Source organism: Mangifera indica, chromosome 3 (genome assembly GCF_011075055.1).
Source record: "Mangifera indica cultivar Alphonso chromosome 3, CATAS_Mindica_2.1, whole genome shotgun sequence".
NCBI lineage: Eukaryota > Viridiplantae > Streptophyta > Magnoliopsida > Sapindales > Anacardiaceae > Mangifera > Mangifera indica.
Genome location: NC_058139.1, coordinates 10,607,360 through 10,895,717, shown reverse-complemented (window position 1 = coordinate 10,895,717; position 288,358 = coordinate 10,607,360). Strand labels below are relative to the sequence as shown.

The 288,358-nt window shown below is 32.1% G+C and overlaps 28 protein-coding genes, 1 long non-coding RNA gene, 1 other non-coding gene and 1 pseudogene across 51 annotated transcripts; 18 read left to right on the top strand and 13 right to left on the bottom strand.

The window, feature by feature from the left end:
* Positions 1-10,872: 10,872 nt before the first annotated feature.
* On the bottom strand, positions 10,873-11,707 carry LOC123210531 (ethylene-responsive transcription factor ERF026-like). Its single transcript, XM_044628938.1, has one exon. The coding sequence runs from the start codon at positions 11,577-11,579 to the stop codon at positions 11,055-11,057; it is 525 nt and encodes a 174-aa protein (XP_044484873.1). The 5' UTR covers positions 11,580-11,707; the 3' UTR covers positions 10,873-11,054.
* A 4,111-nt stretch (positions 11,708-15,818) lies between these two features.
* On the top strand, positions 15,819-16,780 carry LOC123210530 (dehydration-responsive element-binding protein 1E-like). The gene has a single exon (XM_044628937.1). The coding sequence runs from the start codon at positions 15,924-15,926 to the stop codon at positions 16,629-16,631; it is 708 nt and encodes a 235-aa protein (XP_044484872.1). The 5' UTR covers positions 15,819-15,923; the 3' UTR covers positions 16,632-16,780.
* Positions 16,781-24,755: 7,975 nt separating this feature from the next.
* Positions 24,756-27,902, top strand: LOC123210839. Its single transcript, XM_044629329.1, has 3 exons — positions 24,756-25,866; positions 26,989-27,115; positions 27,204-27,902. The coding sequence occupies exons 1-3, from the start codon at positions 25,111-25,113 to the stop codon at positions 27,716-27,718; spliced, it is 1,398 nt and encodes a 465-aa protein (XP_044485264.1). The 5' UTR covers positions 24,756-25,110; the 3' UTR covers positions 27,719-27,902.
* A 3,974-nt stretch (positions 27,903-31,876) lies between these two features.
* LOC123210128 lies at positions 31,877-34,534 on the top strand (annotated as a pseudogene).
* Positions 34,535-35,430: 896 nt separating this feature from the next.
* LOC123209986 lies at positions 35,431-42,826 on the top strand. Of its 2 annotated transcripts, none has more exons than XM_044628112.1 (10): positions 35,431-35,645; positions 35,994-36,145; positions 36,470-36,557; positions 37,459-37,678; positions 38,123-38,176; positions 38,376-38,429; positions 38,907-39,001; positions 40,669-40,794; positions 41,857-41,946; positions 42,325-42,826. In XM_044628112.1, exons 1-10 carry the CDS (start codon positions 35,586-35,588, stop codon positions 42,448-42,450), a joined length of 1,065 nt encoding a protein of 354 aa, XP_044484047.1. In that variant the 5' UTR covers positions 35,431-35,585; the 3' UTR covers positions 42,451-42,826. The 2 variants fall into 2 exon arrangements, with proteins under 2 accessions (XP_044484047.1, XP_044484045.1); XM_044628110.1 differs by having other exon boundaries at positions 35,433-35,645; positions 38,904-39,001.
* A 7,577-nt stretch (positions 42,827-50,403) lies between these two features.
* On the top strand, positions 50,404-52,059 carry LOC123212276 (cytochrome P450 71D10-like). The gene is made up of 2 exons (XM_044631369.1): positions 50,404-51,326; positions 51,412-52,059. Exons 1-2 carry the CDS (start codon positions 50,442-50,444, stop codon positions 52,033-52,035), a joined length of 1,509 nt encoding a protein of 502 aa, XP_044487304.1. The 5' UTR covers positions 50,404-50,441; the 3' UTR covers positions 52,036-52,059.
* Positions 52,060-55,026: 2,967 nt separating this feature from the next.
* LOC123211106 (premnaspirodiene oxygenase-like) lies at positions 55,027-56,625 on the top strand. Its single transcript, XM_044629646.1, has 3 exons — positions 55,027-55,442; positions 55,538-55,868; positions 56,524-56,625. The coding sequence occupies exons 1-3, from the start codon at positions 55,027-55,029 to the stop codon at positions 56,623-56,625; spliced, it is 849 nt and encodes a 282-aa protein (XP_044485581.1).
* A 4,104-nt stretch (positions 56,626-60,729) lies between these two features.
* On the bottom strand, positions 60,730-65,295 carry LOC123212130 (calcium-dependent protein kinase 17-like). Of its 2 annotated transcripts, XM_044631188.1 has the most exons (5): positions 65,141-65,295; positions 63,844-64,667; positions 63,461-63,757; positions 61,592-61,981; positions 60,730-61,297 (listed from the first exon to the last, which is right to left on the bottom strand). In XM_044631188.1, the coding sequence occupies exons 2-5, from the start codon at positions 64,430-64,432 to the stop codon at positions 61,038-61,040; spliced, it is 1,536 nt and encodes a 511-aa protein (XP_044487123.1). In that variant the 5' UTR covers positions 64,433-64,667; positions 65,141-65,295; the 3' UTR covers positions 60,730-61,037. The 2 variants fall into 2 exon arrangements, with proteins under 2 accessions (XP_044487123.1, XP_044487124.1); XM_044631189.1 differs by lacking the exon at positions 63,461-63,757.
* An 11,136-nt stretch (positions 65,296-76,431) lies between these two features.
* LOC123211451 (DNA-directed RNA polymerase IV subunit 1) lies at positions 76,432-93,072 on the top strand. 5 transcript variants are annotated; one of them, XM_044630194.1, is made up of 21 exons: positions 76,432-76,509; positions 78,506-78,617; positions 79,474-79,592; positions 80,031-80,151; positions 80,251-80,375; positions 81,306-81,383; positions 81,461-81,676; positions 82,339-82,494; positions 82,622-82,717; positions 82,815-84,692; positions 85,233-85,402; positions 85,549-85,615; positions 85,707-85,822; positions 87,190-87,335; positions 88,574-88,833; positions 88,934-89,107; positions 89,219-89,356; positions 89,588-89,835; positions 91,235-91,346; positions 92,307-92,494; positions 92,676-93,072. In XM_044630194.1, the coding sequence occupies exons 3-21, from the start codon at positions 79,509-79,511 to the stop codon at positions 92,770-92,772; spliced, it is 4,470 nt and encodes a 1,489-aa protein (XP_044486129.1). In that variant the 5' UTR covers positions 76,432-76,509; positions 78,506-78,617; positions 79,474-79,508; the 3' UTR covers positions 92,773-93,072. The 5 variants fall into 5 exon arrangements, with proteins under 5 accessions (XP_044486129.1, XP_044486130.1, XP_044486128.1 ...); XM_044630195.1 differs by lacking the exon at positions 76,432-76,509 and adding an exon at positions 76,606-76,720 and having other exon boundaries at positions 78,506-78,566; XM_044630193.1 differs by lacking the exon at positions 76,432-76,509 and adding an exon at positions 76,606-76,720.
* Positions 93,073-96,988: 3,916 nt separating this feature from the next.
* Positions 96,989-104,486, top strand: LOC123211866 (SPX domain-containing membrane protein At4g22990-like). 2 transcript variants are annotated; one of them, XM_044630806.1, is made up of 12 exons: positions 96,989-97,200; positions 97,326-97,391; positions 98,624-98,682; positions 99,192-99,312; positions 99,906-100,217; positions 100,586-100,690; positions 100,788-101,242; positions 101,567-101,868; positions 102,977-103,161; positions 103,562-103,752; positions 103,853-103,986; positions 104,083-104,486. In XM_044630806.1, exons 3-12 carry the CDS (start codon positions 98,630-98,632, stop codon positions 104,319-104,321), a joined length of 2,097 nt encoding a protein of 698 aa, XP_044486741.1. In that variant the 5' UTR covers positions 96,989-97,200; positions 97,326-97,391; positions 98,624-98,629; the 3' UTR covers positions 104,322-104,486. The 2 variants fall into 2 exon arrangements, with proteins under 2 accessions (XP_044486741.1, XP_044486742.1); XM_044630807.1 differs by lacking the exons at positions 96,989-97,200; positions 97,326-97,391 and adding an exon at positions 97,446-98,496.
* Positions 104,487-109,211: 4,725 nt separating this feature from the next.
* On the top strand, positions 109,212-113,116 carry LOC123212303 (protein HOTHEAD). The gene is made up of 6 exons (XM_044631392.1): positions 109,212-109,580; positions 111,012-111,351; positions 111,434-111,735; positions 111,820-112,211; positions 112,291-112,856; positions 112,971-113,116. Exons 1-6 carry the CDS (start codon positions 109,508-109,510, stop codon positions 113,011-113,013), a joined length of 1,716 nt encoding a protein of 571 aa, XP_044487327.1. The 5' UTR covers positions 109,212-109,507; the 3' UTR covers positions 113,014-113,116.
* A 4,140-nt stretch (positions 113,117-117,256) lies between these two features.
* On the top strand, positions 117,257-119,540 carry LOC123212302 (molybdenum cofactor sulfurase-like). Its single transcript, XM_044631391.1, has one exon. The coding sequence runs from the start codon at positions 117,570-117,572 to the stop codon at positions 119,361-119,363; it is 1,794 nt and encodes a 597-aa protein (XP_044487326.1). The 5' UTR covers positions 117,257-117,569; the 3' UTR covers positions 119,364-119,540.
* Positions 119,541-128,246: 8,706 nt separating this feature from the next.
* LOC123209966 (hydroxymethylglutaryl-CoA synthase) lies at positions 128,247-133,296 on the top strand. The gene is made up of 12 exons (XM_044628078.1): positions 128,247-128,572; positions 129,134-129,240; positions 129,393-129,525; positions 130,094-130,237; positions 130,439-130,597; positions 131,351-131,424; positions 131,531-131,606; positions 131,734-131,789; positions 131,908-131,995; positions 132,330-132,470; positions 132,551-132,700; positions 132,909-133,296. The coding sequence occupies exons 1-12, from the start codon at positions 128,510-128,512 to the stop codon at positions 133,113-133,115; spliced, it is 1,398 nt and encodes a 465-aa protein (XP_044484013.1). The 5' UTR covers positions 128,247-128,509; the 3' UTR covers positions 133,116-133,296.
* A 2,715-nt stretch (positions 133,297-136,011) lies between these two features.
* LOC123211031 (cucumisin-like) lies at positions 136,012-137,351 on the top strand. Of its 3 annotated transcripts, none has more exons than XM_044629539.1 (4): positions 136,012-136,181; positions 136,273-136,370; positions 136,467-136,633; positions 136,797-137,351. In XM_044629539.1, the coding sequence occupies exons 1-4, from the start codon at positions 136,038-136,040 to the stop codon at positions 136,832-136,834; spliced, it is 447 nt and encodes a 148-aa protein (XP_044485474.1). In that variant the 5' UTR covers positions 136,012-136,037; the 3' UTR covers positions 136,835-137,351. The 3 variants fall into 3 exon arrangements, with proteins under 3 accessions (XP_044485474.1, XP_044485473.1, XP_044485471.1); XM_044629538.1 differs by having other exon boundaries at positions 136,467-136,668; XM_044629536.1 differs by having other exon boundaries at positions 136,467-137,351.
* Positions 137,352-139,019: 1,668 nt separating this feature from the next.
* On the bottom strand, positions 139,020-140,942 carry LOC123211219 (bifunctional dTDP-4-dehydrorhamnose 3,5-epimerase/dTDP-4-dehydrorhamnose reductase-like). Its single transcript, XM_044629807.1, has 2 exons — positions 140,429-140,942; positions 139,020-139,845 (listed from the first exon to the last, which is right to left on the bottom strand). Exons 1-2 carry the CDS (start codon positions 140,879-140,881, stop codon positions 139,393-139,395), a joined length of 906 nt encoding a protein of 301 aa, XP_044485742.1. The 5' UTR covers positions 140,882-140,942; the 3' UTR covers positions 139,020-139,392.
* A 2,928-nt stretch (positions 140,943-143,870) lies between these two features.
* Positions 143,871-149,690, bottom strand: LOC123211218 (phospholipase D gamma 1-like). Of its 2 annotated transcripts, none has more exons than XM_044629805.1 (11): positions 149,466-149,690; positions 147,883-148,885; positions 146,916-147,032; positions 146,367-146,561; positions 146,006-146,254; positions 145,827-145,895; positions 145,574-145,721; positions 145,212-145,360; positions 144,905-145,081; positions 144,583-144,780; positions 143,871-144,458 (listed from the first exon to the last, which is right to left on the bottom strand). In XM_044629805.1, the coding sequence occupies exons 2-11, from the start codon at positions 148,843-148,845 to the stop codon at positions 144,165-144,167; spliced, it is 2,559 nt and encodes an 852-aa protein (XP_044485740.1). In that variant the 5' UTR covers positions 148,846-148,885; positions 149,466-149,690; the 3' UTR covers positions 143,871-144,164. The 2 variants fall into 2 exon arrangements, with proteins under 2 accessions (XP_044485740.1, XP_044485741.1); XM_044629806.1 differs by lacking the exon at positions 149,466-149,690 and adding an exon at positions 149,160-149,454.
* A 15,013-nt stretch (positions 149,691-164,703) lies between these two features.
* Positions 164,704-170,039, bottom strand: LOC123209953 (homeobox protein knotted-1-like 7). The gene is made up of 5 exons (XM_044628064.1): positions 169,337-170,039; positions 169,109-169,229; positions 165,516-165,706; positions 165,226-165,357; positions 164,704-165,138 (listed from the first exon to the last, which is right to left on the bottom strand). Exons 1-5 carry the CDS (start codon positions 169,625-169,627, stop codon positions 164,998-165,000), a joined length of 876 nt encoding a protein of 291 aa, XP_044483999.1. The 5' UTR covers positions 169,628-170,039; the 3' UTR covers positions 164,704-164,997.
* A 9,545-nt stretch (positions 170,040-179,584) lies between these two features.
* On the top strand, positions 179,585-184,108 carry LOC123211315 (protein FIZZY-RELATED 2-like). Of its 2 annotated transcripts, XM_044629953.1 has the most exons (11): positions 179,585-180,147; positions 180,253-180,375; positions 180,458-180,562; positions 181,034-181,213; positions 181,451-181,513; positions 181,626-181,820; positions 182,491-182,592; positions 182,677-182,739; positions 183,108-183,176; positions 183,576-183,651; positions 183,713-184,108. In XM_044629953.1, the coding sequence occupies exons 1-10, from the start codon at positions 179,662-179,664 to the stop codon at positions 183,627-183,629; spliced, it is 1,440 nt and encodes a 479-aa protein (XP_044485888.1). In that variant the 5' UTR covers positions 179,585-179,661; the 3' UTR covers positions 183,630-183,651; positions 183,713-184,108. The 2 variants fall into 2 exon arrangements, with proteins under 2 accessions (XP_044485888.1, XP_044485887.1); XM_044629952.1 differs by having other exon boundaries at positions 179,586-180,147; positions 183,576-184,108.
* Positions 184,109-184,309: 201 nt separating this feature from the next.
* On the bottom strand, positions 184,310-185,963 carry LOC123211317 (protein STAY-GREEN homolog, chloroplastic-like). The gene is made up of 4 exons (XM_044629954.1): positions 185,723-185,963; positions 185,444-185,617; positions 184,935-185,102; positions 184,310-184,855 (listed from the first exon to the last, which is right to left on the bottom strand). Exons 1-4 carry the CDS (start codon positions 185,822-185,824, stop codon positions 184,526-184,528), a joined length of 774 nt encoding a protein of 257 aa, XP_044485889.1. The 5' UTR covers positions 185,825-185,963; the 3' UTR covers positions 184,310-184,525.
* A 10,213-nt stretch (positions 185,964-196,176) lies between these two features.
* Positions 196,177-197,361, bottom strand: LOC123212488. The gene has a single exon (XM_044631650.1). It carries the CDS (start codon positions 197,295-197,297, stop codon positions 196,356-196,358), a length of 942 nt encoding a protein of 313 aa, XP_044487585.1. The 5' UTR covers positions 197,298-197,361; the 3' UTR covers positions 196,177-196,355.
* A 6,601-nt stretch (positions 197,362-203,962) lies between these two features.
* LOC123210261 (PGR5-like protein 1A, chloroplastic) lies at positions 203,963-207,925 on the bottom strand. The gene is made up of 11 exons (XM_044628515.1): positions 207,557-207,925; positions 206,773-206,891; positions 206,469-206,565; positions 206,262-206,362; positions 206,027-206,083; positions 205,444-205,520; positions 205,023-205,074; positions 204,648-204,758; positions 204,473-204,570; positions 204,325-204,400; positions 203,963-204,186 (listed from the first exon to the last, which is right to left on the bottom strand). Exons 1-10 carry the CDS (start codon positions 207,738-207,740, stop codon positions 204,331-204,333), a joined length of 966 nt encoding a protein of 321 aa, XP_044484450.1. The 5' UTR covers positions 207,741-207,925; the 3' UTR covers positions 203,963-204,186; positions 204,325-204,330.
* Positions 207,926-222,133: 14,208 nt separating this feature from the next.
* On the top strand, positions 222,134-224,547 carry LOC123211400 (leucoanthocyanidin dioxygenase-like). The gene is made up of 2 exons (XM_044630098.1): positions 222,134-222,698; positions 223,841-224,547. Exons 1-2 carry the CDS (start codon positions 222,196-222,198, stop codon positions 224,391-224,393), a joined length of 1,056 nt encoding a protein of 351 aa, XP_044486033.1. The 5' UTR covers positions 222,134-222,195; the 3' UTR covers positions 224,394-224,547.
* Positions 224,548-226,479: 1,932 nt separating this feature from the next.
* Positions 226,480-228,874, bottom strand: LOC123211401 (glyoxylate/hydroxypyruvate reductase HPR3). 2 transcript variants are annotated; one of them, XM_044630101.1, is made up of 3 exons: positions 228,319-228,874; positions 226,992-227,328; positions 226,480-226,875 (listed from the first exon to the last, which is right to left on the bottom strand). In XM_044630101.1, the coding sequence occupies exons 1-3, from the start codon at positions 228,784-228,786 to the stop codon at positions 226,835-226,837; spliced, it is 846 nt and encodes a 281-aa protein (XP_044486036.1). In that variant the 5' UTR covers positions 228,787-228,874; the 3' UTR covers positions 226,480-226,834. The 2 variants fall into 2 exon arrangements, with proteins under 2 accessions (XP_044486036.1, XP_044486034.1); XM_044630099.1 differs by having other exon boundaries at positions 226,480-227,328.
* A 6,096-nt stretch (positions 228,875-234,970) lies between these two features.
* Positions 234,971-236,066, bottom strand: LOC123210033 (transcription factor bHLH118-like). The gene is made up of 3 exons (XM_044628190.1): positions 235,728-236,066; positions 235,275-235,619; positions 234,971-235,178 (listed from the first exon to the last, which is right to left on the bottom strand). Exons 1-3 carry the CDS (start codon positions 236,034-236,036, stop codon positions 235,110-235,112), a joined length of 723 nt encoding a protein of 240 aa, XP_044484125.1. The 5' UTR covers positions 236,037-236,066; the 3' UTR covers positions 234,971-235,109.
* A 3,408-nt stretch (positions 236,067-239,474) lies between these two features.
* Positions 239,475-241,748, top strand: LOC123211091 (subtilisin-like protease). The gene has a single exon (XM_044629625.1). It carries the CDS (start codon positions 239,475-239,477, stop codon positions 241,746-241,748), a length of 2,274 nt encoding a protein of 757 aa, XP_044485560.1.
* Positions 241,749-244,529: 2,781 nt separating this feature from the next.
* Positions 244,530-246,772, top strand: LOC123211090 (subtilisin-like protease 4). The gene has a single exon (XM_044629623.1). The coding sequence runs from the start codon at positions 244,530-244,532 to the stop codon at positions 246,726-246,728; it is 2,199 nt and encodes a 732-aa protein (XP_044485558.1). The 3' UTR covers positions 246,729-246,772.
* An 8,817-nt stretch (positions 246,773-255,589) lies between these two features.
* Positions 255,590-261,648, bottom strand: LOC123211997 (YTH domain-containing protein 1). Of its 7 annotated transcripts, none has more exons than XM_044631002.1 (9): positions 261,496-261,648; positions 260,717-260,821; positions 258,332-258,567; positions 258,000-258,251; positions 257,831-257,907; positions 257,371-257,743; positions 256,921-256,989; positions 256,136-256,194; positions 255,590-256,058 (listed from the first exon to the last, which is right to left on the bottom strand). In XM_044631002.1, the coding sequence occupies exons 2-9, from the start codon at positions 260,802-260,804 to the stop codon at positions 255,992-255,994; spliced, it is 1,221 nt and encodes a 406-aa protein (XP_044486937.1). In that variant the 5' UTR covers positions 260,805-260,821; positions 261,496-261,648; the 3' UTR covers positions 255,590-255,991. The 7 variants fall into 7 exon arrangements, with proteins under 7 accessions (XP_044486937.1, XP_044486941.1, XP_044486936.1 ...); XM_044631006.1 differs by having other exon boundaries at positions 256,136-256,237; positions 260,717-260,871; positions 261,496-261,647; XM_044631001.1 differs by having other exon boundaries at positions 260,717-260,871; positions 261,496-261,647.
* A 1,970-nt stretch (positions 261,649-263,618) lies between these two features.
* Positions 263,619-269,481, bottom strand: LOC123210116 (ubiquinone biosynthesis O-methyltransferase, mitochondrial). 3 transcript variants are annotated; one of them, XM_044628326.1, is made up of 10 exons: positions 269,394-269,481; positions 268,973-269,296; positions 268,799-268,888; positions 268,498-268,576; positions 267,782-267,859; positions 267,434-267,482; positions 266,783-266,832; positions 264,254-264,403; positions 263,976-264,056; positions 263,619-263,891 (listed from the first exon to the last, which is right to left on the bottom strand). In XM_044628326.1, exons 2-10 carry the CDS (start codon positions 269,176-269,178, stop codon positions 263,784-263,786), a joined length of 891 nt encoding a protein of 296 aa, XP_044484261.1. In that variant the 5' UTR covers positions 269,179-269,296; positions 269,394-269,481; the 3' UTR covers positions 263,619-263,783. The 3 variants fall into 3 exon arrangements, with proteins under 3 accessions (XP_044484261.1, XP_044484262.1, XP_044484260.1); XM_044628327.1 differs by having other exon boundaries at positions 269,398-269,458; XM_044628325.1 differs by lacking the exon at positions 269,394-269,481 and having other exon boundaries at positions 268,973-269,363.
* Positions 269,482-271,237: 1,756 nt separating this feature from the next.
* On the top strand, positions 271,238-272,533 carry LOC123212546. Its single transcript, XR_006501560.1, has 2 exons — positions 271,238-271,345; positions 271,996-272,533. It is a non-coding gene; the product is annotated as an uncharacterized LOC123212546 (long non-coding RNA).
* A 598-nt stretch (positions 272,534-273,131) lies between these two features.
* LOC123212545 (nudix hydrolase 14, chloroplastic) lies at positions 273,132-277,010 on the bottom strand. 2 transcript variants are annotated; one of them, XM_044631724.1, is made up of 7 exons: positions 276,694-277,010; positions 276,517-276,622; positions 275,950-276,026; positions 275,631-275,696; positions 275,346-275,433; positions 274,805-274,903; positions 273,132-273,770 (listed from the first exon to the last, which is right to left on the bottom strand). In XM_044631724.1, the coding sequence occupies exons 1-7, from the start codon at positions 276,927-276,929 to the stop codon at positions 273,513-273,515; spliced, it is 930 nt and encodes a 309-aa protein (XP_044487659.1). In that variant the 5' UTR covers positions 276,930-277,010; the 3' UTR covers positions 273,132-273,512. The 2 variants fall into 2 exon arrangements, with proteins under 2 accessions (XP_044487659.1, XP_044487657.1); XM_044631722.1 differs by having other exon boundaries at positions 275,346-275,438; positions 275,602-275,694; positions 275,949-276,026; positions 276,694-277,009.
* Positions 277,011-286,927: 9,917 nt separating this feature from the next.
* Positions 286,928-287,034, top strand: LOC123212616. The gene has a single exon (XR_006501576.1). It is a non-coding gene; the product is annotated as a small nucleolar RNA R71 (small nucleolar RNA).
* The last annotated feature ends 1,324 nt before the right edge of the window (positions 287,035-288,358 follow it).

Here is a 288,358-nt window from a genome sequence, read left to right as displayed (position 1 = left end):
TACTTTTACATAAGCATTAGAAAGATCTAGACGTACCCAACAAAGACTTGCCACATTTAAATAGAGTGAATTACATTTTCCCACTCTAGGCTTCAGTAAAGGACAATTTCTCACCACAAGAATGGTTAAATTGCAAACTCACTGAATCCATTACTTCTTTAATGTAAAATAGGCTATGACTAGGGTTAAGTTTATTGAATCAGGTCTGGTTTGTTCAAACTTAGACATACAAAAGAATTTAGGCTTTGGCTTGAGATTTTTTTTGTCTATATGGCCTTATATTTTTTGTTTTAGATGTTTTTTGAACTTCAAATTTATTTTGAATCTATTTTAGTTTATCTTTATAGTTTTAAAAACCCGTAAAATGTCTATACAATCTTTTACAAGTTTGAGAACCTAATAAATACACTCTATCCACAATAAATTTGTAAGAGTGTCACACTTGAACAACATCTGATCAAGTCCTAACCTGATAACTTATTAAACATTTTCTTTTTGTCTAAACTTGTCCGAGACTCAAATTCTATTTTACTCAAAATTGAAATTTTCTAGCCAAACAATCAAGTTGCGAACTTGATTGAGTTGCTGACCCAATTTGACAAGCCTAACTTTGACAAAGCAATAAACGTTGCAATTATTAAAGCAATAATACTATGTATATAATTTTTATGTACAAATAATTACGTGTCATTGTACGACTGAATAATTGAAAATTAAAGATAAAATAACATTAAATCATATGATAACATATTATTATTTGTGTACATAACATTACTCTTATTGGAATATCCCTTATTATTCGACTATTTTTAATTAATTATTTTAAAAATATGTTAAATGACGTTTTACCCTAATAATTTGTTTATTTTCTGATTTTGTCATTGGAACTGATATGTAATTGAAACGTGTAACATGTGTAAAATACCCTTAGACACATTTAAAATGTAATATATGACCATTAAAAACAAGAAACTCAAAAAATAACATTATAAAGACTAACTTAATGCCACAATAACATAACCGTGTGAACACCAACACAAGTGATCTATACATTAAAATATTAATAAAATTACATATATTTATTTTTTATATATATAATTCATATATTTAATTAATATATTATCATATGATTAAATAATTTTAAATTAAAAATAAAATAATGTTCAATCATATAATGATATATCATCTGTATACGTGAATTGTATACTAAAAATATATACATATAATATTACTTTCCAAATATAAAGCTTCTTACAAATATTCAAACATGGAAAAAATGAGTTAACATTCTACCAAAAGCTTTTGCTTTGAAACAACTAACAACATTTATAGACCTAATCCGTTTTCATCTTGCCAAACTTGAAAAAAACATAGACAACATGTGGTGTTTCTCTCTCCAAGTGACACGAAACAAGACTTTTGGCCTCTCTCTCTCTCTCTCTCTTTTTTTTTTTTTAACAAGTGGTGAATGTAGAAAAAATCTTCTTGAATGATACTTTTGCTCTTTTGCCATCAAACTTTAGTCATATGAATTAGGTGTAAGTTTGTAATTGAACCATTCAAGCGTGGAAAATTGTGGTATCCTCAAACCAAGGGTGAGAAAATGTGATTCACTCTTAATTATAAAATTATATTTATATTTTGGAATTGAGTAGTGCCGTAACTATAAATAAATAAGATATATTATTATATAATTAAATATTATTTTATTTTTAATTTAAAATTATATAATTATACAATAATATATCATTATATGTATATAAATTTATGACTTCACATATAATAAACATTTCATATAATGTTTGTTTGAAAATAATCAGCTCTGAAAATAGTAGAATATACCTAGTAAAACATAAAATTTGAAATAGCTTTTAAAACTGTTGTGCATGTTTGGTGACCAGAAAAGACATTTCATAATTCCATTTTTATTTTTAGGCCAAAAGACTTATTCTCATATAAGGTATAGTGAAATCTCAAAATTTCACTATTTAATTTTCACAAACCTAAATACTCATTCATGAGATAATTTTTGTTAAAAATCTCAGTTAGGGTTAAAGATAAAATTGTTGTTTACTAAAAAAATTTAAAAACTAAAAATTTTATCATATTTTCCTCAAATATAAAAATCTTATAATTTTTCCTAATCAAAAGTTTGAAAAGTGACAATTTCCCCCTTAGAGTTTTTTCCTCCTTTTTTTGATGACAGTCCGCTGTTAGCCGTCCTCCCTCTCACCTTTTCTCTCCATAGGTTTTTAAATTTGAGAGGAAATTGTAATAAAACTTTAATTTTTAAATTTTTTTAATAAATAACAGTTTTATCTTTTATTCTAACTGAAATTTTTAACAAAAATTGACTCATGGGTAGGGCTAGATTCATACCAGGCTCATTTGAGCTCGATTCAAACGGGCCCAAAATAAGCCACCCCTAAATGAGTTTGAGCTTGAGTTGTTCATCAAATTGACAAATTAAAAATTAAAAATTTTGATATAAAACGACGTCATTTTAATCAATATATATTAAAACGACATTGTTTTAATAACGAGTTAGTTAAAACTTAAGCTTAAATCAAGCTAGAGCATGAAACGAGTCGAGCTTCAAGCTCGAGCTCCATTTCTGTGAATCAAACCGAGCTCAAATTCTACTCAGTTCGAATTCAACCTTACTCATAGGTAGAAATTTGAATTTTTAAAAGTTGGATTGTCAGATTTCGAGATTTTACTATACCTTGGGTATGAACAAGTCTTTCGGCCTTATTTTTAATAAATACCTAGTAAATATGTAACATTTGTATCGCTATAATATAACTTGATAATTAATTAATAACTAAAATAAATCAAAACAATTGACTTGTCAATGCCGGTCAAAAAAAGTCAACCATCGTTGACTTACGGTCCACGCTGGTAAAACTTTTAATGAATAGTTTAATTGTCATTTGTTTCCCATTGTATGTAGTCAGAAAGTATTGGCTGATTTTTTCATTAAAAAAATAAAAAACAAAACGATCAAGTATATTTTTCTTAAATGAATTCAAAAGACGTGTTTGAATATTCGTATAAAATTTGTCTAATTATCTAAACATTCATGAAATTAATTTTTGTTTAAGAATTATTCCTAGTCAAATTTATGCTTTATTACCTAATCAAAGACAATGAACATGGAAAGTCGAAACAATTTAACTCTATTCAAATTCAATATAATTTGAATAAAAAAAGAAATTTTTTTTTATATAAAAATATAGGTTTAAAATATTTTTAACAAAATACTTAATTTATCTTATTCAAGTTTAGTGTTTTTGGGATTGACCCAAATTAGTTTAATCCCAAAAAAAAAGAACACTATTCATTTTGAATATCTTTGATATCTAGAAACAGAAAAATTCCAACTTTATTCCAAGATAAACAGAAACACACCAGCAGTCATACAAACGGCCAAAGAAAATTCCTTCACAAAGAATAACAGTAATCATAATTCCCCGCATTACATTCTAATGTTTATTTCAACCCATGTCACATCATCAATACCAAGAATATTACATGAATCGCCTCATACATTCATGGTCAATTAAATTTTATAATTTTAAATTCACAGAACTCAAATTGATTATTAAGTACTGGTTATTTATTTTATATTAATAGAATGCTTGTTGCTCCATTGGATTGAAGATAATTATTTTAAAATAAAATTATGCATATATATTAATGTATTATTTTTTAATTAGATAATTTTGAATTAAAAATAAAATAATATTTATAATAATATATTATCTATATACATAAATCATATATTAAAAATATATGCACGAAATATTACCTATTATTTTGAAAATGGTGTTCCGAGATTAGGGTTTAGGACTTTTTTCCTTGTCAATGCTCATCGTCATTAATGGAGGAAGTCGTCTTAACGTAAAAAGGGGGCAGCGTTTAATGGTAGGTAGCAGCTTATTGCTGATGAGGTGGAAAGTTCAAGGGCTGATTTCAATCTGTAGAAAGAAGAAGAAACTTTTTTCTAAAAGTTCTATTATGATTTGTAGGCCTACTTAGATTTTTAGTACATTCACAATTTCTTTGTTCTAATTAAATTATAAAATATACTTTAAAGGATGATAAAATTGCAAGGACATTGTTATTTACCTGCTTGTTTTGGCCGAATATTAAAAAAGTTATTTATTTCAAATTTATACAATTAAATTCATGTTCAAAACTATGAAAGTTGTAATAACTACCGTATACCTAGTTTAAATGTTTACAAAATTATTAAATGTGGTTGTGATACGGTAAAATTGATCTTTAATTAAACTTATAAAATGATATCTAGAGAAACAATTAATAATAGAAATAATGACTAATAACTAGACTGGAGAATAAACATCTCTCACCCAAATAAAGTGTAACACCCTAAGTATGTCTAAGAGACATTTTGATACTTTCAATATATTTATATTTGGTTTTAATATTTAAAATTTTGGATAAGTGTTAATAACAATTGGGAAAGACATATTTGGAGTGAGTAATAGATGTTTAAGTGGTTGTAATGTAATATTTTTCTTATTTAACTGTGAGCAAACTTTGAGAATATGATTTTTATTGTGATACTTATCTCTTATTTGAGCACAAAGAAGTGGGGAGAGAGAAAAAAAATTAAAAATAAAAGTACAACCAAGTTTTGAGACTTCCAATGCCTATATGGAGAAGATTTTGGAGACTCCAATATAGTTTTGGTGGTAGATTATCAACTCGACAATGAAACTTCATGCTAGAAAGGAAGGTAAGAAGAATATTATCCTTCTTTGTTTGATTTTAGATATGCGATGTTGGAAAAGCAGAGTTTTCATATGGTATTAGACGGGTATTTTGTGTTTTTAATTTTATGAGAGTATGATGATGAATAGAATAAGAATAGGTGATATATTTTGTGTTTTAAATACTTAGAAATTGGTGATTTAACCAACAAGTTTTTCTTACGATTTGAATTAAATTCGAGAAATGAGATAGAATAATTATATGACATCAAATAAGGTGAAGAGATGTAAAGATCTCAAGAACGAGATAAATATTAATCAGTCATGCCACATTATTACTTGAGATTGAGAGTTGCAACGAAGGGGCAGCCATGACATAGGCTATGTACCTATAGAGAGGTGTTGACCTATAGAGAGGACACTTAGTCTATAGTATGCACTTATAAAGAAGGGGCACTTGTAGAGAGGTGTTATAAGAAGATAGGCTTTGGATTGTGATAGTTAAGAGATTAGTCACATGGCCAAGGTACTGAATCCTTAATTCAGTATAGATCGATCGACATAGATGAAATAAATAATTTGAATAAATAAGCTTTTTTGAAGAATACGAAATTTGAGTAAGAGAATATTTGAATAGGATAGTAATTTTTACATACTGAGTGATTTGTCATTCATTCTTTTTATGTCTATTTTTGCAGGTCAGAAATGAATTGGTGGAAGATGATGAGATAGTTGATCAGTGTTGAAGGCACTAGAAGATGGGATTTCGTTATGAGATTTCAATAAATTATTTTAATAGTTGATTTATGTTATTTGAGGACACACTTTTAATGTAATGTTTTATGATCATGCATTGATATATATATGTGGGACATTTAGTTTTATTTTGTTTTCTGCATAAATTATTTATGAAGTTGATTTTTATGTTTTTTTAAAATTATATTGTTACTTTCTTTTGATTATTAGCAACATTTCTATCGAAGGGCATGACCTTTGATGTAAGGTGTTATATTAAGCAACTTGATAACTTTCATTTTATCTTTATCTTATGTCAAAGTGGAAAATCAATTACTTCTAATCAAATTGAGATAAGACTGTTACGATATCTCCAATATATAAAATTACTTAAATGATGGGATAAGATTTGGCTTAGAGAATTATATAAGAATTACTTGAAGATAAGTAGAAAGACTCTAAAAAAGGTACAACTATCCCCCTTAAAGATTTCTTTAACAACGAGTCTTTCTTTAGACATCTCTCGCATAAACATTGTCCACGATCTTATGAAACATTTTCTTTGAGTCAATAATAATATAATCATAGATATAGGATCCTGAGTAACAGGTCGAACTACTTTAAAACTTCCTTATTTACAATTTACTCACACTTACATTTATTATCATATAATAGATACAAAATTTCTTAGCCGATTATAATCATCATTATCATAACCTATTTTGTACAAGACTCAAAATTGCATACTTTCAACTAGTGGTGAAAACTTGCATCAACAATGTGGCACTATAAGAAGAGCCCCCATAAAAATGCTAGTTTATCATCAATCTTTGACATATACCATTCTTCTAATGTCTCACAAAAGACAAGCATAATCTAAAATCTATTAATCTTAGGAAAAACATCCTTTCTAGGACTCTTCACAAAAATATGACAAGGAAGACCTCAAATGGTCATATCCCTAAAACGCATGTTGAAATAACAGACAATGATTTGTGTTGAAAAGGTGCCAAAACTCAACATATAGATAACTCTCAAGGCATAGATTTTTACTCACCAAGGGTTTACGGTGCACATCTTATTCATGGAGTGAATAGGTTTATCAACCTTGACCAATGTAACACTACCCTTGGGAAGAATTGCCTTCTGAAGGGGAGTATTACTATACTTGAACTATTAAGCATGCTAATACATAGACTTCATTCATACAACATAATGTAAAAATACCAAAGGTATCCTACATTATGAAAAAAATGTGAAAGAGTCAAAGAACATCATGAAAACATAAGCACAAACTACTAATGAAATATATGTGTAACAATATAAATAACTCATTTGTAGTCCCAATATAAATGTAAACTAGTAATAATGACTATTATGCCCCCATAACCCACTTTATGTTTACCTTCTCACATTATAACCACATGATCACTTGTTACCTAAATGTAATTATTAAAAGAAGGATTGGGGTTTAAATGCATATAGAATGAATTGTCTAAGGGGTATCCCAAAAAATGTGTCTAAAAGCTTATCAACACTAATAAACATCTAGCAATGAGTTATAGTCCTTAAACCATAATGAGGACGAACTTCGTAGAACCAGTTTCTTGATCATATATGTCATGTAGTAACATTATTTCATTGTTTGGTCTCTAATATATAATCTTATACATTTAGGTCTGATAATGAATAAGACATCTATCATGATATGATTGGATCAATATTTACTCATTAATAGAGCTTTACATCATAGTATTTAGGTGTGATTTACTCTATATGTAATTAACCTATAACATTTTATGACACTCAACCCTTTATTGTAAATGACTCATAGGTTTCCTATCGTGTTAATAGTAAATAAATTTGTGTTTAATTTATAGTTAGTCAACCATTTATTCATAAACCATAAATGTCCTTTGGCAAGACATCATGGCTAGCCAATTGATATAAAATCAACAGAAGACTGATGTTAACCTTTTAATAGTATGATTATCATGCATTTATATCCTTTCATCAACAATAAATATCTTGCCAAGGCTGAAGCACAAAAATAGTGTCTACCTCTAATTATCCTTGATATAAATGTTTGGTTAGCCTAGCAACAACTATGTTAACATTGGATTAGATTTTATTGTGTTGCCATAACAAAACAGTGCATTGCGATATATGTCCTCATGTAAAGAGTGAATAATTCTTTATTGATCCACCAAAGCCTCGCTAAACTTCTTGACAGAGCCAATTATTGTTATTTTGATAACCTTCTAAAAAAGCCTATATTAGGCTAGTATCAAACTAGGTCTATTAGTGTATGAAATATTTCAATGATCTCAAGTCTAAGGATCATATACACTATCGTTTATTAGATGATATATTCCACATGTATTAGAGTTATCATCTATATGAATCTTCTTGATGAGTTAGTATAATGGGCATGTAGTCAACATGCACCCATGTGTTGAACCAAATCGACACCAGCACATCATATCTATCGTTGCTTGTAGTAGGGTCATTCTCCACAATGATAGTCTTATTGTATTATATATGCCTTTGGTCAGAATAATATTTATAGACATATCAAGATTTGCCACCATACGTACTCATAAGGTTCTTATACTCATTGATTTGCTCATCACATATCTGCTAATCTAAGGACATTATCTAGACATATATATTTATAGATAAAAAAAATATCACTTAAATGTTTAAACATAACTTCTCATAGATTTATATTGTTATGAAGATTGGCAGTAGAAATGCCACTTCCAACAAACCCATACAAGTTAACAAGTAAATTAAAACAAGAGATTAAGAATTATCATGATGAACAAATCCCCATAAACAAAAGGAATGCTATCATTAAAGAGATATCTCGTGGCTGGACCTTCAATAGTATTTTTGAAATTAGCTAAGATGGGAAATAAAAGTTATGAGCAATGTTATATGCACACATTTTTTATACATAATTTAGGTATATGAATTATGTATCATCATATAATTAGGTGTTCTTTTATTTTTTACTTTAAAATCATTCAATCACAAAATGATATATTATTTATATACTAAAATTATATACAAAAAATATGTACACATAGTTTTATTGAAAAGTTATATGCAACAATATTGTGTGATTCACATAGGATACTTGTTCTTCAAAGATGTATCAACAAAAGGAGTGGTATCATTAAAGAGATATATCACGGGTGGACTTTTTAACAGTATTTTTGAAAGGAGCTAAGATGATAAATAAAAGTTATCAGTAATGTTATGTATACGTATTTTTTATACATAATTTATGTACATAAATTATATATTATCATATGATTGAATATTACTTTATCTTGAATTTAAAATCTTTAATCACATAGTGATATATTATTTATATACCAAAAACATATACACATAATTTTATGGGAAAGTTATATTCAATAATGTTGTGTTAACCACATAGGATGCTTGTTTCCTCTTCAAAGATGTTTCAAGGGCCATAAACCATAATATATTTTAAGTTCACTGAACCTTGCAGAGTGCCCACCCCTTTTTCAAGTTTTTTAATTAACAGTGTTGATATCTTTAAAAAAGAAATAATTTTGTAGCTGGTAGTTAGCTTGCCCAAGCAGGAAAGGTCTTAGGCACAAATTCTATAATTTCCTTGTTAAACTCTTACAACTTTCCTAAAACAGCATACACAAAAAGAGAAGTTTAGTTTCTTGAAAATTAAGCACAAAAATATTTCAAATAAATACAGCTTCTCAACAATCTATATAACCAATTTAAAATAAAATCTCTGAACAAAAGCCAAATAAATTATTCACTTGCATGCTCCGAAGGGAAAAACCATTAATTTGTGAACTTGAATTCTTGATCTTTTGTTTATTTCTTTGGTAGGTTTGATATTTGAACAACTATGTGCAGTAGAAAAAAGGAAAGCGAAGTAGGGCATGTCGGCCATGCATATCTCTATAAATTTTCTAATCAAATTACGGCTTCCAATATCTTTTTCCAGGGGGCAAACCCCACAAGCTTAACTTTTATCTTTAATTCCATGAATAGAATTTTACCACTCAATTACGAAAAACTAAAAACGCCACCTTTTCAACAACAGAAGGCAAACCCCTTTTGGATTTCATGGCCGACTTGCAACCACGTTTCCACTTCATCTTTCATAACATTTCTCAAATTAAATATACGCACATGCCCATATGCCTAGATTGTGAAAAGATTGAGTTTTCTTTTTCTTTTTTTCCTTTTTTTTTTTTCATCATTGGTAGAGTTTCCATCATGTGTCCCCGTAGAATTATATAATTTATTTAAAATTCATCAGGAAACTAAACACTGTCTTTTTTATAACTACAGGAAAGTTTCTAATTAATTTTAAAATTACAAGGATTTTGGTCCTTGAAACTTTTTTAACAAAAATACAGAGGCAAAAATCCTGGTGTTTTTTTTTTTTTCTTTCTGATTTTGTATATAAGGATGAGAAGTGAAGTGATTATTATATTCTCGAATATAATTCACAAAAGTAAACTTCAAAATTGCTACAAATTACACAGAGACTTTCTTGGTAGTGCTTTGCACATAGCAAAAATGCCCCATTAGATATCACAAACGATGCTTGTCTCCTTAAAGTGAATGAAATGTGTGTAGGCCCTCAAAGCTTTGATTAGAGCACTCAAATTCAAATTAATCTTTTGCTTGAAGTGAAGACAGGTAGAAAACAGGATGGTTTAAAACCATGACTTTAAAATCTTTTTTAATGTAAATTTACCATTGCTATGCACTTAAGACCATTATATATATATATATATTGTGTGCATCTCATAGTCAAGCTTTGAGTTATAAGGAAACAATTAATTGTAAGCTTATGAGGCTTTTTATATGTATTCATAATCCTAAAATTGTTTGTCCAAACACCATTCCATTAAGCGCGGTGCATATAGATGAAGATTATTATAAAAATAGTGTTTGAAAATTGAGTTAGGAAAAGGAAAAGAGATGCCTCACATGATTGCACATAAGACTATAGACACAGTGCAAGCGGTTAATCAAAGAGGCAAATCTATTGAATATCATTGCTCAAATCTGATTCTTCGCTTTCAGTCTTTCATAAAAAAGATACTGACATTTTAGTGGGCCAACGGAGAAGCCTAATGTTCTGACTGATAACCTCAAATTCCAAGAACACACAAAATGCCATATTTGACAGAAATGATGAAAGAACCAATATCTCCCTTGCAATGCATCTTTACTTCAAATGAGAGGGAGATTTTTTAAACTTGCTGCTCAATTTTTATTCTTCGTTTTCTTCGAACATTTGTGCTTTTGGGTCGATTAAAATCTATGCGTTTCTCTAATTTTGTTTAAAAGCAAACAAAAGAGCACATAGAATGAGAAAGAAAGAGGAAACAAGAAATTCGTCAAACTTACGGAAATGACAACACCTGGAAGATAATCAGTGCTACATTCAGTTTATTTTTATTTTATGTAATAGCCAATATTCTCTTTTTTATTTTATGTTTCGATGTTGATTGGACAATGAAACAGGATCACTCAATACTTAGGAGGAAGCTGGCTATGGCATGATCAATAATAGCTCCATAGACTTTCTCCGTCTGAATTCACCGGTGAGTTGTCTGACGATGGAGAGTTCATTCTCGGAGGTGAAACCATCATCCCCTCCGCCATGTTCACCAATAAATTAGGCATGTTCAAAAGAGCCTCCTCGTCAATAAACTCTACGTAATCATTCAAACGTGATTGGTGATCATTATTTCTTGCATTTTCTTCAATACTTGCACTCCTTTGATGATCAGACTTTCTCAGCGAAGCCGCAGCCGCTGCAGCCGCATTACGTATATCAACAGCAGATGAAGAAGCGGGTACAGGGTAGCTTGCAACAAAGTTAGGGAAGTTGAGATCGGCGTCACCCCCTTTTAGGGCAAGGGCCGCCACGTCATAAGCAGCAGCCGCCATTTCAGGAGTTGGATAAGTGCCAAGCCATATACGTGTGCTCTTGCGAGGCTCCCTTATCTCCGATACCCATTTGTTGCTCCGGCATCGGATTCCACGATACATTGTGTGTTTCTTGGTGGAGCTTGTTGAGGTCATCAGAGGCTGAGTTTTTTGCACGTGGAAGACACGTGGGAGTTGGGACGGAATGAGGCTGAAAATTAAGCTGGTTGGTCTAACTGGGGATCTTTGGTAGGATCATCGTCCATATATAATGTGAAGATATATTGTAGTAGAAAATAGATTGGGAGATTGTGTTGGGTATTTATTTTTTTATTTTTTCATTATTTTTTTCAAGGTCAAAGCGGGCAATAGCTCTTGAAGGGTGACTTTAGTAGAAAGTTTAAGATTCCAAGTGTAGAGGAAAGGTTCAGATTACCTCTGACGATCGCTGTTAAGATTTCAAGATTTCAATAGTAATCGGTACTAGGGATTTAATATAAAACAAGTACTGCAAAATGATAGTGAGTGTGGCATTATTATTAGCTAGTGTTTATCTGGCCATGCATCGTTCACCCTTCTTGATCTATCGCTCTTAATTCTAAAATTTTATCCTTGATGGGGAGTCATCACATCAGCATCAAGAATGGTTTTCGGTTTAGTGCCAACCAATTAGTTAGTTAACCTCCTGCATCCAATTAGCAATTGTTGGGCAGTCATTTTCTAGACAATGTTGCAGTACAACACTAAGGTTAGGCCAAGAAATTCAGTATCCATGTGCAAATCGTGATGAGAGCTGAAAACGAGGAAAGAGGCTCAGGTTAGAAAATTGACTGAATTTTATTAAATTATTATGGGTTAAGAAATTGAAAGGCAAAAAGACTTAGATTTATAATGAAATTCAATTTGATATTCTGTATATTGCCCATTTGAGTAGAATAAGAAATGGGTCCTTTGGAGTAGACTTAAGTTTGATTAAATTTATTAAAATTAAAGAATGCTGTCTCTCTAATTATTCTTTTATCGTTGTAATTTTGAAAATAGATGCGGTTTAAATTCTTATACATCCAAACAAAAGAGATAAATATGTTTTTAAGGAAACTATGTATTATACAAGAATTCACATTCAACCTAAGTTTTTATAAATTTTCATCAATCATTTTCTACCCATCGTATAAAAGATTTTTGTGCTGTCAATTATGAAGTTGGTACATTTATATTTTAATTATATTGTTTCTTATGCTCACAGTTCAGCTGATACAGGAAATTAAGTTTGAGGTAATTCAATATATTTTATATCCTGTTGGTTTTACAAATTAGAAGATCCATCCAAGGCCATTCCTATGTGAAAGGTCATGCTCCAATAATTCTTAATGGTGCCTAATTAGTTTGTTTGACATGGAAAATCTGGGGAAACCCAGAAAAGGCTACTTAATGGTAGACCGTAGACCCGATTAGATTTCAGATTATGGAGAATTAGGTTCTGGTTCAGTCAAGTCCACTATTAATATCAAGTACAAGGAAATATGTAATTATTAAGATACAATGCTACAAATCAATTTTCTACTTCAAATATGGCTGTTACAATTCAACGCTTGTCCGGATTGGTGGGTAGATTATATAATACAGCCATGGACAAATTTTGGCCACCAAAGATCCCTGTTCCAAGCATGGCTCATAAAATCCTTATTTGCCTCTTACTTGATTATAAATTGAGGTTTCGCTATACAATTCAATGCATGACCTTAGGGTTCAATAAAACTAGTAGAACATTAAAAATTTTAGAAAAAAACTCTGTGTTTTGTTATAATTGTAAAATTTTGATTTACTCGATACAATAATTATGAATATGATAACTGAATCTTAAGTTTACCCATACAACTAATATAGATAAATCCCTGATTTTTAAAAAAAAAATCACTGTGCATAATTATAACATTGAAATGACTTCCTATTAATATTGTTGATATATCTAATAATTAAATCACGAAAGAATTTATTAAATTTCGATTCAATGGTGCCTTGTATTTAAATTTATCTATAAAATATTGCAATTATTGTTAGTAAAACTTAGTGGCCGAGTTAGAAATGTGGGAGCAAAATTCAGAAAGTAATAAAGTTTCAATAGTTAATTTAAATACAATTACAATTGTTCTCAATGCATTTGTCTGTTTTTGAGGGCAATGTATTATTGTAAATACAAATAAATACTTATCTTTCTATACGTACCATGACACTATCCATCTAATCGATCTCATTCAATTCTAGAGGCCGGCTGGATTTGTCCAGTTTAGGTAGTCGAAAAGGGCTAGCTTGGTTTGGAAAATAGTGAAGCTTTCTTCAATACCCGGGATGGGCACAGCCCGGCTTACGAGGCCCAGACCTAAAAAGCTCTTCAACAAGCTTTCTATTTTGGTTGTTGTGTCCTGTTTACATATTATTTCGACTGGATAGACCAAAAATTATGTTGAAGCCCAAAAAAATTGAAATGTAGGCAGATTAACATAAGCAAGAACGTCTTATCCAATTCAACAACTTACACAATTGAGTAATTGACAACATCTTTCATACAATCAAATACCAAAAGACAGGAATTACTCTAAGAAACATGAATGGTAAAACTGTACCCACAAATAAGCTTCGTATTAACTTAAATTTCTGTGCTTTTGTGAAGTTACCCAGATCTGAAACCTCCATCTTCTCCAACTCCATCAAACCCATGAAGTCTATTAAAAAAGCCCTGAGCAAGAATGGGATTTAATAGGAATATCAATATTATAAATAATGAGTTATTACTCAAAATTTTCAATCATATATTTTCAGTTTATGAAATTTATTTATTCACCACAAACCCTTTCTTCGAAACGAAAAGGAAAGTTAACTGGAATAGAGTAAGGGTTAATTAGGATTGGCCAACTCACACACTTTGGCTAATGAATCATCGACCAACCTTCGATTCGTCTTCTTTTATTAGACTAGAGGGCATACCGGTATGGGATGTTGGCCGAAAAGTGGTCACCAAAAAAGCAAAGAAAAAGATGAAACTCCTAAAAAAAATTGTCATTTTTTAAACTTTAAATAAAGAAAAATTATTAATTTTTAAATATATGAGAAAATGTTATAAGTTTTAAGTTTTTTTAATAATTTTAGCTAAATAATATTTTTATCTATAAAATCTAATAATAAATTTTAATATAATAATAAATATTTAAAATTTCAAAAATTAACAAATATGAATTTGAATTTTCACCGGACCTTGATTGGGAATAAGTCTTTGGGCCAACATATGGAAAGCGGGCGCAACGTTCAAGTGGCCCCTTGGATCACATGATCCTAATGGCTTATCTGATACAATAACTTAATGGCCAAATAACTTATTCCCTCCCAAAGTATAGTATAATTTTTATACATACTAATTTTAAAAAACTTAAAATCTAATTTATAAACTAATTTTTATTAAAAATTTTAATTAAAATTAGAGTTAAAATTGTTATTATGACAATAATATTAAAAAATATATAATTAATTAATTTTAATTCTTAAATTTTAAAAACTAACAATTTTATCCCTGATTAAAGTTTTCTAATTTTGAAAAGCTATAGTTTTCTCTTAAAACCTTTCCTCTTCTCTCGGGAAACATCTTCAACCACCAATGAGTCTAGAAACTCCCTAACCCATCTCCGACTATCACCTTAGTCTAGATTCATCTAATCCAGACGAATCTAGATTAAGGTGGTGGTTGGAGATGGGTTAGAAAGTTTTATGGAGATCACTGATAGTTGGAGATATCGTCGGAGAGAAGTGAAAAGAAAATCCTAAGTTTGAAGAGGGAAAATATGATTTTTTTAAAACTAAAAAAATTTAATTAGAATAAAATTATTAATTTTTTAAATTTAGGAATGAAAAAATAAATTATATTTTTAATATTATTATTAAAATAATAATTTTATCTCTAATTCTAATTAAAGATTATAGGTAAGATTTTAAGTTTTTAAAAATTAATGGTTACCTATTTGATTACATAATACTTGCGTGGGAGATTTGGTCTAACTTAACCATGACATTCATCCAGATGCAACCACAGAAACAGTCAACAAATCAGTTTCTGTGTTTTGACACCTGGCCGACAAATCACTGTTACTGACATTTTCACGTTTCATTAAATGACACGTAATACATTGCGCATTCTAAGCTATGTAGCGGATAAGCGCAAGAAAACTTAATAAGAAAAGTCAAACCTAAGTTTTCAGTATTCATTCCCTGTAGGAACCGTGGCTGGGAGCAGCCCATCCTTCCACCTGTCTGCTGACATCAGACTCCGCGTCCGTGTGCGATTCCCACCCACGTGTCCTTTGTCAAAATCTATATATATTCAACACTCTTGCTCACTTTACTTCTAAACAATTCCACTGAACTTCAAATTTCCAACCGACAAATCATACTTCAGTGGAAATATTTGATCAATTATCCGATCCTAATCCATTTCTTTCAGTCTCTGGTTCCATGGAAAAGCAAGAGTCCTCGTCGTCGTCAACGTTATCCGACGCCAGCTCAGCCAGGCGAGTTTCAGACTTCGACGTGGATGGGCATTTACTAGCAACAAGCCGGCCGAAGAAGCGAGCGGGACGCAGAGTGTTCAAGGAGACTCGACATCCGGTTTATAGAGGCGTGAGGCAGAGGAACAAAAACAAATGGGTTTGTGAATTACGCGAGCCCAACAAGAAAACACGTATATGGCTAGGAACGTATCCAACCCCAGAAATGGCCGCGCGGGCTCATGATGTTGCTGCACTGGCGCTTAGGGGAAAATCAGCCTGCCTAAATTTTGCAGACTCGGCGTGGAGATTGCCGGTTCCAGCATCAAACGACCCGATTGATATAAGAAAGACTGCAGCTGAGGCAGCGGAAGCTCATAGGCCGCATGAGTTTGATGAAATTTCTGACGGCGAAACTACTCTAAAAGCTTCAACAGAAGTTTCGTGTGACTTCAATAACAAGGAGGAAGAAGTAGAAAGGTTTCATGTAGACACTTGTTTGCCGGAGAGTGTTTACTTCATGGATCAAGAAGCGTTATTTGATCTGCCAGGATTGCTTACGGAATTGGCAGCTGGTCTTCTACTTTCCCCACCACCTCTTCCTACTGGAAGCAATATAAACTGGGAGGATGGGGAAGATGATGGGTGTGTATCACTGTGGAGTCATTCCATTTGAGATTTTTCATGGCATGTAGGTCAGTATGTTCCATTCTTTTTAGCACACCTGAATTAATTTGTAATTAGATAGCTAGGTATTACGTTTGTGTATAAGTTGTTAACTGCAGGTTTCTGCAATTCATGTATCAAAATATTTTGTCCCTGTTATGGGCAATGTTCTTTTTTCTGCAATTCATGTATACAAAAGAAAATTGCAGACATTGGCAAATATAAAGCCGTAATCAATTAAATTATGGGCAATGTTCTTTTTTCTTTTTCAAGTATAAAATTAAATACACATGTGACATATTATTATATGATTAAGTAATACATTATTTATAATTCAAAATCAACTAATTATATAATAATATATTATCTATATACCAATTACGTAATTTGTATGTAAATATAGTTGTTGTAATATTTAATTTACATAGAGTAAACAAAATCGATCAATGCATCAATTCTAATTTACAAGAATAGTGAATTGAAACTTTTTACGGCTATAGCATACTTTCTAACTTCGTAAAACTAGAGATGAGCGGGTATAAATATCCTATTGAAATAAAATAAACTGGAACTAGAATTAAAACTAAAATTAGAACTAGAATCATAATCGAAACCTAAACCTGTACAAACAACTTTCTACCCAAAACTTGATGGTTTGATTTGGGGTATCCAAACTGTTCACATTATTTTGTAGAGTTTATCCCAATGGTTTTAAAATTGGATTGGTAATCAAATTAATTGTCTCACTAATTCATAATTTGATCGAGAATGGATCAGTTCAATTTATTATCAAATTATAATAAATAAATTTTACCTAAAAACTTATAAAAAAATAAAATTAGTTAGGATACTCACACTTATCGAGATTAGAACATATCATTTTTAAGGAGTAATAATTAAAATAAAAAAAGTCTCAATCTCATCATATAGAAAAAAACAAAATTTTGCAAGTTATTATCCATAGAAAATATTTCAATGGATATGTGTTATTTTTTTCTTCTTTTTTATTTTATTTTTGAACTTATTTTTCCTTATAAATCTTTAAAAATTTATTTAATCTCATCTAAAATAATCAAATTATTGAAAAATAATTAAAATTTTCAAAATTATTCTAAATTTTGATTAAACTTGATTTTATCAATTTTAATCGATTCATCTAATTCATTGATTTTGATTAAGTTTAATTAAATAAATAAACAAATTATTTTTTAATATTAATTAGATTAAATTTAGAGTTAATTCTTGATTTAATCAATTAAATCGATCAGTCTAATCAGGTTTATCCGGTGATAAGACTAAGTCTTGTCTGGTTTCCTTTGTTGTACTGGTTATCTAGCTTCATGAATTAGTTGAAGCTATGATACACCCGAGCGACCTTGTAGCACAAAATGTGGACGACACAGACAGGCCAGATCAGTTTGATTTCAGTCTCGGAAATTATAGTACAAAACATAGGCAGATTAGATTCATGATCCTGGGAAATTGAACAAAAAATTTAAACATTTTTACACTCTTGTCCTTGGTTTGATAATTACAGAAAAGATCCGATTCAACATCCAGGATCATTTAAAAGTATTCATGGTTGTTAATATTTCTCCCCAAAAAAAAAAAAAAAACTGTTGTGTGGGTCAAGTGGTCAAAATTCAAATTTCTTCAATAATTAATTTAATATATATATATATATATATATATATATATATATATATATATATATATATATATATAGAGATGAGTGAGTGTGGGAAATGGATTCACATGAAATTTGGAATCGATCGTAATTTGTCCCTAGAAGCGATCTTTCTGCATTTGAAGAATCAATGGCGGGTCTCGTATGGCAATATAATAAAATCCGACCAATTTTAACGTAGTCCGTACTATGATGGTATTATTGCTGTCAGAGTTGCAGTGGAAAAGGCTGTGATGTGCATTACTGGGCAGTCAGTTACAACTACTTTTAGAAGTTTGTGAACTCTACTTAGGGAGGCTCCACCTTGTCTGCATTTTCTCGTAATTGAAGTGACTTACACATTTTCATCCAGAGTAAATAAATAAATAAATACATATATATATATATATATATATATATATATATATATATATATATATATACATAAAATAATTTTCCACCCAAGATATATTGAAACTCTGTTATCTTTTTCATTTTTTTAAAATTTAAATACTTATTAATAAATAAAATTTAATTAAAAATTTTAGTTAAAATTAAGAGTAAAATTATTATTTAACAAAAAATTTTAAAAAATAAAATTTATTAATTTTCACACCTAAGTTTTAAAAATTAATAAATTTACTCTTGCTAAAAGTTTTCAAACTTTAAAACTACATTCCCCCTCCCCCTGAACTTTGGGTTTTCTTTCTTTCAACTCCAACCAAAATCTCCTGCGAACAACGACTTGTCTTTCTTCCTCCCGATGAAGCCTCTTCCTCTGACGATCTTAGACGACATCTAGATCAAAAATTCCAAACGCCCTTCATTTGGATTTTTTGATCAAGACAAAGGCGTTATCTAGATGAGTCATCATCCCAGACGATGATGATGCCTTGGTCTCGTCGTCATAGTTTGGACAACGCCTTCATCATCCAGACGAAGGACGTTTGGATTTTTCAATTCAGACGAAGAACGTCTTGATTTTTTGACTCAAACGTAGTCCAAGGTCACCAGAAGAAAAGACTTCACTAGGAGGGAAAAAGACAAATCATTGTTCATCGAAGATGATGGTCGGATTTGGAAGGAAGAAAACCCTAAGTTTTGGGGAGAAGGAGAAATGCTAGTTTTTAAAATTTAAAAACTTTTGGCAAGGGTGAAATTATTAGTTTTTAAAACTTATGAGGAAAATATAATTAATTTTATATTTTTAATTTTTTTGTTAAATGATGATTTTACTTTTAATTTTAATTGAAATTTTTAACGGAATTTTACTCATGAGTGGGTATTTAGATTTTAAAAAATTGAAGGAGGTCACTTTGAGGTTTCGCTATATCTTGGATATAAACAAGTCTTTTGGCCTCTCTCTCTCTATATATATATATATAATAAAATACCCATAATGTAGGGATTCAAACAAAATTATCTATTTTTCGGTATTAAACCGATATGATCAAATCTCCTAATTTAGTATCAAAATTATCTTTTATCTCTTCTATATAAACTCCGACCTAATATCAACAAAAGAGTATCACAATCATACTATATAAGGTTTGAAATTTTATATTTTTACCCTCTTACTTAAATTCCAACATCTTGATTTCAATTTTAAAGAAGGATGTTCATTATATCGAGATATTTATATAAACATTAACTTGAAATTATTGATTATATTATATTTTTTGGTGTCTTAAATATTAGTTTAAAATTGTGCTTATAAAATTAAGAATAATAGAAAATTGTGTGTAACATCCCTCCCTAAAAGTACTACCCACCGAAGGAGAAATGTTACGAATTAATATTTGGAGCGTCTATTTTTTTCTTTTTAAAAATACTTTAAAATAAACGCATCATTAAAAGTGTTTAGAAAGTATTTCAAGAAAACTAAAAATCTGAAAGCGAACAAAAGATGTATATACTCATATGAAGACTCATCTGAAAGTATCTGAAAACAGGGAGTAATCATATATAACTGTACCATAATCTCAAAAAGTCAAAAGTCGATAAGAACATGCCACTATATGCATGTAATATAAACCAGAGATAACCTGCTCCAACCAGATCTACCTACGCTGACCTGACCCTGCCTCACAGCTACCTCGATCACCTGTACCTGCAATCAGGAAAGAAAAAGGAATGAGTGATAAGAACACTCAGTAAGGGGAAAGAATCAAATAAACTATATTTTTTCCTGTTCTAACTCACTTTTGGGACTCAACCTCACATCCTAACCTCTATAAGAGATTGAAGGGGTAATTTAGTTCACTCTTTACTATTTGGGTCATACTTTGTCTCATCTGGTGTCTGTTTAATACTTTCTGGAAGCTAACTATAGGGATTTGACACTTTTCTAAGCTCAAGCTCTTTTTCTTTCACTACACAATTTCTGAATTTGAATTGAGCTCTACTGCGAGCATGCTCTACTACGAGCGGACCCTACTGAGGGTCTATGTCCTACTACGGACGTGTCCTACTGCGGACGTGCCCTACTGTGGCGGTGTAGTGTAAAGTGTCCCCTCATAGTTTATAGCATGCATGCGAGTCTTATATCTTACTAATTTTGCTTCCATATAAATTTATTCATAATTCACCAGACATTACTCTTGGGACGACCCTTGAATCTTGAGTCCCAACCTTTTCTTACTTTTCTTTCTTTTCTTTTTCCTTTTTTTTTTTTCCTTTCCTTTCCTTTCCTTTCTTTTCTTTTCCTTTCCTTTCTTTTCTTTCTTTTTCCTTTCCAAACTGTGAAATACTGTTCACAACCCTGTTCATTTGACAGGGCAGCCTTCTTTTTCATACAATTTCACAGTCCAAACGGTTCCTAATTCATACAAGCTATATATCGTTGAAAAGAGGATTCAAATAGCTTTGTAAAAAGCTATAATAGCACTCATAATTCTTTCAATCAGGTAGTCAAAACAGTAGATAAAGTCAGTGGCAAAAACTGCCTCCTCTGTTTATTTGATAAAGCAGTCCTTGTGGTTCATGCAATATTTAACAATCCAAATGATCCCCAATTCATACAAGTTATATATCACTGAAAATATAATTCAAAGAGATTTCCAACGATATATAATAGCACTCATTATTCCATAGATAAGACAATCAAAACGTGAGATAAACTCAGTGACAAAACTGCCTCCTCTGTTTATTTAGTAAACCAGTCCTTTCGGTTCATACAAATCTTTAACAGTCCAAATTATCTCTAATTCATACAAGCTATATATCATTGGAAAGAGGATTCAAAGAGCTTTTCAACAAGATATAATAGCACTCATAATGCATCAAATAAGGCAGCCAAAACATGGGACGAACTTAGTGGCAAAAACTGTAAATATTATGCAACTTTCTGCCATGAACAAAATCACATACATAGACATCCCAAATGGCAAAACAATATTCCTCAACATCAAAATCAACATTTATAACATAGATCTAAGGAACCAAAAGCCTAAAACATGTCACATAACATGGATGATATCCCTTACCTTGTTTCAAGCCAAATCTTTGTAAGTTGGCTTCCTTCTCTTGGTTTTGCTTCCTTTATCACCAAGACCACTTTAAATCAATACCAAAACACACTAACATATTCACATAACATGCATATAAACATAGATAAAAGGGAAAAGAAGGAGATATTTGGTTACCAAAGCTTCCAAGTGCTTCATTTTCTTTTTCTTTCCTTATTTATCTTCCAAAATCCCCTCAAAATCACTCACTGTTCTTAAAATACAGCAAAGAAATGAAGAACACTGCGTTCTTCTGGAAGAGATGAGAGAAGGATGGAAAAAGCTGGAAGAGACGGAAGACTTCTGGAAAATAAAAGGAAAGCAAAATCTTTTTCCTTTATTGACTTTTCTCCTCCATGCTTTTCAATATATTATTATTATATTTGTTTTTTTTCTTATATATATATCTAAAAACACACACATACAATTGAAAATATCTCCAAACAGGGTCAAAAGACATAATTATCCCTGAAACATACATGAGGGTATTACATTGTGGGGGGTATAATGATAATTTAAAAGCAAGATAAATTGGTATTTTACCATATGAGGGTTATTTTATATGTTATCATGTAGGGTAAAATAATATTTTACTATGCAATAGGTTATTTGATATTTTAATATACAGTAAACTGATATTTTATCATACAGAGTATTTGACAATTAGAATTATAAAGGTTAGTTAATATTTATAATATAAAAATTAATTGATATTTTAACGTATAAGTGTAAATTAATATATGTCAAATTTAGCATCAAATTTTTGGAGAGTATATTATGTAATTTTTTTTTCTTTTAGTTACGTTGCCTAGGAGAATTGCATAATAGGTGTAACTGATATTTATACCATGTGTGAGGAAATTGATATTTTACCATTCACAGGTTAAAAAAATTAGCCAAATTTTATATCGAATTTTTTAAGTGTATATTCCGTGTTATTAGTTATGATCTGTAGGAGAACTTCAAAATGGGTATAAGGGACATTTACCATGCGGGAATAAATGAATAATTTACTATTAGGGGTTAAATGATAATTTTTCAAATTTCATGGCTCTTTTTAAACATTTATTTGGTACTGTTAGATATGATACTTTACAAATTTCAAAATTGGCGTATGGATATTTATCATGCAAGTGGTAAATGGATATTTACAATATGAAGGATAAATTAATATTTGACCATGTGAAGGTAAATTGATATTTTACCTTATGAGATGTGAATTGATATTTTATTGTACAAAGAATGTTTTGAAATTTTCTTATAAGTTTAGTTTTGAATATTTTCATTGTAGGATTTATCAAAATTGCGAGTTATGCATTGGTTCGTTATAGAGGGTAATAGATAGAAAGTGATAAAAGCAAATGAAATATGTTGGAAGGCAACAAAAAGTGGTTAAAATTCTTGTAAATATGACATTTGAGAGATTAATCCAATTATTGAGTAATCTTCTCCATGGTAATTCACAGCAAAACAACATTTTATTAAACATGAAAGCAAGAAGTCTCAATAGTTACATATTAATCAATATCGTGAATGATCAAAATGTTGATTATCTTAGTGGACTTTCTCTCTACTTGAGAGAATGCATTCCTATTTTAATGAAAACCATCCATAAACTCATAAACACATATATGGAAACCACTAACTTTGATGTTCACTAGCCACATCATGATGTACAACAAGATGATGGTTTACAAAGGGTGGAATCGTCTAATTATGTAGAAGAAGAAGATGATGGTTTAGTTGGGATTCAAAATATCAACTTCTATCCCAAACAAGAATTTGATGATGATGATGATTGGGTATATATGCATGATGTTGATGTTTTGGAAACTGTGGAGGAATGGGTACATGGAAATAAAAAAAAGGTTATAAATTTGGGTCATTTTAATCATGTGGATGAAATGGATAAATTTATATCGAGAAACTGAATTTTGAGAAGAAAATATATGTTAATTATGTTACAATGAGTATGAGTAGTTTCCAGCGTTCAAATTTGATGCATGATAATACACAATTTGATGTCAAGAATATTTCTCGTAATGCATTTCATTGGTTACCTTATTCCCCCAACCACTTACCCACCTAATGCCTGAGGAATGCAGAGAGATGGACAATATCTTAAAGCTAATGACATTTTGTCGGATAAAGACTGTTTACAAGATGCATTTAGATGACATGTCATATAGAGAATTGATACTAAGACAAAGTTTATAAGTGAACAAAATCTAGACAGGAAGTGAAATGTCTCCATGAGTAATACGAATGATATACACGAGCAATAAGATTGAAAATTTGTAACCACTTGTAATTGTATTGCATAGATACCTAGGATATATATCCAAAAGATCAAATAATATTACATCATAGACAAGTTAGGATATCGGTTTTAGGCCAAATATTGTAGTTTTTACTAATAGAATTAGATGATGGATGAGTAAATATGTTTTTCAAACTTAAAGATAAGAAATGGTAATTTCATCAAAGTTTGGGCGGGAAAGAGTATCAAGCAAAATTTGATTGGCAGGCAGCTTGAAGCTGTCATGTTGGGGCACGTAGCACAATCAAGTAATCATTTTGTTCAGCCAGGTAGCATGGCCATGTTGTTTTCTCTTTACGTTACAAAATCACTCCTCCCTGACCACGCGTGCATTCAAATCACACTTTATTATTTTTAGCATTATTAATCAATAATCAAGTCTTTACCCTTTAATATTATTTAATTATCGCTATTAGTTATTTAATTACATCTATGATTCATCACATCTGTAAATCTTTTCAATTTAAAGTCTAACCAAAATCTTTCTGGTAAATCAGGAAGTTGACGACATGCACACGTGCTTAGCGCGTGAAGGATGGACTATCTCAGTTATTAAGTAAAAGACAAAAGGTCAACTACTGGTCTCATCGGTCATACCCTTCCGAATCTTAAATTTATATTTGAAATAAAACATTAAAATAACCAAACTTGAGATTCAAAAACTGAAAGACCTCCAGGGGAAGAAGCATCAAAGCTTCCACCCCCTTGATATCTTCGCCTTAATTGCAATCTACCTCTCACTTTCTTTCTTCTCCCATATAAAACCCTGCTCTCTTCTCTTAATTTCTATTGCTTGCTGTTTTGCAATGAAAAGCTGCTACCTTTCTGTTACATATTAATTCATTTTCACCTTAAATGCTCTTCTTATCTTTCTATATTTCGTTTCATGATACATATTTTCAAACAGATACTCAGAATCTCACTCTGAGCTTTTTCTTTATTACTTCAAACCATCAACTTCTTTCGAATTCTTCTCCTTCTCTGATCTTTCAAGATAATGGCTATCGTTTCCGATCAAAAGCTGAGGAAGAGTTTTTCCGAAGAAAGAAGGCTTTTGATGCTTAAAGATTATCTTCTAGATGATCTGAGTTCTTGTTCATCCAACGGCTTCAAATCATTTCCACGTCGACAATGCTGCACGACCGTCAGATTTCTCCTCGAGGTCGATCTTAACACCAAACATTCACATTCACAGAAATACAACGCTAAGCCGTCGTTTCTTCGAAGAAGTCGTTCAAAGGCTACTTCCACAACCATCTCTGCTCTTCACAGAGCTTCAGAGGTTCTGCGTAACGCCGTTAAGCAAATTCCGTTTCCTACCGTTAAGTCTCCTTCACAGTCGTCCACACAACAAAAACGCAAAAAAGGACTTCTCCCCAGAAGTTTTTCACGTAAGCTGTTGAAAAGAAGCTTTTGGAGAAAAGCAGCTGATAAAGAAGAACATACAATCAAACGGTGGAAAGTGTTCCAAGAGTTCCTAGAAGAAAAACACCAACCGTCCAATGAAAACTCCCATCAACCCTCCACAACAACTTTAACTTCCCACAGGGTTTCAACAAGTACCAGCAGTAAGAGTAATAGTGCCAGCTGGACAGAGAGTGATTTCGCAATTTTACGGTCAACAAGCGGTAATTCTGAGATATCAACTTTAAACGACGTCGAAGACAGTAAAGTAAAGAGAGTGATCAGCAGCAGAGTTGGCGTAATCGTCGGAGGGGATTCCATCACCAACTGTGATGAAGATAACACAAAGGTGAGTTAAAAGCTTTTATTCAATGCATCGCGTGTGTAGTTTAACTTCAGCTTTGTCAGTTGGTGTCCACCAATAATTCTTACGTAAATTTAGCTATCGGGGTATTTGAAAAAAGCATAGGGGCAATTAGGGGATTGAAGGAGTTTCACGTGTGAGGTATATTTTGGGAGACAGATCAAATAAATCTTGAGTAATAAGTTCGAGTATTCAAAGACCTCCGCTCTCGCTTGATGGTGTCTGTATGAGTGATCCACGGCGATGAAACTTCCACGACCAGTGACTTTCATGGAACACTTGACGTGATAATAAATGACCAGTATTTCCTTCAAAGTTTAGTAATTTACTATAATGCCCCTGGTTTTGGATTTAGTGGGATTTGGTTGTTGTCGGTGACCAAATTAATTTGGGGTAGCTTAATATTAAAAAATAGTAGCTCTTTCATTATTGTTGGACTGTTAATATTTATATTTTTTACCACCAAATATATTCAATTGGAAATTAATTAAAATTTAAGATGAAATGTCCTTGTCAGATAGCGAGTTGACTTTGCCAACTCATTTGTTCTTTAGATTTACTTCTCATGAGCTGTCTTGATATTTGTCCTTGGCTGCTTCGGTCCTTGCAGTGACTTAAGTAAAGGTTGACTGGTCAACTTTTCTTACACACAAATTGGACTTTTCCGCGCCAATGAAACTATGAAAGCCAACTTCAATTGGAAAGTTTGAGTGACGAAAAAACACGCTTCATATACGAAGGAATATTAGTTGAAATCTTTTTTTTTTTTTTTTGGTGATTTTTGATTTATTTAGTTTAGTAATGATTAGGTTAATTATTAAATATGAGATTTGTTCCCCTCATATAATTAGTTCGATGTTAAAAATAGTGATCCGACTCAAAAGTAAAAATTTTTATTATAAAAAAAAATTATAAAAACCATTTTATGTATATGAATATATACATATTGGATATATATAATAAAATAATTAAAATAATTTTGAATTAAAAATAAAGTAATATTTAATTATATAATAATAAATTATATGATGTGTACTTAAAGCATTGCACTTCTTGTAAATGTGGAATGGAAACTTCTGATTATTCTAATTATGTTTCTTGTAACAGGAATGGCCAATTGAGGAAGAGAAGGAACAATTCAGTCCAGTGTCTGTGCTTGATTGTCCATTTGAAGATGATAAAGATAGTAGCTCTCCTTCTTCTCCTTTCCAAAATAGACTTGCCCGCATGGAAGGTCTAATATTTCTCACACATGCCCATTTATATAATTTGGTACATGTCGATCTCTTTTGCTAAAGAAAGTTGAGTTTTCTCATCAACAGGAACTAAACAAAAGCTTATGCAAAAGATCAGATGCTTTGAAACTCTGGCTCATTTGGAACCGCTGGACTTAGAGAAGAGAATCGCTTTCTCAGAACTCGAGGATGAAACTGGTGAATCTCCGTTTCAATCTTGCTCGTTGTTTGATGATGAAACGGAGAAGAAAGTGAGCAAACTACTTAAGGAGGTAAGATCATCGACTCAGTCAGATAGTTTAATGTGCAAGGCAGAGAATCTACTTTCACACTTTTTCAGAGAAAAGATTGAAGAAGAAAATGCAAGAGTGGATTGGAAAGAGTTGTTGAAGGTGGCACAAAATTGGATTAATGGAGAATCCCAAGAATTGTTGATGGGGTGGGAGGTTGAAAGTGGAAGAAAAGTTTATGTTAAAGAAATGGAGAAAAATGGGAGGTTTAGGAATGCTGAGGAGGAAAAAGAAGAGGTGGGTCTGGATTTGGAGGTTCAGATTTTCACTACTTTAGTGAATGAGTTAGTTCTTGATATCTTCATGCAGTGATCATGTCAACTTTGTTGACCGATTGTGGATTATTATTTTTGTTTTCTTTTATTTTAATTATTCTCTCAGGTTAGAAGTTGTCACCAAGCTTATCTTTAGTTATGAGAGCAAGAAATCTTTCGAAGTTGGTAATATATTCTCTTGAATAACCAAAAAGGAATAACATCCTCTGCTTCTGATCTCATTTTTTCTGGCAATTTTTCTTCTTGAAGAGCTCTTTCATTCAGCATGGTCTCTTCATGAGCTGCATCACTTCTTATTTTCCTTTCTTCAGTTTGTGATTTCAGTTCATGATCTTGCAGGATAGCAATACAATGTATCGTTGGATATTAATATTACAACACATTATACGGCAACAATTCCCATAACCAATTCTGGAAGTGAAAGCATGGATGCATGTGCTTCAAACAAAAACCTTAAGTTAACATGCATTTAAACCTAAAACATATATGGGTGCAAGAAGTGAAATTAATAGACTGTTATATACACCTTAATAAATACCACAAGTAGCAGTCACTTTTATATATCAGTGGTGATGGTGGAAGAGGAGCTGTGAATATCAGTGGTGGTGGTGGTGGTTAAAGCCTGAATCGTGCTGGGTTTTCCAGCTTTTCTTACGTGAAGAAATCTAAATTTATTTAATAGAATCATTATATTTGTAAATTAGGAGAAAATAAAAGTCATTATATACATATAAATAACACACAAAAGTCTAAAAAAAAAGAACAAAAGTGGCAAAAATGTTGTCTTTGTTTTTCAATGCGCGTCTATAAGAAATTTTCGTTTTCTCTCAATTTTACTGTTGAATCGCTTTAATTTTTTCAAATTTCCAATGACCTTCTAAAATTTTTCATAGAGGCCTCTATTATTTTAAAAAATTACATTATAATCCCTAATATATGATTATACGATAATGACATTCTAATCTATAAGAAGAGTGGAATAAGACATAAAATAAAAATGAAATAAGAGACTTCTTATATAATATGAAAATTTAAAGATTATTTTTAATTTTGTTAATTTATGGTTATATAATAATTATGAAAAATTTAATAATAAGGATAATATAGTAATTTTATTTCTTAATACTAATGAAGTTAAAATTTGTGTGAAATAGTGTTATTTATGTTTGATTTAGAGTAGAAAAGTATTATTTATCCCAACTAAGGGTAAAAAAGTGCTTTAAGATTAAACCTTGGGTGTAGGGGTGGATTCGAACCGAATCGAGCTCAAACTCAGATGAGTTCGATCTCAGCTCGGTACTGCTCATGCAAACTCGAGCCACGGCTCGAGCTCGACGAGCCAAGAGAAAGGGCAGCTCGTACTCAAGCTCGTCAGCTCGCGAGCTCATAACGAGCTTTCACGAGCTTTAGCTTGAAAAATCTCAATGAGCCTATACTCTCAGGAGCTGTTAACGAGCTGCGAAGGCTCTGTTGCGACTTCCTCCACAGATTCTTTTCACTTTTCTTAACAAACAGACAAACCTTCCGGGGTCAAATTCTTTTCACTTTTCTTTGTATCTGAACTTGAATTCGAAGGCTCTGTTGCGACTTCCTCCACAGATTTAAACCCAGCCAATTTCATACAACAAAAACAACAAATATAAGCAATAAATATTCGGTTCTTCTCAAAAATAAGCAAACCAACAACAATAAATATTCAATAGATAATCTTCTGGAAATTGGTTCTACACTAAAACAACAAAAACAAATTACGGTTCTTCTCCAAAATAAGCAAACCAATTTCAAAATAGAGTTCAATGTTTAATTAGAATAATTGAAACAAACCAACTTCAAAATCATCACAAGCCATAAAACGAAATGCACAATAGCAAGCCTACAACACAAATAAGCAAGTATAATAAAACCCCCAATTCAGAAACCCTAATTTCAAAGTTAGGGCTCAACAAATTTAAGCTAAAAATTAACAAAATCAAAGTTCAAAAATGGAAAACACGAAGCGTTCCACTGAGAAATCCTTGTCGACGGAGAACTGAAGCTAGAACATAAGATTCAAGGCTGTAGTCTGGAGCTTTTTTTAAGTTGTAATGAAGGACTGGGAGACAGACGCGAATGAAAGTGAAGAAAGCCACCAATTTTCATTTCTTTTAATCCAACCAAAATCGATGCGGTTTGCGTGAAGAATACATGGCTCGCGAGCCAAGTCGAGCTGCTCGGCTTAAAGCTCGGGCTCGGGCTCGAATTTGCTGTCATATGGAGCTTGGGCTCGGGCTCGGCTCGTGAATCCTTAGCTCGATTCGGGCTCGAACGAGCCGAGCTCGATATCGAGCTTGAACAAGTTCGGCTCGAATCCACCCTTACTTGGGTGGAACAATGTAATTCACTTTAAATCATAATTTGAAAGAGAAGTATTATGTGTAGTCATTATATAATTAAATAATTAAAATTTAAAAATAAAATAATAAATAATTATATTATATTATATCATTATTTATACACAAAAATTATGTACATACTTTTATTAAATTTAAAAATGTTTATTCCTATCACACGGGGTGAGCCTACATAATTATGCTGCATTTGGTATAGGAATTATATTGGGTAATATTATTTTAATTTTATAACAAAATTCAATTATTATTGAACTAATAAATAAATAAATCAAAAGTTGAACGAGTTATTGATCAATGATGACAACGGAAATCAAAACACCGGTCAACGTGGATCAAACATTGCAAATGGTGGTCAATAACAATCAATTAGTGTGGATTAGGGTGGTATATGAATCAAACCAAGTTTAATAACAACCAATTAGTGTGGATTAGGGTTAGATTTCAGTCACATCAAATTAAATTTGATTCAATTTACACATAACTGAACTCGAGTTTGAATTTGAGCTGGTAAAAACTAAGTTTAAACTCTATTCGAATTCGATTCAATTCGTTTTTAGTTATTAAAACAACGTTGTTTAAATACATATTAGTCAAAACGATGTTATTTTGTATCAAAATTTTTAATTAAAAAATTTGACAGATAACTCGAGCTCGCCTAAGCTCACATTGGACTAGCGTATTTCAGACTCGTTTGAGTCAAACTCAAACTCAAATAGATTCGATTCGAGTTTGACCCTAGTGTGGATCATAGTTTGAGTTTGACTCAACTGCACATGTTTAAATTTATATATGGATTAATTGCATATTCCACCCAATGTTTGGTCCCATAAATTTTCACCTCTAGTTAGTGTAATTAATACCTGATGACCCAAAATCAAATTCTGTTTTAAAAAAAAAAAGATCATTAGGAAATGAAATAAGAATTTTACCTTACCTTTTTATTTATTAAATCATATATATCAAAATTAACCAAAAAAAAAAGTTAAACCAATTTACCTTACTTTTTATTTATTATATAAGAATCTATATATTTTCTTTTTCTTTTGCTCTCACACCCCTTTTTTTTTTCTTTCCAATTTTAGATCAAGAATAATGACACAAGTTATAGTAATAATTGTATTAGTATGTAATTTTTAGACCATTTATAAATAAGGTAAAATATTATATTATATATTTTATTAATAATAGATTGATGTAATTTGGTGAAAAAATTAAAATAATGAAAATATTTTGAAAAGTGAAAATAATACAGAATTTCGATTTAATTTGGGTTAGGTCTGATCAATTCAAATATTTAAGGGTTAAATTAGAGTTGAAAAATTTCAACATGAAAAATTAATTAATTAATTAAACTTATATAATTTTAATCCACATTTTATCATCTTTTTATCCACTTTCAAACTTATTTTTATCTGTATCCTCGTATAAATTCTATATCAAATTATCTTAATTCAAATATGTATTATTTTATTTTATTGTTTATCATTTTGATTAAAGATTTGAGATTTCTTCGTATAGTAATAAATCTTATTTAATAATTGTTTTTGTTGTTTTGTGAATAATTTTTTCATAAAAATGATTTATTTACCTTATATTTATATTAGAATTTAAAAATGTCTAGATTGTTAGATGGAATTGTTAGAAAAAACAAAGTACTTTGATTTTTTTTGGAAATAATAAACAAGTAATGAAAATAACATGCGAACGAAGTTGAAATCTTGGCTATATCATTAATATAGTAGAAGTGAAATAAAATTATACAATATCTTTAAATACAATTTAAATTGATTAAATTCTCGAAATTGATGATTAAAAAAAAAAAAGAAATGAACAAACTAGTACGAGGATTTGCACATGGCAACTTGGCAGGGAAGGTCCTTACCCCAAAAAAAAAAGAAGAAAAAACCCTTGGCAGGGAAGGTGATGATGAAGACACTGATGAGCGTGAGAAGGACATAGAGAGATGAATCTGGTTTTCTTTCAATTGAAAAATCATCACGACAAATCCAAGCATTGCTAAATGCCAACTTCTTGACGCCCAAACTCCTCTTCAATCTTCATCCGATTCCCTAGCTCTCCTAACCAAAATGAAACGCCTTACCGCAGGCACTTCCATATTGTTTAATGTTTTACCTAGTTGTACAACTCAATTCTTTAATTTACAGATCTCTCTTACTCCATATTTTTCTTCTTCATGTCATAAATCAACCCTCTCTTTTCTTAAACCAGATAATTCTCCGCTCTTGTAATGGTCAATAACCCATATGCCCCACCGCTTGTGCCATTAAGACATTGTTTTTTACATTAAGGGTTATCGGACATGAAGAACGAAGACCAAGCAAGGTCCCTGTTCGGTATATCCCTCTCTGATCGACCCAAGTGGCAACAGTTCCTCATGTGTTCTTCTGGCTTTTTCTTTGGTTATCTCATTAATGGGGTTTGTGAGGTTTGTTTTGTTTATGTTTTTACAGTTTTTGATGCGTTATTTTTGGGCCTGCGTTGCGCATTTAACTCTGTTTTGTTGATTTCAGGAATATGTGTATAATCGGCTTCAATTCAGGTATATAATTCACCCTAAAGCTGCAAAGTTTGCACCTTTATGTTATAAATCGTTCATACGCGATATTTGTTTGGTAATTTACTTATACAATCTTAGAATTTTGCAGCTATGGTTGGTATTTCACTTTTGTACAAGGATTTGTATATTTGATACTCATATACTTGCAAGGTTTCTCCACCAAGCAAATGGTGAATCCGTGGAAAACATATGTAAAACTCTCTACGGTGTTAATGGGTTCTCATGGATTAACGAAGGTCTCCTTGGCCTTCCTCAACTATCCTGCTCAAATCATGTTCAAATCCACAAAGGTGAACATGCATATGAGTTCTTAATTTTCTAATTAAAAAAATGTCTAATACATGCTTGTTAAAATGATTTCCTTGATTGATTCTTATGTGATGTAATTTTGATAGCTTTTGCTATTTGGGAAATTAGGTGCTCCCAGTAATGATAATGGGTGCCTTTATTCCTGGATTAAGAAGAAAATACCCAGTTCATGAATACATCTCTGCTCTATTTCTAGTTGTTGGTTTGATCCTTTTCACCTTGGCTGATGCCCAAAATTCTCCAAATTTTAGCATGGTTGGTATCATAATGATTTCAGGTGCCTTAGTTATGGATTCTTTTCTGGATTCTTTACCATGAATCCTGACACAACACAGGTGATCATCAACCTGAAATTTTATATGTATAAATTCAAGATGTTTTATGAAGAATAAACTCTCTGCTTTTCTTGTCATTGATTTTTTTAATTATATTTGTTATGATAGATGGAGATGCTGTTCTGTTCAACAATAGTTGGGTTGCCTTTCTTACTTGCATCTATGATTCTAAGTGGAGAGCTCTCTAGGGCCTGGAAGTCATATTCACAGGTAAAGAATTATATGCCTTTTTCAACTTTTCCTTTCACATTTTCTTGAAAAGTTATCTCTGTATGAATTTAACTATAAAGGTATGGGAATGAGCTCACAGACAAAGTGCCTCAATGCTGACCTAAACACTTTTTCTACAAAAAGTCAATAATCTGTTTGACTGTCCCCTTCATTAGTTTTGCAATTTCTGAATACCACCGCAAAACTCATTCAAGAATGAAAATTTTCTACCTTAAGTCCTTCGTTTGGGAATAGACCGACCAGTTCATGATGGCCATGTGAAGCATTTTTTATACCAGAAGATACGTGAATTCTCAAGTAAAACTACAGGTTCCAGTGCAAGATGTGTGAAGATGATTCATGAGGTTTATAGCAATGTCTTTGTTAATAACTCTATTCTTGTTTTCAAATGAATTGCAGCATCCTTATGTACATGGTGTGTTAGTGTTCGAAGCAACGGCCACATTTGTGGGGCAAGTGCCTGTTTTATCTGTGATTGCCATTTTTGGAGCTGCTACCACTGCCATGGTAACAGAAATATCCCTGCTCCATTTGCAGATTTCACCTACGATTGCATTCTTGAATTTGACCCTCATCTCTTAAGTTCACTTTTTGATGGATATTTGAAGTTGGTGGATAAAGTTTATATCATTTATGTAATGTGTTGCAGATAACAACGGCTAGAAAGGCAGTGACTCTGTTGCTCTCATACTTGATATTTACAAAGCCTTTAACCGAACAACATGGGACTGGGCTGCTGCTCATTGCTGTGGGAATCATATTGAAGCTGTTGCCAGAAAATAAAGCCCCTTCGAGGCCTTCAAATTCATATGCCACGAAATCCCCATTTCAAGAAGAGAAAATCTCAGCAGAAAATGAACAAGATGAGGAGAAAAGACCCTTTGTGGCAAATTTACCTTTTTGTTCTTTTGGTATAATATCTTGCTTTTCCAATCATAGAGAAGAAGGCAGAAAATAATATCTCAATTTGATGTAAAGTTGTCCATTGAAAAAGATAAAGCATTTTTTTATTTCGATTGAATTTAATCAGACATTATCACTCGACTCATTAAATAATTTTAAAAGTCCAAAAGATTTTTGTTATTTCTTAATCATAACCAAATAAAAAAGAAGTCATAAAAGTTATTAGTAATTTTAGGATTTTTATTTTGAAATATAAAATTAATTTTGGGGGTAAGTATATACATAATTTTGGGGGCCTAGTTCCATATGGATATTTGGATGATGATGAAGACCTCATCTTCGTCTTTGTCAAAGCGAATTGGACAATTTATCTTTTAGACGATAAGAGATTAATCATTCAAACGAAGTCTTTGTATTCTCAATTGTCTTCATCACTAGCGAATTGCGTTGATAAAATGTTATCATCCATTGTCAACGATAAAGAAAGAAAATGGCTGAATTGGAGTCGGTCACCAAAAAATAAAAGAAACATTTTGAAACCTTAATAGGAAAAAATAATTTTTTTAAAACTTAATATAAAGAAAATATATAAGAAAAAAATAATATAAATTTTTACAATTTTAAGATTTAATAATAAAATTATAATTTTATTTTACCTTTAATAAAATTTTTTAATAATAATTAATTTATAAATAAATTTTTTATTTTTTAAAATTTCATAAATTTATATTTATTTTATATTAAAGCTTGAATAAAAAATGGCCCATTCATTAGAAAATAAATCCAATTATTGAAAATGATGGGTCCAATAAAAAGTGGGCCCTTGAGAATGGGCATTACCGGTAAACAATCAAATAGCACGTGGCCCATGTGGAGCTGAAGTTGCTGAACAATAGATGATGGCAGGCTCTTTCATCCAACGGTCTCAATTGAAAGTTTATTCCCCACCTGATCCAACGACTAATAGCTTTCTGAATTTTAATCCATTTGTTCGCTTCATTAAAATGCCCTCTCTTACCCCGTTATCAGTAGCCTGAAACAAAAGCAAAACCAAACTTTGAACCAAAACCCTAATTCTACCCGTTGCTGCCTTTTTTTGTTTGTTTCATTTTGTAAACCATTCTCTTCCAATCAATTAAATAAAATTAAAAAGAAATCATGAAAGGAACGAAGCGTTTCGCCCCGTCGGAGTCGGCATCGGAACCGAACGACACTGCCGTAAGTTTGTACATGTTTTTTTGCTCTTTTTAGGATGAACTATTGGGTGGTTTACACTCAGCTGAACTTAATTTCTTTACCATGTGGCTCTAGTGATACTGGTTTAAACAATGTTCAACTTGCATTGGTTAGCTTATTTGCGTTAATATGCGTTTTAGTTAAGGTGGATTTCAGTTTATTCGAGAATTCATGTAATATAGATTCAAAAAGTTTTAATTTTAAACATATTTTGTGTTGATAAAAAACTCTACTTGGAAAAGATAATTTTTTGATTAATAGTTTATACATTGAAATTTTTAAGTGGCTCTGATATGAAGTCTTATTTTAAAATTTTCTTTGACGACCCAGTTTCGGAATAAAAGAATACTGGCGGGATCCCCATTTGATTTATATAGGACTGAGCCATCCCAACAGCAGTCAACAGCAACACCACCATTGGATATGCAAAGGGCAGAGTCATCCCATCAGCACGTGCGTGCACTTAATACACAATTTGCAAGGTCCATTTACAATATTTCAATAACTGCAATTTCGTTATGAAGTATATGGTCCTCTTTCCTTCTCTGTGTATGTTCATATTGCTGAAGTTGGCCTAATAATGTGATGAATTTCGTTGTGTATGTTGTCATATATTGCCATCATTGAACCACCTTATATCTTATCTTAGGTAAAATGTTTTTGGTTTTTTGAAATTTTAGGTTTGCTTATCTTGTTTGTTGGCATAGAATTTTATGGAATTTGTTCAACTGTCCCTTTTTTCCACTAAAATTGTATTTTGTTGAAGTTTGTTTAATATCTTATGTGTCTGTACTTGGTGTAAACAGTTGGGTGCAATCTCAATTAAAGAATCACCCTGATGAACTTTGGGAAGATGGTGTTCGAGACTACTTGACTCATGCATCAAACATTATGGTAATTTCCAGCAACTGTTAATGGACGTGGAGTGTTGTTGGGTCAAGTTTATATACCATTACTCTCTTTTCTCTTTCTTTGTCTTTGACCAAAACCCATGGTTTACAGATTGGATTGGCTTGATTTTATGTTTGGCTTATGTGTGAGGTATCTACTCTATAAATGAACCAAACAAACCATTAGTATGGTAGTCAAGTGTACTTGTTTAGGATTTGTGTCTTGCTTCAATGATAAGAATTAGATTATAATAAAACTATGTGTACTCACTTTGAGTAAACAAATAGATACACATTTAATATGCATTATTATATGATTGGATAATTTTGAACTAAGGGTAAAGTAATACCCAATCTACACTATAAATGAACCAAACAAACTATTAGTATGGTAGTCAAGTGTACTTGTTTAGGATTTGTGTCTTGCTACAATGATAAGAATTAGATTACAATAAAACTATGCGTACTTATTTTGAGTAAACAAATAGATACACATTTAATATGTGTTATTATGTGATTGAATAATTTTGAATTAAGGGTAAAGTGACACCTAATTACATAATAACACATATAAGTGTGTACCTATTTATGTACTCAAAGTGGGTATGCATAATATTGCTCATTAGATTATTAATCTATACAATATACACTATGCTTTAAATATTTTTTCTAAGGCAATTTCCTAAGTAATTTAAGTTTAGTCCACCTTGTTTAGGGAAATGTTCCTATCACTGTGTTCTACTTGCTGAATTCTAAAATTCTTGCACATTCTAAAATGTCATGTAAACCTTTACTCAATACCTTATCAGTACTTAAATAACATAAATGTATGGAAGTTGTGACTACTTTGTTAGCCCCATAATTTTCTTTTTATTATTATTCTTTAAATTTTCCATTTGTTGCAGGAGAAATTCAGTGATGTTGTCAACTGGCTCAAAGCAAATGCTTCGAAAGGAGGAAATTTCTCTTCTGCTGATAGTCATACTTCTGAAAAAAAATTAGCTCCTGAAATCAAGAATAATGAGTTAAAACCATCTCAGGAGAAAACATTTGCTCCAGCAACAACTACAAGCTTTGGAATATTCTCGAGCAGTCAACCCAGTGTACAACCCAGTCTTTTCTTTGGTGGGTGTTCTATTGTGTAATCTTGATTATCTGTCTTATTTAATTTTTCAAAACTTTAAGATGTTATTGAAACATGTCTATAGACTATGATTAAATTTAAGTTTTAATTCTAAAAATGTTATGGCCAAAGATTTAACTTTTAATTGAATAACAAGAATGAAACATTTTATAATCAATTATAGGAGAACCACTTGTAAAATTTGGTTGACCAATGGTTGTGGCCTGAAAATCTGCTATACCCACACTATATACATATTTCCTCCCCTATGTCTTAGAAATGGTCTCTGCATAATTTATTTGTCTGTCTGTCTCTAGTGCCTGATAAATGATAAATTTTTAGTAAGAACTGATATTGATATTCTGGTTTTTGAGTGTTAAATTTACATGCTACTTTTTGGAGATTGATGTGATTTCCATTATGTTCTTTCCATGTTTCTGTTTCAGGAAATCAAAGCTCAGTTTTCATGAACCATAATGTTTCAAATAAAGTTGACGGCGGTGAGACAATGGACTTTTATTTTTCATTCTTTGTTATTGCACTCTGTTTAAGCCATTATTTCTATACCTTTCATGCTTTTCCATGCTCACTTCACTTGCATGCAATATGTTTGATTCATCTTGTTCTGTTCATAAATTCCCAAATTCACCTGGAGATTGATGTGTTTTCTAATATGTTATTTCCATGTTTCTGTTTCAGGAAATCAAAGCTCAGTTTCCATGAACCATAATGTTTCATATAATGTCGATGATGGTGAGACAACGGACTTTTTTTCTAATCTTTGTTATTGCACTTTATTGAAGCCATTATTTCTAAACCTTTCATGCATTTCCATGCTCACTTCACTTGCATGCAATTTATTTGATTTATCTTGTTCTGTTCATAAATTCGCAAACTCACTTAGTAAGTGGGCTATTTGAATTGTTTGTATCAACATGGTGTAAGCTTGTTGATCAAAGTGGGCAGGTTGGTAATAGAGATCTGTCATCTGTTTCCTTTTAATTGTTTAGTCACAGTGCCTTTGGCATATAGATTAGTTTCTGAATTTCATAGAGGTCACTTTGCTGCATATTAGAAGAATGTGAGGATTTGTCTAAATTTTTTTGTGATTGGGGAGCAGGGGTTGAAGTTTGACGAAGGAAAAATTATATATTTTTTGTTTCTTTATGACATGAAATCACTTGTCTCTTTTCACAGTAGTATTAATTCCTCTTTATGTTTCACCAGAAGATGAATTACCCCAGCCTAGCAGTCCATCACTAAAAAAGTCTGAAGAGAAGGGCATTGTTGTAGTCCATGAAGTCAAGTGCAAACTCTATGTAAAGGTATATGCTAATGAAAATTTATACAAGGTTATACATGTTGGAACAGCATTTTAATGAAACTTCTTTTTTTTCCCCCCTTATTCTGCTTTGGCATATATGCTTTACAAGCATTCTAATAGAAGGAAAACTAATTTTACTGCTACTTCTGCATGGTTAGAGATTTCCCTCTACAAATGATGCGTATGTTTTTACAGGCAGTATTTGGTGTGTGATTTTATTATGTGTCTGATTGCTACAATTTTAACTGGCATTTAACAATGAAGATTGTCTTTTTCATATCTGAATCAAATTTTCATTTTCTAGTTTAAGGAGATTTTTTTTAATGGTGGTATATATTTAAGAAACTGTTTTAAATAATAGCATGGCAATGCTTTAATGTGTGTCAGAGGGACATTTAATGCATTTGCTCAAGAAATTAGGAATTTGGCTACAGATTAGTTGATGCCCCAACAGTTGGGAATCTTTACTATTTAAGTTTTGCATTTATTAAAATAGCTGCTTCTATCCTCAGATTTTTTTTTCCTGATCAACTGTCAGTGGTTTTTTTTTTTTTCACAGTAATGAATGCTTTTTATTTTTCCTATCAACAAAATCATTGGATTCTGTTTTCATAGTTTCTATTTCTGAAGTATCTGCTGTGTTGTTGTTGGCCAAAGAGAACATATTTATAGCATCGTTGTCAAAGGCGAAAAGTGCCAAAAGGCAATGAGAGATCCTATCGCCTAAGTAAAAAAGGCAAAGTGAATGCGTCGCTTTTTAACCAAAGGCGATTAAAAAGTTCCATTAATTTTTATTTTATTTCTATTAAATTTAAATTATTCGTTACTACATCAACAATAAAAAATTGACCAACAACTACATTAGCAGTCTCAAAGCTGATAACAATTAATTATTATGCCTAGATTTTTCTGACAACCATTTATAAGAGATCAGTGAATTTATCCGACGATTTTAAATCTCTCAAGCAACTTCTTTGATAACCTTAGAACTTGTCGACAACCTCTTGACAACCTTATAACTCACTGTTGACTTCTTAACAACCTTAGAACTTGTTAGTGATCTCTTCGACAGCCTTGAACTTCACTGGAGACCTTAAAAATTGTTAGTAACCCTCATATTAGATTGAAAATTACCCATAACCTGCCTAAAAGTTTGAAATTGTGCCAAAAACTATCTAGAATTTGTCGATAACCCTATAAACTAGTTGTGGATAACCTAGATGATATTAAAGCGAGCTTTTTGTAGGCTTGGCATCAATTAGATTTGTAGGCTTGTCTATACGACATCCATACATTTACCTACATATGCTCATATGCTTGTGTATTGTACTGTGTGGACCATGTCTGTGTATACATGAGCTTATGTCATGCAAGAATTTCAATGAGACTAGTTTTAGAGATGTAATCCTACACCAATTCACAAAACTGTATTTGTATTCAAGTCAAGCCATTCATCTTTGGTTCATTATCTGCTGTATGTGGATGGTATTCTATTGATGGGCACACATTAGCACTAGCTTGGTTTTATTGTTAATTGATGCATTGAAATGGTTTTGTCCATTTTGATTGAGATGTCTTTGATTTGCTGCTTGCTTCACCTGAGACACAGTGTTTGTTCTGCCAGTCTCACTGGTTAAGCTATTTGTTTTCTTCTTTTGACATGTCCAGTCAAGTGATCCTGCTGATAAAGATGCGTGGAAAGATAAAGGCACAGGGCAGCTTTCCATTAAATGCAAGGAGGGTATCAGCAAGGGTACAAAGGAGTCCAAACCAACAATTCTTGTCCGAAATGATGTATGTTTCCTTGCTGGTATATATATATATATATATATATATATATATATATATGTATATTGAAATTCATGTTAGAGTGAAACTTGGGTGCTTCACTTATTTCTAGGTATTTTGGCTTGTTAAATTTGAGAGTGGAATGCAAATTATATTAGATTCTTTTTGACTGGGAATAATCATGCTGTGTCTATTGTGATTTAAAAAATTCTGGTGGTTCACTTGGCTAATTCTTTTTCAGTAAGAATACAAAGTAATATTCGGGATCATCTATAATAATGGATCAATTGAAAGGGAGAATTGATGTTTTGTTTGTTAGATTCTTCTTTTTTCTTAGTATTGGTAGAGAACTATCAAATCGGTTGATAATTAGTTGACGGCTTCAAGTAATGGCACTATTGACTAATTCTAGTCGGAAATAATCAAACTATCTGATGGCTATATCAAATAGCTTCAGGGAGAGCATGCTTTTTGTAAGGGGATTTTGATTTTTTTTTTTTTTTTGTGTGTTATATTTAATAACTTCTGGCATCTTAAAAATAATGATATAGCTTCTAGAAAGGCCATTCTAAAGCAACTCTCCTCGGAGAAGCTGTGAGTATTAGATTTTCATGGCATTGTTGTCATGAGCAGTTGGAGCGATACCACTTTTCATGTTAGTGTTTAACATGTGCTATGCTCTATTAATCTCACACTTTCCTCCTCACCCACCCTACCTTGAACATACTGACAACAGCAACAACAATAAAGAAAATGGCATTGTCTGCTATTAAATTGAATTCGATTTTCAATTTAATGATCCATTCAAACAATTAGTTGTGGAAATGTTTTCTTATTTGAATATTTTGTATCTCATTGTTTCTTGAATACTTATATATGGAGGCCAGCAATTTGGATTTTTTTGTAAACAAAATTCCCTCTTTTATGTTCATTTTCTTTACCCCTGTTCCTGGAACATCTTTTATAACTTGTCATATTTCCCCCTTTTTCTCACTCTTGTTTTATGATTCAATATTGGGTTTTCTTAACCAGATACATAATTCAACTCACTGTGATGTTTTCTGGCAGGTTGGAAAACTTCTGCTTAATGCATTGTTATATCCAGGAATCAGGACAAATTTACAAAAGAATTCCCTTGTTGCGATATTTCATACTTCGGTAAAGCATACTGATGTGTATTTATTGTGTATTTTATTTCTTCCATTTTGTTCCATCAGCTGTAATGGACAAACATGTGCATTATCTATCCCATTAAATTATATTAACCTAAAACGTTTGTGCTGCAATGAAATTTTTTCAGTATCAATTTTGAGCTCCTTTTGTCTCTGAAATAATAAGATTTGGAAAATATATATATAGCAAAGGGAAATTGTATGTGCTGTCCGAGTCAATCAGGCCCTCTGACTCTTTTTTTTTAAACCATACAAAGGAAGTTGTATATGCAATTAGAAGTATTTCTGTTTCTTGAAGCACTTTTGGAATTGAAAAAAAAAAAAACCTTACAATTTATGGCTGATAACTTGCTGGGTTTTGTAGGGTGATGATGCCGGTAGTAATGATAATGGTACTGTTGTGGCACGTACTTTCTTAATCAGAACTAAAACAGATGAAGATCGAAATAAGCTCGCAGCGGCAATCAAAGAATATTCACCAGCCTCTTGAAAGCAATGTAGGTGATAGTCTTTTTTTCTAGTACCTTTAGCCTAAGAAAATGTAATGATTGGTGCTGGATGAATGCCATTTTTCCCTTTTTTTTGGGGTTAAATTATTCAAAGTCTGCCATGTTATGAAATGAAGTAGTGTTAAATGCTTAGAAAGCAACTGGGATCAATTTCCTGAAGTCGAAGTCGACTAAATAATTGTATGCGTAAGAGACTATAGCAGGTAGCTGCATCATAAGAGAATAGTCGAAATGATGAATATTTTGCTGCATTATTGAAGCCACAACCATTTTTCCTCCTTTTAGTTGTTGTATGCACAATGTGAACTATCATTGTTATTCATGAAAGAAAATTTTAGAGTTTTATTTACCCTTTTACCCCTGTGTCTTTGACTTGTTTCTGTAATTTTTTTCTCCAGCAACATTAGATTATAGGATTCATCATTCAATAGAACAATATGTATATAGTTTTGAGTACACAATTAGTTACCAAGATAATGTATCATTATATGATTGAGTGATTTTAAATTATAAAGACCTGAGAATTGCCAATGAACATGCCTTTTTAAAATCCCTTTGCAACTTCACTTGAGGTTTCATTTGAACTTAATATATTCTTCACCAAAAATGAAAGAATCTTCCCTTAATTACTGCATCTTTTAAGTGTTTAATTAGTTAGAAATACGAGATATTGCCCCTAATTCATGGCCAAGTTGAAAAAAAAATGTCCCCTTTATGTATTTTAAGATTCGGTTTGGATGAAATTGTTACTTTTTTACCCAATTAACAGATACTAACACCTCTTTTGTTCTGGAAAATTTTCTCTTATCTACAAGTTTTCACACCGCCCACCACTGTTAAAGCTTAATTTGTCGAGAAAAGGATATTTTTTGGCTCACTTGTTAAAATTTTCATCCATCAAAAGCCACAACTCAACTAGTATGTTATTTATAATTTAAAATAGGCTAAAAGGTTTATTCTCAATTAAGGCTGTAAATTTTAAAAACTTAAATATTTATTATTTTATTAAAATTTTATATTAGATTAAGGGTAAAATTGTTATTTAATAAAAAAATATTTATAAAACTAAAATTCGATCTCATCCCCTCCTCCCCTTTTCCTCCTATTTCAAGTTTAAAAAACCAATAATTTTTTTAATTCAAAGTTTAAAATGTAATTTTTTCAAAATTTAAGTTTTGGGGGGAGGGGGGATTGTCAGTTTTTAGTGTTTATAAGAGAAAATAGGATTTTTTTTTTAATATCATTAGTGAAATAGTAATTTAATATTATTGCTGAAATAATAATTTTATCCTTATAACTAATGAATTTTGTTACTTAACAATTTATGGATGGATATTTAGGTTTTTAAAAAATATTTGGTGGGAAGTGGGCAAAGAGTAATCTTTGGGTGGGAAAAAAATCCTTTGGCCTAATAGTTATGAGCAATAATAAAACATTATTTGTATTTATGCACAATATTGAAAATGAATTATGTGTCATATTTCGTAGAAAAATGAATGATATACATTTAATTATATATTTAAAAATACGTGTATATGTTATTAGTTATATCTCTTAGTGATTTTATATGTGTTTGTGAGATAAGAGATTAAATTAATGAAATATGTCAATGGGAAATGAGAGATGCATCAGTAGATGCAAAATGTTAAGCATGGTTAGCTCATCTATTTGCTGTTTAAAAAATGTTTAAAGTTTGTTTAACACTTTTTTTTGTAATTTTAAATATATTTCATATCAAATAAGTTTTTCAAATGAAGTAAGAAAGGGTGATTCATTGCATGAGCTATCCAAAGTCATAATCAATATTAGATAAAGCTAGAAAAAAGGAGATTAATATATGAGATATGTCATTAAAGGTTTTGTTAATACAAAATGAGTTAGAAACAACAATATTAGTGTGAGAATAAGTTTAAGATTTCAATATCGATGTTGTTAGTTGGTGTGAAAGTCAAATTATTATAGAAAATGAGTAACTAGAAGTGAGAATGATGGTTAGGGTTTGATGGGCTCCAGAAAAAACAAAGCAAGGGTGAAAGGAAAGAAAAGAAAGAAGAGTTTAATGAAAATTTGATACTTAATAAGACTTTTTAAAAAATTTGTTAATTTAAAATAATATACTAATTTTAAAAAGTGAAATAGTTAAATAATATGATAATTTAATTTTCTGTCATTATATCAAGAATTTTTTTAGCTAATAAAATTTTATTTTGGATAAAAAAATATAGTTTATGTTATTAAGGGGTGAAAAAGTACTTTTGAACCATGCCTTCAGCGGGAAAGTGTAATTTACACTTAATTATTGTAATATGTCAAAGGAAAAGGAGACATAGCCGTTGTACATAAAATATAGATGGCATGATTAGCTCTTCTATTTGCCGTTTAAAAAATATTTAAAACTTCTTTAGCTCCTTTGTTTGTGATTGTAGAGAAATTGAAATTTTTACTACCGAAACATCCTGTTTATACAAATTTATTATATATTATATTTACTAAACATTTATATCATAAAGTCTAACATGATACTAAGATTATCTTTGTTTTTAATCTTAAAAAGATAAGACTTAACAGACTTTTGATCATAAAATAATAGGTATTTTGAAAAAATCTTATATAAAACTCATCATAATCTAGGTTAGTATTAATCTAAATTGCTAATCTTTTATATATATATATATATATATATTGTGTTTTACAATTAAAAACCAAAGAATGTCAAGTAGACAAATTGTGAGATTTTTGAGAAATGAGATTGTTAAATGTTGTTTTGTGTAAGTTGAATTAGTTAGATTACTGATAGTTTCAACAAAAAAAAAAAATTGATTAGATTAAGTGGAATGATTTGTTAAATTAGAAAAAAAATGATCTAATAAAAAACGACGAGTAGATAAGTTTGGCAAGGTTGACTGCCTTAAGCAAGATTGTCTGGTCTAGGTGACCTTGTCTACTTGCTCTTGCCAACCTTCCTAATTATTTTTCTAAGTTTATTTACTTTTATTTTCAGTAAAAAATAGAAAAAAACCACATTTATAATTTGCTTTGAAGGGCAATGTACTATCGAAGATGATAATATAATGAGATATGTTAGTTGTGTCTATGATCTCACTGCGTTGCATCAGCTATGTTGAATTGGAGAAGAATTTTGCATCGGTTGTGTTTGTTTAGGTGGAGATAAGTGTTGTGTTGGTTGTGTTGAGTTGGAGATGAGTTTGGATGAAATTATTACTACATTAGCTGTGTTTGTTTGGGTGGAGATCGCTTGCCTAGTTCAATTTCACGTGTGAATAGTCTCAAGGAGAAAGTTCATGGATGAACATTTTATTTAACACTTTTGTATGTTGTCTAGTATTAAAATGCATATACCTATTTCTAATATTTCATTTACAACGTCCTTACAATATTTAATGTCAAAATAGCCCCCTATTTTTACAACATTTCATTTACCTCCACAATTATATAACATTTCATTTAACATCATAGTATGTTATCTTGTATCAAAGTGTATCTATCTATATCCAAATACCCCTTTTACATGACATACAAATTAAATTTAACAAATAAAATTAAGTTTTAAGTTAAGATTTGTATAAATACCTTTTCTCATAAATTGACTTTTTTAGACTTGAATTTTAAAATACAAACTTTTTCTTTTTAAACGAACCTACATTAATTGATATTGAGTAAAAATGAGAGTAAGAGTGAGTGTTTTAGTGATATGAAAAGTTTATGCAATGAGTGAGAGTGAGAGGGTTTATATAGATGTGGTGAAGGGTAGTTTTGGTATTTTAAAAAATATTTAAGGCATTTATGCTTAGGAATAGGAAAAATAAGCTTTTTTGTTTTGGAATAGGGGAAATGGACATTTTTGCTTAATAAAAAGGTAAAATGGACATTTAATTTAATTTCTCTTAAATTAATAAAATATGTCTATGAGAAAGGAGAGATGCAACCGTAGGCGCAAAATGTTAAGCATGATTAGCTCTTCTATTTCCCGTTTAAAAAATGTTTAAAGTTTGTTCAACACTTTTATTTATGATTTTAAATATATTACTGATCACATAGGTTCATTGAATGGAGTAAGAAAAGTGATATTCATGGGATGAACTATCAAAAGTTGTAATTGACACTAAATAGTGTTAGAAAAAAGAAGATCAATATATGAGATAGACCATTAAAGGTTTTGTGAATGTTAAATGAGTTTGAAACATCATTATTAGTGTGAGAATGAGTCTAAGATGTCAATATCGGTGTTGTTAATCGGTGTAAAAGTTGAATTATTATCAAAGATAAGTCATTAAATATGAGAATGATGGTTAAGGCTTGATGGACTCGAAAGAAGAACAAAATAAGGGTGAAAAGCAAAGAAAATAAGAAGAATTTAATGTAAATTTGATATTTAAAAGGCTTTTTTTAAATTTTGTTACTTTGAAATGATGTAATAATTTTAAAAAGTGAAATAGTTAGGATTATATAAACAATTTAACATCCTAATATTATGTCAAGATTCTTTTTAGTTAATAGAATTTTATTTTGGATAAGAAAGTATGATTTATGTTATCAAGGGGTAAAAAATGCTTTGACCCATATTTTGGGTGGAAAAGTGTAGTTTACCGTACATACAGTGCGTATAGCATTATTAGCTCTTCTATTTGCCATTTAGTGTACAGACCCGAAAGAAAACCTGAAGAAAACAGAAATATTAGACTGAAGTCGAATAGGAAAGAAATTTGGTGCAGTTTTATTAACTCCATAAATTATGCACATGAATCCTTTGAAGAGATGTGTAGAATGCAATTTGAGAATTTGCATTACACATATTGTCGATTATTGTTGATAAGTGTGGAAAGAAAAGCCTTTGAAGAGATGTGTAGAATGCTATTTTTTTGTAATTTTATGTTTTTTTAGCACTATTTCATCCACCGATGATGAGCGAACAATGAAAGGTTTATTTGTCTAACATTAATTTTGAAACTAAATAAGACATTAGTCTAGTGGAGAAAACAGTCTAATTCAACTAATGGTTGAACCGATTAACTGTTTTAAAATAATTGTATAAGATTTATAATTAAATATATAATTATTTTTAATATCAAAATATATTTATTTTGATAATATAAATATACTCAAAATTGATAAATGTAATATTAGATTTAAATTCTAAAACTGATTTATTTTAAATAAATTGAATTTTTTGATACTAACTTAATCAAACCTAGTTTTTTACTTGATGGTTCCCTTCATGTATTTTAAGTTTTGGTTTGGATGAAATTGCCATTTTATTTATCCAGTTAACACAAACTCTAACACCTCTTTTCTTCTCGGAAGTTTTCTCTTATCTACAAGCTCTCACACCACCCACCATTGTTAATCCTTAATTTGTTGAGAAAAGGATATTATTTGGCTCATTTGTTAAAATTTGCATCCACCAAAAGCCACAACTCAATTAGTATGTTATTTATAATTTAAAATAGGCCAAAAGACTTATTCTTAACCAAGGTTTGGTTCATTCTCAAATTTTTACGGTAAAGTTTTAAAAATTTAAATACTCACCATTTTATTAAAATTCTTTATTGTTATTTAACAAAAAAATTTGTAAAATTAAAAGTCTATCTCATCTTTCTCCTCTCTTTTCAAGTTTAAAAAACTAACAATTTTTCTTTATTCAAAGTTTAAAATGTAATTTTTTTTTCAAACATCATGATGCACAATATATATGAGCAATAACAAAACATTATTAGTGAATGATGTGTCATATTTAGTAGATAAATTATAGAGGGGAAAATATACCCCACGAAATACCCATCCCTTAGAGATCAAATTTCTGTTATGACTTTACAGGTCTCAACCCCACAAAAATTTCAAAATTTTATAATGGAAATTAATTATTCCCTATATATTCAGATTCTTTTTGAACTTAAAAACTTCGGATCCTAGAAATGTAGCCTTATAATTCTGTGGCCCTCTATTCATACAAGAGTAGCGCCCAAAATATTTTGTTTTTTGGCTCCGCACCACCTGCATCTATCCATCTATAAACTTTGTGTGCAAAGTCTTCCAAAATGCAAAGTTTGAGACATATTTGTATATTTAATTATATATACGAAAGTGCTTGCATATGTCATTGTTCATATCTCTTAGTGATTTTAAATGTGTTTGTGAGATGAGAGATTAAATTAAGGAAATATGTCAATGAGCAAGTAGATATGCAACAGTAGATACAAAATGTTAAGCATGATTAGCTCTTCTGTTTGCTATTTAAAAAATGTTTAAAGTTTGTTAAGCACTTTTGTTTATGATTTTAAATGTATTATAGATCATATAGGTTCATCAAATGGAGCAAGAAAATGTGATATTCATGGGATGAGCGATCGAAAGTCGTAATTGACATTAGATAGACTTAAAAAAAGTAGATCGACATATGCAATAGACTATTAAACATTTTGTTAATGTGAAAAGTATTGGAAACATGTGAGAATGAACCTGAGATGTCAATGTCGGTGTTGTTAGTCAGTGTGAAAATTGAATTATTATAAAAAATGAGTCACTAGAAAAAAGAATGATATTTAGGGTTTTATAGGATCTAAGAAGGAACAAAATAAGAGTAAAAAAAAAAAAGAGGAATTCAATGTAAATTCGATATTTAAAGGTTTTTTTTTTTAAATTTTGTTAATTTGAAATGATGTACTAATTTTGAAAAGTAAAATAGTTAGGATAATATAACAATTTGACTTTCTAATATCATGTTAAGATTCTTTTTAGTTGACGGAATTTTATTTTGGATAAAAAAGTAAGATTTATGTTATCAAGGGGTGAAAAAGTACCTTGAACCATATTTTTGGTGGAAAAATGTAGTTTAGTAATCTAATTATCATAATCACCTTAGATATTAAAAAATTGTCAAAATAATCTTGATTTTATTATAATTAAATTATTTTTTATTAATTTTCGCATACAAAAATAAATTTATTTTTAATTAATATAACAAATAATATAAAAAATATTTAAAAATAATTATACTTAGGGGTATTTAAGTAAAATAATTTATTAACATTCTTTTATTACCTTTAATCAAATATAAAAATTATTTATTCTTTTCATTTGTATCAAGTTTCATTAGATATAATACTCATTTATCTCCAATAATCTTATAAGTAATTTAATATCAAAATAATTTTTATATTTTGATAATAAAATATTACTCAAACCAAACCTCCTCTTAATATACAGACCCAAAAGAAAACCTAAAGAAAACAGAAATATTAGAGAGAAGCCGAATAGGAAAGACATTTGGAGATCTAATCTGCAGTTTTATTAACTCCATAAATTATATATATGAATCTTGCTTGTGAATTTGCATTACACATATTGTCGATTATTGTTGATTACACTTCTTTGTAATTTTATGTTTTTTTTAGCACTGTGTCATCCACCATTCACCGAACAATAAAAGTTTTGTCTGTCTCGCATTGTTTTTGAAACTAAATTGGACATTAATATGGTGGAAAGGACAGTTTAATCCAACTAATGTTGGACCGATTAACTGTTTTACTATAATTTTATAGGATTTATAATTAAATATATATTTATTTTAATATCAAAATATATTCTCAAAATTGATAAACGTAACAATGGATTCAAATCCTAACAGTGATTTATTTTAAATAAATTGAATTTTTTTATACTAACTTAATCTATTTTAACTCTAAAAATGGTTTCCTAACAGACCAAAAACATGTTTGCCGGAAGATGATGGTTCAACCAAGTCGACAGACTGATCAGAGATAATTTTAAAAACCATAGTAATAGTTAAAGGTTGCTTGATAGTTGGTGCCCATAAACTCTAAAATGAAAAATAATGCTAATGAAATTAAAAATGAGAAAAGTTTGCGGTTTAATATTTATTGGTCCTTGATATAGACACAGCTCCCAATTTCTTCTATAAATATGAGCTTTGCAATGGAAGTTCAACGCAGTCATGGAGCTTCAATTTGAATCCTTCGCCCTTGTCTCAGCCTGCTTCCTTTTCCTGTTTACTTTATTAAAAATACTCAAACGAGCAGAAGCTGAAACGCCAAGCTCGGAAAAGCCTCCAGGGCCATGGAAACTACCCCTAATAGGAAACATTCACCAGCTTATTGGCTCGCTACCTCATCACTCCTTGACCAAGTTAGCCAAGAAATATGGACCGGTGATGCACCTACAGCTCGGTGAAGTTTCGTCCATCGTCATTTCTTCTCCGGAAATGGCCCAGGAGGTTCTGAAAACCCATGACAGTAATTTTTCTGACAGGTCTATTGTTCTTGCTATTAAGATCCTGACTTATGGCTGTAGAGGCATAGCCTTTGCACCTTATGGCGATTATTGGAGACAAATGAGAAAAACTTGTACCATGGAGCTCTTAAGTTTAAAGCGTGTCCAATCCTTCAGATCGATTAGAGAAGAAGAGGTGTTAAAACTCATCAAATCAATATCTTCACATGAAGGATCTCCAATCAATCTCACAGAGAAATTTATGTCATTGATATATGGCATCACGGCAAGGGCAGCCTTCGGGAAGAAAAACCAGGACCAGGAAAAATACATATCGTTAATGCCAGAAGCTTCAAAGCAGGCATCAGGTTTTGTTATAGCTGATTATTACCCTTCAATTAAAGTACTTCAATATATCACAGGAATAAGGACTAGACTTGAGAAACTACATTGGGAAATTGATATGGTACTCCAGAACATTCTGAATGAGCATAAAGACCGAAAAAAGTTGGCTGCAGGAGAAGATCTACTTGATATTCTTCTGAAAATCCAGGAGGATAGTGACCTTGAATCCTCAATAACTGACAACGACATCAAAGGAATCATCGGGGTAAGCACGTGGTAACTTTGTACTTTACAATGAGTAATACTGCATCGAGCTACTTTACAAATATTGATTATCAATCATTTTTCAGGATGTTTTCGGGGCTGGAAGTGAGACATCATCAACGACGATGACGTGGGCGATGACAGAAATGATGAAAAACCCAAGCGTGATGAAAGAGGCACAAGCTGAGGCAAGACGGGTCTTTAAAGGGAATGGAAACGTTGATGAAATTGGCATCCATGAGTTAAAATACTTGCATTCAGTTATCAAAGAAACCCTGAGACTGCATCCTGCAGGACCTCTTTTAGCTCCTAGAGAGAGCAGAGGCACCTGTGAGATTAATGGATACAAGATACCTGAAAAGACTAGGGTGATTATTAATGCATGGGCAATTGGAAGAGATCCCAAGTATTGGAGTGAAGCTGAGAAATTTTATCCTGAGAGATTTCTCAACAGTTCAATAGATTTTAGAGGATCAGATTTTGAGTTTCTCCCATTCGGAAGTGGAAGGAGGATGTGTCCAGGCATAGCTTTTGCACTAGCTAATATTGAATTGCCACTGGCACAATTGCTTTACCATTTCGATTGGAAACTGCCCAGTGGGATGAGGCATGAAGCCCTGGACATGGCTGAGCAAATGGGTTTAACTGTAAGAAGAAAAGAATATCTGATCCTGATTCCTGTTGCTCATAATCCCACATTTGTTGAATGAAAAGAATAGAGCTATGTGCACAAACGATAGTGTATTATTTTATGTATAAATAATAATATCATTATGTGATTAGTAATTTAAAATTAACGATAAAATAATATTCAATTGATATATCATTAAAAATATAAATCTTATCCCATGAATATATAAAAGGTTATCAGACTCTATCTTCATAAATGCAACAATTGGTATAATAATAGAATTGAAAGTATTAATAAGAAACTTTAAACATTTTTTTTAAATCAATAATACTTTTGTCTTTTCTTAGCCAATACCTAGATTTAATGGTGAAAATAAACATTAAAAAAGAAATTATGTACACACTTTTGAATATAATTTTAACTACATTAATGATATATTATTATGTAATTGAGTGATTTTAAATTAATGATAACGTATCATCAAATCACATAATAACATATTATTTATATATAATATTGATCATAATATTAATGTTTAGAAGCAAAAACAATATTTTGTGTATCTAATTTTAAGTATTTAACTGGATACTTAAATGATGTGTCATCATATGTTAAATATTACTTTATCTTCAATTTAAATCACACAATCATATGTTGACATATCATATGAGCATCCAACTAGATAATCAAATTTGGACATATAGTTTTATTTTAGAAGTAATATTTAGTTTGCTAACTAGCTTAAATTTTTGAAAAAACAACAATAAAATAAAGAAAATATTATTTCATGCAAAAAAAAAAAAAATTGTATGTAGGATTTTGAATAGACTATTGACGGACCATTTCATCATTATTATTATAATTTTTAATGATAGTTACGATAATTTACAACCATTGGTTTGTTTAGCTATGTCAAACGTCCACAAAATTATACACTAGCACGTGAATCAGGCAAGCAGATAAAGGCTAAAATCAAGGTGTGCTCATATTTGGGAACATTGTTTATGAGACATCAAATGTGCTAGCTCGAACAGTCGTTGTCCCTTGAATTTGTAAACGCCACTGGATCTAGATTTAAGCGATGTTGGTTTAGGTTTTCATGTTAGGCTCAAATGAGTCGAATTTAAACTAATACTCTAATTTAACAGTTCATTTTAAATTTAGTTTATTTTTTCCTCAAAAAATATTAATCACTTCATTTTGTCAATACTGTTTAATTACATGTTGGAATAATCTTGAATTCCAACTCAAACTAGACATTATCAAATCAAATCTAATTCGAGCTCCTTGTTCCAACTCAAATCAAGCGCTACTTCCGTGGGCAAACTTTTGTCATACTTGTATGATGCTCATTTTCTCTCAGCTCATGGGTTTTGATCACATGTTGACACAATCCCCCTTTGGCTACTATTGAGCCGTTCCTATAACAATTTTGTCACAAATTGACTGGAAGAAGATCCCAAGGGATAATGAAATGACTTATAGAAGACTACAATTGCACTATGGCAAGTAAGAAAATATCCAAAATCTTACCTGGTTCTACTTTAACATATAAGTTATCAATTAACTCGTCATCAGCTGGAACCTTTGTCAACCTAATCATATTTGTTATTCGACAAGTGTTGAATGGTGGTGATTCAAATTCTAAAATGAATTTTTTGAATTGAATAAAGTGTTGTTTCAAGACGTGATTTTTAAAGAGATTTATGATTCTAACGGAGAGATTAAAACAATAGATGTTTGAGAAATGTGCTTGAACAAAAAAATTGTAAAAAGCTTTAAGATATGTAAATCACTTTCTTTAAGATGATATTTGTCTCTACTAGTTATATAGTGTTACAAGGATATGACAAATGACTTATAGGATACAATAAAGCTCTTAGAATAATAGTCAATACTACTAAATATTCTCTCAAAAACACAAGAACAAATAATTTTAATGTGATAATTTTGGACTAAAAAGAAAGTAAGATTATATAGAGAAATTGGAATAAATCAAAAATCTGATTCAAACCTCAATTTATAGACGTGAAATAACATATCTATTGACAGTAATACTGGATTCAAATTAAGCTTGTTTGAGCTCAAGCTCAGTTCAAATGAGCTAACCCCAACCGAGCTCGAGCTCGAGCTGCTCGTCAAGCTCATAAGCTAAAAATTTTAATACAAAACGATATCATTTAGGCCAATATATATTAAAACAAAATCGTTTTAATAACGCGTTAGTTAAACATCGTTTAGACCAAACTAGAATCAAGCTCTAGTCGAGGTGCAGCGAGCTTGAGCTCAAGCTCAATTACTATAAATTGGGTTGAACTCAAGCTTGGTTCGGCTCAAATCTAACCTTAATTAACACCAAAAGTCATGATTTTTGAGTCAAAAGTTATATTTCAAGAAGACATAATTTTATTAGACATATCCAATTTTAAACACACACACAGACAGTGGCCTGCAGTAAAGCCGTTTAACCTGAAGGTAGAATGGAACACACACACACACACAGAGACAGTGGCCTGCAGTAAAGCCGTTTAACCTGAAGGTAGAATGGAAGACACCGGCTGCGGACATAGCATTTAGTAAATGTGTCAAGTTAATGCCAACTAAGACACACACACACACAGAGACAGTGCCCTGCAGTAAAGCCGTTTAACCTGAAGGTAGAATGGAAGACACACACACACACACACACAGAGTGGCCTGCAGTAAAGCCGTTTAACCTGAAGGTAGAATGGAAGACACCGGCTGCGGCCATACCTGTTAGTAAATGTGTCAAGTTAATGCCAACTAGGGCATGTGTATGAAAAAATCATTTTAAAGTTTATGCATGGAGAATGTGAGTGATTTTATAGTGGGAATAAAATTAATCTCTTCTTAATCTTTTTCGTTTATAATGAAATATATGATTGCACCGAGTTCTCTGCGTAAGCGTCGGATCGCGTAAAAGAAAGGCAAATGGATTTTCTTTTCCTTGATCAGTGTTCTATCGACACTGGTTGTTGTCTTCCTCGTTTTAATGGATCTCCTATTCTTCTCTTTCACCCAGGTATGTATTTTCAACCTTTTCTTGTTCATGGCAGTCAAAATAATAAAGGGACCAAGAGCCTGGAATTCGAGCTCAAAGAAGCCTCCAGGGCCCTGGAAACTACCTCTAATCGGAAACTTGCACCAGCTGGTTGGTTCGCCAGCGCATCGCCACCTCAGAGACCTGTCCATGAAGCATGGACCGTTGATCCACCTCCAGCTAGGTGAAGTTTCCACCATTGTTGTTTCTTCTCCAGAGATTGCCCGAGAAGCTAAGAAAACCCATGACATCAACTTTGCAGACAGACCCTTTCTGGTTTCCACCAAATTGGTAACTTATGGCTATACTGATATTGCTCTTGCACCCTATGGAAACTACTGGAGACAGTTGCGAAAAATTTGCAACCGTGGAGCTGTTAAAGTGCGAAACGGGTCCAGTCATTTCGATCAACCAGGGAAGAGGAGGTCTCAAATCTCATCAAAGCCGTACATTCTGGTGAAGGATCAGCGATCAATCTCAGTGATAGAATTTTCAGATTGACATACGGCATAACTGGCAGGGCAGCTTTTGGAAACAAATGCAAAGATGAAGAAGGCTTCATATCATGCGTAGTGGAAGCCATAAGGGCAGCTGCAGGTTTCCCCATTGCTGATTTGTACCCTTCGGTTAAAGCACTTGATGAGGTGATGAGTGGAAAGAGAATGAAACTTGAAAAGCTGTATCAGAAGAGTGATAGAATCCTTGAAGAAATCCTGAATGAGCATAAAGAGACAGCGAAAACTGGCCAAGGAGAAGAAAAAGAAGATTTAGTTGATGTTCTTCTGAGAATAGCGTCTGATGGTGAACTTGAATTTCCCTTAAGTGACAGCAATATCAGAGAAATTATATGGGTAAGTGTATCCGTATATGTCATAAATCAAAGCAGTGACAACAATATCAATGCACAAACGAGTTTAGTCACTGACGAACTGTTCGATTATTTTTTAGCTGGGCTCATTCTTGTTATTGCTTGATTTGGTGAGTTTGCGAGATAAGGTATGATATCACTAGGCTCATAAAAGTTTATAATTCTTCATTGACACTCTTAAATTCTTACTATTTGACTTTGAATATACAGAGCAATAAATAAATATTAATTTACAAGATTTAATTATAATTTTTTAAGTTGAATTGTGGTTAGCCATTTGTGTTTCAAACTAAAGCTTGCAATTTTCCCGTTTGTCGAGCTCAAACTTTGCTTAAATGCAATTGAGTCAAGCTCGAACCAGAAATTCTTGGCTCAGCTTAATTGCAGTCGTACAAGCAATACTATATATATGCACTAACAATTGATATAAATACAAAATACTGATATGTTATTTATAATTTGGTGTTATTTTAACTTTCATTCAAATAACTCAATCATACGATGATGACATGATAATGTTGGTAGCCGTGTTTTCACTAATTGTTAATATACAAAGTATTTGAATAAATTCATTTGTGTGTAAGTGCTTCATATAGAAATTATTCTATCTAAGCTAATAATTATTAATTGGCTTTCAGGATATTTTTAGTGCTGGCAGTGAAACATCCTTCCACAGCTGTGGAATGGGCAATGGCAGAAATGCTAAGAAACCCAAGAGTAATGAAAGAGGCATAAGCTGAGGAAAGACGAGTCTTTGACAGAAAAGGAAACGTTGATGAAGCTGGAATCCATGAACTCAACTACTTGAAATCAGTAATAAAAGAAACCCTCAGGCTGCACCTTTCTGCACCTCTTTTACTTCCAAGAGAAATCAGAGAGAGCTGTAAGATTAACGGATATGAGATACCAGTGAAGACCAGAATCCTGGTTAATGCATGGGTAATTGGAAGAGATCGAGATACTAGAGTGACTATCCTGAGAGGTTTCTTTACAGGTCGACTGATTTCAGAGGGGCGGAATTTGAATACACCCCTTTTGGTGCTGGAAGGAGGATATTAGACATAACGTTTGCACTGATTCCCATTCCTACTTGTTCGAATGCTTCCTTCCGCCAGAACTTAACAAGGATTTGTTATTTTGTAATATAAGATAACATCACATTGTGCACAGATAAAATGTAATGGAAGAAGAAATTGCAGAAAACTAAATTGAAAAGTGAGAGATGAAGCTCTAGTATGAAGCCTAGTGTGAGGTCAAAGTGGTAGCACCGTTTGCTGGGGCTCGGGGTGGAGCCCTCAATCCTAAACTTGAGAAGTAAAGAATCTCCACTGATGATAAGCTTGAATGCAATTGTCCATGGAAGATCTATACTCCACAAGCTTCAGGGCACCAAGATGAAATTAAGTGACTTCTCTGACCTTGTCATTCACAGGAATCTTGTATCAGAACATAGAGGTAAGTAGTATTTCTTGTAATAGTTGCGGGTTGATGAGTCGTGCCATTGTGAAAGAGCAATGCTACAGGCACCCAGCTTTGGATTTAATATTCAATAAGGGATTTATATCATGTATCATTATATAATTAATTATTATTTTATCTTTAATTCAAAATTATTTAATCATATGATTATATATCATATGAATATCTAATTAAATATTCAAAACTGGATGAAGTTTGAAAGGTTGGATTCAATTTAAGTTAAACTTAAACTCAATTCGATTTGAGTAGAGCTAGGTTCGAACTCGCTTTAAAGTTGTTCGAACTTGGCTAGTAAAGGGAGATGAAATTGAGTTTGGCTCGAGTTTGAGCTTGATCCAAATTTTAAGCTATGTTTGATACTAGAACCGAGTAAAAAAACAAAAACAACATCATGTTAATTAATTTGTATTAAGATTTTTTAGACTTGTAAATTTGATGAATCAAACATTCTTAAAACTTAAACTCAAACTAAAATTTGAACTCAAAAATATTTAACTCCCGTTTGAGTTTATTTGAATTAAACTCATTTTAAATTCATTCAAATTAAGTCATTTTCGAGCCAAAAAACACCCTATTAAAACCCAGCCCTGATAATAAAACAGTTGGATAAAAAACCTACCTCAAATTCATAGAAGTAGACATGGCAGAGGGTTGGGTCGGCTGGTGGCTCGGCCCAAGTCCCCTTATTTGGCTTGCCCGTCGGGGCACAACCCGCTACCATAGTGAATTTTGTCACGCCCAAGGGCCTTCTGAGCCATGCCTAAGCTTGGAAATCAGACTTGTTGACCGATCTAGCACAGTCGACTGCTATAATAGTAGGTTATTGAAAAATTAAGAAACAACTTTTTCTGTGGGTGCAGAATGGCAGGGTGCCATTCTACGCCCGCAAAATGTGTCAGGCTAACGGCTATTAGCCTGGCGTGAAATTTTTTTTAATTTTCTTTTTGTTGTCCCTCCCAAAAATCATAATTTGCTATTCTTAATCTCTCATTCCCTCTACAATTTCATTAATCGCTCTCTCATTCTCAAACTCTTTTAATTCTCAATATATAACAATTTAGTTTTTATTTATTTTATAATTTTATCAATAATTATTTTTCATTCAATACAAAATTATAAATAAATCCAGATTCAAATAAATTTAATCCGTTCAAATATTTTTAAAAATAATCATTATTGATGATACATCTAGAGCACCGATATGTAAAAGTGTGACATCCCTGATAGGGAAAAAAACATAAATCGATGGTGTGGAAGCATTTGAATCAAATCGAAGAAACAATCAAAAGTAAAATAATTCGATGAGTAGTGTGCAAATACTACAATTCTTGTTTAATATGTGTTAGTTCGACAATACCGGTCATCTTTGTCCTCATATTTTTTAATATTGTAAAAAGAAATTCTACACCATTTGAGAGGGCAACAACAAATTATCTTCCCCAGATCACGATCAGTTGGCAGTTATAGTGCAACAAATATTTCAAGTGGTTTAAGGGCATTAGAGAAATTATGAATTTCACCTACAATCAACAAAAGATGTGTGACTGTATAGTCAAATATATTGTAGCTTTTAACTAGCTTTTTACGTATGGTAAAGATGAAATTTTAGAATTGATTATACAAAACATTATTTAACCAATATTTAGAAAAATTCATAGGTTTCCTCCTAAGTCTAACACTCTTAAAAATTATGAATTCATAAAATTAAAAATTATAGAAAAACTAAGTGACTTTAATAGTGTTATTTCAATTATTTTTTATTTATGAATTACATCTAATCATGACATAAAATACATTTACTCTATTATCCATTATATTAATTCTGATTGGTTGTTGTGACAAAATATTATTGCATTTAGATCACTAGAATATCGATGCTACTATTTATCAAGTATTAGCTAATATTTTTTATGAATATTAAATGAATAACTTTATTTTTACAATTATATTAGAGAATGCAAAAAATAATGATGGAGTAATTGAATTAATGTTGCATCATCTCTAAGTTTACCCTTTGTTGGAAGATTACTTCAATATTAGATGTGCATATCATATTATAAATTTAATAAATTAAAATGGTTTGAGCTTAGTAAAAAATCAAATGTGTAAGCATATCAAATAGGAAGAATTAGACATGTTATAGCTTATATTTTATCACCCTCATCACGCATACAAACATATAATCAAATGTGTAAACAAATGGGGTTAGGACAAAAAAAATTAAAAATTGATGGTAGAACTAAATGTAATTCAACATATATCATATTGAAAGCATGTAAATGGTATAAAATAGTTATAACACGATCTTTCAATGTAAAATCAAAAGAGATCGAAAACTCAGTTTTTTCAATGCAAAATCAAAAATTTTTTTAAATATTGAAAAGTTGTACCTTTACTTTTTGTTGTAGTCGCCGGTTTATATCAAAGGGCAAATGATTAGGAGTGCAAAATTATTTAAATTTATAAATAAAATTTTGTTAGAACGTAACAGTCATACGATAGATTATATTCAAGATTTTTATTTGAAATATATAATATTTACGAAAACAAATATAGAAGTACATCACATACTCCCAAACCAAAAGTAAATTTAGATGGTTCATCCAAACGAAAATTGCGTATATGGTCCATCTTGGGCAAATGTAAGCAACAGATAACTTAAAATTCAAATTATAATGAGTTTTATAATTATATTAATATTAATTATTTTCTAGAAATTATGAATCAATATGGTAACGTATTCGATATTTTAATATGGTGGAAAACACATCAAGCTAGTTATCTTGTGTTTTCTATCATGACATGAGCAAATGGATGCATATTGAACGATAGATAATTAAACTTATAACCTACATAGTCGAGACGATCATGTGTATAAAATATTAGATGATAGTTGAATTCAAATTACAAAATTAGGTAATAGATGATATATTTGAAGAATTCAAAATTTTGAACATTGAAAATGAGTAAAAGATATGTAATTCAAACTTATATTTGTATATTATATAAATAAATTGATTTATATTATCTTCAAATTTTTTCTATCATATAACTATAGTATTCTTCCACTACAAATATAGAATTATCAATAAAATTTTTAAAATATTATGATTGGTTTTAGTAATTTGAAAATAAATTTTATTTTATTTTATTTTATATAATTATTAAATTAAAAATATTATTTTATTATTTAATTAATGGGTCAACCCCTAGAAGCCAACCGGATTGACCCATTAAAGCCCAACACAACATCACCCTCTAAAATATGAGCGATGCCGCAGGCTTTTAATAAATTATGGGCCAACTCAGCCTGCTACAGCCCGTAGGCACGCCCTTCAACACCTCTAGTTTCAGTTTTCTTAAAATTAAAAAAAAACAAATTCCAATTCCAGCATAACAAATTACAACAATCGTTATTCAGACATGTAACATGTAACACTTTCAGTTCACTTATACTACCACTAGCATCAAAGCTAACACATTACAGGAAATTAACTGCTACTCAAAATTATTTTCCAGATGAGAAAAGCATCATAACTCAACCGCACCAGTTCAACTAAACAATACAGGCCCTGTACACCAGGAGTTCAGCTTCTCAGATATCCCAATTCTTGCTCCTTCAATTCTGTCAGTGTCAGTATAAATGATATTTCTGGCATTTTACTTTCATTTTTTAACAGACAAGTGACAATCTAAGAGATGGGGCAGTTGGGATGTGCGTGCATGATGCCCACCGTATCACTGATTCTGTCACCATGAGATTAAGTTGATCAAACTCACCAAGGCCAATTGTGTGATTCCTTTTATTGTGGATGCCTGAAACCCTTGAACCAGTGATTCCAGTTCTCCAAATTCCTGTTTCTCTTGACTCGCGCTTAACAGGAAATGTAGAATCCGGTAGCACAAATGGCTTTCCCAAGTTTGATTCTGTATCTGTAAAACAAACACGAAAATACAGCTAAGCATGGATCATCCATCTCATACACTAATTTAACAATTAATAGAAATCAGCATAGTCACTACGTTACATTTGGACAACTACCCATTTATTAATTAGTTTACTTAATTTCATTAAAATCATTGTCATTATGAAGTGATGATATTTCAAGAAGTGAACCAAAAAGCCTGTGCTTTTTATTTAGAAAGAAGCTTTTTGTGCTTAGTGGCCCAAGAATTCTAACATTATACCATAGAAAATGTGGCAAGGAATATAAAAACATAGTATACCTCCAGGTTTGTCATCCAGTTTCGACCTAAATCCCAAGGAAAGGTTTCCTTGTTCAACTGCAGAACTTGGGCTGAAGAAAGTAAAGCTAGGCATCGATGGAATTGGAGATGAAAAGTCTGGTGTGGTTGATTCACAGCAGCTGCTGAAAGAAAAACCCCCATATCCAGAGCAAGGAGTAGTGTCATCAACTACCAAAGTAGAAAATGATGACTTACAAGTGAATGCAGGTGACTGTCCCAATTGACCATCACTGAAGCTGTAATCCTGATTCCTAGTGATAAATGAGGCAGACAAAAAGCTTCTGCCCACTTCCAGCTCTTTACAACCACGATCATCCTGCCTGAATGGTACTTCAGCTCCTTGTGCACAATCTTCCATCCAGGAGTGGGCTGCAAAGAAAAGTGTCCAGTATTAGGAAACATTAGGAAAAAAGTGCATATTGTCTTGCATCTAAAGCCTATTTAACAATAAAAACAAACAACCCTATTATGCAGTACCCAAGAGGTATTATTTCCCTGATTACAGAAGTCAAATATAGCAATCAACTAACGCATATTATATCTATCACCAAATATGACTTCATGTATGACTTTTAGTTGATAAACACAACCCGGAAAAACAACTTTTGAGTGAAGTTTGTTTTTATTTATGGCCAAACCACTATTTCCCACCTAAGGTATACTGCAATCTCAAGTTTCCACCCTTTAACTATGGAAACACCAAATACCCACCTATAACCGGTTAAATTTAACAAAACCCTAACGGTGGTAAATTTAATCTCATTTTCTCCCCTAAAAGTTTAAAAACTAACATTTTTTCTCAAAGCTAAGTTTAAAAAGATCGCATTCCCCCCCTAGGGTTTATTTCCAAACTCTTTCACTTTCTTTGGTGCCATCGCTGGCCGTCTTCTCCTCCCGACAGTTTCTCTTCCACCGACGGCCCCCCTCAACTCCACCCTAACCCATCCGACGCAGAGAGACATCGTCTAGGAAGAGAAATCGTCTTTCCAGACAACGAAGACAAGATCGATCGATCTCGTCTTCGTCGTCTGGGAAGACGATCGTCTTCCTAGATGAAAACAACTCGTCTTCCCAGAGGACGACGAGTCGTCTTGTCTTCATCTAGGAAGACAATCGTCTTCCCAGACGACGACGACTGAAAAAACGAAGAACTTCGTCTTCCACGGCTTCTCCGACGCCGATCGGGCGTCCAAATGGGAGGAAAGAGATCGCCGGAAGGAGATGATGCTTCGGGAGGGAGAGGCAGTCTGCAATATCGTGGGAGATGTCGTCAGAGATTTCAAAACGAAACCTTAGGGTGAAACTGCGATTTTTTAAAATTTAGGTTAGGGAAAATTTTAGTTTTTAAAGTTTAGGGGGGTAAAAGTAGATTCTATTTTAGTTTATTTTTAATATTATAGAGAAAATAACGATTTTACTCTTACCACCGTTAGAGTTTTATTAAATTTAAGTGGTCATGGATAGATATTTGTTGTTTCCATAACTAAAGGTGGAAACTTGAGATTACAGCATACCTTGGGTGGGAAATAGTCGTTTGGCCTTTATTTATTTATTCTTTTATAGAAGTAATCAAATCAACAATCAAGCCTCTGCATGACGGACCAGTATACAAAACAAGCGGCTAGGTGGCTTTCATTTGGTAGTCCAAGCAGCCAATTTAAATGTCTTGAGAACCTCTTCACAACATTCTACTTATATATGGCCAAAATTATTAACTTACATAAGGAAATGCCTCCATATCCAAAATATATTCCCTTAACTACAACACCTATGACGCCTGGATTACAAGTTATTATCCAAAGAATAGACTAAGAGTCTCTTACTAACACAAAGTTTTAACCAACATACCCAAAACCTCTGCTGCAGAGAGCCTTTTGGAGGGATCTACTCGAATCATGCCCATGATCAAATCCCTGGCAGATTCAGAGATGTGATCCCAAGAATCAGAAGGGAATCGTAGATCTGCAGCCCTAACAGCATCAAAAATTCTTGACTTAGTCTTCCCCCAAAAAGGAGGCATTCCACTAAGAAGAATGTACATGATAACCCCAGCACTCCACACATCAGCAGCTTGATTGTAACCCCCTGACAATACCTCTGGGGCTATATAAAATGGGCTCCCAACTGTCCCATGCAAATTCTGGCCTGTTGCCATGAAACCAACATGCTATCGATAAGAAAATTTCTAAGCTGATATGATTGCAACTGATACAGAAAGTTATAGGCCTTACCAGATTTAATGTATGTTGCAAGACCAAAGTCTGCTAATTTGATTGGCGAAGATGAAGATGTTGTGGCCAAGAGAATGTTTTCTGGCTTTAAATCCCTATGAACAATACCATTGTCATGACAATACTTAACGACTTGCATCAATTGCCTAAAAATTACTTTAGCCTGATTCTCAGGAAATCTCCCATATTTCTCAAGTCGGTGAAATAGCTCTCCACCTGCACATAATTCCATCAATAGATGTACATAATCCTTCTCCTCATAAACTGCTTTGAGGTCCACAACATTAGGGTGTCCTGACAACCTAGCCATAATTTCAATCTCCAGTTTGACACTACAAACATCATCAACTGTGACTAACCTATCTTTAGCAATAGACTTACAAGCCAAAACTTTGCCAGTAAACTTATCCGTGCATTCTCTAATGACACCAAATTGCCCCCACCCTAACTGCATTCCAAGAACATACCAATCACTCAAAATTGAGATCTGGGTTGCATCCAAAATAGCTTCATTAAGGTTCGGGGATTTGTAACAGTTATAGTATTGTGTTAAAGACCAGGTGATTTCATCACCACTGGTTATGTCCATACCAGTGATACAAAACTCTACCCACAAGCAAAGATCAAGCCGTGAGTTTCAATATGATCAAAGGTCAATATCACAAACAAAAATGGCTCAGCTCAATACACATGATAAACAATCTCACTAAACCAACTGTTAAACTGAGCTTAGCCCTCAATCACTAAAATTCATATTACAAAGGAAGCCTTCAATTTCCAAATGAACAAAGTGGGGCGGTCTTCAATGTTCTTGCATCTATCACCTATGCACAAAATGAAATTTCAAAATTTTCAGATTAACTCGCTTAAACCCATAATTTTATATTCTTTTTCTTTTATTTCATATTTCTCATGAATTCAGTCAAATCATAATTGAAATTCTATAACATGACATATACAACACGTAAAATAAAAACAGTCCACCTTTGTTTCAAACTTGTCAACAGATCCAGAACAGAACACACAAAACAGAGCCTAAAAAACAGAACTCAAACTCACCCACATGAAAATTCTCCAACTAAAGCAAGAAAACTCAAAACTTCAAAACCCACAAAATTTTCCACTTTGAGGAAATGAAAAACCCAGAAACAAACATCTACTTTTGTAACCAAAAAAGCATCACAACTCGACACAAAATACATACCAAAGTTGATCTTTTTTTAAAACTTTAACTGCAAAACATATAATGCATCAAAAACCAAACAGTACCCATTTCCTTACAAAGACAGAAACTGACCTGTTCGAAGAAAAAATGAAGAACAACAACTCCTCCGTCACCACCACTCGAAAAGTTAAAAGACTTTTGCTCCTCTTTACTAGTTCAAAAACTCTTCTCCTACATTTTCCAGGCAACCGGAAGAAACAGTTTTTTTTAATAATTGCTTTGGTACTAGAAGTTCTAAACTCACCCAATAGGTTTCTTACGCATGTCTTGGACCCACACGTTTTGCTTCATTAAATTACCAAGTTACCCCCACATGTACACATGTGCAACTATTATGATCCTGCAAGATGGATAGTGCCATATTGCCATTGGTTGTTTACTTGTTTTAAATTTAAGGAACCTTCTCTTCCTTTTTGAATTTTTATTTTAAAAAAATTGTAGAATATAATTTAAGTGGAGGAGACGTATAAAAGGAGATGGGTTTTCGATTATGTCTCTACAGTTCTACGATCTTGCTGGGTTTTGCGACGTGGGTTAATATGATTGGTTCAAAATATGCAATTTCTTTCGGCATATGATAATAATGAGGAATGTTATAGAGGTGCTAAGTCCAGCTGTGAGTAGCGGTACATGTATATTACTATTACCTTAATCCTAATTTAATCAAATAAATTAGGTTCTAACCAAGGTTTGTTTGACTTTTTTATTATAATATTTAGGATTGGACTCGAATTGAGCCCATTTAAGCTCGATTTGAATTACTCATTAGATTTTTCAATTAAAAATTTTGATATAAAACGACGTCGTTTTGATTAATATATATCAAAATGATGTCGTTTTAATAACAAAAAACGAATCGAACTGAGTTTAAGCTTGACTCTCACGAGTTCAAACTTAAACTTGAGCTTAGCTATATATAAATTGAGTCGAACTTAAGTTCGACTCAGCTCGAATCCAACCGTAATAATATCTATAAATTCTTATATTATTCCCTATTGTTCTCTATATCTCACATAAAACATTTATGTTTATAGTTTATAAAGATTGAACCATTGGTTTTAAAAATTAGAACGGATTGAATCATATCAAACAGTTTTATTAATTGAACTATCAATTACTAATTAAACTAATTTTAATTCACCTAAAAATTGTTCTTATAATTAAAACATTCAAATTGTCTAATTAAATTGGGTTTAATTCGGTTAATATAAAAAATTAACTTTTTAAGATCTTATTTATCACATTTGAATATATATACAATTATTTTAATATTAAATAAGTCAAATTATATATTTAATAATAGATTATATAAAAAAAAAATATATTATTTTTAAATAATTATCTAGTGTAATTATCAATCAATCAATCTAACCATCGATTAGACCAAAGCATCCCCTTAATCAGATCAATCGATCAATATCCCATTATGGCAACTACTCTCAAATTTTATTAATCTCCTCTTCAACTCCATTCTTAAAAACCAGATCTCTCTCCACCTATTCTTCATAATCTCCTATCATTTTCTTTCTTTCTATTCAATCTCCCCATCAATAGCAAAACCCTATGATTTCATTTGTTCAACAACTTGCGGTTGCACTGTAAAATCTTTTCAGAAACAAACTTCATGGCACAATCCCAAAGTTGGTGTGTACTGTAGCTTGATATTAGGGATGTTAAAACAAGTGTTGAGTCACGATTTTGCTTAATCCGAATATGACATGTTTTATCAACTATGTCAAATCTCTTAACCTTAGCATTAACTCATATATCAAATGGGTGACACGATATAACATGATATATTCTCTATTCTTCAAAGAAGTTATGTTGTATATAACATGATTAATTTGATGCATTTATTATAAAGATTATAACATGCACAATTTAATACATTAACCTATTTATTAAATATCACACCCTCAATTGGCTCAGAACCTCAATTATCTGTTAAAGGAAATTGATGAGTGCTAAATATTCAGTAACTACCTTCCACTTTCTTTCTTTCATTTCCTTATTGTTTATCTTACCTCTCCTATTTCATGAACTCATTATCTAAAATATATATGTCAAGGCTAACTACAATAACATAAGATATAATGCATGACTTAAACACGTTTAGAACATGGTGAAAACATTTTTGTAAAAACATGTTCTAAAATTTGTATTGATTGTGTTGATCATACTATGTTAAAGTAGGGTTTTGACAACTTATTCACATGAGTATCATAAACTCTTATTGTCATATAACATAATTGAATAGTCTTAACACCTCTACTAATGGTGTACATAAAAGGACTATTATAACATCTCTACGGGGCGCACATAGTGGATTGCATAACACCTCTATTAGGGGTGCATATTTATCTTGACATACTTGTGAATATATGCATTTACAGATAAACAAAACCATTAAAAGAGGTATAAATATGACTTAGCATAAATTTGTAATGCTAAGAAGATCGATTAAAGAGCACAAACTCTAATATGGACGAGGTTACCCTTAGTTAGAGAGGTACTGACGAGGTTACCTTTAGTTTGAGAGGTACTGGCGTATTCTACAGATTATAGAATTTTTAAGTTGGGTGGTAGGCAAGTTTGCTCAAGTTTTCCTTACAAGCTTGTGTGAGTGAAATGGAAATTGATTCCAAACACCAACTTATAAGCTAAAAATTCTTTTTAATAGAGAGAAATCTTCCTCATCCGGAATCAAATTGTGGCCATGTGTTTTGATTATTGTATACGGACATTCAATTTATGTATGAACTTGATAAATATTATTTTAGATTTGAGATTGTTGTTTATTATTTATTTTTTTTATTGTGTATTTTTAGATTGATGTTGAGTTGGTGGCACATCACATCCAAATTTATTCTTATCACATCGGTGTTGATTCAAGCAAAAACACCTAAATTTGTATTAAAAAATGTAACTAATTGTTCATTTAAATATCTCCTATTTTTAATATGTGGTTTCTGATTATCAATTAATTGTGAACTCACTCTTTAGGGTCCTACGATTGATGTTATCTTTGACAAAACCAAGGTGTGGAGTTTGGCATTCTACTATTATCATTTTGAAAAGCTTTTGTTTTCCCTTTGGAGGCCACCTTAATGACCTAGTTGTAATATTCACAAATCCTATTGTTACTCCTAACTATTTTGATTCCGTTGGGAGTGTTTGATTTCATGGGAAAGTGGTATATAAAAGTGACTTTTCTCAAGTTTTTGAGTAGTGGTTTAACACCATTATCCAAACGAATACCCTTTAAAGGAAATTGTCAAAAGATGATAAAGTGTTAATTGTTTAAGCTTAATTAATATATAAATAAGTCTAAAACTCAACAAAAAATCACATTTGTATTAATAAATGAATCAATCATGAAAAATAATAACATACAAACGGTGTCAAAGATAAGAAATCCGAACAACTCTTAGGTAAATGTGCATCAAATACATAAAACATGAACATGGGAACATAATTTCTTGTAAAAAAAAAAAACCCTCTCCATTTTACTCTCTCACTTACTTAACTACTCTTTCGCTAATCATATTAATAAACATATGACCAAATGACAATTTCTCACTCAAGGTTTGGTGCAAATTCAATTTTTTATTTGGTAATTTTTAAAAATTCAAATATCTACTATTTTATTAAATTTTATTGTTATTGTTAGAGGTAAAATCGTTATTTAATATAAATATTTAAAAAAAAATTATAAACTCATCACATTCCCCTCCTTTTTTTAAAATAACAACACTCTTTTCCCCACCCCACCTTTGCCTCACCCAAAGTTTGAAAAATTACTATTTTCCCCCTAGGGTTTGTATTTTCTCTCTTGTTGCTTCTCCAACAATCAGAGTCGGTCAACCTCCTCCCTCTCATCTCCTAAACGAGGATGAATCGTCGATCGATAATTTATTGATAAAGATTTGTGTATTACACGAATTTGTATATCGTATGAATCCATGCCTCACCAATGAAATGGTCCACTGACCTCCCAAGGTGTGATCAATTCTTCTAATTTTTTTCATTATAATAAACGAGTCGTATTAGAGTTATGGGGAATTAACCCAAAATATAACTCCTTTAACATACAGATAAATACAAGTACAACTCATTTTATGTTTGTGACAAAATCATTCTATTTGAACTTTTTTTTTTTTTTTACATATAATATAGTAAATAGCCAACTTTAATAATCATAGAAGACATGATAACAAAAATCTTTTTATAGCGAACTTGAATTTTGATGCAATATTAAGGTAACGGTACTCTTATATTGCCCAATTGAATAATTATATAAGAAATATAAAAATCCTCTTCGAAAAATACCCTATTACAAATTAATAAATATTATCAAATTTTTCTTTACCTAAATTTTAAAAGTAGGGGATTTATGTTATTTTATTTTACCGAGGAGGTAATATGTATCATGCAATAGGCATCTTCATATAAAAAATGAGTATTTTTATGTTTTATTTTATGGGCCAAATAACTTTTTCCCACGGAAGGTTTAGTGTAAACCTAATGTCACCCTATTAACTTTCAAAAATTTAAATACACATTCATTTATTAGTTTTAGCTATTACACTCAGAGATAAAATCGTTATTTAAATATTCTTATTTATACAAAAAAAAAGTTATTTTTTTTCTCTTTTAGTTTTAAAAACTAATTATTTCCTCTAACTTAATTTAAAAAAACTAATATTTCACCCCCACCATATATGGTTTTAGGGTTTTATATTTTAAAATGAACAATTACCCCCCTCAAACTTTGAAACATTATATTTACACTCCAAAAACTTCATTTCATCTTTTTGGCGACCATTCTTCCAGGTTTTCCTCTCTGGTGGTATCTCCCCTTCCTCCCTTTCTCCCCAGTGGTTTCCCAATGCAAAACCATAAAAAATTTGACTGAAATGGCTAGATTTTTTTAGCATGGAGCTTCCTGAAACAACAACAAATAGTAACGAAGATTGGCTCAAAGCGTCGATTTGAGTTTTTCGAAGACCAAGGATGTTGATGATCAGTTTTTTGGGTCGATCTTTGTCGTAATTCATTGTTGTTTCAGGAAACTTCGTATGCAAAAATTCAACCATTTTAGCTAATCTTGGTGGTCGTCCATGACAAATGAAGTTGCAACTAGTATCGATGGTCGTTCGCATCAAAGGAAGAAGGTTGGCTATCACTGGAGAAAGCTTGTCAGAGAAGGAAAATAAAAGAGAAACCCTAGGGGCTAAACGGTCACTTTTCAAACTTAAGTGGGAGAAATTTGTTAGTTTTTAAACTTAGAGAGAAAATATGATAAAATTTTAGTTTTTTTAACTTTTTAACTAAATGATAAATTTACCCCTTATTATAATAGCCAAAACTAATTGATGAATGAGTATTTAGGTTTTTAAAAGTTAGTAAGGGCGAGCTTGGTTTAATTTGGCCTAATTTTATTTATCATCACCAGGAAAAGGTATCATGCAATCCAATAATCGTTTAAAAGTACTCCAGTAAATTACTAAAACCCCCTTAAAGATTAATTGAAAAAACCCTTACAAATATCAAAACCCCTTTGATGAGAGAGATGTTTGATATTTGCCGAAGACTGATAGTGATGCCTAATATCAAGGCTATCTCCCAAGTGGTTCTTTTATATTAGCTTTAATGGTTTATCAATTGCAACATTAGTGTTTTTATTTGTGAATGGCCAAAAGACTTATTCCCAATCAAGGTTTAGTTCATTGTTAAGCTTTCATATACCAAGTTTTGAAAATTTAAATATGCATCTATCAATTATTATTGTTAAAAAATTCGTTAGTTTTAAGGGTATAATTATTATTTAACATGTAATATTAAAAAAATAAAATTTTATCTTCTTTTTTCATATAAATTTAAAAAACTAATAACTTTTTTCAACCTAAGTTTTGAAAACTTAACTTTTTCCCTCTAGGATTTTTTTCCCTTCTTTTTCTAACAATCTTCTTTGTCTTTAGTTGTCTTCTTTAGCCCAATTCCTTTTTCTTTAGCACTTTCTCCCCCTCCCGGAGTTTTCTATTGAAAAAGAGTGACACGTCAGATTGAGATTGTCTCTTTCTCCCCCGCACAAGATTCATCTCTATCAATCTTGCTCTTGTGTTAGATCTCAAAAGATTGGCCGAATGAGTACAATAGATACACAATTTGAACTGTTTTTGTCACTGTTGTGTGGGAGATGGGTTGACATGAAGAGTGGGAGAGAAAGAGATGAATTTGTCGTCCTCCCTTTGTCTCCAGCCTTCGTCGTTCACGACAAAGAAAGAAGACAAGCTGAAGACAAAGTCAACTAGAGTAAGTTTGTTAGAGAAGGAAGGAAATAAAACTTTAGGAGGTAAAAGTTAAGTTTTTAAAACTTAAACTGATAAAAAATTGTTAGTTTTTAAAATTTAGGTAGGAAAAAAATAAAATTGTATTTTTTAATGTTACTAGTTAAATGATAATTATATTTTTAGAACTAATAAATTTTCTTAAAAATAATAATTTACGGATGGATATTTGGATTTTTAAAATTTTACAAATGAGAGTTTGATAATAGATTAAACATTGGCAGAGGATAAATGTTTTGACCCTTGTGAATCTCTTTGTTTAATTCTACAAAAAAAAAAAATATGTATTTTAGACTCTATTTCATAATAGATATATTATTATAAAATTGTAAATGTATTTTAAAATAATTGACAATTAATATATATATATATATATATATATATATATATATATATATATATATATATATATATAAAGAAATGGTGGTATAAATTTATGTATGAAATTGATATGATAATTAAGGGTTGAGTGATATAATTATTTATTTTTTTATTTTAAAATTATTTAATTAGATATAACTATTATAATTTATATAAATAAATTTACATAATTATCAGATACTAATGAAACTCTTATATTCAATTTATTATAATAAATTAGTAATTTTATTTATGATTAGATTGATTAAAAAACATGGTATGTAACTATGCATTCAATTATTTGGCTGAAAAGGTCAGATCTTTGTTAATTGTTGTTTGAGAACATCAATGTCACTTCTGACATTAAATTTCAACCATTAGATTATACGAAATGAACGGTTGAAATTTTGTTTTATAATATTAAACTGCCCAAAGCAACTTCAGACACCCAACGCCGAGCCCAACGTCTTTGTTCTAGTTTTCTAGGTTTACCCTTTGACTGTTGTTTTACCTTTGGTTGCGAAAATAATAATATTCCAACATAAATGCCTATTTTCATCTATATAATTACAGACCTACCCTTCTCATGGTGATATTTCATTCTAAATTCGCAAACTGCGTACTGTTATTTACATAAATTTATATACAAATAATACATATTACTATATAATTAGATAATTATAAATTAAAAAAATTATATCTAATTATATTATAATATATCATTATTTACATATAAAATTATACATATAACTTTATTATTTGCAAAATATTTCTTCATTTTTTTAATTACATTAAAGGGTTTGATTTGGCAATATTTAACTATTCTAATAATATACATTTTATTTTTGATATTATCTTATTTGATTTATCAAATATAATATATCATAAAATATAAATAGTAATATAATATAATATTACTTTAGTTTATATATTAAAATATTATAAACTAATTTTTATTTTATTATAATTTTATCTTCGTTCATTAAAATTTTAAGACAAAAATATCATCTTATAACTACTAATAATATTTTAAAAAATATATTAATTTACAATATAAAAAAACTATAATATATTATTAAGATAGAAAATATATTAGAAAAACATAAAACACATATTTTAAGATAAGATATTTTAGTTTAATAATACTAACTTATACTTAATAATAATTTGAAGATATTTAAGTAAAATAATATTTTAATATTTTTTATTATTATTAATTAAATATAATAATAATTTTTATATATCAATATTAAAAATATACTAATAATTTATACATGATAATCTTTCAAATAATATATTTTTGTGATAATATTTTATTTTAAATAATAAAAAATTATTTCAACCAAATTTACTCAAACTTTTAAAATTTTAAAAAGAGATATGTATGCATTACCAACAAAAATTGAAAATTTATTAACAATTTGAAAATGTTTAAATAATTGAATATTTAAAATGTTAATGTGTTAAATTATTTGTAAAGTGGTGTTATTGTCGCCCATTTTTTTTTATTTTAGTTGACTACTTCTAAATTTATCTGAATTAAAATTTTTAAATCAATGTAAATATATACACGTGTCTCATTGGTTTTTATTAAATCACATTCAATTAAAAAAAATTAGAAATTTGGTTTTTTCTATAAAAATATATGGAAGTTTAATTTATTTAATAAAAAACTTTGAAAGTAATTTTTTTAATAAAAAATTTGATACCTATAATTAAAAAAAAAAAGATAATAGTTCGGCATCTCAAAATGTTATTATCCCATTTTAGGACCAATAAAAGAGTTAAGAAAATTAGAGCCAAGATTTATGATTAAAAAAGCAAAATTTGAATTAGGGTTTACGGTTATAAAAAAAAAAACAAAATGATGATATATTATTACTTGTGTATAAAGTTGTATATACTATTTATACATATAACACTAGTTTAATTTTTATAAAGGAAATAGTTGTAATTAAAGAAAAAGGTAAATTCTAGAGTTTATATTAAAAATTTATTAAAGGCAGGTTTATTTAAAAAAAGGCCAAAGGATTATTTCTCACTCAAGTTTCAATGTAAAAACAAATATATATTTATGGGTTTCAAAAACCTAAATACTTATTAATGACCTAATTTTTATTAAAAATTTTAATTAGGGTTAGTACTAAAACTTTATTTTCTTTAAAAAATTAAAATTTTATGATATTTTTCTTTCCAAGTTTAAAAGACACTCACAATTCCTTTCACTCAAAGTTTTCAAGTTTTGAAAAGTGACAAATTTACCTCTAAAATTTTTTAGTTTTCTTTATTTCCTCTCCAATGATGACAGTCATCTTCGATAAATGAATTTTTGTCTCTATTAATAAAGAGATGTCGTCTTCATCAATAAAGACGAAAAGATGACGTCTTTTTGTCGATACCCAAGTCTTCTTAGATATCATTTTTTCGTTGACAGAGACAAAGAGATGATATTTTTTTATCTCTATCAATGAAGACAAATATTCATCTGTCGAAAATGGTTGTTTGTTCTCCGTCTCATCTTCAAATGGTTGCTAGAGAGAGAAGAAAGAAAACTTAGAGATTTTAGGGTGAAATGATCGCTTTTTAAAACTTGAAAACTTTAAGTAGGGAAAAATTTTGAGTTTTTTAAATGTCATAAAACTTTAATTTTTTAGTAAAAGATAGTTTTACCTATAACTCTAACTAAAATTTTTAATAAAAATTAAGTTATAAATGAATATTTAAATTTTTAAAACTTTATACATATTTATTTATTTATTTTTGTATTAAAACATACTCATGGAAAATATTACCTCCGCCTTAAAAAAATTAGGGCTTTTGCGCTTCACATATAATGAAATAAATATTCATTAGGATATTATTACCTTCGGATATTTTATTTTGGTTATTTAGGCGTTTTTAAATCTGGATTTCTTTGAATGGTCTTGTTGGGCCATTCATTTCATATTCAATCAAGCAAAGACAATTACAATTAATTGAAAATAATTTTTAATAATTTCACATAAACATAATCTGAAATTTAAAATTTAAATTAACTTCATAATTTCTATGTTGTTTTTATCCTTAAGGACCTCTTAATTATAAAAAATATCAAAAATAAATAGCCAAATTAACTTTTTATGTTACTTTTATAATTAATTATAATATAACTAATAATAAAATTATATATATATTTTTATACATAATTTAAATATATAAATAATATATTATCATTTAATTAAATATTATTTTATTTTTAATTTAAAATAACTTAATTATATAATATCATATTATTTATATATATAAATTATATATAAAAAATTAGGTATACCTTCCGAAATTGCACCCATTTTGATGTTTCATCAATTTTGAGAAATAAGGTTGGTTGTTGGGTTTCTGATGTCACAATTAATTATATTTACAAAGAAAGATGAGCTGGCAATAACAATCATTTACAATATATTAAATAAATATTTAATATAATAATAAAAAAAATTCAAAATAACTAAGTGACTTTATTGAAAGAGAAATAGTTAAATATAAAATTATATAAATAAACAAATTATATAAGTTTATTTGTATAAATTAGGAAGGGTGTTTGTATTTGAGTAATATAAATGTTAATTTTTTTTAATTTTAAAATTATTTAATAAATGATATTATATTATTTAATATGATTTATTTGTATATATAATAATAATTAATAGTTAATTATACGAGGAAATTTAGTCAATCAAACTAAAGTTGGTAATTTTTAATATACCTTGTTAATCTAATATGATATGAAAAAAATTGAGTTAAAGTTAAGTTTTTATAATATAAAATTTATTTTAGATTAATTTAATACAATTTGAAATTAAATTGGATAATATTAGGGTTTATATGAAAATAATTTAATACGATTCGAATCCATTCGAATGTTTTGAAGAAATATTATTTTAATAGAATTTATTAAAAATAAATTATACAAATATTGACAGACAATATCAACAATAATTGAAATTTTTATAAAATACATATAATTATATTTTTATATAATTGTAATTACTCAAATTATTTTTTATTTTTATTTAACCATTTTATTTTGTTATTAAATTAGTAAAAATGTGATTTGTTTATTTGGATTATTAATGCATTTTAAAACTTTAATATGTAATTTTAAGACTATTAATAAACCAAATAAAATGTTGTATTGTGTGTTTTATTAATAATAATTTGATATAATTTAATAAAAAAATTAAAATAATAAAAATATTTTAAAAATAAAAATAATAAATAATTTTAAATCTATTTGGATCATATCGATTAACTCAAATATTTAAAAATTAAGTTAAGAGTAAAAAATTTTAATATAATTTAAATTTAAATTAGATTAAAATTAAATATTTTTGATTTAAAATTTGAATTAATATAATATAAATATAATCCGATTACATGAACTCTCGAGTCTATGTCAATATTTGGAGCATTCTATTCAACCAAATAGGAGAATAATATCTTGTGCATGTAACCAAAAAGGAAATTTAATTACAAATAATATCAGGAAAGAAAGAAATAAATATCTGATGACTCCATAAAGGTGTCACATGCCAAACCAAACGCCTCATCATCTGTCCTTCCTTAGGTCGAATCGTAATAAACTACAAGGCCAGGGGCAACATATACAGAAAATAAACCTTTTTAACTCGGCCTCGGTCTCCTTCCAGTCCACTGTGCCTCTCATTGAACTCGGCGTTTTGTCTTTTGGTTTTGGTAAGCTCAAATTAACCGACGGTCTGTCCCGTCCTCAATTATTTATTTTTACTACGCCATACTTTTTTATTTTCTCTTTTTTGTCCCTTTGTCTGAAACTCTTTTCACTGTGTTTATATTCACTTGCCTTCGGGTATGTGTTTTTTAAGTGAAGTACATTCTAAAGTGTGTGAGTTTTATGAGGTTCTCTGAGTTTACTGTGATGAATGCGGTATGTTCTGAATGGTTGATCTTGTTCAATTTTTTTATTGTGTTTGTTTGATATTATTATTTTTTTATTTTTTCAATAGGATTTTGGTTTCTTTGATAATTATGAGGGGTTGTATTTGTTTGCATGTGAAAAATAGTTTTTTGGGTGTGAAATTTAAGGGTTTATCCACTAATATGCATTGGAGAAACGAGTTAATACTGTTTGTTTTCTTGCTAGAGGGGTTATATAATGTAGCTTTGAACAATTTAGGCATAAATTTTGTGCATTTTTTGGTGATCATGATGTTTGGTTTCAATAATTTTTTTTTAAAGTTGGTTCCTCTTTCTTTTTCTGGCTGGTGGCCGATCGCTTCATGATGTTTTTGGTTATTTAATGCAGGGGACTATTTGATCATTGAATTTTAGTGTGCTTATGTTAGATATTTTGTGCGCAATTACAGTTGTGGTACTTGTTATGTTAATTATAACTTTAATTAGCTAATGTTACTTACCGAAAAGCATAAGCTTATGTGTCTATTTTTATCAAAGAAGAAAATTGCGGTTCGCATTTGTTGTCTCTTTAGGTTGGTTATAGAGTGAGCCTTTGATCACTGCGTAATTGATTGATGTATTGGGTGTTTTCTATCGTCAAGACATTTTTTTAATTCCCTTAATTTAGTAAAAGTAAGTGAATGTGTCTGCATCCCAGCTGGTCGCTGTTGAGTGAGCTTAAATTTCGGGTTGTATACAGTTTTATGATTGATCATTGTGGGGACTTGTTTGATTTTTGGTGAATTGTAATGGCCAATAATATATTAATATTCATTTACGAACTAGATTATCCTATGCCTGTATTTTGGGTTACATTTTTCATAAATTATGATGCATTAATCAGATGCTGTATGGTTAGCCAATGCATTTTTGGCATGTATAGTTCAATTATTTAGAAGTTTAAATGTAAAAGTATTCTTTTCCATATCATGCCAATGTATCACTTATTTCCTATTATGTTTACGATTCAGTAAAGGTTTTGCCATACATGGTTTTCTCTAAGACTCGCAGGCTCATTGTGTAACCCTAAAATTTTAGAAAATACTGGCAACGTGAAACAATTAAAATCACAGGATTATCGGGAAAAGTGGGACCATTTTGGTGGCTAGCCATTGCTTGTGCTGTCAAGTCATTACCAATTTTTGGTCCTTGTTTGTGAATGAATGCATTTAGTTTTTTCTTTTTGGTTAATTATGAGAGGTGATAATTTGTTTTTACCTAGTTAATAAACAGGAGAGAAGTGAATATATTAGCTTCTAACCACAAAACTTAAGGATGATAAATCCATTGAAACTGTATTGACATTGGTAGTGGTGACATTCATATATTGATATGGTTGAACAAATAACACTCTAAGGTTCCGTTTCAATGCTTATAATAAACCCTGAATCTTTTAATCAAACTGACTGTTAATACTTGTTGGTATACCTCTCATTTCTTTCTGTGCGCATGGGTGGATGAATTAATTACATAGCTTAATATGTCTAGTTAGAAATATACTTATCAAAAAAAAAAAAAAAGGTCTAGTTAGAAATATTATGGAATGATACAGTTAATGCATGAAGAGGACTTTACTGGAAAAACACTTGAAAGTTTCTTGCAAGAGTAATTACTGATCTCTGTGGTTGATTTTGCTTGTTGTTTCATCATACTTATAAAGTATGTAAATATTGTTGAATCTCTTTTTCTCAAAGGTGTATGAATATATTCTTCTTTTATCCTTCTTTTCTTTCCTTTCTGCTTTTCTTTATGACAGAGAACTGGATAAAGTTCTAGGGGCTTTGGTTGGAACCTCAAGCCTGGCCTTTGGTACAACGGTGAGAAACTTGATGAAGCTGGAAGGCACTTTTTGGAAACATATCTTACAGGTTGAATGGATTTGACATATCTACAAACACTAATTTTAAATAGGTTTTCCAGTACCTTAAGAAATTTTTATTTAGTAGTTTTTCCATTCATCTCTAAAATCTTTCCAGTTGTATGGGTATTTATTCAAGCCTTTCAGTATATGTTATAAATTTTGATAACAGAAAAGGAAAAAGAAACAATTTTACTTAGAATGAATTTGGTGGTTGATAAAATCCCTCTGGTAAACCTGCAAAACTCACCAAATACAGCAGCAGACAAAACCAACCCACAGCCAATGTCACATAGCACAAACAATTCAAAGAAGAAACCAAGGCTTTTTTATCTCTCTCTGCTGGAAATAACGGTAATCTTCACTCAACTACAATCAGACCTCTTCTGCACTCTTCCAATCTTTCAGTTAAATAAAACTCTGGCCTTTCAAGGTGCCGTTAAACTCCCTAGCCTAAGCTCTATAGAATTCTCTTTCTTTTTCTCCTCCCATACAACTTTTGCCAGCTCCTATTATAGCTGCCAAATCACTCCACTCTCTCCTCTCCTCTCCTCTTCGCCCCTTTCTTTTTGCCATGTGGCTCTTCTACAACCGTTTTACCCTTCACACACTTTTCACCATTGTTTGCCCCTTTCCTTCTTCTAGTATAGACCTTGAGAGGTCTATTCTCTTATATTTGTGGACTTTATGGACAAGGCATGGCATTATGGTTTACCATGCTACACCTCCGTTTGTTGAGATTTTATATCTAAGTTCAATTTGATTGTTATGCTCATATGTTGCTTCTTTTTCTATTTTATTTTTTTATAGCTTGAGAGCATTTTATAGTTAGTTTTCATCATTTCAATGCTTGGGTTTGGTTTCAGGTTGCTTGATTCATTGTATAGTTTACCAAGTATCAATGGACAATGGGTGTGAAGAGCTGGAACTGCCATCCGGTGTCATTAATGGGATAACTATTGGAATTTCAACTGAGAGTGATAAAGTAAGGCACTGTTTGAGTTGTTTATTTGTTCTTTCCTCTGCATGAGTGTACTAACTTGTTTTGATCATCTCAAATGTGTGCAGCTCAATTGCACAAATGAAATAAATATGTATTTATATCTTTAGCCTTGACTGATACTTCACAATATTGCTGCCGCTATTAGTTACTCAACTTAATTGTCTGAAGTCAATCATTCTGTATGTTCCAGTGCTAGTAATTGCATCTTTTGCTGGTTCCTTTGTACTTGTTTTCGTGATTTGTGTATCTGATATTACATAAACCATTACACTATGTATTTATTGCTTAGTATAAGCTTTAGGCTTATTATCATATTTCAATTATATTAAAAAAGACTTGCTTGATTAGTTAAATTTTTTTGCTAGATTACTTTGATCTATTTTCTGTGACAATCAATTTTAACTTTTGATAACTAAACAGGAAAAGTTGTCTGTACTAGCAATTGATGCTGTTGGTGAGGTCACCGATCCTAGGTTAGGGTTCCCAAATCCGACTTCTCAGTGTTCCACATGTGGTGCAAAGGATTTAAAACACTGTGAAGGTGTGATGCAAAATTAACAATAAAATCATCTTATGATATGTTCCTATTTGTGCATTCTGACTGACTGTGGTTCTTAATGTATTCTTATCTGCTTTTCAGGCCATTTTGGGTTAATTAAGTTTCCCTATACTATCCAACACCCATATTTCTTATCGGAAATTACGAAGATATTAAATAGAATATGCCCAGGATGTAAATCTATCAGGAAAGACTTATCCAAAAAGGTCAGTTGCCAAACTTTTCGAATTTTCATTTTTTTGGCAATGTCAGGAATTTTCTCTTTATGTGTATCCAAAATTAAGCTTAGACTTATTTATCTATTAGAGCACTGAAGAATCTTTATGGAAGTTTGTGTTATTCTCTTTCTCATGAATTATTGCCTCATGCGTCATCATACAAGATTTAATTAGGGATAAGTTGGCATATCAACCATCATCGTTAGATGAGTTGAACCGCTCTTTACGATGAAAATCTAAATGGTTTTCCACAAAGAACAAAGAAAAGTTTCTAGATTTCATCAGTCTCAAATATGACATGTTTTTATTCAGTTCCAACTGTGCTTGCGATTTCATGTGTTTTGTTAGCAGAGATAATGAGTGAAAAGATACTAGCTACATCTGAATGAATTAAAGGTCATTAATCATGACCTTACTATTTTAACATTAATTGCATGTCTTTATTCTCTAAACTGGTTCAGTAGGCTGCAAATGGTTTTTGGATATGATCCTAATAGATGCTGATATTGGATAACAGTGCAAAATTTGCTGTGGAATTCACTAAGCTGCAAAAATAATGTTCTCACCTATCCCAACCTTAATAACATTTGAAAGCTTTTTGGTGAGAGTAGTAAATCCTAGTCTGGACTAATCATCTACAAACTTTTGCTATCATTGGTTGTATCTTGATCTATATAATGCTTGAAAAAGGATGAATTTGGTGTTATTTATCTTTGTGATTGCCATGAAGTTAACTGTTAAGGATTTAGAAAACTTGGTAAATACGGTTCCAGTCTATTTTGGACAGCGTCATTGCTAAATAATTACTCTATTAGAGCCTCTTCACTGACTATATATGGAACATATACTTACTAAGTTAAGGATTATTTGTCTGCTTGTAATGATATTTTTCTTCTTTAACTGTTATGTATGAGCCAGGGGAGTAGTTCTTTATCTAAAGAACAACAACCAGAAGGTTGCAAATACTGTTTCACAAATAATAAACACAGAAAAAAGGTATCTGTTATTCATTTTAGTAGTTTTCTTCCTTCTATTCCTTGGAGGCTTCATTGAAGTTGATTTGTTTTAAACAGGAAAATTCTGTTGGTTGGTACCCAAGAATGAAATTTAAAGTTTCATCTAAAAATCTTTCTGGTCAAACTGCTATTATAGTCGAAATAGATGACAAGTTGCCAAAGAAGTTCCAAAAGAGGTTGGCTGATGATTATTGGAATTTTATTCCAAAGAAGGATTCCGAACAAGAAGACAGTTGTCTGAAACTAGGCAGAATGGTTCTATCACATGCCCAAGTAGAGTGCATTCTATAATTTCATTTTCTTTTATTTATTTGAAAATAAATTTCTATTTGTTGTTTAACCATGAATTTTTCTTTTAAGAAACAATTTTTTGGGAACGGGTGTGCTCGTAGACGTTACATATATGCATAACTAATGCATCTTTGTGCTGGATGTGGAACGTTGAAAAAAGTCCTATGGCATAAAATTAAATGTTCCTTGAGTAGATACATCTGAATAATAGTCAGATCTGTAGGGTGTAGACAATTAAAATTACTATTATTATTTTGGGGATGTTTTGGTTGCTGGTTAACTGCTTGTTCACCTTTGTTGAAGGAAACTAGAAAATGTATGGTCATTTATGCTCTGTCTTTTATTTGTTTGCAAATCATTTGTACTACTGCTAGTATCAAATATTGCAGGAGAAATTTTATAAATAGAGAAGTTTAATTGTGTAATGGTGTATTTCAATTTAATCTGGTTTTTATATCTGAAACATCTTGTGAACCAAAATTAGTATGTCTATTTATGCTTTCTCTTTCATCTCCTTGTGAACCATGCTTTACTTTGATCTCTTCTTATTTTGATCTCCATCAATGGTTGTCATTACAGGGCCAGATTTTCATTATCTCAATGCCAACATTTTGTGCTTATGATCTTTGCTTTGTTGTATATAGGTTCGCTATTTGTTGAAAAATGTTGATCAAAGTTTCATTGAAAAGTTCATTACATGGAAAGATGCACTTTTCCTTACTTGTTTCCCTATAACACCAAATAGTCATCGTGTGAAAGAAGTTTTACATGGGTTATCAAATGGAAAGCAATTGACGTTTGTATGTATATTTCTTTCACTGCACTTCTCTTATTGATTTTTATTGATGGCTTATTACATAATTTTGTGAGTTTTTTTTTTTTAAACTATTTTCTAATGTAATGCTAGTATTTGGTCTATGATTGTAGGATGAGCGGACAAGGGCTTACAGAAAACTGGTTGATTTCAGAGGCAAATCAAATGAATTGAGTTCTCTTGTTCATCACTGCCTAAAAATTTCAAAGGCCTGTTATTCAACCTTTGTTTCATTTATCTTCAGGACAGTCTTTTTTTTAAATTTCTTATGAAATTTGCTAATGTATATACCCTTATAATATACAGCTACACTTAGAAAAGGCTACTGGTAATGATGTTGTTGATGACCAGAGAAAGAAGAATATTGATGTTTCCTACAGCTCTGGTTTAAGGTGGATCAAAGATGTTGTTCTTGGGAAGCGAAATGATCGTTGTTTTCGCATGGTTGTCACTGGTGACCCAAACATCAAGCCTGGTGAAATTGGAATACCGTGCCATGTTGCAGAGAGGTTACAGATTTCAGAGCATTTGAACAAGTATAATTGGGAAAGACTGAAAGCTTGCTCCAGCTTATGTCTTCTTGAGAAGGGGGCGCTTGTAGTTCGTAGAAATGGTGACCTTACTTCTCTTCATCGTATTAATGCACTCAAACTAGGAGATATCATTAATAGGCCCTTAAGTGATGGAGATGTCGTGTTGGTGAATAGGCCACCCTCCACACACCCACACTCCATGATTGCTTTGTCTGTGAAGGTTCTTCCTGTTAGCTCAGTGGTCACTATAAATCCCCTTTGTTGCTCCCCTTTCCATGGGGACTTTGATGGTGATTGCCTTCATGGCTATATTCCTGAATCAGTTGATTCTCGAGTTGAGCTTACTGAGCTTATTGCTTTAGATAGGCAGTTAACTAATCAGCAGAGCGGTAGGAACCTACTATCATTTTGCCAGGATAGTTTGATTGCTGCTTATTTGGTCCTGGAAGATGGTGTTTTCTTGAGCTGTTTGCAAATGCAACAGCTGCAAATGTTTTGTCCACATCGATTGTTGTCGCCAGCAATCGCTAAAACTCCTTCACTTAATAGCGGTGTTTGGACTGGCAAACAGTTATTCAGCATGCTTCTTCATCCAAATTTTGGGTATGTGTTTTCCACAAGAGGTGTTGAGATCAAAGATGGAGAGATTATATCTTCTGAAGGGTCTTCTTGGTTGCATGACAATGATGGAAACATTTTTCAAAGTCTTATAAACCACTATCCGGATAAATTTCTTGACATCCTATATGTTGCTCAGGAAGTTCTTTGTGATTGGTTGTCTGTGAGGGGTTTGAGTGTTTCACTCTTGGACTTGTACTTGTCTTCTGACCCATGCACCCACAGCGTAATGATGGATGAAATTTTTTATGGTTTACAGGAAGCTGAGGATACTTGCAATTTTAAACAACTGATGTTGGATTCCTGTAAAGACTTCCTTATTAATTCTGAAGATAGTGAAAGTGTTTTGGGTTTTAAATTGGAGCGGGTATGTTATGAGAGGCAGAGATCAGCTGCCCGTAGTCAAGTTTCTGTTGATGCTTTTAAGCAAGTTTTCTGGGATATTCAAAATTTAGCATACAAGTATGCAAGTAAGGATAACTCATTGCTAGCTATGTATAAGGCAGGAAGTAAGGGTAGTTTGTTGAAGCTTGTCCAACAGAGCATGTGTCTTGGGCTTCAGTATTCACTGGCTCCATTGTCATTTAGATTTCCCCATGATCTCTCTTGTGTTGGTTGGAACTGTTCAAAGATTGATGATGCTACTGAATGTGCCAAATCTTACATACCATACGCTGTGGTCAAAAGTTCTTTTCTGAAAGGCTTGAATCCTTTGGAATGCTTTGCTCATTCAGTTACAAATCGGGATATTTCATTCAGTGATAACGCTGATCTTCCTGGGACTTTGACCCGCAGGCTTATGTTCTTCATGCGCGATTTATGTACTGCATATGATGGAACAGTGAGAAATGCCTATGGCAATCAAATTGTTCAATTTTCTTATAATATTGATGCGGACACATCAACTCCATCAAATGAGATAGGTGGTCAACCTGTCGGTTCTCAAGCTGCTTGTGCAATTTCTGAAGTTGCTTACAGTGCTTTAGATCAACCAATTAGTCTACTTGAAACTTCACCGCTCCTAAATCTAAAGGTGCACTCTCATCCCTGCTTGTTAAATTTCAAGTGCGATGTACTTTCTTTTACTCCCCAGGCATGGTTGAGTCTAATTCTTTTGACTCCTGGAATTTGAAACCATGAGGAACTAACATCCCAACAGTTAGTATTCAATTTCACCAAGTGTTGAGTTCTTATTTAATATGTTTATTTTGTTATAGACAAACCACGCCAACTGTAGAAATCAATTTTGCAAGATTACTATATCTAGCAAAACATGGCAAGATCTCAGGTCACTCGTTCAGAATTTAAGTAACACTTGCAATATTACTATTATTATATTCCTGCTTATACAACCTACTGTGCTGAAACCTAGGAAGAAAAGGCTGTAGGAAACATACAACAATTTTATATAAACCATACGGGCGTTCTTGAAATGACCCAAGTAACAGGTGACTTAGTATATTCATAGTTGGTGGACTAATCAGTTCTGTTCATTACATGAAACAAAGCTGTCTTCTATTTGTTTAGTATCCAATCACATGTGCCTTAGAAGTTTCAGTGTTTTGTATATTAGAATGTACTGGAATGTGGTTCGAAGAAAATCTATGCTGATCAGACCATGTCACTATATTTATCAAAAAAACTGGGGAAATGGAGGCACGGTTTTGAACATGGAGCCTTAGAAGTCAAGAACCATTTGGAGTGCCTCCTCTTTTCAGATATTATTTCAACGGTCTTGATAATGTAAGTATCTTTTGACTCATAATCTTATTGTTTCTTATGTCTTGTTTTGTTGCAAGTTGACTATTGTTTCCTATATAATTCTTTCTTTTAAATTCACTACAATGGTGATGCTGCTATCTGATACGGATATGTTCTGTGGGTACTAGCTACTCCCCTCAAACTTGCAGCAAGCCACATTTCAGTTCTTGGATTTGTCATTTTCATTTGTGCAAGGTAGTTTACTGTGGAAATTGAACACACACACACACACACACATATTATATGTCTCTGTCTTTTTTATGATAAAAGCTTACTTTCCTTTCAGGAAATTGTAAAGAGGAGAAGACTGAAAGTACATTCTATTATTGATGCCCTTTATAAGCATTGTAACTCTGCCAGAACACCCAAAGTCAGTCTTCCCAATTTGCACATTTCTTGCACGTAAGCTGCTTAATCTCCTAGAAATATGGAATTTAGTAACTTTTTCAACAGGAAATCATTGTGTTTATGTAGTTTTTTCACTGTTCATGTGAGTATTTTTACTTTACCTTTCAGTTGGAGCAAAATGGCTTCATTGTAGTGTTCGCATAAATGTTTGTGTTTGAGCTATGGTTTGGAGTAAAAAATTTGGTAATACTTCAAGAATTCTAATTGCAAATACATTTGAACTTTAGATAATAAAAAAAGGGTAGAAATTGATATGATATTTCATTGCAGATTCAATGGAAGAATGTATAATTGTCCTTAAAGATGCAAATGAGCCAAGCCGCTCGTGAGCTACTTTTGACTCACTATTACTTTGCTCAGTGAGCTTGCGACTTGATTGGAGTATAATATCAATAAACCCCTTAAAAGTTTATAGTCTTGCGCTTACACTTTCTAAAATCTTACATCCTGACTTTTAAAATGTGGGGGTAATTGATAAATATATAAATTATGGGGTTTAACGTAATTTCTTGAGCTGAGTTGCTCGATTTAGCCGTTCCTATCTCGAGCTCCAACCTGCAACTCCCAAGCTTGTCAAGCTCAAGCTTTGTACAAATGCAATCAAGCCAAGCTCAACCCAAGCAATACTTGGCTTGGCTTGACTTGATTGTAGCTCTAGTTGTCCTATCAAATGTCACCTTGTAAAGCGCTCTTTAAGGGTTGACTATTGACAGTTAGTTATAAGTGTTGAATTGCCAAGATGATTGTAGTAGCATCTCTGCCACTTGATCTGCCCTTGAGTTCAATTTTTTTGTTGACAAAAGTTAATGTCATTCTCTTAATTTAAAGGACAGGTGTGAAAGTTGACCTGTTCAACGACAAGAAGTTTGTTTTGTACTGATTCCAAAAAATCAATGAAGGCTGAATGATATATTTTAGACCTTGAATGATTTTGGGCCTTCTCCTATTTGCTTAATATTGTGTTTTTGTAGGTGATTGTTTTGATTTCAATGCCTTGCATGTGAGAGGGTGTCTTAAAAGCTTAAATAATACTGGAGCCTCTGGCTATTAGTTTAAGCTTTTAGGGTTACTGGTAATTCAACTAGAAGCAATGTTTAAGCTGTGTCACTCTCAATTTTCCTTTGGTGGGTTACTTGCTTAAACTTAATTTACGTGTTCACACTACATATGTACTCCTCTGCCTGTTGCATTTAGTATGGCAGCATTTTCCAATATGTTGGAATTTGAAATTTACTGTATGTGTAACAACATCAGCATTATTTTTCCCTGAACATTTTAGTTTTCACGCAACTGCAATCATGTCCAGTTATCTAATTTCCTGAATCTTCTTGTCCTTCTTAATCTATCTCATTAAATTGCAGGGACTGTTCTTCAGTTAACACTCAGAAGGATGATGGTACAATATGCATCTCTGTTATGGTAGTTGAAAACTCCAAGAGATCTTACATAGAATTGGAGAAAATTCAAAGCATCATGATACCTTTCCTTCTGAAAGCAGTTGTAAAAGGTTGGTAGTGTGCTGCCTTAGTGGATTTATCTTACTGTTTTGGTTTTCATTGTTGATTGTTAAATGACATTTAGCTCTTTTGTGTTTTTTTTTTAAAGTTGCACATATTGCAAAATGTTGGGTCCTGCTTATACCTTCTGAACATTGCTGTGATCTGGGTCTTTATTGCATTAAATTTATGCTTAGAAGAGGCATTCAATTTTTCTGTATGAAATAATTTTTTATTAAGAATTAACTATCTTTACTTTATGATTGATATTGACACTGCTCGTTTACCAAGTATGATAGATTCGATAGCCTCTTTTATTGTCAAGATATAAAGAACCATAATTTTTTATTTGCTTCCTTGTACAACCTATTACTTCAATTTAGGTTGTTGTTGAAGTTAATATCTTATTCGTATTTCATTTATTTGGTCACTTGTTTAATTTAGCATTTATAACTGAGTCCTTCCATTTTGGCTGCTGGGAAACAATGAGGCATGGAGATTTATGTTATGTTCCTATGGAAATTGAATCATTTACTAATACAGCTGTAATTTAATTTTGCTTATTTAAGACGTCCAGTCTGAATTGTCTTTCTTTTTTCGGTATAAGATTTTGAAATTTTTACTAATGATCTTTTTGGAAAATAGGCTTGGTGTTATAAAGCTAAAGGAAACTAGATTTTTTCATTAAAGAAATACATTTGCTCATTTCTTCCATTTGTACCTGTAGAACAGTTCTTTAGATTTATTCTTTGAAATGTGTGCCTCACTGCCACGGCCTGAGGTTTCTCCAGTCTTTATGGCCCATATCGATTGTCATTTCACTCATTTGTTTCTTTATTGGTTTCAGTATAAACCAAATTATTCATAAAGTTAAGTGTTAAACTGAATTTCCAAATTGAATCTGTTCAAAGCATGTCTTGAGGAAAATTAAAAAACCGAAAACCTTAATCCTAAAGAGGAAACATAGAAGCAAAGAGCAATGGCAAATGGTTCAGAAATCGTGTTGTTCTTTCATATCTGAATGATGAATTTTAGCCTACTTCCTAATCCAATTTTCTGAATCATTTAACTCGCGCTGAAATCTTTAAATTTTGTCAATGTTTCTTTCCCTTTCTTTTTGCGGAAAAGTTCTGTATCAAATTGTTGAAACTTATGAAACATTATGGTTTGGTATTCTGTATATGTTGTGTTTGGTAAGCTTTTCAATTTTTAATCTTCTTATCTGGATTTCTCTCAATATATTGGTTAGGATGCATGGAGATAAAGAAAGTGGATATCTTATGGAAAGATAGACAAAAAGCATCAAAAACCCATGGCAGTTCTTTTGGTGAACTCTACTTGAGGGTCTCTATGTCTAGAGGCAGCGGTAAAACAAATTTATGGAGTGTTCTTGTGAATGGCTGCCTCCAGATTATGGATATGATTGATTGGACACGCAGTCATCCAGATAATATTCGTAGTTTTTGTTCCGTCTATGGAATTGGTGCTGGGATAAAATTTTTTCTCAATGTTCGTTTCTCTTGATTGCTGTTCATATTTACTTGTTCTATTGTCTTTGAACAACAAATCAAAGCAGATACTTACTACTAATATTCAATTTTAAATGCAGAATTTGGAGTCTGCAATATCTGACGCTGGCAAGACTGTTCTTCCTCAACATTTGCTTCTTGCTGCAAATACTCTGTCAGCCACGGGAGAGTTTGTTGGCTTGAATGCAAAAGGCATTGCACAGCAAAGAGAACTTGCATCTGTCGCTTCACCCTTTATGCATGCAAGCTTTTCTGTTAGTTCCCATCCCAAATTTATTTTACTTCAATGATACATTAATTTCTAATTTTATAGAAGCTCGGTTTCATCCCTAGAGTGCAGGCTCAAATTCTAGTTGTTGTTGCAGAATCCTGGTGCTTGCTTCATTAAAGCTGCAAAGGCAGGAACCACAGATAATCTTCAGGGCAGTATAGATGCATTAGCGTGGGGAAAAGTTCCTTCAATTGGCACCAGTGGACATTTTGATGTTATATATTCTGGGGAGGTAGATTCTGCATTGTCTTGCTAATAGCAGTATGTAAATTTTGGATCATTTAACATTTGAAATTGATATTTTCTTCAAGTTATTCTAGGGTTTTTTTTTTTTTAACATCTATCTTATTTTCTCTGGTCATGTACCGACTTTTCTTTCTTCTGATTTTCTTAATTTAGGTTTGGTGAAATTAATTCTTAATTTAAAAGTTCTAAACTCCTCTGTGTCATTATTATTCATCAGGGACATAAGCTTGCCAAGCCTGTTGATGTCTATAATCTCTTGGGTACATCACTCAGTTCAAAGCAGAATATAGAGTTTGAATTACACAATGCTCGGGGCCATATGTCCGACAACTGCGGTGCTCAGTTTGCACATATTGGTGCTGCAGCATCCAAAGAATTTAAAATATTGGAAACTATTTTGAGACATTTCTTTACAGTGAATGATGTCCATAAACTATCTCGTACAGTGAAGAGCATACTGCACAAGTGAGTAGATTCTCCAACAATTCTCTGTTTGCTACAACGATTGTTTTACTTGCTATTTAACGGTGTGTGAATCAGGTTTTTATGTACTTAAACTAACCAAAAAAAAAAGCTTTACCTATCACATAGTGATGCACTCTTGTTGTAATTGTTTTTCTTAGCCTGTGGTTTTTTTTTTATAAACTGTGATGATCATTAGGTGCTCTTGCTGGGGAATGATACCTTTATGGGGCCTCTTGAACTCGACAGCTTAACAATTTTATTTTTTGAAGTGTTTTCTATGTCATGCATGATATTTATCTGATGATTCAGGGTCCTGTATTCTTCCTTTGGATTCTTTTATTTCTGTTGATGCATGTTAATTAAGTCTGAAAGTTAACATTCTGCTTATTGTGGCTTCTCTTGGTGATAATTTTTCAGACACAGCCAGTGGAACTACTTGCTCTTCTTTTTAAGTCTAATGTTTCTCTTATTTCATACTAACAATGTATCCTATCTTTAAAAAGTCTATTAATGTTTAAGATGCACATTTAACCAGTTGGCAGATGCTCAATTTAGTAATTAAAGATTCAAAAAATTGAACAGTTGGATTATTTAAGATGTTTGCTTACAGTTGCATACTCTATGCTTTGTTGCACAGGGGGAAGGTTTGACCTATGGCTGGAGAGTGTAAATAATTTCTTTGAGCTTTTTTGGATAAAGCTGTTATCTAAGTGTCTAGGAAGTTATGGATGGCTTGCATATTTCTATTAATAAATTCTTAGGTCTTTAGGCATCATGGATAACTTTTTATTTTGGTCTCATCCTTCGATCAACTTGAATTTTAATGTTCTTGGGGGCAAAAGAACTTCAGAAAAGAAAAATTATCAAATTCTATAGAACTTTCCCTGTACGTTTGCTTTCTGTCAGTTAAACTTTTTCATGATAAGAAACTGGTTTAGAAATCTTCATGGATTAATTATGTTGATTCCTTGTTGAGGCAATCTTTTTTTCCTTTTCATGTTTTATCTTGTTCTCTTTCTTGCAGACTTATGATTCATTGGTGAGACATCACATCTAATTCACATTACAATACCATCTTGCTGATTTGTGCATTTAACTGTGTATGTAAAGGAACATATATATTACAATGCATCAATTTCACATTACAATACCATCTTACACGTGTCCATGTGAACATGCATGTAAAGGAATGTACTTATATATGCGAACATAATTCTTTGCTGGAAACGAAACTCTTTTTTTTTTAGGTTTGAATTGCCGGGGGTTTAAGTTTTCTGCATGGCCCCTCGTTATCATTGCTTTAGTTCTGTGAACTATTTATTTTTCCTTTTATAGCAAAATTGTTTAAAAGTAGGTTTCTTTTATCCTGTTTCTTAATCTGTAATTACTTTACGTGTAGGTATCCAATTGATCATAGTTTGAATGAAATGGACCAAAATATCTTGATGAAGGCTTTATATTTTCATCCTCGAAGAGAAGAAAAGATTGGAAATGGGGCCAAGGAAATAAAGGTATTTTGAAAAGACATGTTGGATGGTGTATGCATTATAGGTGGAGTATCTTGTCGTAGTTCTGTTTGCTTTGCTTTAACTTAATCTACATTTACAATCAAGATGCCTATTTGGTCCTTGACATGGTTGGTTGCATGAAGATAAATTGCCTGTTTAAATTTGAAATTGTTATTAGTACTCATATTTCTGATGCCACTTTCTGTGCAATTTTGTTCGGAAGTTTCTGATAGTTTGCTTGCATTACCTGGAAATGAAAAATGCAAGACTCGTAGATGTGAGAATGCATTTAGTATAAGTTGATGGAAACCTCCTGCCACACCCTTTTATAGTCTTATGTAAACTTGGTAGAATTATGGTGACGCTCTATCATGTTACAATTCTCTTTAATCCACCATAAAAATTTACTAGATTCAAAACAATTCTAATAGTAAGTCTAAATCATATGGGTCTTGGGATAGGTAATTGAAGTTACTAAAATTTATAAACAAAAATTATCAATCTTGTAAATAAGACCTTAAACCGAATAATATTACGAGAAAATCTAAACCTGGTGTAATTGTTGAGTTTGATAACCTCTCTTTTTGAATCTTTATGGAGTTTTAAGGTAGTAATATCCAATGGTCATAGATTTTATAATTATTTTTATTGCAGAATGGAACACAAAGTGGAAACTAATTCCACAATGTATCCAGAATTGTTTAGATTGTGCTAAGATTACTCTATTTTTATTTGTTTATTCAAGCCATTTGCTTTGTGCTCAATGATTCTCTTCCCTTCCAAACTCCCAAAATATATAGTTTTTTAAACTTTCCTAACTTTTTTCTTCAAATTATTGATTGTTATTGAAAAAAAAATGATGCATACATTGCAGTAAAGATATTCTAGTGAAAACTAATTCTCTGTAATTTAGCATTTTTGTTTGTGAAAATGGCCAAATTTTTATAATGCTTTTTATTTCAGGTTACATGTCACCCTGAATATAAAGATTCACGGTGCTTTTCATTGGTAAGAAAAGATGGCACGACCGAGGATTTTTCTTATCACAAGTGCATTCATGGTGCTCTTCAGATGATTGCTCCTGGGAAAGCTAAGAGCTATCAAACAAAATGGTTACATAATTATACTGCAGAATCCAGCTCCCTGTTCATGTAAATATCAAAAGATTCATTGCTTAGCATAATAACTGTCTGGGTAGAGATATATCCCCTTTGACAGACATTTGTAGCTTCATCTGAGTCTACATTACCTCCTTATGCTTATCTAATGCTATTTTCTGTCTTTGAAGGGTTTAAAGTGGTCATCCACATTCTAACCAAGGTCGATTTGCAGGCAGCTGACTCGCAATTTGTTGATGAATTTTGGTAGTCTTGACAGTGGGAATAAACCATCTGAGAAGGTTTATGAAATTGCTGTACATTTTCTCTAGAAAGTAGCACAAGAAAAGGGCTTCATGAACAGTAAGCTCTTTTGTTTTTGTAATCAATAGTTTTTGGTTTTATCTCTTTTCTGGCTTTGCTATTATCTTTTCCATCAAAAAAATGGTTGGGTTGGCTGTTTCCCATGCTTCTTTTTGCTACTTCTACTAGAACCTTTTCTGCCTTCTATTACACTATATGCAAAAAAGAACTAGTGGAAGTAGCAAAGAAAAGCTTTGTAAAGGCCAATCCCATATTTATTATGTATTAACAAAATTCAAACTATGCAATGGCAATTGCTCATTTTGGCACCCCATTCTATTTTTACATATATATTTGGTATGTTGAAGAAGAAAAAATAAAATATATATATTTATAGGGCTGCTAATAATTGATGAAAGATAAAAAGAATTTGACTGTGAAAAGTGGACCAACCAACGTTGTATTTTCTTGCTTACAGTCACTCTAGACAGAATGAATATCCACCACAAGCTTACCAACTTATCTTCGTTCTTCAATTATTTGGAAAGACAAATGCATACGCAAGGCCTTCTTCCATAAATAATGATTTTAGATCTGGACTTATATATATGATTTATTTCTTTTCTATCTGTTGTTTCGTTTTTTATTTTAATGAAATAACAAAAATTCCCTTGGGATTTCCAAACTAATAAAAAATTTCTAATCATTCCTCTACCATTCAAATTTATAATATAATGGGTTACTGAATATTTTACCAAATTATTCCTCTACCATTATGGGGAAATTATCATTGTTGTTCCTGTTATTATTAACCCAATGATACTCATGTTTTGCACCACTGCAATGAACTTGAGTTGACGTATGAGCCCCACCCACATATGCCAACAACATGCTTGTACAGGCATGGATGTACATTTGTCTGGCCTTATGTGTTTGTAATATTTTCCACTTGAATATCACTATTTACATATTTAGAAGTTATTATTTTGTCAATTTAGTGATCCATTTAGAGATATGCCATAAAGGACTACACCAAATCATTGACATAATTATCAGTATCATATAATATATAATACGTATTTTATAATATGATATGATACAGATAAAAAATGATATATATTATAAATTATATCAAATTAATATAATACATTAAATGTATCATATAATACGATACATAAATTATGATATGATATATATTACTGATACGGATTGATATACTCTTTTAAACAAAATAATTATGTAATAGAAATGTATATTAAAAATTTTAAAATTTTAAAGGTATTTATGATATTTTCAAATATAATGACGTGCTAATTATTTTTTTATTATTTTACTTTTTAAAAAATGAATCATACAATATGATACAATTCAATACACACTACCGTGGTCACTAACCTTTATCTATCCTCTGACAATATTGAAAATAGGTTATGGTATAATATTACTTTATTTACCAAGTAATTATTTATTAAATAAGTATTGAATTGAATCAGGTATTTAAATTTGATTTTTAATTATAGAGGGACTAACGTTGCTATTTGTAAAAGCAAGGTGCAAAAAGATATTAATTATTTGAAAACTTATAGGCAACTGTTTGTATTTCAATATAATTGAGGGGTTTTTTGTGATTATAATTTATGCTACGATTAAAAAATATTTTCATAAAAATTAATTATCTTTGACAATAAATTAAAAGCCAAACGGCTGTTTTTCACCAAGGTTTAGTGAAAAGATATATTTCAACATATTAATTTTAAAAGTTCAAATACTTATCTATTTATTAAAATTCACAATTAAGATTAAGAATACAATTGTTATTTACCTAAAAATATTTAAAAACTAAAGGATTATGCATTTCCCCTTATATTTAAAAATCTAACAGTTTTTTCTCACCTAAGGTTTAAAAAGTTATATTTTCCCTTTAAGGGTTTTTTTTTTTTTCTAATAACCACTTTTCAATGATAATTTCGAGAAAGTCGTTTATTGGTCTTCTTGTCACCTCTCTCTTCGATGGTTTTTTGACGTGAAAACCATAAAAAATTTAATCAAAATAATTGGATGACGTTACACAAATTTGTGTATCGTTAGACCACTTCAACGTCAACTTGTGCATCTCTGATTAACGTTAAAGTGGTCAGACGATGCATAGATTTGTGTGTCATTGCATAGATTTATGCAACTTCGTCCGATTATTTTGATAGGATTTTTGATAGTTTCCATATCAAAAAACCATTGGAGAGGGAGATGGTGGGAAGGCCGATTGATGGGCTTCTCGGAATGGTCGTTGAAAAATGTTTATTGGAAAGAATCAAACAATATGAGGGAAAATACAACTTTTCAAATCTTGGATAAGGAAAATTATTAGTTTTTAAACCTAGGGGAAAATGCGTAATTTTTTAGCCTTTAGCCTTTTTAATATTTTAGCTAAATGACAATTTTACTCTTAACTTTAACAGTGAATTTTAACATATAAATAGATATTTAAGTTTTTAAAAGTTGATGGGTGAGAATTTATCTTTTTACTTAACCCTTTGGCCCTAAATTAAATGTCAGAAGTAGATAATTTCAAAATTTTCATATTCCTAGTGGTATTATTTATGATGAACATGGTGGCATCAAAATTTAGTTTATTGATAAACTAAATTTTGTTAAAATTTTTAGTCAGATTTAAAGGTAAAATTATTATTTTAATAATATTATTAAAAACAAATATAATTTATTAAATTTTTCTCCCAAGATTTTAAAAACTAACAAATTTATCCTTACAAAAGTTTTTTAGTTTTGAAAAATCACATTTTTACCTCTAAATCAAAGGTTTTTTTCTTCACTCTTCGACCACCAGAGACCTCCCTTTTCCACCCTAAAATGTCGTCATCATTGTCTCTTTACCCTCCTAATAAGAACCTATCATCGTCCCGCCTAGATCTAACAAATCCAGAAGAATCATTTGGACATGTTGACGTCTAGATGAAGAGATCTCATAGTGGTTCCTCGATGTCGATAGATGATGCACAATGGAAGACAATAGATGAAGGACAAACAAAATCAACGACGGATGAAATCTCTTTACTTGATTTCATTGTTGTTTCTCAATGATGGATGAAATCAATGACATCTAGAGGGCAATGGAGCACTAGAGAGGGAGAGAGTGCTTAGAGGAAGAGAGCGACAATGACAAAAAAGCTCGTTGGAAAAATCTTAGAAAAAAATTAAAACCTAGGGGGTGGAGTTGCCACTTTTTAAACTTTGGTAGGGAAAATTATGAGATTTTTAAATTGAGAGAACCAATAATTCCCACTCGAGAAATGTTATACGTATAATTTTTGTGTATAAATAATAATGTATCATTATATAATTAGATAGTTAAAAACTAAAGATAAAATAACACTTAATTATATAGTAACACGTTATTATTTGTACACAAAATTATAGAAAAAAGTTATATACATAGTTTTATTGTTCTCACTTAATTGCTTTAATCACCTTATCTTTTAAACCAATGCTTTCTTCCATTTTATTCAATTTTTTATATAACTTCAACTACAAATAAATACTAAGGTAACATTTTCCAGCTAATTTTAAATCTTAAATATAACTATGTTTTATTATAATTTTTTATCATCTAATTTTTCTTTTTTATTTTCTTTTACTATCTCTTGATCTCATGAGATGTTAATCCTTGATTGACCGACAATTCATCATCATCCGGGAGAGGAAGGAGTTGTGGTATAGAGGTTGGTTGTCTCCAATCATTAGAGGAGTAGCAACAAGATAAAACTATAAACTATATGAGAGAAATGTTTATTTTTCAAACTATAAGAGGGAAGAACGATGAAATTTTAAACCCAGAGAGAAAAATATGATAAAACTTTATTTTTATAAATTTTTTTATTAAATAACAGTTTTACCCCAAGCCTAATTAAAATTTTTAACAAACATTAATTTATAGGTGAATATTTGAGTTTTTAAAAGTTGAAGGGTGGGAATTGCTAGTACATCAAACCTTAGGTGGGACGCAGTCTTTTGGCCTCTAATTAAAGACTCTTATTCACTCCAGTGCCTTTAGCAACCCTCCCTCCGGATATAATTCTTTCTCAAATTTTATTATATTTCCAATTCACCTCTGTTGTAAACACACTCCATATATCATCATCAGATATTGAATATCACTTTATTTTAAATTAATCATATGATCACGTATTTAAAATATACTCACATTTGGTCAACTAATAATATATTTGCCAAAGAGTTCCATCCAAACAAGGAAAGCAACCGGACGACGGACAGACAAAAATGATCCATAATTGAATTTCAATGATTCACGATTCATCATTTCATTGATGAGAATGAGATTGCACCAAACACATTATATTAATGTTACTATCACTCTCTGTCTCAAAGGAAAACCAGTTTTTCTCTGAAACAGATCAATTCCACCTCCTCTGGATTTGTTTCAGGTATATCTTCTTTTTCAGATTCGAATCCCTGTTTTACGTGATTTATGAAAAATAACGATAAAAGCGCTTTTTCTGTTTTATGAATCATCCACGTGCCTTTCTTTTTCCTTTGCTTTTTGGTTCAGCTGTTCGTTGATGGTCATCTAATCGTTGTCTGCTTAAGAGAGCTTCACTTCAGATTTCGCTTTAAGGTAACGCGTGCGTCTTCTATTTGGTTGCCGCGAATGGAAAATGGATTGAATATTTGAAGTTTGAACCATTTATTTTTATATACACACACAGAGACTGTTGTTTCTCTATACTTATAGGGATCGAAGGATTCTGTTTTCATGTTCTTTTTTTCTTGATGTTTTCTCGGGAAACAAACAGAAGATAACTGGACACTTTGTGTTTTGCCAGTTTTTTTGTTTGTCTATTATTTTCAACTCTGAAGTTACGAATATATTTTATCTAGTATATTAATGAAAAGTACTAGACTTCTTTCTTTTGTTGTCAATAAACATTAATTATAGTGATAATACAATTATAAATTTAAAATGGTTTGAGTCGAGGTTATTAGTTGAGGGCGCTTAACTAGACTGAGTGCTTGAAGGATTATGCTGAGTTGTCAAACTTGGCGTTTTGCTAAGCGTTGTTATCAACTACCCGCGATTACATAAGCGAAAGCACCATGACGAACTGCAACACTGTTGATACAAACACGCTCCAAATTGTGTATCATTAAGTTGACTGTTAGTATGATAGGCGCTTTAATGACTAGTCTGAAAATGTTGCGTGAAAAGTATTATAATAATAAATTTTGTGCATTAGTCAAAATCTATTTTGTCTTAGGAAGCAATTTCTCCTTAGAAACTGATGCCAGTGAGTGACCCCTTTTTCTCCTTTGTATTGAGATTGTTTTTCTTGCTTAGAAATCTCCCAGAAATGTTACGGATGGGGAGCATTACCAATGTCCATGTAAATTTAGTCGTTGACTTAGTGCCTGGAAAGCTGATTCGTCTTATCTATTTTATTGTTGATTGGACTAATATGTATCATGTTGTCTGGAGAATAATGAATTGGTTTCAAAAAGGGTGTTTGATAGGAAGATGCATGTGAATTTTGCTCCTAATGTTACAAAGCTACAACGCATCTGGCTTTATATATAAAAGTTTTTAAGGACTGCTAATAATAAACTCTCAGAAGTGAAACATTATTATTTTGTGATTGTGCCTTTCCTTGTTCCCCTTCGTTCTGCAAAGACTCAGTAATGTTGGCTGTACATTTGCTTTCGGGACAAGTTTTACAGTACACAATGTACAGATACGATGCTTATTAATTCTTTCTCTGTTGTCTTTTAACGCCAGAACAAATTTTCTTTTCCAGTAATGTTGTTAGAGTTTTCTTCTCTTTTCTGACTGAAGTCCATATACTATAAATGTAGTGAAAAATGGTTGAATTTGGGAAAAAGCTGAAGGAAAGACAAATTCAAGAATGGCAAAGGTATGTTTCACATGTTGATATTCATTTCAGGGAGCATAAAATGCTTCTGCCAACCAGAAAGATGCATGGTAAAATTTTGCTTTATTTGGCGATTAATACTTTGTCCTCTAATATTTACCCCTTTGCCAATAGGAAAGTATGTTGTGACCACATAGTTTAGATCACCATATCACAACTATCAGAATATTAGTTTAAGTTCTAATTCTTCTATAAGAGAAAAGAATAAAAGTTGTTATTAGTCTGCTTGAGCATGATGTATCTATTGGTTTTTATGTCTTTCTTTTGCTTATGTCTGATATTTCAATTTTAGAGTCATAACATAGATAAATTTATGGTTTTTACACACATACATACATCCATTGAGACATACAGAGAGAGAATAGGGGCTGCTTGGTTATAATTTTACTTGTGAATTTTTACTAGCCTATCTACAGATTTTATCACAGCATAATATTGTCTTGTATACTCTAAAAGTTGTTTTACAATGGTTATAATTTTATTTCTTTCAGATACTACATAAACTACAAATTAATGAAGAAGAAAGTAAAACAATATGGTCAACAGATTGAAGTTGGAACTCAAGATCGCCATCATGTTCTGAAAGATTTCTCAAGAATGCTAGATAATCAGGTATGTTGGAAGATAGGAATCAAAAGTGCTATATTGGCAAATACATGCAAGAAGTGTTTTCAGATGCTGTTTAAAAAAATTATGTGATGAGACTGAAATAAAATTATGCTGGATATATCTGTCATTAGCATTGGTACATTGAAACGTTCTTGCTTTTTATCATGCCTGGTGTGTGTTTAAGTAATCCTCCTAAGACTTAAAATTGATATCCCTTTTGTTACTCTTCAGAGTACATGAACTTATTTAAATTCTTTTACTTACACAGCTTTATATGTTTCCTTGAAAATTACTTAATTGAGTTTTTTGTTAAGGTGAATGGATATTTGGGTCAAAAAATCAATAGCCAATTGATACATTATATCTTAAACTAGGATTCTCATTATAGACGTGGAGCCGTCCACACTTAGCACAGAACACTTATTGAGAGACTGTCATTTATGTGGATATAGAGATTGTAAACTGAATTTCTTTTAGTTAGTCGGTTGCAGGGTGACCTTTGGATTTGCACCAAAAGAAAAGATACCGTGCTGAACTTTTTTGAAGGCTGAATGAGAACAGTTTTTTGATGCACTTTATTGTTCTTATATTTTCAGATTGAGAAGATTGTTCTTTTTATATTGGAACAACAAGGTCTCCTTGCTAGCAGGTTAGCCAGGCTTGGGGAACAACATGATGCTCTTCAAGAGCAGCAAGATATATCTAAAATAATTGAACTACGTGAGGCTTATCGAGAAGTGGGACATGACCTTTTGAAGCTTCTCTATTTTGTTGAGATAAATGCCATTGGTCTGCGCAAGATACTGAAAAAGTTTGATAAACGCTTTGGTTATAGATTCACTAATTACTATGTCAAAACTCGTGCTAATCATCCTTATTCCCAGCTGCAGCAAGTGTTTAAGCATGTGGTAATACATATAGTATATCTCTCCTGTGAAATTTAAAATTTAAAATGTGGGTCTCAAAATATGGCACTGTTAAAATACTAGAAAAAAAGATCAATCAAATGTTCTTTGAAATTTGTTAAATTTTGACTTAATATTTTTTGGCAATGGTATACAAAAGTCCAAATTTTACAAAATGCAGATATCTACAATTAAGAATTTTCGAGTGTACACACACATGCACAATTAATTATGTTTTTCCAAGAAAATTATGTTCATGATTTCAGATAAGTTTGTAAATTTTGGGGCATGATATGCTATCTAGAGTCTGATTTACCCTCTAAAAGTTATTTTTCTCCTAAGTTTTAAGATCAAAAACTGGAATTTCGTAGGGATTAGGAGCTGTTGTGGGAGCCATATCTCGAAATCTTCATGAACTTCAAGATCGACAGGGAAGCCACTTATCCATTTATGATCAGCCTGTTCAGCCACTCCAGGTTTATCATATTGACTCAATTTGTATAGACTGTCATGTTTCTATGTGACTGTTCTCTTGCAAGTATAGCATTCAAACCCTTGGAATTTACCTTGCAGGATCCTTTTGTTGACTCAATAAAAGCAGCGGTAGATAGATTAAGTCACTCTACAAATTTCCTCAATTTTTTGGCTCAACATGCTCTCATTATGCAAGAAGAGCTACCTACTCCAGTCGAGGAACATGTTGATGATCAGAGATATCATTTCATGTCACTTCTCTTGAACTTGGTAAACACATTTCTTTATATGGTCAATACATATATTATTGTCCCTACAGCAGATGACTATGCTCTGAGCCTTGGAGCTGCTGCAACGGTTTGTGGTGTTGTTATTGGGGCAATGGCTGTTGCACAGGTGTTTTCCTCTGTGTATTTTAGTGCATGGTCAAACAAATCATACTTCAAACCTCTTGTATTTAGTAGTATTGTTCTTTTCATTGGAAATGTTTTGTATGCATTGGCCTATGATCTTGAGTCGATAGTGGTTCTCTTAATCGGCCGCCTTTTCTGTGGGTATGTTCTCTCTCTCTCTCTCTCTCTCCCTTTTGGTTTCACTTTATTTAATTCTTTATTAAACAATTTTAAAAATGCTCTTTTAGTGCTTTTCATTAAGATAAATTATATCTTTAATTTCTTATCTATCAGTTCAATAATAATTAATGTGACCTTTTTTAAGGTTTGACATTAACTTAAAGCTCTTTTCCATCGTAAACAAAGTTTTTAACTAAAAAGTACTCTTCTTGGGAACCTAAACCTAAATTTACAGGTTGTAGGATATAGAAATGCTTTTTTAGTGTAGCTCCTCTAATGTTGATGAAATTGTACTTCACAATTCAGATTTGGATCTGCAAGAGCTGTTAACCGGCGTTATATCAGTGATTGTGTACCATTAAAATTCCGCATGCAGGCATCGGCAGGTTTTGTTAGTGCCAGTGCACTTGGAATGGCTTGTGGTCCTGCTCTTGCTGGAGTACTTCAAACTAATTTTAAGATTTACAAGCTTACTTTTAATCAAGACACTTTACCTGGATGGGTTATGGCCTTGGCCTGGTTTATATATTTAATATGGTTGTGCATCTCATTTAAAGAACCTTCTCATGATATTGAAGAGAATGATAGACCGGATGAATCAAATGCAGGTATGTGAACTCCGATCACCCTGACATTTGTGACTTTGATATTTTTTTGAATATATGTATTTATTCATAGGATGCTTATGAAATTATTGGTCTTAATATAGAACTAAATAATAAGGTATTTGTTTCTCTTGAAAATATTTTGTTGTGATTTATGAAATAGTTTTTGTATGTCAAAATACATTATCAGAGTGCATAAGAACTATTGGGCTTTTTACTATAGTATCAATATTTGTTTAAGTTTTCATTTCAGTTGTGCTCTTGATATAAAAAAATTTGATGAATTTTAACTGAAGTTTAAATTTTGAAGTGATCAATATAATCTTCTCCGCCCAAACTAGAAATGTTATTTAAAAATATTGTCGATTTTAGTTCATTTTTTATTTTTAAGATTGGTTACAGGTATAGTTAATCTAATTCAATTTGCTATATTGGGGTAATTGTCAAGCTACTGTTTAATTTAAGAATTATAATTGCTTCATTTTATCTAAAATGGATCCTTAAACACAATGGATAACCCCTTTTGAGTTTTTTTTTTTTTAATGACCAGAGAACCTTGTCCGGCTTGATTGAATAGATAAATCCCAGAGTATATTGATTAGACTCACAACCATTTTTGAGCTTTGGGCTTTGTGATTGCATTAACCAGCTCTTTGTTGGTCAATGACTGTACAATATCAGTTTTAAGGCTGTCAAATGACTTTTTATTAGACTCTGGTCAAGGTTGTATTGCAAGGATGCTGCTTTAGGCTGTACAGGGATTGTTTTTTCTTACAGCAGCTAGGTAAGCTGAGTGGGACCTTCATGGAAATTCAACATTAGGCTAAGTGCTAGTACCAGTGAGATAATGCAACTGTTAGAATAGTTGGATCTTGTAACTAGTTAAAATGTGGCCCAAGGGTAGTCTTAGGTTGTTATACTTTGGATAAACATGGTTCCACTACTGGCATAAGTTGAGCTGGATTGCGCAGCTAGTTTTAGTTAATCACTTAAAAGTGTTCTATCTAAAATCACCTCTCTCTTCACTTTAATTATATATAATTTTTGATAAAATTGAAAAACTTTCAATGCATATAAATGTTAATTTTGAAATTTTTCTGATAAATGACAGAACCAGTAGAAAATGATCAACTTGAGAAAGGTCTTAAGCAGCCATTGCTCATAACTTCTGGAGACAATCACGAAGATGATGATGTTGACGCAGAATGTGATGGAAGTGATGAAGTTCCTGAGGAATCTCATTTACCAGCCAATTCAATTAAATCAGCATATAGACTACTTACACCCTCTGTTAAGGTATGTTGATGTCAGCTTACTGATTCAAAGACTAGATAGCTCTAATTTCTTCATCTTCATCTCCATGTTTGTTGACTTCTAAATCAGCTGGATGTTAAATCTTGTTTAGATATTATGAAATATGAACGAGCAATCGAACAATCCTTTTGTATTATTTATACGATAATCTATTGTTATGTAGAAAGTTACAGAGCATGATAATAGAAAGCATCAGATTCAGCCTGGGAAAGTTAAAGTTGGGCGATCTTCTTATTGTTTTTGTGTGCGCGCTTGGTTTCATTTGTGAGCTTACTATTCTAGAATTTTATCTGCTTCTCATTGCCAGATTATTTGAGCTTCAAAATTGTTTCAACATATAACACTTGATGAGCTCTCACTAAAATTCTTATATATTTTCCAGGTTCAATTGTTGATATATTTTATGCTGAAATACGTAATGGAGGTTTTACTCTCTGAATCTAGTGTCATCACCACATACTATTTTAATTGGTCTACAAGCAGTGTGGCTATTTTTCTGGCTTGTCTCGGCCTTACTGTTCTTCCAGTAAACATTGTTGTTGGAAATTATATAAGCAACATATTTGAAGACAGGTAATGCTTCAGCATGGGCATCTTCTTCATCTCTCAAACAGCTGATATTATATTTGAAATGTTTTTACCATAACCTAGTGGTGTATTATTCTCGTTCCAGGCAAATTTTATTGGCATCTGAATTCATGGTTTTAGTAGGCATTATCTTCAGCTTCCATGTGATAATTCCATACTCTGTGCCTCAATATGTCTGCTCAGGACTCATCTTGTTTGTTTTTGCTGAAGTACTTGAAGGTCAGATTCTTTTTTAAAATATTTTTTCTAAAATTAACTTAAGCTGTCGGTTATTAATGTGTTGTAATATATATGGATGTCATTATTTTGGTACAGGCGTGAACCTGGCACTTCTGTCTCGGGTGATGTCTTCCAGGCTTTCACGTGGAACCTACAATGGTGGGTTACTTTCAACAGAAGCTGGGACAATTGCCAGAGTTATCGCTGATGGGACAATAACCCTGGCTGGGTACTTGGGCGAGAGTAAGCTCTTAAACGTTACTCTAATTCCTTCTCTTCTTATTTGCGTATCTTCCATTATTGCGACCTTCATTACGTACAACTCTCTGTATTGATTCTTTCGTTTCCTGTTGCATAATTTTGTTGGTTATTCATTCTTGTATATTTTTCAACAACAGTGTCTCTTCAAATGGATTTAAACAACGGACGGGCCAATTAAAGCCACTCGTCCGAATATCTGAAAAATAATTAATAAATAAATACAATAATGTCGTATCAAACATCCGGGCAGTAGACGTTTAATTTTTTTTTTTTTTATATAAATCAATTCAAAATTTTTTTATTTCTAATTTAATTTATAAATCTCTCAGTCTATTAATCTGAATTTTTTTATTATATTCTCAATCTCATTTTTCTTATCAACTTTCTTTCAAAAATTGTCTAAATTTATAATTAATAATTCTTTATATTTATAATTTTGTTTATATTTCAATTTTATTATTACAAATGAATCTAATGTCAAATGAATTTAATTTATTTGAATATTTTTCATCATATAACTACAGTATTTCTCTGTCATAAATGAGAGATTATAAATAAAATATTCAGAATACTATCATCAGTTTTAATAATTGAAAATTAATTTTGTTAAAAAATTTTAATAAATTTTTTAAAAAAAAAATTAAGGTCTGGCCCGACTCTATATATAGGGTCGAGCCTTGGGCCTTCAAAATTTTATAGGTAGGCCTGATTTGAAAGCTTATTATTGTATGGGTTTACGGCCCGATCCATCCCACAAGCCCGGTAAGTCAAACCCTCGTGGACATGTCTAATCCAAATGTGAGGTTGCGATGTTTGATTATTTATTTTAAAATTTTAAAACACTACTTTTGATGCTTTTCGAGTGTTCTAATTTCTGACACAAATCACAATAGCTAGTCCAACAATACGATGGTTACTAATTTGTTGCCGGCTCTTGATCAACATAATTTGAGAGCTTACTAATAATATATGTTAATATTGGGGCCATTTTACAAATTGATACGAAACATGCAACAATCAATTTGTTTTATCCAGCTATATGTGATTTTAGGACGCCTTTGGTAGAGTGGATATAATCTCCTAAATATGTCATAAGGGCAATGAATACCTTTATGTTCAAAAAAATTGATAAGTTCTAGGAATACATTCATAGAATATTGGGTATAACAATTGTTTTAAATCCACAATACACAATGAAAATGAAGACATATTAGTGCATGAGATGATGTATGATGGCAGTGATGTGAAACTCAGATGCAATGACTATACATCTAGATGTGTAAAGAATTAATGAGTGAATGTATATATAAATTTTAGGTAAGCCATGAATTAATGACTATATATATATATAAAAGTTTTAGGTAAGCCATGAGTGATGATTCAACCGACATTTTTTTTTAAAGCTTTAGATTCATTCATTAAGGGAAGACCAAAAGACTTATTCCCACCCAAGGTTTGGTCTATCGTTAAAGTAACTTTCATTAACTTTTAAAAATCTAAATATTTACTAATTATCTTACTTCTGTTAAAATTTGTTGTTAGTTACAAAGATAAAAATGTCATTTAATAAAAAAATATTAAAAAACCTAAAATTTTATTTTATTTTTTCTTCTTAGTTTAAAAAACTAATAATGCCCCATCACTCAAAGTTTGAAAACTCACATTTTTTCCCTTAGGGTCTTTTTCTCCTTATCTGACAACCATCTCTGTTCCAATTGATAGTTGGTCTTCCCACCCATCATCTTCTTTTGCTCAAGAGGCATCATCGATGGCCGAAAAAGCAGATGAAGACAAATCATCTTCGTTCAACAAAGAGATGAGGATGATTCGTCTTCATCTATCTAGATGAAGATCAACATCTTCATCGTGTTTCATCAAAGATCTATACGAAGACGAATCAAAGTTGTCCAGATTCATCGCGTGATGGATATGGGCAAAGCGCTTTGATGTGTCACATTCATGGTCGTCTCTTCATCTGAGAGGTGGAAGAGAGTGCTGACAAATAAGAAGGTAAGAAAGATTAATCAGAGAACAGTCTCCGGAGAAGGAAGAGAAAATAATGAAACCCTAGAGAGAAATGTAACTTTTCAAACTTTTAGATAAAAAAAATTATTAGTTTTTTAAATTAATTGAGGAAATGAGATAAAATTTTAGTTATCAAGAGTCATTTTGAAAATACACCAAACCTTGGGTTGGAATAAGTCTTTTGGCCTTAAGAAAAATAAGAATATTAACGGTTTTTTTTTCTTTTAATAAATTAGTGTATGAGGAAAATGTTGTTATGCAAAATCTTAAAAGTCGGATGTTTGCTTGGCAGAATCTATCAAAATAAAAGCGAAAGTTCCAAACTTTAATATTTTGAGTTTGTTAAGGGATAGAAAAAGAATGTTCTTAATTTTATATAAAATTGCTAGATATATACAGGCCTCTAATTCGCCTTTTAACACTGTTGGTCGAGTTTTAGGTCCACACCGGAGTAGACACAACCATAAAGACTATAGGGACGATTTTGATGCATGGAAGAAGAATATACACATAATTTTATATATAAATAATTATATATTATTTTATAATTAAGTTTTATTTTATCGTTAATTTTTAACTATTTAATTAAATGATAATATATTATTATTTATGTATAAAATTATATATATAATACAACTCTTGATGTGTGCTATAATCTGAACCTTTGAGAGTGAATAAAAATAGTTTTAATATTACTTTTAAGGTAACTAATTGAAAAAAAAATTATGGGTATTTATATGATAATAGTCAGTGTTGTATAAATTATATAGATATAACTGAAAAACCAAAATAATACTCGTACCAGAAACAAAATTTATTTTAATTCAAATATAAATAAAATGTTAAAATTTAACAATCATATTTTATCTTTTATAATAAGGAAATTATGTTATCCTTTATTATACGTGTCTCCACAAACTACAAATTACCCTGGGCGTACCAAATATCCTCTGTTTGATGCACAGTATAAGGAAGGGTGTTCTATGGTTATGACACAATGTTTTTTCAACTAAAATCATGGTTTTATGCCACAAATCAAACCATGTACTGATCATTAACATTTTTTCGTCAACTAACAATCAATTTCAATTTCAATTTCAAAAATATTAAATTCATTAACAAAATTTGATAATTTAATTAAAAATCCTAAGCTTTTTATCTATAGAAAATCCATCCTTTCTTTTTTTTTTTTGCCAAATCCATAGCTTCAAAACCCTAGTTAGTAAATACGGAAACATAAAAAAGAAGATGCAAAAATTATATGGATATAATATGATAAATAGTGAAAAAATATGTTTATAAACAAAGAGTCATAAAATTCGAATACGGAAAAAATATAAAACATGTACATACGGATTTAATATGACATATTATCAATAATATGATTTTAAAAATATGGGAATGTAAAACAAAATTTTAATACATTTCATAAATCTTTTGATTAACAATTCAAATATAAAATATTTAATTGACTATTAAACTTAATATAATATAATATATAATCAAGATTCAATCATCATAAAAAATTATCTGGAGAGATTAGAGATTTGGATGACAAAAAATTAAGTTTTTTGTTTTATATAGTTATGACATTATGGTAATTAATTGAAAATGGAAAGGATATTTTTGTAATTTAAAAATTATAAAAAACAAGAAATATAAAAAAAGATAAAAATATACATTTAATATGAAAACATATAAAATATTCATTTAATATATTTTAGGTTCAAAAATTTGAAACAACATTTTTGAAATATAAGTTAAACGAGAATGTAATCAATTCTTATTTTTACTAGCTAGAGTTAAACCAGAAATCATACCCTAATATAATGAAAATATCTTTTCATAAACTTACAACTAATTTCAACTTAAAAGGGTGATATTTATGAGCAAAATAAATAGAAAACATTACCATGAACATTAAAATAAATAATTAAATCACTTAATACTAACTTAGAACCTATTATTATAACCAGTATTTTTAGAATAATTTGAATGAATTTTGTCCAAATATTCCACATATTGCAGTTTGAGAGTGAGCAGGCAAGACAGACAGACAGACAGACAAACTTCGAATAAAGTTAACAATGATCAAACCTCTATCATATATTGGGATAATTTTGGTATTATATCCATTAATTATCCTTTCAAAAAAATCAAGAAAATGCATTAAATGGGAAATTCAAATTGTGGGACATCATAATAAAAGGTCTCGTGTTGATAAGAAAGCAATAATGTAATGTAGCTGAAGGAGAGATGTAGAATGATTTATGGATGGCCTGCCTGCCGTTATGGTTGATTCTCTTTATAACAATATTATACATGTTTATCTTAGAGATATATATATATATATATATATATATATACCTAAAATAAATATACATTGTTTTATAAGTATCTTTATCCATAAATACGACTGTGTCGGTAAATGGTAAGACAAACATGCCATAATTATAGAGTTAACCCAAAATTGCTGACAAAGGCTTCAGATTAATGTCTGCCCTTGTGATAAAGGTGCATTAAGAGTGACCTCAAATGCCAGCGGTGGACATAACTCTCGACAACTTATTTGTTAAACTCAACTACTTTTAGAGAGTTTGTTGGATTTCATTTATATCTTCTTCTTCTTTTATCATTTCAACTCCCATTAATGTCTGTTGAATAATTGAAGGAATTAGGTCGGCCATTTGAATTTAATTTGGATGTCATCAGAAGATTAAACCTCTGATAATACTGAACTTTAAAGATTAATTTTTCCTCTGTGTATGCTAATAAATTGTCAACCACTAATCGAAGGCTAATAATTTCGCACTGGCTTTAACTAGTACACCTAACTAATCGCTTTCTCTTTCTCTCACCCTGCAAAACCTACACACACATTTCAATAGTTAAGTCTTTAACTAACGTCTAAATTATGGGCTAATTAAAAGCAGCTCCTTTTTTTCTAAGCTTTCGAAGTAGCTCAGTGTTACATCATTGTTTTTATGAGCCTTGTGTATATTATGAGCTGACAGCCTCTTGTGGCTTTCATAGTTTCCGCATTTCACTACATCTTTGTGGGGTTTTGTAATCCTTAATCTTTGTGCATGCAAAGTTATAGGCATCGCCAAAGAAAAAAGATTGCTACATTTTAATATATTTGAGAAAAGAGAGGTTGTTTAGAATTAGAGCTATAACCTATTCCTTAAAACCTATCGTCAAGGCCTTTCTTGAATGTCTTGTGTAGTTTGAGGTCATGGCTGTTTGGTGTTGGGGTATTTTTTGTGCTGCAGTTCTCTTCTTTCATGACTTCTGTGCCTCAGAAAAAGGTACTCACGTCTTCTTTTTCTTTTATATATGCCCTATCCTTTTCTTATTAATCCTTCTACCATTATTTCTTTTCATAGATATATAGAACCCAATCAATTGCAGAGTTTCTTTCTGCATTCATAGATTTAGTATTATATGTATATAGTTCTATTATTTTACATATACAATTTAACAAATTATGTCTGAGATTGTCTAGATTTTCGTCAAGCCTGTGGTGTCCATAGAAATGAGAAGTGGGAAATTTTTTTTCCGCACAGTGATAAGAAACATTCTATGCAAAGTTTGATAATTTCTTCTTACATTTAGCAATATTATTTACCTTTGTTAGTTGTCTTATAAATGAAATACTTTCTCGAAGAGTGTTCATCAAAAATTTGCTGAAGGGATTTGTTTCTTCAATTTCAATGATATTAGGAAATACCATTTTTCTGTTGAAGAAGAAGAAGAAGAAATTAAAGTGAAAGACATTTTTAACCACATCCTGTGACTTAATTATGGTGATGTGAGAGACTCAATGTGGCTCGGGATCAGCATGTTGCATTGTTCATGACTCGCACCAATTACTTTTTTATATGATTTTTTTTTCCATCCTATAAAGAGCAATATCATGTATATCTATTTTAGATATGCAATTATATACACATTTATATGTGTCATCATATGATTAAATATTTTTTTATCTTTAATTCAAAATTATCTAATTATATAATTATATATAAACGTATACATATTTATATATCTAAAATAAATATACATAATTTTATTATTTTATAAAATGTATTTATATTTTGTTGAAGGTACAAAAAATTGGGAGGAAAGAGAGCTTATTTATTTGTTGTAAAAAGTAGTTGGGCACAACTAAATTACAATATCTAAAATATCTTCATAAAATTAATAAAAACTTTAAATGTCCTCTCTTAATTAGTATTATATATATATATATATATACACACACAAATAAACATAGATAATATATCATTATATAATTAAATAATATTTTATTTTTAATTTAAAATCATTTAATCATATAATAATACACAGTTAAAATTTATATGATCTAGTATACAATAAATTAGTGAAACATTGCTTTCACGGTTCACATGTAAATATGTACAACCTCATTTTTATTTTTTTTGTGTGTTGAAAAGAACAATATCATGTGTATATATTTTAGTATATAATTTGAATATACATAAATATGTGTTATTATATAATTAAATATTATTTTATTTTTAATTCAAAATCATCTAATTATATAAGACATATTATTTATATATTCAAATTATATATAAAAAATACCGACGAAACTTTATTGTGTTGAAAAAGGTAATCCTATGAGCATGTGCGTGTTAATTAAGGAAGAGGTTGGATAATAAATCGAGATTTAATTAATTATTGCTTAATGATGGTGTAATTAATTTTGTGTACAGCTCCAAACTACTCCTTCATGCAGAACGCAGCTTCAGCTCCATCAGTATCCTACTACGATTACATAATTGTTGGTGGTGGCACAGCCGGCTGTCCTTTGGCTGCCACTCTTTCTCAAAACTCATCCGTTTTGTTACTTGAACGTGGTGGCTCACCTTATGGCAACCCTAACATCACCGACTTATCTTCTTTTGGTGCTGCTCTCTCTGATCTCTCTCCCACCTCTCCCTCCCAGCGTTTCATTTCGGAAGATGGCGTTATTAATGCCCGCGCACGTGTTTTGGGTGGAGGTTCTTGTCTCAACGCCGGCTTCTACACTCGCGCTCCTCCCGATTATGTCAGGTAAATTATAACATTCCTGGTAATTAATATATATAATGTTAAGAATATGAAACTAAAGATTTTATGGTTGTGGATAAAATAGGGATGCAGGGTGGGATGGGCGGTTAGCAAACGAATCGTACGACTGGGTGGAGAAGATGGTGGCGTTTAAGCCACCAATGCGGCAGTGGCAATCTGCAGTGAGAGATGGGTTGCTAGAGGTGGGTGTGTTGCCAAACAATGGCTTCACATATGACCATCTCTATGGGACAAAGGTTGGGGGAACTATTTTTGATCCAAAAGGTCAGAGACATACTGCTGCTGACTTGTTGGAGTATGCTAATCCTGCTGGCCTCACTGTTCTTTTACATGCCTCTGTGCATAAGATCTTGTTTAGACTTAAAGGTATCTATATATTTCTTGGTTTAATTAATATTGATGCTCATAAAACCTTTTCTAGTTTTTAACTAAAAGTTTGTGATTAAACAGGGAAAGTTAGGCCATTGGCCCATGGAGTTGCTTTCAGAGACTCCAAGGGGGCAAAGCACAGAGCATATTTGAAGAATGGACACAAGAATGAAATTATAATATCATCCGGCGCGCTTGGAAGCCCACAACTTCTGATGTTAAGTGGAGTTGGTCCTGCAGAACAGCTCAAGTTTCACAATATCACAGTAGTGTTGGACCAGCCATTGGTTGGTCAAGGGATGTCTGATAACCCCATGAATGCAATATTTGTGCCCTCCCCTCTTCCGGTCGAGGTTTCCCTTATTCAGGTCGTCGGCATCACCCAATTTGGAAGCTACATTGAAGCAGCAAGCGGCGAAAACTTTGCCGGTGGCGCGAGTCCACCGAGAGACTATGGCATGTTCTCTCCTAAGGTATGGTGAATCCCTTTTGTGGCCTAATTCATAAAAAGGGAAGGTCCTAATTCCAAACTTCTTTTATTCATACATGCAGATTGGGCAGCTCTCTACGTTGCCTCCCAAGCAGAGGACCCAAAAAGCCATAAACAAAGCTGTTGAGTACATGAACCAACTGGAAGACACAGCCTTTAGAGGAGGATTCATTCTTGAAAAGATTATGGGGCCAATTTCCACAGGGCATTTGAAGCTGAGAAACCTCAACCCAAACGATAACCCATCAGTCACATTCAATTACTTCAAAGAACCCCAAGACTTAAGCAGATGTGTCCAAGGCATTCAAATCATAGAGAAAATAATAGATTCAAAAGCCTTTTCTAAGTTCAGATATAATTTTATGTCCTTGCCAACACTGCTAAACATGACAGCAAGTGCCCCAGTAAATTTGCTACCTAGACACAGCAATGTATCAACATCCTTAGAGCAATATTGCAAGGACACTGTGATGACAATATGGCATTATCATGGAGGGTGTCAAGTTGGTAAGGTTGTTGATGAAGATTACAAAGTTCTTGGTGTGGACGCATTAAGGGTTATTGATGGATCCACGTTTAAATATTCTCCTGGGACTAATCCACAAGCCACTGTCATGATGCTTGGAAGGTACATATATACCTGTAGCTACACCTAGTTTAGTCTTCTATTAATTTGCATCCTTATAATATTTATATTGCTTGAATTGTGGTAAATTGATGGGGTTTATTTTTTATGTTGTAGGTACATGGGAGTGAAAATATTGAGTAAAAGACTTGCAGAGTGATTAACACTCACCTTGTTGATGTGTGTCTTTTCTATTTCTTATTATTATTAAATGTGTGTGTGTGATTGGATGAAGATGAAATGGTCTAAAACATTTTGAGTTATTTGGGTTTTCCAAGAGACATGAAGAGGAAAAAAAATCATAATATATGAAGCATATGAGAATTAATGAGAAAAGAATATGTCATAGGATATACCTGATGGCCCAGATTTTGGTGCCAAAAAGACAAAGTAGCTAGGCATCTCTTCTAAACTTCTTTTTCTCTCCTCGATGTCTTCCCTTCACAACTTCCATTCAAGCTTTAACCATACATGGATATGGAAACATGCGCAGTCCAAATCATGCAAACAAGAATCTCAAACATTTGTAAGAAGCTTTTTTATTTTCAGATAAAAAGAGATCGACTTTCACAGAATGCGTAGAAAGCAGGCACCAAAATAAAAGGATATTACATATATGAATGGCATATGCTATTTCTTCAACGGTTTATTCCACATCTAGAGCCCTTGGGAACAGCCTATAAATATCAACCCACTTGACGCATCCTTCAACGAGATGAACTATGAGGAGAAAGTATTAATTAAGCGACTTAGTCGTAGGGCTTCTCTCCTTTGGCAGGTGATACTGGATTTTTTATGACCCGCCAAAGGAGAGTTGCCCTTTCACTGATTCAGCTTAAAATATATAAACTCAAGGGCTAAAGTATGCTTCTTTCTTGCACAAGGTATGATCCATAATCTGAAAAAAAGAAAACTGAATTTGTGTATCTATGTTTCGTGTGTGTGTGTGTGTGTGTGTTGTGTATTTTTTAGTAGCCTAACTATATTAAAATGCTTTATACATTGTTGGGGTCGGGAGTGACGGCATGCATCAGTGTGATCTAGTAGAGCTTCAAAGCTTAGATTTAAGAGTACGGATGCATATGCCACCGGCTTTAATTTGTCCACAGAATGATGAGAAGTTAACTCTTATTGTTGGCTTCTTTCCTTCTACACACAACACAATGAAAATAATAATAGGCCAAAGGACTATATCCCACCCAAGTTTTGGTGAAATGGCAAATATATATCTATGACAGATAAAAAATTTAAATATTCGTCCAAGTTTTAGTTTGTTAAGATACACTTATGAATTTTTTGTCAGGGTTAAGAGGTAAAATCATCATTTTATTAGTAATATTAAAATAATTAAAATTATATTTCATTTCTCCTCCTTAGTTTAGAAAACTAATAATTTCTTCTCAAGATTAAGTTTTGAAAAATTTACTTTTTTCCTAGAATACCAAATCTGAAATCTGACCACTTCCTCTGATGAATGATAGTTTACGATGGATGAAGACGTCATCTTCCAAAGGATGACCTCTCGATGACACTTCATTATCTAGTTCTGGATGACAAACATTATCCAAGGATGACACTTTGTCACCCAATTAAGATGACAGACGATGTTTTATTGTCTAGATCTATGAATGAGGAGAGTCGTCTATTTTGGATGATAGACAACAAACAACATTGTATAGTCTAGAGATCTAAACGACGAGCATCATCCAAAGGTCTAAACGATAAGTGTCATCTAGAATGTTGTCTAGTGAAGGATGACGAATGTTGTCCAACAAAGTTTGAGATATTTGACCACCAGCTGTTGACGATGGTCGGAGGTGTGAAGAAAAAACCTAAGAATTTGAAGAGGAAAATCATTTTTCAAAGTTGAGAGTTGAAGGTGAAATGTTAATTTCTAAAACTTGATAAAAACAAGAAAAATTATATATTTTTAATATTATTATTAAATAACGGTTTTACCTTTATATTTAACAATAATTTTAATAAAAGTTTAGGAAAAAGATAGATGTTTAAATTTTTTTATCTATCCTGAATATATTTTTGAGATTGAATTAAAGCTAGATGAAAAGTACTCTTTTGGCCTATATAATATCTATATACAAGTACATCTATCGCTAATTTCTTATGATGATTTTATTCCAACCTTAATTTTTCAACGCACAAAGGGGCTTTACAAATGAACCCAAGCAGGTGGTAAATCCGATAATCGGTATATTAGCATGCATACATGAATTGGCAGTAAATGAAAAGATACCAACTAGCATTCAAGACAGTATATGTATTAATAGTATTCCAGCCACACTGAATATTTAATATTAATTGAGCCAACTAAAATTTTGTGGGTGACTTGACCTACTTTTTATCTTCGAAAGAAAGGGAACTAAGAAGGACATGAGCACAAACTCATAAAAATTTAATTGACTTCAAGGCATGCAATTTTGACTTCGATTCTTCCATTGGAGCTACATTTTGCTTTCATCTCTTGTCTCCCCTCGTATGCGATGAACAATTCGTAAGAGCCCGACCGTTTTTACATCCATACTATAGCCCCCAGTTAGTAAAAAATGACAGAGAGAAAGAAAATCCAATTCAGTGCGTGATTAATTTGTGTATTCCAAGTTATAGTAAAGTGTTACACACTTCTATAGAAAAGTTTTTTAATAATTTTTCTAAAAATTGTATGAATCAATTTTATACTGAGGGTAATAATTTTTTGACCTTAACAATTAATAAAATTAGTAAAATATTAAAATTTTTATTATAAAAACTTGAATTTAAGTTCCCGTTTGTAAAATCTAAAGTTATTTAATTTAGTATTTGTAGGTGTGGTGACTTTTCCATCTGTTATCTAATACATGAAATAAATATACGTCAAACCCTTCTGCTAAAAAGTTGAGATGGCCGAGCTGGTCTAAGGTTCTGGTCCGAAAGGGCGTTGGTTCAAATCCCACTCTCAACACTACTGACGGCCTAATATTTCAGTGTTTTGATTGTACTTTTACCTATCCCACTTTTTAAGTTCATATTTGCAAGGTTATTTTTTTCGCTTCAACTTTCTTTCTTTCGTATTAGCTAGTATTGCTGGAAGGACGCACGACTTACTACTATTGATCTCAAGGCCAAAAAAAAAAAAATAAAATCATTCTCTTAGTAATAATCTTTGCAATAATGAAAAAATAACTCAAGAATAAAGATGGCAGTGGATTGGGTAGATCCCAGCATGACCCATCCAGCCTTTGTGTTAGAGTGTATTAAGACCTGCAACTAAAGTTTACCGAATTAGCCTGACAAAATCTTAAAGCTGAAGGCATAACCTCAACTTCCAAGTCGTGTCCCCATGGGTATTCAACGGGTCGGCTTAGAAAATAAATTTTTTATTCTTTTGAGTATATAAAATTAATTTTTTTAATTCTTTGATTGCTACAGTAACACGTTATACCATATGAATTGGCCCATCCAAAAACATTTAAAAAAATAAAAGAAAATATAATCTAATAGTACCGAGCCAACTCGACCAATTTCCCATCTCCATGTAACAATAGTATTCATTTTAAAACTTTCAAAATCATTTACCTAAATTTTATTTTTTATAATGAGTGAAAACCTCACTTGAGTTAAAACGTTCTTCAAGACTGAGTCAACCATACCATCACATCACTTGATAAGTCAACACAAAGTTAATATAATATTTAATCTTGTAATGTCATTGAAAAATATTTAAATTTATGTTCTCTTATATATAAAATTTTCTTCATTGTAACACCTTGAAGGGTTATCTTCAATAATATTAAAATAAGATTTCATGAAATAAAAATTTTGTATTGCATTAGATCTATGCAAAATAAAGATTAAAAAAAAAATGATATGAGTAGTTGACATAAATAAGAATTAATAATGTTGAAAATAAATGGGATTTATCTAGACATTTAAAAAAAATTAATGAGCAGGGTCTAAAAACATAAAACATGGCTGTCAGTAGCACCCATCTTTTGAATACAAAAATGTCAAAGATTATTTGTTTTTATTTAATCATTTTCAAATTTTTTTCATAAAAGTCTTTTCAAATTGCCGTATTGAATAATGGGTTGCATTGCAAATTGTCCTATTGAATAGTATCCATTTCAACTTCACACACAAAAGTGAAAGGGAAAGTAGATTGTTGACCATGGTAAAGTCTTTGGATTTAAGGTGAAAACTGACCACTTGCCTCATCACTCGGTAATGAAATGCCTAGGACATTTCTCATATCCCACCAAAAATATTACATAGTGGAGTTCCCTTTTTTTGAATTTCATGAGAAATGACAGTTTAGCAATTGGGAACATTCCAAACGATGCCGGCCCCTTCAAAGCCGTCCCTTGCTCTTTGTGCCTCTTGTTTTCCAATGCTTTATCCTCTTTCCTTTGAAGTTAGGCATCAAGTCACTGTGATGAAACAGCTGAAATAATTGAAACCCTTGTATGGTCGTTTAGGACGTTAAGAAATCAACTAATATTTCTGCCATTAAAGTCAGCAGCCAACGTGGTGTAGTACCAGTAAAAGAACCAGGTCTCCATTGTAATTAATGGTAGACAAAGTCAATGAAGACTTTTATCTGTGCGTAGTATTTACACATAGCATTAACATCACTACTTTTACCAGTTAAGCCAATCAAAGAAACATCCAATTTATTATCTGATTTCTACAGAAATAGAGCGAGAAAACACAAAGTAATAAATGGCTTCACCTTGTGTGAGAGATTCCTCAGGAGCCTGCTGCGATGGTTGTTGCCCAAATCCTTTTGTTGGGCATCCTGAGTTTCATGCTTTAGCTCCAAAGTCCCCAACAACTGCAGCTTCAGCCAGAAAGGAGTTTAAACTTACCACAACAACTTCTCTTTTCCCAACTAATGTTCATTTCACCAATCATGAGTCTCTGCCTTCATTGCAAGAATCATATTCTAACTTCACCAAGGTATTTCCACAATACTTGATGAATGATGAGGCTGATCAAGTCCGATCCCAACATTATTTCCATCTCTCCTTGTCGAATCATGTTTGTTTTGATTACATTGGCCATGGTCTTTTCTCTTATACTCAGCTACAGGCACCTTCATCATCGTCTTCATCACTTCAATTACAACCGCCCTTTTTTGACGTTTGCTACAAGTCTGTGAACTTGAATTCTCAAATGCAATATGGCAGCGAAGAATCGGAATTGGAATGCGAAATCCGGAAAAGAATCATGGGTTTTATGAACATTGATGAAGATGATTATACCATGGTGTTCACAGCCAATCAGTCGTCTGCTTTTAAGCTTCTGGCAGAATCTTATCCCTTTCATTCTAATGAAAATCTACTCACTGTTTATGACTACGAAAATGAGGCAGTGGAGGCGATGGTGGAAAGCACCAAGAAGAGAGGAGCAAGAGTCAAGTCCGCAGAGTTCTCTTGGCCTAATCTGAAAATTCATTCTGAAAGATTGAATAAGTTACTGGGGAAGAGCAAGAAGAGAAAAAAGGGACTTTTTGTATTTCCTCTTCAATCAAGAGTGAGTGGAGCAAGATATTCATATCTGTGGATGAGTTTGGCTCAAGACAATGGTTGGCATGTGTTGCTTGATGCAAGTGCCCTGGGGCCTAAGCACATGGATACATTAGGCCTTTCCCTTTTTAAACCTGACTTTCTAATTTGTTCATTTTACAAGATTTTTGGAGAAAATCCTTCCGGGTTCGGCTGCTTGTTTGTCAAGAAATCGAGTGCTTCAGTCTTGCAGAGTTCGACTGGTGCTGCAAGCGTAGGGATTGTGAGTCTAGTCCCAGCCATGAGACTGTCTCAAATGACAGAAGGTTCAACTTCTACTGATGTGGAAATGGAGCAAGGGTCAAAGTCAGAGTTGCAGAAAGATAATATATCTCCTCCTGAAATCGTGGAATTAGAAACAACCAATGAATCCACCCAATCTAAAATCAGAGAAATCAGCATTATTGAGAGCAGCACAAAAGTTGAATGTAAAGGGTTGGATGATGCGGATTCATTAGGCCTGATTCTGATCAGTCAAAGAGCAAGGTACCTGATAAACTGGCTACTTAACGCATTGATGAATCTTCGACATCCATATTTAGAACATGGGCTTCCTCTGGTCAGAATCTATGGACCAAAAGTAATGTTCAACCGAGGACCAGCTGTGGCATTCAATATATATGATTGGAATGGTGAAAAGGTTGATCCTGCCCTGGTACAAAAGCTAGCTGATAGGTACAATATTTCATTAAGTTGTGGGTTTTTGGTGAACATATGGTTCTCAGACAAACATGCAGAAGAGAGGGAAATGGTTTTGGAGAGAAGATGTGGAGATGGAGATAGAAATGATAGAGGGATATCAGTGGTAACAGCTGCACTGGGATTCTTGACAAATTTTGAAGATACATACAGGCTTTGGGCATTTGTTTCAAGGTTCTTGGATGCAGATTTTGTGGAGAAAGAAAGGTGGAGATACTTAGCTCTTAATCAAAGGACAATTGAAATCTAAACTAGTTAAATTATTCCTTCATTCATTAATTTTATATTTTTATATGAGTATTGATGTCAAGTAAAAATATAGTCAAGTATAGAGGTGTGCACAGAACTTCACAGTTGTGATATTATAAACCCTCCAACTCTTCAGGTTGTTTGATTGTTGAAATAAATTTCATGACACATTCATTCATATTGTGGGCTTCATCCAAAGAGCAATAGGTCAACTGGTAAAACCTTAAAATGGGCAATTGCTGACCTTTAACACTTTGTAAATACATGCTAATGGGCTCACTCAAATTAGTTTCCTGCACAACATGTGAAGTTAAATATCTGCAAAAATTGATCAATTACATGACCCAATGCACTAAAAGCCAACTCATAAGCAATTGTCGACTCTAGAACACCAAAGTCATCTCTCATCATAAGTGAAAGCTCCTCAAATTTTGTTGTATTTATATTTCACCAATCCAGGATATTGAAATCACTTGCAATACCTTCACAACTCTCTTCAAGGTATATGTTGCGAATACAAAGATCAGGAATTTTCTCCCAGTCATTTAAAAAAGTGATAATGGCAATTATCTCGCAAAAATATAAATTAGAAATCATGTAACTTGACCTCATCATCTTTTCTGTAGCTTCATAAATTTTTTTTAAAGGAATTTGATGAATATAATAACATTTTCCCAATTATCAACCGAAGCAGTTTCATATAACGTATCAATACCATACAATGAATGTGTCTTTGTCGTCCAATATTTGAAAATTTTTCTTAAATTTTATTTTGACATCTAATATAAAATAAGTGGAATTTCATCTATCATATCATTTCTTCTTTCACACGTTTTTAAACATTATAATATGAAATCTAATGACTCTACAAGCTACAAGCTTTGTAACTTATAGTAATATTTGACTTTGTAGATGTACTTGAAAATAAAATAACCCAAAATAGAGATAGTGGGGTGGAGCTATGCAAAATCCTAGTAAATGCCAACTCTGGAAATTCCTCATATAAGGAAGTGCATTGCTCCCTCCACCTAAAATTTCTCTCCAACAGCTTTCTAAATGCCAACTATTTTTGTTGTGATAAGATTAATTAAACAATAAAACGATGCATATCCATTTTGAGTACATAAATAGGTGTACATTTGATATGTGTTACTATTTAATAGGATGATTTTGAGTTAAAGATAAAATAATACTCAATCACATAATAACACATAAAAGTATATATTTATTTGTATACTTAAAATTGATACGCGTAATATTGATCTTAACTAAATTGAAAGAAAGTGTCCCCATAAACAGATGTTACAACCTGGAAATGTCTCCTTCAAAGAAAATAAGGGCATTTTCATTTCATGAATCACGAGATGTATACCCTACCATCAAACATTATTGGAGAAGAAGATAGCTAATTAACCTAAGTTCTCAAAAGATAATGAATATCTAGCATAAATCAGACATTGTTTGGGTTTGGATTATAGATTTGGACTTAATCAAATGCACTGCATATTCTTTTGAAGACAAAACGAGGAGTTTTTCTCTCTATCATACATAATTTTATGTATATAAATAAAAATATATAGAATATATTATCATATATTTAAGTATTATTTTGTTATTGATAATTTAAAATTATTTAATTATATAATAACATAATTTACAGCAACGCATGGGCAAAAAATTATTCAATATGATATGGCATTTCAGTCAAGTCTTGTGTCCCAAATAAACAGTGTAGAGTCCCCTTCTAAATAGCTGTAAAGGATGATTCAATCAAATAAATGGTGGAAAAAGCACAGCCAGCAGGGAAAGAATCTAAAAGGACGCAGCACATGCACCAAAATTACAAAAGCGAATTTCAAAATTTCACATTTCTCAAAATTTAACTCACTTAAAAAACGTAGTAAATCCAGTGGATCTGAGTTCGGACGAAAAAGGAAATTAGTTTCGAAACTGAAATAAAATTAAAAAAAAATCAGGGTTGATTTTTGTAACATTGATCATTTCATTACAGGATTTAATTGCCTCCAATGAAGCCCAAACTAAGTGATGCAAATACCAGGAAAAACAGATAACTTGCTGGAAATGATAACGAATGAATAAAAAAATCCAATTTTTGAACAATTATATTAGAATCCATGAAATCGAACAAGTAAGAGACAGGTAAAACGGACTGTGAGATAGTTAGGGTTTCTAAGGTTTGAGACAAGGTGAAAGAATACTAAGCGGTAAAAAAAAATATATCTTCAATACAACAAATTTTTTAATTTTATGATAGATATAATTTTATTTCATGTTAAGATAATATATATATATATATATATATATATATATATATATATATAAAATTTTTATTAAATTTGTTGTAAGTTTGATATTGAAAAAAAAAAAATTGAGTAAGAAAAGAAAGGGTGATGGATGGATACCTACGGACGTGCCCAATCTATCTGCAAAAGTTCATTATCTACAGTATAGATCTAAAAATTTTAAATACATATATATATTTTAGACGAGTTACCTCCAGGTTTTACAGGTGATCCGTCTGTTTTGTCACTTCTAGTTCCATAATAATGGAAACTAGATCTTACCCCATTAAAGGCGGCTCTGGATAGGAATTGAAGCTGCAACCATTAAAATTAACATTATTATGAGTTAATAAATGTTACCCAATTGTCTTCTTTTAACACCAATGGAAAGATTTTGGTTGCATTTGATATTAAATATTTTAAGGTGAATAATAAAAACAAGCCACTCCCCAACCAACTTGAAGTCGATGCTTCTTGTTGTCCACCATTATAATAATTGGATCGTATCGTTGTTATCAATATTGATGTGGTATTGCAATTTTTTTTTTTGTATGAAGCATTTGAATTACGATTTTCACTTGCTTGGAAATGGGAGTTTCCATTCTTGGCAATTTCAATGTGTTTTTCACCTCCATCTATTTCTTTCTTAATTGTTGCGAAAACACAATTTGAATTTATTTTTGTTGGTCTTGCAATTATTTCTTAGTGTTTTTAGTGTGAATAGAATTTTGCAACAATAATGGTTTTTCTTTTTTATTTGTAAATTATTATAATTAGGGTTATTCAAAATTGATTAATTGAATCTATTTGTTAATTTTTTGAATCGAATTAAAATTTTAATTAATCATTTTTTAACCAAATTTTAAAGAATAATCTTATTTTATTTTTTTAATATGTTTAATATTTTATTTAATTTTTTAAAATTAGTTTAATTCGATTAATCAATTTTAAAAATTAGATAAATCAATAATTGAATCAAAAAAATGGTTTTTTAATATTTTAAAACTAATATCTAAATAAGTTTTTTAAATAATTTATTTTTTATTTAAAAATTAATTTAATTTAATAAAAATTAGATGAATTATAGATATCTGTTTGGATGCGAATGTACTTTATATGTGAAACTCTAAAGTCAAATTTCCAAATAAATGTTTGTAAGTAAGCGTTCCATCAATCAGATATAAAATTTGATATTTGAATAATTCAATAATAATGTTTAATCAATAATTTTCAACAATATCATAAATAAATAAATACATTTTCATTCAGAATTTCAGATAAATGACACACGTGGGCCACTCAGTACCCCTCATCTCAACTGTCACACGTGGCTATTCATTTCTCTTAAAATGAAATCTACTAACACGCCAACCAGAATATCCAAATCAGCGGTACAGGTTTATTATTCTACACCGCCAACATAAAGGACCAACTTTGCAAAATTATTTGTTGGAAGAGTCGTACACGTGATTAAGGAGGAGATCTAATAGTCACTTTGAAGATTTTTTATTTTTTATATTTTGGAAAAAAAGGTTGATTGGAATGCGTGGTGCACGTGAGTGAATATGTCAAACACTAACGTTAACGTTAACGTTAAAAACACCCTTATTTCGGTTGGAAAGGAGTTTGGTCGTCAGTAAAATGACCTGTCAGTCACCGCCTATCGTTCTTGCTCACTCAAATAAGGTGTGGTTTGACGTTTATTTTTTTAACCATTTATTTTTACGCATATAAATAAATAAATAAAATATATTATTATATAATTAAATATTATTTTATTTTAATTTAAAATTATTTAATTATTTAATAATATATATTAATTTATATATTTAAAATAAATACATATAATTTTATATTATTCAAATTCTAATCTTTCATGATTTCATTTTTACCATTCAAAGTAAGCCCTGGATGTCCAAATTTTGACTTCTCCATCTATGAAACTTTTGGGCAATTTGTAGTCGCTTAGACCTGTGAAAATGTATCGGCCAGAAGTGCTTTACACGTCTTTTATTGTTATGTGCTTCTTCGCTTTCAGTCTTCCTCAGGACAACACATCAATGTACCCTTTTTGCTCCTATTTTAAGTGTGTGTGAAATTTATCTCACACTGACATTCTCATAATGTGCTTCCCGATTGCTGACGACCAGAGGCTTTCTTTCCTTGTCACATTGTTTCATATCAAACGAACAAGTTTGGGGGGGCCTTGATCACAATTCTCACTCTCTTATTGCACCAATTGATGATGCTTCATCTCATCACTTGCACAAACTTCAATTCGACTTGTTGTCGCCTCTATTGCCTGACCTTAATTTTGATGACCCATAACTCTCCATCTTGGATTTTCCAAGCTGATTGTTTCCCCTTGGCTCTGCTTTTGTAGCGTTAGCCTAGCAAAGGGGGAACAAGCGACCAAACTACCACTCACGTGCTTAACCCACCTCCTGGTGCATTATTGCTTTTGTGCTATTGTATTGTCAAACGGGTGCTAGACATTGGATTTACATGTTGAAATAAATAAAGAAACAGAATAAGAGACCTCATATGATGGATGTATGTGTATAACCGAATGATCTGAAATGAGTTCTAATATAACACTCATATATATGCAAGAAGGTTATTTTAATTATTTAACCAAAAAAAGCTTAACTGTTGATGAAAATATGATTTTTTGTAAATTTGAATGATCAAGTATAAATGGTACGTATTTATTGATTATAATTTATTATAAGAAAAATATTGAAAAGTTTTTACAGTACATTAAAGAAATTTTGAGATGATGCAATCCCAAAGAGATCACACATCACAGTGCTTGTGTTGATGCCGGTGATGGTGGGCAGTTGGCTTTCTCTTTTTCTATTTGTTATTGTTTTGGATGTTTTGCCCCTAGAAATACATGTGTTTAGTTAGTTATGTGAATTACTTGTATAGCCGCCATACGATAGGAAATTGACACTATAACATTTATAATGATAATTTAATAGGTATAAATATTGGAAAATATAAGAATTTTCGGTGAAATTACCTTTTTCTTCCTTCTAAGTAACATCCCCGTTAATGAAATTGCCAAATAAATAAAAATTTTGACTTTTTAAACTTAAAAAGAAAGAAAATTACCATTTTATCAAAGTTTAGCTAGAAAATGCGCATTTTATCTTATTTTAATAAGAGTAAATCACATTCCCACGCAATATTTGATCCAAAAATATTTTTCACTCCCTATGGTATGAAACATTTTCTCTTATCCAGAATTAAACTCTATTTAAAAATAATTAATAATATAAGGGTAAAATAGTAAATTCATTATTAAAAAATTTTGATTAAAAAATAATCTTTTTAAAAATTATATCTTAACATTTTAAATATAATAATTTAATATTTATACAAATTGAAAAAATACAATTCAATCTTTGAAATTCTAACTATCACTTTAATTAAAATCTCTAGTTTAACTTTAAATTTATGAAATTAATAAACTAATTAACACTAAATTTAAATTCAAACTCGATTAAATATGAATCAAATCAAGAGCTCCTTCCTGATAATTCAATTTGATTACACCTTTGAAATTTTGTGTGGTCTATTTGAAAGATCCGTACACCTATAGACTAAAAAAAACAAATATGATTAAGAAAGCCTTTTTTAAATATATTTATTAATACTTTTGCTGGATGGGACGTTACAGAAACAAGCAAAGAATTAAAATGAAATTTCATATAAACAGAGAAGAAACGCTTTACATGGGACGTTACCCTTTTCAATTAATATTAATCTAGTAAATTTTGTATTAAACTTAGGTTCAATAACTATTTCTCATTTAAGGTTTAATGAAATGATAAAGGTGGTACTCTTTAAATTTGAAAATTATAATTTTATATCTATAAATTTTGTTAATGGATTTTGTTTGGTCTTACTATAAGTTATTGTTTTTTTTTTAATTACAAAATTACACCAACTTAAATTTATTATTATTTTTCTTTAAATTCTAAAAATTTTAACTATCAATGAAAAAGTAATTGAATTAGATATGATATGAGAGATTTTGTTATTGTCAAAAATAAAAGAGACACAATTATTATAAGAAGTGAAAGATAAGATACACACGATTATCGATAATAATAGGTCTTAATTTATTGAGACATGACAAAAGAATTGAAACGAAACACAATAATTGACAACGACTAAAACGATATTAGTGTTTTTAGAGGATAATATAATTTCTAAGTAATTAATTGAGACTTGATCGAGAAAAGATTGATTAGTGACAAAATGGAACAATGGTAACAAAAAGGACAAGAAAAAGGAAATAATGAAAAAAATGGATCTAAAATTAACTAAAAATAAAAAATAAAATAAAGGAGAAAAATAACAATGGAAATAACGAAAGGAGTAAGTAGAAAATCGAAAGATGTGTATAAAATGACTTTTTCGCTTTTTTATTATGTAAAATTTTCTAAAATGAATAAAAGGTGAAAAATTGAAAATTTAAACTTAAAAAGTAAAAATTAAACATTTCATTAAATTTTAAATTTTAGGTGAGAGATACTTGTTTCATTTTAAAATTATAAATATGTGTTAGAATCAGGATTGAATTTGAGTTAAGTCAAATTTAACTCGATTTATATGTAATTGAGCTTGAGCTCACTTTAATCAAGTTTGAGTCTGATATTAAGTTCAAGTTTTTAACCAACTCCTAGTAAAATGATGTTGTTTTAATATATATCAGTCAAAATAATGTCGTTTTATATCAAAATTTTTAATGTAAAAGTTTGATTAGTTAAATATTCCAAAACTCAAGCTCGAGTTTAAAAATGTTGAAGCTACAGACTTGAGCTCGTTTAAGGTTAACTCATTCAAATCAAAATTAAACTTAAATTCAAACGAATTTGATTTAAATCTAACTATAGTTAACGTATTATACCAATTTGAGATAACTGAATCCATTGCCCAAAATTCGATTAATTTGAGAAAATTTCCAGAATATCCATTATTTGGGGTTTTCCTATAATTACATCCCATCACAATTGTCCAAATACAGAATCTATACGCTTCATTTCTTTTTATAAATTACAAATAATAAATAAAAATACAGATGATAGCGAGGAGGAGGATGAGAAGGGCTTCCTCCGGTCTCCTTCTTTAACAAAATTAATAGATGTCCTTAAATATGTAACTGTAGATTCTCATAACTTAATTATTAAAAACATAATTATAAATATTTTATGATACGATACAATATAATATAAATAAAAAATAATATATATAATAAAATATATTAAATTAATATAATATAATAAATATATTATACAATATAATACATATTATCGATACGAATTGATGAATCTTTAAAAAAAAAATGATATAATAAAAATATATAAAAAATATTAAAAAATTAAAAATATTTAAGATTTTTTTAAAATAAAGAGTTGTTAATTATAATTTTTATAATTTTATTTTTTTTTAAAATGTATTATACAATAAATAATAAAAAAATTAAAATATATGATTCCGTTAGAATGATCCGAAAGTCAACTGATCAAAAAAGCCAAAAAAAAGATGACAAAATTGTGCTTAAAACAGTAGTTTAAACTTGATAATTAATGATAAATTATAGAATTTTATTTACTCTCTTTAATCAAAACAAATAAATGATAAAAGATTTTTGACATTGACGTTGTGTAATTTGGTCTTGCGTGGATATATATATATATATATATATAGAGTTTTATTCGTTGATTTATTTTGTACGTATCCACAAAAATGAGTAACAAACAAGATTTATTTTATAGTTTTATATTTTTGAACTGACAATGCGCTGTCATTCTGACGATTCTCATTTGGTCTTGCCAGACGATTACTAACAAACAAGATTTACTTTGATTCGTTCCAAAACCAGGTCCAATTGACTACAAATGTTTGAGTCAATAACCTTGTCCCCCCTGAGCTGATGCATGATCATCAAAGTTGCCCTACATATTTCTGATGTAACAAAAATCTCCCTGCTGCTGTAAATAATGGTAAAAAAGTTAGTAAATATTCAATACTATTATTGAATCAATTAATAGTTAACTAGCAATAGGGGGGTTTCGGTCATTTCAAAAATCTTTCGGCTATTTTTTAATGTCAAAAGGATAATATTATGTGCTTAATTTTTATATATAAATAATAATATATTATTATATAATTAATAATTAAAAATTGAAAATAAATTAATTTTTAATTATTAAAAATATATTATTATTTTTATATATAAAATTATTAAAAAAAATTATATATCGTTTTATTGACATAAAACAGTAGCCTATGTTGACTTAATCGATGACATTGTTACCGCCATTTTTTTAACTTTTACTTTCAAATACAAAATTCCAGTAACAGTACGGGAGAGGTCCCATTAATGTTACGGGAAGGTAAAATATGAGGCAAGTGATGGTAAAAGTAGTAAATAAATAAAACAGACGGGCCAAATATCTAACAGAGCAGCCAAGAATAAGCATAACAGAAGCTCTTTAAGTCCTCGTTGGAGCAGTGACAGAAGAGAAAGAAAAAGACCGCTTTTTATTTTCAATTAGTTTTAATTTTATTGCCATTAAATTTTAGTCTATATATACCGAGGAGCACATTCATGTGAATCTCACCATTTTTCTCTCCGTCTCCGACTTTCAAGCTCTGTCTTTCTCTGTGAAAAACTAAAAAGCTCAGCCTCAATCCACAAGGCTATCACACCAACAAGAAACGAGGAAGAAAGCATAGCAACGCAAACCACTATTTGTTGTTGCTCTTGTTTTCTTTGATTCTTCTGTTTTTGTTATTGTTGTTTTCAGATTCAAAATACTGCTAGATAATGGCAAAGAATGTTGGAATCCTGGCTATTGACATCTACTTCCCTCCCGCGTGTGTTCAACAGGTGACGATGTCACACTCTTCTCTTGTTGTTTGATCTTTCGTTCTTTTTTTTTTTTCCTGCCTTTTTTATTCAGCGTTTCAAGCGTTGATTTTTAGGATTTATTTAAAAGAAAATTTTGTTGTGAGGTAGGTGGTTCAGATGTGGTCATGCATGATTTGAAATTGGTGGATTGGATTTCAGGCGCTTAAATGTTGGTAGTTATAGAACCTAATATCCTTCTAAATTATTTGTCATTAAAGCTGCTTAACACTCTAAAGGTTCATCTTCTTGATGAGGCTATTATAAGTTTCTTGGTCAACATGAAAGTCTAAAAAATAATTTATATTCAAATATTACCCATTGGATGCCTATATTGTTTGGGAAGAAACATGCATTTTATTTTTAATTTTCCTGATGGAACGAACTATATTTGTGGTTTTGGTAATTTTTGTCATCTTAATTGGCAATAAACGAAATAGATGTGTTCTGATTTATGAATTTGGTTCATCGACCTCTATGTTTTCTTCAGAAATAATCACTTAGATTTTATTTTATTTTTCTTTATTTCTATTTGCTAAACAGGTAGCTTTGGAGTCTTATGATGGAGCAAGTAAAGGAAAGTACACCATCGGACTTGGACAAGATTGCATGGCATTTTGCACAGAAGTGGAAGATGTCATCTCAATGAGGTTCCAATTTTACATTTGAAATCTCATCCTTTTTACATGATGCTAGCTACAAATAAATTTTTTTTTTTCTTTAAGGATTACTTTTAAGTATTATGGTAGAAGTGTTGCTTTTATTATCATTAACCAATTTGGTGCAACTCTTGGATCTCCAGCTTGACAGTCATCACTTCCCTCCTTGAGAAGTATAAGATTGATCCAAAACAAATTGGTCGCCTTGAAGTAGGAAGTGAAACTGTGATAGACAAGAGTAAATCCATCAAGACCTTCCTGATGCAAATTTTTGAGGTATTTTTTCCTGGCCTGAGGTTTCTAACCATTTGAATATTCCTTTTTCTTTCCTGGGGCAGATGAGGTATAAGTGGGGTTTGTAGTCTGTAATTGGGAGCTTCAACAATTAGGGTAAATATTTTGGAGAGTTACAACCTGATTTAGTAGATGTGAAGGTAACCTCTATGGTTAATCTCAAGTGCAGATGTAACTGGTTATTTATTTATTTTTTTTCAGCTTAACAAATCTCATGTTTTTCTGCTTGATAAAACACAAATTCAAAGTTGGAAAATATTAGCTAGCACATTTTTTGTTTTTGTTTCAAAATGCACTTTAGGTCTGCACTTGAGGATTTAAATCAAGACAGATGGTAAACGAGCAAGTAGCTTCAGGCTGAATCTGGCTTTTTATGGCTTTGCATCCCCTTCCCTATTTACCATTATTTTTGCATAAAATTCAGTAACCTAATTTAAATTATCACTGGTCATCTCTGTTGCATATTTTCCTCTTTTTATATTTATTTGGAGCTTTTAAAATGTATTTTCCTTATGTGCTAGGTTTTTTTTTTTTCTATTAAAATAAACAGAAATGTGGAAATACTGACATTGAGGGCGTTGACTCAACCAATGCATGCTATGGAGGAACTGCAGCCTTATTTAATTGTGTAAACTGGGTGGAGAGTAGTTCATGGGACGGACGCTATGGGCTTGTTGTGTGTACTGACAGTGCGGTATGAGAATAGTTTCTTCAAACAGTAGTTTAATAAATTTCTTATGAGCTGTGAAACATGTAGGCCAGAGTTGTATTCTATTTTCCGTTTCACCTGTGGGCATATTAACAGAAATGAATATTTAAAAAAAATGGGTAATTTTATTCATTGAACAGATCAAGTTTTGTTGTTCTATGTTTTTACTGCATGTCTTTGTAACAGGTTTATGCAGAAGGACCTGCCAGACCCACCGGAGGAGCAGGTGCTATTGCCCTGCTAGTAGGACCTGATGCTCCTATTACTTTTGAAAGCAAATTTAGGGGGAGTCATATGACTCATGCCTATGATTTCTATAAGCCAAACCTTGCTAGTGAATACCCGGTAATTATTTGCTATGCCCTTTACATATCTTTTAATTAACAATGTTGCCTGCTGATGTCAATTGGGGTCATGTTTTGCTGAAGCTTTTTGCTTATAGAACATTCACCTGATTGTTTCATCTTGACTGATCATGCAAAATTGCTAGAAGAATTTTAATTGCAGTTTTTGAACTCCTTGTAGTCCATGCAATTTATTGGCTAAGTTACTGGCCTGACTAATAATATCAATAAAACTAGGTGTGCATACTTTTGGTATATAAATATGTACACACATGAATGTGTCATAATATGATTGAGTGATTTTAAATTAATAACAAAGTAACATTCAATCACATGATGACATATTCATGTGTGTACATATTTGTATACCAAAATTGTGTACACGTAGCATTGCTCCTAGTAATATATTGAGGAGCATTATGCAGTAAGTAACCTTTTAGTTGATATACATCATTTTTGGATAATCAGTGAAAGCACTTTTTAGTTGATATGTGTTTGTGTTTGTCTGAGCAATTGCTTGAAATATTTGAATTTCAAAATATCAAATACGCATAACTTCCCTCACTTCGTAGTTGGTGTATGATTGTGTTTGTCTGAGCGATTACTTGGAATGTTTGAATTTCAAATATCAAGGAACACATAACTGCCCTGCCTCTGCGAAGTGAAACATTTGCTATTGTACTTGAACTGCAGCCGAATTTTCTATTTTTCTCAAATACTTATGGATTTCATCTGTACACAATTATGTCTGTAGGTTGTTGATGGGAAACTTTCTCAGACTTGCTATCTCATGGCTCTTGATTCTTGTTATAAGTATTTATGCAGCAAGTAAGTCTGCATTTAAATTCCTGAAAACGTTTTTACTTCTTATCCATTTTTTATGTTTGGTGATTGACTGCGCTGTTTAAATGCCTGATGGCCTTGCTTTTTATAGGTATGAAAAGTCAGAGGGCAAACAATTTTCTATTTCTGATGCTGACTATTTTTTGTTCCATTCTCCATATAACAAGGTGCCTTGTGTTATTCGTTATGATTCTTCAAGAGTTATTTATTTTGATTCATCAATGAAATATTAAAGTATATAAAGCAATTACTTGTTTCTAACTCACTGTGTGTAATCCTTTTGAACTATTGCAGCTTGTACAAAAAAGCTTTGCTCGTTTGTTATACAATGACTTCTTGAGGAATGCCAGGTTCCTTCTTTTTCCTTCACCTGTCTAGTCTCTACAGTTTTATAGCTTTTAGAGTCTTTATTTATTTATTTGATGTACATGTACCTGGTAATTGATTATATTTGCTTTTTCAATTTAGTTCTGTTGATGAGGCTGCTAAAGAAAAGCTAGGACCCTTTTCAACTTTATCTAGTGATGATAGCTACCAAAGCCGGGATCTTGAAAAGGTCTGCTTTGAACCCTGACTGTTATTGTACCACGGAATTTTATTCTTTTTCGTTTGTGTTTATGTATTCTTGGGGTCACTGAGGTTGGTGATTTTGAATTCTGCAAATTTGACAGCAAAGTGACTGTTAATTGAATATCTTCAAGTCCTAAAAGATGTTCACTTTTTTCATCCACCCTATTTCATATATGCCAATAGCTCTGCTAATAGCTTTGCATGTCTCCCTATTAATTGCCCTATTATAAATTTTATACAATGGTCAAAGTTTCGTCACTAGGGATCACAAATATTTAGATGTCAAATTTGGAGCTCCTGCTGATATCATGGTTCTACAGGTATCCCAGCAAGCTGCAAAGCCCCTTTATGATGCAAAGGTTCAGCCAACCACCTTAATACCAAAGCAAATTGGTAACACATACACAGCATCTCTATATTCAGCATTGGCTTCCCTTATTAACAGCAAACACACTGAACTGGTGAGTGCTTTATGTTTCAAAACTTCACATTCTCAGTCTGTAAGTATATACAGATCCTAATTCTATTTGTTAACTTGCAGGCTGGCAAACGGGTGATATTGTTTTCCTATGGTAGCGGTTTAACTGCAACAATGTTCTCTTTGAAACTCAATGAAGGTCAAAAACCCTTTAGCTTGTCAAACATTTCATCTGTGATGAATGTTGAAGCAAAGTTGAAGTCAAGGACTGAGGTAATTCCCATTGCTCCCTTGAGATGTGCTCTTTAACAGAATAAATGCACACACATCAAATTCTTGGGACTGCTGCAAAGCATATATAATCGATGCATCTAAGCTACTCATACAAGGGAATTCTGTTGGCGTAGATAAGAATTATAAATGAATCTCTTATGTAAATTATCCTTGAAAAAGTTTTCTCACAGATGTGGTTCTGATGCAGTTTCCTCCTGAGAAATTTGTCGAAGTATTGAAGCTGAATGAGCATAGGTATGGAGCAAAGGACTTTGTGACGAGCAAAGACATCAGTCTTTTGGCTCCGGGAACATATTATCTTACTGAAGTCGATTCAATGTACCGGAGATTCTATGCCCAGAAGGATGGTGAGAAAACCAACTGCGAGAATGGCTCAGTTACAAATGGCTACTAACACAGTGAGGCAGCTGTTTGTGCATGTATGTCTTGTTAGATGTAGTGGCTCACTGAATGATGTTACCGTTAATTAAAACTATCCCAGATTCCTCAAGTTTGTGATGCTAAAGCAAGTGTAGTCTGTTCATCAGCTGGAATTTTTTTCTTTTTAATAAAAAGCTTCTCTGTTTTTAAATAAATAGACATTATTCTCCTGTAAAGGTTATATTTAAGATGATATAAGGATGTTTTAAGTAACTTTTTTTAATTCAGACTATAATAAATAAATGAAAATACCTCAGAATAACTTGTTTGGTTTATTATACTAGTAATTTTAAAGATAATACGAAATAACCCAGTTGCCACTATTGAATTAATTATAGTTTTGTTATAATTATATATTTATTTTTAATTTTAGGATAAAAATGATTTTATATTTAATTAAAATAAAACATAAGTTTAAATATATATATTGGAACTATTTTATCCTATTAAGATTAAAATATCTGAGGGATATTTGGTTCAGGTAACATTTGATTTTTCTTTTTAATTTATCCTTTATTATTAATAATATTTTATTTGATTTGTCTAAATAACAAGTAATCTTATTTTAAACTTTTATAATGTAACAACCACCACCTTTCACCCACCCCCAAAAATGGTAAAAATCATTGAAAGAAATTAAGGATATAATCTTTTATAAAATCTTTCTTGTCAAATTGATCAATGTCATTGACTCCAGTGACTTATGATTCATCTAGGTTGAATTGATTGTTGTTGAAATACTCTTCCATCAAAATGAGAAGATAAGATCAGGATTAATTTAGTTGATATTGTTAGATTATTTGATTCAATCCCACCTTTTGATTTGTTATAAATTCCTCTATTATTCATTAGCCCCCACTTTTAATTTGTTAGTTTCCCATGTTTCTACTCCTTTGATTAATTTAACATGTTCAAGAGTTTTAAGTAAAATAGTATTTTAATACTAATCAACATAATAATTATATATATATATATATATATATATATATATATATATATATATATATTTTATCAAAATATATGATTAATTTATCCTTAGTAATTTTTCATGTAGTTTATTTTGGTGGTAATATTTTATCATTGGTATTACTCAAACAAAACACTCTCCCATTATTAAAATCATTCTTTCACCACCCACATCATCTCTTACCACCACTCTCATCGTTATTGAATAAGAACATTGCCACTTGTTTGCGCTAAACTCACACACAATATTATTGTCAACCTGAAAGTGGGAATATTGTGGAATTGTCCTTCTCCAACCACTCATTTGTGTCACCAACAACGAACCTGCCCTTTCTCCACCAAATCTCACCAGATGTGCCATCCTCGTTACTGGTTTCAATTTGTCGTTTTAATGCACTTCGCATGCTTAGTCTCACCACTTGTTAGATCAACATGAGATGGTAGGTGTTCCTTTGACTTTGATTAAGAGTTTAGTGTTATTTTAGTCAGACTCTTCATTTAGCTCATCTTTTAATTTATTGTAGTTCTCTTTTTTGCTAGTAATTAATTTGATATCTTCTACCATCTTATCGATCATCTTTTACCCAAGTGACCGCTCAACAATCTTATTTAATTAATTTAATATCTTTTATCATCTTCTCAGTTATCTCTTATCTAAATTACTGTTCTAATGAAACTCTCTCACCCAAATCATCCTAATGAAGAAGGGACTTACCACAAAGTGAATTATAATTCGTCATTCTAATTATTGTTTGATAATTGTTATTATAAGCGAACTCTATCAAAGAGACTATGTCTACCTAACTCACCCTATGATTCATACAAAAAGCTAGAAGGATGTCTTCAATGATCTAATTGGTCTCTCAATCTAACCATCCATGTGAGGATGATACATAATACTAAATGAAAAATTGGTATCCAATGACCTCTGCAAACTCCTCCAAAATGCATATACAAACCTCATATCCTAATTTGACATAATGGATATAAGCACTTCATGCAATCTCACTACCTCCCTCACATATATCTGATTGAGTTGATTTGTGGAAGGAATGTCCTTCGCTTATGAAAAATACATTGATTCGGTAAGTCTATCGACTATCACTCATAGCACATTGAATCTTTTTTTAATCCTTGAGAACTCAATTAAAAGAATAGGTGTTCATATACATGGAACGGACTATCTACTAAGACAATTACTTCCCACTTAAACTACTTCAAATTGTGTGTTTCTCTTTTTTGAAACCACAACCTCTACCATGAAATAGTGTTCCACTACATGGAATAACCATTCTAGCCCAATTATTAAGACAAAAAGTTTTATTTAATTTAACTTGTACAAAATAACCAAATACTCTTAAGACATACGTGTAAGTATTACACAAGTTGTGCATTATAAAGTCCATGATATGAAAGAAGATGTTAGTGGATTATAATCAAGTGGAGTTTGTGCATCAATTGTATCTTGATCAAAATGAACAACAATATACTGCCTCATCGTTAAAGTCTCTTTCTCTATGAAGATTTGTGGGTTGGTGGAGAAGATTGTTGGCTTGTTAAATGGTATCTTTGTGGTGACAATATTAGGAGATTATGATGCATTAGGGATGACAAAGATCCAATATGACAAGAAAGAGAATTAGTATTTCTCTATAAGACAAATACAAATAAATACAAAACTATTTTTATCTAATAAGGACAAAGACAAATAATAGAAAATTTGATTTCATCTCACCATGTTGCCATCTCTACATGGGAGGTGTTTAGGGGTATTTATAGTTAAAAGGAAAGTGTATATTATTTATTTATTTATATTTTAAAGCAACATTCATTTGACTTGCATTTTGTTATATTCATGTATATATTTAATTAAAAAAAAAAAAAGGAAGACTAGGCCTTGGAACTAGACTTGGGTTGTCACGCCCTTAATATGACGACCCAAAACGGCCCATCCCCAGGACCCAACTCCGACCAGCGCGCAGCCCCAATAGGTCGTGGGATTTCCTGGGTTTCTCCTAAACCAGGGTTGGGGCTGCTCAAGAAGGCGATGTCGTTGTTGGACTGCTCGACTCAAGTAATCATTTAAATACAACTCCATTTTCCTGAAAATCGTTGATGATGTTGTAAGTATACTGAAACTTTTAATTTTTTTTTTTCTGTTTCAGGAATTTGGCCGGAATCTGAGCTTCATTGACCATAGATTCGCTGTTCCACCTTCTAAATCAAAAGGAATTTGTCAAGGTACCAACTTCATTTGCGAAAGGTAAAGCTCTGTTCTTCTTCCCATACTCTGTGACATTGATCGTTTGTGCTTCATTTTTGTAAGAAGTTTATGGAATTAATATAAGTGAAATCACAGTAAGATCATTGGAGCTCGCTACTACAAAAGTATAAACTATTATGGCAGTAACGATTTCCAGTCTCCAAGAGAGACTGAGGGGCATGGATCGCACACTTCCTCAACAGCAGCAGGCAGGGAGGTACCTAATGCAAGTTACCATGGGCAAGCATATGGAACAACAAGAGGTGGAGTTCCCAATTCAGGGATTGCCATGTTCAAGGTTTGCTGGTCATCGGATGCAAATATCCTGGCATCGTTTGACGATGCCATAGCTGATGAATTGATATTATATCAGTGTCTCTTGCTGCTTGGTACTATTTCATTGACACAAATTTGCATATGGTTCAGGTCATCTCAACCCAGTGGATGCAATACGATGCAAATGAGACAAATCACAGAAAGTTAATTCCTCTCAAGCAATGGTATAACGATACCAATCAAAGAATGATTACCGGCAACAACAGCAGTGCTTGCTCCAGCACATAGGCTGGAAGAGCTTGGGATCTTAATTGCCCATTATTCTCTCTAGCTTTGCTGGATGGCCAGGAGATTATGGGTGTTTTTACCAGGACAGTGACCAATGCTGGCTCACCAAACTTACCCTACGCTGCTAGACCACACATGCCTCCTAATGTTAGTCTTAATGTCGAGTCGTCATTCTTCATCGTCGGAGAAGAAATCATTTACATTGGCAGTCAAAGGTCCAAAGATTTCACAGCAGCCAATTATGTCAGGCAGGTGCAATTATATGGGAAGGTGGATTTCATCAAGTGATAGGCCCAATGTGGCATTTTGTATCTTCTCTCTTTCCCTGTTTCATCTTTATCGTTCCATCGTATAAAGACCTGAAAACTTAAGGCTCCTTCAATAAGGAGATTAAAAAGGATCACTTTACAAAAAAAAGAAAGTAATTTAATATCTTTTCATTTAAAAAAAATTAGTCAATTAATATCTTCTTAAGTTTAGAAAAATTGATAGTTTAATATATTAAAAATATTAAAATATTTTTTTAAATTTTATACTGACTTTTTTTAAATTTTATTATTTCTTAATTAACTTTTTTTTGAAATTAACCCTCCTATATTTGTATTCTGGGTCGGTCACTACCTTCCATACAAACCAAGAACTTAACCCTTGGACGCCACTAAAACCTATCAATAATGCAGTTTCCGTCCTCAGATGATGGCATATAAACTTTGAACTGCTTCTACAAGATGGAAATAAGACTGTAAATAACACTGCCATTGGCATCTCTCTATAAATCACAGAAGCAATTGGTTACTCTGTTCCATTAGTTTCCGCTTTAAAATGCTTAGCGTTACCGCAATGCTTGTTAATTGGATTTTGAACTTCTGAGAATCCATGAACTTAATACTTGAACAATAACTTCTTCAACTCTTTTATTATACCGACAGAGAAAATGACCTCAGAACCAGTTTCCTTGGGACTTTTTTATTTTAGCCGAAAGTTTTCTTTTTCTTTTCTTGAGAGCATTACCTTACAGAGTTAACAATTAAGCTAAATTATTCGAAGAGAAAAGAAAATGTAACTTTACTAGCTTGAACAATAACATGCTATGCTCTCTTGCCTTTCATGGGTGATAAGACCTTATATTGTAACTAGTAATATATATTTAAGCATCTTGAGTTCTATCTAATAATTTCAACTTCAAACCATCATTTGAAATAAAGGAAAAATAAACAAAATCAATCAAACAACTATGCATATGTCAATAATCATTAGATTATAATCTTATTCAGCTGCAAGAACACCAGATCACAAAAATAATAACAGATGATTCATGCTTGGATTGGATCACATTTTTGTGGTTTAAAAAACAGAGACCTCCTAGTTGTTTTATCTCATCATGTTCCTGACTTTTGAGTAGTGGGTATTAATGAAGCGAATTTTGGTATTGAACATGACAGAACAATGGCATCATCATTCCTACAAAACAAAAGTCTCATCTGATTGCTAGCTATTGGCAATGACAGAATAATTACTATGAAAGTAAATAAGGATTTGCCACCTAGAGCTACCCTGCTTTTGCTCGCATGTCTGCACCAACCACTGTCGGAAGCATAAAGACAGGCAACTTCTTTTCTTTTTTGTCAAGGTAAAAATATAGTTCTTCCAAGGAGAATCTGCTTCTATGAAGCCATTGCATTTCAAGATCAATAAAACTATACATACCCACTTTGAATATACAAATAGACACATATTTAATGTGTGTCATCAGGTGATTGAGTGATTTTGAATTAAGATAAAATAACACTCAATTATATGATAACACACATAAAGTATGCACTGATTTATATACTCAAAATGAGTATGCATAACATTGCTCTTTGAAGAAAGATTTTGCAACAACTAAATGGTAACTAAACTGATAACACTTGTCCCGTAACATACAAAATTGTGGCATCAATTGTAATTTCTTTCCCCAGAAATCAACTTAACAGATCTTTTGACATTGTACAGATCAAATGCTCATGTAAACAAAAAGAATTGTACATAAATGTAAGAAAAAAAAATGCAGAGAGAGAGACCTTTTAAACTTGGCTGGGAATGTAAAAAAAACCAAACATTCTATTACATAAATACAAATGGGTACATCAAGTAATGTGCTATCTCTTTTTATCTGTTTGACAGTCCAAACAGGGGGCAATAGCATATATTTGTAAAATTACATCATGTTCTAGGGAAAGCTGAAGATCAGAGACGTGCAATCCTCAGCAAATGCTGTCCACAGCCAATCAACTTACAAATACTTATTTATAACTTGACATCTGAGTATTTTATTTGTGAACGAATCATTCAGATACAAATAGGAACAATCATGTATGTTATGTGGAAAGAAGAATCCATATAGCATTAACATCACATCAACCTGCAAAACTAAATTAAATAAATAAGGAAACTTAAAAATTCAAACCTAAAATTCTCAATCTAAGGCAGTCTTCTTATTTGGCTGGAACACATATTTGATGAGGGAATCCTTAATGGACAGGAGCTCGGGAAACTCCTCCTTCAATTTGCTGGCATCAAGCTCATTGTTGCTCCTCGGGGCAATGATCACCTTTGCTTGCTCTTCAAGAGTAAAATTTTTCCAAGTGAATGTAGGGTTAATGTACTTCCGATACATCTCTAAGATCTCATTGTGGCTGACTACTCCAGGATTTGTAAAGTTCCAAATTCCAGTAAGGTTTCTCTTTGCCATTTCAATGGAAATTGGAAGGAGTTCATCCAAAATAGTCATTGAGTTTGGAATGTTGACTACCTTATCATATCGAGTGATCTTTGTGATGAAGTTGCGGGGATTGGCAAAATCGGATGAGATTGGCATCCTCACACGCAATGTACACACATTCTCATAATTCTTCAGCAGATCCTCCACCTCTCATATATCAGTAAACTACCAATCAGAACAACCAGGCAAGCTCTAACAATCACATAGATTTCTTCTTTTTTGTTAGAAAAAGAACTCAAACGGACTAAACAGTATACAATTTGTAACCTTTCACACATTTTTTAACTGAACAAGATGTGCCTATCTTATTTCCAAATACTACAGCTAAGATCTTCACAATGACATAAGCTTGAAATTGAGATTCATTGCCCTAAGCACGGTAACTTATATATCTAGCCCATTGGACTGAATTTAAAGTTGGATCATGTCAATTGAAAAAGAAGCAAAAGGAAATGAAATTTGACACTAGCCTCAACGGTTAAGCATGCAATCTCAATGTTTTGCGAATGAAACTCTTTCTTAAGCATGGCAATCTAGGAGAGGACAAGTATCCTATCATTAAGCAAGCTAAAATGGGAGTGTAAATGCAAGTTCCTCAATGAATCAAAGTGTAGATAACAAAAGGAGTAAGATCCCATATACAAATATTCAGATCTAGCACATATTTATGCATATCAATCAAATCCTATATGATAAAATTATAAACCAAAATCTGAGATTTAGAGCATACCATGGCCTTGGTCTTGGAGTAGAAAGATCCAACAAAATTCGGAGTATCTTCCTCCTTGAATCCAATACCCGATCCAAGCGGGTGATCCGCATCGTATTCGAAGATACAACCAGTGGCATAATTAATCAAAACCAAACCTTTCTCTCTGCAAACGTCCGCAAGCGTAAGAGTACCAACCACATTAGTTCGGATAGTCTCGACCTTATGTGATTCGCACCAATCCACATTAGGCCTGCCGGTGACGCCAGCAGCGTTGAAGACGTGAGTGGGCTTCACAGCAGCTATGTCGGCTTCGAGTGAAGCGCGGTTCTCGAGGCGACCGGCACCGTATACAAAGTCAATGCCTTGAGCTTGGCAGAGCTTGCCAAGGAGGCCACCGATCCAGCCTGTACGGCCATAGATCAAGAACTTGAGTGGTTTGGCGCCATCAGAGCCGTTAGCTGGGAAGCCCATGGTACAAAGTATTGAAAAAGTGGAGATTTGAGTAAGCGAGTATGGAGATCGGATCTGCCGGAAGCAGAAGGCTTCTATTTATATAAATGTTTTGTTTGTCTGTTTGTGTTTCTGTGAAAATATGACGTCGGGGTCCTGTAATAAATATAAATGTGGTCATTATTTTATTTTCGTTTAACTATTTTTTGGTTAGAGGAATGAAAAATAGTTTTTAGGGATATTTAATTTGAGTAATATTTTATTTTTTAAAATAAAAAATTATTTTGAAGATAGAATATCTGTAAGATTATTGGTATAATAATTACTATATTTGATAAAATTTAATAAAAATTAGTAAATATAAATAATGATAAATTGATAAGTATAAATAATAATTGTGTTTGATTAAAAAATAAAACAATAAAACTATGTATACCTATTTTTTATACATAATTTATGTACACAAATAAGGTGTCATCATGTGATTAGATATTTCTTTATCATATGGTGATACATGTTTTAAAATCATCTAATTACATGATGACACATCACTGTGTACATGAATTGTGTACCAAAAATGGATACACATAATATTGTTCAAAATAAAAAAGTATTAAAATATTATTTACTTAAATATCCTTAAAAATAATTATTTTAAAATATATTTTATATTACTTATTATATTAATTAAAAATAAAATATTTTAGTTTTAAAAAATTAATAAATAGAAATAAAATAATATTAAAATCAATATTAATTTGATAATTTTTTAATATTTAAAATAAAATTAATAATTAAAAAACTATTTATATCATTTAACATATTATTATTAATAACATAAAATTATTATAATATTTTATTATTAATAAATTAAATAATAAAAATAAATTATTAAGGTAGTTTTTATTCCTTTTCAGATTTGAATTTGGACAGTGATGAGAAGTGGGTGAAACGTGTTTGGAAATAAGGTTAGGTTATTCAACTCCTCATTCTGTGGGTTATATTTAAAAGGGTTTTTTTCATTTCCAAGATTTTAGTTTTTGGTAAACCCAACTAACAAGTATAAAGTTTAGCAATAATTTTTGCCATAATAATATGATGTAATGATTTTAAATTAAAAATAAAATAATATTTAATTATATAATAATATATAATTTATATATTTAAAAATATATATTTATAGTATTATTTTATAATTTATAATTATAATTAAAATAATATTATATTTTTTTATATAAATAATAATATATTATTATATAATTAAATAATTATGTGCATAACCATAAGCATTAAGAATATAGTTATCAGTAGTTACACTGACCAACGCTTTGGCTAAACTAGATTGCCTCGTCAGCTTTAGGTCCCTGAAAAGCTGGCAGGGCCAACACATTCCAGCCAATCTGGACCAACGGATCTTCTTTTGGAAATTAATTAAATAATAATATTTCATATAATTTTATAAAAAAAATAATTATGTATTCTCATATAATTAAATATTATTTTATTTTTTATTTTTAATTATTTAATTATATAATAATATATTATTATTTATAAATATATTATTATTTTTAATTAAATTAATTTTTTCTTTTTTATTTTCTTTTATGTTTTACAATTGTAGTCAATAAAAATACTTTACCAAAATTACCCTTATTAAAATAGGGAGTATCTTATTTTCATTACTTTCACCTCGCTGACCCCTCCTATCTCTCACATTCTTCATAGATTTTTGATGATTTCAACTTCAAATCTTCGTTTTTTTTTATTTTTTCAGTCATATTCATCATCAAAATAGCTTCACAAGTTAGTAATATATTCTTTTTATATTTCTAAATTTTGGTATAAAAGATTAATTATTTTTATCAACAACGGTTTTACAAAAAAGACAAAATCATCTTGTTTATTAGATGTCATCTTATTTACTAGATGACGTAAATAAGATATCTTGATTGTCAGAATTTATATTAATGATATCATTTTAGATGTTATTAACAAGTCCATTTAAAGAGATTTTTTCTAAAATGATGTAAGATGAATTCGAAATGAACATGATGGATTTAACACATAGGTATGTCTTAGTCTTTTCATGACATATGAAGGGTTATGTTGATTGTGGCATGAGTTATGAATTTGATTAAGCATTTAAAAAAATTAAATTTTAAATAGATAAACGAATGCTCATGAATGGTGCACATTTGTTTATTTGATGTCACATTGAATAAGTGGATAATGTGTCATATATAAAATTTTATAGTGATGCACGACTGTGTATGGCAAGTGCATGCAATTATAGATGAAATTATATATAAGAGATATTACCGTATAAATTAGGTTGATATTCCCTAATGTAATACTCTTTTCTAGAAGTATCATTCTTCGAAGGATAATATCACTAAATTCGCTAATTAAACATGTTTAACTTTTTTGAAAACACTCAAAACGCATTGATAAAGTGTCATAAAACTTTTGAATAAACATAATTTATTAATTATCAAGATCAAAACTCATTTAAGAGTTAAAGGATCATTTTCTGAAGTTACCATTGGCGATGAAAACAATGTTTTTTGTAAAAATGGTTTAGGGGATGACATTTGTCGGTAATTTGTAGCATCAGAATCAATTACCCAAAAACTACTATAAACAGGTGTATAAATATTTAAACTCTTACCTTCAGTATATATATTTGCTACCAGCGTCAAGGCTATTCCAATAAATTCATCCTTAATCTTTATTTCTACAACAACCTCAATTGGGTTTTCTTGGACGATTTCATCTCAGACAATTTTCGAAGGCTTCAAAGAGTGGTTCTGTTCCAAAATTAAAATAAGAGAAAATCCCATTTTTCACTGATGTTTTGTAATGAAACTTTATAGTCAAATTTCAGAGATGAATTTCCCAAAATCAAGATGTACCTACCACTAATCCGTCAATCCATCTACCTACCTATTTTCAATCAATTAATGAAAATCTCAACAGTATGGATATAGAATATCACTGTGGGCAGAGCACATATAGAGAAATTGAGCAATGTTTCAATTCTAGAGAGTTTTTGGAATTTGCAGGAAGAGTAAGGCCCTTCATTGAACTTACTTAGAAGCAGTAAATGATTGTCATGGTGTTTGTCGTTTAAACAAATATCATGTTCCTTAACATCTAAAACTATATATCAAAAAAATGTATATCAAACAAACTGATGGAGAAAAAACATTAAATAAACGAGCCAGCTAACAAAAATCAAGGCATCATCAGAGGGCTCAACACAGGAGGCGAGGCCAGGGACACAAGAGTAAGCTGAATAAGTTAATTAAATGGTGAGATTCTCTTGAATGGCTATGAAAGACCCCAATATCTTACCACCAACATCCGGAAACGTTTCCATGCCAGGAAGAGGCTTCACCTTGCCGCTCCGATCAACTTCAACGGGATATTTGAGAAGGTGGCCCTTCATTTCTGTTATCTCTTCAGCTGCATATTGTTTCCAATTGTGTTCCCCCAGGGACCTTACTCTTCTTACGCATCCTACACTTTCTGGTCGATTAAAACATTCCTCTATTGCTCCAGTGTGCTCTGCCCACAGTGACATTCTATATCCATACACCTGCACTCATTCACCAACACGCTTTCTTCATAAATATTTTATTAACTTGAATTTGAGTTGCTCAGTATCGACATTTAACATATAACTATGGACAAATGCCCAGAAAAGATATCAACAAGCTAACCTGGCCATGTGGATTAGAGAGTTTGCTTGACCAGGTGTGGCGAGGTTGATATGCGCCCATCGCTATTTCAGTATCTCTGGTGCCCTCCATGGAGCGCTGATTGATATTTGCTGATCCAATTATAACATATTCATCATCCACGATCATACCTTTGGAGTGAATATATATCTGAAAACGTTGACTCTTCTTACTGAGTGCCTGAATCAAGATAACACATTTACCCAACAAGTAAATTAGGTGAAAACATGATTGAAGATTTGAGCTTGAAATATTTTTGCTTAACAAAGTTAAAGTTGACAGTTCATGAAAAATTGAAAGATACCTGTGGCATGTTTGCTGCATTGCATTTTTTAGCATTGGAACCATCTACCCCGTCTGATGGCTCACGATTGCCAAGGCAAAAGAAATTTAAATAGTCTTGTGGCTCATATTTATTCTCAAGCCCAACCTCCACCAGAGCCTTGTAAATGGTTTCATACATCATTTGCATGGTTTTATGCTGCAAAAATCAATTGAACAGATGCATTAGTGAACCCAATTATGGTGCAACAAGCATAAATATTATCAAAATGGAAATTGCTTCTAATGATATTGTTCAGAGTACTTTGTAAATAGCAACAGAAGTTTACCTGCCAATAGAGAATCCTTTGAATAGGAGCGCTTGTAGTAACACCTTCTGGCCACATTGGTATGAGAATATATGCAGCAAACCTCTCATTTGCTCTGATTTTGTTGGCAATTTTAAGAGCAATCTCCATTGGTATTAGATTGTTTGCACCTGAAAATATAAAGACATGCTTTTGACTATGTAGTTTTTGATTTTTGATATTTGACATTGAGTTAATAGTAAACGAAAAAGGAAAGCTGAGATGACATTACAACAAACTCTCTGATATATAACTTTTTGTTTTTCTTTTCTGTCTATTTCCATTCTTTCTGTAAATAACTGAAATGTTCCTTCATTTTTAGCAATGGCTATAAAGTTCCTCACCTAGATCTTTGTGAGAATCCCAATTATATGATGAGCCAAGAAAGTACTGGTTCTCGATATATATGAAATGTTGGGCAGCCCTGATTGCCTTGACATATGCTGTATGAATACTCATGTCTATGAGAACATTCTTCCCACATACCAAGTTCTGTCACAATACCAACATGTTAGTTAATTAGCACTTGTAATTCATTGTGAACATACTAATTGATCTAAAATGCGATAAGTAAGATGAAAAAAATGTTAGTCTCACCATCCTTGTGCCCTCTTTGGGGTCATCTGGAAATCCTTCCACAGAATTTGAATCAATTGAACGAAAAACCTGGGAGTATTGTTAAATTTAGCAAAAAAGAAAAAAACACTGATGTTAATTAAAAAAGAGAGGTAAATATTGGAAATTTAAAACCAGCATCAGATTGGCATCCAGTATACCTGAACATGCCAAGTCTCTGGATCTTTCTCACTTAGGCAAGAAGCTTCTGTCAACCCAATTATTTCAGGAATTCTTTCAAGCTTGAGTAATGCATCATCAGTTGAAGTCGTAAGCTTCTGAAGGCCATGAGGCTTAGAAGCCTTTAACCAACGCTCCGCAAAATTGGTAAGGATATCGTATGCAGCTGGACCATCAATTTGGCAGTGTAAGTCATGCCATGGTTCTCTTGGACCATCAGCTTTAGGCTCCTGATCAGGAATTATAAAGAAATTTGGAACAAATTTGATCATTTATCAAGGATTAGTTCATACAAAAGAAACATGTAAACTGAATTCAATAATTCATCAATTAAATGTTTACCATGAATGAAGGGTTATAAAAGTCATCCTGGTGCACAGTTTTTAAAGTCTTAAAAAGAGGATGTTTCGGAGTATCATATCGACCCTTGCACAAATCAAGACCTCCAACAAAGGCAATGATCTTCCTCCTGAATTGTCCAGCATCAGCATCCACAATCACAGTTTTCTGGTGATGTGTATAGATTGCCTCAACTTCCTGCAAGTAAAATGTTCATTTGAAAAGCTCATGTCATTAGAAGATAAATTAAGATTATAGAGTAATCAGAAGGTTATGTTACAAGTTAATTTAATTTTCATATGTAAGCCATATGACCAAAAAATATTATCCAGGTGAATAATAAGTTATCTACTGCTATTCCCACAAACTCAAGCCTGCTAGCCGACCATTTTAGAATCAGCTAACCAGTCACCAAATACAAACAAGTTCAACACTTCACTTAGATGGAACTTAACACATTAACTGTACTTTCCCATGAAGGAGCACAAACTAGATTTATGCAATAAATAAGATGATGAATTTTATAAAAAATAGTGTGTAGAAATATCCAACCTGCTTTTTGAACCAGCTATGTCCTTCTCCAGCAGATCGGGGGCAAAGTAAAACTTGCACTGAAGAGTGTTTGAAAAAACGGCGAGTCTCCTCATCACTTGTGCTCATGATCCCTTCCTACAAATCATATAAATTGTTGAGTGCCTAGTGATGAGGCAACACAGGCAATTACTATTTTCAACATTTCAGAAGCATGCAAAGGTTCAATTATGGGAAAACAGAAGAACATATCATATTATAATTTATCAAATCTAAAGGAAGATTGGAAATAGAGAAAAGCATATGCAAATCATGGAAGCTACTTAGCTCCGCACATAAATTGAATTATACCTTCCTCTTCCAGCTATATATATGGATCACATTAAGAGGAAATGGGATTAGTGATAAATGAGAGGTATGCAAATGAATATGACAGCATACACCAAAGTAATATGCAAGTTATGGTACTCTGAGCTTGAAATAGGCCATATCATTACATGATGTATTGTAGATTGAAACACATTAATTGTGATTCAAATTTGAAAATCGGCATCTTTCATCTTGGTACTTTATTCTAACTCACAAAACCTGAATAACACCAATAAAGCATGGCGAAACAATGCATGTTGAAATCGCAAAATGTCCATTGCTACAGAAATTGATTCACTTAAATTGACTGTCAGTTCCAATTTTAGCATCATCCACCAGCATCAGTCCTAAAGATACAAGAATCGCTATCTTGGCCCTTTTTAATTGGGAGGGCAAAGATCAAACCTGCAATCGCATGGCAGTTGGCTATCCAACTCTGAGTAAATCGATGTCCTAAAATAAGGTTGCTGCATTCAAGATTTTACAGTTATTTTGGAAGGAAAAACCTAAAACAAAAGAAAAGTGCAAATCATTCCAATTTATAGTCCACTAACTAATGCAAGATTTGTATTTAGAAAATGAAAACCAGCGAAAAAGAAAACTAGCCTTGGTTTCTCACCGTTTTGTATCCCAAAATCCTTCTAGAAGTAGGATCATCCCACACAAGGAGTAGCACTCTAACACCTTCCTGTGACTTAGTCTTTAGAAGATCCCCTAACGTGTATGCATTACTACCATCTCGAACTAATCTAACTGTATGGTAGACAGACCACCCTGCAATGTAAATCAATCGACGTGCCCGACTTATGGCATTATAGATGTCCTCCCAACAACCTGCTTGATTGAAATGGACACCACCTTCGAGCTTCAAATCTGGCAGGCAACCCTCATGAACATGAGCATCTTGATATAGTGTAACTTTACCACCTCTCCTAAGAGGAAAGTATGTGCCAGGAACTCCATTGTCATCAGGGCCTGAACCAACTCCCCTGTGATAATGGCTCAGTTGCTCAACAGGGGAGTACCGAATTGACAAATTTAGTACAGCTCCATCCTTGCAGGGCTTTCCACCTGAGTTAAGGATAGGAAATAGTCCCTCAACTCTTGTACCTGAGTATAATTGCTCCACGGGTATCCCCACAGCGCCCATAATTTGGGAGCCAACAATATCACTATCTTTAACAACAAAGTGCACTTCTGCAGCATGATGCGCAACAGGAATATGGAAATGCTGCCTCCAAACTGGGTTTTCACTATTACTAATCACAAAAGTCCTGGCAACTACAGCACCAGCAACCGAGACAGTGACGTAAGGATCACTGGTTATCTTCTGAGCCATATGACCCTCAATTTTGCTGCTTATCTTCACATTGAACTTTCCAAACATGTCACCAAGTTTCTTGTGGAACATATCCATGTTTGGGAGGTTTTTAGCCTCCTTGATCCAAATATCTAAATTTCCATGTAAAAGCATAACTTTTAGAGACCCTTTACTGGTCTCAAAAGGCAAAACTTGTTGACCTTGGCCATGATGTGAACCTCCAAATGACATCATTTCTGCATAAATCGGACGGGTATCCATCTTATATGGCACACCTCACTCCTTACCACTTGATTATAGGCTGGAAATTGAAATCGATGTAAGGATTATGTATAAAATTATGTAATAACCAAAAGAAATAACAATAAATGATTCTGACTCTGATGAAGCAAATTCAAACAATACGACACAAGAAAGTGACAGCCCCAAACAACAATTTTGACAGACCTAATAAAAAAAAAAATCCTTTAAGCTAGGAGCTGAATCAGTTTGTTTAGTCTGCAACAGAAAAATTGTTATCACCCATGAAACAGATGGCTGAATAATGAATTAGTAAGTTAAACCTTGGCACTTACATTACAAGAAGGAGAAACAAAGACTACCCAGATGAGTAATTCTGACTAATAGATGGAAAAAATAAGAAAACCAAAGGGAAAAAAAAAACTGAGATTGCAGAAGAGACTTGTGGGTCTTTAAATGCATAAAAGAGAAATTTTGAGATTATTCAAGAGTTGAATTGGTAAAAGAGAGAAGGGCAGGCTGCTAAATTGAAAAGAAAAAGATAAGATTAACTAAACAAGGAATTGAGCTGTACTGCTGAATAATTAGAAAGATAAACAGGAAATCATACTTTAAAATATGCATTACTTCAAAATATATACCGGTCAATCAAGAGGAAGACAGTTGAATGAGTTTGGTAATGTGAAGACGAATGAAAGAGAAGACTTGAAAGCTTGTTTAATTGCTTTGAAAGTTCCGTACATTGTTGTGCCGCGTTTTGATTTTTGTAATTTCTTCCTTGTCTTGTGAAGAAACGAGAAAGCCTCTGTTTGACCTCAATAGTGAATGGCTGGCAGTGGCCGGGCTAGTTTTGGCGGAAGATAACCTCGCACGAAGCTTCTGATTCTGACAGTTAAAAGTCGTTTTAACACACGGGTAATAGTTGGGTCCTGACTCTGCCTTCAAAATCAAAACTCTCCTAGGGGCGTACTCCCACTCAAATATGTTTGTTTTATGGAATTTTCACAATTTAAAGTTAATTAAATTTATTATTTTTAAAATTTTATCTTATATTTTTTTTAAACTTTACAAAATAATAATTTTCTCTATGTTAAAGTTTAAAAAATAATATTTTTTTCTTAGAGTTATTTTTCAATCTCCAACCACTCCATCGATACCATCTCTCTCCCACAATCTTTCCCTCCAAACGCGTTATCTCTCTTCTCATCTCTCTCTTTTTTGGTTGATGATTCAGGACAAGAAGAGGAAATAAAATAAAATAAAATTTTAGTTTATTTTTAATATTATAGATAAAATAACAATTTTACTTTTTTAAAATTATTAAACTTAACGGTCTATAGGTGGATAAAAGAAATTTTTAAAATTAAAAGATGAAAACTTGATAAACGAGGGAGCCTTGGGTGGGAATAAACCCTTGGGCCAATTTTCAAAGCTTTTATGTTTTTCATACAAAACAATTGTTTATAATGGATATTGTAATACATACTTTAAATGAGGTCAATTTAATTCATGTTTATGTATCAAGATAAGTAAGATATTATAAATATAATTAGAGTGATATTATATAAGTATTTTTAAATATACAAATAGATATATATTTATCATATGATTAAGAGTATTTTATTTTTAATTCAAAATCATTTAATTATATGATGATACATATAAAACGTGTATCTATTTATGTCATTTAACAATACTGATATAAGTTATTTTTTTTAAATAACCTCAATTTTGAAATAAAAAAATAATTATATTATCCAATCAAATATTATTACTTAAGTTTATATAAATAATTTATAAAATTTATTTATATATATAATTTTACTCGTGTCACACATTTATTTTCTAAAATTGGATGATTATATAGTGTTGTTTGTCGAAAGGGTGTGTCATGTCACGAACTTAGATAACCACGTGGTCTAAAATCTTAATTTATGTTGGTCCAGACGTGATTGTGGGTAACAACTTTTAGAGGGATTGAACAAAATATCACAACAAAAGAATGGAAAAACGATGCGTGTCCTTGCTCGATTAAAGAAGAAGCGAAAAGAATAAATACATTTGAGAGTGGATTAGTTTTTAAAAAATAGCCCATTTAATGGGTTGTGGTCATAGTTAATAATATTCTATGGTACGATATAATATTGATAGGAAATGATATATATCATAAAGTGTATTAAATTAATACGATATAATATATATTATTAATACGAATTTATATATTTTTTAGAAAAAATGATGATATATTAGAGGTGTATATAAAAAATTTTAAATTTTTAAAAATATTTGTGATATTTTCGAAAATAATGACAATTATATATTTTTAATTATTTTATTTTTTTAAAATTATATAATATAATATAATATAATACTTGATATACGATATAAAAAAAATAAATTTTTGATACATAATATAACACATGATTTAATTACTATGGTTGTAGCTGTAAGGACTGCCTAATATTATTTGAGTAAAATTCTCTTTAACTTATTAATATTCAAATATACAAAATTATTAAAGTATATAAATTTATATATATATTATATATATATAGTTGTCTCAAGAAATGGTGCCTTCTCATTTATCACAAAATTTGTCCATAGGGACAAATCTCTAATCATTAATTTAAAATCATTACTTCCACTCTCTAAGCCCAATTGAAAACTCAATTTTTCTGATATTGATGAGTACTTTTATAATAAATTTATTGATATATTGGTTTATTAGATTCTTCAAAAGAGAGAAGAAGTAAATTGTGATATTTAAAAATTGTAAGCATGTTGCACGAATGTCCAAGAAGCATGTTAAATATGCTTTATTATTATTATTATTATATTAAATATGCTAAATATGTTAAATGAACACCCTCCCAGTCAATCAAATCCCAATCTTTGGTCAAAGATTGTTTCCTCACATAACATTATAAAAAGAAAAAAATCTGATATAAGTGAGGGAAGAAACAACAAGTTGAATAATATTTAATTATTATAAATATATTTTTTCATAATTTTACTGATTAATTATTTATGTTTTTATTAAAATTTAAATAAAATTAAAATTTTAATAAAGAATAATTATTAAAAATTTATTTCTCAACGTTAAAAGATTTTAATGATAAAAAAATTCATATTATCATAGACCTGGCCACGGTTCATGAACCGTCGGTTTCAGTTCGAAATCGTCAGTTTACGATTCGAAAATATAAAGACCCTGAACCGAAACCGTAATAGAACGGTTCGGAACCGCCGGTTCCGGTTCATGGCCCCGATTCGGAACAGACAGTTTCGGTTCGGAACCAACGATTTCGATTCGAAACCAATATTGAACCGTCAATTCTAATACATGATCTTGATTTAATTTTTAAATTATTAATTACAATAATTGAAATTTAAAAGAAAGGCTTGGACTTAATTTTTCAATTAAGCGTTCTACATATCTTGTTGGGGTTTAGAAGAATCAAAGCGTACGTAGTTCTCTTACCTTTGTATATCTAATAGCTGACAGTACCCCATTACCTTATCATTCACCTCCACTATCTTGAGTATTATTTCTCGTCGTCATCGAACTATCCGTAGTTAAATCAAGCGATTCTTCATTGAAGTCTACTTTTATTTCTTGTTGTCGTAATTCGGCTCTTGTCCAATCGTCCACGCATACTTGAGCTTCAATAGATTCGGGAGCCAAACTTGATCGTCTCTCATCCAATATATTACCCCTTTGACTAAAAGCTTGTTCTACTGCGACAGTTGATACCGGTGCTGCTAAACTTGTTTAGCAATAGCTGTCAATATTGGAAAAGTTGATGCGTGTCGACTCCACCATTCTAAAACTGGAAAGTCTTTACCTATATTGCTATCACCAAACTCAAAAATAGTAGTTAAATAAATATCAAGCTCCGAGGTGGAGTCTAATGTTCCTCTTGGTCTTTTGCCCCTTTGCATCATAATACGATCACCATAACTCATATTTTGGGTTGATGATGGGGCAATAGGTGGTAGAGGAGAAGAAGAACCACCATAAACTAATGCATATTCAGCATAAATTTCTTTAATTAAATTCATAATATTAGTTATAGTTAATGAAATTTTAACTTCATCTAATTGCAAACATTCATAATATAATGTCAAATAATCTGTGACACCATCTAATTTAAATCTAGGATAAAAAAAACATGCAACAAGAAAAAGCTCTGGAATTATTTTATAGTAATTTAACAATTTTGTTTTCATTAAAGAAACAGCTTACTGTAAAATAATATCTTGTTCGGCTTCTTGTAAAGCTCCAATAATATTAACAGCTTCATTTAAAAATAAATGAGAAGTGGGATAACAAACCCCACTTAAAGTATATGTTGCATTATTAAAATTTCTTAATACATTTAAAATTTTTGAACAAATATCCCAATGTTGGGGATATAATATAATTTGTGGTACATTTTGTGAAATAAATGAGCATAATAAATCCTTATAATCAAATGACTCGTTGAGTAATTCATATGTTGAATTCCAACGAGTCGGCATATCGTTAGGAAATCTTTTTGGTCTTTTATTATGTTGTTTACAAAATTTACCCAATTCTTTCATAATTTGGGGATGTGTCCATAAATATGAAATTGCTATTTTTATTGGACTAATAAAATTATTAAGACATTCTAAACCATCTTGTACACATAAATTTAACACATGAGATGCACATCTAATATGAAAAAATCTACCACCTAAATTAGGTCTGCAAATATAAATTAAATTATTTATTGAGGCAGTATTTGAACGTGCATTATCAAATGAAATTGAAAAAATTTTATAAAGTAATTTATATTCTTCTAATATTCCTTTAATTATTCTATAAATATTATCAGCCGTATGTCGTTCATCAAACACCCTAAATGATAAAATTCTTTTTTGTAATAGAAAATCATCATCTATACAATGACAAGTTATACCCATATAAAAGTGAACTTGCCAATGGGCACTCCAAATATCACTACATAGAAATACACGTCCATTAAAATTTGTAAAAAATTGAATTAACTCTTTTTTTTTGTTTTTTATATAAACTAAATAATGTTCTTTTTAATGTATTTCTTGGAATAGTTTTATATGCAGGATTTAATGCAGTTTTACAATAATTATTAAAACCTAAATTTTCACCAAAACTAAATGCTAAATGATCTATTGCTACCATTTTTGCAAATTCTTCTTTACTTTTATTATCACTATACATAAATAAAGATTTGTGTGTAGAAGAACCATACTCGGTTATTTGTGTTTGGCCTCGGCTTTGTCCCATTTTTTTCGGATGCTTTGACTCCAAGTACCTTTTGAATGTCCCGTATCCACCTCCTTGTTTGAATTTGTAAATTTGCCTACAATAATTGCAAGCAACATCAAAATTACCATCTTCCTTTTGTATTTTCTTGAAATGAATTTTGAAAATATCGGATGTAGAAATTTTTTGAGATTGTTGTTCCATCTCCATCTGTTGTTGATGTTGTTGTTGTTGCTCCACCTCTTCATATTGATTTTCACTTTCTTGTGAATGAAAATCATCTATAAATTGATTTTAATTCACATTTGATATATGTGAATATTGACCAAATCTTCGTGAACCGGAAGAATTTCCACTACTTGCCATTTTTTGATAATAAATAAAATTAATTATATAAATAAATTATATGATTAATTATAAAAGATAATAAAAAAATAATAAATAAAATTAATTATAGAAATAAATTATATAATTAATTATGAATTGTATAAAAAAATTGAAATTGAAATTAATAAAAAATTAAGAAAGAATTTAATTAAATTTAAGAAAATTTAATTGAATTGAAAGATTGAGAGAATATTAAGAGTTTAAAGAATGAGAGTGAGAGTTTGAAGGATTGAGTGAGAGAGTAGAGAGATTGAGATTTGAGAGAATAGAATTTAAAGGGGTATATATAGAAAAAAACTTTTTTGAAAAAAATTAGAAATAGGGGGGTGAATTGAAATTCCAGAAAATTACAGGGGACCTCATGAAAATTGCAGGGGACCAACGGTCCCTGCAAATTTCCTTCAAAAGGCAACGGTTCCCTCCTTTTTAAATAAAATTCAAAAAAATTTTAAAAAATTTTCAAATTTTTTTCTGTTCAGTACAGTAAATCGTCGGTTTATAAACCGGTGTGAACCGGCGGTTCCACGGTTTCAATTTATGTGAATCGGAACCGAACCGTAGAGCTACGGTTTCAGTTCCGATTCAGTCCGATTCTGGGTCTACCGATTCTGGTTCCGAGTTTATCCGAGCCGGTTTTGGTCCAGTTCACGGGCCAAACCGGCCTCTGGACAGGTCTATATTATCAACCATTATTATAATTATTCTATTAAAAATATTAATGATAAAAGTAAAAATATTTTTTTTACTTGGTTAAAATCAATGGGTGTTGTGTTTAGTGAGGTACTAGTAATTTGTACTTTTATTTTTTGGCCGCATTCAATCAAGAAAATTTTGGTCAATTTTCATTGTTTATGAAAATTAATTTTTAGCCAGACTCTGAGGGCATCCATCGATTTTGACCAATTTTAACTTATGTATTAAAATCAATTTTTATCAAAATTTGGTCACAAGGTGCCGGCGGAAAGTCGATTGTTTTATTTTTTCTATTAGACTTTTTTTTTTGGCCGAGTTGTGGCTGCCATCTTTAACAACTCCCCAAATATTTGACCATTTTTACATCATTTTAAACAAATTAAACAACACTTCAATTCAACCATATCACCTGCACAAAAACCAAACTTCCCACCCAAATAGGAAGGAGGTGGGTATCAGTTTATGGATGCAAGTTTGGATTTTGGCAATGGAGGGTATTACTCAAAGTTCAGAGAATACCGAATAGTATCATGTAAACAAAAAGGTGGATGAATATATTACTCATAATGAGATTTATATTATAAATATAATGAAGAAATATGAGTAGAATTTATAATATAAATTGGGAAACATATATATAAAGTTTTCAAGTGAATCTCTTATCAATAATGTAAAATAAGGGGACAACCAAGTGATAAATGTAATTGAGCAATGTTATGTGTATCTATTTTTGGTACATAATTTATGCACACAGTGATGTGTCATCATGTAATTAGGTAATTTTAAAATATGTGTCATCATATGATAAAAAAATATCTAATCACATGATAACACATCATCTGTGTACATAAATTATGTACCAAAAATGGGTATACATAGTTTTATTGAATGTAATTTATCATAGTCATAATTAGGAGTCCAGAGCAATAAATGACAATTTCCTTTTTAATTTTTATTTTTACTTCTGCTAATATAGTACAAAAATGTAAGATTACTGTACGAATGTATTTGATTTGAATAATATTTTATTATTAAAATTAAAAAATTATCTTAAACATAGATTATTTAAAAAATTATTAGATATAAATAATTATTATATTTGATAAAATTTGACATGTAGAAATAATTATTGTATTTCGATAAGAGGTAATAAAAAAATACTAATATATTATTTTATTTAAATGTTCTTATGTATAATTATTTTAAACATTTTTTGTTATATTATTTGAAAATGAAGTTATTTTTGCCCTAAAAAATTAAATAAATAAAAATATAATTATAATAAAATCAATAGTACTTTGGTAATCTTTTAATACTTAAGATAGAGATAGTAATCAGATTACCTTTTATATTAATTACCACATCATTATTAGTAAATCTCACAACCAAATAAAATAATGTCAGTAGCAAAAAATAGATTACTAGAATAATTTTTTTATACATTGAAGCAAACGCCCCTTAAATTCTTCAATAAAGAAAGCCACCCAATCATCTTACTTCAAAATGATATTAATATGAATCACTCATCAAGTGTTTTTATCACAATTGACCGCTCAGAGGAAGAATCAAACATATTTGGATTGAGAGTAGATTGAGTCAATTATTGGGGTTTTATCAAGGTTAGAGATCAAGTCCACTTTAATGGAGAAGATCCAAGCTAAACAGTTAGAAGATAATTCGTGTAAGCAAAAAGTTCAGAGAGTACCGAATAGTATCGAGGCAAATTTTTAGGTAACAAATGGTGTGCTAAAATTAAAAGGCAAAGTTTGTCTTCCTTTGGTTGAGGAGTTAAGGTAGAGAAATCTGGTAGAGACTCATAATTTTCGTTATACGACCTATCCTGAGAGTGTAAAGATATACTAGAATTTAAGAAATTTTTGGAGGTCAAGTATAAAGAGAGATGTGAGCGAGTACATAGTTAAGTGTCTCACCTATCACTTGGATGGTAATGAAAAGAAGGCTAATTACAAAAGACAAGCTTGTGAATTGGGGGAAATTAGATAGAGCAACATGTGTCCTTTGTAACGAGGAAGATGAAAGCCTCGACATCTCTTCTTCAATTGTGACTATAGGTATACAATGTGGAGCATTATCATTGATGCATGTGGCTGCCATTACACCAAACAAAGCTGGATGGATTATATGAAAAAGAATTACTCACAAGTGGAAAGAAAAATCTTTGAAGAATGGCTTATGCAAGGCTAGTTTGGCTAACACCATATACTACTTATGGATTGAAAGGAACAATAGGATTTTCTCTCACACCTCCTCCCCAAAAGAAGTGTCGATGGCAAGAGTTAAAAGGGACATTAGAGACAAAGCTTTGGAAGCAACCAAAGTGGCCCACTCAAGTGAAAACCATTGACTTGTCTCAACATGGCCCCTTCTCGCTGCATTTTCAAAGAAAGAAGAATAAGTGACCCTCAAGTTGTGTAATTCGGTGTCGGTCTATTACCCACATTTGAGTTTGTATGCATTTTAGTGTGCTCTATGTATTTCTCTTGTTTGGGATGTTCTCATGTGTATTTGTGCTATTTCAACATAACCTAAAGGCTTGTCCTGGATATGTTTTAAAGATTAGGCTTAATCTAAAAGATTGTCTTAGGTACGCCCTTGTATATTATACTTTTCTCTCTGGTATAAAATTAATTTACTTACCAAAAAAAAAGTTTCTCACCTATCAACAGGTTAAGGTTAAGTATCATAAACCATCAAGATTACTTCAACCTTTGAATGTATTGAAGTGAAGTGGGAGCACATTTCCATGAACTTTATAGTTGGGCTCCTAAAAGTGTAAAAATGTAAGATTCGTTTGTACATGTAGTATTATTTAGAATTATTTAACACTTAGGGTTTATGTAAAAAGTAGTCCAAACGACTATTTCCCACCCAAGGTATGCTGCAATCTCAAGTTTCCACCATTTAACTATAGAAATACCAAACACCCACCTATGATCGGTTAAATTTAACGAAACTCTAACCCTTGAAAATTTAATCTCATTTCCCCCCCTAAAAGTTTAAAAACTAACATTTTCTCCCTAAGCTAAGTTTGAAAAGATCGCATTTCCCCCCTTAGGGTTTAGTTTCCAAACCCTTTCACTTTCTCCGGTGCCATCGCCGACCGTCTCCCCCTCCCGACGGTTTCTCTTCCACCGACGGCCCCCTTCAACTCCAACCCAACCCATCCGACACAAAGAGACATCGTCTGGGAAGAGAAATCGTCTTCCTAGATGAAAACGACGACGACTGGGAAGATGAAGAATTTCATCTTCCCCGACAAAGTTCTTCGTCTTTCACGGCTTCTCCGACGTCAATTGGGCGTCCAAATGGGAGGAAAGAGATCGCCGGAAGGAGAGAATGATTCGGGAGGGAGAGGTCGTCGGCAATGGAGCCAGAGATGTTGCCGGAGATTTCAAAACGAAACCCTAAGGTGAAACTGCCATTTTTTAAAACTTAGGCTGGGGGAAAATTTTAGTTTTTAAAGTTTAGGGGGACAAAAGTATATTCTATTTTAGTTTATTTTTAATATTATAGAGAAAATGACAATTTTATCCTTACCACCGTTAATTTTAACTGCTCATAGATGGATGTTTGATATTTCCATAGTTAAAGGGTGAAAACTTGAGATTACACCCTGCTTTGGGTGGAAAATAGTTGTTTGGCCTAAAAAGTAATACTATATATACAAATTAATCTTATAAATTCATTTATAAAAAGTGATACAATAACATATGAGTGGATAATTTTAAAATGAGAGAAAAAAATAAATAATTATATTACTCAATCACATATTAATATTTCAATTTATATAAATAAATTAATAAAATTTGTCTATACATATAATTTTACTCTCACGTAAAATGAGTTATCATATCATTTACCTATAGGCGTACAACAAGTAACACATTTTATTTATTTTTCTTATTGAAACATTATTTCATTAATTCAAAAGCAGACAGGAGTCAAGCACGGTTGGTCGCAATTCACCTACTGACCTTCCTTGTATTTTAAAAATTAAAATATTCTACCTTAAAATAAAAAAATAAACAAAACTAAATCACCTCAAAAACCCTAGGGTTGCAGTTTGGGGTTAGCTTAGGTCTGATTAAAATGCCTATAAGCCTGAATGTATAAATTTTAATTTTAAACATCTTTTGTTTCTCTAAAACATTAAATTAATCATAACAATTAAAAGAGACAATAAAATTATGCTAATGTTTATTCCACGATTCACCTTGATGGTAGGGATTTTAATTAAAGTAACTACCTATTTTATTTAGTATATATAGTAACTTTTTTTTATTAAATTAAAATAACTACCTTTTAATTTAACTTTATTTAATTAAAAAAAATTCTAAAATTTGAGATTGGCTAGATGGGTTAGTTGGTCGATCATCGCTAAGTAGTTTTGTTGGTTAATCAATCAATTTTTTAAAAATAAATTGATTGATTGGATGTTTGATTCACTAGCTAACCTTCCTATTGTCAAAGTCATTAAAAAATTTTATATTTTTACCTTATTTCACTTTATATCTCAATCTGTTTGTTCACTCCTCTTCTTCTTTTCTCACCTCATTTCATATAGAGATCGTTTTAATACTAACCCACTCTACAAAACAAAAAACAAAACTGTTCGAATTTAGCTTTACCCATTTCATACCCCATAGAGAATGCATAACGAAATTGATTTGATGAATGGATGAATTTTATGTCTTAACTGAATATGTTTATATCTTGGGTGGGTGAATACAAAGTCTAAAAATATTTTAGATATTTTATATTTTAAGTTATATATGTATAATAAAAAAAATGATTTTATATATATATATATATATATATAAGAGAAAAAAAATGAATTATTTTAATTAATATTCCCTAATTTTATGTCTCAGTTTAATTAAACTGAGTTCATCAAATAAATAAGCAATACGCAGGCCCAATTTTTGTTAAAGGCCTGAATTTATGCTACAACCGAACTTTACACTAAAGTCTCAAATCATCTGACTGTCCAAATTCATGCCACAAACCAAATTATTTAATCCACAATTTTTCATTATAACTTAAAACATAATAGGGCCGTGATGATCGGGGTACTCGTGAACAAAGTACAATTTTTGCATAATACAACTAATAAGAGAACGTAACTTTGATACCATGTATTAATCTAATCCCAAATACGTAATGAAAATTATATAATATCTTATAAATTGATTAAAATAGATTTATAATATGAATACAATTGAAATATATTACTTGTACGTTTATCCATGGTAGGCATGGTTGATGATGACACCATAATGGATACTTTTCGGATAATTGAAAATAATAATCAATATTCAAGATTAATTTGTAACTATCTTGCCCTTTAGAACTCTTTGATAGAGTTTATATAATATCAATTAAATTTTAAACGATCATTAACGAGGGATCTTTCTAACAATCTATTAATCAGATTTCGTAGTCCTAATGATATGATAGCAATATAATAGCTACAATTAGGTTGAGAAAAGATTAGTGAATTAATGTACAATTTAAAACATTGGATTAGAAGCAATTTAAAAAGTAAAACAAGTCTGGCAAAGTTAGATAGAAACATTACATGATCAATCTAATAGCATATGTATATGGGATTCAAGATGTTTTTGACAGTCTTCTAGTAATGTTCACATAGATTCAATTAATATCTACTATAAATGTTCAAAACATATAAAACATCAATCTGAATGCACAATATGTCATACATGATTGATCGAATAACATATACATATGAGATTCAACTCATCTTCTCTCTCTCTTCTTGTGTCTGAAGCCACTTATCTTTGGAGATATATACATGTGACATAGGAAGAAATCACTTCTTGAATTCTTCCATACCAAATCTATTTAATACTTTGTTCACTTATGCATTATGACTTAAGCCAATCAACCTATTTGATCTATCATGATAGATCTTAATTTTGAGGATAGTGCTCTAAAATCAATCGTCGTTAGGCCTGTCAATCGGGTATATTGAATTGTACTTAGCTTGTTTAGGGTTTAACTAAAAAAATTTTGGGCTTTGGGCTTCAAGCCCACCTATTTGAATCTTAAAATTTTTGTTTTGGCCTAGTTCATAGAATAGAATCGGTTTCTGAGTTTGGTTCATTAAAGCATTCCACTAAATTAGAAATAAATAACTTAAACAACCATAAGTTACCATTATAATTTTTATCTAATCTTCTTATATGCCCACAAAAACAAAAATTAAAAAAAAAAAACATCAATTTAATGTGTAAAATAATTGAATCCTACAATATAAACAATTTTTAAAAAATATAATTAAAGAAATTTCATAATTCCATTGAATATATATTAAAAAAATTTCCACTCGAAAAATTAAAAAATTTAGTTATCACAATCCTATAGTGTGTGTAGGGCAATAGGACTGCACATTAATTAGCTCACATAACTAAGGTGTCGAACCTTTGTCTTGATTTAGTTTAATCGGCACAAAGATTACAAACACAGTGTATAGTAAAGTTAAGAGCTTTCACTCGTGTATCAATGTTTGAGAGTCATCTATGAGTCAGATTTCAAGAGAATTCTAGATGATTATTAAGAACTTTAGAGTTTTCCAAGACATGTTTATGAGACTAAAGACGATCCCAAGTTAAGTAATCGAGTAATTAAATCCATGTCATCTAAGAGAGGAGTGTAAGGTGTATTCATGATGATCAAATTATGATGAATTCTATCAATGTCAAAATATGGATTAAGTAAAAGTTTAAGTTAAGTCTACTATTTACTAAGTGATTATCACTCACTCTATTACTTTCTTATGTTTTGAAAGTAGTAGTTGATCATAATGGTTATGATGCGAGAGGGTCAAGGCACTGTGGAATATGAAGGTACAATTGTCATTTTAGAATTTCTTTATATTTTAGTCATTAGGTGCTGCAGTTTTATTTGAGGACATGTATGGATGATAGTTATGTTTTCACTACACACCTATAGAGTTGGATTTATGAATGTTATGGTTTATTAACATTCTTTGAGCATTTTTGCAAATTTTATTAATAAAGGGTATTTTTGGTTTTTTATAAAATTATCATGCCATGGATAGAATGAAATTTAGGAGGTGTTTGGTTTGGGTAATGTTTGATTACTAAAATATAAAGATTACTTTAAAGATAGATTACTTAGAAGATTACTGAGTATAAATGATTACTATGTTTGATTAAATTTGATAGATATAAATAATTATTGTGTTTGATTAAAGGTAATAAAAGATTACTAGTAAATTATTTTACTTAAATGCCTTTGAATATAATTATTTTTAAATATTTTTTATATTATTTGTCATATTAATTAAAAATAAATTTATTTTTATCTCAAAAAATTAATAAATAATAATTTTTCTATAATAAACTCAAGATTACCCTAGTAATCTTTAAATACCTGAGGTAAAAGTGGTAATCAGATTACCACTTATATTACCTGTCATGTCAGTATTGGTAATAAAAGATTACTGTAATATTTTATTACTGACAAACCAAACAAGGGAATAAAAGATAGATTACTAAGGTAATCTTAAAAACTCTTAACCAAACGCACCCTTAAGTGCATGCGCTTTAAGTCAAGTTTAGTAGCGCTTCATTCCAGAGGATAGAACTTTTGGAAAAGGTGTTACATTTGCCATTTGCTCCTTCCTTTCAATTTGGGAATTATTAGCCTACATTAATAAATAAAATATATTAATAATTATAATGAATTTAAGAAAAAACAATTAATAAGGTATATAATAGTTCTTTTTTGGTAAACATTGTTATATGCATACATTAATAAATAAAATATAAAGTAAATTTTCTTTAGGTAAACACCACAATATATTTCCTTAAACAAATGCCAAACAAAATTGATATATTTGAATAATAAAAAATATTCAATAAAAATATTAATAGATCCGATCATGTTCACTAATTAGGGAATAAGTGTTTGTCACACCTGTGAAATCTCAATTTATCTAATGCAGTGATTAGAAGTTTGATCATTATGTCTCAAAGTTTACCCATATAATCAATCCGAGCGTAATTCCCCGGTAAACAAAAAAAAAAAACTTCTTAAGTTCTATAATCAACAAACGTTAATTCATCTATTGGTCTTTCATTAATATCATTGATGAATGATTATATATATCCACCTAATCTATTTTCTAGTTCAGTCAGTTTGGTGAAACTTAAAACTAGGGATGGTAATGGGGAGGGGCGGGGAAGGGATATCAATCCCTGTCCTTGCCCCATCCCCGTCCCCTCCCCGCGAAGGAAAATCTCCTCTCCATCCCCTCCCCGTCCCCGCAGGGAAAAATCTCCTCCCCATCCCCGCCCCGTCCCCGCGGGGAAAAATCCCCTCCTCATACCCGTAAATATAAATTTTAATTCCTTTATGTATTTCAATAAATAAAATAAATCATATTCTCCCAAAATATCACTCGCTACAAGAACTACAAAATATTTATTATTATTTTAGTTCAAATACAAAGTTTTCATAAAATCTAACAATATGCAATAATCAATCTCTTCATTAGTAGCTCTTTATGTATGTGATTTAGGGTAGTTTTATAATAACATTAAATTTAATACTTTTCATTCACTTTAATTGATTTTATCAAGTTTATAATTTCTAGAACTTAATAGTTTAGAAATTATTATATTAATATATTAAATTTAAAGGGTGAGAAGGGGTGGGGTGGGGAGGGGAGGGGAGGGGCGGGGCGGGGCGGGGACATATGTATCCCCTTCCCCGACCCGTCCCTGACTACGGGGATTTTTTTCATCCCCATCCCCGCCCCTTTCCCCGTTTTTATCGGGAAATCCCCTCCCTGTTAGGGTCGGGGAGGGTCGGGGCCCCTAAAATCGGGTCTAAATTGTCATCTCTACTTAAAACATAATTTCATGCATATGTTTACATAAATAAAATAATACATCAATTTATAATAATTTATTTTTCTGTAAGACATTAAATTAATCATAACAATTGAAAGAGAAAATACAATTATGTCATTCTAATTAGAACGAGTTCATCAATCAATAAACTTCGCACATAGTTAAACTTTAAATGCAGGCCCAATTTCATGTTAAAGTCTCAAATTAATCTTACAGTCCAACTTTATTCTAAAGGCATCCAAATTGATGTTACAAACCAAATTATCTAATCCAAAACTTTCCATTATAATTGAAAACGTAATAGGGGTCTGATGGAACAAACCAAATTTTTATGTTAATTGAGAACCCAACTTGTATTGATTGGATAGGTAAATTTTTGGATACTATAACCAAACTCACATTTGATATACCAGATAGATAAGTTAGAGTTTCATAAATGTAATAAAAGCTCAAACCTAGATTTTCTTTCTAAATAATGTCCATAAATTAACTAAAAATAGTAAGATTAATTTGTAACCATCGCACACTTTGGAACTCTTTAATGGAGTTTATGTAATCTATGTCCCAATGATATAACAGAAATGATTAGGTTGAGAAAAGAAGATGGAATTAATATACAATTTAAAGCATTGGATTAGAAGCAATTTCAAAAGTTAAACAAGTCTGACAGAGTCTGTTAGACAGAAACATGACATAAATCTACAAACTTATAATAAGCAACAAGCTATTACATTCTGTGTTTTTACCTGGTCATTATCCAACTTCCAGGTTTAATTCTTCAATGCCTCCACAAAAGTTAAACTATATATGTACCCCCAGGGTCACAAAACATCTTATATTGACACCATCATATAATCTTCCTTCTTCAATAGTACTTCCAATAAAATCACATGGTCTTTCTTACTACCTTTTGCGCTTTGATTTTAAGGAGGTGACAGACTGAGAGTTGCTATGCCAGTTGCGTTTCCTCTGGTTGATGAACCAGTTGTTGATTTGCTTTAGCTGCAAACCTGTCTCCTCCACCAGTTTTGCCTTGTCATCTTCCTGCATGTCTCACGTAAGTCCACGTATATTTATGTGTCAGTCAAAAGAGTTTTCAGTTTTCTTTTTCAAGTTTTATCCTATACTTACAGTTGGATATGGCCACTTTGAGTGTTGTTGCCACCAATTTTTTAGCACAGTAGTTGTGTCACCTGGTAATTTCCCAGCCCTTCTTTTTCTTAGTATTTCCTCTCTCACATCTTCAATTCTTGATTTAAAACCCTGCGTTGAAATGATAGTGCATTTCCAGAAATAGTATAAAAAATGAAACTCAATCAATGGCATTGTTTAATCTAGTTGCTTCTATATTTAGTGTCTTCACATAAAACAGAAATTGTTATGATGTTGTTTGAAGAATAATATCCAGCGAAGATAATCACCTGCTTCAGTTCAATCTTCAACTCCTGACGAACCCTCTCCATTAGAGATCTTTCTGATTCAGTTGGAAGCAATGGTCCAAAACCCATCAAGTCATGGCCTTCAGAAGCAGATTGATCAAGAGAGAAATCCATCTGTAGTTCATCCTCATCATCCGACATCGTTGCACCTGTTCCTTCACCCAATGTTACTCCTGAAAATATGGAATATCATTTTACTTTAGATCATAAAAAACCCTACCAAAATATACATGTTTTAGCATTTAAAATTATTCTTAGAATATATATATATATATATATATATATATATATATATATATATATATATATATATATATATATATATATATTTGAAAGTATGATAAAATGATGATTTTTTCACTCTTTAATTTGAAAGTCTTTATTTCCATCCATCCTAAGAAGTAAATCTTGAAAGGGCATTTTTATCACTTTATATAATATATAATATAATTAATATCAATTGTACTTCTAACAGTATAAATAAATTATATTTTCACCTTGATTACTTTATATTGTTTTATCCTTTTTTTTTTCTTGGCTACTGAAAAACACCCATGGAGAGTCTCCGAATCTGAAAGCATATATCCTAATTGTATCGAATAGTATCCTAATTATATTAAGAATTCCACCTAACACTTTAGTCATTGCCTCTTACACTACAAGATTTCATCCTATCTTATTCGTGTATGATGCTTGCCTATAGGGAAGGAAATTGTTGTACTGTAATTTATAAAGAGAAAATCTAATTTTGATAAAGCATGACATGGGTTGTCTCGAATATAAGTAATAAGGAGAAACCATGTATCTATAGAAAGTTAAATCTTCATGGTTTTCATAAATACAAGCATTCTTACAAAGTTCAATCATACTCTCAAAATTCTGCAAAAAAGGCAAAAAGTGAAACAAGAAAGAGTCTTTTGCAAATCATTGACACCACCTCCACCAGTGTTGCATTCTCTTTTTTAGGTCAAAATTTCCACCATTGCTTAGTATTCTTTTTCTTATTAGCATTTCCACACACCATATTAGCATTCCTTTCTAGATAACCTAACCCTAATCCATCAAAAAACACCCAAGTGGGAGAAATTAAGATTTGGGCTAATTGATTTGAGCGAGATCTAGAAGCTAACGGACTAGGGCTCGTGTAGGCAACAAGATGACAACAACAGATTTAGTTAGTCGTGGTTGCCAACAGTTTAATTTATTAATCACCTTTGAAATTATTCTCACACCTCAAGCAAAAAATTGGTGTTGATTGCTTTATATTAATGTTATCTTTCATCTCTTTACTTCATTCATAAACCTATAAATACAGCTTGAATTCAACCATTTCAAATCCACATTAGAATCACACCTTCTCCCACTTGCTTCCATAATTTTTTCTTCTATTTTGTTTATGTTGCCAATAATAGTGCTTTAATTTGATTCCATATAAGTTATTTTTTATGTTGTTAAAGATTGTGAAGCAAATAAAAATGGTTATAAGGTAAGGTGGTGGTGGTTTTACGATGTAAGAAAGTCTGTGGTGGTGGTTGTTCACATGGAGAGGGATGGCGGTGGGGTTTGAAATGGAAGGTTTGGGTGGTGGTAGAGTTTAATATGCAAGGAGTTAAAGTTTAGAACATTTTTTGGGGCAATCATTATTCAGCTTCAGCAAACATAAAGAATATTTTTGTGTCTTCACTAGATTTATAAAAAGAAAAAATTCAACAAAATTTAGGAACAAGTTTAAGAGAGGGTGGAAAAATAGATTTTTCGAACTTAAAATGTGAAAAACATCATTGAATTTAGGGCGGGAATACACATTCCGCCCCTAGAGAGATTGTTACAAATGATACTATAATGAATACCTTGTCTAACAAGTTACAAATTGTTAATAAAGTTGAGCAATACATTATAGAAATGAACTCAATTAAAGCTTTGTCTTGCTAAAGCAGAAATGCTTACTTTCTTAGCTAAATGGACAGATAATTGATGGTTTAAAGAAAACAAGCACCCATTTACAACAAACCGTGGGTACAAGGTTAATGATTTGAAGGAAATGAGCTAAAAGGTTTATGGAAATAATTTTATGCCTCTACTGACAACTGGGTTTGTTAGCTTTATACAATTGATGCAAATGGAATCCAATTTGACTACTGGTAGACTCACTTGAAAAGATAAGCCAAATCGTTGTTATGTGACAGGTTCATGAATCATCCAACAAAGTTTTAAGCAACTTCAGGCCATCGTGGCCCACACACCAACAAATGAGTATATATATATGTGGGGGCTCAAAAACTGGATACCAAAATTTAATCCTCAGAGAATATTAAAGATACTTATACTTTATTCTCATAACTCAACATCTCCCATAATATTCTCTATCAAGAATTGATGCTAATTGGTGATTCTAAAGGAAAGAGCATATTTTTATACCAAGAACCAACTTGTGATATACAAGTAGAAATCCTCCCATTATAATTAAGTTTTGTTCTTAGAATTTTTTCCTTAATTGCTAAAATATCAATAATTAAAAAAAGGCTTCCTCCTTTTCAAATATATTCTCATTTTGTACATATTATATTAATAAAATGTTTTTATTAATCACGAATAATTTGTTGTTCATTTTCTTTTTTAACTATATATTTTTAGTTTGATAACAAAGAACTTCATTCAAATAATATCATCTTTTTTAAACTGAATTAATCACACAAAATTAACCAAATTGTATATGTATTATCGGGCTCCTCAGAAAGAAAGTTAGCTCTTTAACTTATACAAATTCCAACACAATGACATTAAAATACCTAGATATAATTGTGCTTAATTGCTTATACATAAATTTCAATGACACTGACATGTTTAGGTTCAACCATACTAACGAGGTTAGCCGAAAATGTTTCAGCATTTCTATGCACTCAAGCTGCTCAATATTCTAAGCAAATTGGGCCAGTTTTTACAGGACTAACAATGTAGTCATGGAAATCATCAACAAAGCTTCATTTATCTATTTTGTTTTTTTAATTTAACCAGTTAGGCTAGCTATGAATTTCGTTAATTGCCCCAAAGATAGAATCTGCCATAAAGAAATTGATTATTTTACCTTATAATCAATTTAAGATTGAACATAAAACCTTAAAAGCTAACTCAATAATTAAGGGGGGAAACCACCAAACAAATTAAGCAAGCTACGAAGAACTATAACTCCTTTTCTATAGCTAATAAGCATTTCGGATGGTGCTGAAGGCGGCGGAGGTGACCAAACAAACCAACTGCTATTTTTAAATAATTATGATACATATTGATTAATATATAGGTCCTACAATTACCTATTTAGTGCTCACCCAACACCCTGTACGGATCTAATCTCTCAATTCCCAAACTTACAAGAAACCCCAAATGAAAATGCTTATCTTCTTTGTCTACCAAACGTGGTAGGCATCAAAACGCTATCAACAACAACGACATCAAATATTATATAATATAATATAATATTATATGCTGCAACAAACTTGATGTTCTTTCATAACTACCATATTATTTTTTGTATGCATTATTCTTAATAGTAAAGAAGATAAAAAGATAGGGCTTACCGGTGAAAGCTTGTAAGGTATTTTCGATTTCACGGCAGGCCATGACAGCTTCAACGGCATGGACTCTGACGTGCTGCTGAAGCTGATCTTTGAAAGTACATAAAACTATCAAATATTGTGCCTGTAAATAATGAAACAATTAAGCATCTGTTTGTACAATATATGAAAAATCATCACCCATATCTAAAAAAGAAAAAATTAAGGTAGTAAATTAATGGATAGACGTACCAAGAAGTTATCGAGGTCCTGTCTTTCATGGGGAGAAAGTGAGTGTTGATGATGGTGAGAAGCATAAGACCTTTGAAGCTGGTGAGACTGAGACAACTGCGCATCAATTAGAGGCAATTGATCAATGGGTGTTGCCACACGCAGACACGAAACATGAGCTGCTAATAGCTGTTCATAAAGTGGGTGAGTGGCTATCTCAGCCTTCAGTTGCCGCTGACTTTGGTCACCGGAAACTTCACCCCCACCACCACCAACGCCACCGCCCATTATACCCAAACCCGGTTCTTGCATTTGTTCACAAAATAAAACCTAGAAGAGAGTATATATGTATGTAGTTTGCACAATTCAAGAAAAGGAAACAAATAGAAGAGGACCACAACCACAACCACAGAGAAATGAATACTGATGGTTTACTAGAAAGAAAAAGGAACAGTGTATTCTCGTTAATGGTGCAGCATAGCAGATTGGCAGCAGTATATCGGGATCTGAGACACAAAACTTTCTGCAACACTTGCTGAAACGTGCACAAGAGAGAAATAGAAAGAGAGAGGGAGAGAGAGAGGGGTTTTAAAAATTTGTCTTCTTTTTTCTTGTTTCTGTAAAATATTATTGCAGAGAGAGATTTCAGAGTTACGATAACATGACTATGAAAGGAGGTCGGAACAGAGATGGGTCAGATAAAGAAATATACAGATAAAAGCTGCTGCTTCTTTTTCGGTCTGCCAAATTGATTACCTTTTAATTAATACATGTGATTTTAATTTTAATTTTAATTTTAATTTTAATTTTGATTAATTTAAGCTTGGGTAAATGGAATTTGATGTGATTGATTTTCGAGTTATCACTGTAGAATTGGAATTTTTTATTTACAATTATCTGTTTTTATCTTCCTTTTTAATTAGGTCAAAAGATTTATTTTTTACCTAAATTTTTCTTTAATTTTAAAAATATTTTTATAATATTTTAAAATTTTAAATATTTATTTATAAATTAATTTTTGATGATATTTTTTATTAAAAACAAAAATAAAATCATTATTTTATCACTAAACTCTAAAACTCTAAAAAATTATATTATTTTACCGTTTTAATTTATAAAACTCACAATTTCTCTCGTAATTAAACTTTGAAAAATTTATTTTTTTCTTCATTTCTAGGATTTCATTTCTAGTAGCTCTAAAAAATTTGGCTACTGAGTCATCATCTGCCAAATTGCCCAATTTAGACAGCGAAACATCGTCCTTCATCTTATAAACAATGTTTTGTCGTCTAAATCCAACGATTTGAAGAATAATGATTTAGTGATCGAATTCCCTAAAACCATCAGAGAAGATCAGTAGATAGCAGATTCCTTAGAGCCACTAAAGATGAAACCCTAAAAATATGAGAGAAAAATAAATTTTTTAAAATTTAAAAATGAGAAAAATTATGAGTTTTCTAAACTAACAAAAAAAAATGATATAAATTTTTATAATTAAGTGATAAAATTATAATCTTACCCTTACTTTTAATTAAAAATTTTAACAAAAATTAGTCTTACACTTTAAATTTAAGTTGTCTTAACCTGCCATTATTAGTATATTAATACGTTGAAGATAATTGTCTTTTTTTTTATTATATGAACATTGAATTTAAAATCAATTTTCAATACCACTCCCATCATTCCACTTTATTATTCATTAAAAAAAATCCTATATATATAATACAATTTAATTATATTGATGATATATTATTATATAATTAGATTTTTTATTTTTAATTTAAAATTATATTAAAATATATTATTTATATAACTAAATTACGTATCAACACATGTATACATATAATTTTATTAATTAAAAATAAAGTAAAATGCACTCAAAATACTGGTTAAAACAATATTTTTGGTGACAAAGTAAAATACAAGCAAAATTGGTCATAAATAAACTTCATTAATCTTTAAAATGACAACAAACACTTAATTTTTCCTTTAAGCAAACAACACTTTTTCACTTTCAAGTATTCTTACTAGTAAAAATATTGTTTGAATCTAATGACATAAACTATTTTCGTCTTTATTCATTTTTATATTCACTTTGTTTTAACATTTCCCAATTCTTATCGAATTTTTGTATTGTTGTGTTATTTTATTTAAAGTAATGTTTTTCTATTTATACCCTAAACCTTGGTATCTAGGGGTAGGTTTACGATCAAATGTTGTTGTATTAATCATTATTGATTGAATCGTGTAACTCCAAACCGCTATATTGACGAATCACAAGGTTTTGGCTCAATCTAGCCAAATCGTTAAAATCCTATTTGGCCGAATAATGACACCATTTGGTTGGCATCCCCTCGTTCAACCAACCTTCCCTTTATTTGCTATAAATTGATAATTTAATACCATGGTATCATGCAAACAATCTAAATGAAAAAGTCACTTGAGAGCAATGCTCTTATGAATCGAGTGGGAAACATCTCCAAAAGGGTGGCCTATCCAAGGGAAGATAATTTTTCTTTTTGTAATTTTTGTGATTGATATCGATCGTATACATTTGCGTTAACAATTTATTTTTGTCATAGTAATTAGAGAATTACATGTCCAAATTTTTCATTCTTGAAAATGACAATCCAATTGTAATTTCTCTTTTGACATATTTCAACATATGCAATATATTTATAAGAAAATGCTCCAAATGTGGGTTTATATATATATATATATATATATATATATATATATATAATAGAGAAAAATCAATTTTGTCCTTTTGAACCCTATTATTGTAAAAACTTTGATAAGTTTTCAAAAAAAAAAAAAGATTTTAGTTTTTAGGTTGGTTTGTGCAAGTGGAATCTTGCCCAATTTGTTTGTTGTCCTTTTCTTGGATAGAATAAGCATAGACTGTCTTCGAGTCTCTTTTATAGGCTCGTTATTTTTTTGTTAATATATATTTTCTCTTGAGAGAAAAAAAAACAATAATAATAAAATTAATATCATTTGGATTTTGAGTAGAGCTTACATAAATTTTAAGAAGAATATAGGACCAAACCAATAGTAGAAGCATAAAAAATATTATAATAAATTTTCAGAAAACCCAATAAAATTAGGTTAACTTTTTGGTTGGACAATTGTTGAAGTTATTCGAAGCAATTGGATTTTCAACCAAATGAAACAACAAATAAATAAAAGGCAGACTTCATCACCTACCCAATTATTTAATTGAATAAGAAAGTCGGGTGAGGGTTAGGCTGTCAATTTTCAACTTCCTAATTGGCTGGTGAGCCTATTTATTTTTATTTTTATTTTTATTTTTTGGTTTCGTCAAATTTAATAAAATTTGGTAAATAGAGAAAAAGAAAATTACGGATGGCATTCGTGCATAGACACGCAGTCCATAAGTTCACATCAAACACGCATGACTTCTTCAGCATGGTGGTTAGTAATATAATAATATTATGTGTATTTATTTTAGGTATATAAATATATATACTTATATGTGTTATCATATAATTAGGTATTATTTTATTTTTAATTCAAAATCATTCAATCATATATTGATATATATAAATATGTGTAAATTTGTGTACATAAAATAAATACACATAATTTTATCGTTTTTTATTTAGTTCATATAATTTTTTAGGCCAAAACACTTATTCCCAACCAAGGTATAGTGAATTTTCAAACTTTCACCCTCAAAGTTTCAAAAACCCAAACACCGACCTATGATTTGAAAAACTAACACTTACCCTCCAAAATTAAGTTAAGGTTAAATGTAAAATCGTTATTTAACAATAATATTTAAAGTTTACATCATTTTAACCCCTTCATTTGAAAAACTAATAATTTCCTCCAAAATTAAGTTTTAAAAAGTAATATTTTCCCCTCTACCTAGGGTTTCCAATTTAGTAAGCGAATCCAGATATCGTCAATCCGATATTGAGCACTGGAGGGAGAGAGATTGGCCATCGTTGGTTAGAAATTCGTCGACAAAATTGGAAATCCTAGGTAGGGAGGAAAATATCACTTTTCAAAACTTAATTCGGGAAAAAATTATTAGTTTTTCAAATTAAGGGGGTAAAATGATATAAACGTTAAATATTATTGTTAAATGATAATTTTACCCTTAACCTTAACTTAATTTTGAAGGGTATGTGTTAGTTTTCTAAATCATGGATATGTGTTTAGATTTTTGAAAGTTGAAGAGTGAGAGTTTGAGAATTCGCCATACCTTGGGTCGGAATAAGTCTTTTGGCCAATTTTTATTATATTTTTAAATGATTGGTTGAGTGCTATGATACTCAGTCAATCACTTTTTGTATTTCTAAATAATTGATTGCATGCTATACCGGCCTATCAATTACTTAAAAATGTAAAAATTTAACTATTATTGTAAAGTGGAGAAAAGATAATGGTTTAATTTGTGTAAGTGAAGTAAAAAATAACTAAAATAATTAATTATCCAATTTTTTATTTGTAGTAGAAATTTTCTATTTTATCAAATAAATAATGAAACTTTCAGTTAGGGATATTCAAAATTATTTAGTAATTAAATCGAATTGATTTTTGAATAAAAGATAGAGTATTTAAAAAACTTATCTGAATATTGGTTCAAAAATATAGAAAAACTGGTTTTTCAGTTCGGTTACTGATTTATCTAATTTTTTAAAACTAGTTAACTGAATCAAATTGTTTTTTAAAAAATTAAATAAAATATTAAACATATTGTCAAAAAAATTGAAAAAAATAATAAAATATGATAATTATTTAAAACTTTGTTCAAAAACTAGTTAATCGATAATTTAATTCAGTTAATTGGTATTTTTAATTTAGTTCAAAATTATTTAATGGTTAAATTAGTTTGATTTCGGTTCATATTTTTTTTCAAATAAAAAAGTAGATTCAATTTAAAACATTAACAAACCGATTCAATTAACCGATTTTAAACACTGCTTCTTTCATTGCTAATATCTTATTAACGGAGACATATTACAAATCTTATAATTTTGAAATTGTAAAGCTACCCATATGAATCATTTCATATTTAATAACAATAATCAGTACTTAATTGGTTTAGTTAGTTTATATTTTTGTGGGCAAATTTTAGGACCTTTTTTTTAATAAGCACAAAAAACAGATCCTGTTTTTACTTTTCAAAGAGATCCTTTATTAAGAATTAATTATTATAATGATTTATTTAAGACTTTATTTTATATATATATATATATATATATATATTGGAAAAAGAGTTTTTCAAAATGGGTCTTAAATCACAGAGACAAATAATTACATAACGTAGAAAATCATCTTATCTTAATCCTAAAAAATCATAATTAAATTAAATTAAACAAAAAGAAGAAGAAAGAGAGAAATGACGTAATTTCCAAGAAAATGTGGTGGGGGTGGGGAGGAAGTAGCTAGCAATGAGGTCAATGTCACAGCTGTAGCCTTGTCGTTTTCCTAAACCTAAGATCAGGCTGGTCCCCCTCCACCCTCCTCTCTTTTAACTTTGTTTTTGAATAATAATTTAAACTCTCAGAGAAACAGTGGTGGTGGATTTTTTTAGGTGATTTGGTATTGTCCCTTTCATGTACCCCATTGATTCTTTTTATTTCTTTCTTTCTTCTCTTCTCTTCTCTTCTCTTTTACTTTACTTTTCTTTTCTGCAACCCCCCAACCCAAGTACGCTAAAGTCAATCTAATTTGGGGGGTTTCTCACTATTTGTGCTTTAATCTCCACCGTTGAACTTTTTACTGTTAGAGGCCTAGAACTTTGGCACATCTTACACGGCTGGGGCGGCAGTGGCTCGAGTGATTTTAGAAGGGTTATGTGACAGAGCTTTATTTAACCTATTTGGTTCAGAAAAAGTTCAAAGTGAAGGGACACCTGCAGGGCTGTTATAATTGAAAGGCTTTCACTTTTACGTGTCTCAGTATATCAACCCCTCTCATGACTTCTCTGATGATCATGTAAAGCCTTCATCACTGACTGACGTTTCCTAGAAGGCCTTTTTAAGCCAATCAAAGAGCTGTCTGTCTAGATAATTAATGGCCCCCATCCAATCCCATGCCCAGCCTGACGTAAAACAGTACCAAGCTTGTGCTAGACAAGACGATGCTTGCCTGCTATCACCTTTTCATTCTTTGGTCTAACCATATTATTGTTGATTGCCGGTGGGCTCTTTACATTGGAGGCCCAAATACAGGTAGGGGATGACATAGGCAGACATCAGCTATAAATTTTGAACAATGTGGGCTTGAGCCCCTTTTCTTGAATATAAAATATCAATCTAAAATATCAAGAAGATGGTGAAGATCTTGCCACTTCTATAGATTTTCTCTTATGGAAAAAAAAAAAAAAATCTTATACGTAGATTCCATTTATAATTACTTAGCTTATATATTTTTAAAGGATAAAGAAGGAAAACAATAAATCAAAGGGGTTATACTTTTAAACTCTAAAATAACTGTCTAAATACAACCAAATTAAACAAATAATGTATATTTATTAGTCAACTCTTTGACTTTAAATCGACAATAAATTCAAGATTTAAACACTAAGACAAGTGACAAGCAACCAACGATTAGACTATCAAATTTATAATTTATAAAGTGAAGTTTTCTTTTTCGGGGTTATCAAAAAATGGTCTTGTGCGATAATATTTTCACTATAGTTAAAACATTTTTCATATAAATGAAATTATCGTCAATATAGACATAACTCAATCTATTTAAACTAAAAGACATAGGTCAAACCCTAACAAAAATAAAGAATGATTAAAATGTGTTTTTCCTTCTAATAAACTTTTCTATAGGGAGGAGAGAGAGAGAGAGAGTAGAAAAATAGGTGAAAACACAAATAGAATATTAGAGATATTATTATTAAATTAGTCTTATATTATATAAAAACTAATAAGAACATTGTGAATGTATACATCTAATCATTGGATAAACCATGTAAAAATTTATTTTCAAATTTAATAGAAATTTATTCACTTTCTATTAGAAAAATCAAAATGGGTTAATATATTTTACATGTGTAATCTTTGGTAATTATATTTATTCTCATTAAAAACTAACAAATTTGAAATTAAATGTTCAACCTGTAAACAAGTAAATAAATTAATATAAAAAATTAGTTTTTTCATTCTATTACTAGTTTGTCTAATTTTTAGTTAAATCGATTTTAAAAAAATTAAATAAAATATTGAACATATTTTCAAAAAAATTAAAAAATAATAAAATATGATAATTCTTTGAAATTCAGCTCAAACCCAGTTAACCAAAAATTTATTTTGATTAATTAATATTTTTAGTTTAATTCAAAATTAATTAATCTTTAAATTAGTTTATAATTTTTTTTCAAACAAAAAATTTAATTTAATTCAAAAAATTGACAAATGGATTCGGCCGGCCTACTCTTCTTCTGAGTATATTTTAAGAACAGAAACGACAAAAGTTTGTGAATAAAAAACATGAATCATATTTTTCGCGCATGATAGTGACCCCTTTGGCTTTGGCTATTCCTCTAAATGACAAAGAGATTTTGTATCAAAGGAGAGTGAGGCTCAAGCTTTTAGATTTACTTCATATACATAGGTACAACATTCTTTCCTCCCTTCTACCAATTTTACCGAATCAATTCTCTTCTCCTCTTTCTGTTGTAAAATTTCAATAAAACTGAAGTGTATTATTCATCATTATCTATTTTTATCAATTATTTATTTCAATACGTTTCTTTGTACTGTTATTTGTTTGATGTAAAGTATTTTTTAACTTATAAAAAACTTATGAATCTAAATATAAAAATTACTTAAAGCCCTACCAGTTGTTGCTTGAATTGTTATAAATAATAAAGATAAGGCTGAAAGACTTATTCCCACCTAAGGCTTGGTTTGGTTTTTTTCTAAACTTTCATTTGTAAAATTTTAAAAATTGAAATATTTACTTTTATATTAGAATTTTTTTATTTGAGTTAAAAGTAAAATTGTTATATAAAAATATATTCAAAATTAAAATTTTATTTTATTTCTTTTATAGTTTAAAAAGCTAATAATTTTTTTTATTTAAAGTTTGAAAAATTCTTTTTTTTTTTTAGGGTTTTTTTTTTTTTCCTCCAACCACCTTCTTTATTTTGGTCGACAACTGACCCTTCCCACCCATGTTCCCATTTCGGCTACATGGGAGACGTAGTCAATGACTGAAAGACTAGGATGAAGACAAATAATTTTTTTTTAGACGACGCTCGAATGAAGACACTGCTCAAGAGACAAAGATCACTTGAAAGATGAAGACTCTTGGAAGAAGACCACGCTCGAGAGACGAAGATGCTCAGACAAAGATGATACTCGGGAGACGAAGACTATGCTCAGACAAAGACAGATCGTCTTCATCTGCCCAAAGAGATGAATTATCGAGAGAAGACGATTCATTTTTGTCCTAATCTTTAGATTGCCAATAGTGTCTCTCGAGTGGCTAGAACGGAAAAATGGGTAAGAAGGGACAGTTGTCAGCCGAAATGGAGAAGATGGTCGAAGAAGAGAAAAAAACTCTTCATGGAAAAGACAACTTTTCGAACTTTGGACTGAAAAAATTGTTAATTTTTTAAACTAAAAAAAAGAAATGAGATAAAATTTTAATTTTTAAAAACATTTTTTATTAAAAGCCAAAGGCCTATTTCCCACCCAAGGATTGTTGTTTTCCCAAGTATCCTCCATTTAACTTTGAAAATCCCAAATACTCACCTATGAGTAATTAAATTTAACGATAGTAAGGGTAAAATTGTCATTTTATCTATAATATTAAAAATAAACTAAAATGTAATCTCTTTTTCCTCTCCTAAACTTTGAAAACTAAAAGTTTTCCCTCAACCGAAGTTTAAAAAAATGACAGTTTCCCTATACGGTTTGGTTTCCATATTTCTGACGCTAAATCTGACAACATTGTAGGCCATCTATCCCTCCTAAAGCTTCCTCTTCCTTCGGCGGTCTCTCTCCATCCATTTGGACGTCCATTCGATGTCGATCTTCTTCTGAAAGACGAAGAGCTTCGTCGAGGAAGACGAAGCTCTTCATCTCTTATCGTCTTCCAAGCCTCATTCGACGTCAATTAGGGGTCCAAATGAGTGGAGAGAGATCGTCAGAGGGAGAAAAAGCTTCGGGAGGGATAAACAGTTGGCAACGATATCGAATTTGGCGTCGAAGATCTGAAAACCAAACCATAGGACGAAATTGTCATTTTTTAAAACTTAGGTTGGGGGAAAACTTTTAGTTTTTAAAGTTTGGGGGGGGGGGGAAGAGATAAAATTTTAAGGGGTTAGAGTTTCGTTAAATTTAACTATTCATGGGTGGGTATTTGAGATTTTCAAAGTTAAAAGGATAATACTTGGAAAAACAACAATCCTTGGGTGGAAAATAGTCCTTTGGCCTTTATTAAATGATGGTTTTATTCTTAATTATAATAGAGAATTTTAACAAAAGAGTGTGTATTTAGATTTTTAAAACTTTATGGGTGAGAGTTTGGGAGTGAACCGAACCTTGGGTGAGATTTAATTAAAAGAAAAGACAAATGAAACATATAAAAAATAATTTTAAATATATTAATTAAACAATTAACACTTTATTACATAGATAAAGAAAAAAATTAATTACAAATTTTATCAGATCTTACAAATTATAATTCTTTTAGGTTTTAATAAAACAAAAATTATATAATATTATGTAAACCCAGTTTTATTAGTTTTAAATAATTTTTTTGATTTAATAGGTGTACCGAGTTTGACTGAATTTCAAACAAGTTAATATTTATATATAAATTAGACCAGAGTATAAAACCAAACTGAATTATAAACTAATTTATGATTTAAGTAATCAAATTGATCGATCTGATTTGATTTTAAAAATATTGATTTGAACTACTTATATGAATTATAAAGAATATTTTTCGAGGAAAATTTTGGGAATTAAAATATAATTGCAACAGGTTAGGAAATAGGTTAAAACTGCCTGTTATACATAAAAATCAAATAAAAAGAAATAAATACTAAAATCCAAATCCATTGTCATTTTCCTCTTGATTCATTGGATCATTAATTTCTGATAAACAAAATTTAAACTCTTTTAAATTTAATTTAGAATGTGGTTAGAAGAAGTCATTAACTGAGAAGGTTAACGGCCCCACTTTTTCTAATTTTCGCGCAAAAAAATCACTTTAGCTGACGATTTCTGTTAAGATTTCCCGGGAAAAAGTTAAAAAGAAAATGGAATATTAGGAAATTAACAGCAACTCTCAATTATTTAACCGAATTCCCGACGCGATCTAGGGTTCCTTCTGAATAATCATCCTCTATGGACGATCCCACGGAAGCTCCAAAGCTCACCAATCACCGTCTCAATGTACCATCGACAATGTCTGTTCAATCACTCACACCGCCGTCGCATCACATCAGTCGCATGATCAACTCCAATTACCAACAGTCGCCGTCGCGAACCATTTACTCTGATAGGTTTATCCCCAGCAGATCCGCCTCAAATTTCGACCTCTTCAACATTTCTCAGCCGTCTCCTAACTCTCCGACGCCTGTGGACACTCACAAGGATGATAATTCTGGGACCTACACTGCCCTTCTCCGGGCTGCCCTCTTTGGGCCCGACACACCCCATAAGAAAGACGTGTCTGGGCCGCCTCTGCGTCGGAATATTTTTAAGTTTAAATCAGAGACTAGGCAGTCTATGCACTCACTTTCGCCTTTTGGGTTCGATGATGACGTGGCATCCGGGGTCAGTCACAGCCCCGTGAAGTCCCCGAGGAAGGTCCCAAGGTCGCCTTACAAAGTGGGTATCTTTTTCGATTTTTTTTTTTTTTTTGAGGTGTTTTGTTTTTGTTTTCGTTTTTTTTTTTAAATTTCTGGAATTTTTTTTTGTTTGCGTATTGTTTAGATTTTGGATGCACCAGCTCTGCAAGATGATTTTTATTTGAACTTAGTGGACTGGTCGTCGCATAATGTATTGGCTGTGGGGTTGGGAAATTGTGTGTATTTGTGGAATGCTTGTAGCAGCAAGGTGAGTTTCTTTTTTAGTCAATGTGGGCTACTTTAATTATTCTTTGTTTTCTAAGTGTAAATTGAGATGGTAATTGCTATAGGTGACAAAACTATGTGATTTGGGAGTTGATGATAGTGTGTGTTCAGTGGGGTGGGCGCAGCGTGGTACACATCTTGCTGTTGGAACTAGCCATGGGAAACTTCAGGTTAGAGATGAATGCTATATTAAATATTTATTGTACACTACTGAAGTGGACTTCTTAATGTAAATTTATGTGCTTCTGTGTGAGTTTTAATGTTTCCTTTTATTTTTAACGCCTGGGTAAAAGGAACTTGCAAACTAAGATGGTGCTTGTATTCTTCAACCAGAGAAATGTTTGAAAGTACTGGAAAATGAGGTTGATAAAAATTATAGAATAGCTTGAATGAATACTCACAGCCTCGGCAAAAGTTAACTTGTCATTGGTGGTGGGAAAAAGAGGGTGCCTCATTAGTGTTGATTCACAGACAATCACTGTGTTCACTATCGGTGCTTAGCCTTTTTAAGAGACTACTTGGTTTCATCTTTAAATATTTATCTTTTTGGGGGTTGTGGGGTGGGAGGTTGATAACATAGAAGTCATTTCATGGATATATTTTTGATAGATTGATCCTTTAAGTGCTTTGTTTAATGTTAGATATGGGATGCATCTCGTTGTAAGAGGGTGAGAACTATGGAGGGACATCGATTACGTGTTGGGGCTTTAGCATGGAGTTCATGTCTGTTGTCTTCTGGTAGCCGGGATAAGAGTATTCTGCAACGAGATATAAATGCTCCAGAGGATTTTGTCAGTAAACTATCTGGACACAAGTCAGAGGTTGGACTCTGATTCACTTTTTTGTTCAGCTTCATTGAACTTTATGGTCAATTGCACTCCTTGATATTTTGAACTCTACTCAGCATTTTCCTATGCTTTTAAGTGCATGTTCTGTGACAACTGGGTCTCGCTTTCCTCTCTTGTCTTTATAATTTGTTTTACTGATGGACATTCATAGTTAACCACAGATGCTTCTACTGTTTGCACGTTCATTTGACTTGTATCTTTCTGATCTAGGTGTGTGGGCTGAAGTGGTCTTATGATAATCGTGAACTAGCATCTGGTGGAAATGATAACAGAGTATGTGATCTCATTTCCTCCTTAATCTATGATTTACTGTAATATATTTTTTGCAGTAATTTCTTTCATTTTTGTTACGTAAACTTGCTAATATTTCTTATCCATGTGCCAGCTTTTTGTTTGGAATCAACATTCAACTCAGCCAGTGTTGAAATACTGTGAGCATACAGCAGCTGTAAAAGCAATTGCCTGGTCTCCCCATCTTCACGGACTTCTTGCCTCTGGGGGTGGTACAGCTGACCGCTGTATTCGTTTCTGGAATACAACCACTAATACACATTTGAGTTGCATGGACACAGGCAGTCAGGTATTCTAACTGCCATTTGTTATTCTTTCCTGATCTGCCCAATTGATTAGGGTCCTGTACATGTTTTACAACTGGAGACTGGGAACCTTTTAACCCATCTTAGTATCTTTTAGTTCTAACTGTTGTCATTCAACCTTGGAAAAGATAAAAGTGGAAGTTGGGTTACTGTTTTTGGATCAATGCTGCCATGCAAGTATCAGAAAATATGTGTGGTTTTCTACCTATTGTATTTAATGATTAATCTGTTACCTTTTTGTATCAAATGGAACATACTTTGTGATTGTGAATAATGCAATATGATGAAAGGATCTACTAATATTAGAACCGAACATGGCCATACAGAAAGTGTACAAGAAGCCATGTTAAGTGTAATATTTGGAATGGGGTGCAGGACAAGTCAATGGTTTAATCCTACTTAAGTATGTGTGGATTGTTTGTCAAGCATTAAGAAGAAAAAGGGGCTAACTTCTTTACTTCCCTGAACTGAACATAGAAATACTGGACATTTTATGGGTTTTACTCTTCCTTTGATGAGGAGACGTCATAAAATTGTCTTCTATCCATAGATATAGCTCTGTCATATAAGTGGAATCTCTATCTTTTTCTCCTTGACGTGCAAACACACATTATGCATGCTAAGATGTACTAATTTCTGGTTTATGCATGGCAGGTATGCAATCTTGTGTGGTCTAAGAATGTCAATGAGCTTGTCAGCACTCATGGATACTCCCAGAACCAGATAATTGTTTGGAGATACCCAACCATGTCAAAGGTACTGTAGTTAAAATGTGTTTAACTGGGTTATACTACTATTATCTCACTAATTCTTTACACAAATTTGCTTCTGCCAATGCAGTTAGCGACTCTCACGGGCCATACATACAGAGTTCTTTATCTTGCTATCTCACCTGATGGGCAGGTATGTCATGCTCCATTCTTACTAATTATTCTCCTTGTCCTTTGCTTAAAGACAACTATGCAATCTGGCCCATGCAGTAGGTGGAAGGTTTAAAATATGTCACAAGTAATGGAAGTTAGTTTGGGAAAAAACTAGTGCAAGAATGACATTGTTGCTCGCATTTGAAATTTGGTTAGAAACTTCTTTTAAGTTTACTTTTCTATTAAAATTACATTTAGGGTTAGTTTGACCATTTTGATTTCAGAAAAAAAAGAGATTAATCCAATTAAAAGCTCAATGAAAAAAAAGAGATTAGTATAAATAAGCAACTATGTTGATCAGCTTCTGTACATGCTCTTGTTTTGATTATTCTGTTATTTTTGTTTCAGACGATAGTCACTGGAGCAGGAGATGAAACACTCAGATTTTGGAATGTGTTTCCGTCCCCTAAATCTCAGGTAATTATCTATTCAGAGGAATGAGATTAGAAAGCCTGAAGCTGTTCTAGTTTTTCTTATTAGCTCCATTATTAGCATCAGAGCCTTTTTTTGTGTATGATGTCTTAATAATCTGACTGGTATCTCCTTGGAAACTGATAATTCATTCTTGGAAAGTTTCCATTAAATATTTTTTGTTCCAATCAACTTCTATAGGCCAGCTTACCAACAATGTCATTAGAAAAATCAAGGGTAGCTTAGTAGCATGTGATAGAATTTTATTCTCGGGGAACATTGGTTGATAGGCCCATCTGGACATGTGTTTGCCATGTTTCAACATTTATGATTTCTGTGCATATTTGGTTGAACCCTCACATGACAGGAGATAACTTATGTTTGTAACTTCAAATATCATTGCAGAACACGGATAGTGAGATTGGAGCATCCTCCTTTGGAAGGACAACGATTCGGTGACCTCTGCTAACCGTGAGGGTTAATTGCTCCTCCGACCAGGATAAAAGACCCCATCGATGCGGCCAATCCCATGCATATTGTGCGCACTCTTCCAATTCCTTTGCAATCTTCAGCTATTTATCCCACGAGATCAAAAACATTTTGCTATAGAGTCCTGGAGGTTATGCTTGAACCAAACCCTTGAATAGCAAATACTTGCAGGAATCAAAAGATGTGAATACAAACGATCAAATATGTCTAGCTGCTTTCAAGATGATGGTTTTGATTTTTCTTTTACCCATCTAAATGATTTATTTATTAGTGTACAGAGGGAACGTTAACAGTTCTTTTTAACGTATCCCTTGCATTGTATATTTTGAGAGCGAAGCGCATCGTGGTCATGTTCCCCATTTTGGTGTAAGTCTGAAACTTGTTTGTAAATGAACTACTATACTCATAGGGACTATGACACTAAATCCTACAATTTTTGCACCTCTTTATACGACCATTCAAACTATTGTATCATCGAATAGTTACATTTCTTGTTATATGACAGCCGTCATTGCACACAGATAAAAGTACAGGAAACGGTTTATACTTTTGCCAAGAATTTGTCATACGAATAGAGCTATGATGTCTTCCGGGTTCCCTTGCGAGTCAGTCTCAAATATTACAGTCGGGAAAGAAATTTTGTTTTTTCCGTAATAAAGAATTCCATTTAAATTAGACCTTTTTTCGAGGCTAAATTAACTACAACAAAAGGGTAAAACCCTAGATCTATTAACCGATTACACACTACCACCTTTTTAGAATTTGTAGTTTGTGAGGACTAGACTTTACTGTATATTTTTACACTATAATAAGACACAAGCAAACGATGAGATGACAATGACCTAAAAAGCAATTTTCATATGTGATTAGATTTGTTGTTGGAAGCTTTCTTGGGTCCCATGATTTTCATTTTCCTGGGGAAGCTTTTGTGACCATGGGATCAAGCTCATTGGTGGAAAGCAACAGCTGCAGAGCTCTTGACATGTCTCTGGTAATTTCCAGTTGCTGATTAAACTTTCCTGATTAGTCCCACCGTCCCCACTAGATCGCTCAACAGCTTCCTTGAGAGGTCCCCAGCATTCCACTCTATTGAATTCTGGAATGTTTGAATGAAAATAAACCCAAACCAGAGCCTCCTGCAACTCCGGATAATTATTGAGCAAATTTCCATCCCCATGAACAAAAGCCTTCAGTACCTATTCATGTCATCAGTAACCCCCCATCAAGATTTGATCAAGGAAGAAAAATTAGTCAGTATATAATATGTAGATTTACCACTGGGAGTTCCTTGCAGAAGATGAAGAATCTAAGTCTAGCACACAAGTCCAATAAAAAATGTCCTCCGCTTATGTGACAGTGAACATGTAGAGACATCTTTCCCTTTACTTGCTTCCACTCTGCCACAACTTCATCTCTTTGCAACCTGTTATACCAACCCTGCAGCTGCGACCAGATCCCAAAGGCTCTTTCTCCTTTAGTTTATTATCATGATTATTAAAAATAATTGAAGGATCTATAATTCCCTTTCACATGAATCATATTACAGACTGCTCCTGCTGTCTTGTTCAGGTATTAAAATATCTTCTCTTTTCTTCTGAATCAGGGACAAATAATATAATATAATATAACTCTAGAGGATCCCCTGTTTCCTATGCTTGCTTTTCAACATAAACAACAATATCAATACTTCCAACTCTAAAAGCAATCAAATTTTATAGTATTTGATTTCGACAAAAGGGTTTTAAGAAACATACATGATTTTTTTTCCAAGATCAGAAAATTACCTGAGAATTGTTTATGGTTTGTGAGATGGCCAAAGTAAGCTTGGATGTTATATCACTGTGAGTAAGTGTATAAGTTCTTGGCAACTTCCCTGGATGCTTCTTTTCATCCACACCCAGAAACAAAACCTTCAACTTTGAAGCCTCAAATATAGCTGGTCCAAACAATCTTGCCACCTAAACACAACCAAACCGACAAACCAATAACAATAAAATAATATACAAAACTCAAACCCATAACAGATGATATTAAAAGATTGTATAAAAAGAAAGAAAAATTACAGGAGCAATAGATTTGCATTTTTTCTTGTATGATGTTCTAGTAACAAAGGGACAAGGTTTAGGCTCTAGTGGAAGCTTCGGAGAAGCAACCAAACAAGCCATATCTCCAGTTCACTGAATAAAACTCTTCTCCAATCTCCAACTTTGCTGGAGTAATTAGATCGAGAAAATTTTAATATAATGCAAGAAAGAAACCCAAAAGAGGCAGCAATGAAGAGAGAGTCCTGGGGGATTTAAAAACTCTAAGACACAAGTAAGGCTATTGTCTTTTTCTTCTACTTTAGAATTTGCTTTGCTTGCATGCTTTGTTTTGGAGGCCCAAGAGTTTTGTAATAAATGCAAAGTCAACCCACGCAAAGACTTTTTCCCAACCAAGGTATAGTGAAAAGCAAAGTGATCCTACTAACTTTTAATAATTTAAATTCAATCCATTCATTAGTTTTTTCTGTTATAATGAGTACAATTCTTATTTAGAGATTTTTATTTTAAAAAAATTGATTTTCCCCCCTTAGTTTTAAAAATTAATCATTTCCCCCTATTTTATTTAAACAAACAAAAATTAATTTCTTTTTTCTTCCTTAGTTTTAAAAACTAACCATTTTTCCCCTTGCTTAATTTTAAAAAATTAATCTTCCACCCTCACGGTATATGGCTTTTAAAGTTTTATATTTTAGAATGAACAATTGCCCACTTCAAACTTTGAAACATTGCATTTAAACCTCAGAAACTTTATTTATTTTTTTACGATCATTCTTTCTAGTGTCCCTCTTCGGCGGCATCTCCCCTCTCTCTTTGGTGGTTCTCTAAAGTGAAAACCACTAAAAATCTGATCGAAATGATTGATTTTTTGTGCATAGATCTGTGCATTGATGGACACACAGATTAGTCAAACAATGTCATATAGATGTGGGCATCATTCGTGCTACACCGTCAAACTGATTTATGTGTCTACTAACATATAGATTGTCATACAGATTTATGCGATTTTTGCACAAATTTGTGTATGAAAGTTTTACTATTTTGACCAAAATTTCAATGGTTTTTGCACTAAAAAACCACTGGGACGGAGGGGAGATGTCTCTAGAGAGGAATACAGGGAAAAACTATCGCAAGAAAGATAGAATGAAGTTTTTGGAGGTGTAAATATAACATTTGAAAGTTTGAGGGGAGTGGTTATTTATTCTAAAATAAAAAATAAAACCCATATATAATAGGGGTGAAAGAGTAAATTTTTAAAATTAATATGAAAAAAATAATTAATTTTTTAAACTAAAAAATAGAAAAGAGATCAATTTTTATTTATTTAAATAAAAGACTCTAAATGATAATTTTATTTTTAATTATAATAATTAAAACTAATAAATGAATAAATATTTAGATTTTTAAAATTTAGGGGAGGTGACTAGGCTTTCACTATACCATGGTTGGGAGTGAGTCTTTTGATCAATTAATAATGGTGCAGGTAGACAAAAGGGTTGAAGCGATAGCGATGATAGGTGTTAGCTCGGCGTGGAAGCTTTCTCCTAAGATTGCGGTTGCTTGCTTCTACTTTCAAACTACAACAAATTACAAACATTGCGATTGCTACGTTTCTCTATTGTTTGTCATCAAAACAACAGAGAAAATTTTGTATTTTTGTTCAGGTTCTTCTTTGTTAATATCTTTTAAGTGACTAATAGTAGACATTTTATATTATTAAAATTCGAAAAAATTGTCAATTAACCAGTAAATTGGAAAGGGGTACTTTTTAAAAATTTATCAAAAATAGCACACTTCAATTTAATAGAGAATTTTTCGTTGAAATTGTTTCGACCCAAAATACTTCTAATTTGAAATCCTTGAAGATATTGTTTTAGTGATTTGGAGAAAGCACTTGTCTACTTTTACAAATTTGGTCATCTATTGGCTTATTACACAACTCAAAGAAAGATTACGTAAACTTTTACATTTGAAATTTATAATTTTTAGTATCATTCTTTCAGAATTAAATCAATCATACTAAATAGATTTAATCCAAAATTGTTTAACTTTGATAAATTATTAAAAAAAATTTAAATTTATATTCCTTTATAAATAAAATCTTAATTTTTAAAGGCGATTGATAACTTACATTCCATTAGATAAATTAAATTAAAGTAGGTAAGTTTAGACATATTACAGGCATGGGCCTAGGGTTGACAAATTTGGCCCAAAAAATTGCGTAAGGTTGTAGATAAGGTTTGGTCAAACTTATACTTCAGTCATATTCCCCTGACCCAGCTGAATGAAACCAATCCTTATTATTGCAAGGACCATTCTAGCCGATACACGAAAGAATAATATTATGTGTATTTATTTAAGTATATAATTTTAAATATTTATATATGTTATCATATAATTAGATATTATTTTATCTTCAATTCAAAATATCTAATCATATAATGATACATATAAATATATACATATTTATATACTAAAAATTTACACATATAGTTTTATTGTACATGGTCAAAATTTTGGGAAATCTAGTCAAAATTTGTAAATTTGTTATATTTTAAGAAAAATGAAAGCATGAAGGATCATGGAGGTTTGACAATAATAGTTCATATAAAATACAAACTATCCAATACAAAAGTGCTTCAAATACCTTTGCATTTGAACTATGGAGGGCTACTAAATTTGCAACATGAAGAATTATAATAAAAAGAATATAATTCCTAAAAAAAAATTTGCACCCTAAGGTAGGATTGTTGCCATCCCATGGTAAGTTAATAGATTGTTTATTTTTAATTTTATCATAATAAATAGGGTTAATAACACACGAACAACCTAGGCTTATATATTTAGTAATGTTATGTGTATATATTTTTAATATATAATTTTCGTATATTAATGATGTGTCATTATATTATTGGATATTACTTTATTTTAACTTAAATTCATTCAATTATATAATTACATATTTTTTATATATTTGAATTGTATATAAAAAATATGTACATATAATTTTATTATTAAATATTTCATCACTGGATAAACAAAAGAATTAGAGTAAATACTAAAATATTTTAACCATACTTGTAAAATTACTAAAAAATAAAAATATTCAATTGTTTGCAAGCAAACATAGAATTTAAGAAAAATAAAAAATGAAAAATTTAACCAAACCTTTGTAACCCTAGTCTAATGCCTATTAAGTGTTGAAAACCCAAACTTTTATTTATAAACGGTTAAAATTAACAAAATTAATTAGTTCTAAGGGTAAAATCATCATTTAACTAGTAATATATTAAAAATAAATTTTATCCATTTCTTCTATAGATTTAAAAAACTAATAATTTCTTCGGGATTCTTTGAAATGTTACATTTTCCTCCTAGGGTTTTTTTGTTTTCTCCCTCCCTTTTCTGGTGCCCTCTTCGGTTGGCTTCTCTCTCCCTCACTTTTTCTTCCCCTTTCTTGGTATTGTCTCCAGACAAAGATCAATCGCCTTCATCCATAGATGAAGACGTTGTTTTTGTTTGAAGACGGTGTCGAAAAAGGGGATGGAGAGAGTGCTTGGCTGCAGATTGCACCAAAAAGGTGGAGGGAGAAAAGAAAGAAACATTAGGGGGAAAATGTAACATTTCAAAGTTTAATTTTATGAAAAAATTATTAGTTTTCTAAACCTAAGAAAGAAATAGATAATGTTTTATTATTTTTTATATGTTATTGACTAAATGACAGTTTTACTTATAAAATTAACTATTGTTATTAATTTTAGCAGTTTATAAGTAATAGTTTGAGTTTTTAATACTTAACAAATAACAATTTGTAAATGCAACAAACCTTGGATGGGAATAAGTGCTTTGGCCCAAATTATTATGGAATATCATTATAAGCTTGATGTGAGAATTGTGTAGAAAATCTTAATAAGATGGTAAAATTAGATACTTAGATGTTGGATACGTATATTTATGAATTCAAATGCAGTAAATTTTGACTCGTTTGCGAATATTGTCGGAGGCGTGCGTGTATTTTGGACTAAAAACTTGGTTCCTAATTAAATCTTGGAAGTTTAATTTGTATTATAGAATAACACAAGATTTCTTCACCTAAGTAGGTGCAATTTGAACCAACTAATCCTTGAAAATGTACCATACTTTTGACTTAATGATGGCCACAACAATCCCCAAATTTCCATTTTTCTCATATACCCCCTCGACTATCATCTTTTCATTAACCATTCAACTTCTTTTTTCTTGGTCGAGTGTGCCCAGTTGCTCCACTTTAGTTGCTTGAGGTTGATGTGGGCTTGGTTTTTGGTTTCTTGGACTTGGATTTGTTTCTTCTGGTGAGAAATGGTTAGCTCCTTCTTGTTTATTTTATTCATAAAAGTTTGAAGCTTTTCTTGTTTATTCATGTTATCAGCTACATAAAAGAATTGATTGGTAATAAGCTTCTTTATTTTATTCACATATATTCACCATTTTTTCCTTTCTATCCTGTGTCTGCCATTTCACTATTTGATATGATTCTGATTTTCTCAAATTTACAACTTTCTTATCGTCAATATCGTAAACAACTTGATGAGTTAAAATTTTTCTATCAACTTTGATGTTGATTGCTGCTTCCATTTTTGGTAGCTTGATTATGACAAACTTTTAACTTCCCCTTTTCTCACACTAAACCAATAAAATCAATCATATCTAGCAAGTGAAAGTGTTGTTCCCCTCTCCCCCTTTATTAATTTAGATTTTCATGTGAGATGAGCAAGTACTTGGCTTTTTGCAACCTTTGATGCTTCAAATTCATTGTGAAATAAGAATCGCCAGGGAATTATTGGTAATGCAGTAGCTGTCTACTGCAATATCAATTATTTGACGGCAGGGTATGGGGATCCCAACTTGTCCACGATTATAGGCTTTTAGTTAAGCAGAAGATGAAGGATAAATTGGCCAATTCCTGAAAAATGGCTGGGCAAAGTAAGGTTCAATGGATGGCTTGAGCAAGGACATTGAATTATCTAGGGGGATATTTTATGATTGGCCAAAGAACTTATTCCCACCCAAAGTATGTTGCATTTTCCAATTGATACCCATTAAGTATTGAAAACCCAAACATCCACCGGTGAACGGTTAAAATTAACGGAATCAATTAACATTCACCGGTGGACGGTAAAAATTAATAGAACCCCCATTAAGTATTGAAAGCACCAAAAGTAGTTAAGCACCTAAACTTTGCGTATACAAGAATATGTATGAGTACACTGGAGGGCAAATCCACAAAAGTCATTGTTGCAATATAATTCCATGCTTTAGTTATTCAAGATAAAAGTAACAACTGAAAAACTTAATGAAAGTATCAAGTGCCTGTGCCTTTCAATGTGGGCTTGCGCCACATCATCTAGTTTAACAGGTTCTGAATTATCAGCTTCAATAGTGTATGACTTCTGTCCCCAACATTTGAGGTTGGCTTGCTAATTGAATTAATAACAAAGGCAAATGAAACAACTGTGGGAAAAACAGAGTACTACTCAGAAGCTAGGGCAAATCCCATTGATTATAACTATAGATTCACTTAAATCTCCTTCGCAATCCTGAAGAAGATGGGGTGTGAATTTCTCCATCTATTTTAGAAGGGTTTTCTTTAAAAGAATCACTTCTAACCGGAACCTCAGATATTTGAAAATCAGGCCGATAATGAAAGATAATATGATTAGCAATATACTTGTGCATTATACTTTCCATCTATGTCGAAATTGTTTTACTGTCATCTCATATTTTTTTTGTTTTGGATATAAAGGAAGACTGCCTTGCATTCGAAGTTACTTTCCACCACCCCTTATTCAATTAAGCTATTGATACAAGTTGAATTCCCTTGATTGTACTTTTTCTTTCTTGTGCAATTATGGATGCATGATTTTAATTATATAAAACTTCTTATTATCGGTGTTTTGCTGTACTGTAATATTCACAACTGTTTCTATGGTCTGTGAGTTAGAGTAATAAGATTTCTGTTGCACTGTTTCAGATCATTCTGATGAGTGGACTTAGTAGGAATGCTCTTGAAGAGCTGTCACCTGGAAAGAGTTCTGATCACCATTTTGGCAATTGGTGGACCATGGCATTTTGCTGATGGCAGGCACTTCAGCTGATGATTCCTTTCTAGTTCAATTAGCCATTAGGTTGGTTTATTTCCTTCTTGTTTGATGATTAGCGTAGTGGTTTTTTGGTCCCAGGTTCCATTTTGGAAAAACTAGTTTTCAAAACAAATATTTGGTTATGATTCTGCAAAAAACCATATAAAAATATAAGTCTCACAGAAAATGTAGCATGCAAATCCCTGGTTGCATGGTTTATTTTTGGGTTTTACAAACTAAAACATGTCTTAACAGTTTAAAAAACTCACAAGCTATTTAACTAGTCTCATCTTAACATCCTCAATTAATGTGAGATGCACATTCATGCGTAACATCTATTATGCTTTATCAAAGTGAAATTTTTTGATATGCATATTCATATCTAACATCTCTTCCATATTTTATTGATGTGAGATTTGTTTTGGGATCTTACAAAAAATAATATAAAAACACAACTAGTCTGAATGACTGACCCAAAACACTATACTTGATGGTTCTGAGTTTGACACATGAAAATGGGAATTTCATTTCATAATTTTTCTCTTTCTTTTTTTTTTCAGAAGACAGAGACGTAAACAACATTTCGTTTGCATTTAAGTACTTGTCGGTTGTCTGGGAAAACATTGAAGAAGAGTATGACATGTCGGTTTTATAAAACAAAAGAAAACGGCATGTCATACAAAGCAAAATTTCTGTATACATTCACTCTAATCAAATGGCATATCGGTTGGATATAAATTAAGTCACTATAGCTATTTATAGAAGCGAAATTGAACAAAATAAAATTAAAACTGTAACTTGCAGAATTTACAACAACCTCCCACATCCCGCCATTGCTATTGTTGATTTGTTATAAATTATCTGTTGCTTCTTGCTTCTTGCTTCTTTGAATTCAGATTTTCAGGTGATCCGTATTACACAATAACTGCCTCTTTATAAACCGCTTGGAGCAGTAACATAGAGAGGAGAGAAAAAAAAAAAAAAACCAACAGAACAGCATCAAGTCGCTGGTCTGGAGGACTTGGACTTAGGCAGGGATAAACCTAAAAAACAAATTCCTTTGGGCTGGGAACTACCACATAACGTATTATGCTGTGCCTGAAAAGATTTTGGTTTCTTCCACAACCATGGTGACATGTTATGCGAAACACAGGACAAATTGTTGCTGCAAGGGAGTTGTTTGATAAGTTGCGAGAGAAGGATGTGGTTTGCTGGAATGTGATGATAATGAGTTTGTGGAAAAATTCTGTCTGGAACTTTGGATGATTCAAAAGTTACGCGAACGTTTTATGTATGTAAAATTTAAATGTCAGCTCCAATTTTAACAAGGAAATATAAGATTAGGTTGCTAAAAATTAAAAATCCTTATTAAGATAATATGACTATCTGTGTCCGTGAGTACATCCGTAGATTCTGTAACCGTATGAGTTGGATATGGATCCACATTTTCACCATCCATTTAGATTGATCCATTTTAATACATTTTACTTGTACCCATTTTGATTCGGTCCATACCCATCTGTGCTGCCCGATTGTTATGTTTACTATTTAATTTAATAAACAATAAAATTATATATACTTACTTTAAAGTTACGTTGGTTTTCCTTAATATGAAAGATAACTCAAAGTTTACTTATTAAAAATGAAACTAAAATAAGTTTTTTTCCCTCACTTAGAGCAAGACTAAATTGTTAATATTGATGATCGATTAAATAGATTAAAAACCCAGAAGTTTAAAACAGTAAAAAAGTGATAAAATTGGTTTTTACAACATTAAATAGAAAAAAAAAACGCAAATTTTTTTGGGTTAGAGTAGTCTGTTTAGGTTTGATCAACAACTCAATTGAATCATGGATTAACTTTGATTGAGGCTATTGATCAAACCTGGACGAACTACTCTTATATAAAAAAATTTGCAATTTTTTTCTTTGTTTGTTGTCATAAAAACTAATTCTACCACTTTTTTACTGTCCTAAACTTTTGGGTTTTTAATCTCTTTAATTGGTATCAAGATTACCGATTTAGCCTTCCTCCAAGTGAGTAAAAAAAAAAAAATTATTTGAGTTTCACTTTTAATAAATGAACTTTGGGCCACCCTTCACATGGAGGAAAACCTAACCCAACAAATCTCCCCCTTCTCAACTATGTGGAGGGATTCGCCATCCCAACAACCAAACAACATTTTTGTAACTTTTCCCTTGATAGAGTTTTTATTATCATATCTGAATTGTTGTCATCGATGTGTACTTTATCTAATCTTAGTAACTTCTTCTCGAGTACATCTCTAATCCAATGATGTTTCACATCAATATTGCTTTATGTTGATGACATATTAATCGTTGGCAAAAATTCTTTTAGAATTGATAGATTGAAGAAGCAATTGAGTGAGTAATTTGCAATGAAATACTTGAGGCCAACAAAAAAGATTCTTGGCATTCGAATTGATTGATAGAGGAATAAGAAGAAGTTGTATATGTCACAAGAGTAATATATCAAAAAGGTTCTTGAAAGATTGAGTATGAAAAATGCCAATGTGGTTAGTACACCTCTTGCTACACTTTAAACTAAGTTCTAAACAGTGCTCTTCTACTGATAATGAGAAGGAAGATATGGCTAGAGTGCTACATGCCCCAACTATAGGAAGTTTGATGTATACAACGGTTTACACAACGCTAGACATAACACATGTTATTGGTGTTGTCAGTGGGTTTCTTTCTTGTTCGAGAAAAGAGCATTAGAATACAGTAAAGTGGATCATGAGGTATTTGCGTGCCACTTCTAATATGAGACTCAATTTGGAAGTGGTGAGTCAATGTTAGTTGGATATATAGAGTCTGATATGATAGATCCCATGGATACTCGTAAATCTACAATTGGGTTATTTGATCACATTTGCAAACTATGCTATTTCTTGGCAATCTAACGATCAATGAGTCTTGAATATACTCTTAAAATTTCAACTCAATTAGATCATGGGTTAACCTTGATTGAGGCTATTGATCAAACCTAGATAGATTACTCTTGCCCAAAAAAATTTGTACTTTTCTTCTCTGTTTGCTGTTGTAAAAACTAATTTTGTCATCGCCTTGATGCCCTAAACTTTTGGATTTTTTTAATCTCTTAATTGGTTATCAAGATTACTAATTTAGCATTCCTCTAAGTGAATAAAAAAAAAAAACTTATTTGGGTTTCACTTTTAATAAGTGAACTTTGGGTCATCCTCTATGTAGAGGGAATCCTAACCCAACAAATCTTTCCCTTACTGAAGGGATTCACCATCTTAATGACCAAACAACATTTTTGTATGCAGTTGCTACATTTACTATGTAGTTTAATAAACGATAAAACTTTGTGTATTCACTTTGAATATACAAATAGATATACATTTGATATAAGCTATCATATAATTGAATAATTTTAAATTAAAGATAAAATAATATCCAATTATATACCTATTTATGTACACATAGTATTGTTTTTTAATAAAACTATATATATTCATTTTAAAAATATAATATATAAATAAATATATATTTAATATGTATATAAAAAATAAGCACATATAACTTTGCTCTTTATAGTATCCATTTATGAGAAACATCGAGAAGTATAATTAAAACTGAACTGTTTCATAAATTTAGCCCCCGAATCTTGCTTAAACATATGTTAAGGGGTAAAACGTTTTAACCCCACAAGAATGATTGCTATAAGTGGTTGTTAGTGGATTATATTTGTAATCTGTGGTTCAATGGTGGTTTTACAGAGGCCCCAGGATGACGTGTAGGAGGCTGTATTCGAGGGCTTCATTTTTAATCTCCCTAGCCAAAACAAAATGATGGGTTACAAGGGCACGTTTAGTTCTTTGGTCCACAAATAATTTTAGACCCACGAAAGCAGTAAAAGAAAGTAGACAGAAAGTCAATGTGTTCGACCATGGGTGTGCTCTATTACTGATGATTACAAAGTAATTATTTATTCTTCTATTTTAAGAAACATCATAAATCAAATTGTTCGTTTTCTGCTGTTCTTTTCACAATTGCCTAGCTACTTAACTAGACTGCCAGAATATCAGTAATAACATTTCTCTCTCACAAAAACTACAGGTTTACAAAATTGATAGAAAACTTGAACTTTCAGATAAAAAATCTAGGTTTGAACCTTTTTCACACATGTTAAACCCTGAAGATATTACTTAAACAATTTTTGCAATGGTCCAAAGTTACAGAATTTTCTAGTAAGATTAAACTATACTGAGCATCAACTTCATACTATTCAGCTGAATATCACCAATGTTTGTTCATTGAGTAAAACAATATTTAGTTATTATCATGAAAATTTAAAATTCAATCACAGTTTCTGTTCAAAGTGGATTCAGTAACCAAAGAAACTAAAAAGAAAAAGAAATCCAAACCTGAGACATAAGAAATATGAATAATCAGAGATCAAGAAACAGAGTTGTCCCTGATTTCTTTCTTCTCAACTAATGTTACAAAAAGAATAATCATATATAAGATAAGTCAAAAAAAAAAAAAAAATCAAGAGCAAGATATGTACTCATGTTCAATTGTTGGAAATGTTCTTGTAACTGATGCTGTCGGCGCTCTGATATGCCCAACCATTGAAACCTGCAGAGCCTCTTCTTCATAAGCCCGCCTCTCCAACTCCTCCATTCTTGCCTTCTTCTTTACCTTAACAAACATTGCCACTAAGAGCAATCCCAGAAGAAATGCACCCACAGCAGAGCCAACTGAAGTCCCCACTGCAAGTTTCCATCGGCTAATCTTCTTCTTACTATATTCGGTTGGTTGCGGCGGTGGTGTTGGCGGTGGCTGACGAGCCGTGACCAAACCAAAATGGCCGTGCTTTGTTGCAACACAAACAAAGGGTGATACCTGGTTTGTGAGTATCACTTTCCCGTCTCCTTGAAAGTTAGCACACAATGGTTTGATTCCCGACACATTGGAGACTCTAGCTGCAGTAACATTTCTGAAGTCTATGATGATAGGCTTTTGATTAGCAAGAATTCCAAGCTGAAAACGGTTATTGAAATCGATATTGGTACCAGCATTATAAGCTAGGAGGCCTAAAACAGGTGACACAAGTTGATATCCGGATAGATCATAGTTAGAATAATATATAGAAGACCAGTTATAGCCAAGGTATTGCCTAACTACCATAACTCTCTCCAAACATGGCTGCACAGTTACACCAATCCCTATATGAAATTCCTTTACATGTGCGCCGTATCTTCGTAGACTGCCGCATCTGTATCTCACTGTGTCCACTTTGATGCCGGAGAGATTTGCCGGTAAATGTACATTGTGAAGTGTTCCCGTCCTCAAGTGGTTGTCTAAGGACTTGAATGTGTAGTCCCTGATGACAAGATCAAGAAGACGAACTGATTTGATCCCTTCAGCTTCAGCTTTTACCGATGCAACTGACAGAATTACCAATCCTAGAAAGAAAGGAGAACCCATGTGAATGATGGAGTTTTTTCTTCTTGATTTTCTTGAGAGGTATATTTTAATAGATGTAACAGGATTGAAGTTGGAAAAAGGAAAGTTTGCACTGTTTGCTGTTCGGACTACTTTATAGTTTAGAGAAGCTTTGGATTAAAGAGAAAGGAAACAGAAACTTTTTTGTTTTCTTTTTTATCAAGTGGTTTGTCTATTCTACATTAGAAGGTTGTCCCATCTTATCAAAAATTGCCTATTCTTCTAGACACTATGAACAAAAGATTTATGCAGTCAAACTCGATCTTGGTTAAATTCATAAGTGCAACCCTTAAGGGTGACTAGCAATTAATAGTTAAATATTATTTTAGTCTACAAAGAAAAAGTCTTAGACAAGACAAATTTTTATAGAAGACACAAATAAGAAACAATGATCAAATTCGTCGTGACTCTCACAATTTAACAAACATTAAATAACTATTTCCTATAATCTTGGACTTACTCCCCCAACTTCGATACTAATAATTACAGTGCAATTACTCTTTTATCACATCAAGATCATGATAGTGCTACTAATTAAGATACTAACTTTTGCAATTCATAAAACAGTTGCATATTTAACTCTAAACTTTCACCACGTAAATTCTTAACAATGAAAGGGGGATAGACATGCCAAACACACTCATACAAAGATAGATACACAAAAACATCTTAGAACATTCAATTACTATTTTTAGTATTACAACCTTATAATCTCTCATTACTCAAATTAATAACATTACCATGGAAGCAGAGTTTTGGATTTTTTTAGTCGAACCATGTTAAAAATTGACTCTTTACTTTCTTTTACGTCTCTATTATATTTTTGCACCAAATTTCAATAAGAGGCAATATACTTCTCGTTGGTGTAAACTAACACAACAACAATTTGGCGCTAGAAGTAATACCCACCGTAAACTATTATATTCCCCAAGATTAGTACTTATCTCCTCAAGCATATTTGAAAATTTTCCAATGGCATCCCACATAAGAAAAACCACTAGAACCATGATTGTTACTCATCATATTGGTAAAGGCAATCCCAATCACAACTCTGCACCAAACACCCAATCATATTGTTATAAGGATCAGTGCAACCAACAGCTAGGGGAAATCATATGCCTCCAAAGGTGACGACTTAGATAGTTGGTCTAACAAACACAATCTAAGTGCTTATCCAATGACTTAACAATGTTGCCCTAGCAACACTCATAAGGGATTCGTTCCCTTACTGACAACCAAAATAAGGTCCCATATCTCATGTATCGGTACTCTAAATCCCCCTAAAGAGAGTTTGGTAAGTAGCTCTTGTGGCAAAGGGATTGTTCCTTGTTCCATGTGAAAAATAAAACTCGCACAATGGATTTGTCATGCCTCGTGACAACACCGATGTTACACCCATAGATACGTCTCGAGGGTATTTTAGTTATTACTAAATTTGTTAAATATTTGTACATGTATTATAGTTGAAGTATGTTTTACAATTGTGTATACTAGGAGTGTATGCCCATACAGGTGGAGAAAGGGTATTTTGGTCCTTTCCATTATGAGATATGAAATTTCTTTATGGAATGATGTATGGTTGTGCATGTTAAAGGTGCATGCCCATACATTTGATAAAAGGATGAAGTTAAATTGGTTGTCATGTATGACTGTGTATAAGGAAGTGCACGGTTGTGTATGAAGTTGGATATTAGATAAATCATGTCTTTGAAGATCATGAGACACAATAAAGAAAGATGAAACCATCTGGATGACCTTATAGTAAGGAAATGACATTATTGATTGAAAAATATGTAAAGAAATGAATGAAAGTTGAGAAGAGTATTCATCATTTTATAGTGTACACAAAAAAGATGTTGAAAACGTTGAAAAATATGAGTTGTCCCCGAAAACCATCATAACCATGTGAAGGAACTGTATTCACTGAAAGAACAAGTAGGCTTTTTTCATTTCGAACACATGATCATAGTTGAAGCATGTTGTGTTGTTAAAAATGTGGGACTCTATTATATATTGATTATATATAGACAGTTCTTGAATATACCATAAGAAAGCTAAAAGAAAAATGAATATACCACTGGATGACCTACTAACTTTCTAAAACCACTTATCTTTGGATTAAGGAAAAAGGAAATATTTACTATTTGAATTGCCCATATTATCTTTAATATAGATGTGTTCTTTTAAATCTTTCAGTACTTGTTTGGATAAGAAGATAAATATTGTGCCTTGGGGTTCTTTAAAATGTACAGTTATGCAAACTCTACAATAGGCTTGCCTTCCCTAAAGAGGCAATACGAGGTATACAACGCTAGAATGTACTAATATGCATTTATGAGAAGTTAGAAAGGAACAACTCCAAACAAGTCAAATACTGCTTGCACAAACTAGTGTTGAGGTAAGGTCACCCTACATTTTCGAACCACCTTTGAAAGTGTTACTTATCCATCAAAGGGTAGCAACCCTTTACATCAGTTAGAGTTATATTAAGGTCGATGGAAAGGATGTTTTCTTCCACCTAGTCATTACTAGGTATAACCTAGCTAGATTAGGCCTTAGAATTCACTTCTGTGGGAGGCTTCAATATGACTTAGCTCGAAATCCTCCTCCTTTCATGAAACTGTCATGGTGCCTCCTAAGAAAATGAGTTTTTCAACTCAATGCAAAAGTGAAAATTACTACTCTTAAAACTCTTAGAAGACATTTGAAGAAACTAGATGAACACAATTTTCAATTACCAGAGACTTTACTCGATGACCAACCCAACATCCCAAAAGGTAAACCCTACCTTACTTTTCCTAAGAGACTCAAGTCAAACAACATAATTAAAGAGACAAAAAATTCTTACCTCAAAAAGAACTTGAGAAGAGGTGCACAAGAAAAAACACCAACTTGTTTAAGCCTTCTCAAAATGGATTAGCTTTCTAGAGGAAAAAGAGATATATGCATAAGAAAATTTGCATAACCTACGTATAAACTTGTCATCTTTTTTATAGACATTTCATGAAAAAATGGGAAGCAATCCAAGCCATCCAAGACAACACTAAAGTACATGTACTCCATCCAACCATAGGCATAAAATGTAATTTACAAGACATCATGATTATCTAAATTGAATTGACAAGCACACGACTCATACATGTGGTGTGTTAACTGTTTAGTACATACCACCATATTTGCAATTACAAAATCTTGATTGTCCATGTTGTGTTCATTCAAGCAAAGAGGTAAAGAGTTTCTATAATGTTACCTGCACTTCAGAAATTTGTGGGAAATTGTTATGTAGTTAAAACTCATCCTTGATAAAACTCATAAGTACGACCTTTAAAGGCAACAAAAAACTAGCAAATAAAATTACTCGAGCTTGCAACCTGAAGAAAAAGCCTCAAATATGACATATAGTCTTCTAGAAGGCACGCACAAGAAACAAAAACTAAATCTTTCATCACTCTCATAATCTATTGGTATTGAATAATTTTTCCCTATTATCTTGCACTCACTTCTATCAACTTTGACAATCATAATTAAAATGTACTTACTCTTGCATCATATCGGGATCACGACAATGTCAATGATGTCACCAACTTAAGTACTTCATAAGACAATTGTATATATAGCCTTAAGTTCTACCACTATAAATTTTTAATTGTGAAAAAAGGGATAAACACACATAAAGAGACAAATGCACACAAAAACTTTTGAGAATATTTAATTACTAATTCTGTATTGCAACCTTGTAATCTCTTTTTATTTAGATAATAACATTATCATCAATGTAGACTATTGGATTTTCCAACCAAACCATGTTAAAAATCAACTCTTCACTTTGTTTTTTGTGTCTCTTTATATTCTTACACCAATTTCACCAAAATCCAATATACTTCTTGTTGGCATAAGCTTCTGCAACAATGGTTTGTTTCCTCAGACCAAATGTATTAACTCATAATTTGTCTAAAACATTTGAAGATATTGTTTATAGAGCTTGCAATTTTTGGTATGACTTGTTAACTTGATATGACAAAACACGTTTAAAAATGATGTTGAAATTGAGTTTTTTTTTTACACAAATTCTAATTCGGGTTATGTTCAAGTGAACATGTCTACGAATTGGATCATGTTTGGGTTGCCCAAGCTAAACCAAACATGACCCAATTGTTTAAAAAAAAATGTGGTTAATTAATATTCAATATGTCTCCTTCCCAATCTAAATTTTATAATTCACAATTAGAGATGACAATTTTAGCTTGACTTTAGAGGACTTGACCCTCCCCGACTTTAACAAGGAGATGATTCCCTAATAAAAATAGGAAAGAGGACGAGGACGAGGATGAGGATGAGGATGAAAAAAATCTCCATAATGGGGGACAGAGATACATGCCTGCCATCCCTGCCTTGCGCCGCCCTCGTTCCCATCCCATTATATTAATATATTTATTTAAAATATAATCTTTATATTTTTAGATTATTTATGTTTTTCAATTTTATTTAGATTTTTTGTTGTGCATATTAAAATGATTAATATATTATATTTGTGACAATTGAAATAGTGGGTTAGTTTTAATTTTACTTAATTTTGTTATTTAATATATTTATATTATGTTTAGAGAGTATACAAAGGGAATTTTTCCTTGCGGGTGCGAAGATGAGATTTTTTCCCACGGGGACGAGAAGGGGATGTTTCTTTGTAGAGAGGGAATAAGGAATTATTTTCATCTCCGTAATGGGGACAAAGATTGATATCCCCTGTGGCGGTGGGGACAGGGATTTGATATCCCATCCCCGCCCCTCTTCGTTGCCATCCTTATTCACAGTCTCACCATTTCTTAAATTCATTAATCCTGGATCCCTCACAAGACTTGCCAACTTAGTGGCTAAAGTTGTCTCCTCATTCCTCTATCATCAATGGCTAGATCCACTACTGATCCCCCTCCTCTACTGAGCTCGTCAAAACCAATGCTAACTCTCCCTCCCATTTTGTTGTCAAGTCCTTGTTTAAGATGTCAAAATGTCAATACTATTCATTGGCAGTTAAGATCCATCACTACTAGTGCTTTTTTGGTGATTTCTATATCAATCGTGTTTATTCTGTTTGTTTTATTTATAATGTGAATGTGATTGTTGTCATTTGAGACAATGATCAACTACGAGATGATTCGATAGAACTTCTTATTGAATTTAAAGTTGTTGAAGAATTATATTGTTATTTTTCATATTGGTAGTTGAGGAATTATGTTTTGATATAACATGAAACAACCTATTTCTTAACAGAATAATTTTGAGTCATGTCATGTTAATTCATTTATAATTGTGTAAAGATTAGATGTTTTTACATAAATCTAATTTGAGTCTGGACTAAAGTTAAAAGTTTTTTTTTTTTTTTAAAAACTTTAATAAACAAAAGTTTTAATTGACAATCTTAAAAGGAAAGGGGTTAGAGAGAAATGATATGGAGCGTGGGTTGATGATGACACAACATGTCAAAGAAAATAAAGAGGGTTGGCGTGCTTCGTGAAAAAATAAAGGATAAGTTCGTCTTGGGGGATGAGTATGCAATCGTGCAGTTGTGTGGATGACATGTCTCCCACTTCAACAGCTCTGTGGGTCTCATGTTAGCTAACCTTGCACCCCAATTCTTTAGCAATGTTCAGAGGCCCCAAATTTCACATGGAGTCAACCCACGACAAACCAAAACCACTGTGTTATTTTCTTTACAAGGCATGGTTACTTTATCAGAACTGTAATTATCATGTGTTGATCATACTTTTGCCACAATATTATTACAAGAAACATTGATCGAGGTTTCAACTCACAAAAGCAGTTTGATGTTAGAGTGAAATGGTCTAAAGAACTAATAGAAAAGAACCGTTGACTTCTGTCTTCTTTGCAGTATCTATATGGGTTACGATTCTAATGATGAAATGCACGCCTTGTGTGGGCACTAATTGATTAAAAAGGATTGGTTTAAGAATGTAGTAACATTAATTAATTCTTGTTAAAATCTTTTCATCTGTGTAAATAAAATCATTTAGTTAATTCTCAATAGTCACACGACGACATCGTATTATTTAAGTAACTCTGCTCCTTTATTCCTATAGCTAACAGCCTTCTGCGCGGACTCCGCTTCCTCTCTTCATCTGCCATCTGCTGCAATTCTGTTCCAGCTTCTTGTTCAAGCTGTATCAGTTTGGTTATGATAGTCATCGTCTTTTGGTCATTTGGCCATTGTTGTTTGCAATCGGGACAGCAATATGTAATTGGGTTTCGAATAGAATGAGTCCTCCATTAGTCGGCGCCAAACAAAAGTGAAAAAGGGAATGAAAAATGGACGAATCAAACGACAATGAATGAAATCGGCGTTTGAATAATTGTTTTCAAATGACAATTCCTATGAGTTTGGATATGCAGAAATTTTACCGTATAACGCCCTTTTATGTTATTGTGTTAATTCTGCATAGACTTTTGTGTATGAGTATTTTATAACTCAAAATGGCCTTGGAATTTTCTTTCGCTAATCTAGACGCCATGTTTCTTAGTCATGTTGTCCTCCCGTCTAGTTTTCTTGAATACCACATGGTGTAGTGTAGGAGCATTTTGAGTTATTAACGTAGTCAATCATTAAAGCGTTTTCAGTGATATGCCAATAGTGCTGCACACAAAACCTGCTTCACTGACCAACCAGATATACACACAATGATGATGAAAATTACAGAAGACTCAGAGACACAGGCAAGATGAACTGAGTTTGATTTTTCATCAAGTATTTTCTACATACAGCATGGTGAATCATCTCCTCTCTTGTGGAAAACCTGCTGCTAGTGTATTACAATTCATACTTACAGATAGCGGACAATCCCTTAAGGATTGATTCATCCTGTATTAACCAAAATACAAAGATTTTTACTAAATATCCCTTTTGTAGAGCAAAATTAAGAATCTTAAATTGAGACTATCCAACCAACAAATAGGTATGAATGAGTGAAAGAAGGATTTGTGTAGGAAGATCATATACCTCAAATCAAGCTTCACTTCCCTCTGGCAATGTAATCAACCGCGTGTTTGCATCGTAAACCATAGAGGTCCCGCAGCTGAAGCATAACATTGATTAGAGATATGTAAATTAATGTGATTATTAATTAGAGAAATGAGATTACACTTACTTTGAGCACTTAACACTATTGCTGGTTCCACCACTAGAAACTGATAATATGGTTCCGAAAAATGAGTTGTTCTCTGTGCCACAGTTAGGACAGGGTCCCTAGATTATGCAGTTACACATTAGCAATACAGTTCAGCATATATAAACCTAAAAGGAATTTTTAACTATATTTCTACCTTCAGGATCAAGAAATCTTTCAAAATCAATTTTGTGAGTGATGTAGCTAAATAAACGATGAGAGGCACTGCAGCGAACCAGGTAAAAATGAAACTGAATGGCTCTGGTAGCTGCAACAGCATATGATTGTCAGTTGTATTGAGAAGCAATAGGTAATGAATTATTTGTAAAATGAATAGGGGCATTTTATAATGATTTTTATTTAAAGGAAATTATTCATGTCATGGAATGGAGAATTTTTAGACCATGGTTACTTATATCCTGTTCTGATGTTATGCCTTTGGACTAATTTAATACTTAACAGCAGAAAAGCTTGGCATCCATCAATTTCTTACTAATGGCATTAAATTAAGACAGAATTATATAAATTTTACCTCCAAAAGATATGTGATTTCAAATCCAGTCAGATCATCCAGGAAGAAAAACCTGACAGGGTAACAAATAATATTGTAAAGTGATCACTTGCTGACAAAGTAAATCTGAATTCTACGTGCACAGACTGCTTCAAATAGGGATACACTTTCACAGATTATACGAAACAAAAGGATTCGTACCAATGATGAAAATAATAAGAAATTCAGGACAATCTAATAATGCATCATCAGTCATCAACTAAATTTGACTAAAAGATTACATTTTAGTGAGGCCATCACTTCAAGAGGCCTTTAATCTTTCCCAATCATAATTACAACACCATGAGCAAAGAGTAAGTTAGCATGTAATCAAATTATCAATAAAATTATCATGTAATGAAGTATTAACCTGAAAAAATCCAAGCACAGAAATGATACTTACAATCCTAGAGCAATTAAAGTAGCTGGCACATTCAACAGCAACATTTTGAGATAGTCAACTGTCAGGTCACTGTAAACCTATAGAAGAAAGTTGATCAGTAAAAATTAAAAATTAAGTGAATCTCCATTGACCATGATGATTTATTAGCAAAACAGAAAACCCCAAATGAAAAAAATGCATTAATAATAATGTTACTGAAGTCTAAAAAACGTAATTATCAGTTTCTTTTGCAGTATAAAAGGAATTTCATGAAATGAGGAAGCGCCTGTTATGTTTTGTAGACAACTACAGCTTACACAAGCAATGGTCAATATTGCTGCCAGTAAGTCCTGAGTCTAACTAATCTAAGATTGGTATAAAATCATGATATGTATAGTTTACTTTTGGAGATTAATGCAGCAATGATAATCTAGGTGACATCTGATGATAATTAAACATGTCTTTTTATTTCAAATTATTTTCCATATGCAACACAATTTTCATTAAAAAAGAATCAATCAAGACAAATAAATTAGAAAACATATACAGCCTTTATTGATGCAAATTTTTGAGCTTCACACAAGAGGAGATAAAAGACACCCACCTTTCTACTACGGAGGCTGCATCTTGGACCCTCAGCTACAATTTCACTTCCTTCTATCTAAAAACAATTATGGTCAAAGTAAATAGCATTAGAGAGACATTAAGCAACATATAAGCAAAGTTAATGTAACTATCTTAACTGATACTCCAATAACATCTTATTAAAAAACTTCTGAAAAGATGTGACACAACTAATTAGTAAAGAGCGACTGAATTTGAAACAAACGCAAATGAACCTTGAGTCTCGTCTTCAGTTTATCAAACTCTTCATCAGACATGATAGGTTTCCCTGATACATAAGCCATTGATGCTTCCAAGAACTTCTGCTCATCAGAACCTGCATTGTTGAAATAAACCAAATCAATTCACAAAAGATAAAAAGGATTGAAGGTTTATGTCATGAACGTATAGGTTGAGGCTCTTTATAAAGATCTAGTCTGTACTTAGCATGACAACGCTGCTTCCTTCCCACATAAGTTCTTCCTTTAGATTATCGAATTCCTCATTTGACATAATAGCTTTTCCTTCATAGTAGAAAGCCTGTATAAACAACAATAATCAGACCAAATTTGTCCAGCTTCAAACGCAAGAGAAGCTAAAAGTTTCGAAGATTTTAAAATTAAAGATGTCAAAACATAGAAAGTTTTCTCAATTCTCTTTGGTAGAACCATCATATATATAAGAAAGATGGAAAGCATGAAAGGGAAGCTGAAAAAGAGGAATGAATATTTTGTCTTAATTCCTTACTTGTAGTGCCTGAAGAAACTCTTGTTCCATTTCACCCAATGACTTCTTCTCCTGTTTCTTGTCTAGGCTGCAATATGGCAGAATTTTACCATCAATAACCTCATCTTCTTCAACCTGGCCTGAAAAGAAAACTTAGTCAATACAGGGTCTTCCTCATGGCAACCAAGAAAAATGAGAATCACAACCAAACATCAACTTCTGATTTCAATATTTTTACAATAATGGATATTGATTTTCAAGTTCAGAAAGTAAAATATGGGATGCTTGAAGTATTCCAGCAATTAATAATCAATTATAGATATTCATCATTTTATTAACCATTAAGAATCAGTCACTCATATTCTCCAACTTGCTTTTAGCCTTTCCTTTATACTTAAATATGTAACCTTTATTAAAGGAATTTGAAGGCCATACTCTGATATGCTGACTGTTGTATTTATTCTGTTAGCATAATGCAGTCAACTTCAACAAAAATTTCACATTGATAAATGAGCAAAAACCAAGTAAAATATATAGAACTGGTACTTAAAGTATCCCGATTAATTAAACTTTTTGCTTTAGATGATTTTTCATAGGTTTCCATCCAATTTTCAAATCATTGTATGTCAAGGTTAGTCTTCACTGCAGAATGCAATTACTTACTAATATTCATAGACCTCTAAATCCTAAGTCAACATATTGCAAAATTAACCATCAATTTGTCAGTTATAACAACCATACGGTAATAGAGGAATCTTTGACGAAACAACAAACTCATAATCTTGCAGAGGTATCAAACTCAAACCTGGTTGTTCAGCAGTAGCTTTGGAAGGAAGTAGAAACAATTTCCGTCGAAGATAAAACTGCCTTACATTAGACTGAACCTTTGTTGAAGATGGCAAAGAAACCAATACCGGCTTCTGTACAGGAGCAGTAAACACACGACGAGGCACACAATTATAAAAGGCCACCAATTTGCTAGCCATCATGAAAATAGAAACGATGATGCTAAAACAACAGATAAACAAACTTCTATGTCTTTTTAATGGGGGCAAATTTTTGGTGATAGTAGAGTCTGTCCATGCTAATGATGGTTCATAGTGGGATTTGGAGGGAAGAACACAGACATACAACTCAAACAGATAAGGTCCTGGACAAGTGTGTGGAGGGAAATATAACGGCTTTTTGTGGGATGAGTTCTTTTGATCTTAGAAAATCTGCCATGTCATCGATTCATCCGAGGATTTTTTTTATAGTAGACACGTGGATGGTTTGTATTGGCCTTTAAGTGTTCAGAATTATCCGAAACCGGAACCAACCAATATCCGAACCGGCATCAAAAGCAGAAAACCGGGTACCTAAAGAACCAATTCGGATACTGGATCCTTGTCACTCAAAGAAAATGAATAATTTTTAGCTTTTTTCTTCGTGTATTTTCCCTGTTTTTTTTTTAAGTTCTAAAGGAGAAAAAATTTCACTTGTTTGGTAATAATTTGAACTTTAATAGTTGTTTCAGATCTTAGTATAGTTTATATTCTGGTTGTTTCCCAGGAAAAGTGAGAAAAGAACAACAATTGGCTGGATAATGATCATTTAAGCTCTGTTTTTTTTTTTTTTTGTCAGGACTCTGGAAATATTGAACGGAAATTCATTGTTCTAAATCTAATTTAAAATTCGATTAAACACCAGATATCCAAAAAATTTGGTTCAATTATACAATTTATTCAATTAAGTTTAAAACCAGGCCAGTCTCAAACCAACTCAATTTTGGTTAGATATATGGGCTTAATCGAATTCTTGGTTCAGTTATAGGCCAAAAACTTATTCCCAACCAAAGTTTAGCCCATTCCTAAGCATATATCTGTAGGGTTTAAAAACCCAAATATTTATTTATGAACTGTTATTTAGTTATAGTGACTAAAATCTTTATTTTATCTTTCAACCCTAAAATCTTAAAAGTTTATATTATTTTCTTCTCCTAATTTAGAAAACTAATAATTTCTCTTAGGATTAAGTTTTGAAAATTTTATTTTTCCCCTAGGGTTTCGATCATCTAAAAGTTTATATCTCTCTCCCTTTTTTTGAATTTCTTTTTATTGGAAAAAAACGAGTTTTCATCCAAACGAATTAACAAGTTCGTCAATTTGGCTTCATCGGCTAGAATCGACAGTCACATCTAGAATCAATGAAGAGCCAACGACAGAAGGTGACGAAACTGGAAAGTTGATTAGATGATCTAGAGTTGATTCTTCATCTTTGATTTGTTGTTGATCGAAGCTTCATTGTCTGTCATCGGCGATGGCAAGGGGAGAAGGGAGGAAGGAGATGGTCATTGTCACCGGAGAGAAAAAACCTTATAGATGTTTTGGTGGGGGGATTAAGTCATTTTTCCAAGTTGAGGCTTGAGATCAAATGTCAGTTTTCAAAACCTAAGGAGAAAAATAGGATAAAATTATATATTTTTTAATATTACTGATAAAATAACGATTTTTTTTTCTTAGTCTTAACAGAAAATTCTAATAGAAGTTAGTCCATAAATAAGTGTTTAGGTTTTGAAACTCTACAAATATATGTTTGAGAATAGACTAAACCTTGGGTGGGAATAAGTCTTTTGATGGTTCATATACTGGTTAACTGGTTATGAACGACATTAATTGGGCTAGTTTATTTGATGTTGATGGGTTTCATGGGTCTTTGTTTGGGCCTCAACTATATACTTGCTTGGACTCAATTGCTTTCAACTCCATCAGTGGCGAGTGCTTAATGCTTGTTTGTTTGTTTTTTATGTTTCGTCTTGTTCTAAGCAATTCTTGACAGAAATGTCATGAGTCCTTTTCAGAATCAGTCCAAAGAATTCAGTCACATTAGCTGACTAGTAGCATAAGCATGGTACATGAGTTCAATTTTCTCTCTTGTCACGTCTCCAACCTCCTTTCCAAGAGCTTATTTGCCAGCAATATAATTTTAGAGCATTATTCTGGTTGGCCTATCATCATCTTCTATTACCACATTGTCGTGTAATAAAAGTTTAATTTTGTGATTGGAATGACTTTTCAACCAAAAACAACGGAAAATGACTAATCTTATTAATTTTGTAATATTTTAAACAATGAAACTATGCATATGTATTTTAAGTATATAATTTAGGTATATAAATTATGTGTCATCATGTGATTAGATGATTTTAAATAAAAAATAAAGATAAAGTAACAGTTCATTTATAACATTTGTAATAGTTATTCTATCGAATTCAAACCAAAGTATTTAATAACATAAAAGTGGATTCAAACTCTCAAATTGAATCACTTTAAAAACAAATGAGAGTTGACATTATTTTTCACTGGAGGAAGTATAACAAGCAACACATCACTATCACTATTAGGGTTGGATTCAAATTGAGCCAAGCTCAACTCGCCTAAGCTCGAGCTCTACTCGATTTGTATGATTCAAGTTTGAGATCCCTTCCAAGGTGTTTGAATTTGGCTAGTTTTAAAGAGTTAAACTGGAATCAAGCTTTGAGCTTGACTTGTTACTAAAACAATATCATTTTAAGACATATTAGTTAAAAGGATATCGCGAACACCCCTAGAACCCAAGTTTAAAAATATAGAACTCTCATGCTAAAGCTCGAGTTTGAGTCTGCTTGAGTTGAGCTAGTTTCGAATTTGTTCGCACTAAATTTAAATTTAAATGAACTCTATTCGAATCTAACCCTAATCATTATTGATGCCATAAAATATAGGCCAAACGACTATTTCCCACCCAAGGTTTGATGTTTTCTCAAATATCCCCCCTTTAACTATGGAAACACCAAACACCCACTCATGGCTAGTTAGATTTATCAGAACTCTAACGCCTAAAATTTTTATCTCTTTTTGTCCCCCTAAACTTTAAAAACTAAAATTTTCCCCTACCCTAAGTTTTAAAAAATCACAATTTCACCCTAGGGTTTGGTTTTGAAATCTCTGGCGACCTCTCCGGCTCTGTTGCCGACGGTTTCTCCCTCCCGAAGCAACCTCTCCTTTCGGCGATCTCTTTCCTCCCCTTTGGAGGTCCGATCGGCGTCGGAGACGCCTTGGGAGACGAAGAACTTCGTCGGGGAAGACGAAGTTCTTCGTCTTCCCAGATGAAGACGACAGCTGGGAAGACGAAGAACTTTGTCTTCCCCGACGAAGTTCTTCGTCTCCCAAGGCGTCATCGACGTCGATCGGACCTCCAAGGGGGAGGAAAGAGATCGCCGGAAGGAGAGGTTGCTTCGGGAGGGAGAAGTCGTCGGCAACGGAGCCGGAGAGGTCGCCGAAGATTTCAAAACCAAACCCTAGGGTGAAATTGCGATTTTTTAAAACTTAGGCTGGGGGAAAAGTTTAGTTTTTAAAGTTTAGGGGGGTAAAATATATTCTATTTTAGTTTATTTTTAATATTATGGCAAAAATGACGATTTTACCCTTACCACCGTTAGAGTTTTGTTAAATCTAACCGGCTATGGATGGATGTTTGGTGTTTCCATAATTAAATGGTAGAAACTTGAGAAAACATCAAACCTTGGGTGGGACATAGCCGTTTGCCCTAAAATATATTATTCATTACATCTTTAGGTTTAGCCGCCTAGATATTATATTCCTTATAGGTTTCATGTCTAGACGATTACTAGACAAGTTAAAACGGATTTTAACCATTTTTTATTTTTCCCTATCATAAATTATTGTGTTATCTTTCTTCATTGTCCATTATCTTCTAAAACTAACCAAGACAATCAACTGTGTCATTGTGCCTAATTCTTCAATAGTAATAAAAACTCTTCAAAAAAAGACGTTTATAGGTTTGTGTCTTTTACAAGCTATTAACATGAAATCCTTTATTGATGTATTTTTATGAGCCAATTGAGAAATTTCACATCAATTGTCAGGGTTTTTGCACACTCATGTCGTAATTCCATTAATACATCTCTCTGATACATTAAATCTACTTTATTAACATAACCATTTATATGCCCCTTAATACTAAAATAATGTATATATTAACAATAAACAACCATTTTATCCTAAAATTATTAAATTTAATAAATACATAAACTTAAAGTTAAAGTTGATTTTAATGCCTGGATGTACTGATATTCTTCATATTGTCGGCAGGTTAGGGACGAGGGTAAAATGTTAAAAAATTTAATGAGATGAGGGCCAAGCGTTTACTTCTGAAACCAGTGGGATTTTCCAAAGAGGTGCCAAATGGTCTCTTGTTATTGAATAGAAGGTGCATTGTTAGCTCACACGTGCATTGACCATGACTGTTGGTTAACAATAGCCTGTTCTCATCCCTAACTTTCAGGTTTATAGTTTAGTTTTAACCTTCGAGAAGAAGACATTTCATCCCAAAGTGTTTTACTCTTCAAAAATAAAGATACCAAAAGAGAAAAAAGTGATGGAGATTTTGGAAAATTGAGGTGTCACAAAATATATCGTATGTGAAAGAGTGGACACAAAATGAGCGACGTATGAAAATAGTTGGATAGAAAATGAAGGAAGCTGAGAATTCTTGGTCGTTAGTTAGGGTTAGCTGCAGACTTATGAAGTAATACCTAAAAATCTTCTGTCATGGTTTCTTCCCAAAATTTATCGTAAATTTAATATGCTATATTTTGTTAAGAAAAATACTTATAGCTTGTTCGGTGTTATAATGAAAAACAATAAAAATCTTTATGAGTTTCTGCAATAGATGAAAAGAAGAATTTAACAAATGTTAAAACAAAATTACAAAACATAAAACAAAATATTAATCTGTCATGCAAACAAAAATAATAACACTAAATATAGGAACAAATTTTGTTAACTTATTTATAAAATTTGACGTATATGATTAAGTGATTTCAAAATTAAAAAAATAATTATATTATCTAATTACATTAGTATTGAGAAATAAAATTTGATAGTCTAATAACCAAATAACATAAAACAATGGTTTAGGGTAAAAAATACTTTCCATTCTTCTATGCAAACCTATTAAGAACCTACAAGTGACAAATGCAGCAAAATCAAATAAATCAATAGACATTAGATTTTAAAATAGAAAACCTCCCCAATCTAAAAAGAAAAAATCTCAGGACCTAGTCCAGATGAATCTTTCATTATAAATAATAATGATAGGTACAAATAGAGTTGTCCTTAGTAAAACTAAAGACATATAATCAACAATACATCAAGTACAACTATTCTTGGTAGGAAGGAAGTAAATAACACAAGTTTAATGGAGAGAAATCACCAAAACATGACTTCTGCTTGCACAATCAAATTTACGTTTAGACACAAATCTCTACTATTCAGAATGTAGAGCCTTGTGTTGTGAACATCTCCACAAAATTTCAGCTCAATCCAACGGTGAATGCTTCGAAAATGCAGATTTATAGAAATTGTCAGAGTATGAACAAAAACGAAAAGACGACTCTTCTTCTCCTCTTTTTTCTATTTGTCTTGATGGGGTTTTCAACTCTATTAATTCCCATATGAATGGGTTTTATGAGTCTTCATTAAACTTGGTGAAAAAACTAAAATAACCTTCATCCATATTTGACCAAAAAAGTAAAAACTGGGTAACACAATAAACGAACTTTCCTCTCACATAAGAGGAAAACTTCAACAATTATATTGTATAGATAAATTAATAAAAATCTATTTAAGCACATAATTTTATTTAAACAAAAAACAAGTTTATATAGTTTATTTAAGTTTCCTTCCCTGTTACTCATTGATTTCCATTCATTTGGTACATAAACTCGACACTTCATATTACTACATCTCACACAATATGCCACATCCAAAGAACACCGTCAATCCAAAACTAAAAGCTAAGATATCATTAGTTAGGGAAAAATATTTCAAATTTTACAATGGAATAGTATACGTTGCAAATCATTAATCTAGATATGTCAATTAGGCCGTGCCAAATAAAGGCCCGGCCCAAAAAGGCCGACTTGGTACTGTAGCACCATAGGCCTTCCGGATCAGGTTGTGGACTTTAATATTAGGCTTATGGCTTGGTCTGATACTGTTTACAAATTATTAAAAAAAAGGCAGAAGCAAGGCTTATGTGCAAAAGCCTTCATTGCTTCTGCCACAAGCTTCTACTTGTAGCAGTTTTTTTTTTTTAAATTTTTTAATTTTTCTATATAAATCAATCCAAATCTTTTTCATTTTCAATTTTATTTACAAATTTCTCAATCTCAATTCTTTCATTATATTTTCAATCTAATTTTCTCTCATCAACTCTCTTTAAAAAATTGTCTGAATTTGTAAATAATAATTCTTTGTGTTTATAATTTCATTTTCATTTCAATTTTATGATTACAAAATATTACAAATAGATTCAATGTCAAATAAATTCAGAAATTTGGATGTTAAGGATGAGTAGATAAATGGTATAGTATATATATTTTATTTATGTTTATAATTATGTAGTATGTAAATTAATTTATTTGTACTATGTTATAAACTTATAATATTTTTTATTATATAACTACCGTATTTCTTCATCACAAATAAGAGATCATAAATAAAATATTTAGGATACTATCTTCGGTTTTAATAATTGAAAAATAATTTGTGTTTAAAAGTTTTAATTAAAATTTAAAAAAATTGTTGGCTGACCTGTTTAAGGCCTGACCTGGGGCCTTCAAAAATCCACAGGTCGACTTAACCCAAAGGCCTATTACAATGCGAGCCTAGGGCTCAACCCTGACCCATTAACGTGTTTACTTAATCACTGACATATCTTTATCGAAACTTGTTTAAAAGAAACCTAAATGTCATCGACTCTTTTCTTCAATTTTTTAGAGTCAAAAGACTTGTTCCCACCCTAGGTATAGTGAAACCCAAATGATCCCTTCTAATTTTCAAATACCTAAACACCCCCTTATGAACAAAATTTTGTTAAAAAACTCAATTAAAGTTAAGAGTAATTGCCATTTAACCCAAAACTTTAATAAATATAAAATTCATTATATTTCTTCTTCAAAGTTTTGACCCTTCATATGAGTAACGAAAGCATCATCCAGATGAGTCATCATCCTAGACGATGACAATGAACCAAGACAAGGTCATTGGAGATGGTGATTAGAATTGGGAGGAAGAAAACCCTAATTTTTTTTTTGAGAAGAGGGGAAATGCTAGTTTTTAAAGTTTGAAAACTTTAGGGAAGGGTGAAGTTGTTAGTTTTTAAAACTTATGAGAGAAAATGTAATGAATTTTATGTTTTTAAAATTTTTTTGTTAAATAACGATTTTATCCTTAATTTTAACTGAGTTTTTTAATGGAATTTTACTTATGGGTGGATGCTTGGATTTTCAAAAGTTGGAGTGCGTTACTTTGGGATTTTACTATACCTTGGGTGGAAAATAGTGTTTTCAACTATTCTTACATTTAAAGAATTAAAAAAAAGCTAAAACATAAGTTTTACTTACTTTCAATCTAGAATAATAAATTTAAGTTTGACTCATTTGAGTTAACTAATAATAACCCTACAGAAAGAGAAAAGTTGTCACAAGAGAGTATAAATTTTGAAGAAGAAGAAAAAAAAGTCACCGACGAGGGAGTTTTGAAACTAACATCAATCTCAAATCAAACACAAACTTGACAAGTTGATTTTTCTTCAACCTAAGTTTAACTTATTCAAATCGAATATTAAACTAAATTTAAACTAACTTGATCTAGATTAACCCATTAAAATGATAATTTTACATAAATCCCATTCAACACAAACACAGAGTGGCAATTGTGATTTTTATCAATGATGTGATTGATCATTTGAAAACAGTTATATTAATTATTATGAATTGATTGAGTTACATAGAGAAGTGATGGCTTCCTGTGTTCAATTTGTATAGTTTCTTTGATTAACTTTCATCATAAATATATATTTGGTTAGATATTTCAATCAGATTTTATTTATATATATATATATATATATATATATATATATATATATATATATTAATTATTGGATTCATTATATTAGACTAAAATATATATATCAGGAGTGCTTATTGGAAAATATATCCCTGGAAATCCTGCGCTATCTCTGAAAATCATATTCCAGATCATTCTCCATCAATCCCAGATCATATCCCAGATTCATTGCTATCACATCCCTAAAGATCATTCCACATTGATGATCAAATCATTCTTCCTTCCATTCAAAGCAAGATTTAATTGTATGAATATTATGTTACCAAACTTAGATTAGAATTACAGTATATAAAACATAGCATGTAATAGATTGATATACAAGTAATAAAAGGAAAAAATATTTCTTACTCCTCTTGAGCTTCTCTGGTTCACGTATTGAACCAACTCTGCTCTCTCTCAGATTTTGGCATGGTATCAAAGCTTGTCCTTATTTTCTTTGTCAAGTCAGCAGGCTTTCTTCTCCACTGTCCAGTTCCAGTACAACCTTGCCTTCATCTTGTCAACCTGCACAACCAAAAAACAGATTAAATGGAGCCAACCAAAACAACACCCGTTGATCCTACATCACCAGAATCCACCGCTGAAGCATCAATAGTGAACCAGGCTTCTGAACCAAACACCAATTCACAACAAATACCAGCTTATCGCCTGATTCCCACAAACAGAAATAAGCCAGAGCCTGGAGACGTTCTATATGCATCGCCGTCAGATGGACCAGAGTTTGTTCTAATAAAGCAATCCTTAACTGGAACCGAAAATTATGCCCAATGGGCTAGGGATTTCAGAAGAGCGCTTATAGCAAAGGACAAAATTGGGTTCGTAGATGGCACTGTACCTATGCCATCTGAACCCGATCTTGCTCGATTTTGGGTACGATGTAATACGCTCATTCGAGCTTGGATTAGTAATTGTTTGAATGAGGAAATAGCAGTAGGTCTACCACCTACAGAAGATGCCAACGAGCTGTGGGGATTTATCAAGGACATGTACGGAGCTCTGGATCTTGCGAAAATCTACAGCGTGCAACAGACTCTTGCCGAAATCTGATAAGACAATCAAGGCATCATAGCTTACTTCAACAAACTCTCCGTCGCATGGAACAAACTAGACGCTGTCGAAGACTCAATTGTAGCGCCACCAGAATTTCTCTGACAGATTCAGCGCGCAAAGGAACGGGAGAGGCTGACTCGCTTCCTGATGGGGCTGAACGAAGGGTCCGTCGCCTTCAGAACCCATATCCTTGCATTCATAGAAGCGCCTTCGTTACGACGAGCGTATCACCTCGCCGTTCAAGATGAGAGCCAGAGAAGTGTTGGCCATAATGAAGGAGTTGCTGGAGTTGCTGCGTTTAACGCTTACCAAAGGAGGCAAGCGGCTGGAGAAGAAAGAAAAGATTTAGGGCTGGCTCCACAAGGTTTTCATTCATATGGAAAAATCAACGGCCAAGATGAAGTCAAAAGATCCAACGGTGCATCTTCACCTACAACGCAACATCAAATTGGCTCCCAAACTTTCAACAATTTTTGTCAAGCTCCAAATAGTTTCAATAGTTACAATCAACCCCCCAAACAAAAGGGAAAGTTGTATTGTGACTATTGCAAACGTCATAATCACACCAAGAATACCTGCTGGAAGCTACATGGTCATCCTGGATCCAGTCGAATTAAGTTAGAAGGGCCCACAGCGAATCAAGCAGCTTCAACCAATCTAGGATCTGCAACAGGACTCTCATCTGAGCAATATGATCAATTAATTCAGCTTCTCAATCAGATACCAAAAGGCAATGACACTCCAACTTCTTACGCAGGTACGGTTTCATGCTTAAATACTTTTATTTCCCCAGATGTTTGGATAATAGATTTAGGGGCTAGTGACCATATAATATGTTCTCCAGAATTTTACACCAATACCAAATATCTATCTCCTCCAACACCTGTTAAATTACCTAATGGGACCACAACTCAAGCCACACAAATAGGAGATGTCCAATTAGGTAACCTCAAACTAAAAAATGCCTTTTGCATACCCACATTTCGTTTCAATCTCATCTCAGTATCCAAAATATGCATAGACAACAAATGTGTAGTAACCTTTTCACCTGCTATATGCATATTTCAGGACCATTCGACTGGCAATCTGATGGGCTTGGGTAAAGAACGATATGGGCTATATCATTGGACACCAGACCCCAAGACACTTTCTTTATTCAATAAAAATTGTATTACCCCTTCTTATTGTAATACAAATCAAATTAATAAAGTGTCATTAATTTCCCATCAAAGGTTAGGACATTCGAGTACTATCCCATGTCCAAAGTGTCCTGTTTGTCCCCTTGCCAAACAAACTCGCAATACATTTCTCACAAGTACCTCTACAACCACAAAACCTTTCCAATTGATACATTTAGACATTTGGGGACCTTATAATACATCTAATCATGATGGTTCCAAATATTTTCTCACCATTGTAGATGACTTCTCACGTGCCACATGGTTATACCTCATGAATTCCAAAGCCCAAACACACTCATTTTTCTTGAAATTTGTGTCTATGATCCAAACTCAATTCCACACCAAAATCCAACGTATCCGAACAGACAATACCAAAGAATTCTTTAACCATACCACCACCGCCTACCTTGACTCCCTAGGAATTCTACATGAAAGTTCTTATCCTTACACACCACAACAGAATGTGATTGTGGAACGAAAACATAGATATCTTTTAGAAGTAGCCCGTGCCCTCAAACACCAATCCAAAATCTCACCTAAATTCTGGGGAGATTATGTGGTCACGACAGCCTATCTGATCAACAAAATGCCAACTACAGTTCTGGGTAGGAAAACACCTTATGAACTTATCTTTGGCAAGAAACCAGACATCAGGAACTTAAGAGTATTTGGGTGTCTCTGCTACTCCACCAAAACTCAGCAAGCAGACAAATTTGACACCCGAGTAACTCGCTGTGTATTCATGGGATATCCTTCACTACAAAAGGGATATCGTCTGTATGATATGGCTGCAGATAAATTCTTCATCAGTAGGGATGTCACATTTCATGAAGACATCTTTCCCTTTGATGAGATTAAAGACACGACTCTTGTAGGCTCAACACCTATGACGCACACTGACCTCCTTGCACAAGAATATGACATCATTCCATCATATCATCACAAGGACAGTATATCAACAAGATCTGACTCTACACCAGGTGTTGACTTACCTTCATCTATTCTAGATCCAACTTCATCGTTCATGGATGTTCCAGTTACCTCTGATGATCCTGCACAGGTTTCCTTGAGGCGCTCATCAAGATCCAGAAAGCCTCCCATTTGGAGCACTGACTATGTTTGTGTTGTTTCATCTGAACCTTATGCTATCTCTCAATATATTAATTATGACTGGTTATCTCTAGTACACATAGCTTGCATCAGTCACATCTTTGAACATCGTGACCAGTCCATGGATGTTCCAGTTATCTTTAGTACATAGAGCTTGATTGAGTTACATAGAGAAGTGATGGCTTCCTGTGTTCAATTTGTATAGTTTCTTTGATTAACTTTCATCATAAATATATATTTGGTTAGATATTTCAATCAGATTTTATTTATATATATATATATATATATATATATATATATATATATATATATATATATATATATATATATATATATATATTAATTATTGGATTCATTATATTAGACTAAAATATATATATCAGGAGTGCTTATTGGAAAATATATCCCTGGAAATCCTATGCTATCTCTGAAAATCATATTCCAGATCATTCTCCATCAATCCCAGATCATATCCCAGATTCATTGCTATCACATCCCTAAAGATCATTCCACATTGATGATCAAATCATTCTTCCTTCCATTCAAAGCAAGATTTAATTGTATGAATATTATGTTACCAAACTTAGATTAGAATTACAGTATATAAAACATAGCATGTAATAGATTGATATACAAGTAATAAAAGGAAAAAATATTTCTTACTCCTCTTGAGCTTCTCTGGTTCACGTATTGAACCAACTCTGCTCTCTCTCTGATTTTGGCAGTGCTAAATTGCTTGAAAATATAACTAATTTAATCTTTCATTTTTAAATTGGCAAATTAAAGGAAATGAAAGAGAAAATCCTTTCATTCATTGCTATTGACAAAGTAAAAGAAATGTTGAATGGACGTTGACGACTATCCATATTGCTATCGCCCACGGACAAGAAATATTTGATTTATTGATTGCACTCTCCATGGATATATAGTTCAAGAATGATGTGCTCTGGAATAGGTGTCCAGGTGTTTGCAGAATATACTGTACTTTCGTATTTTTACACAGACACATATGAATAATATTATATATATTTTTTTTTAATATACAAAATATTTATAATATATTATTATGTAATTGAATATTATTTTATTTTTTATTTAAAATTATTAAATCATTTGATAATACATATCAAGAATATACATATTTATATACTCAAAATTAACATATATAGAAGTGTATAGGACGATGTAGCATCGTCCTTGGTTGTCTAGATGACACGATGAAGGATGACGCTTTGTCATCGCTTATGGACGACGAAACGTTATTCTTTATCTCTTCTTCTAAATCTGGATGACACTTCATCATCTAGACCTGGACAACGAAGGGTTGTCTTTTATCGTGCTTTGTAGCCGGAGATGAAGATCGGTGAAAAGCATCAGTCGTGAGTCGGAATGATGGTGGTCGGAGAAGAAAACATCCCTAGGGGTGAAATCTAAACTTTTCAAATTTTAAAGATAAGTTGAAGTGTTAGTTTTTAAAATTTGGAAGGGAAGATGATAAAAATTTTAAAATTTTAAAGTTTATAGATAAAATTGAGATGACAATTAGTTCATGAATGAGTATTTGAGATTTTCATCTGTCGTGAGTAAGATTTCGAGTTGGGCTAAAATTTGGGTAGGAAATTGTCCTTTTCCCTTCAATAAAATTAATTGAATTATAGTGTTTTAAAACATAATATAAACATATAAAATAAATATAAAATATATATATAATATAAATTTAAAGAAAATGAAAAAATAAATATGAAAAAACAAATTGTACACCTAATTACTTATTAAAAAATTCTGTCAAATATAATTATATATATTTTTAAAAAATATGGGTTATGTTTGAAAATCGTTCAAACTAAAAACTATTTTTTACAAACTAATCTAAGACGTAATTTTTAAACATTTTCATCCAATTTTATGGTTTAAATCAAATTATATACATCCTTAGGTATATACAATTTTATTGGGACACGTATACAAATTTGCACAAGGCAAACGAAATGTTAGTTTGTGATGCAAAACAAATTTTGCTATCTCATTTATCGGGTATACAATTACTTGGCTAATTTTAACCGTTATTATTATGTTATGCAAGATTCAAATTTTATGCTTTCAATTGATTATGAAAAATAGCCTCAACAATTATATGCAAATGAGTTTGTTTCATGTGTCAATTTTCTTTTCCCTTTTGTTATTCCATGACAATTAATTATATAAATCAAAGTTTACCACTGTGGTTGACGGTATAATCCTTTAACGTTTTCTAACCTCGCTCTTTCATAACAAGTAATGATCGTTTGTAGCATGTTGTTGAATTGTGTAATATATCGTATATTGAATATTTAATTTTTTATATTGTATATTGAGTATCGTATTATATCATATGATATGTCTTTTAAAAAATAAAATAATAAAAAAATTAATTGATAAGTTATTATTTTAAAAAATATCGCAAACATTTTAAAAAATTTAAAATTTTTTATATACATTTTTACTATATCATCATTTTCTTTAAAAAGTATATCAATCTGTATCGGTAAAATATATCTTATCATACAATACATTAATTATATTGTATTAATTATATATATATATATTATGATACGTATAATTTTTTATTTGTATCATATCATAATATATATATTATATATTATAAAATATCGATAACTATAATTAATAGTGATAACATGGATTTATCTAGTCAGACGAACCTAAAGGTCAAATGTTTAAAAAGTTATGAAGCAGTGTAGAAAAAATTAAGGAAAAGATGGTGACGTTCTACTGTCATATTTGGGTAGCGACGTCTAAGGTCTAAAATTCAAAAATGGGAGTAGGTTTACCTCGTCTACTTTAATTAACAGGAATTCAGACAACATGTGTATATATTAATTAATCACATGTTAGTAAATTCATTTTATCTCCCATAAAAAACACAAGAAGAAAAATAAAGGAGAGATAGACTGATGGGTTGCGACGGGTAGGAGAAGCACATGCTTGAATCTTCCAGTCAAACGTATTCTACAAAAATCCTCCAATTATCACGTGCAGCTGCATAGTTTGTTTCCTTTTTATCTACTACTCAAACGTAATTATAAAAGGACACATAATCTTGGTCTCAAATTACATAGAGTGGGTTAAAAGCATTAACAACCTGTGAAAGAATGGTCACTTCAGTGGTGCCTCGAGTCGAGAGTTTGTCCAGCAGTGGGATTCAAGCAATCCCAAAAGAATATGTTCGCCCACAGGAAGAGCTAACCAGCATCGGCAACGTTTTTGAAGAAGAAAAGAAAGAAGAGGGCCCTCAGGTTCCCACCATTGATCTTAAGGAAATTGATGCAGAGGACCCAGTGGTTCGTGAGAAATGCAGGGAACAGCTCAAAAAAGCTGCGATGGATTGGGGCGTGATGCACCTTGTTAACCATGGGATTCCTGATGAGCTTATTGAGCGTGTGAAGAAAGCGGGGGAGGCGTTCTTTGAGCTTCCTCTTGAGGAGAAAGAGAAATATGCAAACGACCAGGTCTCTGGGAAGATTCAAGGCTATGGAAGCAAGCTAGCGAATAATGCTAGTGGGCAGCTTGAATGGGAGGATTATTTCTTCCATCTTATTTTCCCTGAAGATAAGAGGGATTTGTCAATTTGGCCGAAGTATCCAGCTGACTACACGTAAGTTTATTTCTTTCTCTTATTAAATTTACCATATCAGGATGAACAAATTATTTATATAATTGACTCTTGACTTCTTTCTTTTTTACCTCTGCTCTGCTAGATTGCAGTCTGACAAATTAGAGGAATTTTTTATTTTGTCATATCGCAGGGGAAACATGTTAAATGAAATCTATTTTTATACTAATATGCATTTTTTTATTCCAACGATTTGGTAATTTAAATATGTCAAAAGGTAAAATTCAATGACCAATGTTCTAAATTTTCAGTAAAAGTTTGTTATTTGATTAAGCGTCATCCAAATCAAGTAAAACAGAATCCCTTTTGACTATTCCCTGCCTAACATTTGACAAAAGGATAAAAATTTTCAGCATTTAATTTTGAAAACACCATTTTCCTACCCATCTAACAAATTAGGTTTAATAATTAATAGGAATTATGTCATTTTTTCTAAATATTATTGTTTAAATGAAATTAAATATCATTTTATCGTTGAAGTTTAAAATATTACAATAACCTTTTTGTTAAATCGAATTATAAATATTATTATATCGTATAAATATCATGTTTTTAAAATTTATTAGGGTCAAAAGAGTGTTTTCATTTCTTACTTAAGAAATTATTATATTTACCCTTTTCTGTTTTGAAATATAACTATAGTCTTATTAGTTTTTAATTTGATATTTATATTCTTAATTTGTTTAATTTAATTTATTTTTTTCAGCGTAACGGTCATTTTTTAAATTATTAAAGGACATATGAAAATTTTAAATTTTAAAATCACTTCAAATATTTTTTTGAAAATTTTTTACTAATACATCTAGTATTTTTAAAAATTATGATTCTCCATAGTTAACACTCTCTTTTATACTTATAGTAATAATTTTTTTATTATTTTTAATTAAAATTAATTAAATTATAAGTATAAAAATTATTTAATAATATTTTAGAGGTAAAATGTCATTTAGTTTGAGGGATTCTTTTTCTTTTTAATAATTTTATAAAAAAATTTAACAAATTTACCTGATAACGAGGAAAATAACTTTTTTAAATTTAAAAAGTGAGATTCTTTTATTTAATCCCATATGTACAACTTCTAATTGTAACATTTTGGAAATTCCAACATGTAACTATATGTGCAGAGTGGCGACTAGCGAATATGCAAAGCTACTTAGAGGCCTGGCTACCAAAATTATGGCAGTGTTATCAATTGGGTTGGGATTGGAAGAGGGAAGGTTGGAAAAAGAAGTTGGAGGAATTGAAGAACTTCTCCTTCAAATGAAGATCAACTACTATCCTAAATGCCCTCAACCAGAACTGGCTCTTGGTGTGGAGGCTCACACAGACGTTAGTGCTCTCACCTTCATCCTCCACAACATGGTTCCCGGCCTGCAACTCTTCTATGAAGGGAAGTGGGTCACTGCAAAGTGTGTTCCAAATTCTATCATCATGCACATTGGTGACACCATTGAAATCCTGAGCAATCGCAAGTACAAGAGTATTCTTCACAGGGGACTCGTTAACAAGGAGAAAGTCAGGATTTCGTGGGCTGTTTTCTGTGAGCCTCCGAAGGAAAAGATTGTCCTCAAGCCTCTTCCGGAGACTGTGTCGGAGACAGAGCCTCCACTGTTCCCTCCTCGCACCTTTCAGCAGCATATTGAGCACAAGCTGTTTAGGAAGGCTCAAAAAAGTTGATGCGTGGTGGTTGCATATGCTGTTATTTTATATGTTTTATGTTAAGATGTTTATAAGCACGGTGCTCCGTGTGAATGCTTTAACTGTGGCAGGTAGAGACCATAGTGTATGATTGCTTTCTTGAATAATAAGTCTCATTATATTGTTCTTTAAAGTACTTCATTTTTATTGATCGTAATTTCCTGTGCCATTTGGCCGCTTAACTCATCATGGGTTTTCTCACATTGGTCAAGAAAACTTAAAAATCATAAAGAATCTGATGTTCATCAATTGGTCATCGATCTTTTGATATCGATGTTCAGAGAATGTATATTCAACAATAAAAAAAAAAAAAATTTGGTAAACGCAAAATAAATAAGGTCATGTACAACGTAACAGGACAAGAGAGTTACCACGTCAATTTTATGAAAAGATCAATGAGGTGGGTGAAGAGTGGAGAGGCCAAGCCCACTGAAATTTGACGGGATTTGGAGGGATTGCCCTACCTAGATGATTATGTTTGGTTTCCCATTTTGACAACATGAGTCCTTTATCCAGTGATAGATAGATGCGTGTGAAGTCTCATCCTAAAGCAGCAGAAACTGCCGGGAAGGACGAATCTATTGCCAGCGAGAAGAAACTTCACAACATGTGTCTAGGTGGTTTGAGTTTTCTACACGCTTTTGATGATGTATCAGGAACACACCACCAGATACCTGTCACCTGATAAGTTTACCCACACGACAAATCGATTGGAAAAATTTCACCGATTATGACAGCCACCGACATCCCCGAAGTTGAAACTTTCAGAACAATCGTTTCTTTATTTTTTGTGCTGAGATGTAATTTTTCATCTTTATAGGTATTGACGGCGTAAAACCATCTTGCAACAAAAAAGTTGTCTCTTGGAATAGCGAAGTGAGGCAAGAGGAGAACAATGAAGATAGAAATACTCAAATACATTTAATCTTTTCTAAAATAGAAAAGAAAGAGCAAAATGAAGTTGAGTAGAGGTTAGATTGCATCATACAAATCCAGGTTGGGAAATCTGCAGTTTGTGTTGGTTGGCAGTGGATAGGTTTGGGTTAAAATTTTGTACATTGATAACTTGATCGCGGTCAAGAATAAAAGTGAACTTGCAAATGTGTTGGTTAAGCTTGGATCGAAAATGCGTACATCAGGTTTTTGGTTTGTTGAAGCTTGGTTACTTTGATAACTTTATCCTGGTCGAGATTAAATGTGAACTTGGAAACGTGTTGTTTAGGCTTCGATTGAAAAGAGTGGGTTGAGCTTGCAAGCTGACTTGAGTTGGGCCAAACCTATCTTAAACTCGGTTTGTTAAAAAAAGTTCCAACATATTAATTGTGCTCGGATTGAGCTCAATACGAGCTTAAATCAATTTGGATCAAATCCAATAAAACTATAAATGAGTTGAGTCGTTTACAAGTTATTTATGACTCTTGTTGAAACAAGCTTCACTCTATTGTTGTTGAATTGAGTTCGAGCTCATTGTTGCTAGATTTGGTGATCTCTCAGATAAGCTTAAGTATAAAGTCAACGAAAATTTTAAAATTTAAAATTTTATACTTATACTTTTAAAAAATTACTCTCAAAAGAGGGTAATTAATAAATACTTAAGTTATAAAGTTAACTATAATTTCTCAAGTCAAGTTTGAGATAATAATTCCTATCTTGAGTTCAAGTCAAACTTGTCCAGCTTAAGCTTTATATAAATTCAATTGAACCAAGCTCGATTCTAATAACACTCGGCTTGGCTCAATTGTAACCCTAGAATCCAGCCCTACTGTAAACATGATAGGAGCTCAAAAGTCTAGGAGGTGATGCGGGTTTAGCCAGTGTAAAGGAGAGGGCCTATTGATCGCTCACGGCCTATGAGGAAATACTGAAGTGGTTAGGCAGAATTAGAGGGATCATAGGGGCAGGAGCAAGCAGAGGCTCTTGGAACCTGGATTGTTTTAAACCATTTGATGCAGAATCAACTGAATCTTGAACGCTGTGTTTTGCTTTGTTTTCAGCTTAGAAAAATTATAATAAAATTGTAATAGATTCAACCACATACAGTTCTAAAAATTGTAGAGGATAGCGGTTGGATGGACTTCATGCCTCTTATATATCTTCTATCAGCAACATCACTGAATTACAAGCCAATCTGAAACTTTGTGACTAAAATGGTGATCATCTTATTCAAGTCCAGTTCGAACCATCAATGATTGAGCCTTCACTTTTGTAAAGTGGCCCGATTATAACAAGTGCACAAGTAACAAGAGCTTTGAGTTTTCCACTATTCAACATTCTGATTGGTCAGGCCAATCTACAAATAATTGATCTATATCTAATATTGAGGTCTTTATTGTTACAATAACAATACAACTACAAATTTGTGGTCTTGGTTTGAGAATCAAGAGTGCTTTCACTCAAGCTGGACCTGCGACAGCACAGGTTTATTTGAGAAAAAAGCCATCAAATTTCCTAGGATCACTTCCTGCAGAGCCGCAAAAGATTCAGGGGTCAGGACAGCAAGATGTGGTGACAATACAACATTATCTAAAGTAAACAGTTCTTGCGGTACAGCAGGCTCATTCTCAAACACATCAAGACCTGCTCCAGCAATTTCCCCTTGCACCAAAAATTGCACGAGATCCTGCTCATCAATAAGAGAACCACGTCCAACATTTATTATCACCCCTTCCTTTCCCAATGCCGTCATGACATCCTTATTGATCATATGGCGAGTTTTGTCTGTCAATGCACAACAAACAATGAGGACATCACTATTAGTGGCAAGGTCAGAGACATTTGCATAAAATGGGTATGAGATAGCTGGTTTCTTCTTTCTTGATGTGTAAGCAATGCTGCAGCCAAAGGCCACAAGCCTTTTAGCAACTTCCGAGCCTATGCTTCCCAATCCTACAATCCCAACTCGCTTTCCTCCCAACTGCAATTAACACCATGACATGTAAGCGAAATGTATAATGTACTGAAGTATTTCACATCTAATAAAGAAATTTATAATGTTTTTGTCTGACAAAAAGTAAGAAAAGATGGAGAGATGGAAAGTTCAGAGTTTAAGTTTGATCTGTTTTTATATTCCAGAATGAAATGCTTAACATTGCCAAAAACTCATGCAATTTCCTAAAAATTGTTTAGTCAAAAACATCAACAATCACATTGAGGAAAACCAAACTGAACAGTTACAGAAAATGAAGCTCGAACCAACAAAACATGACTACTTAAACCTGTTAACTGTAAATAATACCAAACAAGTTGGAAATCAGGATGTTAATTACCTAATACTAACTGCACTAGATTGTCTAAACCAGTCACTTTTCAATTTCTTACTCTTCCAAGATATTAAACACAAAATACTCAATGTTAAAAACGAAAGATAAGTCCAAAGAGAAGAATTAAACCCATATGTATGTGTAATTGATTCATTAAGATATAATGCTATCGAGTTCTAATTCTATGTATATTGTACAAAATAGCCATTGTAATAATAGAAGACGGTGATCCTCTGAAACCATAAAAGGAGGCTTTCAGTGATATCATATTTTCTTCACGCTGTTGCACAAATTACAAGCCAATTTATCTTGAGCATCATCTCCACAACAACATCAAATTCAACCATAATTAATAATCTAGACAACTTACTAGTCCAGCCCTTAATCTAGACATATTTTAAAAACAATCTGATGCTAATCCAGCTCCTAATCTAGAGATTTCTTTCTGGGTCAACTGAAAACAATCTCACAAAAAATCAAATGTTAAATCCATCTATTTCTAAACAATTTGCTACTAATCCAGCCCTTAGTTAATAGCATTTCACTAAAACCAATTACTATTATAAATGTTTTTGTATATTTCAATAATAAAACTCAATTTAGAAACAAAAGGAAAAGAAAAGAAATGAAAAAAAAAACAAAACCTTAGAGCCAAGTGGGTATGCCCCATATTTAGGCCACAACCCGGCACGAACAAAGCGATCACTAGCTGAAACCCTCCGCAAAACATCAATCAACAAAGAAAAAGCATAATCAGCAACGTCTTCAGAGAAGGCGTCACCAGCATTAGTGACAATGATGCCACGTCGGCGGCACTCGTGGAGGTCAACGTGGTCAATGCCAGCGCTGGTGCCCACAACAATTTCCAAGGAAGGGAGAAGGGAAAGAGTTTGGGGGGTGATGGGAGATGGGCCCACACAGATGAGGGCGCGAATGGAAGTAGCGTGGCGGGAGAGGAAGGAGTGAATCGTGTCAGACTCGGGGCAGTGGAGGAGCGGGTCGACGAGAGTGAAGTGAGTTTGGAGGCGAGTGTTGAAGGAGAATTTGAAATTGGGGAGGCGGTGAATTAGAACAACAGGAAGGTCTCGCCGTTCCTGATTTGTTTCGGACATGCTGATGATGTGATGCTTTGGGAGAACAGGTAATGTTTCGTCTCTCTGAGGGTGAAATGCTTCAATCGTACGTCAGGGGTTTCGAGAATAAATCGAATTTTAAATCGGGTTTAATCATTTTAAATTTATATAAAATTATTGGAGAAATTAATAATATGAAAAAATTTAGGGATCTAAACAAAGTTATTAATATTTTAGAGGTTATTTGGATGGGATTGAATGCAAATCAGATTAAGTTCAAATACTCTTTAGTTTGAGTTATGTCAGAATGAAAAATAACTTAATTCAAGTTCATCGAGTTAAAATTAAAAGTGGTTGGAATTTATAGTTTAAATCAGTGGTTCGAATTTGTGATTTAACTCGATTCAAATTTATAGGTTAAATTTATGATTTATTGACAAAACAATATTGTTTTATCCAAATAATATGTAAAATCACCAACTCGAGTCATGACTTTGAACAAAATTGAACCACCAATTTGAACTATTAATATGAACTGATTCGAACCATGAATTTGAACTACAGATTTAAGCTATAAATTTGAATCGAACTCAAACCGAATCAAGTTGAACACCTCTTAACTCAAGTTTGACTTGATTCCAAAAATCAGTCAACTCGATTTGAAAATTTTTATTTTCACACTCAAATTCAACTCAAATGAATTCGAATTGAGCTTAATCGAATCAAGTCGACTTTCGAGATTGAGATAGTTTAAATCATATTCAGCCTTAACCAAAACCTCAAGTTTAATATCAAAATACCTTTATCCCTTTTTTTTATAACAATAAAACTATATACACAAATAATAAGCACAAATGATAACATGTCATCATGTGATTGAGTAATTTTGAATTAAAGATAAAATAATATTCAATCACATAATGACATGTCATCAATTGTGCACAAGTTTGTAATTGTTACATGCGCATATAGTGCTACTTTTTATATAAATCCTAATACTTTATACAAATTAACATCACAACCAAACTTTGTAAACTTTGAAAATTCTTATTTTCACACTATCACTCTAATTCTAACATCATAATTTTAAGAAGGAAATTTCTTAAATCAAGGTATTTATATAAAAAAATTAACTTAAAATTTTATTTATTTGATGATTTTGTATTATTTTTTGGTTTGTTGAATTTGTTTAATAAGTTTTGAAGTATACTTCAAAATAATTATGATAAAACTAAAATTATTTTTTAATATTATTTTACCCTGTAGGTTTTTTTTTTTAATATATATATATTTTACTATGCCAGAGCTTTTTAAAAATTTTTCCATGCTAGGGTAAATTGATATTTTATTATGTGGGGTACACTGATATTTTACCATATAGGGGTTAACTGTTATTTTTCAAATATGGTAACAAATTTTTTCAAGAGTATATTTTATACCTTTAGTTACGAATTTTTTGTTACTTTAGTTATGAAATATGTATGAGAAACTTTGATATGGGTGAATATACATTTTACAATAAGGGATAAATTGATATTTTTCAAAATTCATGCCAAACCTTTTTTTAAGATTATACTTGTATATTTAGTTATGTAATTTTTGGTTACTTTGATATGAAACAATACAAAGAAAAGATCAGTAATAGTTTAAATTGATATTTGACAATGTGGGAAAAACTTGTATTTGTTTCATATGGGTCTAAATCGACATATTACCATGCAAAAGGGTAAATTGATATAATAAACCCCTAAACCCTTAAACCATGAAAGCATAAACTCCAAAATACCTAAACTAAAACTTTATACTCTTAATCACTAAACCCCGAAACCTTATTACGAGTTTTGTTATTGTTTTGCTTTGGGAAGAGGATAGTAGTATATTTAGCAAGGGTAAAACCGTATTTAACCATGTAGGGAGTTCTTGAGTTATAGTTATACATTTAATTATGAAACTTTTGGTAAATTTCGTTATGAATACTTTTATCGTACGATTAATCAAAATGATGATTTTTTATTTGAAAACAATTGGCATTAGTGAGAGGAAAATAATGAACGAATAATATCTAATCGTTATAAGTATTATTCTCATGATTTTAGTGACCAATCATTTATACTGTTGTTAAAAATAAATAAATTTATGACTTTAATAAGAGAAAAATAGTTGTTAAAATTTTATTTCCTATCATTAAAAAGTTTTAATGACAGAATAAATTACGTCGTTGCCTATCATTATGGCGTCTATGCTAATGCCAATTTTTTTTTTTTTTTAGTCTTTGTTATTGTTTTGGTTTGGTATAGAGTACTATAGATCCGAAAATGTTAATAAAATGGAATATGCTAGAGGTGATAAGAAGGTGGTAAAAATCCTTATGAACATAACATTCGAGAAAATAGTTCAATTCATAAGCAAACGTCTTCACATAAATTGAAAGCGGAACAATATTCTAACAAGCATGAAACCAACAAATGTTAATAGTAAGAGGTCTATTGAGAATGTGGATTATGAAGATGATGAGTGTCTTATTATTCTTTCTTACTAGTTGATATACTGCATAATAGGTTATATGATAGGTACCCTTAAATTCAGAAATGCATCCTAAAAACCATCAACAATGATGTTCAATGGCCACATAATGATGTACAAGAAGATGATGGCTTACAAAGGGTGGAGCCGCATGATTATGTACAAGTTGACGATGGGTTACAAGGGGTTCAACATGTCAAGTTCAGTTCTAAACTAGAAAAATGATGATAATGATGATGACATGACGAATATGCATAATATCAATGTATTGGAACTTTCAAGGAATCGGTAAGTGAAAATAAAAATCATGTTTCAAATTCAGGTGTATTTCATCTTAATCATAAAATGGATGATATTCCTATTGAGAAACTTGTGTTTGAGAACCATGTAAATTATGGTACTGCAAGTATGAGTAATTTTCATGATGCAAATCCTATATATGTCAAAGTACCAAATATTGCCTTGCAATATCTAACTTTGTCTAGACCAGATATTGTCTTTTCTATTAACAAATTAAGTTAATTTTGGCATAAGCCACCCATTGCTCATTGTAGGCTAGCAAGAGAGTTCTCATTTATATTAAAGACAATTTGACCTTTGGATTTCAATTCACACCAGGTAGTCTGTTATAGTTAAACTGTTTTTTTTTATCCTGATTGGACTAGTAGCTTACATGATAGGAGATCCACTACTGGATACTATTTTTTCTAATGGGTTCAAAGCTTATTCAATAAAGTTTTAGGAGCAAAAGGTAATTGCATTATTTTCCATCAAAGTTGAACACAAAGCTTTGTATCAAACAACTAAAATTGCCTAGGTGAGAATTTTATTTGTTCAACTAGGGTTAAAGTTTTTTGCTCCTTTGGTGTGATAATCAAAGTGTTAGCTCTTTAGCCTCCAGTCATGTGTATCATGCTAGAACCAAGAATATTGAATTTGATGTTCATTACATTCAATATCAAGTTACTAGAAAACAGTTGATATTCAATATGTTCCAACTGAATTTCAAAAAACTGATATTTTAACTAAATCTTTAGTTGCTAGACAATTCATTAATTTGAGGAGTGTTCTTAATCTCCGTAGGCTTGACCAATTTAATTCATTTTCTTCTCAACATCAGTCTGTTAATGACTCTTGCAAGCAAAGGTTAATTGTTACAGGTGCATATGATAGTGGTTGTCAATTTGTTGGCTGTATGTATCATGAGCAGGAATTGTTAATGGCACTATTGACTACTAATGTGTGGAGTATGGATGAGTGTCAGCTTGTGTTGCTGATGTTGTTAGTTGGTGTTGGAGTTGTGGCTCTTGATTATGTTGAGATGGTGATTGTTGTCAAATGAATTTCTATTCTATTCTGGATTGTCCATGAGCAGTATTGAATTGTTGAGGTGGTGATTGGTGCTATATGATTTTCCAGCTCTGGATTGTGGTCGCTGATATTGTTAGTTGGTGCTGGAGTTGTGATTGATGAACTATTGGAATGTTGATTATTATTAAATGATTTTTCAATTCTGAATTGTGAATGAGTAGTACTGAACTGTTGAGGTCGTGATTGTTGTTATATGATTCTGCTGTTCTAGATTGTGGTTGAGCAGGACTAAAATGTTGAGATGGTGATGCATGTCATAACTTCTTCTTGTGAAATTTGTTCTAAACTGGTGGCAAGCAGTGATAAATTGTTCTGAATTGGTGATGTTCTGAATTTGTTCTGAGTAGTGCTGGATTGTTCTGAATTGGTGGTGAGCAATTTTGGATTTGAAAATTTGTAATGAAGAGTAATAAGCAACTAAATAGTGCTGAATTGTCTAGACTCAATTGATGCCTGGGTCCTTTTTTTTTTTTTTTTTTAGGTGTTAAATTTGCAAGACTTGCAAGATGTAGGGATGGCAGCAAGAGGGGATTGATATCCTTGTCTCTATTCTTGCAGGGGATATCAATCTTCATCTCCATTATAAGGATAATAAAAATTTTTCATCTCCTTTTTGCAAGGAAAAAATCTTTTTCTCATCTCTTCTTCGTACCTATGGGAAAAAGTCTCATACTCATATCCTTTAAATACAATATAAATATATTAAATAATAAAATTAAGTAAAATTAAAATTAATTTACTATTTGAAATATCAAAAATATTATATATTAACCACTTTAATATGTACAACAAAAACATAAATAAATTTAAAAAACATAAATAATCTAAAATTATAAATATATGTTTATATTTTAAGTAAAAATATTAATATAAAAAGAGGAAGATAGGGACTCGTATGGAGACAAGAATAAAGGTAGAGAGGGGATACATGTATCTCCGTCCAAGGTTGCAGAGATTTTTCTCATTATCGTTTTTGTTTCCTTCTTTGTTTTTATTGAGAAATCTTCTTTTTATTAAGGTTAAAAAGGGTCAAAAGTTCTAAATTTAGGCTAAAATTGTCATCTCTAGCAAGATGGTACTACACAAAAAATACATTGTTGAGAAACCACAACACATTGAGAAAAAAGATAGTTTAGTTTAACGGGGAATGTAAAAGTTGCTAAGGGAAAAGAATCACAAGTTTATACATAATTCTACAGTCAGATCCTTAGCAATTCGAAATTATTGATTTTCCTAACGAGGAAAGGGTGAAGGATTTCCCAAACTAAAAATTTTTAATCATTGTGAGAGTTCAAGTATGGCGGTGAATAATTCTCTCTTGAAATTCCACCTGCATCTAATTACCATTTGATTTTCTATAAAATCTAGGGAGATCATAATGTGGATAACGTATGGCCAAAATAGTGGCAGTTTTATAAAAATATGGGACTCAAGAAGAATTAGAGGCAATAATTGAAAGAGATATGTTATTCAATCCCAGCCAACTGGAGAGACATGGGCGTGGTTAGGAATAGGATTGGAGGAAGACTGAAGAAGTGACAGATTACACCTATCATAGCTATCCTGACAATATAGCTTTTTCTCCTTGAATATATTGCTAATATTGCTTGACATTTAATGCCTAGATTGTTAAGATATAAATGAAATATCGCCTGCTACTTAGCCAGATTGTAAAGCTGGCTGCAACAACTTAAACTCACCTTATCTAGCGGTCGAATAACAAAAAAAAGTTAAGACTAGCGTCACTACTTAAGAAAGACTAAACAAAGTTACAAATGTCTTTTCTTAAAAGCTTATTAGAGTTCTTACAATGATAAAGTTCAAGAGAAAGCCTGTACAAGAACTAATAGCATTCAAAAAACCAAAAAGAGTTCTTAAGCCAGTTCCTCCTGCTCAAACTTTACAAAAAGTCATTTACATCATAAAGCATAGCAAAGACAACTATGAAAAGGTTAATAACCATGTCATTGGCATTGCTAGGACATACTGAGGTCACTTGAAGAACAGGCAGATGACAGACACTGCGGCTGGTTTTTGTAAATAAGCAACATTGCTTCTCATAATTAACTTGAGTAAAAGCTTTACAAATTGCAGATCTTTATTGAAAACCTTTTATATTATACTCATCTATAAATATTTGAAACTCATTTATTTGCAACATAAAATAAGAGCCAAAGATCTTAAAGTTTAAATTCCCACTTTTCAAACGGGTAAAACATAAAACTCAAAATTTTAAATAAAGCGTTTATTGGCCTGAAATATAAATGTAAGTAAAAACGCAAAATTGACAATCTGACATAATAAATTCTTATGTTCAAATAAAGGGCTACCGAAACATATTATAAGCAATATGAGCATCCAACTAATGAAAACAGAAGAAATACCAGAAAAGCAACAACTTTTCACCAGGTTAAACGATATTCCAACAAAAACACATCAATCAGTATATTAGAACCTAATTAATTCAATCATGGGAGAGCTGATCTCATTATCTTTCGTTGCAGTTCACATATATCAACGCTTCTTCCATTGCCCACCTGCACATGGTGCATAAACTAAGAGATTAGAGGGGCCATTGGCATTGATTCTTTATATAACAAGAGAAATCTCAAGGGTCGACAACATAAAATTACCTCAGATTGAATAGTGTGTAGTATCCTTTCATTTATTTTAGTGGACAAGCAATTGATGATATTTAGGCCTTCTCCAATGAGAACTTCCAGCACTCTCGAAAGAGGAAGCTCATTTGTGAAGGCAGTACTAACAACAACTTCTATTCCTTCAAGGCAGCGTCTAACCGTGATACTGTCTTCTTCATGTTTATCAACTTGCAAACATTCTGATGGAAAACTTAACCCTGATAAATCTGAAAATCTTTTAAGTTCATCTCTCCTTTCACCCATCTCCTGGATCCTGTTTTGTAGATCTTTTATATACTTCACAGCCTCGCACATGTGGTCAGATATAGATCGCTTCCCCTGATAACAGAGACAACAAACTTCTTCTAACATCTATAAAACTAAAATTTGCAGAAAAATATGCAAAAGACATAACATATTAAAAAGAAATTAATGAAAGATGTTGACCTTTAGATATTCAAGAGGAAGTAGCGATCGCAGAGATCTATAAAGAGCAGCCATTTCTTGTCTTCTTTGTCGTTCGACATCTCTATGCATTATCTTTCTTTTCTTACTGTCACCGGGATTTGCATCATTGACATCAACATTTGCATTTGATGCTTTTCTGGGTTGTCTGTGATCAGAGTTGTTAGATGGATCTTGTTGGATTGTGTGATGTTGTTGGGAATTAGGATTAGAAGATAACTGAAGCAAAAGATCATGATGATCTTGATCGGTTTGGTCAAAGTGAAACATGGAGGATGGAATATAGTCCATGATTTGTTATAGCCTCAAAATCTTCTCTACTGTAATATTGTCCACTCCAATATTTATATTCAATTCAACTTAGGACAAGCAAGTTATTGAGGAGGAGATATGCTAAATTATTTAATCAGCAGAAATCAAGATATCTTTGATGGGCCTAGGGTTTCAAGATTTTGCATGTGTTATATTATGGACAATAGAAAATTAATTTCAGATGTGACCTCATACCTCTCTAAATTAAGCTCTTGTTTTAACTTGCTATTCATTTGGCGGCCTGGATGTGACAATAAAAATTTCTCACTTTAATCACATGTGAGTATTTAAATATAAAACTATATTTGAAAACATAAATCAAGATTAATTTAAGTTATAAGTAAAGGCTTAACATTTTTACTAATTTAGAAATCCCTGATAGGGAATTGTTTTACTTCGAAAGTTTTCACTGAATTCTACCTCAAAATTTTAAAAAACCAATAAACACATCCAATAATCTACCCATAGTTAAAGAAATATTTTTATGTATACAAATGAATATATACATAATCTATTATCGTATGATTAATTGTTATTTTATCATTAATTTAAAGGTCAAAAGACTTGTTCCCACCCAAAGTATAGTGAAATCTCAAAATCTCATCTTTCAACTTTTAAAAACTTAAATATCCACTCATACGTCAACTTTTATTAAAATTCTTAATTAAAGTTAAAGGTAAAACTGTTATTTAACAAAAAAATTTTAAAACTAAATTTTTATCATATTTTTCCCTCTTAATTTAAAAACTAACAATTTACCTCCATGCAAAACTTGAAAAATGACAATTTCTCTCTAGGGTTTTCTCTACTTTTCTTCGAAGACTAATTTCTTCCCAGCCATTGACTGACATTTCCTTCTTCTTCTCCCTCAACTAATTGTCTCCTTTGTCAAAGACAGAGACCATCGTCTTCATTTCAGACAAAGACAAAGTTTTGTTTGAGACAAAGACCATTCATCTTCATCTCAAACAAAATCGTTCTGTCTTCGTCTAAGATGGAGGCACAGTCTCCACCTCCAACATAGAAGGAGGAGACCGGCCAAGAGAGAAGAAGGATGGAACACCAGTCGATGACCGAGAAGGATGAGTCACCAAAGATGAGAGAAAACCTTATGAGGGAAATTATCACTTTTCAAATTTTGGATGGGGGTTTATTGTTAGATTTTCAAATTGAGAGGAGAAAATGTGATAAAACTTTAGTTTTTAAAATTTTTTATTAAATAATGATTTTGTTCTTAACTTTAAGGGAGAATTTTAACAAAAATTGACTTATAGGTGGTTGTTTGGGTTTTGAAAGTTTGAGGGTAAAACTTTGAAATTTCACTATACCTTAGGTGAAAAAAGTCTTTTGACTTTAATTTAAAATTATCAAATCATATGATAATATATCATATTTGTATCTATTTGTGTACTTAAATAGATATAGATAGTTTTATTATTTCATCAAAGATATCCATACCTAGTTAACTATAAATGTGTTTGGCAATTTTGATTTAAAATTTTAAAATTCAAATAGAAAAAGTTATAATGTGACTAGTTCAGAAATATAAGAAATCAACAACATCAAGAAGATCTTGTTTATTTTTATAAAGAAAATTTGTACTAATATGATAATATCCATTCTTCCTGGCACAAATAGAAAGCAATGAACGTGTAAAATAAGCTATTGAAATAATTTCTTGCCTAAGCAAAGAGCGAAGAGATAATTATTGAGGGGAGCAATTACGTGCTGTAGGACCAACATGTACAAAGTTCTTGAACAATGAGTGGCTTACATTTTTCCACGTTAGGCTTGAACTTAATACATTTTCTAACTTTTACACCAAAAACCTAACTCTTTGAATTCTATTAACATAACAACGAAATAATTATAAAAAATATTATATTCTCATTTTTGTATTTGACAGGTCGCGATCTCTTCCTTTTTGGACCTGCATATTTATTATTTAACACAGCCACGGTATCTTTAATCACCATGTCAACCTCTTAGAAGAAGAAAAACACCTTCTGAACGAGAAAAATACTGAGGCCATCAATAGCATACGTGGGAGCAGTGGAAGTGCTACAATATGTAGGCAAAATGATGAACACTAAGGGAGTGTAGAAGGCGAATTTGAGATCGGAGAAGAAACCCGCGGTTTAGAATCACTTGTGGATTTGTTATCATTAATTTCTTGCTTAGATGGACCCTATGGCTGCCTCATCATCCCTTACAAAACTTCTGTAATCTGGATCTCAATCTCGTCCTGGCAGCTGGCAAGAGTGTTTGTGTGCATCTGTTTTTATGTTTATGTTTGAGGTGGGGAGGAGATTGAGTAGGAGGGAAAACAGATTGGAAGAGAAAGAGTAACTGGCCACAAGAGAGGTGCCATTTTTATGTATGTTTTTAAAATTGAATCGAATTACACGGATTAAATATTCAGTCGAATTACACTTTATGAGACTTTTTAGCTATGATTTAGCCTTATCCAACTACAATGACAAATTTAAATAATTAAAATTAAAATAATTAAGAATACCATATAATTACAATCACTACACTAGCAAGGTTTTGATCGAAGAAATATAATTTATAGATAATACATGAAAAAGTGATTTCTAACCTCTCCTCAAATATATTTAAAGCTAGCACAAAAAGACAAGGCATCGCGTCGACCTTGTAGCCACTCGATGGATATATAACTTTGTCACTTAACGGGTGAAGGTAATTTTTCTTTTAGGTATATTGATTGATATCATTATACTGGATAAATTAGAATTTTATAAATATAATAAAGATTTAAACTCAAACATTTTTTATAAAAATTCTAGTGTTTTATAAATTTTATTAACTCCTAAATTTTAGTGTCAAAAAAATTACATAGCGCCTTTTTTTGTTTCTCAATATTCCATGTCATCCAGTTTATTAAAACCATATATGGAACTATCTCTAACCTGATCTGAAGATTATAAATTGGTTTGGAATTCGTTCTAACCATCTTCAACAAAATGATACTGGTGTTAGTATTTGATGAATAAATAGATTAATTCCATTAAGAGCTTGGAAAATCGCCTAGCTGTAACAAAAAAAACTAAAAATGGGTAAGATAACAAGAAGATAAAATTATATGACTCTCAACTAATGTCTACTTTTTGTTTGGATTTATTAGAACATTTTGTTAGTCTCCGCATAATTAATATAATTGGAAAACAGAAATTTAAAAAAAAAAAAAAAAAAAGGGAATTAACAACATGTAAAACATGCTATCACAATTGTGGTTTGAAATTGAATACAACGATTGAAAGCAGTTCTAACTAGAATGTCACAATACTAGTTTAACAAAATTCTGCCTTCTCTGTGGTATCTCTTACCTATATGTTTTTCTCTACCAATATATATTTGCTTTCTACGAACAAGAATAGCAGAGAAGAAATAACCATGGAGGCAATTGTCATTAGCCTTATGTTCATGTTGAGTTTATCTCCATCAATGGCCATGCCTGAGGTGATAAATGGAAAGACGCCAAGTGCCTTATCAACCTACATTGTTTACGTAACAGAGACAAAAGAGGGTAGGGTTTTAACACAGTCGTCGAAAAGAGATAGAGAAAGCTGGTATAAATCATTCTTGCCTGTTTCCACATCTAACTCGGACAAGGAACCGCGCATGGTGTATTCCTACAACACTGTGGTTAGTGGTTTTGCTGCGAAATTAACTGCAGAGGAAGTAAAAGAAATGGAGAAAAAACGAGGGTTTATTTCAGCTCATGTTGAAAAGATATTGCCTCTTCACACAACTCACAGCCCTAAATTCTTGGGTTTGCAAAAAGATTTAGGATTTTGGAAAGAATCAAATTTTGGCAAAGGAGTGATTATTGGAGTTTTGGACACAGGAATAACTCCTAATCACCCTTCATTCAACGACGTGGGAATGTCTCCACCGCCACCAAAATGGAAAGGGAGATGTGATTTGATTGGGGCAGCTTGTAATAACAAGCTAATTGGGGCAAGAAATTTTGCAAATATGAGCACACCTTTTGATGATGATGGGCATGGAACCCACACAGCAGGCACAGCAGCAGGAAACTTTGTAAAAGGAGCTAATGACTTTGGTCAGGCGTACGGTGAGGCAGCAGGCGTAGCGCCTTTAGCTCATTTGGCGACTTATAAAATTTGCAATGAAGCAGGTTGTCGTGAGAGCGACATTTTGGCTGGAATGGATGCTGCTATTGCTGATGGAGTTGACGTGATTTCGCTTTCTGTTGGCGGCGGTTCCACGGCTTTCTATGGTGATGTAATTGCACTGGCTACATTTAGGGCTATACAAAAGGGCATTTTTGTGAGCTGTTCAGCGGGAAATTCCGGGCCATCTCCCAGAACTTTATCTAATGAAGCTCCATGGATTCTTACTGTAGGAGCAAGCAACTCTGACAGAAGCGTAGTCGCAACAGCAAAACTTGGAAATGGAAAAGAATATGATGGTGAAACCATTTTCCAGCCTGAAGACTTCCCTTTGAAACAATTGCCTCTTGTTTATGCTGGTGGTATTGCTAATGGCAGTCAAGAAACTGCTTGGTGCATACCAAGATCATTAAGAAAGGGTAATGTTAAAGGCAAGGTAGTTTTGTGTGAAAGAGGTGGAGGTATAGGAAGAATTGAAAAGGGGAAGGAAGTGAAAGATGCTGGTGGTGCTGCTATGATTATCATGAATGACGAGGATGCTGGTTTTACTTCCTTAGCTGAAGCTCATGTACTCCCTGCAGTACATGTGAGTTATAGAGCAGGGAGGAGCATTAAAGCGTATATAAACTCAACAACTTCACCAACAGCAACAATCTTGTTTAAAGGAACTATAATTGGCAAGAAATCTGCTCCAGAAGTTGCTGCTTTTTCTTCAAGAGGCCCCAACGTGCAAAGCCCTGGAATCTTGAAACCAGATATTATTGGACCAGGTGTGAATATTTTAGCTGCTTGGCCATTTAATATAGCAAACATCACTAACACAACTTCAACATTTAACATGATTTCTGGAACCTCAATGGCTTGCCCTCATCTAAGTGGCGTCGCAGCTTTACTAAAAAGTAACCATCCTGACTGGTCGCCAGCGGCCATAAAATCTGCCATGATGACCACTGCTGAGATATTAAATCATAAAAACAACCCAATTGCCAACGAAAAGCTTTTCCAGGCTAATGCCTATATGATTGGTGCAGGCCATGTAAACCCATCAAAAGCAAATAATCCAGGATTAGTTTATGAAATCCAACCAAATGATTACATTCCTTATTTATGTGGGTTGAATTATGATGACAGACAGGTAGCAACCATTGCAAATCGTCATGTAAAATGCTCAAAAGTTCAAAGAATGACTGAAGCACAGCTGAATTATCCTTCTTTCTCAATCATTATGGAGACCACTGCTCAGACATACACAAGAACAGTAAAAAATGTTGGTAAACCTGGATCGTCCTACTGTGCTGAAATTCTTCCACCAGCAGGAGTAAGCATAATTGTGAAACCAAAGTTATTGACCTTCAAGAACACCAACGAGAAAGCCACATACTCTATCACATTTTCCAGAACCAATCAAACAGTTGAAGAATCTTCGGAAGGATATTTGAGTTGGATATCCACTGACCATGTCGTTCGAAGCCCAATAGTTGTCTCTTTTGAAGGAAATGCAGCAGCAGGCGCCACTGGATTGCACGTGTGATTGTGCACGTTATTGTTAAAAGTCAAATCCAAATTAATTTTACGTCTTTAAAAGAAACATTGAGCCATGCGTAAAATATTATACCTATTAATTGCTTCTTCATTTTTTTTTTTTCTCATCTCATTTTTCTCAAGAATATTCACTGTAAACCTACGTGGATTCATCTTCCACTTTCGCCATGGAATCCTCGGTCGTAAACGAGATTAAGATTTACCTCAACTCTAACGTCCTCCGCTGCTCAAAATACTTTGCTGCTTTCCTCTCTTAATGTTGGCAAAATTCTAACCCTAAAATCAATGGTACTGACTCTAATAACAACAAGAAAGTCATCCTTCTCTTCTCCCAAATGCCACCATCTTCGGTCTCGCCATTGATTCTATCAACAATAACCTGGCAACGACGAGGAAAAAAAAGAAAAATAGTGTATCGAAGCCTCCTTACTCCCTAAGTATCTAGCTGAAAGTAAGGTAAAAGTGGTATCCGATCCCATGTGGGGTCTTTCCGCTTTTTTTTTTTTTTTCACAATTTGTTTGCTACACACCACCCTTACTCAATGAAAAAGTTCTTTTTTCGTTCTTAAACTACACGATGTTGTTTGTTTTAATCTCATCCTCCATTATCCATCTATCAATGGCAAATAATCATGAATAAGTGCACAAACAAAAGACGAGAAGCAAGGTTCCCTTCACCCAACTGAATCAACTAAGCTCGGATTTCACCTGCGAACAACAGTCTCTCCTCTCTCTGTGAATGGCACTCTAATTTTCATCAGTCAAACATAAATTAATCAGAAAATTTCAACAAAAGTGCAGTCAATCTCAGTAAGTATCAATCTCTTTTGATCTAATTAATAAGCTACAAATCACTTAATTAAGTTTAAGACTTGTGTTGGTGGCCTTTCGATGTTAAAATGAACGATTAGAGCCATTTTCCTCCCTTGAGGTATTCAAAATCTACAATTTGATCCAAAAGTATGGCATATTATTCAAACACCTATCCTGCATCCATTTCCATCCTGAAAAACGAAATACTCTTGATTTGACGCAAAAAAAAAAAAAAATATATGGAGTTTAATGAGAAGATGAAAAACTACCCTTGGTTTGAGAAAAAGAAGTTGGAGACGGATGAAAATGTTAAAAACTCCTGGTTTGTGAAAAAAAAAAAAAAGTGCATTTCCATATGCCATGATAAATTTGTAAAATTATATTTTACAGAAACCTTGGTTGTAACAAGGTTGAAAAAAATTATCAACTATATGTTAAAAATTTAAGATAATTTCTTAAATTTTTGTTATTTTATAAAATAATTGGTGTAAATTAAATATTTTTTATACACACCCTTTTTAGTTCATAAATTGATTTTAAAAAATGTTTTAAATTAGTTGTATTTGCACAATTTTTTGTCAGTAAATTATTTTTATATTTTTGGTTTTTTAAAAGCTTGTCAATACAAAAGCATTTTAGCAGAAATTAGGCTAAAAACGAGTTAAGACTTGTGATTTGATTTGTGTCGACTTAGGTTCAGCTCAATTATAATTGAATCGAGTTTGAGAGGCTTAAGTTTGACTCTCTAATTAAGTTTGAATTTATTGTTAGGATCAAGAGTTTTTTTATTTAGTGAGTTTTTATTTTTTTTAAATAACAGTTTTAAGGCATGCATGAGGGGATCTTTCTGTTTATGTTTTATGTTATGCACATTGATTAATTTATTTACTTATTTAACCAGATCAATTTATTTATATATGGATAAAATTGTTTATATTTACAAAAATATCGAGTTAAAAAGATTTATATCTACAACTTATTTTATAATTATAAATAAATTCAACTTCAAAAATAAATTATTGGACCTGTTATAAATAAGCTTTTTTTTTTCTTTTCTCAATAACACAATTCAACTTTTCTCTATTAATTTATTTTATTAATATTATTAGAAAATATTAATTTTAAAAATTAACAATTAATAAATTTAAAATTAATTTATTCGATTAAACTCAAATTTATCTCTTTCAAAACTCGTCGAATTAAAGTTTCGATTTAACTCAATTCTCTTAAACCTAGTCAAACTCAAATTATATTAAATTTATCTTTAGATAAAAATATAAAAAGTCACAACCAAGTGATATAAACTCAAACCCTATGGATGGTTCATAATAAAGTCCCAATCAAATAACTTTTTATATCCCAAACATATCAAATTATGCATTATTCCATACAGAAATACTATATGTATCCGGCTTAGCCCACTCTTTGTTACGCCCCTGCTAGATGCTAAGCCAATCAGAGAGGGGCCGTAGCAAGGAAAATCAGCTACCAAGTTTACCTGCAAAGAATAATGATCCACTTGATTAAACACTAAAATGGAAGAATATACTATATGCTTTAACTGCCATTGTCAAAATTAAATTTTTACAACTGAATCTTGAGCTACGAGGACTTGGTCTTGTCATTCAAAGAAGGCAGCATTTAATTCAACTATAGCAAACTTTGACAGGCGTGAGAAAGACGGTATATACTAACAAACACTACCCTAATTTGCCGTCACTTTGAGTGTACGTATACCAACTTCTGAAAGCGCCATGCCACGATGCTCCAACAGCAATATTCAACTCCAAACTCAGTAGAAGTCAGCTGCCGGCTATCTCTCCTTTAACCAGTATAAAGTAGATTAAGCTGCCACTGACATGTACACAATAGCCATACGATACTTCTCTTCTACTCATCAAATATGCCAGCCGTTTCTTTCTTTTTTCTCATTTTCCTGATCAACTTTCATCTTGACATGGCTCAAGGAACTGAAAGGAACACTTTGCAAACTTACATGGTCCATGTGAAGCAGCCGGAAGGCAGACTTCTTACACACTCAGAAGATCTAGAGAACTGGCACAAATCTTTTCTGCCACTTAGCACTCCCAGAGCAAACTCAGACTTGAGCCAAGGCATGTTTTATTCGTACAAAAATGTGATTAATGGCTTTGCAGCAAGATTGACAGAGGAGGAACTTCAGATTCTCAAAAAGAAAAATGGGTTTGTGTCGGCGCGTCCTGAAAGGAAACTACGTCTGCACACAACACACACTCCCACCTTCTTGGGGCTGAACCCCAAGATGGGAGTTTGGAAAGAATCGAATTTCGGAAAGGGAGTTATTATTGGAGTATTGGATGGTGGGATTCTCCCTAGCCATCCATCTTTCAGTGATGAAGGAATGCCGCCCCCTCCAGCTAAATGGAAAGGAAGATGTGAGTTTAACATGTCTGTCTGTAACAACAAACTTATTGGTGCAAGATCATTCAATATCGAAGGTGCGGGCATGAAGGGCAACGGAGTTGAACCACCTATTGATGTAGATGGGCATGGAACTCACGTAGCAGGCACTGCTGCTGGAGGATTTGTGAAGAATGCTAATGGGCTAGGAAATGCCAATGGCACAGCCGCAGGGATGTCACCTTATGCTCACCTAGCAATTTACAAAGTATGCTTTGGAGGTTTAACAGACTGCACTGAAAGCGATATTCTTGCAGGAATTGATGCAGCGATTGAAGACGGCGTTGATGTGCTCTCACTCTCTATTGGTGGAGAATCAGTACCATTTTTTAATGATTCCATTGCAGTTGGCTCATTTGCAGCAATTCAAAAGGGAATATTTGTAAGCTGTGCAGTCGGAAATTTTGGCCCTTTCAACAGCACGCTTTCTAATGAAGCTCCATGGATTCTTTCAGTCGGAGCAAGCACCATGGATAGGAGAATCGTAGCCACAGCAAAACTTGGGAATGGAGAAGAACTTGATGGTGAATCCCTTTTCCAGCCCAAGGGGTTCTCCACTACGCTATTGCCTCTAGTATACGCTGGTTCAAATGGCAAACTAGAGTCTGCACTATGTGCAAACAGATCTCTGAATGCTGTCGATGTCAAAGGTAAGGTAGTCTTGTGTGAAAGGGGTGGGGGTATTGCAAGAGCTGCCAAAGGGGAAGAAGTGAAAAATGCTGGTGGTGCTGCTATGATTCTCATGAATGATGAACCAAGTGCCTTCAGTACAGTAGCTGATGCCCATGTTCTGCCTGCAACACACGTTAGCCATGCTGCTGGGCTTAAGATCAAATCCTACATAAATTCAACAGCAACACCCATGGCAACAATCTTCTTTAAAGGAACAGTCATAGGAGATTCCCAAGCTCCTGCTGTTGCTTCCTTCTCCTCAAGAGGTCCCAGCTTGGCTAGCCCTGGTATTCTGAAACCAGATATTGTTGGTCCTGGCGTGAGCGTTCTAGCTGCATGGCCCTTCCCTCTGGACGACAATAAAAATTCAAAATTGACTTTCAACATGGATTCAGGCACATCAATGGCATGTCCTCACCTTAGTGGTATTGCTGCCTTGCTCAAGAGCTCTCATCCTGACTGGTCGCCAGCGGCCATTAAATCTGCCATAATGACTACTGCTGATATCCTAAACATTGAAGGTAAGCCCATTGCTGATGAAACACTTGAGCCTGCGGATATCTTTGCAATCGGCGCCGGACATGTTAATCCTTCAAGGGCAAATAACCCAGGATTAGTCTATGATATTAAACCAGATGCTTATATTCCTTACTTGTGCGGTCTAGGCTACAACGACGAGGAAGTGAGCTATATTGTGCACAGAACAGTGAAATGTTCACAAATATCAAGCATTACTGAGGGACAGCTAAACTACCCTTCATTTTCTGTTACACTAGGATCGGCTCAGACATTCACAAGGATGGTGACAAATGTTGGTTGTGCAAATTCATGGTATTTTGCCACGGTTGTTACACCCAAAGGTGTTGATGTGAGTGTCAAACCCAGTAGACTTTACTTCTCAACTGTAAACCAAAAGGCAACATACTCAGTGACATTCAATCTTACGGGATCAAGTTACAGAGTTGGTGAATATGCTCATGGATATATAAAATGGGTTTCTTCTAAGTACATAGTAAGAAGCCCAATCTCGGTGAGATTTGAGTAACAAAACAGATGCTACTACGCCCAACAAGGTGAAAAACGCTTGTGCTGTCATTGAATCAAAAATTGCCGGTAACATAATGTGATTGTACAAGTGTACCATCTCATTCTTCATGTACCCTTCAACAATGTAGTATATGTAAGTTAACATATATGCAATGATATCAGAAAGAAAATTAATACCATCTTAAATTAACACCGACTTCATTTTTGTTTCAGTTTCTTGTTGAAATCAAAACTAACCTAATTTGGCATACCCCTAGGAAATCCCTCAGTGCTAGACTGATGGCGGTCCAAGTAGAACGAAAAACTGAAGAACTCTACTTCTATGGAAACTTGAAGTCCCTCCGATCAAGATGTTGCGCACAGGACATTGAACAACTATAACCAGCGAACATAATCCTTGCCTCAAAGAAGAAATGTGTTTTATGGGTCATTAATCTCTTTATATGCAATAGTGGCAATCAGATTCCACTAACATCCAGCTATCAGGAACAGGTTAAAAATTATAAATGTGGTTGATGTCAAGCCATAAGTTTCAGATCCCCTAGATCCCTACAGAGCGATGCCAGGATGATAAGAATGGGTATGTAGAACAATAGTAGAGCAAAGTAGGTGTTACATTTAATAAAAAAAATTAGAAGTGGTAGCTTATGACTTGCAACACAATATTCAATGAGCACAAACACATGAGACTTCACACTAATGAGAGCGGGTAAAGAAAAGCTTCAAAAAGAAATTTTTTTTTGGTAAGTAAACTATATATTAACAAAAAAAACAAGTCTTCCATTAGTAGAATTTGGAAACAACCTACACTCATTCTTCTTGATGAGAAAGACAACCCAAGACACAAATTAAGATAAGTCATTGCTTTCATAACAAAAATTAGATAGATTAACATCATCTCCTCTCAAATGTTTATCAAAGTTTTTACAACGATATAGTTAAAAAGAATAACCAAATAAACCTTTTACATTACCTATCTTTGCAAGTAAATGTGCAAGTTTGACCAACTTGTCTGTGCTATACAAATATTCCCCCTAACAGTGAAAAAAAATAGCATTTGTATCAGTTCTAAGGAAGATAAACATCCATCCAACTTTGTAGGGAAGCCAGCTTTCTATACTCAGCAAAAGCAGAACGTTAATTTTCAGGCTAAACCAGCAGGGTGCTTTCTTCCAAGGCAACAACAAACTAGATCCTCCAGGATTGAGATCACTCAGACCTACAACTGCATAATTCAAAATGCTGCAGTACCAGGGAGGAGCAATACACATCCGGAAAAAATTTGCAGTCTCGCAGATGGCCGAAGCAGCAGCTGAAACAGGAGAAAGAAGCCCAACACGAAATCTGCATAATTTGATCAGCTTCTGCCTGACTTCTGCACCTGTAAAAAATCTGGAATGGCCTGGGCAAGAACTGCTTCTGAGTGAAAATATGCAGATCAAGGCCTGCTTCTGTCTAAATGTTGCACTTGGGAAAAAAACTAGAACTGCAAGGAAGAGGTGACCAATGCTGCAATTCCTGGGCAGCTTAGACAAAGGCAGGAATTCACCCAAATGGCTGCACTGCTGCACAATCAGGAAAGGCAAAGCAGCAGGCAGACTTAATCAAAAGGCTCTAATGGATTTTTTTATTACGTATATATAATTGATGAGAACTTCTGCCTGTCATACAGGAAACACTAATAAAAGAAATTCTAGAACAATCTGTGATCTATTACTTCAAAAATAGAAATTGCTAGACAGGAAAAAGATATTCTCAAGTAAAGAACATTGACACCTTTTTATGCATCTACCTACTCCCGTGATTAAGACATAAACCCCTCTCTCCAATTGCCAGATAAAGAGAGAACTCCTAGGATTTAAAATGCAGCCCCTCCACAGTTTTAAGATAACTTTGCCATTCTAAAGTATCCACAAACGACGAATATGTTAATGCATCAACCAAAGCCAGGAGGCAAATCAGGGTCCTCATCACTACCATCAGAGGGCTGCTTATTCTCCACATCTATTGAAAATCCAGGTGGCTCTAGCGCATCTTGAGAGTGATGGTTCTCTCCCTTCTGCTGTTCCACTGGTTCTTTATCATAAGGTATAGGCAGCTGCTGCACCTCTTGGAGCTGCATCTCTTGATCACTATGGCCTACACAGAAACCTGGTGGTGCTTTTGCTTCATGATCAGATAATGTATCATCAACTATACATGCTGAGGACTGTTGAATAAACATTAAATGTCCGTTTTTATTAGTGCGTTATTTCAGCGTTTTTAGGAAAATGAAATGTTAAGAGTCAGCAGTTACTTTCATAGGTGATAGTGGGTTTATGGCTATTAATAGAATTGCCTATAATTAAGTTTATTTCAGTTTTAGAAGGAAAGACTACAACCTATAAATAAATCATTGTATTACTTGTAAGTAGGACAACAGAATCGAGAATAAAGCGTCTCTTCAGAAATTATTATTCTGTCTCCATAAGTCCATAGTTTGCAGCCACCAACTGTTTACAAATTGGTATCAGAGCCGATGGAGAGTGTAACCAATAATGTGTCGCTGCCTCGATTAACGAAGATGAACTACAAGAATTGGAGCATCCAAATGAAAGCTCTTCCCGGTTCTGTTGATTGTTGGGAGGTGGTTCAAGAAGGTTTCAAAGAACCAGAAACTACCGCAGGATATACGGCGGCTCAAAATAAGGCGTTGAAAAAGACGCGATCAAAAGATAAGACGACATTATACATGCTATTCCGAGTTGTTGATGAGTCAGGCTTTGAGAAGATTGCGAGTGCGACAACTTCAAAAGAAGCGTGGGACATATTGGCGACTGCATACAAAGGAGCCACCCGAGTTAAACAAGTCCGCCTTCAAACTCTTCGCGGCGAGTTGGAAGGCATGAAGATGAAGGAGTCAGAAGGTGTCTTCGATTACATCACGCGTGTTCAAACCGTGGTGAATCAACTCAACCGAAACGGAGAAAAGTTGTCCGATGCACGGATCGTGGAGAAGATTTTGAGGTCGTTAACCGACAGCTTCGAGAATGCTGTATGTGCCATAGAAGAGTCAAAGGACCTAACAACTGTCGACGAGCTTGCTGGTTCCCTTCAGGCACACGAACAACGTAAGAAAAAGAAGAAGGAGGAGACACTTGAGCAAGCACTTCAAACCAACGCATCGATCAATGACGAAAAGATACTCTATTCTCAAAACTTTCGAGGTAAATGGCGTGGCCGTGGAGGTCGAGGAAATGGTCGCAGTGGTAGAGGTCGCGGCCAAGAAGGGTATTATGAGGAGAAGGGGCAATCAAACCAACAGAATTGGCGTGGAAGAAAACGCGGTCGTGAAAGAGACGATCGGTCAAATTATTCCAACATCGAGTGCTACAAGTGTGGCAAATATGGTCACTATGCGAAGAATTGCAACTCCGATAAGTGTTACAATTGTGGAAAGGTGGGGCATTTTGCAAAAGAATGTCGAATCGAGAAAAAGGCGGAAGAGGCGACCAACCTAGCTGCGGAAGATGAGGTGAAAGAAGGTTTTCTCTTGATGGCATACAACAAAGTCAACACCGACAATGATACAGTGTGGTACCTCGACACGGCTGCAAGCAACCATATGTGCGGGCACAAGCATTTTTTTAAAGAGATGCGAAAGGTTGAAGCTGTATATGTATCGTTTGGAGATGGCTCGAAGGTTGAGGTCAAAGGTCAAGGTACGATTTATTATTTACAAAAGGATGGCTTAGTTGGGTCAATCCAAGATGTGTATTACGTACCAGACCTTAAGAGCAACATTTTAAGTATGGGGCAACTCATGGAGAAAGGTAATTTGGTTTTTATGAAAGACCGGATATTACTCTTGAAAGACAAGCAAGGGCGTTCAGTCACACAAGTTGAAATGGGGAGAAATCGGATGTACAAACTGAATTTGAGAAGTGTACGAGAAAAATGTTTGCAAGTCAACGTAGAAGACAAGGCGTCGCTGTGGCATCTCCGCTTTGGTCACCTGCATCATAAAGGCCTAAACAAGTTGGCAAAGAAGAACATGGTGCACGGACTACCGGACATGGACTATGAGGGAAAATTTTGTGAAGAATGTGTGCTCGGTAAGCATGCGAGAACATCGTTTCAAAAGAAGGCAGAATATCGGGCTAAGCAACCTCTCGAATTGATTCATTCCGACATATGTGGACCAATCACCCCTGAATCCTTCAGCGACAAAAGGTATTTCATTTCCTTTATTGATGATTTCTCACGAAAAACTTGGGTTTATTTTCTGAAAGAAAAATCTGAGGCGTTCGAGGTGTTCAAAAAATTCAAAGTGCTAGTGGAAAAGGCAACCGGTAGACACATCAAATCTATACATTCCGATAGAGGTGGCGAGTATACTTTGACGGCTTTCATGGAGTATTGTTAGGAGCAAGGCATAAGGCGATTTCTAACCGCACCGTACTCTCCACAACAAAACGGTGTGGCCGAGAGAAAGAACCGGACCATTCTTGACATGGTTCGATCAATACTCAAGAGCAAGAAGATGCCAAAGGAATTTTGGGCGGAAGCTGTGCAATGCGCTGTCTATGTGCAAAATCGGTGTCCACATGCGAAGTTGTATGATCGAACACCACAAGAGGCATGGAACGGACAAAAACCGACAGTTTCTCATCTCAAAGTATTCGACAGTTTGGCCTACGCACACGTGCCGGATCAGCGAAGAACGAAGCTCGAAGACAAAAGCAAAAGGTATATTTTTATTGGGTATGATGAGAAAACAAAAGGATACAAGCTATTCGACCCGATAAGCAAGAAGATTCTAGTGAGCCGTGATGTACGAGTTCATGAAGCAAATGAGTGGGATTGGAGTAAAGCAACAAAGGGTATCATCGAAGTTGGAGAATCATCAATTGCTATACCAATAACCATACTGGAAAGTTCTGAAACTATTGATGATGAAGATGAACCGCGACAACCCAAAATGCGAAGTTTACAAGATTTGTATAATTCGACAAATGAAGCACACCTTGTATGTCTTTTGGTGGATTCCGAGAATATAAGTTTTGAACAGGCGGTACGAGACAAGAAGTGGCAAATTGCCATGGACGAGGAGATTAAAGCAATAGACCGCAACAATACATGGGAGTTAACAGAATTGCCGAAAGGAATTCAGCCCATTGGTGTGAAGTGGGTATTCAAGAGAAAGGTGAATGCTCAAGGGAAGATAGAACGGTATAAGGCGCGACTTGTAGCAAAGGGATACAAGCAAAATGCAGGAATCGACTATGACGAGGTGTTTGCTCCCGTTGCAAGAATGGAGACAATCAGATTGCTCATTTCACAAGCGGCTCAATTCAAATGGCCAATATTTCAAATGGATGTCAAGTCAACATTCCTGAATGGTGTGCTCGAAGAAGAAGTTTACATCAACCAACCACCCGGGTACATGAAAATCGGAGAAGAAAAGAAGGTGTTGAAATTGAAGAAGGCACTTTACGGGTTGAAGCAAGCACCGCGGGCGTGGAATACTCGTATCGATACATACTTCAAGGAGAACGGGTTCGAGCAATGTCCCTAAGAACATGCCCTTTATATGAAGAAGAGTGGAGGTAATATGTTATTTGTTGCTCTTTATGTCGATGACCTCATTTTTATGGGGAATAATAATGAAATGATACAAAAGTTCAAGAGCACAATGGCACGGGAATTCGAGATGACAAATTTGGGCTTGATGAAGTTTTTTCTTGGTTTGGAGGTAAGACAAGGAGAGACGGGTATCTTTGTATCACAGGAGGCATATACAAAGGAGATTTTGAAGAAGTACAAGATGGAGTCTTGCAATCCGGTTTCAACACCAATGGAACCGGGTGCAAAACTCTCTAAGTTCATTGGAGGAGAACGAGTTGACGCAAGCAAATACCGGAGTTTGGTGGGAAGCCTTCGCTATCTCACATGCATAAGGCCGGACCTTGCATTTAGTGTCGGCATTGTAAGTCGATTCATAGAGGAGCCAGTTTATTCACATTGGAAGGCATTGAAGCGGATCCTACGATACATCCAAGGAACAGTGTCACTCGGGTTATTCTATTCAAATACGGCAGATTACAAGTTGGTCGGGTACTGTGATAGCGATTGGTGCGGAGACTTGGACGATCGGAAAAGCACATCGGGATATGTGTTTTCTATGGGTGACACGGCGTTTACCTGGCTTTCAAAGAAGTAACCGATCGTGACACTCTCGACATGTGAAGCTGAATATGTGGCAGCATCTTTGTGTGTACGTCATGCAATATGGCTCAGAAATCTGTTGGGCAAGTTGGAGCAACCACAACTCGGTGTGACTGTGATACGAGTTGACAACAAATCAGCAATTGAGTTGAGCAAGAACCCGGTGAATCATGAGAGAAGCAAGCATATTGACGTTCGCTTTCACTTCATCCGAGATCAAGTGAAGGAAGGAAGTGTGGAATTAGTGCACGTGGCAAGTCGGGACCAAGTCGCGGATATCTTCACGAAACCGCTACCAACGGTACTTCTCGACAATTGCAAGAGATTGATCGGCATGAAAGATGGCAGAAGCATTTAAGTTTACGGGGGAGTTTTGTTGAATAAACATTAAATGTCCGTTTATTTCAGCGTTTTTAGGAAAATGAAATGTTAAGAGCCAGCAGTTACTTTCATAGGTGATAGTGGGTTTATGGCTATTAATAGAATTGTCTATAATTAAGTTTATTTCAGTTTTAGAAGGAAAGACTACAACCTATAAATAAATCATTGTATTACTTGTAAGTAGGACAACAGAACCGAGAATAAAGCGTCTCTTTAGAAATTATTATTCTGTCTCCATAAGTCCATAGTTTGCAGCCACCAATTGTTTACAAGGACTTGATTGGAAAATTTTTCTCAGGTTCCATTTGAACTGGCAAGTCATGAGTTGATGATTCACCCACTCTTAAGCCACCAGGATTCATCAACTTATCATATACAGATTGCACGGTTTCTTCAATTTCACTTTTCTTGCCATCCTTCAATCCAATAATTTCCCACACGCCATCAGAAATTTGGCTCATTACTTGGGACCTAGTTGTTTATCAGTCAAGGAACTTTTAGCATTTGTTAATTAAAAATCAAGATCATCAAAAACTCTGAAGAAGTGGAAAACTTACCCAACCTCTTCATGTATGGCACCAGAAAGTTGTCTAGGCTTCATATTTGCGTCACCTGCATGATTAAGTGCTGCCGGCAGCTTCACAGCACAAATTCTTCCTGCATTCTTCAGCATTCCCACATATATTTGGTTAAAGTTAAACACTCACAAAAGCAAAACAGAATAAAATAAAATAAAAAAGTTGGAATTATATTCCTTTTTGTGAATTACAGCCATACACTATAAAAATAAATATGGCAACAAGGACAGGGATGCCGCTTTTAATATTTTCAATTTTTTAAGAGCTGCTTAATTACCCCTATGGTCTCCGGAAACTCCAAAAACTTCTAAACAACTGCATGTATTTATTTTAAAATAGTTTGTATCACTCCACCAAAATTTTATACTTATCAGAGACAGTTTCAGCATGCCAAACAGTTCAATATCAAGCCAACTACATTCCTTGCGGTGGAGTCATAGGAACACCAAGCAATAAAGAAAAAAGACCAGCATTCACAAGCTATAATATAAAAAACAGCTAAAGGATTTAATTGAGCGAGCTATTTTCCTGATTATGGAATAGCATTCACAAGCTACAATTGTAAGGCTCTATGTACACACTCTGAGTATATAAAATAAATACACAGATAATGTGTCATCATGTGATTGAGTGTTACTTAATTCAAAATCACTCAATTATATAATAACATATTATCTATATACCTATTTTATATACTTAAAATATGTACATACAGTTTTATTGTTTTAAAAATGAACTTAATCCAAACTTTAAATATACATTGAGTAGGTGTTATTTGCTCTTAATTTGAATAACTATCATTTTAATCACAATCTTTCATCTACCATGCATCATATACATGAATTTGATCTAAGACTAATATCTTATCTGGTTTGCTATTTTTGCTTGAAATTTGTTCCAAAAATAAAGAAATGGTAGGTAGGAACAATCACGTCTACCCTACTTTCTTTGCTCTTACCATACTTTTTTCGTCAATTCTATATTGTTATTATGAGTTTGAATTATAATTGTTGACCTTCTTTATATTATTTATAGTTAGATTTTATACAAAATGTTAAGAAATCTTGGGTAGAAACAAGACAGATTTAAATGCTCCTATTATTCATAAGACAGGTGTAATTACTCATACCTCGTGTTTTCGTCAATTCTACATTTTTGTAGTGACTCGTAGGTTCGTCAAAAAAAATATTATAAAGAACAACATATAGATGAATCTTCTACTTTAACAAAAGATAATCACTATTGTTCACAGGTTGCAAAAATGACACTACTATAATGTGACTTAAAAGAAGATGAAAGGTGTAATGTCAATATCGTATGGATGACGGAGATCTTGTTGAAACAACCACTACGGAATGGATTCCTGAACGAAATGATAAAATCTAAACTTGGAGAGATGTTGATTGGGAGACAATTCATATTGAAACAAAGTCCACATATAACGGGTATAAATCAGAGAGGGGAGATGAGCCTGGTGGAAGGTATGAAAATCCAATTTGTCATGGTGCAACTCTAGTCAACCGTGGTCTCAAATGTCTAATCCTGAAATTCCTGTAGGCTTCGCAACCCAACAAAATGTTGAAATCAGAAATGACTTTTCTTCACAGATCCAGATTGCATAACGGAATTTCCATCAATGAAATCAAATATCCCCCATTTACCTTCAATGTGAAGGCAATAAATGCTACTGAAATAAATAAGTAATCACAATTCAATTCCACTTAGAATTATATTTCCTCTAGAAAACAAATCAATTAATTTACATATTGACGTTCTACCATCTATTATCATTTAACGTCAACGCCATACCAACAGCAGTACCTAACAAAGTCATCCTTTCCCAATCCTCTCTTCGAAAGAAAAAGGAAACAGCGCTAAGAATATTAAAGAATTGGGGCATTGTTGCCTACTTAATTTATTTACAAATTTTTAGGCAACCCCTTAGTAAGATCCAACAATGCGTACATATTGTGTACAATATCACAACACAATCAGTTCCAAAGTTGGGATTGAACAAGTACATTCACCTAGTAATTTGCCTTGCAGATTTTAATATCGCTACCGTAATATTGAAGCTGCCACTCTGGAAATCCAATCATTTCTGTAATGAATGATGTGTTCTCTTCCGCGAGTAAGGCTTATCTGTTACGAAACTTGAGTTTCTGCACAAAACAACAGAAATGTTCGGCAGTTTACAACACAATAGTTCAGGACTTCAGCAAGCAATTTGTATACTTACGAATCATCATCTTGCTTTTTATTTGACAACTCCGGCACTGTCCAAGATGGTCCACCCACCTGTCAAAAATGTTGAGCAGCTCAGATTTTGAACTGTATTAACCTACAATGATAACATATGATTAGATTAAAAGAGAGGTGAATGCCGGTTTACTGCCAAGCTTCAAGTCTAAACAGGGTGAAGTCCCACAAGCATAGGCCTATCCGAAGACTTGAGTTCGATCAATTAACCAAAGCCTGTTTCATTTATTCTTCTTTAAGGAGAAAAAAAAAAAGATGGAGTAACTTTTTGAAAAATACTATTTCAAACAGAAAACATCAACCAGGTGACTTATCTCAGTTGATCCTGAAATTTTTAGTTTTCACAAATATCTAGGAATCTAACCCTAACAAGTTCCATATGCATGCTTCAACTACTGTTTCATATGCTCTATAGCCAAGAAAATTTGATTACTTGCCTCCATAAATATCTATATACTGCAGTTTATATTACTCTCAGAGGTCCTGTAGGAAAAAAAGAGAACAACCTCAGCCTATGACTAAAATTTCCGGAGTAATTTCTACATGTGTTTAAAACACTTCCAGTACGCTTTGTTTATTTCACTGCTGAACCCCATGAGGAAGCCAGATACAATTAAATAGCATTACACTGTAGGACATTTATTCCAGATCAAAATGATAATTACTATGCCAAAAAATACAAATTTCAATGCAGAATAACAGGAACATATGTAATGTAGCCAAAAAAATCACAAAAAGATCCAAATCACTAGGATGGTAACAGACAAATATACTGACAGGATGGCATAACTCCTTGATGCTTCTGCTATGGACTGCCAGGTATTCCTCATATGACTGCAATAACAAATCAAGTAGAAGTCAGTCAACGAGGAAAAAACTTACAGCATAAGTTGCCAGATAAGTCATTGTTCATACTATGAAACACCTACAAGCACAAATGGAAATAGGACACAAAATGTTCATAAAAATACAATGTAACTTACTCTACTTCCAACATTCATGATATAAAATAAGCAACTAAAGCATAATATAGAAGCGAACTGAATACAAATTTAAGTTCAGAGGACTCAGCTATCCCGATGGATAGCCCACGCTCAACAAGCATTGACATAAAAAATTTCACTTAAAAGAATAATATTTCATGTATTCACTAAATAAATAAAACAACAACATTACGCATAATAAGGACGGACAAGCTAAAACAGGGCCCAATACCATTTCAAGAAAATCATCCTCAGTTAAGGTACTGGCAAGAGGGCTCTCTGCAGATAGACCCCATAAATCATATCGAGAAGACAAATCATGGTCCACTTGCAAACTAGAAAGATTCCCCTTAAGGCAAGGATGTTTTATTCTTGAAAATTTTGTTGATGGTGAATGGAAAGGTAAATTATCAGCATCCTCAGCATGTCTGTGATCTAAATGAAATTTGTTTGATCCAGCTTGATGTTGGTAGAGGAAGGATGGATAAGGCATTGGTTTCCTGGTCAATGACATTTGCAGTGGTGGCATGTGATACACTTCATCTCCAAAAGAACATGGAGGCTCAGCACAAGGCCTCTTAGCAGGAAGATCATCCCTTGGAAAACTCTTCAAGAGTTAGTCATAACTAAAAAGACTCATGAACTGCATTTTGACAGAACATAAGACCTTTCAGGTTGTAAAATGAAGTTACCTTGTCAGCATTCCATCCAGATCACCCTTTTCATCAATAAGGTCACAAAGAGCTTCTCCAATATCTTGGGGTAACTCCTAAAAGGAATACAGAGATTGAAGTATATATTGTAATTCACTTTAGATCTCTTAAAGAACTACTTAAAAAATCATGATGCTTATTAGGACACCTGGCAGTCTCTGCTAATTTTTACAGGTTTGTAATCATTCAATGGATTCTTGAGATGAAGAGTCTTTTGGAAAGGCAAGTCATTTAATTGCAGCCACTTGACCTTAAAACTGTGCCCCCAAGGATTATTTTTACCACTTCCTCGACTCCAGACACTATCTCGCCTCCACCCAACTGAAGACATCATTTGCGCATACCCTTGGAAGAAACCACTCATGTTGACACTAAATATTAGAATGACTTTAACAGAATTCTGCAAAACAGGCAGATGTTTCTTTGTAAGTCATTGAAACTGAAAAAGAAGTTCATTAAGTTACACAAAAGGGATCTTACATGAAAGGCTTCTTCCAATATTGGTTCATTCATGACCTGAGTAGCCCATATCCCTTTCTCGATTGATAGTTGGATATTATGATGATTCAAACTCTTAATGATAAAATACCTTGTATCATACAATTTACCCTTTTTGTTTTCAGTTGACTTTTCCAACCGGCCAATAGAATGCCCAGCTTCTGCATCTTCTGCCTGAGAGGGATAGCCATCCTCGTTAGCCTTGTAGCTTGAGCTCTCTGAAAAGAACATTCTTCTTAGTGGCATCTTCTATATTTTGTTATTAAAATCTTCCGGCAAGAAATTTACTTTTTCACTTTTTAAGTTATTGATACACATATCATACATAAATACAAGTCAATATTACAACGGCATTTGGACATGTCAAAGACCAAGGGGAAGTAGTAAACCATCTGATCAATCAAACAGCAACAATACAAGAAACTGGTAACTACAAACCTACTCATCACATGCAGCCCAGATCCAAGTTCAGAGAGAAAAATTTACTGCTTCAAAAAGAGGGCAATAACATAAGATCAAATTTTCAAATCCATCAAGTTCTGAACACACAAACATCCATAATGAAAAAATTGGGACAGTCTCCTTACAATTTTACGAACCGGAGAATATTAACAATGCCTCTACCAATGCAAATAAAGGGTGTGCTAAAAAAGTTACAGTTCTACAGCTGAGACAACAGCATAATATTATCTTTTTTCCGTGTTAACTGAGGAAAACCTTCACCAGAGAAATTTTCACAACAAGTGCTTCGACTTCAATTTTACTGGAAGAATAACTGCATCAAAATAATTCAAGAAAGTTTATGCCATGCTGTCAAGCAAAAACAGTTTTGCTGTAAATTTCTATGCAATTATGACTTTGATTAATTTAGGATTTATTGGTATTTTGCATGTATATGCATATGCATAATTTCTACAATTCCTAAAAATTATGGTGAAATTGACAACTTTGCCAACTTTGTGAAGAGTTATCATCTTTATCTGATCCTTAGCTACTTTAATGAATTAGGCATTTTAAGAATCCTAACCCTATGAGGATAAGTAAATGAAGTCTATAAATCCTTTTATAACCTAATATTTTCTAAAGCTTTGATTAAATGCATGGATGTTTAATCTATGATTTCAATACTTATTTTTTTAACTATGATAAGAGGTAATAAAAAATTATATAAATATGGGTTCGAAAGAATTGTATCGAAATGTTTTCAAGAACAGTTTTTAGATACAATCCTAATAACTAGTGTAAAATTATAAAACAACGAAAAGTTGTTCCAAGCACTAGTGTAAAATCAATAATTGATTAAAAGTCGATTTCATAGTTTTCTATATTTTTTAATTTAAAAACAAAATTAGAATATTATATCAAACACATTTTTCAAATATTAAAAATATTAAGATACAACTCAAAATTTTGAATTATATTTTCGTTTTCATTTTTTAATCACAAATCAAACATAGCCTAATATTTTCTTTCTCTTTTCTATTATTGTGCACTTTTTCTTTCTTCATAGAAGTTTAATTATTATTCCATCTCCATTTAAGTTTAAGTCACTATCATTACAATTAATAACAATTTACATCAAAATTCAACAAACCTTAACCATCAAACAAAATACCTCTGGAACCTTAATCAAGTCACAAATCCTGAATACATTTACATATATTTAAATTCTTAACCCCCAAATTACAAAATCTTCATATATCATCATGCCCAGCATAACAAAATGGATTATTAACAGACCAAGAGATGGTCGTGATGGATAAAAGCAATAGTAGAATATTATCACTTTTATGCATCAAAAACAAGGTGCAAATGAGATTCTTTCATCTGACCTATACATAAGCAAGACAACGATATACATAAGCTATGGTTAGTTCCCAAAGCTATGGTATACATAAGGACTACAGGGTTATCGTATACATAAGGTCTATTGAACTTTGCATGCTTGGCTGTGCTGACAGTTAATTTTGCATGGCATTGACATTAGGTTCCTTGCCTAGCCAGTGCAATTGCATGCATTGTTGCTATGCTCTAGTAAGAATCCCCCAGGAAAAGACAGACATTAGTTGCTAGGGAAAGATTATGGGAAATGCACCAGTGCCCCCAATAGCCTCTGCATTTCCCGGATGTTGTGTACCTTCTCAAATCCGTGCCCATGATTAGTTTTTCAATCACAATTCTTAAAAACTCAAATACTCTCTAATGAGGTTTCTGGTACAATTATTACATCACACTGAATCCGCCAATACACTCATAAAAATGGAAAAGATAAAAAACTTTCATGATTTTTGCCTGCATAATTTGAAGCATCAAAAAGTGGAAACTATATGAAGAAATACAAACAACTTAAATTTGCATCATAATTACCTAGATCATCCAAATTCCCAATCTCAGGCTTTTCAGTCAGTGATGAATCAACCACAGAAGCATTTTCTTTAGCAGTATCAGAAGACATATCCTTTTATTAACTTCCTATGTCTCAATGAGGATATAAACAGCAGTTATAAAAGGAAACCTGTACACTATAGCACAAAAAATATTCTAAAAATTAAATAACAAAAAAAAAAAATCTTTAGCAGTGTAAAATTATGATGCAAAAATAACGATAATAAATCAATAAATAAATATTGCTATTAAAGTATCATCTTAGAGGATCTAAAACAGCTATAAGAAATCTCTTGCCACTCACAATTGGTGGAGATGACTGAAAAATACCAAACACAAAAAAAAAAAAAAAAAAGTGGCAATTTTAGGTATACTTCGCAATCCTTTTCATCTAACTCATAAATTTTCACAAAAACAAGAAAATTTGATGTTTTAATTTAATTAAAATTAGTATTCATTAACCAATTTCACTCGAACAAAAATTCAACCGATTCCTATTCTCTTGTTCTTTCAAGCATGCAAACTAAAAATATCTTCGATATAATTATAGGAATTTGAACTCGCATTTTAGGTGTTGCTAAACAGGAAACGTAATAAATTAAATTCAGCTCAAACTAGGTAACAAAAGCAATTTTAAAATCCTCCAAATTTCCCGCACTTTCTCAGCAGCCAAACATAACTAGAAGATAAAATCAGTTAAAACAGTAAGAAGATCTGAAGTAGAGTTAAAAGTAGCTAAGATGAGAAGGGAAAAAGCGTACCTTGTATCAGCGTAAAGCGAAGTGAAGTACTGATGTTAAGAATACAAGTGTTGTGTCTGATTCATGATAAGCCTCGCTTCATGTGACCCAGCCAAGCCCTAGACGACAACTCGACTCCAAAAATCTGGCTATGGATTTTTTTATTATTATTATTCCATTTTTTTCTTGTGTTTAAAATTATATTAGAATTACCCGCTGCTCTTGATTATGGAACGGCTACGATTGGTTTGGATGTAATATCAAACCCTTCTGATGCTGACGCGTGCGTCATGGAATGAGATTTGGACGTTTAAAACTTGGAACCTAAACTAATTAATTAATCAACTTTTAAAATTTACTGTTCAAATACCAAAATACCCCTTACGTTGTATTGTTTTGTAGTTGAAATGAATTTATAAAGTTTAGGGTGATGCTTGGAAAATAATTATTTGAAAAATCTTTTTTGAGGATTAAATTAAAATGAAATCTATTCCTTTATTAATTTGGGTGAGGCCCTTCGTTTAATTTCTTTTCAATCTGCCATTCTTCGCTCAAACTATTAAGGAAGATATTAACATAGCTTTAAGTTTTTATGTTATTATATTGTTTGATAATTTTAAATTAATAATAAAATAATAATTTATTATAAGATAATGTTATATTTAAATATTCAAACTAAATATAGAAATATTACCCTTTATATAATTATAAAAAGGCCAAAAGGCTTACTCTCACCCAAAGTTTGATGAAATTTCAAACTTATACTTATTAACTTTCAAAGATTTAAATACTTATTTTTCTATTAAAAATTAAAAAAATTTACAAGTTCAAATATAAATAATAGTATTAATGACATATAATCATATGTTTAGAGATAAATATAATTTTTGAAAATTTTAGGAATATTAATGATTTTTAAGGGGTTTTTTTGAATATTCAAAAAATTTTGAAAGTGTTTTTAAAATTTTTAAATTTTCAAGAGGTTTTTCAATAGTTTCAAAAGTAATAATAATACCTCCAAAACACTAAACATAATACAACACATTATGGGTTTACATCATTTATTTTATTATTTTTTGTATATATATTTCTTGTTCATTTTAAATGTTATTTCATGTCTTAAAAAACTATAATGTAATTATTTTTGATTAAATAATTGAACCAAATTGTATTTTTTCAATTTAATTTAATTTTAAATTTTTTAAACCATTTTTTTTAATTTCATTTAAAAATTTTCTTAAATGCACCAAACCAAACCGTTCACACCTCTAATCTGGGTATAACACTTAAATTGTTGGTTTTTTTTTTTTTTTTTTTGTATTTACTCTTTCAAAAATGGCTAATTTAACAAATTACCTTATATTTTATCCATAAAGTAATTTTAGTGTTTTATAGTTGGCTGTTCTTAGAATTAGGGGTGGCGATTTAGAGGTTTTCAAATAGCATCATTCCAATCCAACTAGCCTAGCGTATTCCATATTTATGATAAAAATTTGGATAATATTATGTAGTAATCAAAATCTTATAACTCAATGAAGTAAAGAATCTCAACTTTGCATTCCAAGACATTTCAATTTCACCATAATGACATTGCTATTTTATTAATGCTTTATCACTTCATTTACATGTAACACTTATCAATTATAATGAACAATGAAAACTTCGCATAAGTTTTTAAAAAAATTAATATCATTATTACAATAATTGGTACATTATTATACATATTATATATAGTCTATGAAGCCAAGAATTAGAACATTAAATTTATAATTAAAATTGGATAAATCTTTAAGAAGGAAACCAAGTGGGATAATAATAAATTAAGGCATTGAACTCTCGGACTTTTATATTATTAAATATTTTAAAAAATTACCAGATTTTGTGCAATAAACATATCAACTAACTTATTTCTGTACCAACTAAAACCATATACAAAATTGGGTATCAAAAATGACATGTGAAATTTTGAATTAAAAATAAAATAATATTTAATCATATGATGACACATCATTATTAATAACTAAATTAGTACTTATTATATGTACAGATATCATTGTTCTTTTTGTATATTAAAGGCATAATACTACAAAGCTCTTCTACATTTTCCAAAAACATTAATGAAATTTTAACAAAAAGTATGGAACTTAGCAAGTTGGTGATAATATTTCAACTTTCACAAAATTGATATAATATCCTCAACCTAGTCACTGTGAGTGATAATAAACACTAAACATTTCAGTCAGGATCAAGATACTCTGGAAATTTATGCATTGGGTTTATGCATGAAAAGTCTTACCCAAGAACAATTTTTATTGAGGGATTTTGGTACCAAAAGCAATGAAGTTTACACTAATATCATCAGATAAAGACCATTTACCTGCTAGTGGGTTGTACTCAAATCCTGCCATCTCTTTCACCTGTATTAATCCAAACTCTAACATTAAGACATATCAAACCTGGAAACACATTTGCATAGTCAAGATAATATGCATTGTACTTACATCGATTGACGCTCGTTCTAGTATTAATACTAGCTCTTCAGGTGTAAGAAAACTTGACCACTGATGTGTCCCTCTAGGAAGCTGTCAAAATCAACACTTTACCTTCGATTAGCAAACTTTGACAGACCCACGAGAATCACAATGTTCGGTGTGGTCCATTTCAAGATGGAAACTCAAAGACAACTCTGATTAAGCATAAATAAGTTTTGAGGTTGACAACAACAAGCATACTTGATAACAACCAAAGATACTTGTGACCTAATGCGTAAGAGTATTACCCAACGGAGGATGTATTCTGCCGCAACAATGGCAGCTGTGAATGCTCTCACAGAACGGTTAATTGTTGAAATCACAGTAGCTCCATTTGGGACAGTTAATGAAGCCAAAGACTTGCAGAATTCAGCAGGATCTGCCACGTGCTCGATTACCTTCAGTAAAAATGATCAGCATATAAACAAGTTGGCTTTGAATCATAAACATTTCCAAAAGACTTGACAAGAGTGAACAAAAGCAAATCAAGAGTCCCCTAAATTCTCAAGATGACAAAGTATCTTGTTGCTTATTTCTTAGATTATTACAGAAACTCTTCTCAGGAGGTTTCTTTCATTATTATGTTTGGGTAAAAGATGCAATTTGAAGCTATATATTACCAATATCCCTTATGGGCTTTGGGATTCAGGGAAGCAACTCAGGCAGCATCAGGCTACAAGTGACCTGAAGCAAAGCACATATGTTGATGACCTAGGTCAGCTAAAGGTTGACATGTTTCAATTTCACATAAGCAAGAAAGATTTTTACTACTTATGATACATTATCTTCAACAGTGTAAGAGGAATATAAAAGGATACAAAGCCTTTTGAAATTTATAAATGCCATATCCAGAAGCAGTTTTAAATTCGCACCCACCCTTGTGCTAGTTTATTGTCAATTCGATCCAACAATATTATGTACATTTATAATTAGTACTAATTTGGATCACAATAATGATGTGTCACCATGCCATTGGATAAATTTGAATCAAGGCTAAAACAACACCCAATCACATGATGACACATGACACATTATTATTAGTATCCAAATTGGTACTCATTATAAGAGCGCATAACATTATTCATTGGATAATTAAACACATCCTTAGAGCTAATCAGCTAAATAAATAGATCGGCTAAGTTCATCCTTCACAAGCTAGTTTCCTTGGAGGATGTATGATTTCTAGGGTGGTTTCCAAAGTTGAATTAGTAATTAGGAAAAGATAATAAGAATTAAATTATTATCATTGTTTGTTCTACAATTTAAATGTTACGTTACCGTTCCAATGTTAAAGAGCTATGCCAAGCATTGCAATCCCTATTCTAACAAACTTTGGCAGCGGAAACATGTATAATATTAAAAATCTAACCACAAATGCCCTATCCCCAAGGTGTAAGGGTCATTATACATATAATAAAGAGGATACATGAATACAAACCTGTTTTTGGAGGCTCTTTCATGCAGAGATCCACCCCGAATTCATCTCGAACTCTTCCACAACTGCATACAAATTAGTAAGGTTTCTACTCATCCACACAAATACAGCCACGAACATATACATGTATGGTTTAGGGCATTTGTGATAGCTAGATCACAAAAATGATGGTGAATGATTCTATAGAGGATGAGACATTTCCATTCTCCATAGAATCATTTCCCCTTTTGAATGAAAAAAAAATATATTTCTCATTCTCCATAGAATCATTTACCCTTCTTTTTATGATCTAGTAATCAAATTTGCCTTAAACCAACTTTCATACAAGTGTATATTCGTGGTTGTCTCCGTATGGATGAGTAAACACCCTACTAATTTGTAGGGAGTTATGGAAGAGCTCGAAATGAATTCGAGACAGATCTCTAGATAAAGAAGTCTTCAAACGCAAGTTTGCATTTATATCCTCTTTTGATTATATATGTATAACAACCCCTAGATCTTTGAGATATGATTCTTGTGGTCAACATTTTAATATTATACATGTTTCTGCTGCTACAAATTGTTAGAATAGAGATCACAAAAACAACACACATATCCTCTAACATCACCCGCTAATTTTAAGAAAAAATAAACAACTTTGATGACAATTATCTACTTTTGTTTGGTCAGAAGAGTCCTCCGAATATTCTTGTTTTGATTTTATTGATCAGTCACGACATTTTGGTATATGAATAAAGAAGAGAGGAAGAGGATAGGCTCATTATAGTTTAAAAAAAAAAAAGATATGGGGATGCCCCCCATACATAAATAGTTTAAGTAAATGAGTGTGAGAGCCAAATGAATTGAAAAATTCATGTTTGATTCAGGAAGGGATCATGGAAATCATAATTGAAAAAAAGGTAGAAGCTTTGATTAGTTTGTTTGCCAGGTCAAAGGTGATCTTACTGGCCAACATGATAAATTTTTGACAATCATAGAATGGTTTCTCATGACCTAACGGTTAAATCTTTTATCAAAAGAACCAATACAAATTTGCAAATCTTTAGTTTCTAATCTCTCACAAACCAAGCAATGTCGTCAAATGTGCAATGGAAAGCCATTGATCAAATAGCTTTACTGCCAAATCTTTCTTTTAGTGCTATAATAATATTTATATATTTGAATAAACAACCTTTTATACATTTGAGAAGTAATAATTTCAATTATGTCACAATATTTTATTGTGATATTAATGTATAAAATTAGTATGTTAATGCATGGAAGGGCTAATTAAGAACGACTGTCAGTGATTCACAGTGTATGTGTGCAAATTCCCGCAAAAAAATAAGAAGAGAGAGAGCACCTCTAAAGCAATCACAGCATCAAACTTCCTCTGTTCCTCCACAAGCTTTTCTGTCCATTAGATTGTGTACAGATTTTTAAATATAAAATTGAACAAGCAGCAAATCAAAAAAGGGAAATGAAGAAATAACAATGACCTTGTAACCTAGCTTCATGTCAAATATCAGATTCAATCAACTTGTAGTTCAAGTGGTATCCATGTTATTAAAGATGTATAACAGCATTTCAACAATAGCAGAAAAGATGTACAACGGCATTTCAACAATAGCGGAAAAGTATGCACCAATATCATACTCAATCGAGCTTCTGAATAGATTTCACAATGAATACTATATTTTATACTAAATAAACCATTGACTTCAAGGCTGCTACTGATGGGTTAGAAGCATCTCTAAAGTGTGGCATATAGCTTGGCATTTCAGTATAATTTCCCCAAAGTACTGGACTCAAGCCTAAATGAGCCAAGAAAAAGGCTAGTATTTTCCAGTTATAATGGTATTTACCCCTCATAAAAACTATACCAGATCAAGATATCAGAAGAAGAAAATACACAAAATTAAGGGGCATCCTTGCACTAAGTTCTAAACACCAAGGATTTCACCCTCCACTAAGAAGAAACATGTAAAAATTAGAGAACAGATAAGGAAATTACCAGCTGTTGTCCAACAGTAATCAATTGTTGAAGTCTCTGGATCTAGATCCTGTGCAATAAATATCCTAATTATTATCTAAAGCACAATCTGCATGAAAAGTGAATATACTGTATAATATAAACTATTAACCTTGCAAGTTAATATGATAATGCTACAGAAACATATTCATTTTAATCAAATTAGATTCCAAAAATGAAATTTGAGAATTATTTACCGCAGCAAGAACTTGTTTTTCGAACATTCATAACCAAAATTAAGTATTAACTTCCAAAAGGTTGATGTATTCAATCTAAAGTTTGATGGCAGTAATTTAGCTAGGCATAGGCATAGATAAGAAATGGCCATACAGCATGAACACGGGCAATCTTTATATTTTTCTCCACAGCATCAATGCCAGTTACAGTAGCTCCCATTCGTGCCAAAGGCTGAAGAATAAAAAGAATAGAATTAACAGCTAAAGGCTACTCTCACTAAAAATCGTTATACAGTACGATGTTCATCAATTACCAAAGAAAGTAAAATATCAAAATGTTGATTAACAATATAATTATATCTTTACATTCACTGTGATATCATATTGTCATCCAGTTAACATTCATGCCAACTGATATTATCCAACAGTCATTTAGAACACTCTTATCCAATAATCCCTTTCTTCTTTATATTAAGCAAGATTCATCCCTGATCAGTTATGCCATCACAAGTGACAATAAAATTAGTGGTCACCCACAATGCCATTTCTAATTAAAAAAATTTACTAGCCCAACTAGGTTTCTTAAAAGCAATGGAGACGTCTCATGATATCCAAGTTAATCCAAGAATGAAGTTAACTAGAATTCTCTCATATAATTGCTACATCTCATCATGCTTAACTATTCAAAAAGCTCAAATGAATGCACGAAAGATATTCTACAATACTGCTACAAATAATCACCTGAGTGTTTTTCCTTTTATACAAATTAATTCTATATATGAATACCTTCATAGGTGAAGAAAAGCTGCTGAATAGATTAATCAGATTTTAGAGCTTTGATCAAAACAAGAAAGTAGAAACATTATATACCTCTGAAAGAATTCCACCTCCACAACCAACATCAACAATACTTAGTCCTTCAAAAGGTCTAGCAGAATAAGGATCTTTTCTAAAAAAAGAAAAAAATATCAAAATATCAATCCAGAGACCAACAAGAATAGATATGTTAGCTAAAATTTTACAGAACCATCTTGAAGCAAGTAGCCTAGTACTTTAAGCCCATACAATCAAATAATACACAGTTATTTCTTAATTACAACATGCTAGAGACTATTTAAAACAATAAAAAATCGAAATTAAAATGTAAAAACACCAAAAACAAAAAATGTACCTGAAATGTCGACAAAGAGTGGAGCGAATGAAAGCCAGTCTGGTAGGGTTCATTGCATGCAATGGTTTAAAGGGTCCTTGAGAATCCCACCTACTCATAGCATAATAACACACCAAGATAATTAAAAATGGAAGAAATTGAAAAGAATAAGAAGAAAAAACTTGAAAAACGAACCATGTGTTTGCAATGGCCGAGAATTTAGCGAGTTCGAGATGATTTAAAGAGGAAGGAGGTGAATGGTTGTCGAGTTTATTTGCAATAATTGTGGGATTAGAAGATTGAGAGGCCGTTGTTGAAGAACTATCAGAGAAATATCTGAGATTGAGAAGAGGTCTGTTTCTCAGAATTCGTAGTTGCCTCATCAACGATTTGGGAAACATTTCTTTTCGTTTGATAGGAAAATAATGAATCCTCGCTCTGCTGCTTAGGAAGCTCAGACAAAACCACTGCCGACGCCGCAAAGCATTCAACTCAGAAACTGTTGGAAGTAGGGTCGATCTGAAATCGAAATTATTTGGGATATGAATAAATAACCACTTTTCAAAGGCTATATATAAAAATAACCAAACCAAGAATCAACGCTAGACGGGCCGACCTGCTTGATTATAGCACCGCGGAGGCACAGTCCGCAATTTTACAGAGGGCGTTCGTGTGCTTCATAGGCCATATCGGGGCCTTAATTTTTATTACTATTATTATTAATTTTTTTTTTTTACTAAAATGCTTATTTTCACCTTAGCTTTAGTTTACTGTCAACTAATATCGCTAATTTTTTAAAAATTTAAATGTTCATTAATGATTTAATTTTTATTAAAATTTATTATTAATTATTAGAGTGAAAATTTTCATTTAATCAATAATATTAAAAAAAAACTATTTTTCATTTATTTTTTTCATTTTTTTCTTCTCTAGCTTTGAGGTTTTATACTTTCCAAATTTCTAATTATTAAAGTGAAAAAACTTTATTTAATTAATAATATTAAAAAAATTAAAATTTTATCTATTTTTCTCACTTTTTTCCTCTCAAGCTCTAGGGTTTTATACTTTTCAAATTTTTCTCTTGCAATTGCCCCTCAAACTTTTTAAAACCCTTCTTCCAATGACCTCCTCCCTCCATCTCTAGCCTTTTTTTTCTTGAGATCAAGTTGTTGTTAACCCAACATTCATTTTTGGTGATTTTGCTCATCTTCAACACAATGGTAGCGCAATTTTGCAACCTCTCTTCCTCAACTCTTTCTTGGTATGTTATTGTGGTGAGGAAGAGAGGTCGTAGAACTAGGTCACCAGAGAGAAGAGGAAGAGCATAATGGGTTTCTGGGTTTAAGGTTTGCTACATGATTTTGCTCTCTTGTTGCGATGATGGGTTTTTCTAGGAGTGAAATCACCAAAGAGACAAGGAAGAGAGATATTGTCATCATCGCATTGGCAAGGAGTGAAATCACTAGAGACAGATGTTGGGTTGACAATGACTCAATCTCAAGTACAAAGACAATCGAAGATGGAGAGAAGAGGTCGCTAAAGGAAGGGTAACAAACAAAAACTACTTAAGGAGTGAAATAAAATATTCAAAAAGTTTGGAAGACAACTACAAAAGAAAAACATAAAAAGTATGAAATCATAGAGTTAGAGAAAATAATCATTTTTCAAAACTAAAAAATATGAGGTTAGAAAAAAAATTATCAGTTTTTAAAATTATGATGAGAAAATATGATAAAATTTTAGTTTTTTTAATATTACTAGTTAAATATTTTTTTAACTCTTGTAAGTAAAATTTTAATAAAAATTAACTAATATGTAAGTATTTAAATTTTTGAAACACATATAAGTTTAACAATGAACTAAATGTTGTATGGGAGTAAGTCTTTTAGCTTTTTTTTTAATTATTTTTTTTAACGGTTGTGGAGGGAGCCGTTGGGTCGACCACGTAATAAGTTTTTCTAATTTAATATAAATTACCCAAATTCATAATTTTAACCAACCACCACATTTTCGCTAGAAATTAAAAGTTGCAATCACAAGAAACAGAACAGAAATTTTTCAAATGACAATCACCAATACTTCGCCACACAAACTAAATTATGGTGTAAATTACAAGGCTGAGTGGTGAATTGGCAAATGCAGGGGAAGGAATTCTATTTCTTTTTCTCCACCTATTCTATAATTCTTTTAAATCACTGAAATAGTCTTGAAACATTTTATACGAGTCACAACCATCAGGTAAATCAAGTGATTAATCTTAAAAAATATAAAGCCATACCAGCCTCCCCGTCTGCTACAACTTAAGGGCTAACTGCAAACTGTTGATGTTAGGACATTTGCCACCAGTGAATGACTCCAGATGACTTCATGTTTTGATGCATTTTTTGTTAGTTATTTTAATTAAATTTCTTGTTATTTACATTTATTTGGGATAAATACTAGGAGTCAAGAGTGTTGGGGTGGACTTGACCAATCAAGTAGGTGAGGATTTTTGGTTCTTCACCTGTGAAGATCATGACTGAAGCTTTGGGGCAAACAGAGAGGAAAGCCCCGTTAATCGGTCAAGGGGTACGTGAAATTTGGTGATGCCATTTTTTGTGAGTCTTAATACCGATGATTTTTCTCTTGAGAATCTTTATCTCTTCTCTCTTGGCTATCCTTTTGGGATTGGAGTAAGCTGAATCTGTTGGCTTTTCACTTGTTTTGCCCTGATTAATGGTGTAAAACACTTAACATAGTGAGTGAAGGTAAGTACATAATCTGAATGAGGTGATGAGGTGAAATGAATGTATGACTGGGATGTTGGATGCTGCATAATACCATTTTTCTGAGTCTTTGCTATACAAGATAGCCACAAAAACAGGCACTAAAACTTTGTCGTTTTTCCTTGTTTTGGAGCTAAGAGCCCAATAATCTATCTCCTGACAACACCAAAGTAATCAGCTTGCTTAAGTAAAAGGAAAAAGGCCTGTCCAAAACAAATCAACCGAAATTGCAGAAGACTCCTGTTTCAATAATTTCCCATTTTTCATTCACACAGAAAATAACTTTACTTATCATGATAAAGGAAACTGTGAATCGTAGTAATAGTTCTTTTGATTTGTTTTTTTGTGATAAGTGATAGTAGTGTAAATCATTGTCCTATGACTACTTTGAGAGGATCAAAAAGAGTTACTGCTTCTGAAGTTTATTCTTGCTTTGCTTTCTGGAATTTGTAGTGTCTGCTGCTGTCGCTGAATTCAGAGGTCCAGATATTTTCAGCGTGGTTCGCCTAGCTCGATTGAACATAGAATGTCCTGATTGGAGCCGACTTTACTGGGTTGTCACCTGGAAAGCATGGTTTGTGTATCAATGAATATGGTGATCTGACTAAAGGTGCAGCTAGCAGGGGAAAAGTGTATTATCCAACAACTGAAGGAACTGCCAAAGAAGTTTCCTTCGTTATGTTTGTACAACTTTTGTCACAGTGTACTGTTTATATTAAAATCATAATATGTATAAACTTCAATTGTTTAAGTTTGGGTTATTTGGGGTGAGCTACCTTATTGTTGGTCTACTGGGCGTTCAACTAGACCCTTCTTGAGAATACAATTATAATAAGATCTATGAAATTGCCTAGGGTTCTTAGAAATCTGAAGTTGGAGAATGTATTTTGGAGATGAAGTGTTGACCAATTGGAGTATCATATTAGCGGTGACTGCTTGTACTAAACGATGTTGCTTTCTTAAATCATCTGAGTCTTTTGTTAAAATCAACGACAATGGAGCAATCTTTGACTGGTGGCACATATTCTGGGAAGTATATTTATTTAGCCATCCATTCTAATCTGTAACTATTCATTTACCACGGTTACTGGTTTCTATCTTTGTAGTAATATCACCATGGCATTTCCTAACTGGGTTTGTTTGATTGTATTAACCTCTTGGTGACCTGGGAACACTGGATGTCAACGACAGAGGCAATGCCTTCTAGGTGTGAAAGAGAAGCTGAGGGTTACTGATCTCATTGGTCGATCCATAGCAGTTTGTGAAACTGAGCATAAATCAGATTCGGGTGTCGCTGCAGTCATCGCTAGGAGTGCTGGGTGGGCGAAAACTACAAAAAGATTTGTTTGTGTGATGGAACCGCCACTTGGGAGTCAACTAACGGTGATTTGTTGCCAGCAAGGTCTGAAGGCATCAAAGTGAGCCATTACTATAGTTTCAGTTATATAGCTGCCTGGTCGACCATGTGGTGGGTTGGTTGTTATCATCACTTGTATTTAGAAGTTGACTCAAAAGTGAACGGTGATTCAGTGAATAATATGAGCCCGAGGCTCTATCTCTTTTGGTTGTGTTAAATAAAGGAAACAAGCTTCTCAAACTGATTATTTTTTTTCTCAGTAACCTTGTTAGGTTGCAGGTAACATTGCTCACAAATCTAAAAGATAAATTACTAAGAGTCAAAAAAAAAAAAAAATGCCAAAAAATGGTGCCATACCATCCAGACAGCTTACATGATAAATACCTAAACAGACAACCAAAAAAAAAAATGTCTAAGTGGCTAAAAGGATTTGGAGATACGGTTTTTTTTTTTTGCTAACAGGGCCCCGGTTTTTATTAGATAGATAAATCTAGAATACAGTAAACAGACCTACAATCACTGTCACTGCATCAGATAAGTTAAGATTCCACAAGTTTGATAGAGATTCGAGTCCAAACCTTCCCCTTAGAAGTTTAATATTCCACCAGTTTTATTAACCCTTAGGATTAGATTTGGAGATAAGGTTGACTGGCAAGAGACCTTCTCTTTGGGCCATCTCATAGAGTGCGATAGCTGTCAATACCTTTGCATCAGGGGTGATTTGCCAGAGCTTCCGGTAGGGAACCACACAAACCTTAATCAGCTCACCATGCTCGCGAAGACCTGTTTCTTTTCCTTGCAGTTGCGTGATGACTTCTTTTCCAACACTTCCCCTGTACAGAAACAAGCTTATTTCTTCGTCGCAACCTCCCTAACCACAGGAAAACAAGAATAATAGACTTTACTGATTAGATGAAAGAAATACAGCTGACATCATTAAAACTATCAGAAATGAACTTTGCCGCCATCATAGAATTTGAAGTTTTGATTGGCTACAAGGTTCTCATAACTGATCTAAAGCACACTGTTTCATTACTCAGATAATTAAGGCACATGAAATATAGATGATAACATCTGACCACATATCCAAAACCTGAAATAAATCTGGCACATTCTAGATGATTAGATGATCCTATACTTGTTAAGTGCATGCTTATTAACTATAACAGATTGTTTAGTAAACAGAAAGCATGCAACTTAAGTAACATTTGTTTGTTTCAGTGTCAAAACTTATTCATACCATAATTCTTAAAAAGCCATGATTTAGACCATAGTTGTCTAAATTGCAAGGCTGACTCCTTTATATGCAATGAATGAACTTCACATACTCAAATAGTCCAAGCGAAGATTGAAATGATGAACATGTACATTTCATGACCAAACAGAAATTCTATCCAGTTGGACCGAAGTCACTCCAACTGGTCAATTCCAACAAACTGACAAATTGAAAATTTCATTTCAAATCTGTTAACTTCAAACAAACTCAAAAAAATTGATGAATTATCATATTTTCTACAAACAACTAATTTTAACATTCTTTATTATTTCATACAGACAGCCTCATATTTTATCTCCTTGTCTCAATTTACCACCTTCCAACAACAATGATGCATGCTATTAACCTCAAACTTTCATCAGATATTTTCCATAATCTTCATTACTCTTAAAATCACCATTCCTCAGTACCAAACTGAAATTAACAACAGTAGATCTAATACTATTTAAACTCAATACTTGTGTAGTGAGAATGAGAGACTGAAATTCCAGAACTTGGTGATTAATAAATCAAACAATCTCCAACACAAATGTTAGATCCCCTGCTTAAACTTATTTATCTCGAGTGTTTACCCCCAAAAATATGAGGAAAAAAAGTACTATAATAAGACAAAAGAAGAAGGAACATACTGGAGATGGAAAAACCCTGCCTCCTGTAGATGGATCCAGGAAGGCAGTGAGGTCAACCACGTCTTCCATATTTAAGTTAATACCAACCTCTTCTTCAACCTGACAATTTGTCAAATGTTAATCATATGGTACGAAAATTGAAATCGGATTCATAAATTCTAAGACTATAAAAACTCACCATTTAAATCAATTAGTATAGTCAATAGATTAAAGGGGAATGCCAAAACAATTAATTAGGCATTTGCAGAATTACAACTTGATGAAGAAAGTTGGATGTCACAGATATTTTACAGAAAGGATCAATAGCCAGTTTAAGCCAAGGCATGAAGTGATGGAAATTGATGGTTGCATGTGGAAAGAGTATATCAATAAACACAGAGACAGAGTCCAAACGATAATCCAGCAGCTGCTAAAATTGAAATTGGAATGAAAAAGAAAATGTTGCAAAATGTTCTTCTGAAGCATAAAAATGCACCCAAAAATGAATCCACAAACATTTTCATGCACTCAGTATGCTCAGAAAGAGATAGAAAACGGAGACCTCCCGAATTGCTGTGCCAACAAAATCACCCTTGTCATCATCCAGCATCCCAGCAGGCAATTCCAAAATTAGACGCCCAGTGGGAACCCTAACCTTAGACATGCATTGCATTGTGTCAAGAATTAAATGAACAAGCAGTATCAAAGCAGACATCTTTTTTATTCAATCTTTAACTATTTGTATAATTATTGAATAGTTAATCCAAAATTTCAAGCAAGATAAGAACACCTATATAAAAAATATATATATATATTACCTGTTCAGTAAGAATAGCGTAAGTCTCACCTTCTGAGTCCAAAAGAATCAGCACTGCCACAGCTGGTCCTCGTGCGAATACTATACCTGGAACCTAACCATTTATTACGTCACTGAATATAGGAAATAGAATTTTAGCAGGAAGATTACCACATGCTGGAGAACAGGTTATACAGTCAATAGGGAACACAAAGCCATTCCTTTACAGAGCTCAAGAGAAACTAAACTAAGGAACAAACATGGTACATTAATGAAACAATTAATTTAAGTGTTATCCAACTTGAACCAGGTAAGTAGATTGTAATGATTATATACTCATAAGAGTACAGACAGAGATTGATTAGATACCTTTTTTCCTGTCGCTTTATTGAAAATATCTGCCCTAAATTTCAGAAAACCAATCCGCTTCCCAAACATATCCACTCCCTGCCACCAACGAGACGTCAAATTTGAGAACTAACCCTTCAGTCAAGTTCATGATCATTTTTTTTCCTATCAAAGTAAAAAGAAACTTCCAAATGTGAATGGCAATTTAAGTGAAATGATATGTGAATTTTGATTTCTTATTTCTAATTTTAAAAATTAATATAAGTAAAATCAGTGAAAGATACTGAAATATTATAATTTTATAGCCACCAACAAGTTTTTTGACATGCTCCTATCAATCTATTTTCCTAAATTCTCCTCTCATTTAACTATCCAAACAAAAGAAATTTAAGAACTTTTCTCCAGTTCACTTCAATTTTTCCCTCGATTGAAAAGCAAATTTAAATCTTTGACAATGAGACTTAATATGCATTTCATTTCACCAAATGACCCAACAAAACACAACTTCGTATCAACCACCAAAAATTTAAAATTTTAACAAAATATGCTAAAAGTTCATTCATCAGATTAAAAACGAAAAAGAAAAAACCTGAATGAGAACTTGTTTAAGAAGCATATCACCACCGGCCAAAATCCCAGTTTGGCCTTGCAAGTTCTTCAACCATTGATTGAACAAATTTGAATCTAAAGCACTCCTGCAAAACCCCATTAAATATATAAATAAAAATCTACATAAGACTTCCGTTTATGAATTTCTGTGACTTACCTGAACTCGGTTTCAGAGAGGCCAGGAGCAGCGACAACGTGGACGGGTTGGTTGAGTTGACACGGGAGAGTGATGGAATGAGTCAAAAGGGAAGGTGATGAATTGGAGGGCATCATGGAACACGGTGTCCGCGTTGTCCTTATCGAAGCTGTTCTGTGAGCAGGAGTAGCGCCAATTAGAGTAAGGGAAGCCAAAATGGCTGGTAATTTCGGGAATCTGAAGATGAGCTGAGACATGGCGCACTTCACGAAGATGGCTACGATGGCGTGATGTGTTACACGTGTTCCGTTTGTTTTAGGCCAACAGACAGACTATTTCCCATCGGTGGCATAATGAAACTTAAAGTGCCATTATCCAATTTTTTTAAATCTAAATATTTATTAATAAACTAATTTTTATTAAAAATATCAATTATAATCATAAATAAAATTGTTATTTCAAAAAATTATTTTAAAAAATTAAAAATTTATCATATTTTTCTCTTAGATATTAAAAACTAGCAAGTTCCTTCTCACCCAAAGTTTGAAAACTAATTTTTTTACTTTTAGGGGCGTTTGGTTAGTGTCTTTTAAAATTACTTTGGTAATCTATCTTTTATTCTCTTGTTTGGTTTATCAGTAATAAAATATTACAGTAATCTTTTATTACCAATGCTAACGTGACATGTAATATAGGTGGTAATCTGATTACCACATTCACCTTAGGTATTTAGAGATTACTGAGGTAATCTTAAATTTATTATAATTATATTATTATTTATCAATTTTTTGAGATAAAAATAAATTTATTTTTAATTAATATGATAAATAATATAAAAAATATTTAAAAATAATTATATTTAAGGGTATTTAAGTAAAATAATTTACTAGTAATTTTTTATTACCTTTAACCAAACACAATAATTATTTATACCGACCAATTTTATCAAACATAGTAATCATTTATACCCAGTAATCTTCTAAGTAATTCATCTTCAAGGTAATCTTTTTATTTTGGTAATAAAACATTACCCAAACCAAACGCCTCCTTAAGGTTTATTTTTCTTTGCTCTAGTTGTTGGTTGACTTGCCACCATCTTCAAGGTTAGTTGATCTTCTCTCTTCGGTGGTTGTTTTCATAGGACGAAGACAATCCATCTTTGTCCGACATCAGAAGAATCATTAGAAGATTTTTGTTTCTATGCTATGAATCTAGACAAAAATTTGTCTGAACAATGATTAAGTGTGGGAAATGCGACAACCGACATCGACAACAGTTTTGGGTAGAAAGAGGATATCGTTAGCATTAGAGATGGGGATTGGAGGTGAAAAAAATATATGTTTTGGGGGGGGGGGGGGGGGGGGAGAGAGGGGAATGTGATTTTTTAAATCTGAAAAAGTTGTTGGAAGGGGTGAATTTATGAGTTTTTAAAACTTGAAAGAAGAAATTAATAAATTATATATATTTTTAATAATATTACTAAAATGACAATTTTACTTCTAACCATAACTGAGATTTTAATAGAATTTAGTTTATAAATGTATGTTTATGTTTTAAAAGTTGAAAAGTGGCACTTTTGGATTTCACTGTACCTTGAGTGGGAACAAGTCTTTTGCTCTTTATTTTATATTTAAATAAAAGAATCAGAGTCTATTGTCAAAATAAAAGGAAGGCCAAATGACTTATTCCAGCCAAGGTTAAGAGTATTTTTAAACTTTTATCCATGTAAAGTTTTATAAGCTCAAAGACTTAATTATCATCTAACTTCTATTAATATTTTCTGTTAATTATAAAGATAAAACTATCATTTTGCTAGTAATATTAAAAAATATGTATATAATTTGATCATGTTTTCTTTAACTTTTGAAAACTTACAATTTCATTATAATCTTAACTTTTTCAGGTTTGAAAAGTGATTTTTACCCCCATTCCTAAGGTTTTTTTTCTCTTCCTTATTCAGTGACTTCCTCTTCTTTCTATGTTGTCAATGATGAAGATTGAAGGCTAATGAAAGATGATGAAGATTGAAGGCTAATGAAATAAGATGAGCAATTTGGGCACCTGAAATGACGAAGAATGAAGGCGATGAATCAAAGACGAAGAGATTTGTCTTCATCAAATCAAATCAACTTCAAACAATGAGAATCGGCTTTGTTTTTCATCAATTTAGCTTTGAGAGAAGACGAATCGCATGGCGGAAGCTTCGTTTGGAGTTGATTCAATGGAAAACATCAACAAATCTAAAGCAGTTAATCAAGGTTTCTTCATCTTCGATTCATTGATTCAAAGCACTAGAGATTCTTTGTTTGTCATCAGCCTTCATTGTTAGCAACAAAAGGAGATGGATGAGATGAAAACAGTCTCAGTCGAAGTCCAATCGTCAGAAAAGTGGAAAAAAAAATGCAAACCCCAAGGGGAAAAATGTAACTTTTCAATACTTAGGCAAAAGAAATTGTGATTTTTTAAATTAAAGTGAAGAAATGAGATTAAATTTTATTTATTTTAATATTGCTGATAAAATGACAGTTTTATTTTTATAACTAACAAAAAATTTTAATAGAAGTCAGATGACGAATTAATATTTAAGTTTTTAAAACTTTTGCGGGTGAAAATTTGGGAATACACTAAGCCTTGGGTGGGAATAAGTCTTTTGGCCTAAAAGAAACATCCATTAATAATTATCGTGGGTGAATTCGAGTAAGGCTTGATACCATTTGGATCAAGTTCAGTCAGAATAAAACACAAAATGACTTCAGTTTTTTAAGTCAAAGTTAAAAGAGAGTTTTAGTTTGATTGGATTTCTAAATTTGAAGTTTGAAACTTAATTTAAGTTTATGATTTGAATTCATGACTAAATTTATGATTTGAGTTTATGACTCATCGACAGAACGATATCATTTTATTTAATAATAGACAAAATAGTATTATTTTAATAATTGCTTAATATAACTCAAATAAAGTCACAAGTCAAGCTCGAATCAAATGGAGTTATCTATCTCGCTCGCGATTCAAATTGAGTCAAACTTTCTCTTACTCAAAGTTTGACTCAGTTTTAAAAATGAGCCAACCTTTCTAACTAACATTTGATTCGAGTTTTATCTAAACAAATATGAATCAAACTAAATTAAAAAAATATTGATTTTGGAGACCAAACCAACTCGAATAGACTTGTACCCTAGTTTATTTAAAAGTTTTAAATTTTTTTTCTTTTAACACAAAAAAAAATATTTATAAATATCATTCATTCCATTCTTTGATTACTACTATGATATTATATATTCCCTAAATCATTAGAAAATTTAAGAACAAAAAAAAGTTAAATTATATCAATATGATAAAATAAATAGAGAAAACTATATTTATAAATATATAATTATAAAATTTGGATATAGGAAAAATTCAAAATATGTATATATGAACTTAATACAACATATCAAAAATAATATATTTTAAAAAATATGATAATAACAATCCTAATTTTAACATTTTTCATTAACCAACAATAAAAAAGTAACTTAGAGAATTCTCCTTGAATATGGTCCCAACATCATCCTATCCTCGGATGTTTTTGGTTTTCTTTATGCATATACGGGGGCTAGTTAACAATGACTTCAATTCCTCCTAACTTACCAAATTATCCGATGTCTCGTATATCTGAACTTATAATGTAAAATCAATGTTGAGTCACCAAAACATATAATAAAATTTCACATGATGTTATAATAATTATATAAATGATGTTATTACTTGAAAGACGAGTGGAAATCTCATAAGACTATATGACTTCTTCGGAAGGATCTTTCCTGCCTTACATATTTGTTAAATTTGGGTAGGAGGTCTACAAACAGAAGTGCATTCATAGGAATCACTCTCTTATTATCTACACCTAGAAGTACAAGGCATAAAAAATATAACAACATACACCAATTTTATTGCACCTTCATCATTCTCTCTCCATGAGTTGACATCAAGTACTAACATCATGTTACCATTGTATTTTGTTGGGAAAAAATGTCAAACATATTTTACATCTTATTGATGATGTAAGGTAAGTATGTGTTAGTATGGAGACAAAAGCTCCATCCTATCACTATGATAAACTCAAATGGATTAAATCTAACATTAACTTCGTTTAAGTGAAAACAAAATTTTTAAGAGGGACTTCGATACTAATCTCTTATAGTAGTATTATATATATTAATAAATCGTTAAATCTCGAATCCTCCAAATCATGAAAGGCCTTAAAGAATGTATTTCATAATAACTTCTACTAATTGTTGTTAAGTTTCCCTAAAATCTCCTCTAGTATGTCCTTATGGCCTCATGTTGTTACTTTTGCTTTAAAGTGGTAAGAAGTCCAAAACTTTTCAATCACTTAAGAACATCAGCTTGTTAACCCTAATGTGTTTTGCTGTCGTTGACACCCAAATTAAATCCTAAATTCCTGTAACAAAAATGTAGTAAAGGAAAGTAGGGATCGATCCCTCGAAGAGCTTTGATTAGTATGTCGTCACAAATAAATCGAAACAAATAAATAAAAAGGGGGTTTTGAACTGAATGCAAATTATAATGGAAAACAATAAATAAAAATTCAGAAAAGTAATCTAAAAGGAATAAATCGATTTAACAAACCTTGGTCTTCGGTCACATCCACCATTGGAACTACGATTGATCATCGAAACAAAATATCAAATTAATTAATTGAATATTCGTTGTGGTATTAAATTTACCTGTCATTCCTTACGATTAGTTAACCAAAAACATGTATTCCAATTAACCCTTATTGATTAATAATTCGGATACGATCTCGAATTTAATTAAACAATAGCATTACGAATTAGAAAGACCAACGAAGCAAGACAACACAAACGTACGACGTTGCATTTAATCCAGTTGATTATTTTCCTAGGATTTAAAGTTTCTGACGCAGCAAACGATAAAACTAGTTGCCACTTCGATTAGGTGGATTGAACAATTACGGATTCAGCACCTAAACTAGCAATAGATTATATTAGTTGATAAACTAATTGCGCACCTTAGAAATCAACCAACACAATCATGAAAAATAATTCAGAAAGATAACCAATACTCGAATAATTAAAAGATGCATTAAAGAACAAAAATAAATCTCACAATCATTGTAGTTTCATGGTTTCAGATCCCTTCAACCAAGATAAATTACTCAGCCACTGTAGAACATGTTTTGCTCTCTAATTCTCTCAATACAAGGGTTGATAATTCTCAAATAAAAATAAGAATATATATATATTATCTTCCTACTAAAAATCTGGAAATTGAAATCAATCCTAATCTCCTAAACCAATCAAGCAAAGTGATACATATCTTCCCAAAAAGAAAGGAAAAGATATGTATTTTTAATATAAATCCTTCTTCCAAAAATATCATTCCTTATTTAGCTCAATTAATCCTCTTTTCCAGCTGGTGATTATCCCTTTCCTTGGAAGCGAATCTTAATATTTTATGGACTCTTGCAACAGATCTGGACGTTCAGATCTGCTTTCCGGATTCTGCTCTCTTCTTTCATGTGCCCACGCCTAGTTTGCATTACGAAATTTCCAGTTTAATATATCTGCTCCAGTTTTTCCTCTTTTTGGCCCTATTTATTCCAAAATTGCTCAAAGCTTCCTAAAAGCAAAAAGATAAGTAATCCTATTAGATTGCATCAGATTTCCACATAACACAAGGGAATTATAAATTAAAATAGTAACAATTAATGGCCTTATCAAATTCCCCCACACTTATCTTTTGCTCGTCCTCGAGTAAAACAAAAAAACAAAACAAAACAAACACAAAAAGGTTCCATCAATCTCTTTTCTCACGATACCAAAAAGTCTGCATACCTTAAAATTCAACCCAACCAAGATTCAAGCATCAACACACATCATTATCAAATTTTACAAAGAAATATGCACAAAGACAAATCAAGATAATTACATTCTAAAGCATGTATAAAGCTTCGGTGAATCATCCTCACGGTTATCACTCATATCACTCATGTGTTTAATGGTTCGGTGTTTCGCTCAAATTCTTCCAATGCAAACATTCTACCATAAGCTTGCTCATGCACCAAATCTCCACCACTTAGATTATATACATGCATAAATCAAAAGGACTTTATTTTAGGTTGTAATGGGGCTTTGGGTAAAGGTGAGGATTAATGGATACAAAAGGTTAAAACCATGAATATTAACAAAACATTTAAACACATAAGGGGAACAAAAATGTCAAGCTAAAGCCACCACATTCACCACATTTCTTTGCCACCTGTCATTGCCTTTCTCTTCTCTCTTTTTCAACTTCTTTTCTTTTTTTTCTCTTTTTTTTCTGTCTTTTTTTTTCTTTTTCTTTTTTTTTTCTTTTCTGTTACAACATTTTTTCTTTTCTTTCTTTTTTTTTTTTTTTTGAATAACTAAGAGAATTGGGTAGCCAAAATAACAACATAAGGCAATCTCAGTAGCACTATCCATGCCAACTTCTTTTCATCATCTCTTCTTATACAATGAAGTTCCCTTTTCCCCCACACTTAAATTTCTCAAGATAACAAATTCACCAAGCAACAAATTTTAGTTTAAATGCCTTGCTAATTTTCATGATTGGGTGAGGATTTTTACTTGAAGGCTTGGGTTTGTAATATGGTTTTAGCACAAAGAATCAAGGATTTTGTAAGGCTCAAAGGGTTAACTAGGGAAATTAAAATAGGTTGGCTTTTTAAGCTAAAGGTTTTAAACAAGAATGCCTTTATCATTTCCATGCATGCATATTTCAATGTGGTCTCAAAACGGTTCAAAGCAAGTTCTAGAGATATATTCACATGGAAGAATATCACTCGTCAAAGAAAACATAGATTGATATGAATGTTTCAATCTTTTTCGGCTCAAAACTCACGGGTTAATTAAATTCACCTTAACTTCAAACAAACTCAAGCACTCAATTATCAAAATTTGTTTAAATGCATACCCCTAATTAATCTAACAAATCAGTGTACAATGCTCTCCTATTGAATCGGCTAAATTCCAAGGCATGCATACAATTTAATTCATTCAAAGTGAGATTAATGGACTGTTTTAGCTGATTAAAAACAGGGAGGGATACACTAGCTGCCATAAAAATCAAACTTTATCCAACAAGGAGCAACAACATAGACGAAACAAAGCAGAAAATTTAGGCATAATACAATAAGCATAACACAAAGAAGACAGAAAAAAAAAAAAACTGACAGAGAAACAAAACAAAATAAAAGCAGAACAAAGAAGAATAGAGCAGAGAAGAATAGAACAAGTAAATAAAACAGAGCAGGAAAAAAAAATAAAATAAAACTGAAGGACAGAATAGTACACAACAGAAAAATAAACAGCAGAAAATTAAAACACAAATAAACCCTCCCCCACACTTAAACCAAACATTGTCCTCAATGTTTAAACAAAACAAAATATAATGAGAACTGAAATTTAAAAGAAAAGGGAAAGAAGACTTCTCTAGATTTGGGGAAAAGGAACAGTAGTTCGAATTTTTAGAGAGTTGCAATTGATGGAAGATTCTTCAGATTTTGATAACAGCTCTGGTGTAGGAGGCCTCCGATGAGTGGGTTTTTTTTGCTGCTCTTTGATGTTGTGAATGGGTTCTGACCATGGTGTTGCAGAATGGAGGAAAGGGGCTGCTAGGTTTTTATTTTAGGTGGAGAGAAATTTTGAGGTATGGGTTTGGCGAATATGGTCTCTGGAAGCAAATAACCCAGCCTTATAATCACACTAAATCATATAGCCCCCTTGAATTTAAGAAAATAGCAAAGCAGAAGTTGGACTTTTGACAGAAGCACAGGACCTAGTTCTAAAACACCAAAATGCCGATTTCTCCCCCATGAACATTCACAGACAGCTCACTGGAACCTGGCAAGAGGAAGAAGATGATTGAACAGTAACATAAAAATAAATTAAAATAAACCTAAGCGAAAATCATAAAATAATTGCCAATTAAATATCCAAAAATCATAAAACTGAAATTTAAAACTAAAATTGAAACACATAAACCGAAATTAAAGCAAATGTCTAGAAAATTAAAATTTAAGCATTAATTAAAATAAGATTGAAAGCTTGGGTTGCCTCCCAAGTAGCGCCTTTGTTTACAGTCATTGGCTCGACGTAATGCCTTCATCTTATTTATCCGGGATCTTTCAGCTCCACTTCTCCGATGTTTTCAGCTGGCATTCCTTTGTAAAACAGTTTGAGTCTATGGCCATTAACTTGAAATACTTTTGATGTCGCTACGCTTTGAATCTCTAGCTTTTTCGGAATTTGCACCAGTTTCTCTTCTTGCTGCTCATTTAACTTGTTGGAAATGATCACTGGTAAGATTTTTCCATCTCCTAGGTACACATATTTAAGGTGATTTGGAAGAGATTTCAGCTCCAGCTCTGGTACCTGCAAAATAGAAGGCAACGATTTTTCATTAGGCACTGGCAGCTCAATATAAAATAAATTACCTGTATTTTTCAGCTCTCTGAGCTCATTCATCTCTGTCCCTGCATTCTGCACATCTGAAATTAATTTAAATTCATCTCTTTCTTTCAATATATTTTTATGGTTAGCCACCTTTAACTTATCATCACCATCAAGTATATCCTGCGCTAGAGAATCAATTAAATCAACTGAATACACAGGAAAATCCACATCAGAATATTTCATAGCATCATAAATATTAAATTGGACAGCTTCACCATCAAACTCCATGGTCAGTGTGCCTTTGTGAACATCAATTTTCGTTTTAGCTGTTTTCAGAAAGGGTCTTCCTAGCAAAATAGGTGCAGATTGGTCATTATTTTCCATGTCAAGAACATAAAAATCAGCTGGAAAAATTAATTTATCATTAACCTGAACAAGAACATCTTCAATTAACCCCTTAGGATATACATTTGATTTATCGGCCAACTGAATAACTGTGCCAGTTTTTTCTAAAGGTCCAAGATTAAGAGCAGAATAAATAGAATATGACATTACATTAATAGATGCTCCTAAATCTAACATGGCTTTTTCAATTTTTGTTCCTCCTATGGTGCAAGGGATGCAAAACATACCTGGATCTTTGCATTTTTCAGGAAGATTTTTGCGAATTATGGCTGAAACATTTTCTCCTACCTTGATTTTTTCATACCTTTTGAGTTTTTGCTTTCTTTTCAATGTACACAGCTCTTTCAAAAATTTAGCATATCGAGGCACTTGTTTTATTGCATCAAACAGTGGAATATTGACTTCACACTCTCGAAAGGTCTCATATAAATCCGCAATTGCTTTCGCATTTCAGTTTTAAAGCTTCAGGAAAAGGAGGAACAGGTTTGTATTTGCTGAAAGGAGGATATTTACCTGTCACTACCTTTTCGGAAAAATTATTTTCTGCTGCCAATTTTTCTCTGTTTTCTGTTGGCTGTGTTGGTGCAAGTTGTGCTTTAATTGGCATCTCCAACTCCTTTCCACTCCTAAACATTATGGCACTAACATTCTCCTTTGGGTTCATCACAGTTTGTGACGGCAGTTTGCTTGAATTTTGTGCTTCCAGCCTATTGATTGCAGTAGCCATCTGGCTCATTTGATTTTCCAGATTTTGAATGCTGGTTCTGGTTTCCTGCTGAAATTTCATAGTGTTAGTAGCCAAACTTTTAACAATATCTTCAAGAGATGTACCTGAATAAGAATTTTGAGTTGGTTGCTGTTGTCTAGGAATATAATGCTGTTGGTATGGCTGAAAATTATTTGAAGGCTGATCCACATGTGCATTCCCATAACGAAAATTAGGATGATCTCTCCAACCTGAATTGTAAGTATTCGAATATGGATTATAATTATGATTTCGCTGCTGCTGTCCTAAAAATCCGCCCACTGCATTAGCATGTTCAGAGCAGTCCTCTTGAAGTGTTGGGCACATATCAGTTGAATGTCCTCCTATTGAACAAATTCCGCAAACTTTTGCCGCCTCTATTTTTCCTACAGCCATTTGACGTACAAGAGTAGTTAAATCATCAAGTCGTCTCTCAAGAGAAGATACATTTACCTCATTGACGCGCCGAGATGAATGGTCGAATCTATTTCCAAATTGTTGTGAATTCGACGCCATATTTGCAATTAAATTTCGGGCTGCTTCAAGTGTTTTGTCAGCCAATGCTCCACCACTTGCTGCATCAATCATATTTCTCTCATTCGATAGAAGTCCTTCATAGAAATATTGAATAAGCAGCTGGTCACTAATTTGGTGATGTGGACAGCTTGCACAAAGTTTTTTAAAGCGCTCCCAATATTCGTATAAAGATTCTCCACTCTGCTGCCTAATGCCACAAATTTCTTTCCTTATGCTGGCTGCTCTTGATGTTGGAAAAAATTTCTGTAAAAATAATCTTTTCATCTCATGCCAAGTAGTGATACTTCCAGCGGGTAGATAATACAACCAATCTTGCGCATCATCTTTCAAAGAAAACGGAAAAGCCCTTATCTTGATTTGTTCTTCGGTTACTCCATTCGGTTTCATTCCGGTGCACACCACATGAAATTCCTTTAAATGTTTATGAGGATCTTCACCTGCAGAACCATGAAAAATAGGTAAAAGATGAATTAGTCCAGATTTTAATTCGAAGGTAGTATTAACATCTAAATTCGGAAAAGTAATGCAGAGTGGTTGTTGATTTAAATTTGGAGCAGCAAGCTCTCGTAAAGTCTGATTTTCAGCCATGTTTTCCTCTATTTCGTAAGCAGATTTGTGTGCTTGCAGTCTCCTTTTCACTTCTTTTCTCAGCCCTTTTGCAGTCTTTTCAATTTCTGGATCAAACTGTAAACTAGCTTGTTTCAAAGATAGCGTAACGAACATACAAATTAAAAACTCCCCGGCAACGGCGCCAAAATTTGGTACGTGCTGTCGTTGACACCCAAATTAAATCCTAAATTCCTGTAACAAAAATGTAGTAAAGGAAAGTAGGGATCGATCCCTCGAAGAGCTTTGATTAGTATGTCGTCACAAATAAATCGAAACAAATAAATAAAAAGGGGGTTTTGAACTGAATGCAAATTATAATGGAAAACAATAAATAAAAATTCAGAAAAGTAATCTAAAAGGAATAAATCGATTTAACAAACCTTGGTCTTCGGTCACATCCACCATTGGAACTACGATTGATCATCGAAACAAAATATCAAATTAATTAATTGAATATTCGTTGTGGTATTAAATTTACCTGTCATTCCTTACGATTAGTTAACCAAAAACATGTATTCCAATTAACCCTTATTGATTAATAATTCGGATACGATCTCGAATTTAATTAAACAATAGCATTACGAATTAGAAAGACCAACGAAGCAAGACAACACAAACGTACGACGTTGCATTTAATCCAGTTGATTATTTTCCTAGGATTTAAAGTTTCTGACGCAGCAAACGATAAAACTAGTTGCCACTTCGATTAGGTGGATTGAACAATTACGGATTCAGCACCTAAACTAGCAATAGATTATATTAGTTGATAAACTAATTGCGCACCTTAGAAATCAACCAACACAATCATGAAAAATAATTCAGAAAGATAACCAATACTCGAATAATTAAAAGATGCATTAAAGAACAAAAATAAATCTCACAATCATTGTAGTTCCATGGTTTCAGATCCCTTCAACCAAGATAAATTACT

Bases quoted from the DNA above. Each gene is read 5' to 3' on its own strand.
- LOC123212302 (XM_044631391.1), top strand. From the start codon at position 117,570: ATGGCTTCACCTTGTGTGAGAGATTCCTCAGGAGCCTGCTGCGATGGT.
- LOC123210531 (XM_044628938.1), bottom strand. From the start codon at position 11,579: ATGACCTCAACAAGCTCCACCAAGAAACACACAATGTATCGTGGAATC.
- LOC123211090 (XM_044629623.1), top strand. From the start codon at position 244,530: ATGGCTCAAGGAACTGAAAGGAACACTTTGCAAACTTACATGGTCCAT.
- LOC123212303 (XM_044631392.1), top strand. From the start codon at position 109,508: ATGGCTGTTTGGTGTTGGGGTATTTTTTGTGCTGCAGTTCTCTTCTTT. The intron at 112,212-112,290 runs GTATGGTGAATC...TCATACATGCAG, and splicing joins ATGGCATGTTCTCTCCTAAG to ATTGGGCAGCTCTCTACGTT. The intron at 112,857-112,970 runs GTACATATATAC...TTTATGTTGTAG, and splicing joins ACTGTCATGATGCTTGGAAG to GTACATGGGAGTGAAAATAT.
- LOC123210530 (XM_044628937.1), top strand. From the start codon at position 15,924: ATGGAAAAGCAAGAGTCCTCGTCGTCGTCAACGTTATCCGACGCCAGC.
- LOC123209986 (XM_044628110.1), top strand. From the start codon at position 35,586: ATGAAAGGAACGAAGCGTTTCGCCCCGTCGGAGTCGGCATCGGAACCG. The intron at 36,558-37,458 runs GTAATTTCCAGC...CATTTGTTGCAG, and splicing joins CTCATGCATCAAACATTATG to GAGAAATTCAGTGATGTTGT. The intron at 41,947-42,324 runs GTAAAGCATACT...TGGGTTTTGTAG, and splicing joins TTGCGATATTTCATACTTCG to GGTGATGATGCCGGTAGTAA.
- LOC123211031 (XM_044629536.1), top strand. From the start codon at position 136,038: ATGACGACCCAAAACGGCCCATCCCCAGGACCCAACTCCGACCAGCGC. The intron at 136,182-136,272 runs GTAATCATTTAA...TTTCTGTTTCAG, and splicing joins TGTTGGACTGCTCGACTCAA to GAATTTGGCCGGAATCTGAG. The intron at 136,371-136,466 runs GTAAAGCTCTGT...GTGAAATCACAG, and splicing joins ACCAACTTCATTTGCGAAAG to TAAGATCATTGGAGCTCGCT.
- LOC123210116 (XM_044628326.1), bottom strand. From the start codon at position 269,178: ATGTTTCCCAAATCGTTGATGAGGCAACTACGAATTCTGAGAAACAGA. The intron at 268,889-268,972 runs GTTCGTTTTTCA...TGCTATGAGTAG, and splicing joins TCGGCCATTGCAAACACATG to GTGGGATTCTCAAGGACCCT. The intron at 263,892-263,975 runs GTAAGTACAATG...GGATTAATACAG, and splicing joins TAGAACGAGCGTCAATCGAT to GTGAAAGAGATGGCAGGATT.
- LOC123210839 (XM_044629329.1), top strand. From the start codon at position 25,111: ATGGCTATCGTTTCCGATCAAAAGCTGAGGAAGAGTTTTTCCGAAGAA. The intron at 25,867-26,988 runs GTGAGTTAAAAG...TTCTTGTAACAG, and splicing joins GTGATGAAGATAACACAAAG to GAATGGCCAATTGAGGAAGA. The intron at 27,116-27,203 runs GTCTAATATTTC...TCTCATCAACAG, and splicing joins TAGACTTGCCCGCATGGAAG to GAACTAAACAAAAGCTTATG.
- LOC123212545 (XM_044631722.1), bottom strand. From the start codon at position 276,929: ATGTCTCAGCTCATCTTCAGATTCCCGAAATTACCAGCCATTTTGGCT. The intron at 276,027-276,516 runs GTTTTTTCTTTT...CGTTGGTGGCAG, and splicing joins TTAAACAAGTTCTCATTCAG to GGAGTGGATATGTTTGGGAA. The intron at 275,695-275,948 runs GTATCTAATCAA...ATAAATGGTTAG, and splicing joins ATAAAGCGACAGGAAAAAAG to GTTCCAGGTATAGTATTCGC.
- LOC123211317 (XM_044629954.1), bottom strand. From the start codon at position 185,824: ATGGCTTGTTTGGTTGCTTCTCCGAAGCTTCCACTAGAGCCTAAACCT. The intron at 185,103-185,443 runs GTAATTTTCTGA...ATCTGGTCGCAG, and splicing joins AAACCATAAACAATTCTCAG to CTGCAGGGTTGGTATAACAG. The intron at 184,856-184,934 runs GTAAATCTACAT...TGACATGAATAG, and splicing joins TCTGCAAGGAACTCCCAGTG to GTACTGAAGGCTTTTGTTCA.
- LOC123211997 (XM_044631002.1), bottom strand. From the start codon at position 260,804: ATGTCTTCTGATACTGCTAAAGAAAATGCTTCTGTGGTTGATTCATCA. The intron at 256,990-257,370 runs GTATTGGGCCCT...TTGTTATTGCAG, and splicing joins AGGATGATTTTCTTGAAATG to TCATATGAGGAATACCTGGC. The intron at 256,195-256,920 runs GTCTGTTACCAT...CATTTTTGACAG, and splicing joins GCCATCCTGTCAGTATATTT to GTGGGTGGACCATCTTGGAC.
- LOC123211451 (XM_044630194.1), top strand. From the start codon at position 79,509: ATGGACAATGGGTGTGAAGAGCTGGAACTGCCATCCGGTGTCATTAAT. The intron at 81,384-81,460 runs GTATCTGTTATT...TGTTTTAAACAG, and splicing joins ATAATAAACACAGAAAAAAG to GAAAATTCTGTTGGTTGGTA. The intron at 85,823-87,189 runs GTAAGCTGCTTA...ATTAAATTGCAG, and splicing joins AATTTGCACATTTCTTGCAC to GGACTGTTCTTCAGTTAACA.
- LOC123210033 (XM_044628190.1), bottom strand. From the start codon at position 236,036: ATGGACTATATTCCATCCTCCATGTTTCACTTTGACCAAACCGATCAA. The intron at 235,620-235,727 runs GTCAACATCTTT...CTCTGTTATCAG, and splicing joins TTCCTCTTGAATATCTAAAG to GGGAAGCGATCTATATCTGA. The intron at 235,179-235,274 runs GTAATTTTATGT...CACCATGTGCAG, and splicing joins TACACACTATTCAATCTGAG to GTGGGCAATGGAAGAAGCGT.
- LOC123211091 (XM_044629625.1), top strand. From the start codon at position 239,475: ATGGAGGCAATTGTCATTAGCCTTATGTTCATGTTGAGTTTATCTCCA.
- LOC123211400 (XM_044630098.1), top strand. From the start codon at position 222,196: ATGGTCACTTCAGTGGTGCCTCGAGTCGAGAGTTTGTCCAGCAGTGGG. The intron at 222,699-223,840 runs GTAAGTTTATTT...CTATATGTGCAG, and splicing joins AAGTATCCAGCTGACTACAC to AGTGGCGACTAGCGAATATG.
- LOC123209953 (XM_044628064.1), bottom strand. From the start codon at position 169,627: ATGCAAGAACCGGGTTTGGGTATAATGGGCGGTGGCGTTGGTGGTGGT. The intron at 165,358-165,515 runs GTGATTATCTTC...ATTTCAACGCAG, and splicing joins TGAAGATTGAACTGAAGCAG to GGTTTTAAATCAAGAATTGA. The intron at 165,139-165,225 runs GTAAGTATAGGA...TGAGACATGCAG, and splicing joins CAAAGTGGCCATATCCAACT to GAAGATGACAAGGCAAAACT.
- LOC123212488 (XM_044631650.1), bottom strand. From the start codon at position 197,297: ATGGGTTCTCCTTTCTTTCTAGGATTGGTAATTCTGTCAGTTGCATCG.
- LOC123211218 (XM_044629805.1), bottom strand. From the start codon at position 148,845: ATGGATACCCGTCCGATTTATGCAGAAATGATGTCATTTGGAGGTTCA. The intron at 145,896-146,005 runs GTATACTGGATG...CAATACTCCCAG, and splicing joins CAGAGACTTGGCATGTTCAG to GTTTTTCGTTCAATTGATTC. The intron at 144,459-144,582 runs GTTAGCTTGTTG...GAATGAGTGCAG, and splicing joins TCTCTAATCCACATGGCCAG to GTGTATGGATATAGAATGTC.
- LOC123212276 (XM_044631369.1), top strand. From the start codon at position 50,442: ATGGAGCTTCAATTTGAATCCTTCGCCCTTGTCTCAGCCTGCTTCCTT. The intron at 51,327-51,411 runs GTAAGCACGTGG...ATCATTTTTCAG, and splicing joins ACATCAAAGGAATCATCGGG to GATGTTTTCGGGGCTGGAAG.
- LOC123211106 (XM_044629646.1), top strand. From the start codon at position 55,027: ATGGCAGTCAAAATAATAAAGGGACCAAGAGCCTGGAATTCGAGCTCA. The intron at 55,443-55,537 runs GTCTCAAATCTC...CATAACTGGCAG, and splicing joins GATCAACCAGGGAAGAGGAG to GGCAGCTTTTGGAAACAAAT. The intron at 55,869-56,523 runs GTAAGTGTATCC...ATTGGCTTTCAG, and splicing joins ATATCAGAGAAATTATATGG to GATATTTTTAGTGCTGGCAG.
- LOC123211401 (XM_044630099.1), bottom strand. From the start codon at position 228,786: ATGTCCGAAACAAATCAGGAACGGCGAGACCTTCCTGTTGTTCTAATT. The intron at 227,329-228,318 runs GTTTTGTTTTTT...TGTTAATTGCAG, and splicing joins CATACCCACTTGGCTCTAAG to TTGGGAGGAAAGCGAGTTGG.
- LOC123211866 (XM_044630806.1), top strand. From the start codon at position 98,630: ATGGTTGAATTTGGGAAAAAGCTGAAGGAAAGACAAATTCAAGAATGG. The intron at 100,691-100,787 runs GTTTATCATATT...TTTACCTTGCAG, and splicing joins AGCCTGTTCAGCCACTCCAG to GATCCTTTTGTTGACTCAAT. The intron at 103,162-103,561 runs GTATGTTGATGT...TATATTTTCCAG, and splicing joins TACTTACACCCTCTGTTAAG to GTTCAATTGTTGATATATTT.
- LOC123210261 (XM_044628515.1), bottom strand. From the start codon at position 207,740: ATGATGGCTAGCAAATTGGTGGCCTTTTATAATTGTGTGCCTCGTCGT. The intron at 205,521-206,026 runs GTGGGTGTCTTT...TTTCTTCTATAG, and splicing joins GCAGCCTCCGTAGTAGAAAG to GTTTACAGTGACCTGACAGT. The intron at 204,571-204,647 runs GTAGAAATATAG...TGCATAATCTAG, and splicing joins AAGATTTCTTGATCCTGAAG to GGACCCTGTCCTAACTGTGG.
- LOC123211219 (XM_044629807.1), bottom strand. From the start codon at position 140,881: ATGGGCTTCCCAGCTAACGGCTCTGATGGCGCCAAACCACTCAAGTTC. The intron at 139,846-140,428 runs GTATGCTCTAAA...GATATATGAGAG, and splicing joins ACTCCAAGACCAAGGCCATG to GTGGAGGATCTGCTGAAGAA.
- LOC123212130 (XM_044631188.1), bottom strand. From the start codon at position 64,432: ATGGACATAACCAGTGGTGATGAAATCACCTGGTCTTTAACACAATAC. The intron at 61,982-63,460 runs GTATGTTGGTTA...TTTTCTTTGCAG, and splicing joins CTCTGCAGCAGAGGTTTTGG to CCCACTCCTGGATGGAAGAT. The intron at 61,298-61,591 runs GTATACTATGTT...TTTGTTTTACAG, and splicing joins ACTGGATGACAAACCTGGAG to ATACAGAATCAAACTTGGGA.
- LOC123211315 (XM_044629953.1), top strand. From the start codon at position 179,662: ATGGACGATCCCACGGAAGCTCCAAAGCTCACCAATCACCGTCTCAAT. The intron at 180,148-180,252 runs GTGGGTATCTTT...CGTATTGTTTAG, and splicing joins TCCCAAGGTCGCCTTACAAA to ATTTTGGATGCACCAGCTCT. The intron at 182,593-182,676 runs GTACTGTAGTTA...CTGCCAATGCAG, and splicing joins GATACCCAACCATGTCAAAG to TTAGCGACTCTCACGGGCCA.
- LOC123209966 (XM_044628078.1), top strand. From the start codon at position 128,510: ATGGCAAAGAATGTTGGAATCCTGGCTATTGACATCTACTTCCCTCCC. The intron at 131,425-131,530 runs GTAAGTCTGCAT...TGCTTTTTATAG, and splicing joins TATAAGTATTTATGCAGCAA to GTATGAAAAGTCAGAGGGCA. The intron at 132,471-132,550 runs GTGAGTGCTTTA...GTTAACTTGCAG, and splicing joins ACAGCAAACACACTGAACTG to GCTGGCAAACGGGTGATATT.